We start from the raw sequence: 252212 nt of genomic DNA on the forward strand, positions 1-252212 counted from the left end.
TTTTTGAAAATCAAATGTAGAGGGATTTGTAATACAACTCTAAGACTTGGCAACACTAGTCACTGGCAATAAATAACTTCACTAACCAAGCGAAGCCAGACAGCGTCCAACCTGCCCATGCAAGCGCATGGGTGCTACAGCGCTGACAGCAATGAAGCTCATGCAGAAGTCAGCAAAGTGCCTGATTTTATCCAGGATTTCCAGAGAGAACAAATCAGCCGAGACAAGCTCATTTGACCAGGACTTCTTCTGGCTGCAACTGCTCCTCAGAGCAAATATACTCTTCCCAAACAATTCTGTGCCAGTTTATTGCCTGGATGACAGACTGGGAGATCTACAGGACAAATCTGCACACAACTCATCCAACTCACCTCCACCTTATTTCAAGTTAGTGGAGAGGTTCCCGAAATTCAAGGCCACGCTACAAGGTCTCCAACTGAGGACCCACCCAACCAGGAGTTGTCCAAAACCACCATTTGTTTCTCAACCATCAAACACGTCCAGGAGATACCGGACTCCCAGACAACCCCCGTGCAAGGCTGATAATGCAAACTGGTCCTACTGGGCAGCTTTTAGAGCCACGGTCTATTCTGCTCTTCCCGCCAGCACTGATACCCATTGATTTCCACTGATAACCATTAATTTGCACAAACGTGAACATGCACGCTCATCTTCATGATGTCCCCATCGTGTTTTGTGTTATCAGAGAGATCACAGAGCCCTTAGCAAGAACAGCTACGGGAGATTTTCCTCTCACCTTGTCCGTTTGCTCCCTGGCTCTCCAACTATCCTCATTTACCCTCCTCCTGGAGACAACTGCAGCCTTCCAGCAACTTGTTTTTCTTGAAAACTTTCTTGAAAAACTATTGTTTTTCTAAGGGTCCTGGCTGAGATGGGAGACAGCGGTCGCCCCTCTGGAAACCCCCCCTGACTGCAGAGCGCCCGAGCAGACACTGCTGCGGACTTCAGTCACGGGGGGGGAAAAAAAGACAATTAAACCCCCCCCCTATAATGCGAATACTTTATTATCAATGAGTGACTGGTATTAGCTTTTTGTCTGGGTATTAATAATATTTCAAAAAACCATACATCAAAATTAGGGCTTTCTCCTATTTTTGCTGTATAATTTTTCTTTTTTTAAAAAATCTGTATTGAAAGAATTATATAAGCCAAAGTGCATTTTCTGTTTTTTGTCCATATACACATTGCACCATACATAAATAATTACATTGTAAAAATGACTCCATAATTACAAGTATAATATATATTTTCATATAATATATAAAACTTTATATTAAATCTAGGTAGATGATATTTGGGATAGTCTGTGTCTTTTTTTTCTTTTTCCTTTCGTCAAGAGGCTGACTGTTATCGATTGTTACTGAGTAAAATCTCCAGCCAACAAGGACACGACGTGATAAACTGTCTCGAGTAACACGGCCCCCAGCCTTTGGCGAAGCTAATCCGCACGCTGTTTGGGTCGTAGGGCCCGTCCGCATAATCCAGATCGGCTGTGTGCTGCAAGAGGCAGGACTTCTCATAGTCAAACACCTTGATGGAATAGCCCGGCATCACCTTGCGCACTATCAAAGTCCTACAGTTGGGGATGTCCAGTGTCGGGGAGTTGACGAAGATGGGATGCTCGCTGCGGTTGTAAGCCCACACACCGTCCGGTTCTTTGCTAAGTAAAATCCCATAGCCGATTTTACTTCGAGTCCTTCTCACAGTCTCGCTCCTGTTTTCCAGGTTTAGCTGTCCGAGGCAGAAGCCGTTTCCTTGAGGTAGGTCATAAAATATACTGACAGACTGTTCGTACACTGTGTAGAGGCGGCCGACGCGTGTCCGGTGCTCCCAATAGGCCACGTTGCACCAATGGCTCCTCTTCACGGCATCGGGCGACGTACTGGCATCTGTGGGGGAAAGCAGAGGAAGAGTCAGGGTTTGCTGTGACTGCCTGGGAAGAGACAGGTATCGAGGGTAAGCAAATGGCTCTTCCCACCCATCGGCTTTGCTCACGTGGGAACTGAACTTGTGTTCAACCCAAAACTTGTGTTCAACCCAAAGCCCGTCTTCAGCCCAGAGCTCGTGCTCAACCCAAAGCCTGTCTCCAACCCAAAGCCTGCCTTCGATTATGTCAAATGCCACCAAGAAAGAAGGGCTTAAGCAAAGGCTGGCGACCCAACGGGCCACCTACCAGCTCCCATGGAGCTCAACGCCTCTTTCTCTCTCTTAACTTCATGTTCAATCCTGTGTCCAGCAGCCAGGACCCTGTGTACGTAAGATATATACATCTGTACCACCAAGGGCCGGCATGGATACTGCACCACTGCAACTCAGCCACCCCTGAGCTTGGTGGGCCCCCAAGCTCCTCAAGCATTGCTGTGGTGGTGTACCCCCATTTTCAAAGGCCAACTGGTGTTGAGCTGAAACACAGGGGATGTCCATGAAGTGCTTGGATGACTGACCCGACAGTTCTCTCTGCTATGTAAATATTCTTTGACAGAGACGCTGATGTTCCCACGGGGGACGTGACATCTGAGGAGGCATTTCATGCCAAGGGGGAGTAGTTGCTATGAACTATACATGCCCTCCTACAAAGCCACTGGAACTCTCTCCAGGACAATGAGAAATGCCTCTTCTTTCTAGAAATTACATTCAAGGAAGATGGGAAGGATGCAGACTGCCAGAAATCTTGTTTAATTTCTGATGCCTCCAGAAGAAAGATGGGAACTCTCAACCCTAAAAGAGCCCCGAAAAGGGCAAATTAACCTCTTGCTGGACATCATTCCTGCTCCTACCACACCGGTTAACAGAAAACCACCCTGGGTTTCAAGCAAGGAGCTCTGCTTCCAGCCAGCCCTGCTCCGTGCCCGGCATTAAGCTCCCTGACAATATATCACGCGCCCGCGGCCTGCTGACCCCTCTGCCTTCATGCCATCATGTCCGATTAACTCGCACACGGGGTGATGCCATTATTTTGCTTCAGAGACCCTATTGACGCACCGGATTTCAAGCGCAGCCCTACAGTCCTGTTTCTTTTCAGGGTCAAATTACCCCAGAGGGGAATGGGCTCTCCTCCCCATTAACGATCTTTGAATTAAGCGGCTTTGTTAGAGTTTAACTTGAGTTGTAACTGTACAAATTTAAGGGGAGGGAGATGGGGGCAAGGGGGTAATTGGGCAAGCGGGGAGGCAGTGGGGCCAGTCGGATGCCCTTTGCCGTGGGCAATGCTCATCATCTTGCACCGACCCCTTCACCCATCACAGCTCTAAACCACCCGAAAAATGCCAGACTGGCCCCTTCCTCCCTCATCATCTGTTTAAATAATTTTCAGGACCCAGCACGGCAGCCAACAGACCCTTTTCGGTTTGATGTGCATTTTATTGAGAACTGGGAAGGAAACCCCGCAGCAATCAGACACTTCCACCCCACTGGGAAAAGAAACACCATTTCCCTGCATTTAGGCCAATCCTCCATGGAGGAGCGAGCCAACAGCTTCGTGCCCCCTAATACTGGAGGTGATGTCCTGGGCTTCCTAAAGGCACGGGAAAAGCCCTGCTGAACACAGCTGGATGAGATGCGCCCCTTAAATTCAGAATTAGTGGCTCTGCACAGCAGGGAAATGGGTGAAGACTCTTGGTCAGAGCAACGGCAGCATCCCGGAGCTGGGTGAGGAAAACTTGGGTTTCTTTCCCCCAAGGACCAGGTCCTGTGCCCCAGCCACAGCCCTTGCGGCGGGGTGGGACACTCCACCACGTCCCAGTGGCACCGATGGGTCTTTGTGTCTCCGTGCTTCTGAGCCATCCTCAGTGGACACCACTCGGAGTCACTCTGTAATAAGCTCATCCTAAAGCTGCACTCTGCTAATGACAAAAATCAGCAAAACCAAAGTTTTTTCCCCATTCTTACTCTTTGGCCAGTAACTGTACTTCCTTTGCCATCTCAAATGACCCTCCTGCGTCTGGATCTCCAGGAGGTGAATGAACAACCCAACTTGCCTCGAAAGGGTAATGACTTCATTGGCAAGTGCATGATGGATATGTTGTACCCAAGCACATCATTAAATACTGACGACTGGACCTGACTTTCCTGAAGTATTTCATGATGCCTTGCAAAGCACTAGCCACGCGAACATGGAGTTTTAGGGAAGGAAGAGAAGATTCAAATGCAATTCTGGGTTAGAAAGCCCACCAGCTGCCTAGTGCCAATATAATGCACCGAGATCTTCACCAAGAAGAGAAACTTTGATGAAATTGGTGATAAAAAGTTTCAGAACCTCTTTGCAGTATTTCTGCAGCAGTGGCAAAAATGATGCTAACCAAGTTTATGCCATTAGCACAAATCTGACCCAAACAATCTTATCTAATTGAACATTACTGAAGCAAGACCATCCTTAGCTACATCTGTACAAACCCCTGAAATCAACAACTTGGCATGGACGAAAATCATTTGACCTTCTCTGATAACATCCCTTGGTCTACCACCATGCAGACTGGCAGCACATTTTGCTCTTTAAAATACACTATGGCAAATAATTCTGTATTTTTTTTTAAGAGGCGAAATAAGATGTAGCTCATAAATGACGAAAACAGCATGCCAGCAGAAATAAGAGGTACTGAGCAACTGAGTTTCATCTGCGGGTCCATCTTCCACAGTATCCAGTTTCCAGTCATCTTTCCCCTGGGACATCATACAGTTGAGATGCCTGCAGTGCCTTTCCAAAACTCTTCTCAAATGTTGAATTTTGTTGTTGTCCCACTTGAGTGATGCTGGGGGGGCTACAGACAAGCTCAGAGCTTTTCATCTGCCGTGCCCAGAGGCTGGTAGCAATTACCGAGCTCTGCATCTGTTTAACCTCCCAACCTCCACAAAGCCCTGCATGCCCATTAGCTAAGTTGGTTTTGTTATTACATTTTTTAGAAACTACCACTCAGCCCCTGAATTTCCCTTACAGACTAAGCATGGGACAACTTCAAAACTCAAGTTTCCCCATCAGTTGAATTAATTAGGGGAATAGTCAGCAATAAACATTTAAATAGGTGTTTCCCATGGTTTATTGCAAATTAACATACCTAGTGGGGGGAAGCAAAGCAGGAGGAAAGCAGTGTCTATTCTACAAGACTGTCTCGCTGTAGGTGCCACCACCCCTGGTGCCACCTCTGCTTTCCAGAAACTGGCAAATATTTGGGCAAAATCATCAATCTACACTCATGCTGAAAGCAGGGTAAGGTTTTTTTGTACCTCTTGCTTTCATGCATCCGAAATGGCCTTATTAAAATCACTTCCATGCAATTTATGGCATGAGCTTCAGTCCATCCATACATGCACACATCTCAGGGGGGTGAAATCCCCCCTGCCAATGTGCTTCTCATCTCTGTCACCCCATCACAGCTCCTGCCCAGCTCTGCCAGCTCGAAGCACTCCCGGAGACGTCCTCTACTCCTTCAAACGGGCGAGGACATGAGTTTTAGGTAACTGCACATCAAGCAGCTAAAAGTTTCCTTTCCACCCCACTTTTCCTGGCCAGGGTGAAGAAAGGATTTAAAAGCCATGCACCAGCTGCAAAAGCAACCTGCCCGTGGCCCGCAGGTGAATAAAACACCCCGAAAGGAGACAGTTAAAAGGTTCATCTGAAAAGCCTCTGCTTCCAGAAAGCTTTCGGCAGGGTCCCTCTTCTCCCCCAGCCCCATCCATCGCCGCCCTCGCCGGCTGCCTCGCTCCCCGTGCCACGGTGGGTTCCTTTGCCTTCTTTTCTCTCCCAGTGCACTCAACCAAATCCTGAAAAGATGAACTCATCTCGCAGCCCTGACATAAAGCAAGCACTTTAGCAAGCCCCTAATACAAGGGGGCCTGCGCTGTGTCTTATCCCCTGCCAAGTATTAGTTTCGCCTCCAGCTATTAGCCACTACCACTCAGCAGACAGCAGGGGCGGCCGGCAGAAAAGCATGTCCTCTGCCTTTTAAATAAATATTCCATTTTTTCCTCCTCTTTTTCCATGCTGCCCTTTATGCACAGACAAGAAAATCCACTCCTTTTTTTTTTTTCCTTTTTCTTCCCCCTTTCTGCTGGAACAGAGGCAGGCTTGTTAGCTTTCTTTTTGAAGAAAGAAAAATATTTTAGTCCTGCAGTGCCTCCCTCGATGGTATACACCACATTTTTAACAACTATCATTGTAGGCAGCTACAACTTCTAACAGCTACATTTAGGCTGGCGTCAGGGCTATCTCTTCCATCAAAGCCACCTTTATCGATCAGATGGACAGGCTGAAACTCTGTCTCTTGTTTACCCATTCCTCTGAGTTGCCGTTTCCTCCGCCGCAGCGATGCCTCGCAGCAGACACATCCAAAAGGAAATTCAAACAATTTAAGATAAAAAAAACAAGATAGGAAGCCAAGATGGAGAATCAAACCCAGAATTTAACGGGAAAGGAGTCTTGCATGGCTCAGGCAGAAGGAATACGGGTATGGGAATAAATGCAAAGAGCAAATACTGTAAATCCTCACGGCGTTAGCAGCATTGCTGCTTTTGATCCCTGCAGAGTGTGGAGGTAAAGAAAGTAACTTGAGGTTTTAGATTATTTATGATTTGACAGTGCTTTATACCAGTGAAGTTCAAAGCAGTGCATAAAAAGAGAAAAGAAAGATGCTTTTTTCCAAAACAAAATGCTGCACAGTCCCACTGCTTGATGTTGCACTTAAAAGCAGGATGGGAAACATGGGCAGATCACAAAACACACGATTAAAATATCTCTGATTCATGCTTCGGCTCTTCTGAAGCCACCAAACCTCTTCTCAGCAGGTCAAACGACCCCACGATATATGGCTGCAAGTAAGATCTTGCTGCGCAGGGGAACGGGGGTGAGAAGGGAAGCTTGCTGCAGCGCTTTGAGGAATATTCCCATTTTTGCACGGGCTCCTGAGGAAACAGTCACAAGTGGTGCCATGTTGTTTTTCCAAGCAGAGCCCCCCGTGAGGAACGGGTGATGCCAGCCCTCCCCTCCCCACCTAACCCCAAACCACGCTCACGGGTTTTTCGAAACACATTTAAGAGGCGCCCACAGGGAAGACCATGCATGTGAAGGAAAAAAATCACGGCGTGCTCCAAACGCGACGGGGACTCGAATGCACATCTGGGCACCTGAAGAGATGAAGAGATTCAAAAGTGTCCCCACGACTCAGCCCGCACCCCATTTTCATCTCCCACCCTCCTGTACTCCTGCGTCTCGGGGCAGCCTAACGCTCCTCTGGCCATGGAGCTCAGTTACATCCTTTCTCAATGGCCAAGGTCTTTCTTCAGTTTTATTCTTTAAACTCTCCAAGATATATCCTCAGTCTTTTTTCTCCCCTCTGCCGCAGCACAGAGAAATGCTTATACCACTCAACACGCAGGAACATGGAAGCGGGACGGTTATAGCCGTACATGGGCCACTGTGAACAAGGTCCAGATAAAAAGGTCGGCACAAAGAACACACACATTTCCCCAAAATCTTTTAACAGTTCACTGGGGAGCCATCAGTTAAAATAATCCCCCATTAATACCCTTAGAAACGAGTTCCAGGGTAAGGAAGGGGTTAAAACTTTCCACAGCAGAAATGGAATTTTTATGGCCCTGCAAAAAAAAAAAAAAATTAATTGTCAATCTGCCCCAGCAAAGCTCACAACCATTTTCGTTAAGCCAATATACTTAAAATACCTCTGCCTTACAAGTTTCAGCTGGAATGCATCACTGCGGCCCCCCGAGAGCCCCCGCGCTGCAACCACCCCCGGTCCAAGACCCTGCCCGTTCGGGTCGGGGAGAAGCTGAGCGTTTCCCCCAGCATGGGGCTCCCCCATGCAGATGCCCTGGGGACACAGGGCCACAAACCGGGCACCATCTGTCTGCCCATCCTCCTTGGGAGCGGTGGGGTGGGACACTGAAGGCACCTTCCCACCCTTGGAGGAGCTGCAGCCACTGGTGAGCCTCATCTTGGCCAGCGGCCGCTTTGTCAGCACATGGGAGTGCTTCCACGTTGGCTCCACCATATATATTTAAGGCAAAACCCCAAGCCCACCAGCAAACAAACACAGGAGGCTGGGCAGGACCTGGGGACCCTGGAGGAGCAGAGGCAGCAGGAGGTTCTCCATGCTGTCCCCCAGCAAAAGTCAGAAAAAATCCTGACGAGGACAAGGACAGTTTAGTCCATTTTTCTAATCACTTCTTGGTTTCTCCAAGATGAAGCAAGAAGCTGTGTGTCACAGCAGGACAACGGGCTTGTGCAAGATGGTGGCTGGGTACAAGCAGGAGGCTGGAGAACCCTAGGCTTCTTCTGGACCTTTTCCTTAAGGCCCAGAATCAACTGAGGATCCTTTAATGTCCCAGCTTTGACCAAGACAAACTTGCTCCCTGATTCATAGAAGCCCTCAACAGCCTCTATGAGCTCCCCAGCTGATGATCGAGGTCAGCCATAGGGACATCAGCCTAGACCTTCCCCACGCTGCAGAGCATCAAACTCTCTCCAGGCTGCTGGTTTGCTCTGCTGAGACATGTAAGGATTCAGCCCAGCTCATACCTCAATTATAAAATTAAGAGTGTGATTTCATATTACAATTAATCTGGTGTCACCGCTACTGTGGCACAAAAGGGTCCCAACTCCTCCAACTCCAGCAGGGTTCCTCACGTTGGGACATGGCTGTTGTGCAGCCACAGAGACAGTTCAGCTCACTTATCCAGCAAAAAAACAACACCAAAGAAAGCACCGCAGACAGCCGAAAAGAGACCTCGCTGCCACCGTACCCACCATGGAAGAGGCACCTTCCTCCTCCTCCTCCACCTCCTCCTCCTCCTCCTTCACCTTCTCCTCTTTCTTCCCCTCCAGCCTTTACCTTGGAGCAGAGCTCTGGTGCTCCCCAGCCTCCTTCCATGAGCCGATTTAATTCGTTAACCCAGTAGATGATTAACTCAGAAGAACACTTGCACTGGGTTAATTAATTAAATTAGTTCAAAAAAGGGTCTGACGGGCAACAGAGCCGGTGGAAGAGGCACGTGGAGAGGCCTGGGGGGAAAGGGGGACATTTCCATGGCAGCCCAAGAAACAAAAGCAACACAGGACAGGAGCCAATGCCAAGAATTAGGATGAAAACAATTTTCTCTGCATAAAAGAAACCACTCTGCAAAATCATCAGCTCATGCTAATTTTTTTATATCCTTCAAAGAAAAACACATGCCATGTTTAGTTCTGCCCGGAAATTTGTAAGCCATCATCAGTTAGCTTATTTTCAAGCTAAATTCAAGGAGTTTTTTTCTAATGTACCTTCTCTGGCCATTAAATACACAGTCCAGAACATGATTTTAAGATATTTTAGCAGCTTTTTTTCCAGCTCCCCTGCATGGTTTACAAAGGTCTTTTCAGCCAAGGGTGAAAAGTCCTAGAAAGTAAGAAAACTGGAAAAGCCCAACTCAGGTATTTTTCACTGACATTTTTATGCGTTACTTCTAAAGGCCAATGTTTTCAGAGATTTAGGCCTTTTTTTTTTTTTTCCCCCCAAGTCGAACAGTCTCCATATAATCTCAGCTTCCCTTGCTCACAGCTTTTGCAGGCACGTTCATCGCTTTTAAGTTCCTGGGCTGTGCACGTAACCGCTTTATACCTGGCATGTAAAAGTTAACACAACAATGTAAATACATCTTCAAAAGGAGCCCAAAACGTAATCACCTACGTTGGCTGCCAATTATGAAAGCACCAGACCTGTCATCAACCAGAATTTGGCTGAGACTTCTCCACTGTTGGAAACCAGCCCTGGGTAAGTCCAAGCCCGGCAAAATCCCAGGGTCGTGCTCAGCACCTCCCTGAGCACCCGCAGCGTTCCTGCTGCCCGGCCGTGGGTGCCCCCCCCCGCACCCCAACCGGCTGAAAAAATGGGGAGAGAAACGAGCTGGTGAAAGACATGGGGGACAGGGCAGGGGGGAAGGTCTCCACTAACTCATTTTCTGTAAAATAAGGAGGTTTGCTGAAAATCTTCCGAGCATCATCTGGTTGGGGCTGGCTTTTTTCTCTGCCTCCCGCTGCCAGCCGGGCAAGGCACCGACTGCACGCCGAGGAAGGGGGAAGCCTCATTCCCCGAGTGCCCTCTGCAGGGCCGGACTGCGAGGGTGGGGGATGCTGGGACAAAAAAATGGGGCAAAAAAATCCCCTTTTTTCATTTTTAGGTTGAGAACTCGCACATTTTCAGCTTCTCCAAACAACCGTGTACGCAGTCCCCCCCTTTTTTTTTATTCCCAGAGCCTGAAAAACACTGAGAATCCGGGAGAAATCACCCCATAAATCACTCGATGGCAGATTTCCCTTTTAGCTGCCGCCGCAACGTCCAACGCTCCCTTCCCCGTGCTGCTCCCGCCTGGCGCCGCGCCAGCCCTCGCTATTAATTAATCCGGGGGCCGCCTGCTGCAATCCCGGCTACGCCAACCGCATCCGACTTGGGCTGGGCTGGTGGGCAGAAGTTGGGCCGGCCAAATCCCGCGGGACCTCCTGAGCTCTTCTCTCCCTTTTGAAGCCGTTTCGGCTTTGCAGAGCAATTTTGGGTGCTCTTAGACATCCCGACTGATGCCTTTGGGGAGGTAAATAATCTGTTAAATGACCAGAGCTGCAGCAAATCAGAGCATCCCGCGGTGGAGGAGAGACTCTGGAAAATGGTATAAATATATAATAACAGTTTTCACTCGTAGAGAAGTTTCGGCTGAGCACTTCGAAGCGTTTTAAAAGCAGAAACTAATTAGTAGGTCCCTCTGAAGAGAAACAGGAATAACACCACTTTCCACCTCCATCACGCCTCTCGGGCAGAGCACGTCGGGTGCCGGACTCGGCTCCCAGCTGAGCCTGGGAATCACCTTACCGGAGCGCGACGGTCCACAGGCACGAGGCTCGGGCTGTAACCGAACCAAAGCCCTGCCTGGTTCACGCTGGCATTAAATGAAGGGGTTTCTGCCGGGGTGGAGGAGACACTGAGGTGACAGAACTGTTTTGGGAAGCCAGATGCCGAGTTGGTGAGAACGTCGCCGAGGTGGCTGCAGAGATGCCTCTGAAGATGCTCGAGCCTCCCCGCTCCCCGCGCTGCCACGCTTGCCAAGAGCATCGGAGAACAGCGGCAGCAGGACCACTAACCCAGCACGGGACACTCGTCCCTCCAGCCCCTGCAGAACACCTTCTCCGGAGAAAAGCAGCAGGTTAAAAAACAAAAAAAAGGCCTTTTTCTCCTCCAGTTGGTAGATAATACGAGGGCATTGAGCTCCTCCGAACAAAGAGGGCTGTCCTGCAAAGGCCACACAGCCGGGCAGCACACCGTCACCCACTCACACCGCTCTTGGCACAGCCCCAACCCTGAAAGACAGCTCAGCTCCCTCCGGTCACACCCAAAATTTGCCATTTCCAGAAGGTGAATGCTCAGCAGTTCCCCTACACGAGGCCTCCTTCAGATGTCCCGTGCTGGTCACACAAAACCTGCTCCCCAAAAACGCCAGCAAAGCTGGAAACTTTGGGCTTAAGAGCTTGCACGGGACACGGGAAACGAAGCAGGCTGCGACTGCAGCAGCTTTGCCATGCTCTTCTATTTTTATTAACCTGAAAATGAGCGGAGATGCTTCCCTGGGTGGAAAATCAAAGCAAAACCAAATAAAACGTCACCATCGGATATATTTTGAGAGCCTGCAATTGCGCTCCAGCCCGAGCCGTTCCCTCCGTAGCGAGAACAAAGCCGGCCTCGCCTTGCTATCGCACCTCTATCAGATTTATAACTGAGAACCAGCCGTGGGGTTTCGGAGAGGAGGCAGATGACGTGAGAAGCAGCAAGCGGGCTGAAAAAACCCAAGGCCACCCTGATTTCTCTGAAGCGAGGACACCGCGCAGCCACAAGCAGCATCCTCGGGTGAAGACCAAGGCGCTGGAGACAGATGTCTGTCGGCTCAATGCCAATGCCACTGCAAGTATCAAGGACTGTGAGAGCTTTAGGAGACTATCACCGACCTGGAAAACAAGCTGCGACGGAGGAGTGCCGGGCTGGGGAGGCTCCCTGGGGGCCACGAGCAGGAGCCCATCGAATGTTTTTCTCCATACGGGCTGGGAACGAGCTGCTTTGCTCCTGCCTGGCTGGCTGGGTGCAGAGTTCGGCCCCGGGCAGCCGCGAGACCCCAGCCTGGGATCTCTGGGAAAACAAAAATCTTGGGCTTTCATCCCAAACCCCCACCAGTACCCGTCCCGGCTGTGGGTCCCCCATCCCAACCCATCCTCTGCTCCCCAAAAAGGACTCCGGCTGATGCCTCCCCTCGCCTGGTAATTCTCCCCCAGCATCCTTAAAAAAGGCTTTTTTTTCCAGCACGGTATCAGTGCCCTCATATATCCGGGAAGCAGACAGGGGTTGAGAATGAAATGGGAATTCAGGCTTTGTTCTCGCTGGCCAAAGCCCAAGATCCTTCGCCCGATAAAGCTCTCCCCGAGACTCGCTGTCTGAGCAAGCTCCGCAAGACGGGGAGCCATGGCTCCATGGCCACCACCACATCATGCCGCCTGCGGTTGCTTCAAGTCCTCTCTCGTGGCGGATTTGCCCCACGTTTTACAGGGAATTAAAGGATTTTGGGTGCCAGCGTGGCCTTTGCAAGGAAACAATCCCCCCGGTATGCAAGCCAATTTGGTCACGCTAAAAGGATAAAAGTATGGGGAGGTCCTGGGGCTCCTATCTGTTGGAGAGGAATTAAAAGCAATGGGGATGGAGTCCGTATGCGGTGTGAGCAGCCATGGGAAGAGCCCAGTGGCGGGTGGCCGGCGAGGCAGAGGCAGGTCCCCGGTCCTGCGGTGCTGGTGGGGAGCACGGGGACGGCTCCCGTCCCCCAGCTCACGCACGCACACACGTCTGCACGGCCGCAGCCGGGCCGGGAGGAACGTGCAGAGGGATGCGTGCATGCGTGTGCACCCACACACGCCAGATTTTCCGATAGCTAGTTCATGTATTTATGTGTAAACATTTTCTGGGTCTATTCCAGCCCTTACTGCAAGCAAGCAGCTCGCTCCACTGACAATTGCTCATGGCCCCCATCCATGGGCTCTTACTCCCACTTAAAGCAAAGACTAAACAATGACTTAAGCATCTCAGGATTTAAGCCCCATAGTTGGTCCCTTATATTTACAGTCGAAACAGCGAGGATGCCGCGCTGGCAGTTTCTCCTTTGCAGGAGGACTTACGTCACCGTGAACATGGTGGATAATAATCCTTGCGCCATTTGTGTGCCGTGGTGGATGCACCGGGAGGGGTCTCCTGGCCCTTTTTTCTGTAAAATCCACAAATCGGCAACCCAGAGGAGCAGATGCGGCACAAGGCATGCAATTCTGCTAGACTGGGGTAAGATCACCCCCAAAGACCAAACATACCTCGTCTTGTTTTTATACTCCCTGGAATGGCGCTGTAAATCTATTTAAGTCCAGATAAACAGCAAGAAAATTTGTGCAAGGGATAAGCAGGGGATGGGGGGTGAAAACCAATGTTTTTGCATAAAATCCACAACATTTGCAAGTATCACTGCAGCCCAGCGAGGCAGCGACGTCTGGCCTCCGAAAGTCCCCGAAAGCATCTTTACAATAATCTCCCAGATGACAAAATTCCTAACCCTGAATTTGCACATGGAGAGTGGAGGTGACTCATGCTAATTACCCTCCCTGGCCAAGAAGAACTTGTTTTCATTTCTAAAAACCACAGTTTCTTATAAAAAAGGGGGAAAAAAATAGGAAAATACCAAAATACACACACAACTCCGTGGGATACATCCTGTCCTGCTGCACTAATACGAATCCCAGACACCCCGATACTCCAGCTTCACTAGGGATGTTCAAAGAGGAAAGGATTAATGAGTTATAGCACGGACACAGCCAGAGACGCACGGCAGAGACGCTGCCAGCATTAGCTCCGGGTCTCCCGGTTTCCAGTAATGCTCATTCAATATAACCCAACTAAAATAATTTGTGGGTGTATAAGCGGAGCTCGAGAAGGGTCTTCATTCAGATGAAAAACCCTCCCACCTTTCTTGGACAAGCTCTCACCTTTCTTACAGGGCAGCTGAAATTTAAAGCTAAAAATAAGCTTTTCAGGACCAGCCTATGCAGGGTTCATGGTTCCAACTCCTCCACGAGATGTTTCGGGGGGGGGGAATGCACAGGCTGCAGTTATAAACTCTGCAAATTAAGTACCAAAGTAAACGACTTTCCCATCAAGAGGAAAATGGGAAGGAGAACAGGTCGGGCTCTTTGTAAATCAAGGACAGGGAGATTAACGGAGCATGTGAACGCTTCGTTATGACTAACGAGTTCAAGACTGCACACCCTGAACGCAGCCGAGAGCTAAAAGAGAAACATCACATTCTTCCCCTCCCCTCAAGGGAAATTGATTTTAAAAAATAAAGCAAGGCATATTGGGGGGAAATACGCCTGGTATTATACGTTAAAAAGGCAGCCTGTCAGCAGCCTAAAAGAGACTAATTTCTCTTGCCACTCTTCTACAGGTCATATATATATATATATATATATTAAAAAAAAAATATAGGTCAAATATATATATATATATATATATATATTAAAAATATCCACATGGGTGCAAAGAACCCCCCTGCAAGAAACTTGAAGAGTATCTGAGTGTAAAATTAGGGTCAGATATTTTGCAGAAATACATTCACAAAGCTGCAACGAGCAACACAGTTCCCACTTTGGACAACTCTTGCTCATTATTGCAACATTTCTGACTATTTCTGATGGGGCTGCGGATGATGTGGAAGCCTCATCGTTCAACCCCGGTATTTGCACGGTACAAACAAACCAATGCTATCGACGTTATAAACTCTGTCAAGTGACTGCGCTAGAATCCTTAAATTGTTAAAAATAGGAAAGAAACTGCACGGTTCACATATTTTATAAAGCTGGGTTAAATCAACATCTGCAAAAAATATCCCTGTTAAACGAAATAGCAGGATTTCATTAAGTAAATTGCAAGTTGGCAAAAATTCTGAAAGAAAGGGAATAAGCCACAGCCAGCCCTGTAATTTAAACCTTATTTTAACTGTGACAGCAGGACTGCGAGAGGCTGCATTTCCAAATGAAGAAATAAAATAAAATCTAAGAAAAAGTACCTGTTCCCCCTGTTCCCCACCTCAGCACACCGCAGTGTCTGCAGTCATTATGCTAACAAGCTCCTCCCCAGGCAGATGAAGACGGACTGGGACCCGCTCCCCGTCCTGCATCCTCTGTGCCGAACCCACCAAACCTGCAAAAGCCAGGGTTTTCCACCACGGGAGTACCCGGATGCCTGCGCGGCAGTAGGGGGGTGATGGGTGACAATGTCTGTGGAGCCCTCGGAGCCAAGTGGGCTCGGGTACACCCCTGCGGGTCTGCAGCCCACGGTTCCAAGCCAGCATCGAGCGAGCCCTCTGCCTGGACGCCAAGCAGCTGAAACCTGGGATTAGACGGCTGCGGGTCTGGGAAACAGCTCAGTCCGGGCGACACTTCATCACTTTCTACATTTTAAACGCATCCTGCTCCCCTGCACAAGACCGGGAGCCAGCCAGCGGCCGGCACCTGGGGAAGGGCTGGTGGCACCTACCCCATCCCATGCAGGCAGCGTGGTCCTGCACGGGTGCCCGTCGGGTCTGGGTGCTGCAGGGAGGGTCAGGTGGCAGCAACTGGGCTCCTGGCTTGGATATCCCAGAGAAGTCCCTAAAGAGACAGCACGTGTCCTGCTACCGAGCAGGACGGCGGTGCTGACCCGCAGGGAGATGCTTTCGGGGCTTCCTTTGGGACTGGGGTTTTAGGGCGGTCATGGCACCATGCGCACAAACGCCGGGTGCAACCCCAGAGCTCCAGGGCTGACCCCAGCCCGGGGGTGCGGCCGCCCCTGGCATCACCTGGGGCAGGCAGGGAGCAGGCAGGGCATCGCCTGCCCTTCCAGCCAGTTTTCCAAACCTGCCGAGCGCCGTTCCTGCCCGGGGTGACTCAGGCGGGCTGGGCTGGGCTGCGCGGGGAGGCTGTGCTCTTCCCACAGCGCCGGCCAAAAGCCTCTGCAGGAGCCATCCCCACAGGGGACACCCAGGACTGGGCACTTGGGGTCCAAATATTAGCTCCTGAATGACAGTAATTACCATTTCCCACCCAAAAGCTCTGCTGTCCCAGGGCAATCACCTGGAAGCAGCACTCTGGGATCAGTAAAATCTCTCATCTGGCACACACTGAATCTGTTTGCTTTGAAAATAATTGCAAAACCTCAAAACAAAACCTAAAAACAACCAGTCTGATATGCAAACTCAGAGCTGAAGAGGAGACCTTTAACAGAAAGACTGATTATTTGCTTACAACGCTTTGGCTTTGCTATTTTCCCTGGCACTTATGACACCCGAGTTATTTTGAAGGACTGTTTGCTGCATGCGGAGCCGAGAAAACAGCGATCCCATTTCCTTTCTGATCTAAACATCCGTTTGCCGTGCGAGCGGGAGGAAAAAAAAAACAACCCTGTGCATGTCAGGAAGCGCAAAGAACGGGGCGGTGGGTGCCAATGGGGAGGAGAGCAGGCAGGAATACACCCCGTGCGAGCCAGCTCAGCGAGGTTTTCACCCACTGCCATCCAAGGGGGCACCCATCCCGCGCCGACCCTAAATGAAAGGCAACGGCCGCCCCGAGGGGTCTGGGTCGCTCTCCTCCATGCAGACCAAGCGAAGGGCCCCTGGCTGGACCCTTGCATCTTCCTTAACACATCCATGAAGGCAAAGGCTGTCCGGCTCGTTGCCACCAGCAAAGCCACTGTCTTACTGCAGGATTCAGCAGCTCCTGAGGCTGAACGACAGGCAGTCATGCCGGCGGAAGCGAGAAATAAAAGCTGCACGGGCACTTTGTAGGCACGCTAAAGATACAGCATCGCTGGAGCGTTGCAAAATTGAATTTGGGAGCAAAAGAAAGGTGCTTGTCCTGGGGCAAGGGCAGGGCAGAGCAGGCAAACCCCTGCCTGCCGCCAAAGCTCACCCAAGTCACATCCAGCTGCGTGGTGCGAGCCATCTCAGCACCCAGCAGCGAGCAGCATGCTGTAGGGGTGCAGGACTGGATAACCAGGGTAATTGCAAGGGCAGGGTGAAAGCGCTGGAGATGCTCATGCATGCGTCTCGGCCGCCCCGCATGTCAGAAAGAGCGCCCGTGTCAAACCAGCCGCCTCCAAACCACGATGTCAGCACCACCTGAACCCCCAAACCTCATGACAGGAGCCCCCAAGGCTGCAAGTCATCAATCACACCCCGCAGGGAGAGGAGATCTTGCACGCGCAATTGCTGCACCTCCAGTCCTCTTGCCAGGGCTGGGCGGCTGTGGCCATCGCGCCTGCCTGTTTGGGGACACGCACGTGTCGTCCCCCAGGACTCGTGCTGTCCTTGCCACCATCTCCTCCCAGCTACGCTTTCCACCCTTCAGTGAGCTAAGGGCCAGCTCGCCGTCATGTTCCTAAATTTCCTGGCTTTTGAGGATACAAGCCAGGTCATTAACATTATTTATAGGTTCCTGTGTATGAGTTTCCATTTGTTTGTCTGCTTAAAAACAGTTAGGTGAAAAAAAGAAATTCCTGGAAGTCAGACAGTTAAAAAACCCCCAATGTCCATGGTCTGATGGACCTAAAGGATCAGCAGGTCCTTTAGAGACATAACTGTTTCCTTAAATGCTTATTGTGTAAATATTTAAGCTACTTTATAAAATTTTTACAGCATACTTAGGAAGCATAAATCTCCCCATCAGAGCACGGCAGGCCATCGCAGCGGCGCACGCTTAGACGGTTTTAAGAACACAAACAGGGACATTTCCAATGCTAATGCTGAACCCAAGGGGCCCTAAGGTCACAATCTTACAGAAATAATTACTAAGCTGATCCCCTTCATTCACCCCAAAATGGAGCGTGGTTATGTGCAACGAGTCATTGCAATATGTGTAACTCCAGTGTCACTGTTTTTTAAAAAAATCTGCTTATGGTTACTGCGTAGTGGACGGCATTATGGATAGAAGTCCTGAGATTTTTCTCTTTGAAATGCAGCACCAGATTTAATGTCGTACAGGCAAAAAATATGTAAGTCCGAAATCATCCACTAATACGTATCCACTTCAAGAATTAAATGATTCTTTTTTCAAGTGCCATGTGGCAGGCTTGAAACAAAGCCTAATTCGTTACGGCCGCCTTCTGCATCCCTCACCGGTAGAGATGACTGCAACCCAACCAGCGCCAATCACCCACCGCAGCCGCTCTCGTGGGTGCTGTCTGGAGAGATGCACTTCTCAGAGGTGAATATGCCCTTGCATTAGAAAAAAGAAAAGACGTTGTGCTGACTGACACATCTGTATTCAGGGTGGTTTCCATATGGAAAGCCATGCAGCTTTATGAGATTTGCTTGGACATGGTGTTTCCCAGCTCCAATTCTTCAAAATAAATGTAGATCTTCCTATCTAACGCAGGAAATAACATGTTTAGCAGTTTTTCCCCAGAACAGCTTCTTTACTATAATTTAGGTGTGTTTGAGGCAACAACAACAAATGGAAACAGGGAACTGGAAGTTTATTCACTTTGCAAAGCAGGGCTTTCTGATGTATATGATGAAGTGCAAAGAAAGTCCGGAAAAAACTTGGATGGGAGTTCAAACACCGATGCTTTAAAGATGAAAGTGCGCTCTTCGATTAAATGTTTAAATAAAGTTTTCTTGTACTAAATAATTTAAACATTTTCACATTCTTCGCATTTCTAGAAGCGCTCTTCACTTTTATTTATTGTCATAACCCAGTGCCCTCAGCAAGCGACCACGGCTATTTGATGCAACCCTTTTTCTAAAGGTAAAGTTCTTGCAGGACAGTAAAAATTCACGATGAGCAAGGTAGCCCAACTCTTACTCTCCAGCCCACACTTACTCTCCAACCACCATCATATTTTCCTCTTTTTCTTACAAATAAATTCTTCCACACTGCACGTGGGGACAGCCAGATTCTGCTCCAAATATTGACCAGAAATTCAAAGTAACTCAACTGACTTCACCGTGGTTGTATTTAGACAGCTGTAACTCAGAGCAGAAATTGGCCTGGGTGTTCAAATTGTCTTTTTTAGAAACGCTCGGGCCGTTGCAGTCTGCTGTCGGTGATGAAGTCAGCCTTACTCATCCGAACACGGAGTGCGGCTCTGCCATCAGCACCATGAAACAGCTCCAACAAGCTTAATATTTGCGTAGGATTCCTTCTTTTAATGACGCAACTGGATCCAGTGGAAGGGTCTGGTCACAGATATTTTGGCTATCCCCCGCTTCCCAGCCATAGGGTCTCACCAAGGTCATTTTAATGCTTGCAGTGAGGGCAAAGAAACCAGTGCCCTGCTGCCATCATGATGTGAGATGCTGGGAAAGCTTTACAGTGACTACGGACCCATGCTCAGACCATGCAGACCCGGGACGTCTCATTCACTGAGGTGCCTGTCTAAAGTCCTTAAAGTTTGTTGAGAAGGTACAACTCTTGCAACCATGAAGCACAACGCTCAAGGCTCACGATGCCATGAAGCTCCAACCTGCCCTCTCCCAGCCTATGCTACAAAGCTTAAAAGAATGAGTAACTATAGAGAGATCCAGAATAAATGGGGATAAACTTGTCACGAGTCAATTCAGAGTAGAAACACTGGAAAGGTTTTTATTGCAGGACAACACAGCAGTAGCAGAGGAATGGAAATCTGAATTTCTTTTAAGATAGAGCTTGATAAACATAATGCCGTTTCCAAAGACAGAAGGTAACTGGGCTAAGTCACCCAGCGTGCTGTTACCAGCCCTGATGTTCTTACTTCCTTGTAAATCCATCATTAAAGAAAAAAAACAACAACCCAGACCCAAGGGGACATTAGTCTCCATGAATCCCGAGTCCCGCTCAGCGCTCAGGGTACCCTGATGGTTTCATCCCCGCTGTACTCCACTGAACCTCTCCCCACGAGCTTGCAGGGCTGTTTAGTTAGCGTGCCCCAGTATAAAACTCCGTATTTATTTTGGCACTATTCATTTAGAAGGCCCTAAAACCCAAATAAAGTCCATTCCCCTTTCTGTGTATCTCCAGCTATTGACACTGCTCATGACGAATTTGCAAAACCAAACAAATGCGCGTTGTATAACGGAGCTGGAAAAACAATCAGGAAGGGGCTGGAGATCTGCTCGCAGGTTCCCGCGGGGAAGGCTGGAAGGGGCGGCAGCCCAGGAAAAGATTACAAGAAATTAAACTTTTACTCTGATAACAACAGGCGCTATTTTCTGCCCATGACATCATGCTCCCAACCGCTATTAAACAATGAAGATAGTCCAGTGCTGGTTGAAGTCACGGAGAACTTTGCTGTTCGTTTCAGTGGCCAGTGCGGTACGTTTCCCTCTTTTAAAAACAGCTATTTTTTTTTCTTTCACATGCCCCGCAACCGCCCAAATCCCCTCCTCTGGCTTGGCTGACACGAGGATAAGCCACGGCATCCCGGGTCCATGCGAGCAAGCCTGCACCTTTGCGGCTGCGATGAGAAACAAGCACTTTTGGGGCACGACTCATCTGACTTTTAGATTTCTCCCTTACAGAGAAGATGAATTGTGCCCTACAAGTGGCTTTTTCTCCCTGTTGACTGCAGTTAAGTATCTAGAAGAACAGCTCAAACGTGGATATTTGTATTAATCTAAGATTGTGAGGACTGCTACCCAGACAGCATCAAAATGCCCCCCAAAGTTATCAGCTCTTTAATTACTCATAAAAGCAACATCTCACTAAGGTAATTCAAATCTTATCGGTGACGTGTCATCCTCGTAGGTTACTCTGGATATGAAATCAAGCTGGAAATGGGACCGTGAATGTAAATACCTTAGTGGATCCTTCTACCTGCAGACACAAAATTGATGTGTAATTGGTGGCACCTAGCTGCACCTGCATAACTAAAGGATGTCCTCAGAATTCAGTATTTTTCAGTATTGCTAAAAACGAAGCACACCGCCATGCCTTGAAGAAGGTAAATGAGATATTCTGATGGTCTTTTTACAGCTACAACCCGCATGCTCCAGCTTGCAAAAATCAAAGTGGCCGATATAAGATTAAATGGACTATTTAGAGGAACCAGGGGCTGAAAAAGCACGATGCTGTGGTGTGCAGGAGATGGTCAAGCTACAACTCATACTCATGCATCCCCTATCTCAGAATCCATTTTTAAAAGTAAGAGCTGCCACTAACTTCTCTTGCAGCTTGAAGGACCCTGCGATGGCCAAACCCAGGCTGCTGCTGAACAGAGACCCATCCCATGCACGAAAAGGTCTCTGCATCAGCAGAAAAAGGGCTTCCTCTCATGTGCAATATAAAAGGCAGACCATTGATTCTTTTTTAGCCCCGTTGCTAAGAAAGACATCCACAAAAATAAGTCCTGCTTGCACCCTCCCTTATGCACATCCTTGCTCCGCTCCTCTTCGCAGCACGGAGACGTGGTAGAGGTCGGGGCGAGCGGTGCACAGCCCCACGCGCCTTCCCCGGCGAGAGCCCGGTCTCGGCCAAACTCACCTGGTTTCAGGTTTCCTTACAAACCCCAGAACATAAATACGTTCCTAATTCTGCTGGTGAAGCTGAGCCAAGTGTCTGGCAGGGCTGCGTTTGGGATTGAAACAAGGGGGAAAAAAAACACAGCGGTTTTGACCCAAAACCAAGATCTGCCCCCCCAGCCTTGGCAGTTCCCACTGCCTTTTATTTTGTCTCAAAACTCAGGGCTCAAACACCCTCCTTCAGGAAGGAGTGGGATTTTCAGAGCTCTGCGAGACACCCAGCTCCCCGCCTGACGTTGGGCATCTTGATGGACGTGAGCTACAACAGCCAGCACTTCTCCAGTGCAAAGGCGAGGCAATCACAGCTTTTAACGCAGCAGAAACCCCAGAAGGATGGGAGCCCGCTCCTAAGCCCTCGCTGCAAATCCCCTCCATGCCCAGAGACGAGCGCTTGCAACAGCGGCAGTCGGAGGCTGCACACAAATATAGCTGCAGGCATCTTTCCGACTGCTGCAAAGTCAAGTTTAAAAGCAGGATGTTTGGCTGAGCTGCTCTTCCCTCAAATAAACACCCACAACCTTACTCAAAACAGAGAGGCACTGCTCTGGCAGTACTCGAGTCACCTTATTTCCAAAAACCCAGCCTTGATTTTTCCTCCTCGCTGCAGGAACGCCACTGGGCTGGACGGTACCTCAGGAAGGGAGCGACGGCCAGAGCACCCCAAGGGGCACGTAGGCATCCCGGCACACATAGGCAAGTGTTTTCTCATCACCCCTTTTGCAGAGAGCTGCTAGGTTGAGCTAGCCAGAAAAATCGTGTTTCTGAAACGCTGAATTGTTGAGACTTTCTCCCTGCATCACAGCCTGCTTCACCTCACCAGAGGAAAAGAATTCAAGGTATCAGGGTGACCTGATACTCCAAGTCTGGGTCTGCGCCTGTGTATAACACTTGGTACTGCCTTTGTAGCACCAATTCAAGTCAGTTTGGAGACCACAGAAGTCTCCAGCCGTCTACGACTCCGCACCACTGACAGCAGCGGCACCGGAGCATCACGCCAAGGAGACGCGGTCCCATCCCTGTACCGTCAGTTAAGACGGGATAAAGATACAGCACTTTGGAAAACCATTTCTGCTGCCTGCATGTTACACGCCTTACACAATATTTCAGCTTATTCACATGACACAAGCATTAAATGCAACTTTAAAGGAGAAATAAGCAATAAAAGCTCCGAGATAAGCCCGTGCTGTTTCCTTCAGGTGAATGCACTCACCCAGGCACTGAAGAAATGCTCTTTCCCTCTGTTAAGGCAATAAACCACCACAGGTAGCTGCGCTCACCCTTACCTACTGCAGCTGCATTTCTTTTTTTCATCAGACCCAACTGCGGCCATTTATTTTCTCAGCAAGCGCCAGCGGTGCCACCTCTGCCTGACCCCTCCTCTAGCCAGGGCACACGGCCGCACGCGTCGCGGTGGCCCGATCCTGTCCACCCTCATGGCTCGGGGGATTTCGGAGCACCCCGTTGGGCGAGGCACTGCATTGCACTAGGATTTGGATGCTCGATTCTGCAGGGAAATGCCAGCTCCCGTTTGCATCTCCCTTTGCCATCTGCGGGGCTCGACCGGAGCCAGCAGAGATCCCTGCCTAGGTGAGGAGCCCAAGCCAAGACCTTAATCCTGATGTATGTTTTAGCTACAACCTCCAGTTTTCCAGTTTGTGCTGCCTGCACCATTCTGGGATACCGAAGGACGGACGTGAGCAGGCGTTTTGGTATTTAGTGAAGCAGACAGGTGTGAGTTGTTACTGCTTTAACCAATTTCGCTTGCAGTTAAATCCTCAACTTGCTCGCCTGCCCTGGAAGCATCCTCTGAATGCCTAAGACCTTCCTGGGTGTTTGAACAGGGTGGAAAACACGGCTTGAAATCCCAGCGGAGGCTTCCCGTGCTCAACGCGCCACAAGCACTCAAATCCAGGGATCTGCACCGAGCCAGCCGGACCCACAGAAGAGCTTGAGAAACAAATAAGCGCCATGTTTAACAAACCTCTAATCAAAGCAAGCTTGTGCTGCGATGGCCGGAGGCGGCCGAGCCACACGGCAGCGAGCTGGAAAGCCGTGCGGCACATCCTGCATCCCCGTTCTCCCTCCGCACCGCCCACGCGGGCACCCAGGCGATGCTCCGACGTGGGACGGCTCAGAAGCCAGCCCAAAACCCCAGGCGTAAAAACACCATGTGTTTCAAAGAGGACAGAGCCAGGAGAAAAAGCGTTTTGGAGGCTGAGGGAGAGCCAGGCGGCAGTGAGAAGCAAGGGCTGAGCACGCCCCGGCACCGTGCGGTGCCAGCTTCGCCCTCGCCCGGCCCCTCCGCGCAGCTTGCTCCTGCCTCCGAGGGGAAATTCGCTTTGCGAGCCAGCTGTTTCTCATTGCGTGTCTCTCGCAGCCTGCACGGGGGAAGAGAGCCTGCAGGGAAGGGGAGAGGAAAAAGGAGGGGCAAGAGTATCGTGATTAAAATAATATTGTGTAGAAATCTCAATGAGAGGGAGAAAAGGGGGGGGAGAGGAGAGAAACAAACGTTTTCTGCAAGGCAGCGATGGAGCGGCGGCGATTTGAGCCGCGGCTGATCCGGGATTATCTTCTGGCTCTCAGAAATGTTCTGGTGGTGGTTAGTTTGTCCTCATTTAAACCCTGGTCGATCGTATCGCATACACCAGGGCAGCCCTTTCCCGTCGGCGAGATAAGGCAGCCCAAAAGCGTCCCCGGGAACAAAGCCTCTGCATTGAACGTGGACAACACACTCTCCGCTCACATAAACCTTCATCGGTTTTGTGTTGGGCTCTGAAAGCAACTCTCTTCAGCAGCCCAAGACTTTGGGAGGTGACAGCCCTTCCGTTAGCACTTTTTTTTTTTTTTAACTGCTGCTTATGTATTTTAAAATGAATGATTAAAATTTGCAGCATGCTGGGATGTGCATATGTCAGGCTGGATGGGAAAGGGCTTCCTGCCCCACCGTGAACAAAACCTGTTTGGTGACAGATCTGATCCAAACATGCAAAACGCCACAATGTTACGCAGGTTCTCACATTTTTGCTTTTGAGATTAAATTACTTTTGGAAAAAATAGATTTCAAGCCAAGAATCAGGAAACTCTGCAATATTATTTTTACCGTTTACCTTTTTTTAAAGAATAGCTATGGTCTGACTGCATCTTTTGCAGTTGGCTTCTGACTGCAAAGATCTCAGTTGAATTTTCTGGGATGAACTATCCCTAAATCTCCAAATGCCACGCAGGTCACCTGCGGGCTCCTTTTGTCCGCAGCCAAAGCATGCAGGAAAGGGGCACGGAGGGAACCGTGTTTAGGACTCTATCGATCACAGAAACCAAACCCAAGGTGACTGCAACCACGCAAAGCCCTGGGAGGAGGTGAGCTTGGCGACTACGGCAAACGCCACGGCAAAGCAAGGTACTGGCGACCCCTCCAAACCGCCCGGCACCGAAACGCCCGTCTGCCCAGCCCCAAACACCTCGCAGGCCAGGTGGCCAACCTGCCCCAGTTCTGCATGCCTGGTTTTGCATGCAAGCCTCATTTAGGATAACTAAAAAGCCAGCTATACCCCCTGCTGCATCTATATATATATACATATCTGCTTGCCTCCATGCAAGCCTTCCATGGGAAGGCTCAAGTGCATCCTCACGTGTGTGCTACAGGACAGGGGGGTGGATTGCACACCAGCACATGCGAGTCCCTGACGGAGCTCCGGCACTAGTTTCCTACCAGGAATGAGCCCTGGGCATCCAGTTTCCTTGACGGTTTCGAAAAGCTATGCTCAGCTTTTCCTTCCTGCAGGTTTTAACGAAGTCATTAGCTGACGCTTCCCCACGAAGCAGCGGAGCTCCACGGACAGCGGAGCTCAGCATACAAAATACCAAGCGCAAGCAGCCTTTGAAGCAAAGCCCTTCAAAGACAGACACATACCAAATCCACTGAGGTTTTTTTAAACAAACAAATTCAGCATGGCAAGAGCAAAACTAATTTGCAAAGATCCTTAATGTTAAAAGTCTCAAATGACCGACCCTTTCAAGCACAGCTGAATTCAATCCGGCTCTAAAGGTCCATATTGATGATTCAATGTGGAAAAGACGATGGATATTTCAAAATATGTGGCTGTAATTACCTGGAAATAAAAAACAACTCTAATTTTCTTGTTTCAGCAGCGAAGAAGCTGCCCAGAGCGCTCCTATTCTAAAACCAGTGATGTGCGAGTGACTTTTTTTTTTTTTTAAACATACTTTTGCTGACATTTCCCTTTCATTAAAATAGCTCAACAATGGGGGGAAGAGCAACTCGCCATGCACATAGGATCTTTACCTTACTTTGTACTCGCAAAGGAATTTCCTTGCTCTCCTCTGGGGTGGAAGTTTCCACAGTCACACCCGAGTGGCTTTAGCAGAGCTTCCCGCGGCATCCCAGAAACTGGTTCGCTCCCTTTTTCCAGGAGACAGCCGTAAATCTTTCGAGGCCGGGTATAAATCAGCTTGGCTAAGAGAAGACAGATGCGACGTGCTGCCAACGGGGTGCAAACGGCCGCCCCCCTTCGCGCTCATCCCGACGGGACGACACGGCTGCCTGCAGACCGACAGCCGTCCCCAGCGCTTGGCACGGCTTCAGATGGACGCCCGCGCACCTACCGGGGATGGACAGAGGCTTTGCCGACGGGCGGCACGGACACCAGCTTCCAGCACAGACCATCCCTCCATGCAAGCGTTGAAATAAAGCCTCGCGCAAATGGAAAAGTCGGATGAAGCCCCACGCTGGGAACCTCCCGTGGTATTTAAAGACGGGCCAAATCATTGTCCTGAGGTCTGGTCCTCCAAACAAGCCATCACCTGGCTCACTGGGAAACAACTCTGGGTTTCGGTGGGGCCGGGATGTCCCCACCAGAGACGCGGGCTTGGGAAGCAAAGCACACAGGGTATCACCAGCTCATTGAGGGACATGAAATAGCCCGAGAGTCTCCTCCTGCCCACCCCTCGTCCCAGGATCACCCCGTCCCGTGAGGACAAGAGCTCACACCACGGGAACACCGATGGCTTTGGCTTAGGAGGACGGGGACCGAGTGATGGAGTAAGAGCCAGACCGGGCCCATCCTGTGATGGGGACCCAGAATCGGAGCAGCCCTGTGGCTTGGGCCCCTCGAGGGCTGCCCGAACCGCTTCACGTTGGCCTGTAGAAATGCCACCTCCCCAGAGGCCACAGCTCCACGCTGGCAGATGCCGATGCACGATGACTGTCCCACCACAGGGATCCGATGGGCTCATTCGTATGACGTTAATCAATCACCATGGATGGTTACAGACTGCAGCAGATCAACAAGTTAGTTATAGCTATAATTGGGACCGACCGACCTATTCACTTCCTTGCAGGCGGCGCTTCCCTAGACTCCCTGCAGGAAAACTGAACAAAAAGGGCAGAAAAGATGACATGAGCAGACGTGTCTGGGGCATCAACGTCAAAGCCCCGGTTAAGGCTTTTGCCAAGTGCTGTTGAGCTACTCAACGCATGGCACCTAACAGCATCCAACGCTCCCTGCAACACCCCTGCATCGGCACGGCCACCCCGACCCAGCTCTTCCCCTTGCATTGGATCCAGCGAGCAGATTGTATGTGCCGTGGATGCAACACTCATCCAGTGTCCTCATCTGCACTACGGAAACCCAGCAGAAACCCACCTGAGATGGAAGAAGAAGCCCCTAACCAGGTTTTGCAAACTCCGGAGCTAGCTAGAGCTGTCACCCTTGCCCAACTCAGGCCCCAGCCATAAAACAAGCTCCACAATAGTGTTATTTATTTTTTTTAAGTCACAAATTATTTCCAGCAGCAGGAGGGTGGAAGGATGCAGCGTGCTGGACCCTGCTCGCCGGCACCCAGCCAGTCTCATAAATGGTTGGCAGCCGGCAGAGCAGCAAACCCATTTCTATTGAAATGAGATTGTTACTACTAATTTTTACTGGCTTCCCGGTCGATTCATAAAGTTTTGTTGGGTTTTTTTTGTTCGGTTGGGTTTTTTGCAGATCTCAGAAAGCAATTCCTGAGACACTTGGGGAAAACAAGCCCTGGCCTCCCCACGAAGGGCTGCTCCTGCACCGTGGCACAGGCGCCTACATCCCCCTCAAACTACAGTGTCTTGTTTTCAGGGCTTCATAAAATCTTATTAGAAAGAGTTCTCTAGTTTTGAATAGGCCAAAATCAAAACCTCATGGATTCAGTTTTACCATTATCAGCCACGGGTCAGAAACAAGCTCGAGACTTCAATGGCAGCCGCAGACACGCATTTTATAGGGACAGTTTGCGTCCGAGACGTTAAACTCCCCATTTTCACATCTGCTCCCTCTCTCCACAGCTGGATGCACCAAGTTGTTGCACTAGACAAAACCAACCAGATCTAATCTTGGAGCCCGAGCTTTATCGAAGGACCAGCGACTATTAGCTGCGAGACTCGGCACAGCTTTGCTCACTGATCTCAACGCCTACATGGACGAGAGCTCCTCTTTTCAGATGGGCAAGGACAGCCGAAGTGATACACCCTGCAAACACCAGAAGGGCCACAACAGTTTTACTCCATCAAAAACGCCAACACAGAGACTGTACAACGCAACACACATGCACTGAGCACCGAGATGGGCCCCTGGACGCGAGCTGCCAAGCCAAGCCCAGGAGGAGGATGCTACGGGAACAAGCCCACGCAGTCCAGCATCACTTATGTCTGTGTGATATTTCAAAGTGTCTTTAACACTTCAGTACAGCACTTCCCATATGCTTTGCTTATTGCTTAGACTTAATTAGCGTGGAGACCGTTCCCTACACACTTGTTTCCCTCTTCCGAGTGCTGGACCCTATAGAAACCTGCAGCACTGAGCACAAGGCAAAGGGCTACTCAGTGCAATTCCACAGTTCCCTTTTTGCAAAAAGTCAGATTATGCCATGGCTTCTCCGGATCTTAAGAAGAATGGGGAATAAAAAAACCATATAGCTCATCTTCCCATACAGCTCACTTTAGGGCTCAAAGAGCAACAAATATAAAAACCAATGGAAGAGTTCAGGGCGCAATGACTGTGTGTGCTACAGAGCTCGAGGGAAGATGCAACCGTGCTCCCAAAGGCATCGCAGGGGACCAGCGACGCCAACGTCATTTATTCAGAAGCGAGGGAAAGCAGAGCCAGGGGAGTTCCCAGCCACCACTGCCCGTGCTTGCCTTCCCTGCCGCCGGTGCAGGACGGGGCAGGCAGGGATGCTCCGAGATCCCACAGCCCTTCTGCGGGGGCAGACGAATCAACTGCCTCATTCTTCCAAGTGGACAAACTTGCATTTTGCCGGTGCAGGATCTCACAAACGGACCGTTGTCTGAGCGCAGCGCCAGGCGCTCGCCCCCAGAATAGGCCATGCTTTATAACAGCCAGAACAAAAAAAAAAAAAAAGGAAATAAAGGCAAGAAAAGCAATGTGCTCTGAACAGCACGTCTCATCCCGCTGGGACCCTCTGGAGACAGGTGGAATAAATCTCAAGACAACACAGCATCATCATCACCCACCAACCAGACACCCAAGTGCTACACCTCTGTGCAGGTATCTACGGGGCTTTTTAGCAAACCCTTCAGTCAATCCTTTTTTTCTTTATTAAATAGACAACAGTGGTTTGCATCACTACGTGTGAAAGCGTAAAGCAGCTGGCATTTTTTTTAAAAGTCTTTAACATTCTTTGGCTCCTCGAATGGAAAAATCTTAGCAAATGAGACCTTAATAAATGGAAAGAGCTGAAAAATAGCCTTTCTGCTGGCACGTTTCGCTCCTGCTAATGGAATACGTAGATAAAACCGAAGCAGTTGTGTCTCAAACCCTTCCGCAGTGCTGCTGCGAGAAATCCTGCCCAGGTATCCCTGCCGTGGTCCTCCTTGCATCGAGAGATGCCCCCGCAGCAGGATGAAGCCTCCAACTCCTCCTCCAGCCTCTAAAACACAGCCAACGCGAGGAAAGGGCAGCCTGATCCTCCTCAGCCGCTTAAGAGCATTGAGGAGGAGGAACATGTCCAAACCCATAAAACCCGAACGCAGGCGGAGGAAGGGGAGGGCAGCAACCAGCACAGCTCTTCAAAGCCCAGGCAGGGAGAGGGCCAAGCTGCAGTGGGTCCAGCTGAGCATCAGCGTCCAGCTGGGAGAGCAAATGTGACACAAGGGCACTCGCAGGAATTGCCATTCGGGGAGGGAAGGAGGGCTTTGCTCCAGGGTTTGTTCTGGGAACCGTGCTTGGAGCAGGACGGGGAGGGCTGGGGGATGCCGCAGGGCAGGACCACGTGGGCTCCGCTGCAAGGAGCCCTTGTATGATCAGAAAAGGCCCTCCGCTCCCCCCGGAACAGAAAACTGCTGCGAAGAAAAATACAAATTTTCTACTGACCCCTCTCTCTCACACTGTTGGGAATTTGACTTTTTGGCAGGTTTCGTACACGGGCTTTTATAACCTGAAATGCAAAATGCCGAGTGCACAGAGAAGCATCGCAGCCCGTCTGTTCTCAGCCAAAGTTTACATCTCCATGGAGAGGTAGAAACAGGTTTTATTGTACGAGGGAATTCAGGTCTGGTCATCAGAGCTAATTCTTAGGCATTAAAAAAAAAAAAAAGTATGTTTATTTGCCACCAGCTAAAACAAGGAGTCCAGATCATGGCCGGACCTCTGCATCGCAGTATTTTAGGCTGGCTGGCTGGGCTGGCCCGGCTGCAATGGGGTGCTGCTGCTTTGCAGGGCACCTGAGAGCCGGCGGCTGCATCCCGACGCGGGGGCACGACGCACTAGAGCAGCGCACCGTCACCACTGCGGGACAGCGTTGAAGGCAGCAGCACACGCCACGGGCACGACGCTGGATGAACGCAGCTCAGCACCCAGCCACGGCTCAGCATCCCTGTGCTGCCACCCAAAATGAGACACAACCCTGAACCACAATACCTGAACCACAATACGGGCTCAACCCCACTGCCCTGTGCGCCGGCGCTGAGGGCATTGAAACAAGCACACGGCACCGCTGGGGAAGCAAGCCGCAGTCACCGGCACGAGCTGCTTGCCTTGAAATGGCTGAAAAAAGGCTGATTAAGGAGATGCGTGGGCTGGAACAGGGCCTTGGTTTTAGTTGCATTTATATCCTCTGATGCTGCTGGTGCTTTCCCATAACCAAAGCCCGGGATGACGAACCAAAGCGATGCTCAGCTTCTCACCAAAGGAAAAGCAGCTCCGGGAAGGAGGCAGCGGGGCAGCAACATGCTCCAGCACTTCAACGCTGGAGACCATTTAATCCCTGCTCCAGCCCCAGGAGCTGCAAAGGCCATTACAAGTCAGCGTTAAGCAACTCTGAAGAGGTCAGCCAAGACAGGCATTTCCATGTGAAATGTTTTTGTTCTTACAAAAAAAAAAAGAAAAAAAGAAAAACCAAACAGGAATTCAACAGTTCTCAGCATCCGAAGCCCAGGCCCCAGCGCTGGCACAACTTCTCATCAACTTCCCCTCCCTGAGCGCTCAGTCCCCATAGCAATGTTTTTTCCAGGCTAAACACCCACTTTCTGGGGGAATCAACCAAGGGAAAGGTGTAAAACAGGAGGGAGAGCGAGTGCAGCCCGCTGCTGGGACAAGCACCATCCGAACATGATGCCCTGTGAGCAAGGTGGGACCTCAGTGAGCCGACGTCCCTCCTCATCCTCGATCGCCACCAAAAACCTCGATCGCCACCAAAAACCTCAACCCCACGCAGGACAGGGAAGCAGCACGCTCCGCTCCTCTCCTCCCTCCCGGAGCCCACGGCACGGCGGGACACACGGCAGCGCTCGGCAGGGCTGGGAATCACAGCAGCCGCGTGCCTAATCCCCTCCGATCCCAAGCACTTTGGAAGGACAAAGAGCCGAGTCTCCCTTGCCAGTAAATTGAACCTGCGGTTCCAGGGGCTCGAGGCACTTCAAAGCCTGCAGCAGCCTGGCCAGCAGCAGTAAAGGGATGTACTTTTCGGCTGTCGAGCAGCAAAGTAAAATCCACACAAATAAGCAGTGTTCCAGAAAACCAGGTTTAACCATCAGCAGCTCCAAACGATGGGGGATGTTTTTCCTGAAGGGTGGTTTGTGGTTTTTTTTTTTCCTTCCCCCTCCTTTCCAGTTTGTCTTAAGGTATTTTTTTTAATTTCTTACTAAAACACGTCTCGAGCTCCCGCACCGCCACAGCCCTTTCAGGTCTGAGCATCCTCCAGAGGTAAAATGCTGAGTTAGGTATTGGAGTCCAGGAAAGGAGGTGCCTTTGATGAATAGCAAATCTACAGACTTCAATCGTTTCAGTGAGCACCACAGATTTAATAAGTTATTTCCGTGGAAAACCTTAGTAACTCAGTTATGAATCAAGCCTATAAACACCTCTCACTCATCAAAGTGCCACCAAAAAAAAAATCTATTACTGTAACTGTGAATACAAGCCTCTCTCTACAGATCCCTATAAGAAGCCAAAATTCCTCCTTCAAAACATTCCCCATTTTCAAAGGTCATAAATAACACTATGTCCACTATTCAGCAAATCTGTTTAAAAAGCAAAACACAGGCACAGAGAAAAAGTGAAGTTCAAACAAAGACGTACCATCAGATACGCACTGTTTAAAAGACACAACCGGAGTTACATCAAAAGAACTTTTACTACCTAGAAAGCCATATCCAACTCCTAATAGGGTGCAAGAATGTAATGTTTTGGCTACAAAGATTAAACTAATTTACTTTTAAGTAACTTGCTTACTTCCTGATGTTTCTTTTTTTAAAGTGTGATGCTTAGGTGCTTGGAGAAGTGAGGGATGTGATTATTCTGTGATTCAAGGCCAAACATCGTAACTACTCAATGAACCACAGACAAAAACATATTTTATCTGGGTGTTGTACTTACTCAAAGAACTTCTAGGCTGAAAACATCCCGGCTAGCTGCGAAAAGCCATACCAATTCCAGGGAAAGGAGGGCAACTCTCTCTCCTTCTCTGCAGAAACGTACTCAGAAATTCGGTGTATTGCCTACAACGAAACGGTGCTTCCCAAATACTGCCCGTGGTACATCCATTTCATCATCCCGCCTGGCTCCATCACGGCAAACTCTCCTTCAGAGCCGGGGAGCTGTGCGTACACACGCGACGGCAGAGGTATCGTCTGCAAAGTAGCTTTAATCCCTGCATTAGGCACGGGGCCAAGTATTGATAAGACCGACCTTCTTCCACCCCTTGTGCGGCAGGCAGCCTGTGTCACTCCAGCCAAGCGATCGTAAGGCTCTGGCAGCCAGTGTCGCCTTTTTTTTTTCCCCCTCCTTCTTCTGGACTAGGGACAGCTCTGATTGCCCACATTTTTCTAAAGTGCTGTGTTGGAGGGTTAAAGCAGTAGGACCAGCCATCATAATCATCAAAGAGGAAAGATGTTCTTGCACGTGAAGCAATGGGCGGCGATGGGGGAGATTTTGGCTTCGTTCACAGCTCTGCTACAGCCGCCCCATCTACCCTGGGAAAATCACCGACTCCCTGGCTCCTTGCAGGGAAGAACACATGAAAAGAAGGGAGTCCACCCCTGTTTCATCAGTTCAGATGAAGAACGTCACCAGAGCTGTCTCCACTAAAGATGCTCCTCAGGGCAGGCAGGTCCTTGGGACGCAGCAGCCCCAGCTGAACGCAGGAGGCTGTGGCAGCTCCCTCCCGTCCTCCCCACTCGGCACCATCAACGTGCTGGAGAACGGTGGTGCTTTTGCAAAGCATTTGTACAGCTAATAACAAAGGGATGTTTCTCCATCTCCTAGCCCAGAAGATACCTTCCCTCCCGGAAGACAGTACTTTTGTAGGCTGTTGATGATGACCTCTTGCTGCGCGGGATGCAAAGCCTCAGAACAATCTTTATTTCCATCCTTGGGAGACCTTCATCTCTTTTCCCATCTCCAGCATATTCCCCAGAGGTCCTTCACCCTTCAGGAAATTTATTTTCCCTCCCCACATTACTAACCTGGCTCAGCTCCGAATTAATTTTGAGACAAAAAGGCTTGCATTGCAAGCTCACAACCCGTAAGATTTTTTTACAAACATGTGTCACTTGCCTTAGAAACCCTTCTACAGCTGCATGGCCACTGCCGAAATTTCATCCTTCTTCTGGAAGCGCACAATCTGCATAGATGGGGGTCACTGGCACCTCTCCTGCTTCTCCAGATGGGACACTGGGTACAGGTGGCAACACGAAGGTACATTGTCACCAAAGCGTGGTCATCCACAAGCTCTACAAGAGCAAGCTCCTGAAGACCTCAACGCTACAGCTGTTGGCTTTGGTGGCCCAACATGAGTTGCCCTGCAGGGTTCTAATGGAGAAACAACCACTTGCAGGGAGTATCTTCCCCAGCCTTGATCTAAGGTGCTCTTTCTTCAATCAGTAAATAAGGGTGTACCTGCTCAGTCTCAATGCTCTGGGCAACATCTTCAGCTGCATATTAACAACCCAAGTGGAGTACTCTCTGCTGGGTTACATTGCTCATGGATGATGCGTTGCCATCAGCAGGTTTTGGACACAACGAGGAGCCCACTCAGCTGCAGAATCAATGATTGCTTCCCTTCCCCTTCTGCTTCAAAGAAAAAAGTGTTTGAACTCCAGGAGCTGCCACCTGAGCCACCCACCGTGGCAAGCACAACATAATGCAAAAATAACCGCACCCCTCCTGTAAATCTACAGGCTCCGGTGGATTTATCATCAACCCAGAAAGACATTTGTTGTAGAATAAAACAGCACACCTGCATCTCTCTCTGAAAGGGACAGGCGCCAAAAGCCCAGGGATGCCGTCTCCGAGAGCTTCCCCACCTTCCCTTTCAGGGATTAATTCCGTGATTCAGCCTCTAGTTTGCAAAGTTGCCTTTGATGTCAACCCCAGGCAGGGCCAGAAGCTGCACATGAACAAACCCAAAGCAAAGGTAGGTTATTGTTTTGAAGTTCTCCCAACCATCGGGAAGGATGCTCCTGCGTGGTCACGCTCTCCGATGGGGATTCCAACATTCACGGCCATCCATGGCCACGTGGGGAAAACCTTCACACCGAGCAAAGAATTCCTCTCTGAAGCACACTGGAAAATAGATGCGCTTTATTTCCCGTTGGCAAACTAAAACTATGGAGGAAAAATGTTTAATATAAAAACATCTGACAAAGCACCTCCAGGATGTATTTTTTTGCATCAAAGAAGTAGCTCTTGGCAACAGGCTCACTCCTCCGACAAGAAAAGTTTTTAGCCAAACCCTGATTGTTATAGACTGCACAGGGTAAGACACGCCAGCGAACTTAAAGTTAAATATGAAAGAAAAAGGAAACCAAAACCATTACTGGCCCAAATAAACATCTGTCTGTGATTAAACTGGATGCACAGATATGCTTTGCCCCTTTTTTTTTTTAAATGGATTTATGTTTCTGCAATAGGATGGGGAAAAAAAGGACAAAAAGGCTCCACGGTGCTGCTGGGTCAGACCCACCCTGCAGCCCCCAGCCCATGGCGCTGCCACCCCGAGCCAGCACCCACACCCAGGGCTGCAGTGGGTGCCCGGCAGCCGAAGCCAGAGGCGATCATCAGAAAGTTGCAAAACCAACATTTCACCCCCAGAAGAAACTGCCACCGTATTAATGGGAAAAATATCTTTTTTTTTTTCTCTGTTAACAGGTAATTTCACAATCTCTCCCCCAATCTGGAAAGGGCAATGTTTGCCCAGTTTCCACACATATCCGCCTTACATATTTATAGGCTTTTTTTTTTCCCCTACTCCTAACACACAGGATCTTCATAAATTTCCTTGTTAGCATAAATCCTTGCAGTCTGTTATTTCTGGGGGGAGAGGAAGAGAGACGTTCACTTTCTCCATTCAGTGGGTTTTAAAATATGCTTCCTTAAGTTCATCCTAAATATTGCTGGAAGCAGAAAAAACCCTCCGGCTCTCACTTTGGAGCTGTGGCATTGCTTCAGCGGGGCTGAGTCATCAGCCGGGATGGATGGGCACGCTCCCGCCTTTCTCCTCCCTGCGGGGGTACGGGGACCCTGCTCCCCAAATCCTACCCCCCAGTCCCACCACTGCCCTGCAAGCAACTTCTCCACCTTCCCAGGCCTTGGAAAAAAAAACACCCTAAAACAATTCAAATAAGCTCCAGCCCATTCAGTCTCTCTTTGTTTCTCCTCTCTCTGTTAATTCACATTTATCCTCCACCAACTTCGGAGGGGATAATACAGAGTAAGTCCCTGGGCAGAGCTCATCTGTACGCAGACCCTGCCATCTTCTAGGCTTCAACAGAGCTGCTCGGAGCAAACTCACGCGCGTGCTTCCACTTTCGGGTAGGGCTCCCCACCGCTCTGCAGCGCAGAAAGGAATTAATCACTCCTCCAACAAATCACCAACTCACAACTTCTTTCGGACGCACATTCCCAGCTACAAATGGGTTCACCAGAGCTGAAACTCTTGAAGAGCTTTAGCACATGGGAAGTGAATTGATTTCAAAGTCCAAAAAAAGAAAAAAAAATTAGTAATTTTGGAAAAATCTCAAGCAGCATCTTCCCTGGCTTCTTGCTGCTGGTGCAACCCCTCTCACCAGCCCCTGCTGTCCTCGCTCTTCTCCTGCCCTTCTCCCATTCCCAGGTCTCACTTCTCCCCTGGTAGCACTTATTTCTCCTTTTCTCTCTGCTCAGGTGCATTACTAGGCACCCAGCCGCTCTCAGTTCTCCTATCTGAATCCGCCCAGTGCTGAGCATCCCCTAACTCCGGGCACCGGCTCGGCCGGTCCGTAGCAGAAGGACCGGGTGCAGGATGCGGTCCTCCAGCGTGCTGCAGAACTCACGGGAGGTGGGTTGGACGTGGACACCCACACTCAGCAAGGAGCCTTTTCCCTCCGGAAAACCCTGCCACACACAGGGCTGGAGCCTCGCGGGCAACATCGGTTCACAAAGGCATTTCCATACGAACAATGAAACTTTCCGCACAAACACTGGTATGACTCCCGATTAAGCGAGGAGTAACAAGCAGGCATGTAGGGACACATGAGACAGGCTCTAGTGATGAGTGGCTCATTTTGAGGAAAAATAGCTGTCTAAGAACTTGGCACTGACTACTGCAGGCATAGTCTTTGTTAAGTATCTTCGATGGAGACACCCAGCCGGTGCGGGACCTCTGCACGGTGGCCGGGGACTCTGCTGCAAGGCAGCACTGAGCTGCTACCCGCCTGCTCCTACAGCTAATTACTCATCCTTATTTATTATTGCTCCAAAGAAAACCAATGCCTCAACATTTCTGCAGTCTCTAGAGGATGGACAAGCTGCTCCAGACCTGCAGCAGCCAGAAGCATGGAGACCCATGGAAGGCTCCCGAGCAGCAACACCATTTGCCCTCCTACCTGTGCTCAACCCTTCCCCTCCTGCACGGTCCTCAGGACCTCCAGAATTTAATGCCACCGCTAACGAGAACTCTGATTGCCACTCGTAGGAATTCATGGGGCTTTTTTAGCCAAAAAGACAGACCGACGCAGCGTGCTGCACAAGGGGAGTGCCGAGGAGCGGGGCTATTTCGTGGTCTTTAAGAGAGGGTCCTTCGCAGGGAAGGTGAGGGATAGATAGCCCTGTGGGATTTAGGGGAAGGCAGGGAATCCCAAAGCCTGTGGCCCACAGCATCTGCTCCAGCACGTCCCCACCGTACTGAACCAGTTCCCGCAGCAGCAGCGCAGCCCTCTACAAGCCTGGCAAGTCTAACGGGTACAGCAGCTTCTTGGCATGTGGTAGAGGAGCCAAGTCTGAGGGGAAGGGAAAAAGAAAAAAAAATTACTACAAATGTTCCACCAATTATGAGTCACGGGGCTGAGCCTTTGTTTCTGCCTTGCTGGATTTTGCCCTTTCCCTGGTATTTCCCCAGCTCCGGCCGGGGGAGCCGTGGGGACGCCAACACCGGCCACGGCTCTGCCGGCACCCGGGGCACGGGCACAATCCCGGCCAGGGGAATCACCTGGGCTCAAAATACAACTCCCAAAACAGCAGGTTCTCTTCACCCCTGCTCCCCAGGCGTACACAGCTGCAGAAATAAATCTATTGAGGAAAAGATGGAGTCCCTCTTCGTACTCCCACAAGCCTGAATGTGACACCGCTTGAGCTCAGAAGATGGGAACTTCGGGATCAAACACCTCCAAGTGCCTTTTCCCACCAACCCAGATCTTCCCAAGCCATTGTACCTCACTGAGAAATCACAAACCCCCCCAGTCCGAGGGAAATGCTGTGGCTGGACACTGATCCTTGGACAGACAGCTTCATTTCATGACCCAAACGCTTTGAACCTCAGATGAAGAGAACTCTGGGGCATCATCCGTCGACCCAGCTCGTGGCACGGAAGGTCGCATCCACACAACTACTCACAACTTGTGCTTCCAGTTAGCATTGACTGTTACTCCAAATTTTATAGCAAGCCTGCTAGTTCACTGAAGACTTTTTCCTATTTTGAAGAGCAGTATTATAGCCATGAAAAGGTCTACTTCAAAAAGAGGGCTTGGATTTTTTCTGAATTTACACATATGACAGAGATAATCTTTTGACTTCATGCTAAAACTTCCTGTTTAGAAGTTCATCAAGTAAATGAATAACAGTAGGAGAATGGTTCTCTTTGTTACCCAAAACTGAATTTTGTGGTTTTAGTAGGAAAAGCCTTTTTGATGATCAAAGCTGAAGCAATAAAAATAGTAGTGGCTTGATCCTAGATCCAAAACGTACTTATTTTTGGAACGGGAGTTAAACGCACATTGAGCTCCTTCGGTACGCACAAGAAAAGGCAGGGAAGACCACGTGCTTTGTGTATCGTTTACACAGGCCTACATTTCAAGCAGACCTATTAAATAAGGTGAAATGGAGAATAAACAAACTGAAATATGGCAGATGGACTAGAGTCTAAGTGGTTTTTCTCCTTTTACTTCCCTGTGATGACAAGTATGGGTTAACTTCAGTGAAGCTCTTATCCTCTTTCAGCAATCACGAGCACTGGGGAAAAATAAATCACACAGCCCCAGACTCTTATTAAAAGTTACACCATTGGAAACTACACAGGGGGAGAGGAGGTATCCGATTTCAGTACAATCTCGGTCACATGTTATCATTATATTGTTCAAGTAAAAGTTAAAATCTCTCTTCTATTCCAGAAAATCCACCAGATGTCCCATAAAGAACTCAGCTGTGAGAGAAGCTAAACCATTACATCCTTAGGAACCCCGGTTTTCAAACTCGGCTGCTATAATTAATGCCAATTATCAAGTTACAGTAAAAGCCATGGGCATGGGGAGCTTTACGGACGTGTATCCAGCCCGAGGAACGTTTGTGAGGAATTGCAAACACATATTTATTATAGCACAACCCTGAGCGATCCAACTCCTGGCTATCAATTGTTCCCCTGCTATGGACACTTGGCAGCACAACAAAAGCAAGGCGGGCCGGCACGCTGGATTCGGCACGCGGCAGCACCGCGGCAAACCCGACCGCAGCAGGAGAACCTTAAAGGAGAAGGAGAAGGGAAAATCCCCGGAGGGAAACACGCCACCATACCAATGACACTGCGGTGCCGTGCTGTTTAAATGCTCTTTAAAGTGCTGCCGAGTCGGGATGGGCTTAAACATCCCAAGGAAGTCGCAGGTCTCACCAAACCGGCCGTAAACTCTTGCAGGCGGAGAACGAGAAGAGAAAAGCCACAGCTAACGGATCAGTACCCCAAGGGTCCCCTCCACCACCATCGACTTAACAGCATCCCCCAGAGAGAGCAGCAAACCCCATCCACACGCTCAGCAATCCGGCAACTCGGCACCAAGGTGCCCAAGTCCCACCCCACCGCAACCACTGAAGGAGGTACACAGGGCTTCACTGAGGCGAAGGTTCGTCTACCTTCATCTTAGCTCTCAGACCATTAACCAGGTCATTTCTTACATAGAAATTAAACCTGGTCCTATAGGCAGGTCCCTCCTGCCCCTCATGCAGTCAGCCGCCAGCCTGGGACGGGACACCAGAGGGGAAGGACACAAAATGATCACCGCAGCCAGAGCCCAATGCCAAGCAAATGAAAGCCCCGACTCTCTACCTGCTTGCAGAAAAAAGCACCCCAGGCCTTACAGAGCACCATTAAATGAATGAAAAGTTGCAGGGGTGGCGCAGAGCAAAAACCAGGACCTAGTTAAGCAAAACTTTGCTCAGGAGCTTCAATGGCATTGTAGCTGGGAGCTCTGCTCATGAAAGCAGGGTTTGCACTGCAGGGCCAGGACCCAACAGGTAACGCAAGCTGGACGGACTCTGCAAGAACCACCACAAAGCAGCACTGTTTGAAATGGCCTCACCGCTCCCGCCATGAAAATGGTGACGGCGTACAGCCCAGCCCCACGCCAGCCCACGACCCCGGGGCTCGAGCGAGGTCTAGGCAGCTTCCACGGGGCACACGCACAGCCCCATGGCCACCTCCCAAACGTCCCCACTCTTCCCAGCACGCTCCATCGGACAAACAGCATCTTACAGCAACCCGCGGAGCGCAGACATCTCTGAACAATCAACTCAAATAACTGCTCTTTTTTTCCCTTCTTTTCACACTGAGAATATAAACCAACAGCAGCACCACAAGTCCCTGTCTCGCCTTCTGTCCTGCCCCAGCCACGAGCTCCCCGGCGCAGACCACGGGTGTGGGAAGGTGCAAACATCTGCCAACCTGAGAAGTCTCCGGGTGTGACGTTGGGCGAGTTTGTAGCCTCTGTTTCAGTGTAAGACAACGTGGAATCTGATAGATCTGGAGACAAAGAAAGAAAAAAAAAAAAAGCAGCACGTTTAGTCCTCCTGCGTTTGCAAGCGCTACGTGAGCACCCTTTCGCTTCCCGTCACCAGCCCACCTCTCCCCACGAGAAACTCTCCGCCAGGCCAGAAAGCAGCCATTAACTCTGTACCTCTACCGTGCAAGTGCAAAGTTTGAATTGCTTCGACCACAAAAATAACTGCAGTTAAGTTGATCAAACAAGTAGGAACTTGGTGCTTACTGGATAAAGTTACATTAAGCCTCTAAACAATTCATAGTTACTATACTTAATTATCACCATTAAAATTCTTGAAGCTGTTTATTCTTGCTTCCTTCCTTCCTTCCTCTTTGCTGAAGCGAAGGAAACTTTGTTTTAACAAGTTAAGAGTCTTTGTTATTCTCTCTTGCTTACACCCCTCTAATTAAGTGCTCAACTGTTTGCTCACAGATTAACTATTATTTTTCCAATCAAACAAGCCAGTGAAGCAAATTTCAATCCCTGGCTGTTGTTTTAATGAAGTCACGTGTCACTCACTATCATCTCTCCCTGCAGCACAAGCAGTTTCTAAAAGGAATTAACTTGGAAGGGAGAGCGCAGGGAGGGACAACTCCTTGTTTTTTCCTCCATACCTAACCAAAAAAAAAAAACAAACCAAAACAAAACAAAAACGAGAAAACCCATGAGAAGCAAATTTTGCTTTGCAGGACGCTCTGGTCGCTGCCGCGTGTCACAGACCGGCTGCAGGGATGAAGGAGCCGGTCCCTCGGACAGGCGTGCACGCACCGGGTGACGAGCGGCTGCGTCGCAGGCAGCTCCCAGGCCTGGCAGGGCAGGGACTCACCTTTGGCATGGGGCAGCTCCCGCCTTCCCTCGGGGCTGGGTGGGACAGGCGGGCACGCTGCCCCGCTCCTATCGCCCTGGCAAACCCTGCCTGTCTCCCTTGCCACCTCCCTGTCCCTGCCCCACGGGGAGCGAAAGCAGCTCGCCTCGGTCCTTACCCCCTCTGTAAATCACAGCCACTGACCACGGGACGAAGGGAGAAATCCCACGCTCCCGACGCAGCCACAGCTGCGCCCGTGCCGGCAAGAAACCCAAGAGGGATGTGGGATTCCGCCCTTCCCTCCCATGTCTTTGCTTCCCATTTACTTGAGCAAGAAGCGGGCGCTGAGAAAGGACGGTCAGGATGCAGCGATGCCAATTCAAAACATCTCCAAGCCAATGTGCACCATGCGGGACCAGGCTCCAAGGCCAGGTCTTGTGCCAGCAGCCTTTGCTTTGTGCCCAGCCTACCCACCCAAGCTGCTTTTTCACTAGCTTTTTTTAAAATACTTTTATAATTCATCAGGAAAAGTGAAAGGCCATTCAGAAATTACACAGTGCCGAGTTTCAAAGAGTTTACGTCTCATTTGACTATGGAGAGGAAGGGTAATAGCCGGTTACTCCACGGTGCTGCGCAGCCAGGGCTTTATGGAAATGGCACCCAGGAGCTCCGACTCCCCCTCCGCTCCGTCATCCCGCAGATTACACACGCAGACAAAACATGGTGTCTGGTAACCTTTCATTACGCCTTCATTAAAAATAGCGCTTCATATTATTTTGGAAAATATGCATGTGTCTACACAGTAATTTGGTATGATAAACTGACATCCATTTACTTCTCAAAACCCGTCAGCTGATGCTTGCTCAGAAATAATGAGCAGCCATAAAACCCTGACTTGTTGGCTTTTGCCTGACGTGCCATGTAGGGATGTCTTGGAACCAACACCAGGACCGCACCATGAAAGAGCTGCTGGGACATCAAAAGAGAGAAAACACGTACCCAGTGGCTTTTGCTCATCATTAGGAGACAGCCGAGAGTAGGGAGGTGGTGGAGACTCTGGAAAAACAAAACTTCACGTTAGTGCTGTGTTTGGCTTATCAACGAAACCCTCGCGCTTTCTCTTTTAGAGCAGGAACTCCTCCAAGGTTATAAACACCCAATGGAAGAAAACCCACTTGGAAGCAACACGAGACCAAGAGTTTTCCAAATCTTTGAAGAATGGGGGTTCCACCTTGCCCTTTCTAAGTGGGCTTTACTCCTGAAAATGCTGCAGTTCTCCCCTACACCCCTGCCCCGCATCCCTGCCTGCGCACCCACAACCTGAAGCACACAAAATGGCACGTTGCTCCCAAATAACGATGCTGTCATCATCTGCGCTGGGAGACAACCCTCCACCCACGGCTCAAACACACACAGACTTAACAAGAGCTCCCTGAACACGCTACAGGGACTGAAAAAGGGTGTCGGGTGATGAAAAAGCACTCCTCTCTTGGCACACGAGGCCTGACACTAGGGGCCAGGCTGGCTTCAGCCAACAAGCCACCAACATAACTTTGGTCCACCCCAACAAAGCAGCAGAGACCTGCCATGATCCCGCTCAGCCTCTCCTGCCCCGCTCACCCTGACCTCCACCCAGCAAAGCACCCAAGCACCCACGGCTTTAAGCAGCAGCACATCAGCAGTCGTGCGCTTGAAGTCAAGCGAGTCCTTAGAAGTGCTCTGCTGAATCGGGTCATCTAACTGGCTCTTGCTGTCCTTGTAAGAGTCAAGACCATGTGAAAGGCGGACAAAGATCCTCCATCAACTTCGTGCACTGGTTAGAGGGGTTTTTTTCCTTCTGAATTATGGCAGCAATGCGTTTCTTGAAATATAACTTGCTAAAATTGAGGAGTGTGCAGCCGGCTGGGCATCAGCCACGGCACCAGCGCTGAGCAGACACTGCCTGCAGTGAGAAATTGTCCTGAAAAGTCAATGGCATCACATTGACCCCAGACTACTGAAACGAGGGTGTGCTCCTCAGTTCCCACACGGATCCGAAAGCAAGGCACGCAGCGGGCCGGTCCCACGCTAGAGCCAGACCTGCTGCCACAGGGGACTTTCTTCGAAGCACCGAGGCGTCTTCGCGCCGCTCAGCTACGTCACCCCGCAGTGACCTGGGTGACAAACACGAACACGGACGGTCTCTGCGGGGAGCCACGCAAACACTCGGGGAAAAGGGCACCAAGGCCTTTCCTGGGCTCCTGCCACCGTCCCCAGCGCCCGGCCGGAGCGGGTGGGGCCCTGGCACAGTCCCCCACTATCAAAATGATAAGGAGCCACTCGATAAAAGCTCTGCTCTCTACTACTCCCTTGCGCAGGGCTGGCAGCCGTACACCGCTGGGAAAACAACTACCGCTGCAGGAAAGCAACTGGGAAACTTTGCCCGTTTCTGAAATAAAACGCACGGTTCCTACAAACGCACATCGACTCCAACGGAAGCACAAAAGCTGCATCCAGCCTCTAGCGATCTTCGGGGGAAGCACGCCCAGCATAGAAGTTTCTTTCAAAGAAGCGATGCAAAGCGAGGCAGGATGCCGGATTGCAAAATAAATACAAAAAAATCAAAGCTCTTGCCAAGAAAGGGCCGGTCAGCAGGAGGTTTGGTGTCCTCCAGGATCCCTCTGCCCGCGGTGAAAAAAGAAGAAAACCCCGAGAAAGGCATGAGCCCCAGCTCGCCCCGCTTCCACGCCGCGGGTTCGGCGTTCCCTCGTGGCCGGGGCGGCCCCCGCAGCCCCCTCCCGGTGCGCCCGGCGGGGCCCTGCGGCTTTAAGCCGGCGGCGGTAATTGCCCGGCTCCCCGGCCGCTCCGATAAACAGCGAGCCAGGCTGGCGCCAGCAGGATGCGAACTGCATATTATCGCCCCTTCTGCACCTAAATAGCAGGGGGACCTCCGCGGGAAGGGGGGCGAAGGAAAGGGCTTTTTAAGCACAACTGGGAACCGCTCTCGGCTGCCGGACCCCGGGCCAGGCGCATCCCGGCCGGGCATCCCCGCCGCTGCGCGGGGCCGCGCCGAAGCAAGCCGCGGAAGGGGCGAGAAGCCCCAGAGCCCCACATCGGGGGTGGGGGGAAGGACCCCGACCCCCCGCCCCGCTCCTCACCTGGCCCACAGAGGCGGCTGAAGTGGTAGGGGTTGCAGCAGACGGTGGGTCCGTCGGCGACGCCGAAGCTCTGGCACTCGCAGAGGGGCTTCAGCTCGGCGGGGTGCTGCAGGTCGGGCCAGCGGAAGAGCTTGCCCAGGAGCAGGTGGGGGGGCGCCGCCTGCCCCCCCAGGCGCAGCTCGGTGCGGGCCACCAGCACGCAGCCGCTGGGCATGCCCCCGCGGGACTCCACCGCCTCCAGCAGGCTGTCCAGCGAGCGCTCCTTCAGCCGCTTCAGCAGCGAGTAGGTGACGGCCTTCAGCTCCTGCTCCAGCAGCAGCAGCCGCGAGCGCGCCTCCCGGCCCCGCCGCTCCGGGGAGCCGCCGTCGGTCGCGCCGTCGGGGCCGGCGGGGGCGACGGCGGCGGCGGCGGGGTGCTGGGGGCCGCCCGGCTCCCGCTCCTTGAAGAGGCAGCAGGTCACCGTCCGGCCGTCGCTCTCCCGCGCCCGCCGCGGGCTCGCCCCCTCGGCGCCCTCCCGCCGCGGCGGGGCGCGGAGCCGGGCCCCGCGCCGCTCCGCCATGGGGTCCCCGCCGGGCGCCGCCTCGCCCGCCGCCCCGCCGCGCCGCTCCTCCGCCTCCCGCAGCAGGCTGCGCGCTACCGCGCGGATCTCCGCCGAGGGGTTCTTCTCCGGGGTCTTGCAGCTACCGGTGGCTCCGAGGTCGTGGCCGCTCCTGGCGCTCCCATCTCCGCCGTCCCTGTCCGGAATGACGCGGCTCCTCCAAAGTCGCCGCACCAGCCCTGAGCGTTTGGACCTGAACATACGACACGCGGGCGGCCGGGGGTCGCGTCGCTCTCCGCCGCTACCCCCCCCCTCCTCCGCGGGGCTCCTCGCTCCGCCGCCGGCTTTATCTCATCTCAGGCTGCCCGGAGCGCCCGGCGCGGCGGCTTGCTTCCCCGCGGCCCTGCCCAGCGAATCGCCGACGGCCCGCGGCGGGGCCGCACCATGGGGGAGGCGGCGGGGCGGGAGCGCGGCGCGGGCATAGACGGCGCCGCGGGGGCTGCGCCGACGCCCGCGGCGGTGCGGCGCCGCTCCCGCGGCGGCGCTGGGGCTCGGGCGCGCCGCGCCGTGCCCTACATCGGCTGCCAACGCGCGGCCAGGCGGGGAGCGGCGGGGGCGCGGGACGGGGCCGGGGAGAGCCCGGGGCAGCGCTCGGCTGCGCCCCTCGGCGGCTCCACCATACAAGGTGGGGGCAGCGCCGCGGCGCGGGGTGCCGCCCGGCGGGGAACCGGCGCCGGGGCCGCGCTCCGAGGTACCGACTCCCTTCGGCCGAAAACAGTCGGGGAGGGGGGGAAAAAAAAAAAAAAAGAAAAGAAAAAAAAGACGAAAAAAAAGAGTCAAAAAAGCGAAAACGCAGCAGCAGAACCCAGAGCGAAGGCCGGTGTCAGCACGTGAGTTGTACGTATCCCAGAGGCGCGGCCGCCGCTCCCGCCGCCGGGGCGCAGCGCGCTCCGCTCCCGCGGCCGGCGGGTCCCCGCGCTCCCCTGCGCGCGGCTGCCGGGGCCGCCGCCGCCTCCGCGCTCGCTCGCGCCCGCCCGCCCTCGCTGGCTTTTGTGTGGCTGGGGCGCGCACGCAGGGCCCCTCGCGAGCGGCGGCGCGATTGGCTGCCGCCCATCATGTGCCAGTCTAGACACTTTGGCGGCTCCGCGCGGCACCGAGCGTTGCGCAAACAGCGGCTCAAGTTTCCGAACTCTTAAAGGGACACGCGCCCCGAGGCCCCCTCGCCGACGGCGGCAGCCCCCGCCCTCCCCGCCGCTCCGGGGAGGCGCCTTCCCCCCGTCCCCCCCGTCCCCCCCGCGCTTCCAGCGGGCGGGCGGCGGCGGCTGCCCCGCGGGGACCGGGAAGGGGCGGGCAGGGATGGGGGGGGAGGGAGGAAAGTAGGTCAGGGCGGCGCGGCGGCGGCGCAGGGGTTAAGGCCGCTCCCCCCGCCGGAGCCGCCGCGGCGGGACACACCCCCGCGATGTATCAACTTGTCCGCCGTGGCAAAAGTTCAGGCCCGGCGCGCGCCCATTGGCCCGCCGCCGCGTGACGCGCGGCCCCGCCGCCGCCCATTGGCCCGGACGCCGCGCCGGCACCGCCCCCTCCCCCCTCCCTTCTCCTCGCGCGGCGCGGCGTGCCCGTGAATGAAAGACATTCCGCGGGCGCCGCGGGCCGCGCCGCCCCGGGTCCCTGCGCCCGCCGCCGCCGCCGCGGGGGCCCAGGGCGGCGGGGAGCGGCCGCCGGCGGGGGCCGGCGTGCCCCGGCCGCGGCCCCGCGGGGGAGGCGGGCGGGCGCCGGCAGCGCCGCGGCGCGGCCGCCGGCAGCGGGGGGGCGGGGAGCGGCGGCCCCGGGGAGGGGGCGGCCCCGTGGGGGCGGTGCGGCGCCGCGTCCCGCCCCACGCGGCCGGGTGAGAACGCCGGCGGCGGCGGAGGAGGGTGCTGCTGTGGGGATGGGAACTTCCTTTCCCCCCGCCCCCATTAAAAATAAACACCCCCCCAAAGTGGCGATTCCTCTTGCTGACCCCGCCGCGGGAGTTCAGGCGGCCCCGCTCCCCCGCGTGGAGATTCCACGGGCGCAGCAGCCGCTGACCGTGGCAGGGACACGCTCCGGAAGAAGCGGCTCCCGCAGCCGGCCCCGCTCCCGGGGGGGGGGGGCCGGAGCGCGGGGCTCTGCTGGCCCGCACCGGCAGCCGCACCGGCACCGCGGGCCGGAGAGGGGCCGTTCCCCTCGGCCGCGGACAGCGGCTTCGTGTGCATCAGTGGAACCTGCTGCTAAGGACAGAGAGTAAAGGAGCTTTGTCTGGAGGATCGGCCTGAGAACCCACTGGGGAACTTTTACTAATGAGCAAAAATAAATCTTGGCCATTTATTTCCCAGCAGTTGACCAGCTAGGAAAAAAAATAAACCCCAAAACAAAACAATAAAAGTATTTCAACCAACAAGTTGTAGGCAACCTGCACATTCGTAGTTTTTCTCTTGCCGTAACTGAAGGCTTGTGTCCACATTTCCCCCAAACCTGCGCTGATACGCCTAAGAACGTGATTTAAATACACTCGGTTAAGTTAGTACAAATTTTTTTATGGCAAACTTAATTTGCGTGCATCAGCTTAACGTAAGGGATTCCAAAATACTCCATTTAATATCAAGCTGTGTGTGCCGCCCAGGTTTGCAGCAACGTAATTGTAAGATGTAAATAGGTCTTTTGACTTTAGGGTTACTCCTGCCCCTACTGACCTGTAGGACCAGGGGCAAAGCTCCTTTTCCCCTGCCCTTTTTGGGTGGGTTTTAGGAACTGTGCAGCTTGCCTTGTTAAAAATGCCATGTAAAAAATCGTATACATCCTGTTGAGGGACCTGCTGCCTCTGCCATTGGGTTTCCTAACTGCTACGGACGGGGGATTGATGGTCCCTTGCAGCGCTGTCCTCCTCTGATCGGCTCCCTCCCTATGTAGAAACCAAACTGGGAGTACAAACAGATGATGTTATTTAGGAACTGACTCACTTTGCGTGGAAATGATGTCCCGGGATGGCTGTGCTAAAACCCAGGGCTCTCACCGACCCGCAGAGCAGCGACATTTTACACCTCTGTCACCGTTTAGAGCTATTTATAAAACTCAGCCAACATCCCACCGGGGTAGGAAAATGCTATGGGCCTTTTTTCACATTGGGGAATAAAGGCATGGAAGGCAAAAAATATAGGCAAAAAATAAAGGCATGGAAGGCAATAAAGGCAAAAAAGATTCAACTTCAGACATGGAAGCAGAAATGGGGATTTCCTGGATCTCGGACCCAGGCAGGATCCCTGCCCATCCTCAGGCTGCTCCAGAGAGGTTCCGACGCTTGCTTAAAATCCACATCGATCGACCTGTCCAGCATGACCCCAAGACTGACCTCCCTAAATGCAGCTGCTGTTTTTCTTTCCAATATTGTATTTACAAACTGTCATGCAAATTATAATATGTCACAAATGTGCAATTACCAACATTTAAATATATATAAATCTTACATATAGCACTGTTTAAAGTAAGGAGAGGTTATTATTTCAGCAAGCAACATCTTACTGCTTATCCAACACTATATAATCATGGTGCGTGCAATATGGCATGAAGAACAATGGAGCTTTCACGGGACCCAGGGCGGCCGACCATCTCTGTGGGCACAGGTATGCGATGGAGAAGTCCTGATTTCACCCAGAGTGCCATCCGTTTCAGCTCTTGCAACAAGAGGTCATTGTTCCGTGCTCTAACGTGGGCAAGAAAAACAGAGCACTCAATTGTACTTGCCATAATGCACATATAATTTATAGTAATGTTGGCTATTAAAGGATTTCTAGTAATTAACAGCAATGTGCTCTTTCACTGCCTTTTTCCCCCCCCTTTTTTTTTTTTTGCCTCTCATAATAACAAACATTCCTGGGAGATGCTCTGGAACACATCCTATAGGTCTTGGCACAAATGCTGGAGAGAAGCTTTTGAAAGCCTGCCAGTCTTATCTGACATGGATCTCCCAGGTACTATATAAAGCCAAATCCTCTTGGGCCCAGGAGGACCGTGGGTGGCCCGGAGGGCACCGGCACCAACCTCTTCCCCAAGCCGGGGTGGGGGAGAGGGGGGAGAGGGGCCAGCGCTGCCATTGCGTCCACACCAGCACGGTCGGAGGCATCAGCAGAGCCCAAACCTGCAGGTACGGACCGCTGCGCTCTGGGTTTTCAGTAAGGAAAAATCATCTCATAAATTTCTGCTTTTTTTTTTAATCTCTAGTATTTTATACGTTTCTGGTCAAAGAGAAAGATGCAGAGGTTAAAACACAAAATAAATAATTGCCATTTAAATAATGTTTTAGCAGCTCATTTTGTAGATTATTTTAATTCCTTGAAAATGGGGTTGAGACGGGGACCCCGTTGACTCGATGCCGAGGGGCAGCAAAGGCTGGGGGACACACGGCACCCCCGTTTCACCGCCCGGGAACGGGGGCACAGAGCGTATGAGCCCGGCCAGAGAAACCACGACAAAACTGCTGCACCAGAGCGAGGGACTCTGCCAAAAACTAAAATGCCTCATAAAATCAGGCTGGTTTTGCTGGAAGCTGATTTTGAAAGGAACCAGAGAAAAAAAAGTTTTGACAACATCAGAATGTCCCATTTCCTTTGTTTTAATGACATTGCCGTGATTTTCCAGTGCAAACCGACTTTTCACATCACTCTTGCAAATGTTATATTCTGTGCGGTAACACACTGTGATAGGACTTTGGACCATCTTCAAAATGGAGAAAGCTAAAATCAGAACAAGGCATTTTGATAAATCCAAAGTTTTTTAAAAAAAAAAAGTTTGAAGAATTTTCCTTTATGGAGACTTTCACAACCGCTGGACTCCATGCTCCCAGACCTTGGCATCTTGAAACCCTTCGTGCAGAGGATGCGATCTCACCCCGCCACCTCGGCACGTGCCCCATCCCGGCTCCTCCGGGCTCGAGTTGTAGCCGCCCTTTGCCACCGCTCCTGGGACGTACACGAGGGCATGCGTCAGGGGAACGCACGGGTTGTTCCACATCACTGTACGCTGAGTTAAGACCTGGGATTTGCTACCTTCGCGTGTTTTCCAGTCGGCAATAAATGCAGTTTGCAGATGGCTCCAAGATAGCCTGAGGTCATTGGTTTGCACAGACTGCTCTGAACTGTGTGCGTGCAAAAACGGGGCTTAGCTTGAGCGCGGTGGATTCGCCTGCGGAAGCACAGCTCACGTCCCGCCGACCTCGTGCCCCGAAAGCGGGTTTGCATGTCCCACTGCAGCAGAGCTTGCACGCAGAGCCTGCGTGCGCACGGCAGCATCGCACCCAGACCCCGACCCGCTCGAGGCAACCCTGCTGTGTGTGACAATGCCCCGCGGCCACCGCCGGCATGGGCAGACAGGCTGCCCAGCTGCTGGCAGAGGTGGCAGGCACCCACGCGGCTTTTGCCTGCATCCCCACGGGGAGCAGAGCAGCCGCACGTCTTCTCCCAGTGAAGCTGGGACATCGCTGCACGAGCCTCCTCCCTGCCAGGAGATGCCCAAGTCAATGCATTCACATCCTAGCACAGCGATACAGCCGGGAGGGTTTTGCACTGGCAAAATTTGCGCTGGCACCTTTCCTCCAAGTGGGATCAAAGTTTTGCCATCCAGTGACCCCATCCAAATCCCCACGGGATCCAGCGGCACCACGGCAGGTGCTGCATTTGCTGCCCAGGTCCAGCCTGTCCAACGGGCTCAGGGGGTGAATCGGGGCCACAGCAGCCAAATTGCTTAGGGACGAGTTGAAGTTAAATATCCCCCAAAATTTATCCGAATCAGGAAGGGGACGGGGGAAAAAAGGGACCAAATCTGATAGAAATTCGCCAAATACTGCATTTCACCGGACCTGAAATTAATGTTAATGGGTTAATGGAAACTCCACAAGGCAAGAGCTGCTGAGTTTCCAGGCTTTTCAAGGCCCTTCCCACGAGTATCTGCTGTGGGTGGGGACAAGCTGACTCACAGTTTCCAGGGCTGTAGTAACATTTCAACACCCCAGCGCTCCAGCCTTGGGGACTGATGGCAAAGAGCACATTCCCAGCAGAGTGGTTGGGAAGCTTTTTGACAACGTGTTTTCTTGTGTCAGAAAATATCACTTTGGTGAAACCAAAACTTTTTTTTTTTTGGTAGCAAACTACCAGTTTCCACGAAGTGCTGCTTGGAAAGGTTGCCTGGGCTCAAGCCTGCATTTCTAGTCAAACCCACAGAGGTAAAATCATTTCCCAACAGGTCCTCGCTGGTGGGTGATGGCACCCATCCATGGTGGTCCCCACCCCAGGAGAGGCCCCTTGCTTGGAGCAGGGACATGGACTCTCGCATCCCCGGATAAGATCTGGCTCTACGGGCGATTGCAGCCCCATTTCTTTAAATGTCTTCTGGGTGGAGCTGGGTCAATTTGTATAAATAATTAAGCAGTTATTCCGACTTTAACACTGGAGATGAGAGCGCCCATCTGAGATACGGGGTATTAGGTTCAGTTCCCTGGTTTGGGTCAGGATGAACAGGGATTGAACTGTGGTCAGGCCATTTCCATAAATCCAGGATTATCCCCTGTGCTGCTGCTTTCATTTTGTAGGAAAACAAATTCAAGCCATCCCAGTAAAGTCATGCTGCCATCCAAGGAAAGCCCTGGTGTCTCAGGTTTTGTAGGACAGAAAGGCTGCCTTCATCCAAACCTAACGCCAGCCTCCCCAGCAGAGAAAGGTGGTTTTTTCCCCTTAATAAAAGCTGTATTTCCATCTCTCTCAAGCTGCCCCTCTCCCCGAACACGGCCAGAGGGACCTTGTTTAGTCCCACTGCCTTGCGGTGTCATTTCATATTCAGCCAGAGACGAATATTCACCCACTTTCTCCATTTGAAAAATACAGAACAACTAGAAATGTATCCTTGCTATGAAGTTCCGTTATTATATATTCCAGGCAGTGCGAAGTGAAAAGAGAAATTTTGGGGAGCATCGCAGAAGGTGCGTGTCGCTCCCAGGGAGAAGCTGGCTGGGCTGGGCTGGACCGGCGGTGGCTTCGCAGCCTGAAGTCATTCGCTGCCAGGCTCAGTGAGGGCAAAGGATGCTGAAGCAGAAAGAGCTGCAGGGCGCAGCTTCCCACTGGATCCAATCCACGGAGAAGAAACAGCAGCAAAATTCACAGCAACGAACACAGACGATTTCTAAACATTTCAAAACCATTTGCATCTGCTGTTTCTTCTAGGCTAAATTGCAATTTTTCCGATGAGAGAACAAGCCAAAGGGACACCTTGGCTCTTGTGTTTCACCTTGGCACACGGTGAAGCATGAAGAAGGAGTAGCATCTTCCCCAGTCTTTCCCAGTGGTGCTGAAAATCCCGGCCGAGAAGACCACTTCTCTCTGAGCAGGCTCAAGCAGACACCTTCATAAAATCCAGTGTCACCTCAGCAAAGCAGAGCTATTGTACACTGAAAAGGATGAAGAGCTCCACGAAGCGTGCCGAGGCTTCGCTTCGCTGGTGTTATGGGGAAGGCGATCGGTGAGTGCGTGCCACCGGCAGCCGGGCATCCTGGGCTCGCCAGCCCATCACCCGGCTTTCTGCTGGCCGCCTGCGCGTGGCTGCGTCTCAGGCGTGCGGCAGGTCCGACCAGGCAGGCGCAAACCAGCCAGGAAAAAAGGAGAAGCCGTTGGACTTGAACTGAACCCAAGCCAAACTTCTTCTGAGGTTCAGCAAATTTCATGTCAATAACTTTTATTCCTCCTCCAGCAGCCAATACATTTCCTGACCGCGGGCAGCACCAGCAATGCGTGCTGCCATCTCCCACGCAAGCCCGTCCTCTGGCTAACCGGGCAGAGTCTCAAATGGGGCGAGATCCGATCTATCAGCCAATTCCCGCTGCCTAATCAAAGCCAACTCTAAAGCCTCTGGAGTTTTCCTGTATCGCCTCCTTACACTCTCCCTCTTGATCCCATGCAAGCACCGTTAATTTACCTGCACCGTGTTTTTTCTTACAACACTCTGGGGAGGCAAGGAATTGCTGCTGACTTCCTCTTGTACTCATCTGGAGGGCTTGCAGCAGAAAGGATCCCTCCTTGGAGGCACGTCGGTCCCCAGCTCTCATGGAGTCCAGTGGGACGCAGAGATCTAATTACCTTTGCTGGACCGGGGGAAAGTGATTTGCCCAAGGTAATGGGGAGAGTCTGGGCCAGAAAAGGGAACAGAGCTCATGTGAAAGTCAAGCACTAAAAGCCTTCTCTGCCTGAAGAGGACTGTGCTGGGACACAGGAGCTGCTCAGGGTCCCCACCACGCACAGAGCACCTGCGAGCAGCCACGTGCACCCACCAGCCAGGGAGCCCCTGCCTGAAACCGTTCCTTTCTTTTCCATTTTTCCCCAGCTGAGCACACTGGATTCAGACCGACAGCTGCTGAGAACCGCTGCTTGCTCAGGAGGTTGGTATCAGCCAAGAGAACACCACTCCCAGGTTTCGATGGACTTGCCAGTCCTGTGCCCAGTAGCTACGAGTAGGTCTTGTTGGTTGGATGCTCCGTGAAACAGAGCCGATAGCCCCAGTTTGGCCCCTGGTGTCAGCATCCAAATGGCCCATGGGGACAGAACTGTCCTCTGAGGAGGTTCCCCAGCTGTCGTGCCCCAAACCTGCTCTGACCCTGAGCTTTTCTCCAGGATGACCAAGGGCAGAAGTTCCTAAACTGCTGTACACACCCAACAAGCACTGTGGGACCTACTAACAAAACACAGGTGTTACTTCTTCTTAGAGAAGATGAGGGGCTTAGATCACAGCTCTTCTGAATGTGGGTTTCCGAGGACTTCTCGGGGTTGGAAAGCAAAGCTACAATTCCTCAAAGCAACAGGATCTTGTGGCCCTACCTCCACTTTACAGATTCACTAGATGGCCGCAGGACGTGGATCTCCTGACCACAGTGCGGCACAGGAGTGAACGACAGGCACCGTTACTCCTCTGTGCTCTGGAACGAAGCTGCTGATCCAGGAGAAGGTCTACCTGCCATCAAACCTTTCAGTGTCTTTCCTGATGCCATTGACAGCGATTTTCTATGTCCTTTTGAACTGATGGTCTCATAAAATGAGGCATGTGGGTGGAGGGGATGAAGACGGTGACTCCTGAGCCTTAATCTAGTGCTTTATCCAGGAGGACATCCTACCTCGTGGTCAGTTATGAGCAACCACCCTCCAATGGATCCTGCAGCAGTGTGAGCACAGCGGTCGGCTCCCAGGACTCACACGGGGAGGTACCAGTGCAAGATGGAGAAGTGGATGGGGAGGAGAAGTCACATTCAGCCAGTCCAAGGATGGTGCAGCCTCTGAGAATCCTGCAGGAGAGAGATGGACGTGCTGAGTCCAGCCATCCGTCTGCATGAGAGCAGTTTGGGGATTTCTAGGCCCACAGAAACTCATAGCATCTACCTCAGCCTCGTTCTTTACTTCCCCAGTTGCAGGTGGAACAGCAGGGCTAGCCATTAAACTCCTCCTGTCCTGGGCTGGCTATAGAGTCTGGCTGTATCACGTAAAACAGATGCTCTGTTCAAATAGGAGGAGAATTACAACGGCCCGCGTCCACCAGAGGATACATCTAAAAACCACACCACCCATAACAAACACACAGGAGTTTGTCCTTTTTATCAGCATTTATTCAGCAGCCCGTGGAGACAGTCTGCCTTTCTGGAGCCTTTTCCAGGCAGATAACACCCAGTTCTGAAACTGCCCTTTACTTTTTTTTGGCTTGGCTTTGGTGAATTGTCATTTTTGAGCTGGAAAGGGTCTATCCAAGGAAGAAAAACAGTCCAGCGCTGCATGCTGCCACCATGCTGATCTAGCAACAAACTGCACAATATGCCAAGCCCAGTGCCTTTAAAAAAAAAAAAAAATCTACCCCTATCCATATTTACCCATACAATTTGCAAACACAAACCTGGAAGTTCCCTGGGAGGGCAGGATTAAAAAAAAGGATTATTCTATTTGGAGCTGGTCCAGAGAGCAGAGGGAGTATACGTATATGTCAAAAATGGAATTTAATTGAGGTTTGCTGTGTCCAGTGGTGCTCTCCTAGAAGCAGGAGCTAAAAACACGGTGGGGCTGGACGAGAAGGAAGCATAGGTTGACGAAGACATCAAAGCAGATCTGAGAAAGGTCAGATATAAATGGCAACCTGTCCGTTTATGCAATAGTTTGCTCTTCTATTTACGATGGTATTTTCTGGGAAGAGCTGGTCAGAGCCAACTAGGGCAGGCTTATAAAAAGATAATTTTTCTCCCTTAGAAAACACAAAGACAGACAGACGGGGCTGCTGGCTTTTCTCCCTTCCCAAGATCTGCTGCCCTGGGCAATTTGTTCTGTTGCAGCAGCTCTTTGCTGAAGTGACTGGCGTCTGGTCCGCTTCAGAGCCGACGCCAGTCACTCCAGTAAAGAGCTGCTTACCACATCTTTGGTAAATATTTTCTGCAGCGGTGCAGTAGCGTCTTAAAGAGCAGCACTGTTATTTCGTAGGCATCTCCAATAATAACTCAGAGAGAAGCAGCCACAAGACATTAGCAAAGGCTGCTGCCACTGACCAAAACTTTAGAGAAGCAGGAACAGAGTGGGAAGAGAATAGAAATAGTGCCTGAGTCATTGGCCGGAGAGGCTGAATGCAGCAAGGGAAAAAAAAAAAGGCAGGCTTCAAAAGCTGGTGCCGGGACACGTCTGTGGGACCAGCACACACTGGTCTGATGCTTCCCAAAATTTCTTGCAACCTCAAAATGGGAATATGAAAATCATTATGGGAAAAAGAGAATATTGTCTTCTCTGTTTTGAGCCTGGACCAAAGGTAGCCAGAGGCAATTGTTGCTAAAGTACCAAAACGACATCTCTTTTTGTGTCGAAACTGTATTTTGAGTATCTCTGCTGGCAGCTGGCTGCGGGATCTCCAGGGCTTGCTCATGCAGAAGTATGTGAAAATATAAAGCAGGATTAGGGAGGAAAGGAGCTGACCCTAAAGTCATTGGTGCCGCTGGGTGTTACTGAGAGCCAATTGCCCTTAAATATACACCAGGACACAGAAGTATACAGTTTGACCCAGCAGTAGCACAGTTGCGTCTTAGACACCCAGCACACGGAGCAGGCTTTGCTGAAAAAGGAGATGGTGGTTGGAAGCCAGTCGGGTCTCCGGGGGATCTTCTCCATCCCATTGCCACACCATGGAATGAGAAAACCCCTTTCTGAGCAGGCACCCCGCGGGGTCGGTCCTACTGTACCTTCAGCTGTGCTGAGAAACCGTCTCTGTCCAGGAAACCTCTGGCTCCAACATCTCAGGCTGTTGCGAGATGATCAGAAGCAGCAGCTTCTTCCCTAGGGCGTCTTGGGTGCCAGCAGCACGTCTCCCTGCTGGGCAGCCGTCCCGGCCACCAGCACGGCCGCACGTGGGCACGGACCCGTTGGTTTGTGCCTGGATGAAACACCAACCAAGTCAGGCAGCCCTGGAGGTGCAGGTCTCCTCCGCAGACCCCTTATCATCCTTTTGGAGCCACGACCAGGGTTTTCCATAGTCCGGCATGCATTTATGACACTGGTATTTTGGTGCCAGCCGTCTCTAGCAGCCAAGCCCTCGGAGGGTGTCAACTGGCGTAGCTCCTATCACCTTCAGTGGACAGGTTCCAGCCAAAATCTGACCATTTATTTACCTTCTTACGCAGGCGATTACCTGGGACCATGCCTGACCGCACAGCCTGACCCTGCACGCTGGCTCTTACCCACCCTACCCAAAGTCCAGCCTGAGCTACAGCCGACCTGGCACAGGGATGCGAAACTGTCCTGAAATGGCAGAAAGCTTCCCATGGCCCGTCAGGCTATTCCGGCATAATCTGGGATGAGAACTAGAGGGTGGAGCACTGACCAGAGCAGATATCTGGTGACAATATCTGATAGAAAAGATTTTATATAAGGGGAGTGGTTTTTAGCTCTCAGCCTCTTTTTATTCGGCTAGTGAGTGAATAATGATTAATGCACGGTGATCAGATGTGGTGAACCGAGACCAAAAAAGCAACGAGAGAGTGGAGAAGAGCTCGGCTGAGGGCTCAGGCGCCGGATCTGACGGAACCGAGTCCCAGCAATTCTTGTCCCGCTTCTCATGGGACCGGCTCTCTCTTCACTGAGCTTCATCCAGCCCTGTGGGAGGGGACAGCAGCTGGTCCACAACAGCTAAAGACGAGTCATTTGGGAGGAAAGACAATAAATTGCATTGCATTAAAAAAAATAATCCCCAAAGTCAGGTTAGGACATCATTTTTGTCTCAGCTGCAAGATCTGCCAACACCTCCCGAAGCCACCTCCAACCGAGGACCGCTGCCACCCCTGCTCCCGCGTCCCCTCGCTGTGACACCGGTCAGTGTTTGTGACAATGACCCACGGGATCACCAGTGCCTCGCACCGAGGACCAGCACGCTGCCAAAGGCAGGCCCGCGGTCCCTCTGCTCTCGATGCAAACGTTAAACGCACAGGATGAAAGAATGACATCAACCATCCCAACACAAGCTATTTATATCGTCATTAGCCAAACAACAAACGTTTCTCTCAGAGTCGTAAAGCAAGGGTGGCATTTTTATTAGCTGAGGTTTCCTCCTTTCTTTTTTTTTCCCCCTCCTTTTTTATGGCCTTATCCACAAATACTGAGAGCCAGAGGGAATTATTTGTTACTTACATTAAAGCAAGAAGCCATCAGACCACAGCACTACAACCACTCCCCATATCATTATTTTCTTCTTTTGGATTTATATGAACCTCATTATTAAACCTTAGCTAATGCAGACATCCTAACAATGCACTGAGTGCTAATAACTGCTAAGCAGCATTATTAATTATTGTAATTACAGCATTTAAAATATATTTTGATTATATTAAAGAGAATACTTTCCTACTTTTCCAACCAAAAAAATCCACAAATGTAGCTTATTAACACTAATTCTATTCTTATTGGTAAAACTATTGTTAGATTTCAAAGGCAGCTAGTCCGGGCCCTAAAAAAATATATCACGCTGGGATGGCGTGGCATGTTCTCAAACTCTGGTGTCGCTTAGCTGGGGTGGGGGCTGGAGGGAGCTCGGCAAGATGTGTTAGCGGGGACTCAGATGAGGAATTCAGCCCTTGAAGTCCGACAGCACCCAGCGCCGGTGGCCTTTGGGAGAGGTATAAATACATACATTGCCCTTACAGCTTACATCCCTCCTGACATCCCCCCTAAAGCTGATTTCAGCAGATGCTGGCGGGCTCCATACAGGCTTGGGGGAACCAGGATCACCCCGTCCAACAGGTGTTTATGCGCAGTAGGTGGGACCGGGACCGGTGGGAAGCACCTATAGGCACACCTATGGCGAATTATAGAGCTACTGTTATGGGTACAATACGGGGCGGCGATCCTGCGACAGGCACTCTTGTCGTTAACCCTTGCTTTTAACGTCCAGTGGAATTATTCACGCTGAACCCAGACACACAAATGGCCATATAAACACACAGCCGCCCTTTTAATTAAAGATGTGCTGAGATAAAACGCTGCAGAAAACAATTTTAAACAATTAAAAATAATATTAGAGGTGTTTGTCTACTCAATCTGCATGTGTCCTGAGCAGCTCGGGTCGGCTGGCTGTATTTTTACCATCGACAGGAGTACTTGCAGCGATCCCCCTCCGCTCCGCTGGCAGGCTGAACACGCATCCAGCCGTTTCTTTGCTCCAAAGAGTTAAGATTTCACTTGTCAGGCTGTTTTTGTTTCTATTCACATGTCAGTGCCTGTCATTTATTTAGTCAATGGGACAAGTCCAAGGGATGGAGACAGACTGGGTTAGTCATTCTGACCGCGGGTCGCCAGTCACTGCAAACTGCTTGAGGTCATTTCCAAAAGTGCGACTAACAATGAGAGGGAAGCTGGGCCCGGGAGACCTGCAGGAAACGGCGCGGAGATTAAAGACAGAGATAGTCCTTTGCAAAAGTACACTGGAGGAATGTTCCCTATGTTCTGTCAACAGAGTTTCTTCCTCGCTCAAGACTGTCTATTTTAAGTCTGAGCTCGCACCAAAAATGGAAATCCTTGCTCAATGGCTATCAGTGGATCTTGGGTTTCTGGGGCTGCAGCAGCCGAGGAAACGAACCCTCCAGCTCGGCCTTTGTTGCCGGAGCCGCTTGAAACAATTCCTCCTTGTGGCAGCTCTCCACCGGGTTTGCTCCTTTGCCTGGTTAAAGCACAGGGTGTAAAACCTGGCTGGAGCCCGCGGTACCGCCCGGCGCTGCCTGCGAGCATCGTCCCCACCGGCGTACCCCCAGCGTACCCCCGGCACTGCCGTGGCACTCGCCGGCACTGCCCTGGGCACGGCTGTGCCCTGCTCTGGGGATGGCATCTCAGCCCACGCAGGGCAGCAGAAGCGGAGCAGGGCTGCGAGGGCCACAGTTCAGGCTCGATCCGCACGTCCAGGACGCTCTCCTGCTTTGAGGAAGGGAATGGAAAAGAAGCGTTGAAACGCAACCCTAAATATTTGCTGCAGCATCTTGGGCTGAAATCAAGCCCCATGACTGCAGATTTGGGGGAACGGGAAATTCCTCTGGCAGCCATCTGAGCGTCAATATAGGGCTGAAATACAAGAGCAGTTTTAGGTGCAGAGATGCACATTTTGCTTTTTAAGCATCTCTTTTTAAGTAAGAGCAGCTTACTTAAAGCTGCTCTTACTTAACACATAAGGTACCTCTGGGTGTTTTGGAAAACATTAATAACAACCACATGATTGGTGTAAAACACTGATTTTCCATCCAGACACACTATTGTTTTCAGATAAACACATTCCATCAAGCTTTTTTGTATCCGAACTTTCTACATGGGGCTTCTGCGTCTCAGGCAGATGGGAACGGGGGTTTGACAACAATAGCGGTGGCCCAGGAGGAGCCACCGGTGCCCGCTGGCTTGGGAATCAGTGACATGGGCTAAACCTGCCCTCTGGTGCGGGTGCAGTCGCCGGTGATGTGGGACAGGGGTTGGAGGTAAGGAAGGGACAGGAAGAAATGCTGCACAGTGGATTTGAGCTGCTTTGGCGAGATAGGGAAAGGCAGAAAATGCATTTCTTCGAATACAAACATCCATCACGGACACACACGAGAGTATCCAAATTCCTCAGTGTTATATTTATGAAGCCATTCGGAGACATGATGCAGGCCAGTTCCTGTAGATTTTTCCATGTGTTGTTAAAGATTCAAACTACAGAGTAATTTTCAGCCTTTGAAGACATTGGTCTTGGTATTGCAGAGCCCGGAGGCTGCTCCAGGCAGGGTCTGTCTGCGCTGCAGACGGGAGATAACGCAGAGCCACCACCAGCGCTGAGCAAGCTTAGGAGTCAGGAACGGGCCAGGAATGACGGCGCGGCGGCACTGGGGGGAATTTACTCTGCTTGCAGATAAGGAAAGCATCCTGCTTTAAGCATGGGGTAAACAACTTTTAATACACAAGCTAGTTATCTGGAGAGTCCCACGGGAGGAAGCGTATCTGGTGCGAGGCTCCGCAGGCACATCTGCGCTGTGTGGCACAGCACGGTGCGGGGACGGTGACCCAGCCCCGGCGCCCAGGCGGTTTTGGGGAGCCCGGCTGCTCATGGAGGCTCACTGGGATCGGGGTCAAGGCTCCACCAACCTGCGAAAGGGAATCGAGATAGCTGGGTTTGTCTCCGGGAGGAGGACCGGGGCTCCCGGTCCGTTGGTGGCCTCATGGTTGCACATGCAGGACTTGGGCCATCCAAGTTAGAAATCACAAAACAGCTGGGCAAAATCAGAAAGACTCTAAAAAGAGACTTAAAAACTCTTTTTCAGCACAAAACTGCCAACGCCAATCATTTTTTCCCACTAATTACACAGAATGCCCTACCAAACTAAATTCAGGTGTGTTTGCATTGATAAGGCCATGAAAACACTCACAAGCTGGAGAAGCCAAGTTGTTTCATTGCAGCATGATAACATTTGGGAGAAGTGACGAGATCACGGCCACTCCCTGGTGCTCCCCGCGTAGCTGCAGGGTTCATCTCTCGCTGCAGAGCCCAGGGCTGAAACCTCGATGAGAATCACTCCCGGTGGCACTCGGGGAACGTGGGCATAAGCACGGCCCTTCGCCTTATCGCCGAGAGGCGACGGAGTCAGGAGAGGCAATGGAGGGAGCAGGAAGATCTGATCTCAAGTGCAGAGCCTGATTTACGGCTGAGGCCTCGGGCAAATCACTTACTGGATTTGCGGTTTCATTTCCTCATCTCTAGAATCTCTTTCACGGGTGATGTGTGAGGGGGAATTAACATTCAAACTTTGTTTTTAATAAATATTTAAAGATTCGTCTTGTGTTTTATGACTATTTCTGAATGATCTTTCTGCCCTTGCATAAGGGTCTTTCCCTGCCAGCTCTTTAATCTGAGCTCCTCTCCCTGGAGCGGGTGTGATGCCTCTGCTGCAGATTTGTGCTTTCATTGAGTAACAATTAAGCTGCCTCAGTTAAATGTAAAGGCATGTGAAGAAAGGTTTGTGCTGCCAGTTGTGCACCGCGCTGCACTGGACGTCAGCAGGACACATCAAACAAAAGAGTTCCTCTGCATAAAATAAACCAAAGCAGCGTCCAGCACACGCCGATGAGCCATTAGCAAGCTCTGAGTGACCCCCAGTACTCCAAAATTCTTCATTTATGTGTGAAGCATCAGTGAAAACTCTGTTTTCACCAGCCCAGCATGATTTGGAAGTGAAAGCGTGGGCTTGAAGCTACTCTGTGCTGAGGCCAGTGGAAATTCAGTGTGGGTTTGACCCAAGGACTATGCACACTTTAGTCTCTGCCTGTTTATTGTTAAACTCATTAAAAACATCAGGGTTTTTGCATCTTAAAAGTCTTTTCTAACTTCATAAAATATGTGAATGCTTAAGAAAGAATCTGTGTGCAACAGTATAAATAGTGACTAACAAGTAGGAATTTTGTGGTGTTCAAAGGGAGCAGAAGAAGCTGGCAAGCCTGTGGTATAATGAGTTAATTTGCCTTGCAGCCTACCTGGTGCCCAGCGCCAGCTCGCCCTCCCTCAGATGTCGCTGGTGATGGGTCATGCGCTCCTCCACCCAGATGAGTGATTTCAAGTTCAAGATCCAAAATTAGCCGTCTCAGACATGTGCCAGCCCAAGCTTGGTCACCTCCTTATAGTATGGATGCTGAATTGCTATTAGAAGAAAATTGAAAGCACTTCAAAATGAAGCATTTTGACACTTTGAGTTGAAATCATCTCCATTTCTAAATGACATTGCATTCTATTTTTAAAATGCTACAAAGTTTTGAGAGCAAATCCAGTCATGCATTCAACCAAACCAACATTTTTGTTCACATCCTCATTTCCCAGAAAAATTGTAAACCATTTGTTTTATTCAGAACGAGAACAAACCTTTTCCCCAAAATTTTGCAACTGCCAATAATCCATTTTTATCCCCGATTTAATGTTGTTATAACACTTCCTTACTGGAACTGCTGGAACTTGAAGTTGTCGTTAAGTGGATACCTTGCACTGTCACTAAAATTCATGCCATTTTGTAATCCTGTAATTCCCAAAAGTCGTCTCAGGCTTCAGCGCTCCTGTCCGAGGGATGTTTACGGCTTATTCTTCCTCCGTAGGCAAAATCAACCCAAGAGCTAAAACTGATGAAAGGCACATTGCTGTCTGTCATAAGGGGCATATGTTGAAATATGGCAGTGAAAAAAGCCAGCAATGCTCAAACCGCTGCAGAATCCCAGTGGAACGAGGCATGTGAAGAATATTTTATATTTAGTCAGGGGAGGGGAAAGGCAGGAGCCGGATGATGTTGGGTTTTTCATGATGAAGAACATTTCTAGAGAGAGGTCCCTGCCATGGGAAAAGTTCCACGCTTTATTTTTCTAATGAACAACTGTCTCCAGTGTTTCACAACACCAGGTTGCTTACTACGGAGAGCTGGAGCAAACCTACTTTCTCTCTCCGTGTCCTTTTCAGCCCACATAGCGTTATTAGCCAGGATGGGAAGAAGACTTGGAAGTCATAATCAAAAAAACACAACATCAGTTGCAAAAAGAAACAACATCATCCTCCCGGGCTCCCTTGAGCCAAGAGGCTTCCTTTAATCTTCGCAGCCCCTGGAAAAACAGCCGTCTCTCTGCCTGTTCCTCGACTGTTGTCTTCAGCTGGGTCTTCTGTATCTCCTCTGCTGTCCTGATGCACTTTCTCCCTGGGTCTGCAAACACCCGGCCGCTACCCGTGTGTAAGGTGAGGAACCAGCAGTGCTGATTACGGATGGAAACCAATGGCAGAGGGCTGAAAAAAGAGTGAACTGGTTCCCAAAGAGAGGAACCACACAAAACCTCAGGTTTAAGAGACACTTAAAAACTGCACTGCACTTTTGTAGATGGAGCGAGTCTCACCGTCCAGCATACACCTTGTGAACGATGATGGGAATTCACGTATCCTGCTGCCTTCCAAGGGTACGAGCACTTGGATCCCATCAAATAACAGACTGTGCTGCTGCCTGTGAAGTTCCCCCCTTTGATTCTCTTGGTGAATGCTTAAGCCAGTGACTTGGCCAGGAACAGACTCATTTTCAAAAGAGGCAGTCACATTTCATTCCTGAATGCTCTCTCTATGTCCCTCCCGCCGCAGAGCGTCTCTGTGCTGGACCACATCGCACTCCTCCTGCAATGGCTGCTCTGTCTTAGGTCTCCTCTGCTTCACGTGAGAAGGTGGAACAATGCTGCTTTCTGAGCACCCCTCCAGAACGGAGGAGTTGGACATTGTTTTCTTTTCCTGTTTTGTTTTGCACGGAATAACTCCCCTCTACGGAGTCACTTCGGCTCCAGAAACAGACTATTAATAAACTTAACTGCTTTGGATAGTCCAAGCCAAATGCTGGCCTTAGAGGGGGGAAAAAAAAAAGAATCTACAATTGCATAGAGCCTTTTCATCCCCGAGAGCCTTCCAAAGCACATGTAGTGATTATCCACCGCTGAAACACCACCACCTCTGCGGTGGCACAGAGGAGCTGTTTCACACAACAGTCCAGTCTGCCCGTCCGGGCGCTTGGTTGAATGGAGGTCTGTATGCACAGCAGATGCTTTCTCTAAGTTGGATGCTGTTTGGTGGCTTTCATCAGCTTGCTTTTGGTCTACAAATAAATGGTCATATCAAAGGGGACAAGGGGTGGCCCTGTGGTTAAGGCACAGAGCTGGAAGTCAGGAGTCTCGGCAGGAGGTTGAGACAGTCCTTTGGTATCAACATTTTCTCTGCTGGCCCCATCAGGTTCTGCAGAACATAAGCTTTAGGTTTTAAAGAGACAAACAGTTCAGTTTTTTGGGAGTCTAAGGTCCAATTCAAGCAGCCAATGTGGATGAAAGCACAGTTGTACCCTGTGCTGCCCGTTCACCTTTAAGTCTTACTCCAGGCACAGGATCAGACTCTCAGGCTGAAGCCACTTCTGATATGACCGAGGGTGTCCAGCAGCAGGCAACATACAGCGATCAGAGGAAGGGGCTGAGAGCTACTGTGGTAGTGGGTGAGATGATATTGAGACTATATGAAGGCAAGTACAACATCCAACCTACAGACAGGACCAGAGCTCCCAAGGAAACAGAAAAGGAAGAAGACTGTGTGCCAGATCTTGCTCCAAGTGATACCTGAAGCCAATGGAGTTGCTCTGGATCTGTGCTAGAGAAGCCAAACCCAGAATCTAGCACCAATTTCAGAATGGGATGCATGCAAAAACAACACACAGTTGTAAGACCAAGAGAAAAGGTTGAACACGTGAGTACACGTGCCATTCTGGTATGGATCTCTGAAAGAACAGAGGGGTTTAGTCCTTTTCCTTTTTAAAACTTACAAAATTAATAGACATCTTGGTGAAACAAGAAACGGCGCAAACCAAGTGTTCATCTCTAAGCACTCACAAACCATAAAACAGCACCTGCCCCCCTCTCCACCTCCCAAACCAGACCTGAGCCTAAAAATTGGTAATTTTTAAAACAACACGTCTTTCATTCAAAATCCCCAAATAACTACAGGTTTCAATTTATTCTAGTATCTCCACCATCAAGAAAGCATAGCAGCTTCATTTCGATATAATAACTGCCTCTCCTTGGCGTTAACCCCCCTCCAGCCAACACTGTGGTAGGTCACCTCTATTGTCTTCCCTATTCTTAAATGAAATCATTGTTTGCCCACAGATCAGGGCTGGTACCTTCACCATGATCATTTGTACTTGCCCTTGGCCTTCAGAACATACTGTTCACGTACTTCAGCTGACAGACTGGGAAAGCGTTCCCCTTGCTCACCGCAGAGCAAGGCTTTGCCTCTTCCACCAGGTTCATGTGACTGATCTGTAGGAACTTGCTTTGGCACCATCAGATTAGTTGCTGTTAACATCACTTATCCTGTTGAAGTTTCTTCCCAGTGAGCAATGAAACATACCTAATCCAGGCAGATTAAAGAGAAACACATTTCATCATCTATCCCTCAGCTTCAAGCACTCCATTAGAAGGTGAAAGGTGTTTGGTTTTATGAATTGCTCATAGCTCCATCAGACTGAAGCAACAGTCGGCATCCGTGATAGAGACACAGACTGACGTATTTCAGATATATGGGGATGTTTAGCTGTGAAAACGATTTTCACGGTGCTTTGCCTCAAACTACTGCAGATGCTTTGTACCCTGTAACAGCACCCAGCCCTAAGCGGCTCTGCTTTCAGCACATGCTGTCCATGTCCTGCTCAGCTGCTGGGTCAGCCAGCCCCACTGCTGCTGCTCCAGCCTCCTCCCAAGCCCTTCTCCGGGCTCGGTTTGGGAGATCAGGAGATAATACTTTACATGGCCTTATCCAATATACACCACTTCCCATGTTTTAACCTGGTCTTCTAAGAAAACAAAAGCTTACGTAGTCGTTCTCAGTGGATGTGTGCCTACGTGCACATGTTCCCCACAACCGTGGCAGGGACTTTTAAAGTCATGGGTCAGTCACCATCTAATTTAACGGCAGCGTGGCAGGCTCAGCTGTACCACATGTAATGGGCTCCGTGAACATTGCAGCCGGGAGGAGGACAGCCTCTGAGCACCGCTGCTGGGGAAAGACCAAACTACGAGCTCAGAAGATGCGACACCAAAGAATCCACTGGCAGGATGGAAATACTATGCCAGAAAAAGCTTGAATTGGAGGCTGCACTTTCTTTGTTACCAGAAATCCAATCACAAGGCAAAAATATGGAGGAAACCAGAGCTTCATTATCTCTGCTGCTCATGGAGCAAACTATTTTTATTATCATAATAAACAAAAAAACACTCTACCTCCAGAGGCATGGAGGAGTACCAATGGCTTTCTAAAAGGTGGAAAATGGAAAAAAAAACCTTTTCTCTGGAAAAGGTGGTGACCACTGACCCTACATAAAACATAACAGTCTCCCTCAAGCCTTGACCTCTCCCCAGTGTTTCCCATATCCCTTGTTTCGTCCGACCCCCGGACTGCGCGCTCCTGGAGCAGGGGCTCTCGTGTGCCTGCCTGTGGCACCACCAGCTTCTGAGCTCCAGGAGGACCCTGCCAGGACTACGGTCTAAATCATAAATAGTCTCAGTGAAGTCCCCGCTTTTCTGAGACATGGTTGGCCACAACGAAGCAAGAACAGAGTCAGCAAAGACTGCCTGCACCCTCCGATACAAAACAGAGCCAGTGCTGCTCTGCTCTGTGATGATACAGTGTGAACCAATTTAGATTCAAACCAAGCTTTTCACTTTCCACCAAAATAAGCATATTATGGAATTGCTATCCTCCCCAAACCACAGGGTTGTTTTAATGACCTTCCATTTAAGCATTAAGGAGTGAAATGTCTAATCCTGTCGAGTGTGTAAGAATGTGACTCATTCCTTTAACGCTGTGAACTACCTCCTTTTTGGCAGCTGCTCCGTACGGCAACTAGTGCAGTATTCAAAATGGCAGGGTTTGAATCTGCTAAATGAAAATGATAAATAAATTCGAACTGCAGGTAATACCTAATATAACGTGTGTGTGCAATAATATTATTCTAGTTGCCAAGCGACTAACAGGAGGTACAGTGAAAGAGATAAAACCTCCTGAATACAGATATGCACTTCATTCGCTTCATAAGGGACCCTGCTCGTGCTGGGTTTATCAGATCTTGCCTAATGGTTAGCACCAAGATCTGCTCTGTCTGAATAAAAAGAAAAAGGGGATGAATGGTTTACAGTAAATCAGGGCTGGATTCAAAACCCATCGAAATCCCTGAGAGTCCTGCCACTGGTAGCTCTGAGCTTTCCGCCAGGCTGGAAACAGACAACGTGATGGGAGAAAACGTAACGCCGTGGCTGTGGTCACCTCCCACGTGGATGGGTTCTGGTGCCGCAAATGGTGATGGTCTTGCAGTCAGCTCCTTAAACTCTTCCTGTGATATAAGCGGCAAGCAAACAAACAGAAACAACCCATGGCTGTGCACCTATGTATGTGTTTAACTGCATCCGTTGTTCATATAACCACTTGTTTGTGCACATCTATGCACGTTGCAAGATGCTACTTGGGCAATTAACGGGGTAAGCTAGCCCCTAATGGGTTTTCATAAGCAGAACCCAGACCACTGAGTGCTCTCTTGCAATTCTCCAAGCAACAGAGCTGCTGCCTTAGTCTTCCAATTGAAAAGGGATAATTGCATTATCAGTGAGAGCTCTCAAGATCTCCCAGGAGATGTTCTGGAGCTAGCAGGATCAGGTCCTAAGCATGCATGATTCACTGAAATAAACAGTGGTCTGCATGTTTAAACTTGTTTCAAATTTGCTCCCAGAAATGAATGGCCCACACTCTACTTCATCAGCATGGGACAGGATGTCCATAACATATAGGTCCGATGGGACAGCTTTCTCTGGTAAGCATGTGTCACCTTGCTTCTTTCAGGTGTGAAAATGAAAGTTGAAATTCTAAAGTTGCTTCTAAAACCTGGCCTAATACATGCAGAAATACAGGCTCCCAGCAGGCACGCAAGAAGTGCATTTTTATTTCTTTTTCCTTTCTGGGCACTCTTTTGGCTCTTCTCCTCTGGCTGGAGGAGGTGACGCACCAGACCCAGACAGCCATGCATTGGATGTTAGAGCTAGTGCCATCCAACAGCCCCCCAAAATGATGCTCGTTTCTTTTTTATATTAAGCAATGCATTGCACCTGCTACCTATTCACATAGCTATTCTGCACAAGCTAGTCATATAGCTTGTTAAATTGTCAAGCTAAAAGAAATCAGGAACAAACTTCATGTGAAATCTGACAGTTATCTCGCTGCAAAATTACTGGCGTACCGTTACTCCATGGAAAATAAAATAAAAACAAGTACAAGACAGTTTTAAAAAGAGACAGAGGAAGAAAAGCACATAGCAAGAGAAGAACAAAACAAGCACCAAATAAATGCAGTGCAATGAGCCGAGGCATTATATTTACCAAGTGCAATGTTTGCTGCAAATGTCACCCCTATTTTTCTTCCCGTTTGCAGATCTGTTCAGTTAAACTGAGTTTCACATCTACTACTTGCATGTCCAACTGTGTGGCTTGTCTGAACTTCCAGCCGAGAGGCTGGGCTTGCAGTGGGACCTCCCAGCAGACCGACGGGGAATCGCTCGCAGCCGTGCCCTGGGTGCCTGCAGCAAATAGCTGCCAATAAAGGCCTGACTCCTGGACTCAGGGATTTAAGGTTAAGGATTTTCAGTAGGAGGCTCTTCTGTGCCGACACTTATGAATGTTCAAGGCTCTGTAGACAATGATATGGTGGAGGGTCTAGAGTACAGGTCTGATGGGGAGCGGCGGAGGGAACTGGGGTTGTTTAGCCTGGAGAAAAGGAGGCTGAGGGGAGACCTCACCCCTCTCTACAACTGCCTGAAAGGAGGGTGTAGCGAGGTGGGGGTCGGTCTCTTCTCCCAAGTAACAAGCGATAGAACAAGAGGAAATGGCCTCAAGTTGTGCCAGGGGAGGTTTAGATTGGATATTAGGAAAAATTTCTTCACCGAAAGGGTTATCAAGCATTGGAACAGGCTGCCCAGGGAAGTGGTTGAGTCACCATCCCTGGAGGTGTTTAAAAGCCGTGTAGATGTGGTGCTTAGGGACATGGTGTAGTGGTGGACTTGGCAGCGCTAGGTTAACGGTTGGACTTAATGATCTTAAAGGTTTTTTCCAACCTAAACAATTCTGTGATTCTATGATTCTATATCAGTCCTGGCCATCACTCAAATACTTGCAAACAATGACTAACATGAGCCCACACATAGCTCTGATCAAGCACGCCACTGTGCTCACCATCCCTCGCGAGCTGCCCAGCTGGCTGTGTCACACCACGTTTGGCCATGGGGATGGCTGCCTTCTGATCAAGAGATGATTTGTACCAAAGGGAGGCATGCACATGCTTGCTTCAAACCTAAGTAACTCATATTCTAGCCCCAGGACTGGCTGCAAGCATTACCCCACTGCTTGGCACGCCCATGGCCAGGTAGCCAGCATGGAAATCCACTCTGCCATGAAAACATTGTTCGGGGCACCCAAGCTGAAAAGACCAGAGAAAACTTGGGTCAACGTACACACGCTCTGGTCATGCCTCCGATGGCAGCTCTGACAGAGTGTATGAGTCACCAGGAAAAGATTAGAGGAAAGTTCCCTTCTGTTTTAATGAATGAATAAGGTCTAAGATTTTTCTAGGGTGTGGAAAAAGATAAGGCTTAAGGAGGAAACGCAATAGGCTGTGTAGCTTTCAGGTCTACCTAGTGCTTCCAACACATTCCTAGAAACAGCTGCCATTTGAGGGTGTAACACATGGGTGCCTTCGAATCATTTTCTAGACTAACAGGAACTAGTGTACCTGAGATCCTAACTGCAATACATTTAATTGTCGAGGATTTACAGGTTTTACGAAGGTCTTCATGTGCTGCCTAAGTCCTAATGGCCACATGGAAAAGCCTTTAGAAGGATCATTCACCAGAGCTGTCTGCATGCAGTGAAGCTAATGGTGGAAGAAACTTTGCTGTGCCTACCTACATCCCTGGAAATCTGCCGAGACAGCTGTGGCACCAGGAGTGTCCACCTCCACTTGCTCCATGCCCCAAGTAAAGGGCAGAGACAGGCTGTGACCCTTATTCCAGCTCCCAAGCCGTAGCAGAAACCAGAAGTGGCCACACAGGTTGAGATAGCTGATTTTGCTGGCTTACATCTCCAAAGACTTGGATATTATGTGAGTGGGAGGCCCATAGAAGAGCATCTCTTTGGGTCTGCACCACAGGTTTGTGGACCAAACCTTACCACTGCCACACAAAGTCTCAGGTAAGCAAGAAACTCTACCACTCCAACCATATACTGATACACAGGGTTCAGAGAACAGACTGGAGCAACGTGCAACCCGGAGACCTCATCATGTACGTGCTGAAGCCATCTTCACTCTGCCCTACAGGGGCCTTCCAGGGCTCAGACCTTTAGTAACTGGAGGCTGCTTACCTGCAAGGGCAGAGCCAGCACCGGTTTGCCGATGGGGACCCTGTCAACGCTTTCTCGGAGCAACCCCACGGAGCCTAAGTGGGTCCTTTACAGCAGATCTTTTTTTTCTATTTTTGCCTCTACCGCAAGCACGGGGTTTGAGGCGAGTTATCGTGCAGGGTGTGCTGCGGCCGGGCAGGCTCCCGCTGGCTGAGGAATGCGGGGCAGCTCAGCCTGGAGCCCCGGCACCGTCCAAAGGGGTATGTCTTCTTCTGCTGGCATCGTATCTAGCCCTGTTCAAGAGAAGGTTGAAGCCCGGGCAGATAACCGTGAGCCGTGTGTGGCTGCAACAGGATCTCTTACACTGAACTTTTGGACTCCTTACAGTATGAAACTATATATTATCCCCTCACTGGCTCCGCAAGATGTCTGTGAAAGATGCAGCCAGGAATACTCAAGTTCACCCACTGGGGAAACACTGTGTTACGTGAAGATTGCAGCCTTCTCCCCTTATCTGCGAGGCAGTTGATGAAGGGCCTGGCGTCAGTCTGGCAACTCTGATGGCTCCCATTTAGCACCAGCGAGAGCTGCCTATCAGCTGAAAGCTGGGGCAGATAGCAGACGGGACTATCTAATCACATACCTTTTGCATTAGTGCTGCCATATATTCCTTCCATTTACAATCAGGAGACTGGACCGCACTGAATTTTCACAGGAATGAACTGTCAACAACGCCATCCTTCCCAAGGCCTAAAAATGGGTGCTTTATCACAGAGGCCAGTAGACTTCTTTTCTTAGACTTCCAGGCAATGGCCGGAGCAGACTTGGAGCCCCCACGAGCGAGACATTAAGGAGACCTTTTTGAGATAACAACAGTTCACTTGGCTCTCTCAAGAATGCCTTATGGCTGTTCCTTTTCAAAGCCGAAGTAAGGAAACTAGCTCAATTAGAGCATATCAAGAAACTTTGTGTCTCCTGGTTTGTTTACCTTTTATCAGTGCTCTTAATATGCTTTCCTGCTTTTCCAAGAGGAGTAGGAGGGCTATGCTTTGTAAGATCATACTAGAAAAATCAAGTAAGAAAGAGGCAGCTTTTTAAAGTAACAAATCAGAGTTAATAACAGGACAGCAAACAACTGCTACCAGCTTTCTGCTAGCTTGATGTTTCACTGCTTCTCAGTGCACTGGTTTGGCTGCGTGATTAAACTTCATTTCCATTTTGCAGAAGTATATAGTTTTGTTTAACACACATTGCCAACCCATGATGTCTCAGGTTGTGTTTAAATAGCCTGTGTAACTATTAGTTCTTTCTTGAGCCAAATGCCCATTAGGACTTGTCCTAAATAAAGAGCCCGGTAAAACATCTTCCGTAAGAACGGCATCTCAGAACATTTTTCAAAGCCAAGCCCTGATTCTGCAGCAGACTCAAGTTCATCAGCTCTCGCAGCCTACATTATGCCATTAATTGCAGGCATAATTAACGATGGCCAAATCTCAAAAAAGTGCCAAATTAGATTTCGCTTGAGACAAACAGAAGTATTTTGGATGACTGGATAAGGCCAAATCCTGCCAGCCACTGAAGCCCAGAGGGCTGGTCACAGGCGGAGAATCAGATTTGCAGCCTTCACATGACTCAGCTCTCCGAGCTGGAATCAGATGCTCAAATGCCCTCGACCGGAGATCTGGGCACACAATTGCCTTAAGTGCTTCTGAAAATAAAAGTTTTCCTTTGGAGGTCGGTTGGTTCATCCTACTTCTATATAAAGGCTTTTGCTCCTCCTGCACCCCTCTCCTTCTGCAGGCGAGCTAGAAACCCTGCCAGTGTCCTGCACTGCCACACGGTTTCCCAATTCCTCTTGTGCTGAGAAGGGAAAATAATAACAGAAAAAGGAGACGAATCCTCCGTAAAAATCTGATTTTAATCCAGGGAAAAACCTGGGTGAGTCTCCAGAGGATTTTTTTGTATTACATTGACTTAGTTCACACCTGCTGCATCTCAGCACCGCACTGAGCTGTTCAAACCTCGATCTGTGATCTCTGCTTACCTCAACTGTATTTGAAATGTTCTTTATTGATTCATCTTTGGGACAGTTTAGGAGAGGGGGAACACAAAGCCTGGCCGGTGAAGTCCAACTTTCAGCTAGCTTGATCTGTAACTCAGGGGGTTGGGCTATTAAACATCCAGTCTCACCCTGTCCCTCCAGGAAACTAATTTTATTCGTTTCCCACTGGGAGATAAAATGCAGGTCTGCTCCCATTCCAGGGCCCTTTGGCTGGGACACAAATAGCTTTGGAAACACTCTTATCTATGCTGGAACATCCTTTCAGAAAAGATATCAGCCTGCTGATATCTTGGCTGTCTTGGTACCACTAAGCCTCTTCGTAAGAAAAATGGGAGCTCAGCCCACAACTAGAGCTTTTCAAGGAGATTTGTTTTCCTCTTAACACCAACATCCCATAAGCACAGAGGGACAAACGTCCTCGTTGCGGGAGAAGCCTCTTACAACCTGCGTCCACCCTGAAAGGAACCTGCCCACACATTCTGGGGGGGTCCTAGCAGATTGCCTCTGAGGGCTGGGTCCTGCACGTGGTCACAGCGAGGTGATGCTGCACCCCCAGCACGGCCCTAAGCCATGCTCCGCGAGGTCGGTTTATCTGCTGCCTAGAGTGCTCCTGTTATCCGAGACAACTTCTCTGGGATCCCCTGTTTTACACATGCTTGACATTTTTTATGGTTCCTCTTAAAACCTGGGCGTAGTCTCAGCTGAAAAAAAAACCAGGCTTATATCAATCACTGAAAGCAGAAATGGTTCGGAAACGTGGGCAAGTTGAAACCTAGTCTTGAACGGCTCGGGGCTGGCCGAGACGTCCTCGGGTTCGAGCCCCCGTGCTCTGCAGGTTTCCTGAACCTGACCTCTTTCCCACGTCGGTGACACTTGGCTCACGTGGGTTTAGATTTCACAAGCAAAGCTTTGGCACCGCTCCTGTTACGGTGCCAGAAAGTAACAAGCGATCACTAACTCCTGACACATCTGCTGCCTGAGGACATTCAAACCCTGTCTGCGTAAACCATTATATACATTTTTGAGGAAAAAAAAAAAAAAAAAAAAAAGAGTTTGGCCTTGCATATCAGTAACAGCGAAATCCCGGCACGCCTCTCCTTTCCCCCATGCCAGCCAAACCTGTTCCCTCACACCTCTGCAAAGGGGCTCTGGGATCTGGCAGCGATGATTGCCAGCAGACGGTTGTATTTGGGTGACTGTCTCGCCTGGCAATGTGTAGAGCCAGGCTTAGTGCAAGCTGCTAAGTTGGGTTTTGGAGCCTGCCTTGGACTCCCGTCTCAGCAAACATCAGGATTTCCTTTCTTGGTATCAGAGGAGATGGAGCGATGGGAGCATGGTGCGAAGGCAGGGGCAGGCACAGGCACTGCAGGCAGCAGCTTGGTGAGCCCCCATCTTCATGTTCTGTCATAGCAAAGGCTTATCCTAGGCTCATCCCTAGGTTTGTCCCTAGAGTGTCCCAGGCTTATCCTAATTGTAAAGGAGCAGGCAGGGCCATCACAGCACGAAGGAGATGCCCACAGGGTGAATAAGAGTGCTATAAAAGGAGAGGCAGAGCTGGAAGAGACTCCTCCGAACATCTCCCTTGCCCAGTCTTGCATTGGGGGCTATTCACGGCATGGACGCTGCCACCCCAAGGGAACAATTTGTTCCCGATGGTTCCCAAACCCCCTGCCCGATGCTTTGCCTGATGGCTCCCCAACCTCCCCTGCTGTAGAGCATCGGGAGCCTCTTGCAGACCACCGCACGCCCCAGCCAGCCCCTAAAGGAGAGCAGTGGGGTGGAGAGGTAACTTTTATGGTTGACAGCAGTTTGCAGACGAGCTGCAGGCTCCTTCCCATGGCCTCCGGGGTCATTGGCGGCTGCCGTTTGGGAACCACGGCTCTGCGTGTCGTGAGGATGTATTTCTACCGCCCTGCACTCCGCACACTGGTGTCTTTAAAGGCTGACACGTTGCAAAATAAGAACAAAATGTTTGCAGCACACTATCAAACCTCAGTGGCTTCATTTATCCCCACAGGACTGGTGTAAATGGTCAAACAAGATAGCAGAGAGCCAGGCCCACCACCTCTTGGCCTGAAGCCCGGAGAGCAACGATCAGTACGTTTTTCCATCAGCTCTATTTATGAGTTGTCTCTCCCCAGCGCTGGAACTACCTTTGTCCTTTGACAAAAAGCCTGTCTCCAAGTATTTCTGAGGTTAATCACTCCAGCGATGGCATTTTCTGGTAAGACACGTAGTCGTTGCTGTCACCTCTGATGAGCTACAGGCTTGCTCCGACCCGCAGGAACCCAGCAGTACTGCGGCGCGGTGGCTCTGCCGGCACGGTCCCTGCGCAGCCCCGGCGGCTGCGGGATTGCAGCCCTAAATGCCCAATAATCCCTTAAAATCTGCAGGATTTCATCTGCCCTTTAAAGAAACAGCAGATTTTTTTTTTCCTTCTTTCATTTAATAACAGGGACGAACTTGCCCAGATCACCCACTTGTGCAGGCACTGATCGGAGATATTTAGAGAAGTTTTATTTTACTTCGACAGGTACCTCTTGCACACCCTCACTGTACATCCCCATGCTAGAAAAGGTGTCTCCTCACGTGCTTAAGTCCCAGAAAATAGAAAGGGCTGAATCACCCCCTGCATTACACGGAAGACCGTCGTTTCATTTACTTAATGGAACACATTTTTACAGGGCCTTCACCCCATCTCTGAAACTGCAGGCTGCTTTTTCTTGGCCATATTTTTCATGCACTTTGTTTCCTTATCACACCATATAATTTTCAGACAAATGAAAATCTGGGCTTTCACTTGCACAAACACTTGGACATAAAAACCTTGCCATTGCCAACTCTTACAAACGTATCCTCATAGTTGATGGTTTTTGTAAGGCCTTGGTCCTGGGAGACCTGTGAATATACCAGAATCTCGATTTTCATTTTTTTCAGAAGTCATTTTCTAGCCTTCACGGTTACAGAGAAAAGCATAAAACCCAAGAACCCCAATAATGCAAAAGGGAGAAGGCAGAGAAAAAGAACTCCCTTGTTATGGTTTAAAAGAATATGCATTTGCTGGATTTTTAAGGGAATCTCGTGAGTTGGAGTTGGCAGAGGCTTGGGAATGCAGTCCAGGACCCCGCTCCAGCACCTCCGTTGGAAATAGGGCCCGGTGCAACACCCACTCCCCGCTGGGGGCTCTTACCCGGGGAAGTGCTTCACCACGGTCTCCAGACATCACCGTTTCCAGGCTGTTTTTCAACATGTTACAAAAACTAAAGATGCATTGTATGTATCGGACTGCCTTTGCCAAGACAAATAAACTCATAGATGCCTTTTTTTCCAGGCATTCACAGTCAAACGAATGCAAATATTAACAGTCGCTACATTAGACACAAACTTCTGTGAAATAATAAAAGAAGGTGACACCGTAACCCTGCGTCTTATATCATGTGTGTAATGCACTCCTGCCTATCTGCTGCTTTCCATCCCAAAGCACTGGTAATTAATAGATAAGTGATAAGACAGAAAGTAATAATTCCAGGAAGCAGAACAATTCATTTTTATGATAGACTGCGGTACTGTTTGCTTTCCCTAGAGTGATCTGGTAGCAAAGAGTTCATTGCTGATGCTGGGGGGGGGGAGTGGATGGTGGTGGGAATTAAAGATCAGTGGTCCCTGTGTTGCAGACCTGTTGCAGCCCCCAGGAAGGGTGCAGGGTGCAGGGTGCCTGTCCCTCCATCAGTGCAACTCCATTCACATCGGACAGACAAGCGTTGCACTGTGGAGGCCTCTAAAATAATGGGCATATCCCTGGGACCTTCTAATTAAATGGTGTAGGACAGAAAAGGTGGAGAGGAGATTTCACAGGGGTGCGCTGGAAGCTGGTATTGAGGATCTGTATCTGTCTTTACACAAACTTTGCACAGCTGCACACCAAAGGCAAGGCAAAGCCATGAAGATGAGAGCATCAGGGTCTCAGTGCATACATATCTCAGCCTCGTATTTTCACACACAAAACCCCCAGGTCCCTTTCTGCTGCCACACAACTTGATGGGAGCAGACTCTGCTTGCTCAACTCCTGAAGAGTAATTGTAGGCTAATAACATGTGCCGGCATGTGGGTTGGGACGGTAAGTATGTGTGTAGGTGCCTCTGGAAATATGTCACTTAGAAAACACCCCTTTAGCCCACAGAAGCACTGTTCAACAACAGGAATTCCTTCAGATCTATATTCATTCAAACTCTAAAGCCACTTTTTGTTGCTATGCCAGGCAATAAACCAGCGATAAATGGAGGAATTTACACATCAGACATCTCAGGTTCCTCTCCCTCCTTTCCCAAGAGCAGTATGAGGGGACAGTTAACGATGCTAGTTTATGGTATAAATATTTTGACAGAATATATTTTGATACCATAAATTTTAACAGTTCTGGCTGGTTTTAAACTCTGTTTTTCCCTGACCAGGAATCTGTGTAAAGTAATAATATCTGAAGTGTTTCTTAAGGAGCATAACCTGTCCCTAGGAAAACATTCTCCTTCCCTTAAAATAATATCGCTTCGCCTGACAAAGAAACTCCAAAGGTCTGCACTTGCAAAGCGTTCATGACTCAAAGCTCTTTTATTCCATCTTTAGGTGAGATCTTGTGATCACTTGTGTGTAGGACCACTTGCTCACGCAACATTCCCAGTGGGTTCCTGTTACCGCACCACCCGTGTACCTCTGAAGCCCTCCTGGACCCCCTCCGCAGCACCCTTCCAAAGCGGGGAAGTGCTGCCCGTCTTGCTTACACTTGGGAAAACAAAGCAAAAATCATTGACTTGCCCAAGGTTGTGATGAAAGAAAAGTTTTAAGGAATTGGAGGAAGAAACTGAGTACCAGTTTCCCAGGAGTAAGACCTAGGGATGGGTTTATCCTATGCATGAATCCAGAAAGAGAAGTTAGGGTGCTAACGCTGCTACATTTCTGATTCTTTAATGCAGGGCAGCTTTTTTGAACATACATCTTGGTTACTTCAAGTGACAGCATAACCTGGCGCGTTGAGCCCACGGACTAAGGTTTGTTTGTTGTGGAGTCAATGACAAACTGCCCTTGGCTTCCATGGGAACCTCGGGGCGCCGAGACGAGAGGGCTCAGAGGATGTGAGAAATTACGCAGCGCTCAGTCTGGGAACGTGTCCCTGCCATAAAACTGGCACCTTCACCTGTCTGCTGGCTGCCTGGGGCAGCAGGAGGAGGTTGGCTTTGCCTGGCTCTCGGGGAGCAAAGCGCTCTCAGTTTAGCACAGAGAGAGAAGGGAAAGATCCTCCCACAGAGCCCACAGCGTAACTGGGCATCCCCACGAATGAGCAAGCTTTCACCGTGTCTGCAACAGAAACCATCACCCTGCATGTCCATTCGCAAGGCTCTCGGTCCCTCCTCGCACACCTTCTGAGCCCTGTTTCCAATAACTGAGAGGAGCAGAGACCTTGAGACCTCAAGTTGCACAGCAGCTGCCCTGCAGCGTGGGACAAGAGGCAGATACGTTTCCCTGAAGGGTGGCTGGGAGCGGACGGGCAGTGACCGGCACCTTCCGCTGCCTGTTTGCACGGGAGCATGCACGGGAGCATGCAAGGGAGCAGCAGGGACTGAGCCGGGCAGAGCATGGGAAATCATCCAGCACAGATCGGGTTATTATAGGGAAGTATGCAAGGGACAGAGACTACAAATCCCAACGAAACCAAGCTTCGTTAGTGCCACTTCTTAATGAACAACTTGTTTAATTACACAGTTGAAAAGGAACCAGTTTAGAACAACTTTCCAATATGTTTCTTGGATGTCATTACACCCAAATAGGTCTGTTAATGGGATGAATTTCAAACACCCTGCAACTGAAGTTTAGCTAGATTTTGGGTTATAGAGTGTGCTGGGACACGTTTCCCACAGTGGAGCTTAAATTCTCTGCAAACATACAATTAAAATTCTCAGATTGCACTGAACACTGCTACGGCTTAACCTTTTGCAACGATTTTTGATGGCCACATTTTTCTCTTTCCTAAAAAAAAATATCTACAAACAGCAGGGCCTATGTCAATCTTCAGACATGCCAGCTCAGGGCTGAGAACTAGATAGGCAGAAAAATGTTGCTGGGAGAAGGATCTGGCCGTATCTGCTTCCCAACTTTCCCATGCACAGAAATGAAATGTGGACCCCGGCACCTCGGTGTCTGGCTCCAGCTCTAAAGTGGTTTCCACTAGTTATAGAACATGCTGACAGCCTCTTCAGATAAGTAGGGCAAGGCAAGGGCACTCGGGCGCTTGGCAGCCGGAGACTCAGGCGTCCTGCTTGTGTGGCTTCAGGAGCAGCTTTTGAACCCCAGTTCCAGTGTCTTATGAACAATTCCTCTACCGAAGGCACCTGGCCCATAAACCCCTTCGGTAATTTAAAGCTCATTAAAATCTCCAATCAATAGCGCAGGACACTTGGAAGCCCTCAAATCCATTACTGTAAATGTAAGAAGAATGGGAAGGCAGTCACTGTTGAATGTGAACTGACTTCCATGTCTGCTCCCAAATTTAAAAGGATTTCAAGCTGTCCATCCACCTCAGGTTTGTACACCGTTGCCCATCACTGTGGAGCCCAAATCCCTTCTCCATATCAAAGAGTTCGCAATGCCCAAACCGTTAATGGCATTCATGGAACTTCTGTTCTTTCTCTCTCCTAAGGATAAAATTTCAATGGGATCTAGAGCTCTCACATGGTGATTTTTTCCAAATGAGCTCAAATAATTCCAATTAATTAATTTTAAATTTATTTAAACACACATTTAACCATGCTCTTTTGGGGTGGTGGGGGAGGCAGAGATTTTCAGATAGCTCCGATTTGGAGACAGATGCAATTTTGTCTCTCTCTGCAGAAGCTTGCACAACTGACCATTAGCAAAATTGTTGGTGGTGTCAGGATGGTTATACCTGCGTTTTCAGGTCTCTCTTAACACTATTACAGTACTTTCATTTCACAACTGGTGCATCAGTTTTGAAAGTACAGAAATTGCTTTATAGCACTATAAAGCTCTGCCTGAGATAATAGGTCATTTTTATCACATAAACTCTCTTCCTCCTAATAAGATATTTCAGGGAAGCAGGCAGGTGCCTAGAATCACTGTGATGTTCTTGCCCCAAGATCCCCCGATGTCTGTGATGGTGTGGTGTGCCCAACATTTGAGTGGCCAAGTGACACCATGACACTTTTTGGAGAGAAATAAGCAGGAAGGGATCCGAAGCCTTCGACAACCCATGGTTCTGGCAGGGCAATGACCACAAAAGGGGTTTTGCGTGTGAGTTTGGGGCAGGAGCTGCTTTTTCGGATGGTTTCCCCATCCGCTCAGGACATGCTTGCGCTGTGTTGCTTACCCAGGACTCTCTCTTGAACAAACACTCCAGAAATGTGTCCGCAGAGCGGGGGGAGAGGCTGTCACAGGGTATTACTTCCATCCTTGTAATGCTGCTGAAACAGAAGTAGAGGCTCTTTCACACACACAAATTATGCTGTAGCGTAAACATAGCCTAGAGAAGCCCACTCAAATTTCAAAGCTACACGGCACAGTCCATCAGCCTCACACGGTATTTTGCGCACACACACGCACATTTTTAATGACACTGAAAAGAAAGCTTGTAACAATAAAACAGAGTCGATAAGTGCTGTTCTGCCTCTTCTCCAAGTCACCTCTCCGTAATCAGCTGGACAGCCTGAAACGGAGGCGGAAAACGGAGCACGGGGCCATGTCTTCCCCTACGAAAAATTTCCCTTCTAAGCAGACGAAGACGTTTGCTGACTGTGAGCATCGGCCCTGGCATGTTCAAAGACTCCGGGCAGCCCCATACCTCTGCACTGACGCTAACTGCATGCGGGCACCAAGGTTAGAAAGATGGCAAGTCCTTTGCCCTGGGCTCTGGCTCTTGTGAATGAAGATCAGGCCACAACCATGTAGAGCTGCTCAACAGAGACTGTCGGAGGCTGCGGTGTTAATTTGCCCTGGGTTTAAAAGTTACCCAGTATTCAGATGCCTCTTGCCCAGCTTCAGAAATACGATTCAAACCAGAAGACTAATATCTTAAGAAAGCTCAAATTAGTCTGAGACAGCTTGGTTTCCGGCAGACACAGGATAACTGCTAGTGGCTGATGGTCCAAACTTTTCTGCTTTGAACCAACCTTCCAGTTGCTTATCCATTTCCCCCAAACTGTGTCTCCTGCTTACGACACGGCGCATTTTGGACAGGGAAGGAGCAGCTCCTGAATTGCCAGCACCTCCCTCAGCTCGCAAACTCTGCATCTCCACGTTATCCCAGACCATGCGATGGAGGAGCTGGCGTGACAGAGCGTTTATTGCTGGAGCAACAGAGTAAACAGAATCCCACATCAATCAATGCTGTTTAAAATGTTTATTACATTTCACGGCTGTCATAATGGACAGCAGGGCCCTCAGGTTTGGAAGGCTTTTCTATTTTCTTTTACATTGGTGTGGAAGGGCTTTGCACATTGTTAGGGAGGGTCTCCTCGCAGTTCAATTTGCCCTCTGTTCGAGATGAAACTTCCCAAATTTCCCCGGTGTGAGATGAAGAGGTGTTAATGAGAGAAACGCAAAGGAATGAATCACAGCCAGCCCAGCAGTACAGTCTGCTCTTCGGCCGTTTAAAGAACGTAATGTTCATGGGGAAGTGGTTGAACTGGTTTCTTTCTCTGAAAAAAGCCCTAAGAAGAGCTGGAAATGTTTTTGTAGAGCAAATGTCAACAGTGCAGGACTCTCCCCCTCGTCTCCTTCAGCAGAGACCCAAAGCAAAGCCATGGAGAGGCACATAAGGCATAATTCAAAGCAGGCTATTTAAATCTCAATTCAGAATTACACTCATATCAAGGAAACTTAATTATCTGTATTTTAACATCTTATCTCCAGTACAATTTCTCCAAACAAACAGCAGTCTGGAAACAGCCAGTAGATAATCCATCCAATCTCTGGTATCTCAGTTGGCAAAGGCAGCGCCTGGGGCAGTGGAAATAGATGGGGGGAGCCAGCAGCACCCGATTGCCAGAGGGACGTGCTGGATGCTTGCCTTGGTGTGGGGCATCGTCTCCTGCCAAGCCCCAGGGCTGGCAGGGCTGGAGGTGCTGCTGGGTCCAGCCAGCGTGGAAGAGGGCTGGTTGCGTGGGCAGAGCATTGTGCCCCTGCGCAAGCCCCTCCGCAATAACTTAGCAAGAGCCGCTGTCCCCGGGTTGCTGTGCAAAGCAGCAATCGCTGCAAGAAAAGAGGCTCTACAGTGCTCAGCGTCAAACCCATCAGCACAGGACGCTGCTGCAACCAGCCAGCTGAGCACAGCCACGGGCTACGATGCTCCTGTCTGTGTTACCAATATGATAACACACCTAAATTCATAAGGGAGAAATCACATGCGAGTAAGCACTGGTGGAAATGTGGAGGATTGGGGAAAAAACACTGTTTTTTCAGCATTCCTTTGAAGGTGAGTGCTTTTCCTGGATTTCATGTTTTCCAACCAAGAGCTGGGCAATAAATCCCCATTTTAGTAGCTCAGCGAGCATAAAGACTGGATCCTGGGTCTAGCATCTCTAGTCCTTCAGTAAAGATGGGCTCTCGGACACTCCTGTAAGGTCAACAAATTCTCTGAAAGGAGCTTAAAAGAAGTTTGGGGATTGATACATTTCCTCAGTTAAAACCGTTCCCCACACAATATTTTTCACATGCTACATCCCAAACACAAACACCTTCCTACAATCACGAGAAGTGCTGACCTAACTCTGGCTCCAAGGTCCGGTCCTACTACATCAGTGACAAAACTCCTTGTGATGACGACAGTACTAATGACTAATTCTGATAATAATTAAATGTCAAGGAGAACTTTTCATCCAAAATGATACCCTAAGCACTAGCTAACATTTTGCAGATAGACAGAACAAAGTGCGTGGAAGTTCACCCGCGTGTAACATTTCCTATTTTTACACTCGCCAAAGGGATCCAGAATGGGATAGTCCTCTAGAGCTTGGATAAAAGATACGGTCCCTGGTACTATTTGGGAGCCAGCTCTTCCTCGAGTAAAAATTCTTTTTAAAGACCAGACTTCAAGGGTTAACTTTACATCTAACCTGTGGCAAAACTTTCACTAATATGAACAGGGCCGAACTGCTCCCAGTCCTGTCCCCAAAACCTTATAACTGAGAGTGAACAAGTTCTACCAGAGGTAGAAGTGGCCCCTTGCTCTGTGCTCATTCAGCAAGATCCTCATCCAAATCCTCACCCCAAATCCTTGGGTACCTACGAGCTGATCTTCCACAAAATCTTCAGAAGGAATTTCATGAATATAGGTCATCTCATACATATTTGTATTTATTCACTTATTTTCTAGCTGGAAAGTGCAAATCAAGAAATGGGAAATTACTTATTTTGACCTCATCCCCAGTGCTACACTTGTACAGAACTGGAATTTGGACCTGCAATTCTTTTTTTTTCAGATGGGACAGAGAGCAAGGGAATTCCTCTGAGACTTTCCCAAACCAACACGCTTCCTAAAAATAGCTGCACAGATTGGTTTTTTGGCCTGAGGTGCATTGCATTTTAATGGTATTATAGGGAAGGCTGCATTTTTATGCGGCAACCTCTTAATCTTATGAAAGATCATTTCTCAAGAGCCACCACTCCCTGTCCCACTTTAAAGGTTCATTTTCTTGTTTGTTTGTTTTTGCAATCTCTGTCATTGTGTTCACCAAGCATGATAATGAATGCTTTACTGGAAAGGTGCGATGGCTTTCTGTGCAAGTTGTCCTGATGCAGATATGGCAGGATCTCTCCCAAAAAGAGCTCACAATAATTGGATTTTGGAGAGTCGTGAGGCAAGAAGCAAACCTCTGACTGGCTCTGGATCTCGGCAGGCTGCTTTACCCAACAAAAAGTGTAATACTGAAACTCTGGTGATCTCTTTTAGAGTGTTGCAACAGCTGTGCAAAGTGTGCTGCGCATTTGCACTATATCAAAAAATCATAAGAGCGATAGGTTGGCACGCTGCTGGCGGCAGCATCGTGCCGACCTATTCGGCATTGCTGCTGACCATTCCAGGCAGCAAGGATACCGCTAGATCATTGCACTTTGCATGCATAACCTTTCATATTATTTGCCAGATGTCTGACTTGTTGGTGACTAGGAGCTCTGTGGTACAGGAGAGGTTTTTTCAAACCACATCTTGCTGACTTGTACAGTCTCAAGTCTCCAAGCAAGCAAACTCGGCTAAGTGGACAACACGCATCTAAGCATTACAGTTTCAGCCTTCTGCACAAACACGTAGCTTGCCTTCTGTTTGGTTTCAAGCGCTAGATCATTTGCAGGAATCGTCCCCCAGAAGATTCAAACACTTGTGCTGACTTCTTGGTATAGGCGCTGGAGGTGTGCTGGAGCTCAGGACCACCCTGACACCTAGCAGCTCTCATCCATCTTGTTCTTGTAGGCAGCCCAACTTCCATTCCAGTTCAGGCTGAAGCTGTCACCTTGTCACCTTGCAGAAGATCCCAGGAGACTGTCTAAGAAGGCCTGGGCTGTCTCTCTGCTGGTGGCAAATCCCTGCGGCATCACCGCAAGGGCTCATGAGACACACGCAAAGTGTCTCCTCGAAGTTGGCTGTTACACCTTAAGATGCAGTTTTCTTTAGTGTAAGGGAAAAACCTGGTTATTGTAGAATAACCCTTGAGAGAGAATTAAAAGGCCTTGCTCGCTAATGTAGTGATTTATTTGGATATTTGTTTGCTGTGATCCACCTGAATAGGAGAATTATACAGTAACCTCTAAAGTGGGAGAAATACACAAGCCACAAACTTGCATTTTCTTTATGATGATGCACAACTCAGGGTATGCGAGTGAGTCCCAAGCCAAGGTTCAACCCACCTTACACAGACATTTCACAAGCTTATGAGTCTGGTCACCTTAGGCTCCCTCCACAGTAAGTGGAGAGCTGTATGCATCTCCAGTGGGCACTGCCTAAGACCTTAATTACTCTCTAAGATCTTAATTAATCCCTGGAGGTGTTCACCTGCATTCCTCCACTACAGAGGGAGCCAAGAGCAACTACACTTCTACTTCAGGCATCCCATGCAATGAAATGCCTAAATAAGTGTGGGATGAATCCACAGAAGTGCAGAACTGTGCAATGAATTTTGTTTATTGCCCAAGTTTGGGCTCTTTCCCTACAGCAAATGATCTTCTCACCGTTGAACTTTCTATGGCAATTCTCTCAGCAGAAGAGTAGCACTGAAGCATAGGACACTCCATGGCAGAGTGGGTAAAACGGTGTTCCTTCTCAACACCTCCCAGATTCACTTGGGATTTGCCCCTCTGAAATAGTTCTGTTGTTCCAAAATAGCAGATTGAATCCTTCCATCAGAGACAACATTAGGTGTAATGGCATGTTACAAACAGAGAGGTAAATTCAAACACAATTCCCTAGCCCAGGGTCTGAGCTGCCACAGAATCAATTAGAAACAGGGAAAAGTCAAACACTTAAAAAAAAGTTTATTAAGTTTTCTGCAAACTCCATGTTCCAGTGCCCATGGGTGCCAGATCCTCCGGTGATGGGTGCAGGACACCAAGCATCATTCCCAACTTCCTTTCTCCATTTTAACCGCACCCTCCCTTGTTACCAAGCATTGCTCGTTTGGTTGGTACCGTCCTTGGCTGAGGTCAGCTAACCACCTGATGAAATGGGCTCTGAACTTGATCCTTTGCTAGATTTATCCTCCAAGAAGATCTTTGGGCTTCCTCCTCCGTTCTGTGCAGCTCAGCGAGGAATGGATGAGATCCAGCTGAGGGGTGAGCTCTCCTGAACCTGGCTGGAAACCCTCCCAGCCCGGTGGCTCCCGGGGACTGGGCAGATCAGGGCTTTGCAGCAGTGAAGGGCTCGGCTCTGCTGACGGTCCCAGGCGTTCCCTGTCCACGTGAGGTTTTTGGTGGGACTGCTGTGCCACGTGCATTGCTGTGCTTTGCTCTACCTGTGGGATGGCAGGTCGCCACGGTCAGAAGTTCCTCCTCACTGAACTGTTCATCACATCTCCAACGAAAATACCCTTTTTATGTGCTAAACCCAGTGTCTCATTCCAAATGTAACAAATTAAAGCGTATGAAAGTTTGAAAATACCTTAAATGCTAGGATAAGCAAAACTATAAAAAGCTTAACGCCACAAATCAGGGACTGTACTGGAACAGGAGCCTTTAAGGGAGCCTGAAAAATCTGGGATTGTCTGGGTGAGGGGACCATGATTCCTTCGGGTCGTTACTCCCCGGCATTAATTCATGAACAAACATGAGTAGCTTCTGGATTTCTGCTGTTGTCTAGGGGGTTGGGTTTGGTTTTTGCTGGGGGGAGGGGGGGGTTTGCCGAAGCTCTGTATTCCCAGAATGTATTTTAAAATAGTCCCTGCCGCGAAAGCGTTCTTTGGGACTTCCAAAAAAGTTCATTACAGTGAATTCAGGTTGTTTGCTTCTTCACCGCTCACCCAAAGTGCTTTTTTCTGGTGTGTTTGCTCAGAGCTGTTGCCAAAATGATCTGCACAGTGTGCCACTAAAAATGCAGACTTCTGAATTGTAAGCTGCAGTTTGCACAGTAATTTATGTTTGGGTGGAAAGCACATTTTCCCATGCAGAGAGGGACAAAAGAACATCTTTACAAAATACTGAGTGTATTTGCGTGCGTGTGAGAGAGAGGCACAGAACTGCTTCCTTAGCATTCCTGCTGGTATTCATAGCACAGAGATCCAAACCACGGTAACTTGTCTTTTTGATGAACCTAGATTACTTCAGTCCTCAATAAAGCAATATTGCTTCTGTTTTGTCTCATTTGCAGACAGTTGATTTTTCTGATTCTTTCACACTATCTTGTAATTCTGTCGCACTATTCCCGACAAAATATCCTCAATTTGTCACAGGCATCATCAAGGCTACATAAAAGGCGCACCATTACTGACTTGGACAGCCAGGCATTTCTCCAAAACCTCTGAGTACTGTAACTTTGTACCCACAGTTGGTATTGCAGATTCTAAGCAACCCTCTAAATTCAAGCTCTCTATACTCAAAAACGAATGTACTGAATATCTCCTTTTTGAAACCTTATTCTATACCAAACAAAAATGATGCATGAAGCGAGTCATAAGGTGATTATTAAAAATTTAAGATTTATCAACTAAGAAAATATTGAAAGTGCCTGTCCTTTCTCTCTGCACGATCCATGCAGACACCATATGCAGTAACGTCCTTCCCATGCTGGGCTGCAGTGAACATCCACAGTGCCGTAATCACAGCAGCTTCTCTAAAGTCCTTCTCTGTCTTCTGTGCTGAAGGGCAGGCTAGAAACTCAGGTACCGGCTCTTTTTCGCCCAGTCTCTGCAGGCTGCAGTCTCTGAGCACTGATGGAGGGAGGACTCGGTATTCTGGTACACTGCTTTGGTGAGGCATTCTGGAGATACGTGTGACACCAACCCAGAAGCTCTCTGCCCTGCCCATGTCTCTGATGTGCCTTCTACACAATGTTCTCATGGTCTCAGGGTTCTGCAAAGCCTTCAGCATTGGACATTTTTAGATGTTTTGGCCCTTTACAGAGTTTCCACTTCTCTGTGCAACAACTGGCACAAAGATTAGCCCTGAAAAGCACCAACTGTCTAGCTAATACCTGCACAGCACCAAGTCTCAATGCCTCCTGTGTTTCACTAGCAGAGTTGGAAAGCACACTTGAAAGCACCTTCAAAACCATTCAATGCACTCAACAGCAACAAGAGTTGTGTTGAGTGCATTGAATTCCGGTAATGAATTCTTCATCTCAACCCGGTCACCACGTGTTGCCCCGCTCTCGTCCTTGCTCTGTCAGGCTATGCAGAGGGTCGCGCACCTTGTGCCAGCGTGCAGTGATGTACCAGAAACAAGTTTCCTCCTAACTCGGAGTGAGTCTGTATCAGAAGAGCCTCATGACCGCTTTGAAGCATGTTGGTCCATCCCCACATAAATGCACGGTCTGACGCACAACCCGTCCCTGAGCCAAGCCTGCCTGAAGCACCACACAGCACATTGCACCGTACCCACGGTGTGACAAGTGTCTTGCATGAGGCACCAGAGAAAGGGGCTTGTGCTTCTCCCCCCAGTTTTATTGTCTAGTGCAAGATACCAATTTGCTCTCAGTGTGTTTGCATTACGAGTTCCCTTTGCAAAGAGGAATTATCAGGTAAAATTCAGTTAATGAGACAGAGAAATATTCAGCCAGTCTTGCAAGTGAGAGAGGTGAAACGAGAATTGCACAGCGAATACATATTAGAAGGAGGCAAAGGCACCAAATGCTTATGTCCTCAAATGCTTTCATTAGATATTGTTTGGTGATTGGTGCTGGGAACATAAAACTAGAACAATTGGGGAAGCAAAAAAGAAAAAAAAAAACCCAAAGGGAAAATCAGAAGTAGGAATTTTAAACAGGAAAAGCATGGCGTCAGGACGGGCGGAAGATAACAGAGTGCTCTGCTGAACACACAAACAAACAAAAAATAACAGACAAACTGGCAAAACATTCCTCTGGCTGACTTAACCACTGCTCCGCTACAGTCACAGGTCTCCAACCAACGCTGTCATTTTGTCACTGCTCCAGCATCCTTCCCTGCAGATAAATTGGAGTGGAAGGGATCTCTTTGCTGTTATAGGGGCTTGGTAAGAAAAGAGCAATGAGAGAGAAATGTCAAGAGCAAAATGAGTAATAGTTCCCCTCTCGTTAAATGAGGATAATACCTCTGACCTCTCTGTGCAGTACTTTAAAACTTATTAGTAAAAAGTTCTAGATAAGGGGTAGGGCATATCACTGTTACTGCTGACTGCGGCTGCTTCCACAGAGCAAGGTTTTCCCTTTAAAATCATGTCCAAAATGTGATGCAAACAAAGGAGATGACTGATTCCTCCCAGGCTCGGTGCTACAGGAAAGCAAAATGCCACAGCTCTGAAGACCAGCAGGGTCCCTCCCCTCCCAACCCTGCTGCACGGGCCAGAAGGAGAAACCGCCACGGCCATGTCCCTGCTCCTCCCGTTTTCCGTGCCACGCTGCCTACCAGCAGCTTCTGAGACAGCACACGCTGGAAGTGTCGAGCCATGCACAGGCTGAAACCGCTTTCGCCGAGGTGGCTGTCACAGCTATATCGCTGCTGTGGACTGAGCAGCAAGAGTGGGGTCTATCTCCCCTACGGCTCTTCCTGCCTCTTAAGTGCTCCTTCTCACCCATCCTGGCATGCGATGAATTATCGCGGCGTGTTAAAGCAGACCTCCCAGCTCTTCTCCCAGCACAGCGCAGTAATGGCACTCAACAATCTTCTGGGGAACTGACAGAAGCCAAGAAAAGATCTAATGGCAATGACTGCTCATATAATTAAAGTTTGGGTTACTTTAAAAGACTAAAATCATCTAGAGACCTCAGCAAATCACCCTGAAGATATGAATAGCAACCTTCAGATCCACAGCCCTACTGACAGCCATCAAGCAGAGATGAGGACGGAGTCCACGATCTCCTGGGGAATGTGGAGTTTATTCCAGTTACTCTAATTGTTCGTAACACTATTTCCCAAATAGCACTGCATTCTCAGGAGATGAAGAAAGGATGGCTGTTTATACCGCATTCGATAACTAAACAGTGCTGGAGAATTATCTTATCTTCCCATCAGGATTCAGATGCGGAGGGTTCCTTTGTAAAGCCGAAATGAGCCCCCTGGAAGTTTTCCCAAACATTGTTTTACACATTATTTTATCCACGGAAGTTAAAGGTCTCTCTTCAAAGAATGGGAAATGTATCACTTTTTTCTCTTCAGATCTCTGTGAGAAATCATCCCAAGTGGAGCAGTCAGTGGAAAGCTGAGGTCCCTCTCTTGTGTACGAGGGGCTCGGAGAGTTGCCATCAATTGCCCGTGCTGATGGCAATTACGTAAAGCCAAAGCCTGAAATTTCGGCTGGGAAACACAAGAACCCCATTGCCCACGCACGAGAGCTGCTGTCGTGTGCCTGGAGAGATCCCGCGCCAGCAAAGCAGGCTGCCACATCGTGCACCAGGACAGGGAGTGGTGGTCAACATACTCTTGGTGGGACAAAGGCTTGGCTGATGGTCGCTGAGCAAAGGTCTCCTCAGAAACCTCTGCTCCCCAGTCCTCTGACAGCCGGCCGCACTCTCCATTTCATCGTTCTGCCTTCCCTGGAAGACTGTTCCTCATATTAATGTGAGAAAAAATTAAGAATATACAGGAAGAACCATAACGGGAAAATGAACTGAGACTTTTAAAAGGTGCTGGTTGATTATTAGGAATCAATAGTCCCTGCCCCATATGCAGCACTTTAAAACACCAGCTCATCGAGTCCTGCCAGTATCCTGTAATTTCCTTATCGCCATATTGTAGGGAGGGAAAGAGAGGCCCGGAGAGACGCTATCCCCTGCTCACCATCACACAAAAACCTGCCTGAGAAAGGGGAACCAGTGTTTTTGGTTCAACCTCTCTCTGACTGAACCATCACCAGAGAACATCATGGGCAAAACCGGCATTTTTGGCCCACGTATTATAGCTCCTTATGGTGCTCCTTTTTTTTTGTTTAAGAAAAGGACAACAATAACAGGAAAACTACCACTACCACCAACTTCTCAGGTGTTTTGAGGGGACAGATTTTCCAGAGTGGCAATAATTTACCTGCATGCCTCCCACTGATTTTCCACAGACTCCTGTTCTTACTGCCATCAAGTACCTTAGAAAACTTAAGTCTTTCCTTGATGTCTCTCAGAAGGACTGAGAAACGTGGGAAAAAAAGAAAAGAAAAGAAAAGAAAAAGAATAACTATAATGACCAAGAAACAGGAAAAGCCATTATATACAGTAATAAAAAGACTGCTTCCCCCCCCTGTTCAAAACATGATCATATTATCTTAGCAACCAGCACAGCAAAGCAGATTTTACCACAGGAATTGTATAACCATTCCTAAAGAAACGGGAAGGGGAAAGCATTTATTTCTTTCTATATTTTATGACGTGAGATCTGATATGATTTGCTGAAGCCGAGCTTGCACATATACAGCCACAGTGGGTTTCACCACTCATTGTTTTTGCATTTTGCTGCCTATACGCTGCAGGGCAAGGTAGTTTCCTACTGCTGGTATTTGAAGGGCCTGAAACCATAATAGTCTCTCTGTAACATTCCCAAATGTTGACATGTTTGGTGCCTGTTTTGTCAAGTAAACCTTTGCAATCTCCTTCAGAGTTGTCTAGGGTGCACTAAATTAGTGAGTTGTTCTTGCACTTCTACTCGGTACTTTCTGCCTGGCTTAATAAAAAGCCCTTCAGGAGAAATATATATACATTTAAAAAAAGCCCACAGAAAAGTCTTTCTTGCTGTATAAAGAGTGCACTCAAATCCAATACCTTGGAAATGCTCTGCGGTGCTCACATTCCATAACCTGCGCGGCGAGAAGGGTTAAATGAGATTTACAACCGTTCGGAGCAATTACGCAGCACTGCAATTTAATGGTAATTCCAGAAAGAGCATCTCTGAACAAGACAGACATGTTGGGAGAGCCACTCACAGGAAGCTCTTCAGGCAAAACATTACATACGCTGTTAATTAGGGTCATTGACTCCTCTGCGGAACGATCCTTATCAACAGCGGCGAGGCAGAGTCAGCACTCTGCCACCCTGCTCACACGAAGAGTGCAGGAGAGGACCGGAGCGGGACGGCTTGCAGAGGGAGATCCAGCTGGGCTGGGCGATGCTGGATGGAGAACCAGGTCCTGTTTGAGTTCATAAAACACTTTTGCCTGCTTTTTATTGCTGAAGGACCGTGGGCACTGAGAAGATCTTTGACCCAACCAGGCTTTGCTTGAACTGTGAAAGCTGTTTGTTTGCTTTCTGCTCTACCTGGGCAGTGAAAACAGCTTTGCTTTCTGCCTGTCATGCTCTAGCAGGCTGCCGAAATGCTTGAGTGACAAACGTGGCAGGAGGAGGTTTCAGTCTAAACAAGAACCCGTTTTCATTGCATTTTCGCCCTTTTATTTCCCTGCAAGATTTCTGTTCATGTAGGGTTTCATAAAATGTCACCGCGCAGCTTAAATTTGGGGCCCATGGTACCTGCCAGTTCTCCTCGCAAGCAAGTCTAAACCCCAGTTGCTGGGACCGGCCTGCTGAATGCTTAGCATCTGAATAATGAATTACTTATCTTTGCTGTTGAGGCAGAAACGTATTAGGCATTACTAGCTCCAGCCTCAGATTCTTTGACTGGGTTCCAGCTGTAAACATTCAACAGGAAGAGGTTAATTTTTTGATTCAGTTAATATAAATACTGAAAGGTTCCTTACTTCACTGTCCCACATCACTGCAACATACATTCTGTAATTAGAAGCATATTTTTGTGATTTCAAGGTATATTTTGCCAAACCAACAAAAAGCATCAAACTCCAACATTTATGCCAAAAATACCCACTGTATAATTTATGCCAAATCAACAAAAATCTTCTTTTGTCCTTCCCAAACCACACTAAAGAACAGTCTGTTAAGAAGTCCAAATGTTAAAGTTCAAAAAAAGCCTTCTATTATACGGCGTACAAGATAGGGAGAAATAACAAACCTGACTGATTCCAGCACTGCCATTTATGCAAGATGGAAGTTAGCATCTTTGTCTCTGCCAGGAACGGTATCTCTCTTTAACTCTGTTTATCCCCCCCTCCACCCCACGCACACTTCTGCCTCTCTCTTTTTTTCATTTTCTTAAAGCTTATTTAGCATCTGGAATGTGTAGGCAGCAATCCATGTGTTTGCAGTAAACTTTGAAAGCAGAGCCAATGAGGACCACATGGGCAGGTATTCTGGAAAGCAAACCTGGCTTTCAGGGACTGCTAGGGCAGTAAGGCAAGATGTACCAAAAACTATTGGACAGAGCTAAATTATGAACAACAACATGGAAAAAAAAAAGAAAAGCAAGAAAGAAAGAAGGAAGGAAAGAAGGAAAGAAAGAAGGAAAGAAAGAAGGAAAGAAAGAAAGAGAGAAAGAAAGAAGGAAAGAAAGAAAGAAAGAAAGAAAGAACGAAAGAAAGAAAGAAAGAAAGAAAGAAAGAAAGAAAGAAAGAAAGAAAGAAAGAAAAGAAAGAAAGAAAGAAAAGGAGAGCATTTTGGTGGTAATTAAGCCTTTCCTTTCCCCGACTTGAAGAAAAATTTTAATTAGAAGTTCAAGCATTTGGTTTTAATTCAGTCCAATACACAAATGGTTTATTTCCACATGGCATATTTTCATAGTCTACGAAACAGCCTGCAACTAGGAAGCCATTACAGCCAGTGATTACAGCTTTTACATGCACTTATTATACTTTTGGAAATAGTGGCAGAATGGATTCACTTACATTTCTCCCTGCACATTAGGGTGGATCCATGTGCAATTAATTAGACAGGCTTGGTACAGACAATTAACAAACATTTTTTTTTAAACAGAGAAATTCAGTAGTCTTTACATATTCAGCATAGATATTAGAAAATGGCATTTTGCCAGGGCGCACAGCTCTGAATAGAATTTACTTTAGAACATCTGCTAAGTCTTTAACTAACTGCACCATGACTGAATATTGTTTGGATGAACGTTAGACAATAATGTTCAATCTGGCACCAGCAGAGACCGAATGATTCATTGCCATAGTAACCACTAATGCAAAGGTTCCCTTAAATAATAATTCGTTATTTATAGACACATCAAGGATGCTCCAATGCTACTTTAAACCGGCCAAAAATTGAATAGTCTTTTCCTTTATGAATGCAAACCTTGTGTTTGCACGCTCGGTTTTCTGATGCATGCTAACTGCTGAAAGTCACTCCGGAGGCACTGAACCCGAAGGAAGGTCTGGGCTTTCAGCAGACCATCAAAGCCCGCCGGCCCTCAGCAGCTTTGCCCGACACCACCACCCCCGTGGCAAAGGGGAGAGCGCAGGCAAGGTGTTCGCCTGGCAGCGGGTGACGAGGGCTCTGAAACGGGGGGCTCCAGGGGCCCCGCAGGGTGTAGCTCTTACTGAAGAACGTAGAAATTATATTATTTGAAGAATTCCTTAGGCAGAGTCGCTCACGCCAAAGGAGGCGTGAGGGAGAGCTCTGTCTGTAATTGCACCTGACAGGGGTTTTTGCATGTAAGTATGGATAGATATGAACTACTCTAGGAGGAGCAAATTCAGCGCCATCAGCTGACATTTTGGGGCCAAGTAAAAAAATCACAGGGATTTTGTGAATGGTGGGGTTTTTATCCATTATAAGGGTCTTCAACCACCTCTGCAGAACAGGTTTACTTCCTCTGATAGTTTTGCACTTGAAACCCCTCAGGATGGAGCTTAGGGAGCAATAGCATTGTGAGAGCCATGGTAGCTTCCACAGCACAAGCGGCTGGGGCTTGCACACCTACCAACCCTCTGGGCTCAGCTGATTTGGCAAGGTGGATGAACTGGCTGCCTCCAGAAGTCCTGCAGCGTACAACATAAAAACACAAGACTTCTTGCATAGGTTCAGAGCTCCACAGGAGCCAGGACCGCTGTCTTAATGCAGAGGCAAGGGGCGGGAGCCACACTTGGATGCATAGCGAAATAGTCCACGAGACAGCATCTGGGGAGAGAGGCTTATCATCTTTCCAGCCATTTTTGCAAAAATTTCTGATTCATTTCCTGCCGGCTACTGTCAGAGAGAGGGTATAGGACTAGCTGGGCCACATCCCGGATCCCGTCTGTGTTCCTAAATACTTAGCTTATCTCTCTGTGTCATGGAGCTGTGATTACATAGCTTGAGGGGCTAAAAATATTGCCAAAAGCTTTAAAAAGAGTGGCAGAGTTTTATTTTTTTAACAGCACTGATGATAAATGGAAATGACTGGACAGATGGGCGTCGGGGTAGGGCCCAGGCGGTTACAGCAAATCTGGATGAAGCCCCATTCCTGCCTGACATGGGTCCTTTTTGCCAAGGTGCCTTTCACCTGCGTGTTGAAGACCTGGCAGAGGTGGTGGTGGAAGAAGCAGCAGAGCCATCAGAGCAAACTTCTTTTGGCCACCATTTATCAAAATTGGATTTCTTTAGGCCTGGCATGCATTGGCTTTGCTCGCAAGCATGGCTTTGGTCAGCGAATGTGATTGGAAAGCCAGAATAAGAATTTGGGAGCGTGTTTACATGGCTGCAAGCCCTTTGCACAGCCAAGTGGGGAGCACCTCCACGGGCTGCAAGGGCGACTGAGCAGCTACGTGCCCCAGCACCCGTGCCCCGGACCGATGGGCTGTGGGTGAGCGCCCTGCAGCTTGTCAAAAGCACAGACGCCCTCTGCCCCTGAGACAGCCTCTGTCCGCAGGACCTTACTGTCAGTGATTTCAGTAGCAAGCCGGACGGGTCAGGCACATTGCACTTGGCAGAGGAGGTGGGGAAAGAAGCCAGTGCGAGACCTCTGAGTGAGCTCAATGGTGCAGAGCGGTGAGCTAGGGATGTGCACAGGGGCTGGCTAACACACGTCTCCAAATGGCATGGAGCAAGGAAACCAGATGACATCCCTGAGCCGTTCACCAAGCCAGCAGGGCAAGGAAAAGCAGGGGGCTGCTGTTGTCCCTATCACAGAAAACACCATGAACCTAGGAGCCCGTTCAGAGCTGAAACATGAATTTGAGCGCTAGCAGCACAAAACTGCTGAACTACACCAGGAATGACCTTTCACGTTACCTCTAGTACTATTTAGACTGGCTGAGCTTCCCTGGCCTAGCAGCAATCACACAGTCTCCATCTGCCCACTCCAAATTAGAGTTATAGCGTGTGCTGCCGATGCAGTCTCTTGGGTTTGTTTTTTTTCTTGCAATCTTGACTTCATCCCAGCAAGGGCTCCTGTCTCTAACTAGCCGCTGTCAAAACAACTCCAGCGGGGAGATAAGGGAGAGAAGACTTTGAAGAGGCTCCTTCCTGCAAGCTGCTCGCTATCTCCCCAAGACATTTGTCAGCATCCCCTAGGAAGGGCAGCAGACACGGGGAAGCCAGGAACCATTCCCCCTCTTAAGCCTCCAGTCACATCACAACACAGCATTTAAAATGGCTCGTGAATCCCAGATAAAAAGCAAGCGATTAGCGTCTAGAAGAAACCTCTGTTTTCTATCACCAGATGTGGCCGTTTCCCATCAGGACAGACATTCATTCATGGAAGGACAAATATTTCTGTCCATTTTTCCCAGCTTTCTTGCTTCTCTGCTCTTCACAGCCACCTTTCTCCTGATTTAAATTAGGCTGTGGCTTTGGAGCATGCCCAAATCCACCCCCAAGAGAAAATAAGATTAGAAAAGGGATGTGATTCATTTGGTAGTTTCCCCTTTCTTACATCTTGCTTTGAGTGAAGCATCGTCAGACAAAAGCTGGCAATCGACGATAGCCTGGTTCTTCACAAGAGGACAAGATCCAGGGCCTGTGCTGCTTTCCGGTGCTGGTGCAGTCACTCACCCGCCTTCGTGGCACAGCATGGCCGAAGCTTCCATCCCCTCCCCGCCGGGCAGCCCAGCTGGGCTCTGCAGGCGAACGCAGCTCCCTTTATCTGATAAGCGAATCATGCCCAAACCCAACCAGTTTCTGCCATCAGGGAGAAATTCTCCCTTTGGCTGGGGGAGGAGGGTCATTTCCATGTCTCTTGGCCGTTTGCAAGAGGCTTGTTTGGAGTATTAATCAATAGCTCCGAGCTTGCGGCATGGCTGGCGTGCAGCAGCGCTGCCCACGGAGCTCACCCGGTGCTCCAACTGGCTGAGGGTTTGGGTTGTTGTTTTTTTTAAAAGAGCAAACCACGTATTTTGAGTACCAATTTTCAAGTTTAAACCTGTGAAACAAGGGGATTTGGAAATATTTCCATCCCAGTTTTCTAGGTACCGGATGAACAGCATGAGCCCACAAACCAAGCTGAACGCAGCGCTCTTATTCACTCCTTGCTGTTTGATTATTTGATGGGCTTTAGTTGCAAAGCCTCCTCTTATACTTGCTCTGAGACGCGGGTAACAACAGTGCTGTCAGGTCTTGTTCCCTTGGGAAACCCAGCGTCTTCTCCGAGGACTCCCTGCTGAGAAGGTGCCCTTGGACCACTGAGCCTTCCCCATGGCCAGCAGTGACCACTGCTCCCCAGCCCGTTCTGCACCCCCACGGGAAACCCAACACCCAGCACCATCCTCGAGCCCCCCAGCATTGAGCAAGCCCCAAACACCTTTTCTCAGGGGCTTGCCGAGCAGAGCCATGCAGACGCCTGGCTGGAAACTCAGCAGCTCGCTGCCCAAAGCGACCCTGGGAGGGATTACGGTGAGACGTGGCTGCCGCCGCCAACGGCAGCAGAGGCGGCGAAGGGGAGACGCCAGGCGCGGGGAACAGGATGGAGGGGTCGCAGCACCTGAGCTCCAGCCCGGCTCCACAGCCGCGCACCGGAGCGACAGCATTTCCTGCAACGGCGCTTCTAAGGGAACCGCTCAGCCGAAAGCCAGCAGAGCCGTTACTGTTTTCTTATTTTAAAAATGGGCAAACAAAACACGGGAGTAAGAGCTATTAAAAAAAATACTGAAGTCTGCAAAGAAAAAAAAGCCTACAGCAATAAGCGACTTTCTTTTGCTGCAGCCCATTGTTAAGCGGAGGCCTGCTGTCCCTTTCCCATGCCAGCGAGAGATTTGCCTGGTGCCGGCCAGTTCTTTATCCCACTGCGCAATTAATACAGCTTCCCTCAGATAAACATGAGCTTGTTTAACTATGTCTCTTGATAGGTCCCAGTAAGGCTTGATAACATGGATGGTCGGATGTTGTCAGGACGAAGGAGTCAGACATGCTGGCAACAACCTTTTCCCTTTCAAAGCACACATGTTTAGAAAAGAAAGGGCTGTGGCTGTTCACGGCAAAGCACGACTGAAATCTCGCAGCAGCATCAAGCGAGAGGCAGAGGCACGGTCTGGGAGCTGCACCCTGCCTGCTGCCTCGCCAGGAGCCAGGCTAGTCCCGGCACGGGCAGCGCTGCCAGCTCCCGGAGTTTCAAGATCACTCTTCAGGCCGTTCCCAAACCATGGGATGTGTTAAAAAGTATGAGTTAAAATGCTCGTGCTATGATCTCTACTATTACTAACAGCAGCAGTAGAATGAAAAATAAAAATGAGTTATTTTTTATTTCTCTTCTGTTTTTAAACCCCCAGCATGCGTTTATGTCAGCTTTCCAAGGGTCTCCACCGATCACAAGCCCTAGTTTGTTAATTTAGTAACTTCTTTTACTTTATCTTAAAGTCCCTTTGATTTGATTGCACAAGAATCTCAGCACTCATTAAAAATAAACTAATTATCTTTGGCGAGACTTGGGATCAGGACAGCGACAGCGCCACAGTAGTGGTAAAACTCATGTGGAAGTGATCCCTTTACGTGTCGGGACTGCACCCACATTCCTGGCTGCTTGGGTGCCTGGCTTTTAGGATGCACCCTGCTCCCCTGCCTCGCCCAAGAGACGGATTTGGGCATGGCGAAGGTCATCCCCACACCATGCTTGCCCCACTGCAAAAGGATGGCATGGAGGAACCTGGCCAGGACTTTCAATGGAAACTTCAAGGAAGATAAACAAGGATTTGAGGGCACCTCACTGATGCTGCTTTGGGGCCTCTCCACCCACCCACCCACTTCAGGGGTCCTGTGCTCCTCCTGCCATCCCTTCATGCCCAAGGCTGGGTTATCTCCACTGCTCTAAGGCCACCCTGCTCCAAACACTCGTATCTTCCAGCTCCTCCTCTTCCCTCCTGAAGACATCCCTTCCTTTCCCATCTCTCTCTTGGAAACTCCCCCATTCTTTCCATATTCCCTCTTCCCTTCCTTCCTGCTTGGCTGCAGACACCGTTCCCCTTCCCCAAAGTATCAGTTCTTTATCTGTGGGGAAGGATATGGGGGGAGAACAGCCTTCGTGCTGCAATGATAGATGCTCTCTTCCTCCCCATCCCATCCTGTCCTGGACAGCTTCCCCCGCTTGCTCCCCAACCTCCCACCTCTCCCAGTCACATTGGGACGTGCTTCGAAGAGGGCAGCACCCGTGTGGCAGCTCCCTGCCTGCCCCAGGGTGTTCGCCTGGGAGATGGCACCCATGGGTCGATGATGGGACCCACGGGAGCATGCATTGACACCCCAGGTGTGGTCACCTTCCTGGCCTGGAGGAAGGCTCACCTGACCCTGCACAGCAAGAGCAAAACTGCACCTCGGTTCAATTGAGGTCTTCGGCATAATGTGAGCTGCAGGCATCTGCCGAACAACAGCATAGCACGAAAAACTCCCAAACCACCGCAGACCCCAATTACAGGGGTAGGGCTTGCTTCAAAGCTAGCCTTAGGCAAAACCGAGCAGGTTTATTAAAATAATAAGCCCCCAGTGTCTCAAGTAGCAAAGTGCAGGGCAGCGTGATCAGATAAAAGGTGAGAAGATCTGTCCAGTTACTGGTCATGTGTGCCAAGCCAAATAAAGTCTCAAAGCCCTCCTGCAAGCATCCCTATGAAAAGATCAGCCCATGGCACCAGGAATTAATCCTGTGATAGGTTTCTTTCTATTGTGGCCACAAATATATTGCTGGCACCTCTCCTCTCAGCCAGCAGTTTTGTTCTGTGTTATTTCAACATCTCTATTTAATAGCTAGATTAAACAGGTTCATACTTGTAGTTTGCAAATAACATGGTCAGCAGCAAAAGTAATGAAATTCCGTACATTCTGAATGAAAGCACCAAGTGACCTTTATGGGATGGTACTTGATGATGGAGAAAACAATGACGGCATGGCACTGCTTTGCAGCCAGCAACAGATGACTGCATGGATTCTGGCTCAAGGTGATCACTTTCCATTTATTTAAAAGGATATTGATCCTTTAGAAGAAGTTAGGGGCAGATTCAGAGAGAGAAAATGGCTCTGGGAGGAGCAAGGAGGAAGGCAAAGATGGCTTATACCAGCTCGTCTTCAATTTTTTTCTTAGCTTTTCTCTGTGACAGACCACTAAGATGCTGTCAAGACAGATCAGGGCTGCACGAGTAGCAGCATGACCGTGTCCAGCTGACATCCAGGGGACAGCGGGATCTCCGAGTGTTACCCCCTCGAGGCAGGTGTTGGGTCAGCAGTGCAGGTCAGCTCTACGTGGGTTCCCACTGAATACAAAACACGCTGCTATAACCAGCCCCACTGCTGCCAAATGCACCTTGCCCTTTCCTTCTATCTACAGCAGATTGGACCATAAACGTATTACTCTGAAACTATATCAATGCATTCAAAAGGTAAGAGATAAGATTTGTGACCCAGAACTCCAGGAGTAAGGTCAGTCGTTGAACTGGTAATACTGTTTTTTGGGAAGAGCACAGCTGCAAGCCTGGGAAGGGCTGTGGAGCTGGGTGGTCTGGGTGGTCCATGACAGTCTTCATGGACATTGAGGGCTCTAGTCCACTTCTGCTCACACCAGACATACAAAGTCACAGCCTTTCTAGACCAGAAAAGCTCTCCCCTTCCAGATCATCTCCCCATCAGCTGTCATGAAGGTGGAGGCATCTGAGACCACTGTCCATGCTGAGGGTTATTCAGAATCACATCCAACTGCCATTGTAGCTGTTCGCGCCATGCACCTTGGTGCAGAATTCAGCATTAATTTTTTCTAGTAGATTCTTGCACAATCCAATCACAGCAGTATCTGAACAGAGCCTTCTGCAACCCTGCATGAACAGAGTGGAGTACTACTTAAGCAAAGGGCAAATTATAGATTGACTACTGCTGGCTTTCCAAAATCACTAGCATGCACACAGTAATATTTGGCATTCCACAATCTTAGCCAACCAATCCGCCTTTGCCTGCCAGATGGCCTCGCATTAGCCTGATACTCACTTGACAGCTAGAGAGCAGACAGAGGACCAGAGTACAAAGTGAAGAGCCTGGAGTAGAAAACAGAGCCACCTGACTCCCAGCTCCACGCGCCTTCATCCAGATTGTGCTGACGTCTGAAACAATATGGAGACAATCCTTTGATTCCCTTAAACCATGAAGGATGACTTGAGACACCCTTTTGTGATACAGTAAAAGAAAAGCAGAGTTGATTCAGGGCATGTAATGCCACAGGATTCATTTAAAAGCACCTGACAAACCTCCAGCCTGGCTTCACCAGCTGCACAGTGCTGACCATCTGTAGGCATCAATATTATAAATATGACACAGAAATTATAAATCTTCCCATGCACCAGGGCCATGTTCGCCTCTCCCTACAAGAACTGTGCTGCAGTCGTGCCTTTCCTTTCCGTTCTCCCTGTTACACCCTAAAGAGCTAAATATCTTTTAATAAGGCCCTACACTACCCCTTAAATATCTTCACTTGGATGACTGAAACTGCGTCAATAGGGAGACTGGTAAGAGGCATCATACTCCTCTAACCGAACGTATTTACGAGGAAGTCATTACGAGGGAGGCGGGGAAGAAGGGCTGTGGACGCTGAGAGAGTCCTTTCATTGATCAGATTATTTTTAGAAAACAAATTTCCCTTAATGGGTTTATGGTTTCAGTGAGAAGAGCAGCTGGTGCCAATGTTTACAACTCTGAGTCACGTCACAGAATCTCAAGGCAGTGGAAAGTCTTATGAGCCCTGGACAATTGTCCCACTGAGCAAAGTTTGCCGTGTTGTCTAGGCATGCTGCGTTGTCAAGCTTAGCTCTAAGGAACCAAACCTTCCAGTAAACAGCATCAGTCATCCAGCCATTGGGTGGATGCTAGTGCCTATCCGCTGGATGAGCTGGAGCTACACACCTCTCTAAAACACTCCTGATCACAGGCAAAGAGGACATGTAAAAGGGTGAAAGCAACATTTCAATAGTTCACGTGCTACTTAGAAGGAAAGTCATGCTGTTGTGACAACGTAGACTCCTTTTTCACATCACAGATTTGATTTTTCACCTGGGTCATTCTGTGATGTTTTCTGCAAAGGCTTTTGTGTCTTCCAGCAACACTAAGCCCAAGACCTATCTGCAGCATGTAGCTATGGGCTCTGGGGACACAGCAGCATCCATCCCGTGCCCTCCAAGGCAGGACAGGAGAGAGAGCAGGTATGTCCTGCAATGCTGTTTTTCTTAAAGAGTGCACCTCTGAAGCAAATCCCCCAGTTCTTCCCCATTGCCATGTTTGGTTGGTCTCTCAGGGCAGTCTGCAGAAGATGTGCTCCAAGTGTGAACGGGTGCAAGTCCCAAATGCTACCTCACTTGGGCAGGAGAAGAGGCTGTGAGGATCTGCCCTGACATTCTCTGTTTCCCGCGCCCCCTGCCGCCCCCCCCCCCCCCTTCTCCTCTCCTCTTCTAACCTCAAGGAAGTCCAGGATGGAAAAAAAGGCAGGGTTTTGCACATCAGAACCCTTCCTGCAATAAACCCCAGCTGAGTCCCGTCACCCAGCTCCAATGAAGCCTGGTCCTACCTCCACGGCCTGCTGGCACCTACCTCCTCCCCTGCAGAGCATCGATGGAGCTCGGGACAGCTCAGCCCTGCCAGAGTCAGGCGGACTCCCCAGGGATGCCGACCCTTCAGCCTTGAAAGCACCAGGGTCCCCCATGTGTCACACATGGCCCCAGCTGCGGGGGCTGCTGTTCCCTTCCACACAAGCACTCCCCCCGACAAAGATCTGTTCCTGGGGAAGGTCCAACAGCCCTGGGGGGTCTTCAGCCTCTTTGCAGCCCCTTGAGCTTGCCTTGCGTGGGGCTGGAGGCTGGCACATCCCTGCCCTGCACAGGAGCAGGGGGGGACAGGTAAGGACAAGCCACATGGCCATCTAGTGGCTGCTTCCCAGCCCACACCTCAGCCAAGCCCACAGCACCCTGACCTGCTCCAAACTCCATTTCCATCAAGGATCAGGCCCCAAAAGCACAGGCGAGCCTGGTCCGGAGGAAATGAAGCACGCTTTTGGCCCACTGTCACATTTATTTTTCTCCCGCTGAGCTTCTCCGTCCAGCTTTCCATCCACAAAGCAGCCAGTAATCAACGTTCAAGCAGTAAAAATCGAAGAAGCAGTTCTAAAAAGAAGTAATAAAATCAGCCTTGCAAAGCTTTTGTCGGTTTTGATTTTTTTCAGCACGTGGATTTGGCCAAACCTGCACGCAGCTTGCAGGGTGCTTGGCTCTGCTGGCCTTTGCTTTAGAAATAGGGGTCAGATTTCTGCACGTCTTCTGAGGGCACCATTCCACTCGCTAACGTGGGATGGTCACACCCAGACAGCTTGCAGGATTAGGTCAACAGATACTCATTTTTTAATTGTCAAGAAAGTCAGCCCTCAGGGAGAAGTATTCCTAAAAGACCGTTCAAGAAGTATGCAGGATTAACAGAAAAATCAAGAGGGACAACTTGAGAAAGGCCAGTCATTCCTAAAAAATATATATAAATCTTAAAATAAAAAGAAAGGGGAAAAGGATGCTGGCCATTATGGAATATATCCCTGTAATGGCACAGGGTGAGGCACTTTCAGTGGGGTTGTGCATTTTTGGGCAAGTTGAGGATCTGAGTCACTGCTTTCCAAATCCTTCTGCTCACCCCAGCCTATCAGGGCATGCAAAATCACTGAATGGACCCAAATGTCTTTATAATCAACATCTGGCTCCAATAAGCAGCCCGATGGTCATGCTTTAACAATGTTTGTTCCAAACTAAATCTTTAACTAAACATTTTCTGAAAAGGGGTTTTGATAGTGGAGTTGCAATAGCTAAGAGGCTGTTCGTGTTTGTTTTTCCTAGAGATCCCAATTCTCTGGGGTTTAACTCATCCTCACACATTCTTTTGGGGCTGAAACTTGGTGAAGCGGAAGAGGTTTCTGCCATTATAACCAAATTTTATGAAGGCATCACTCCGGGGATTTTAACCTGCAAAGCGAAAGCTGGCATACACACAGAGAAGATGCTTGTACTCGTCATATTTGGGTACTCCCTCCTCCACATCCAGGATAGGCAGAACAAGGAAAACTACAGCAAGGAAGATTCACGACAGATATTAGGACCATTAGAAAAAGGATTATAAGGGTCAGGTAGAATTTCCATCACGGGGTGTTTGCAAGAAAATGTCAGACCCACATCTGGCAGACAGCGATTCTGCCCTGTGATGGGGATGGACAAGGGGGTTTTCCAAAGTACGTTTTAGTCCATATACCCCGTGATGCTGCCCTGAGGACAGCAGCAGAGCTACGTTACCTGTACGCTGGTGATCACCCCTCACAAATCAGTTTGTGCCAACATCTGCAAAGGGCGATTACCAGCCCGCTGGTAGAGACATCCAGTCTCCTTCGCTCATACGGCTACAAGCCACAGTCAAGACCAGACTCGCCCATCATCCAGGTTGTAAACTCTCTGCGCGAGGCCAAGTTCTCACTCAGTCTAGACGAATCGGGCAGAGTGGCGCAAAGCGTGCTGCAGCTCGGGGAAAGGCAGGCAGCCCCAGCTCCAGCCCGTCGCAGCCGGGAGCGTGGCTGGAAAGCACATGGGTCGCAGGCTCAGCAGGCAGGAGCCTCCTCCTGAGCTCAGAGGGTTGGTGGCTGTTGCACAGAGTGCGATTTGCCCAGTTCCCACAAAAGGGAAGCATGGAGTTACACGCACCCCACCAGCCTGGGAGCCAGCAACGGCGGGTTCTGTGTCTGGCCCCAACGGTGACTCAGCCGTCTCTGCGATCCCGTCCCGCTGTTGCATATCTGTATCGCGGGGATACAAATTCTTCCCTTGCTTCCTAAAGCACTGCCAAATATACTTAAAACATAAAAGAATAGCTAATTCTAAAGCAGCTGCTAGAAGTCCTGTCTTCGCCTGCATCTGCTGTCATCAAAACATATGGAAAAAAATTGCCGGTGCAGAGCAGCGTGAGCCAGGTCGGAGCCTGGCCAGTGTATGGCCTCCCTGCGCGTCCTGCTCTCTTCCCATCCTGCTTCAGGATGCTCAGGCTGGTGGCACCTGGGTACCTTCTCCTCCTGGCACCGTTCTGGTTTAGCCATCACAGCTGACCTCAGGGAGGAAGAGCCAGCAGACCGCATTTATTTCCTAAATCTAGTAAAAAAAAAAGTTATTCAAACTCCTCTTTGGATGCCCTAATACTCTTTTGCCTTCCCACATTCCTGTTCATACCCTGTTCCTTCCAGCTACCAAACGCAACGCCAAAGCTAAAACTGGGTTTAACACCTCCTGTGTTTTACAGCTCAATCTTTCTGCAAGGCGGTCCAGGGTGCGATCCCGGGGACCCAGCCCGGACGATTATCCACCGCCAGGTAACGCTGCACGCACCATCCGGCCCTGCGAACCTTGATTGGCAATTTTTTTTTTTTTTTTTTTTAATTGTCCCTTTCTCATTCAAGAGACGTTTCCTGGCTTTGCTTGCAGAAAGGAAGGACACTTTGAAAAACGCAGATGTGGGGTCTGATTCCCATTTAGGACAGAGGGCCTCTTTACCCTGCTCCAGCACCGCATAAAGGCTTAAATGCAAATGGGAACCAGGCCCTTGGAGGTCTCACTTTGAACAGGTTATATTCTTACCACTTTAAACAAACTTTTCAGAGAGGGGGGCAACTGAGTTTTAACCAGTACAATATGGCAGGGGCTGATGGTTTAGGCCTGATCTTTTTCTCGTCCCGGGAGGACCAGCCTTTCCGACACCCTGGGCACTGCTGGAGAAGAGCAGAAGGGGAAGGGTCGGGCAGCCAATTGCAGCAAAACAGAGACCTTTTTTTATTGAATAAATATAAAGATACTGTATATGAACAAAAATGAAGCATGTTCCACAGAGGATTTTAAAGCTTCCAAAAATATTCCCTCAGCCCTTGCCAAAGGTAATACAGCCAGACTTTCCATGGAAAGCATCATTGTGCACGGTGGGGTTCAAGGAGGTCGCTCTGCTTGAAGTGCACAAACAGCCAGCGCCCTGTCCCGTCCCTCCTCTCCACACACACACTCTGCCACCAGGAACAAGTGGCCTTTTTTTTTAAAAAAAAAAAAAAAAAGAAAACAACTTTCTTCCCTCAAAGGTAGTATAGAATTCACCCTTGCTGCGCAGCGGTAGCAAGCTGGAGCTTGTGTTTACAAGAAGCCCCCTTAAGAGGACTTTGACAGCTGTTTATAGAAAGCCCGGACATCAACAGGTTTGCTCAGGGGGTTCTGTATTTTTGGAGACTTTTCTAAGCCCCGCTTTCTTCCCCATCCCCAAAGCAATGGCTGTAACAGATCCTGCAGTAAGGAGGTGGGAAACTCACTGACGAGAGGTTACTGCTAACATACGCATTACTACATGCTTCTTGGAGGGCTGGAAAATAACCCTCTCTTCTAAAGTTGCTGCCTTCCACCTAATTATCCCCAAAGCTTTGACTTGTAAACACCTGACCTAATTCTTTCCATGGGCAGTTTTTAATAACAGAAATTCTTCAAAAGTGTCTTTATGATGCATCACACCGTGTTACCTTGTAAATAAGCTGCGCGCCAACCCAGCATTTTACGGTGCAACAAGAGAAAGACACTTAGTCACCAAATATTCAGCATTAGGGAGAGGCAATACAGTGAGGTTGGCAGAGCTCAGTCCTCTGCGTCTGAAAATCCACGTCCGAGCCGCTGCAGAGGAAGGAAGGTCCTTAGATCTTGTCCTAAGCACAATACCATGTGCATATATATTTCTTTTCACTTCTGCATCACAAAGCTTTCTACAAATATATATCAATGAAGTCGCAAAACTTATTTGACACTTAGGTAGGTGAGGGGCATGTAAATAGAAAATTCAAGATCCCTGGGCTTCCTTTGCTCAGCACCACCGGTACCGCGTGCTGGAGACTGGGCGCATTACAGCATGAAAACAGCCGTTCGGATGCATTTGTGTAGGCACCGCGAAGGTACTCGTGGCAAAACCCGGGAGCCTCTCCAGGAGATTAGCAGGTTTCCCTGCAGCAGCTCTACATGCCAGCGGAAGAGTTGGGAGAGGAACCCCCGTCTCCCCACTTCCCCATCTCGTGCTCCATCCCATGTCTTCTCTTGGCACTCCGGATCAGAGCTGATTTTGCAAATCCTCCCTATTTGCATTTTGGATTTGTATATATTTGTATACGGCCATGCCCAAACCTGAAGTTGTTTCGGTAGCGCACATACGCCTAATTTAGTGAATACACCGTATTTAGCGGCTGGGCTGAGCCCTGGTCCAGCGAAACCCGGAGTGACCAAGCGGAGAGGCAGAGCCCTGAGAAGACCAAGGGCCAGGGAAGGGACGTAGGCAGCGCTGCCAGCTGCTGCCGGCCTTCAGCAAGAGAGATTCAACCTCCTGGCTGGAGAGAGGGAGTTAAGAAGCAGGCCTGGAGAAAGAGTTGCCGAAAGCGTTGCAACATGATAGAAGCTCTGCAGGTCTTTGATCTCGGAGCTGTTCTTGAACTGTCACTTTAATGATGTGTCAAAGACTAAAAAGAGTTGAGATTAAGAATACTGGAGCCTGGGGAGAAGGAGAAGGCCATTTTAAGCCCTCTGGGTCTTCACTGGGTTTCTGGAAGCTTTTAGATCCTTACTGCATACTGTGCACCAACGTATATCTGAAAAGCAGGTCAAATTTTCGAAGTCCTGCACCACAGTTTGCCTTACAAAAAGCCTGCATGCTCCCCGCATGGGCAAATCCCTACCTGTTCCAAACGTGCACGTGCATGCTCTGCTCTAGCAAGTTTTTCGCACAAAAGGCTAAAGTGAGTTGTTTTCCTGAGTTTCTCTGTGGGATGCTCTCCCCCTTTTAATGTGTCCCAAAAGCAATGCCATGGCTGAGTTACAGAACTAGGGTGGTAGCTGCAAAACAGGCAGGTCTTCCTTAAAACAGACTGAACTGCAGAAAACGCAGGCAGTTTTATCAGTCCGCGACTGGCAGGAGGACATTTGGGCTCTCTGCAACTGCATATATTTCATTAATATCCCAGCCAGCTTTAATGGCATTACCATCAGGTTAATCTACTTTAGATTAATGAACCTCAGTTTCAGCCAGGCAAGCTAATTAAGATGATTTTCTTTGAACTTGTTCTAATGAATGTATTAATATCATTCAGGGCTTCTTTTGGAGCTACAAGCATGGCCATGTTATTCCTGAGAAGAGGCCAAACATTTTTTATTAGAGAATCATGTGCTGTGCAGAGGCTGAGACTGCCTTGCCTTTGTTTTCTCTGTGCTGCACCTTTACACTGTCTGCAGAGAAAGCAGCCCTTTGGTTTGCAGATTTTTGCTGGGAGTCAGTAAGAGTTCAGGAGTGCTCTGAACACGCTCAGGATTAGACCCATTAAAAAAGTTAGGAACATTCACTACTGACTAGCTCTTGTTGTTAAAAAAGATTTACATTTATTTAACTGCTCCTCCACCTTCATTCCAACGGAGAGATATTTAAATAGCAAAATGGCAAAGCCGTAGCTTTGTGTGAACGATGCCCGTGCTGGTATTACCATCAGAAGAATTGTAACGATCCCTGTTTCCTGAATGCCACTCGCACATCTGGCAGTGCAATACACTTCAATGCAGAAGCGTTCAGTATAGCACCTGGTGTAAAAGGATGGCACATTCCTTGGGAAAAACAACACCCAACTCCAATCCCATGAAAACAGCGCATGGGGGTATGTGCCTATATGAAGACTTGACCGTAAGGTTGGCTTACCTCAGCCAAAGCCACCTGATGTGGTCTCCTCCCAGGTGCTCCTCCCAGGAGCAAACCTTGCTGCTCTCCTCAAAGACTCTTCAGCTACACTTATTACGTGCAAATTGACACCCCCTCCCTCCCCGAGTACCCAGTCTGCAAAACTTATCCCATAGGATGAGTACTATAGGAGTGCTATAGGTACTATAGGAGCAAGGCAGGGAAAGAAAACCGGGGTTGCTGCTGGCCCTCCAGGACTAATGCTGGCAAGCTAGGTCAGCTCCCAGCGCAGCATGGTGTGGGGCTGGGAAAGCAGCAGAGATGGGAAGGGCCTTGGGGGGCAGGAGATGTTCAGAGCTCTACGGGGAGAAGATGGTAAGGAGCCAAATCTGAGGGGTCTATGGTGTAGATAGCTGGGCTGGGCTGGCAGGGATCTGGACCCGACCCATGAAGGGCACAGCCCAAGTGCAATTGCACTGGCTTTCTAGCGTGCTAATGAACCGCAGAAACATAGCATGGTTGTTACAACTTTTCTAGGCTATTATGTGGCAGCTTCCCATGTGGGTAAGGCTGCAAGGCCAGGTTCAAGGCTGGAGTTCAAAGGAGGGAGAAATAACTTGCAACTTGGCTTTGCTACAAGAAGCCTTGCACTGGGGTCTCTCTTGGACACCACTATGGGAATCTTCCTGGGCTGTTGTTTTGAACAAACATAAAAAATGCATAGGGATAAACACTGTGGGTTTGCTCAGCCTCTTGCGCTCTGCCTTCCTGACAGCCACTGTCATACCCCACGTCCCTGGGGAAGCTGCTAAAGAGACAGTCTTCTAAATGACACCTTTCTCCAGCCCCCAAAGACACACAGCTTCGCCACTCTCAGCCTCCCGCCATCTCAGCCCAAGGCTTGGGAGCATCTTCCAAACCCAAGTCCCCGGACATGTACAACACGGACAGCATAACACGGGGCTGGCTTAAATAAGCTCTTTAATGAATCGTTTTTCAGATGAAATGAGAAAACCACAGGTCCCATCTCTCAGACTCACAATCCCTCAACATAAATAAAATAAACAGCCTGGAAACAGTTCTATAAAAACATATTGCCACACAGGTATCATTCAAAAATGGGGAGTATGACTTCTTTTTCCCCCCCCTAAGTAACCAGCCTGCAATCAATGTGCCAGGCCAAGGTGGAGTTTATTTATAAATGCACATTTATGATGAATCATTGGAGGAAATGCATGCAGACTGGAGACAAAAGTCTGCAGTTGCTAAACCAAATAGGAAATGCTCTTTACATCTGCCTCTTCAGTTGGCATCCACTTCCCCTCAGAGTCTCTTTTCTGCTGGGTAGACCTGTTTATTTTTGGGCTACTTTTGTTTGCAAAGCCAAACAGAGCTTCTGATTTTTCTATTTATCTATTTTTTTTCTTTGTAAACGGCACTTCTCACTTATTCAAGCCCCAAATTATTAACAGTGGAACTCGGATCACCTTCCTGCGTAGAGTTGTTTACTCTCTTCAGGGAAAGCAAACCAAGGGAGTGGAAACAGGGTGGAAAAACAGCCTCATTAAAATGATATAAAAATAAGGACAATGGTGGGGCAATCCTGTCAGCTATGGAAGAATTCCCGTCTATTTTCTAATACATTTATTTTAAATATTACTGAATTGAAATTATTGTATTGGTACAAATCACTAACCGACTGCTACTTATATCTCAGCAATAAGTTTTCAAGTGACGGTACATGTCGGTGTGGCACTCCCATTCATTTTAGCTTGTTTTTTTCCCCAAACTGGCCCTAACAAGGCACATAACACTAAAAGGAACAAGCTGCTTATGTTTCCCCAACAGATTCCCGTGGATGTCCAAGGGGACACCACCAGGCCCGTGGAGATTCACCCACCTCCATGCAATAAAGAATCAGCAGAGCTGGAGGGAGAACCCACGTCCCACCGATGCAGCCTACGCATCTCCCTGTTGCAGGCTGAATGTACGGGCCTCGCTCATGTAACCCTACAAGTTTTAGACCTCTGTTACCGCAGTGAAATATTTACTCTGTTTGAATATGAGCTGATGTGAGATAAGAAACAAGCTCTTGTTCATAAGCCTTGCTTTTCTCCAGCGGCTGCTACTCCGTGTGTGTGTGTGTGCGTGCGCGTATGAAACTTGCACATTAGCTATTTGATCACCACTACTTATTTCAGAATTTGTATGCAGAAAGCTGGCATGGCCTTTCCTTCATGAGACTTTAAAATCCTTCCAACCCCACCGGAGAGAGAATTCACACTGCCAATTTTTTTTCCAAGGGTTCTATAGAATGTGCTATGCGTGCAAAACGCAGTCTTTAACTGTTAGAAAAATACAGTAATTTGAAATGTAAGCAACGAAAATAGACGCGCACAAAAACAGAAACAAAGATGGATGATTTTATCCACTTCAGACTCGGGGGAGGAAGAAGCATCCTGGTAACTATTATCAATGGTAAACACTACATCTTATTTATGCAGGACAGAGCAGTGCCTCTTCTTTCTGCTCGCTTTTTATAGTAGGTTAAAAAATAACAATATTGCCACGGAAAGATGACACAAGCCATAACTTCACGCCATCAGAACAATTCCAGCAGTCAAGGCAAAGCCGAGGAACATGTCGGTGAAGTACAAAACTTCTCACTCTCTTTGGTCGGAGGGCAGAGGACTGCTGGAGTCTGTGGTTTGTAGGCACTGGAGGGGCAGTGCTCATACTTCTGCAATCTTGGTTTTGTGGAATGCTCTGCCTCCTCCTGACCTTCGGAGCATGGATCTGGCTGGCCTGAAACAGCACTTTAGCAGCTTGACTGCTCTCAGGAGCTATTTGGTCCTTCGTCCCCAGTCACTGGCCCATTAACAGCCGTGGGAGTCTTCCTATTTATTTTACTGGCCTCAGGAGCAAGGCTTTATTTGGGGAGGCAACCTTGAGCAGGTTTAGGGACTTTACACTCTCAAAAGTAACCTCCAAGCTTTTTCTCTGCCTGTGTTTTTATTAAAAAATTCCTACTCTAAGTAATAACAGTGCAAAAGCCCTGCACATCAGCTCTGCACCCATTCGAAGGGCAGCGGCACATTCTCCTGCCAGGTCTGGCCCCAGGAATGGACCTCTGAACAGGGTCACGTCTCCTGGTTGCCAATACAGCTCACCGCGCCAGGGCTTCCAGAGGTACTCAAAAGCTTTCAAAACTGCGGAGGTATATGTTTCAATAACAGCCTGCTCCCAAAATTAAGAAGAGCTGTATTATCGTTCCTGCCAGAAATAACGTAAACTAATGTTACTCTAGGAATGGGGTTTGGGTGACCAGTTTCAGTGCCATTTTCAGGACATTGCGGGGAACTTGCTGTTCTCTAAAAAAAAAAAAAAAAAGTTCAACTAAGGAAAAACTGATAAGAAAATCATTGAAATGCCAAAAATTCTCTCTCACACAAAGCAAATACTAATTATTGTGATACTATATATATTTATTGGTTAAAAGCACATACCAACCTGTCTAAATCTGTGATCGGTGCCCAGTTTATAACACCTTCGTGGCTTTTAGTTTCTCACCCAGACACATCAAAGCAGGGGACAGTTAGCCAAGGAAAACTTCATTGTTAGTATTAACTGACTCCAAGAAAAAGATTTTTGGAAGTTTGAGAATTTTTCACTTCATGGCAATTGTTGATTAATGAACCTCAATGGGCTACAGCCTAAAAGAGGACTTTGTTATTAAAAAATGCTAAACAGTCCAGGCAGAGTAAGGAGATACTTTCTTTGAACCTAATTGATATAAAGGCGTATACAAAAAAAGAACCGTGAAGATGGATTTATTCAGTATGATCCTGTTTGCTTTCCAGTTCCGCCTCAGGCTATTTCTACTTGCAAAAAACAATTACTGAGGACAGGAGGAGAAATCAAAGAATCACAATATAGCTGGAAAGATTAGAGCACTTGGAAAATACTTAGGGACAATGATATTTAGGAAAGGAATAGCATCACCCCTCCACCTCCTCTGGGTTACCACCAGCACATAGCAGGGGCCAAGGCAGTGACACCTTCTAGCAGGGATGGGAGCACCAGGATCCTGGGGGTCCCTTCCTGGCTCTCTCATGGTTTTGTTTGGAGAAGTCATCTAACATCTCTGAACCTAAATGCATTAGTCTGAAAACAGGGTTAATAAAAATGACTCATTATGCTGGGATGATCCAAGCTTAATTCCTGTTTACACAGTGTTTTAGGCTTCCCAGCAGAGAGGTATCACGTGGAAATGCAATTTTTTTTTTTGTATTAGCAGATGGTGCTGATGCCTGTGCGACTTGTGCTTGAGCTAATCACCAACGCCAGTGGAGATACGGGGAGGGACCTGCACAGGCAAACCGAGCATGTGCTTGGAGGTAGCATCAGTCACCACAACTGGGAGACTTCAGATTTTCTCTTATGGTTCCCCGGGTAGGGAGGAAGGTTTCTAAGGAGGGTTTTGGTCAGCTGTGAGGAAGCAGCATGGCCTAGCAGGCAGAGCATGAGGTCAGGGTGACCTCAGCTATGTCCTTCCTCTGATCTAGACCTCACTTTCCTCACCCATTTATAAGTTCGTTGAGGCAACTGCTAACTGTTTGGAATATGGACTCTGAATCAGTACAACACATGGGCAGCCCTGGTTAGACATCAGCTCCTCAGCGCTCTTGGAGCCCACGTGAGGATGACCCCATCTTGGTCTGCTCCAGCCAGCTGGAGCGTGCACGAAGATGTGGAGCTCCCACTGCCAGAAAAAACCCGATCCTTTCCTTTGGGACTCCTGAGAGCTAAGTCTCTGTATGTTATTTTGAGGTGCCTATCGCAGACAGGGGGAGCAGGAATGTAGCATTATGGTAACAGGCTGTATATTTAGGGAGTCTGCATTACAGTCAGAGGAAAGGGCTGTATTATGGAAATTATATGGGAAGAGATATGCCCAGGCAGTGCTGGCTATGCTCTGTAGTCTCAAATCTTTGTGTGAGGGGGTGGTTAGAGGATGGGAAGAGACTGCTGTTTATTGTGGAATGTCCTTTCTGTCTCTAAGTTTCTGAGAAAGAAACGAGAATTGTGTGCTTTTATTAAATTCAGTATTTGTATCCTGCCTCTGTGATAAGGAGCAGTCTATAAATCACTGAATAAAACAGCTGTAAATCATCATCCAAGCTCTTAAAGCCTCTTGGGTCTGTAACAGATTTTCTACCCCCACTAGTTCATAAGCACAATCCAAAATGTCGCCCAGACACTTCACCCCAAGGCCTTATTTTTCATTTTGGGCTGGAAGTCTGAGTTCACAACAGATCCAAAGCAGCATTCAACTCAGACGGGTTTTCAAGCACCACAACGCTGCCGTGCCTGTGAACCTCCTTTATCATGCAGTCTTCAGCACACCACATAACATGACACATGGGCAGACCTATTTCTCTCAAGCATGGATCTCTGATTTCCATAGAGCACAGTTGCAACAAGGCAACAAAAAAGGTTGAAACTCAAGATGCTGGCAGCACACTCCTCACACAGAGCCAGCCCTCCTCCTCCTGAAAGCAGGGTGGATGCTTTCATGGGGCTCCACCACCATAGGAACAGACCTCCATGTCAGGGGATGAGAATAAACCTCAGCAGCAGGGGTTATTGGCTTCCCGATGGGTGGGTTGCGACACGGACAATGAGGAGATTGCAAAATGTTTGAGGACAACACTGTTTGGGTTCCCCTTTCTCAGGAGCCTGATGACAAATTATAGCTGGAAGGAGGAGTTCAACAGCCAAGCTCAACAACCAACCCTGAAACCCAACGGGCAAATGTATCGGCATATCCCACCTTCTAGCTCCCTAGCTCTGGCTGGCTGGAGTCCATCTTAGCTCCAGATTTCTATGGCCGGCAAACCCAAGTAACTACTTTCGACAAGTTTTTCCCTATTTTTTGAGTGCTCACAGAAAAAGACTTGTATATACTGCAAGCCCAGTGTGAACGGACACAGTCCTTTTTGCTTGCAGAAAAGTAAGTTGTTCCTCCAAACTTGGCTATACCAATTGAAGGACCAGCTTGACATTCAGCTGACCACTAATACAAAGTGTTCCCTAAACACTGAGGACAACATTCAGGACCCCAAGGCCTGTGTTTTAGATATAATATTTCTGCTGACTTACGCACATAGTGTCTTTGCATGAAATCCACAGCTATGACATCTCACATGGCAGATGTACCTTAACAAAGGTACTACTACTAGATTAATCACTTTTCAGCCTCCTACTCAAACCAGAGAGAAACAAAAAAGGCCATCAAGACCAAAAAAAAATCCCAGAAGACTTTATCATAAGCCCCAAAAGACAAATTTTCAGTGGTAGCTTTAGGACACCAAGTATTCGCAGCCTGTTAATATTGCAACCGAACCACTTTGGTGCAGCAGTTAGTAAAGGTAATGTTTAGAAAACAAAGCTTGAGTAGAACTCTGATACTTCTGGTCAAGAATTGAGCAATGCTTAACCACACACTGGCTCACATACCGCTTCAGACTTCTCTGGAGCACACTGTGGAAGCCCATAGGAACCCTTGTCATAAATCAGGAGAAAGAACAAAAAGGCTGCCACCATGACAAAAAAGATGCCATTTGATCTTGTTAGTGTTTGAGCCCTGTGGCTGAAAACGCCCTCGCCAAAATTTGTCTTAGACCAAATGCAGAGGGGCTGTTTAAGATTGTAGTAACTGAACACTGGGAATTTTTAGCCTTATCTAGAAAACAGATTTGTACCAGTCTAACTAGATCACTTCAAGAGTGGTTTCCAAGCAGTAGATGTGACCTTGCTTATTATAAGGCACTTAGACAGAAGAGATCCTTCCTGCACCCCACCGAATGGAAAGAGAATACACCCCGGGCCCTCTCCCTCAACGCACCCACAGAGCAGCAGGACACCAGGCAAACCAACGCCTGTTAAATCTCCACAATTCCCTTGCAGGGACCAGGCTAAGCTGGTGCCATCGATATCTGAAAGAGGTTATACATGAAAGACCTGCTTTATTTTAATTGCCATTTGTCAGCCATTCCCCTGGTTGTTTCCTGCCTACAGTTCTCCTTGAGTGTCTCTGTTAGGGTTTCACCCAGTGTTATGTCTCTACCTCATGGTTGAGATGGATCAACACTGGCACCACAGAGGGGTTTCAAAGCTCTCACCAGGGTAAGCGGTTCTGGATCCCAGCTCACTAGTACTTTTTCTTTCTCATACTTTGGAACGACCACACCAGTACTTCTGAAGTCCCATTTCAATCACTATTTTCACCAGATGTTAATTCACCAACAGTATAAACCAATGTAGATAAGGCAATTATAGGTATATACATAATAGCAAACAGCTCCAAACAACGTGTACTTAGCAAGTTGGCATGTACAAACTATATTATCGCTGTCAGGGGATTTTTTTCAGCAGGTTGACTAAGACAGGAAACAAGATGCAGGTAGTTTTATGATGCAGCCAACACTGCCAGGGTACGCTCATGGTAGATCTCACCTTGTGGTAAGCAATGCAGAACCCTGATCGTGGTATGGACTTGTTTGTTGTATTAAATCCGTCAGTGCAGGAGCTGGCTGCCAATATGAGTTTGCACGGAGCACACCTGGGCCTTCATCATGAATGCAGCTTCCGTGTTGCATCAGGTAGTGTAAACAGAAACAACAATACTGTCCTCCCACTATTTCTTCTGTGAAATGCAAGTTTTTCCTTCAATACCACCTTTGCGCAATGAATGTGCAGCCAACTGGCGGTACCAGACTTTGTTTTTTCTTCCCTGGCCATGTACCAATCATGTTGGAGAACCCAACTTCAAAGGCAAAGCAGTGGGATAAAGGGCTGCCTCTGCCATGCCAAGAATGCTCTTCTTAGACAGGTTGAGAGGAGATGATAAGTTGGAAGAAAAAGAAGTATCTTTGGCAAACTTGGTTCCAACGGTTTTACTGTCAAGATGTTAAATAAATTAAATAAATAGCAGGGGGACTGCAGAACATCCCCAGCTGTCTTTCTCCACGGAACACAGATATGCTTTATCCTCTGTGAACATCCAGTAACATCTGCGAAGATACCTACCCAAATCTATCCATGGCTTAACTTCATGGAATGAATACTTTCACACTGACACTAAATTCTCTTGTGTTTTAGCAGGGAACAGGAAGATTTGAGAGACCAGAGGGTGGTAACGGGGCAAGGTTCATCCAAGTGACCATTTGCAGCCCCTCCGTACCTATTTCAGCTGAACAAAGCCCAGGGGCAGGGCTGCCTAACGACCTGTTGGAGGTTGTTGGAGGTAGGAAGGGGCGGTTAAGAGTGTCCAATTCCTTCTTTTTCCAGCGTGCAGCCTGCCTGCTGCCAATTCCAGGTGTTCAACAATAATGCAGCAGTTACTCCCAAGTAACACCTATAATTTGAGTCACTGGGACATTTCCTCTGGCATTTCAAAGCATATGGAAAGGAATGTGAAAATCTTTCATTAGCCACAGGCAGGCAGCCGCTCTCAGAATCACTCAGACGAGCCCTAAAAGTTTTCCAAAAAACATATTGATGCCTCCTAGCTGCTGGGCACCAGGCAATACTGGAGACCATGACTGTGAACAAACCACTGATTTCTCTATACTAAATATGCAGGAACAACTGCAACCGCTCCTGCCCTCTGGAAGAGTTTTAAGATCAGAACATCATGTTCAAATCACTAATCCTCAGAAGGTATCACCTGTGCTGTCTCAGAAAGGTAGGAGGGATTCCCTAGCCTCTGGGGAATTACAGCTCCTTTTCCCAGGAAGGGCACGTGAGGTTGGAGTTGCAGGAGTTTTCTATTCTGCTGTTCTCTCCCTGTCATTTGTGGGAAGACCTGCAGCCTCTCCTGCTCGCATGGTACTGTTACTCCACAGAGAGTTGCGAATATCTGTCTATGTTCCATGGAATGGATATAATTTGCCAGATTTTGTGTTTACTATGGAATTTCTACACAGCTTCAAGAATCCCTATATTTTATAAGAAAACAGAGTAGCATATAAAAACATTCTTAGTGGTGTTTTATTTATACAATTAATGGTCAACAGAATATAATGTACTTTTATGCACTCCACCTCCCTGCCCCAAAAAACAGTTTTGTTTGACAGACAGTTTTGTTCCATGATCTCCAGGGGTACATTAACCCCTGCAAAGTCCATGCTTGAGTTCAGAATTGGCATCATCGCTCCTTCTCCTGCAAAGAAAAATCAAGCGAGCTCAACACTGAGCCTCTCTTTCCCACTAGAAGGGATTCTTTCAGTTGCATCCCTTGGTACAGTCCCGCAACACAGTGGCAATTTGAAGGCTGCCACCGGATTATGCCAAGTGGGAGGGCTGCCGCTCCGAAGGCCACCAGCGACTCCTGGGACTGAGACGTGAACTGCTGCCCTGCACTTGGGGAGCACACCATCTCCCTAGGTGGACCAGGAAGATATTGATATTCTTTGCAGAGCAGCACAGAAGACAACTGCTACTGTATGTACATTTTACCAGTCCTGTGCTGCTCGCGGATCTGCAGTTCTTTACATGTGCTGACTCTGTTGTGGCTCCCAGCCTGGAAACCCCACCAGAACCACATGCAGGAACTCAGGACACTGAATGTCCAGCCTTGAGGGCAATTTCAAGTCCCATGTTTATAAAAGGAGATCAAAACCTATAGGGGTTTCACAGCATGCCACTTGCACTCCTGGTTTGCTGGTTATTGTACGTTACATTATTAGGATGGCCATATTCCTCTTCCTCAGTAAACCAGTGTGCTCTGATTCGAGGCCAGTTAATGGTGTCCAAAGTCGACGAGAGTTCAGAGTTAGAGAAGAACAAACATGAGATTTGCAAGAAGCTAAAGAAGCAAGACATGTGAGAACAAATCTGAAACGGCAACCCAGCTCAGACCTGCAAATGGCGACCCCCGCTGAGGATTTCCTGGACATTTTTTTCCTAACACATCTTGGCTAAACTGGTTTAAGAATGGATAAAACCAGTATGAAGATGTCTACACTGAGGCTGCCTAGGAGTTTAATTAGATCAATTTGAAACTGATTTAGTTAAACCAGTGAATGTTTTGTAATATGGACCAGACTTTGAATTTCAAGCACATCAAACCTCATTACATGTATGCTTTATTATAACAGTGCTTCCCTCCACGCTCTCATCGCAGATTCCTGCCTCCTGAGGTTTGGGCTGGAATGCCAACAATTCATTTTAATGCAGTTCAGACATTTTAAAGCTTTGCTGAGCTATCCCCAAAATAACCACTGATAGTAGGTGGCAAGCACCCTGAAATGATTAGGGTCTTTCTTGTTCAGGAAAAAAAGTTACTTGATGAAAAAAAAAAAGCAAAACCAATGTGAACAGGATAAGCATTAAGGGAGAAAAGGTATGTGTTGCAGTGAAAAATAGTTGAACTCAATGCCTCAACATTAGTTACATTTAAAAATATGTCTTTGCAGAATAATGGTCAGTGGGCATGTTCTGTCGGGGTTTTACTGAATTTAGTTGCACACTTTTTGCTCAAGTGTTGGAGTCATGTTTCCCCTTTCTTGTTTCTGTGTACCCACTGCATTTTATTCCATTCCAGTTTTACTTCCTATCATATTGTTGGGTTCATGTTGCCGAAACACTGAGCACCAGCTGGCACGCTCCTTGACATCTGTGTGGTGGTCTGCTTTTGATCCTCCCTGGTCCTGGTTCAATACAAGGGCTTTTGCTAAATTCCTACGGACTACAGCGGGCTGACAGCAAGGAACTGCAGCATATGCTTAAACCTGAGGCATGGGTTAATCCCAGGAATGGGACGGTGTACGTGCACCGTGTTTTGCTGACTCAGCCTTTTGAAGCTACACATTGATACAAGCAATGCATAGCTTGTATCGCTTAGTGATTAATCAGTTCTGTGAAATGACATCTAATTTTGAAGAAAACAAATTACCGCTCTCTCCATACCGTGAACAGCTCTAAAATTAAACAGGCAGTGCCCCAAAACCAGAAAGTAATCCAAACAAGACCTCTCTTTCTCCATGGCTGCTTCAAAGTGGCACCCCTTTACCTTTTAAGGAGAGAGATAGCAGCACTTAGCGAAAAATGAAAAACCCGAGGAAGAAAAGGATCTCGTTCAGGAACTCCAGCCCTATCGACAGCACAACTTAAAGCAGGGCATCCCCGTACTTGAGGTCACGACCAGTACTGAAGTCAGGAAACAAGCCCACAGACATTGTTGCAATAAAAGAAGAAAAGCTTTTCTACCTCTCAAAAATGTCCCGTACATTTAAAATATTTCAGAACAGTCCATCAAACAGCATATGCCCGTAGGCTGCCACACTGCCAAGTCTTGCAGATCTGGAGTCACTCACGGACCCCGCGTGCAGGGCTGGGAAACCACGAGCAGAGCTGTGCCATTTCCAACATTTGTGCTTTTGCCTTTCAGAACTCAGCGACTTCAGGGATAGTTATGGTTACAAAAGTTCACCTGCTCTCGGTTAACCTTTCAGAGGCCTTAAGTGATATGTTCCCGGGAGGTTTCTCAGACTACAGGATAATCACTCAGGATGTTCTTTCATTTCTAATATGTTAGGAGGCGTTTTTCCTTATTCTCATAAGACGCAACAACAAAAAAGAAAGAGCAATGTGGAGGGGAGATCTGTATCCCTTGCCAGCTATTCTCAACACAGATTGAAAGGAATCAGAACAGGGAAGCTGTGTGGTGAGCACTTCTTATTTTTCTGAGATGGGCTTGAAATAAGACTTTAACCTCACTCCAGATCAACAAACACTGAAACTTTCAAGCATTCACATAAGCTTTTTTCTGCTCTAGTTATCTGCGTTTCCTGTATTACAACATAAGACCTTAACCAAGCAGGAATAAATACAAATCTTGTGATCCCACAGGTTTCACCGACCTCACAGAGCTTCTATGAAAACCAATGCATTGCCATAATCCTGTTTCTATTTTTAAATAAATCCCTCTACAGCTTCCAATGATGCCACATCTGATACTAAACCAGAAATAAAGTCAAGCAGAGGACTTCAGTCTTGCTGCCTAGCAGGGTCTCTTTGTGGGGTAGCCTGGGAATGGCAGGAACAGCAGGGAGGATGTGGATATATTATCTCACTCCAGAAGGGACTAGAGGGGAAAAATCCTTGTTGCTGGGGCTCTTTGCTGGGTCTGTGCCCAGAGAGCCCACAACTTGGTGGGGAAATTTCAGGACAGGAGAAAGCAAGAACAGGAATGATTCAGGTGTCGGAAAAGCAGCCTCTAAGTCCGGCTGAAAAGGTACGGAAGACGCCACTACCGCCTGGAAAGATGCTGGTGCTGCCCAAGGCAGAGCGGAGAAGCAGGGGGTGGAGGAGGGAGCCGGGCACCTCGGCGCGGGCTGCAGCTGGGAGCCAGCGGCTCCAGGGGAGACCGAGGAGGAAGCTGTTTGCTTTGGATTTTGTGCCTGTGTTTTTGCTGCAACGCCCCGGGAAGACACAGCGGGGAGTGAACTGACCAGTCTGGTGAACTTTTTATATTCCTTTTGGCCTTTTATTACCCTGCGAAGTGGAGGATTTTTTATTTTTAAACATAGCTGAAGGGCTAAATTAGCATTTTGGCAAGGGAAGCAAGCCTGTAAGGCAGCAGAAAGGGAAGCAACTGTTACCTGGAGCCAAAACTGAATGGAAACTCAGGCAGAAATCCCACCAGTGTTGGAGTCTCATCCCTAGTGAAGAAGGCGAGGGGCCCAAGAGAAAAGCCTGCACAAGCCTTTGCCAGCATCCCCTGCTGATGAAGCACAGGTGGTGGGACTGCCCTTGCACGCAGCGCTCTGCCAACCCACCTCACTCAGGTGGGCTTCTCCTACACGGGGCAGCAGCTCTTGCCTCGGGCGTCCATCACACAGCAAGCTGGTGGCCTCCGAGCCCACCCCATAGCGGGCTGAGGGCTAAACCTGCAAACAGAGCGGTCCCGGCTATGTTCATGGAGCAACTGGGCAGCACCTTTTGCCTTTTGTGCGGCCTGGTTGGAGCACCCCATGAAATGCAAACCCGACCACCTGTTTTGGCAGGCAGGCAAGGAGAGTGGCACCACACAAAAGGAATTCAGCTGAGTAAATGGTCACATCTCTCTCTTCCTCCATCCGCTCATGCCAGGAGGTAGCACTAAGGTCATTGCAACATTGTACGGCACCTATATAAACAGGCACGCTCCCTTGCACCCCCGGCGCAGCCCATGCCTTGGCTTAACGTCTCCAAATCCCATCTGACGCCGATTACAGAGTTCATGTACATAAATACTTCACAGCTCTTTTCCTGAGAGGTAGAACTCATCCCAACCTGCAGCGTGCCCAGCTTTCCAGGGTCCGCAGTAGGCCAGGAGCATTAGCAGAGCGTTTCCCTGGGTGGCAAGGCTGCTGGCAAATATCCTGCGCCCCGTTCCTGTGCTGCCGCTCACCTCTCCTTCCGCTGCATGGACACAAGGCTTTGTAGAGTGGTGCTTTGGGAGGCAGGTTTATTTTAGAGGTATCTAAACGCTGAAGGCGATTCACCCTCTGACCATCACACTTACACACCTGTGAAGCAGGTCTGGCTTTAGCCCTCAGCAATGGCTCTTTAACAGTCAAGTTGTTCAGCTCCATAAAAATACCCTTTTTTATATATTGATGTGAGACAATACTGATACCCAGTGGCTGATTAAGTTAATTACAGTTGAGTAAATATCCCCCTTGGTCATCTCCAGGATGCACCCCAAGGCCCGGCTCCCACTAACTGCAGCCTGTAAGCAGTGGGATATTCAGTTCCCACTCATTTTGGCGCTCTTCTAGCCAGAATTGCTGCTAGAAACTGTTTTTGACTGAGAATCAAGTGCAAGTTATACCTACTTTGCAGAGTCAAAACATGAGCTAAGGCAAAGACTGAATACTTTAATCATTCCAGCATGTTATTTGCATTTGCTTTGGCTAACAAATGCCAAAGAGACATTACCAAAACCAAAGCTGAATCCTGCTGAGGTCATGTTATGCTTTTTCCACAGCGATGTGCTGCACCTGGATATCAGTTTTAAAATGCAAACAGGTATGTTTTATCAATTTGTAGCAGGAAAACCTATGATTTCACAAGACTAGAAAAACTTGGCTTAGCGTGAATCAGGATTCAAGGCAGAACGCACTGCAGCCCTCTGTGAGAAAGTTGCTATTTCTTTTTCCATCAATATTTTTCCTTCCCAAGTACATTTAATTTGACAGAATTAATGAACAGCAGAAACAAATCCCTGTATACTACAAACATTAGACAGCATACGGACCAAGCCTTCACAGGGTAAGCCAGCGGGTGAAGGTTGGAATTTATCAAAACATGATAGAATAAACTACTTAATTATGTTAGGGTGATTGCCAGCATGCAACAATCCTAAGAGCAAAGAGCTTCTCAAATTGGCCTGAGGGTAGTGGTAGTTTAGCGTTTGCAGTTTTAACCATACATTTCAGAAGTCTCCTGAACCGCATTAAGTACAGGGTATTCCAGTGGGCTGCCCGTTTTCCTGCCTACATTGATGAGCTTTGCTGACATGGGCCCAGAGCTGCCATTTCTGCTGTGATAGCTCTAAAGGGCTCTTGCCTCTTGACTGTCAGGGTTTAGCACAATGCCTGTCTTTCGTCACAACCTGCCTTTCAGTATTAGCAGCAATCCCCAAAGCGCCACAGGATACTGGCCCAAGCCCTAGGGCCACCAAATTGTCCTACTTCAATGAGATGTGGAGCCCAAACGGAAGCCGAGGCTCTGTGAAGAGCAAGCTAACTGGAAAGGGAGTGCTCGAGGAGCCATCTGGTCCTGCAGAAACACCAGGAGATTTTCTGTCTCCACCAAACACCGCATTTCTACAGCATTCACCTCCTCAAAGGATGCGGCATGCATGCAGTTGTGCCTGGCTGTAGGTCACCAGGACTTGGTCTCTGCTCTCTTACTGTGGGTTGTAACTGGGCTCCAGATTTGTCCCTTTTCTTGCTCTTTCCTCGCTCAGCTGGTTATGACCTGATCTGATGGTCTCTGCCACAAGCAGACCCAGAAATGATGTGTTCTTGTTTTCGCTACCTGTTCAGATGGTAAGCCCCTTTTGTTAGGCGTTTAGAATGATCCCATGTTCCATCCCTGAACCTGTCTGTGAAACTTAACACCAAAGACTAAGGGTCTTACTTAATTACAGGAGAATTTTTTTTTTCCACCAGCATAAACTGGAGAAAGGTAATTTCCACAGCTGCATTATTTACCTCAGATTTTACTAAGGCTGCTTTTATAGCAGTGCTAGAGGTTAAATCCACTGTTATTTCCTACATGGCCTGACTTTACTGTATGTTACAGTGCATAGTATTCATTCAATCCAAGCAATAAAAAGATATACCAGCAGCACTGTTTTCCAAAAGAGGAACTGAAATAAAAACAATAAATTAAAAAAAAAAGGCAAAGAAAGAAAAAAGGAAAAAAAGAAAAGAAATAATTATTTTTTTAATCCAATAAGTCTGTCCCTGGAAGGAAAATCACAACATTTGCCTCATTTCTCAAAAGGTAATCAGTAGAAAAATATTACGTAAACTACTAAAAATACCATCCTCCTGATCTGGGGCATTGCTCTAAAATTAATAACCATCCTCTTCAACTGAGATAAACGCTGACCAAGTGTTTAAAAAGAAGAGCTCAGCTGACTGCCCCGCCACCCCTTAACGATTGTGCCAAACCCCATGGTACAACTCCAGCGGACACCAGCTGCAGAGACCAGCAAGTCTGTATGTGTACAGCCAGGTGATGCTGTGGCAGATGAAGTCCCAGGGACGCAGTAGCTGACCTGGCAGAGCCCTCACCTCCTCGCAAGCCATCCCAGTCCATCATTAAATGGCTGAGCCATGCGGTGCTCACAGTTTTCCCAGTGCCAAATCGGTCGCAGACTTTCAAGTGCTTGGAGAATAACCAAAAGGCTTCGTTCTCGGTACAGCCAGGAGGCTTGAGAGACTATGCGCTTCACTTCAAGTTGGGTAAAGCTTCTCCCCCACCACGATGGGGGTCAATAAACCTCCGTCACGCACCAAGGCCAGTGGTCCCTACCACCTCCTGCAGCACCCTGTGGTTCCTGCCCACCTTCTGCAGCCGCCGCCAAAGGGAAGGCAGATCTTTCTTCCCTCCATCTGAGCCCTGGGGTGTCTCCTCCTGGGCTAACAGCCCCCTGTCCCTGCAGTCACAGGGTGCCAGGGGGAGGAAGACACCTCCAAAGAACTGACTGCTCCCTCCTTCCACCCTCCTTCCCGCTGCCAGCGCGACTCATCCACAGACATTTTCCCTTCCGATGCGGGAGAGGGTGTTCCCAGACTTGGCAGCACCCCTGCTTCGAGAATTTATCTGGCATTTCACTGGTAGAAAAGAAAGCAGATACCTTTCGAAACTCGCATGCAGGAATGAGCTGCATGTCCCTCATGCCTCTTGGTGAACTATAGATAGCGGTTCGCAGCGGGTAGGGTCAGTATAAATAGATACAGAATATCTGTATAAAAAAGCACACATTGCTCTGGCCTGGCAAGGTTTCTAATAAGATCTCCCACAAACTGCGTCATAATGTCAAGAGGATTTTATTCCCTGTAATTGAACTGTGTTCTTGCCTGTGTTCTCCGTCCCGCCCTTCAGTGCTCTCCTCTCTGAAAATTCCTTTGTTCAGCCTAAAGAGACATTTCATTAAATAAGAAATAATTTCTGGGAGTGGTAATTACAGTCTTTTTCAGATGGATGATATGTGGCTGTTCTGTTTTCCTTTCTGTTAGCAAAAACAAAGAGAATCCCAGTGTCTTTCATTAGGTGTCAGCTCCAGCCACCCTTGCCACTGCAAAACTCAGACAGGTCGGGTTTGATCAGGTCAAATTTGTTCTATGAAATGACTGAAGTTAAGTTGGAAGGAAAGATTTATGAGGCAATGCTCGTTGCCTGCATGATGATCGATCCTGCCTCCCTGAGCTCTGCTACCCTTGGAAAGGGCTACTTTTTTACACTGGTTCAAGTTGATCCTATTTCTATTTTCTTCACTGTGAGCTCAGCGCACGGGAAGAAAAAGGCACAACGTTCAGAGAGGCAGGGGAGAAGAGCCAGAGCCTTAATCCCCTACAGCACTGTCCCAGGTTGATGTCAGTGGAATTACACCCCTATAAAGCACAAGTAGCACAAACCTGAATCCTCTCCAAGGTGTGCTCTGATCGTCTGTTTATTGCGTATTCGCCAAGACATTATAACCAGCCTTATATACGTGGGGGGAGTGGGTTAATGCCAGAAATTGCTGCCTTTTTAGTTAATGAGACACTTCATCAAGGTCTGTTTTTCATCTACGTTTCTTCTCTGGCTTGCTGCTTTACTGAGCCCCTCACTTTACAAATCAAAGCAATTAGCAGGGCTGCTAACAAAGCTTGCAAAGGTACGAAGCTCATAGACACCATCGTACAAGCTCATAGACATCACGGATGCTCTCTGACACCGCATATGAACTCCCACATCACGGGCAGCTTTCTGGCCCATCTTTCCTAGATGTACCTGCCCAGATGTATCTGCTTCCCTGCTCTAAGGCCAAGAAATGCGCTAGACGCCCGCTTACTAAAGCTTGCAGATTCAAACGCAGCAGCAGTATGACTTGGATCAGCTGAGCAGACATGTCAAAAGCAGCACTGCTTGATATTAGGCCTCTACGGCTTTTGTCCTTAGCCAACCACGCATTCCTTTAGATGAGACGAGCCAGATGCCAGTGTGAAAATCCCTGTCACGTCACAGCGCCATAACCAGAGACTCTCTTCTCAAGTAGCATCAGGACTTTCAAGAAGGTCCTACCGGTGTCTCCCCATATCAGTGAGTGGGTGACATTCCCCCAGGAAGAGACGTGCTGCTCTCAGCCTGTGTCCCCACAGACAGAGCTGTATCCACTCTTTAGGACTGGCTTACCACAAATGTTACTGCGAATCGCCCTTGCCGCTGATCTGACTCTTGCTCAACTTGGTGGCAGGCCACCTTTGCCACTGTGCCCACTGCACCAGGGTTTCCCACTTGACCTGGTTGCTTTCCCAGGCTCACACTCTGTAATGACCAATCTCAGCGACATTAACAGCAGCCTCAGAGATATTAAATTCTTCACGTTCCATGAAAACAGACCGCCAGGTAAAGAAGACAGGGTTTCTTTGTTTCCCCTTGGAAGAAATGGAGGCTGAGCGTGGGCTCACACCTCTTCCACCACTGCAGACTCCCGCAGGTGCTTCCCTGAGGACCGCAGAGCTCAGGGGTGCTCTGGGAATTACTTGTTCTGAACCTCAGCCCGTCCCCACACAGCACATCCCTTAATCTGGAATCCCTCCTGGAAGCTGGAAAGCTGAGATGTAAGTCCTTTTCCCCAGCAGATTTCCTGTGTGTGACCTGGGCAAGTCATTTATAATCATGTGAGATCTAAGAAGTGCAAAATACCTTAAACTCCCTTGAGTATAGGAGAAACTAAAGGTTTCAGAATAAGACTCCTTTATTTGGATTTTAGCCAAGCTTTTGGGTTTAATAGCCTTACATTTGCAAAAAGCTGTTGGAGATCCTTAATGCCCTCCAGAGCTCACAAACTCAGGTTTATGTTTCAGCTGGAAGCCGATCAACAACTAAAAAGAGTGAAGTAGCCACTTTTGTGTGAATCTGAAGAATGATATTTCCAACAAGCAGCACGGAAGTGTCCTTAGGGCCACCTACAATCTACCTGCAACATGACATAAAATGACCCGAACGTGTTAGCAGTGAGGATGGGGAGACAAACTTAGCATGGCTCCTTATAGATTCACCTTCCCCAACCTTTTCCAATAAAACCCGCAGCCACGCTAACTGCACTGCTCTCACTATACCTAGGCAAATAAAATAGGAGTAAGCAGATATGCCCAGCTTGTTTAAACCCAACTAGCAAATTCCAGCTGACAGCTTTCAAACTGTGTCTCTGAATTTATTGCCATTTCAAAATGTTTTACAGAACCACGGTCCACTGGCAACGGAGAGCCTTGTTACAGAAACACAGGGAGTCAGCGGAGAGCGAAATAACACAGCAGAAAGCTCTTTATAAAGGTGCCAGTTCATCAATATCCTTTTTGCGGAGGACACTTACGTTCAGCACAATTCAAATGTTTCCAGACAACTGTGCTTTCTGCTCAAACATATAGGAGCCGAAAACTGGCTTGAAAAGGAGCCTGAAGCCAAGTGAGCCTGGTCAGATCTGAGTTCCTTGACGTGCATTTCAGCTGCGAGTTACAAGGCACACAAGTGAGCTGCCCAGAATAGCACCGGCCCCAGCAAACCCTGTCTGCCGGGCTAATGGTTTCAGGCTGCCCCGTGCTGCAAGATAGCGAGGTTTGTTTGTTTTCTTTTGAATCAGGTTCTCACGTTTCAGAACACGAAGGACTGTGAGGGCCGCATCTTCACCTGGTGTAAATCACCGCATCGCCTCGCAAAGGAGCTTTGCCAGCTTGCACCAAAAGAAGGGCTGGCCCACAGTAACTGAGCCCACTAGTATCTGGTCTGAACCGGTGGCGTGTTGCTGACTGATGGGTCACTGGAGCAGCAGGGTTTCTGAAGTCAGACACAAATATATCACATATATCATCGAAAGCCTTGGAGCCTCGATGATGTATTAACGTAATAACATCTGAGAACACAGTAACTTTAATGATGGCAGACATCTGAAATGAAACAAACGCTCATGGCGCTAACTCAGGGAAAGCCCAGGAAAATCTGGAGCAAGGTCTTTCGTATTTACCAATCATGCACAAGTTGGTGAAGTGACTGGAAAAAAATGGGAAGAGAATTCACCTGCAATCCTTGGTGGGAGGGGAAGAAGGCAACATGCATTGCAGCAAGCAGCACTGCCCCCGGGTTGTGCCCTGGGGACCCGTGACGTGTGCGGGTTTTACTAAAAGAAGAGGCATCTCTGAACCTCCTTACCTTCCTCCTCACACAGCCAAAGCCAGACAAACAGGTTTCCCCTTCCTCAGCCCAGACAGCTACAGGCTGTGGTGTCAGGCAGTTTAATTCTTTCCTTCACACTCTTTCATCCCTGTCCCCTGTTTAAATCCTACAGCCGTTGACACACCTCTAAAAGAAGTGGCATGGCTACCCATGGAAAGGAGAGGGCACAGCTTTCTGGCTGTGGATTACCTCCTGTTACCTTCCGTCTCTATTCTTTTAGAAACTGAAAATTCAGTGTCACTCTGCCTCCATCTCAGCGAAGCACAGATGTAACTGGGGAGAAGGAAGCGTACCGCTTAGCTGTTGAAAAGACTGACGTGGAGTCAAACAGGAACACCCCTGAGTGGCACCGCACCATCCATCACACCCCCCTCCCTTCTCCTGCCCTCCCGTTTCAGTCTCCTCCAGTTGTCAGGAAACCCCGCACCAGTAACAAGCAGTACTTAAACTGTCTCAGCAAGTAAAGCCTAACTACTCAAGATTTCAGTATATTTATGCAATCCAGCCTGGCTCTAGGCCCACGCTAGCTTTATTTATCTAATGTCTGTGCTGTAGGCGATGAATTAATAGAGAAGGTATTATTAGAAGACAACACGCATAAAGAGGAGGAAAAAAGTAAGTGAGAAGTCCAGTGGAGCAAGGCTTTGCTGCGGTCCCAGCTCTCCTCGGAGCTGGCGAGTGGAGCAGCAGAGCCAGGACAGCCGTGCGCACCCCTGAGCTGGAAGGGTCCTTGGGCAGGGTCCCCGTCAGAGCGAGGAGCAAAGGGCTTCGTGCCTCCTGGGGACCCTTCCCAGCGTAACAGGAGGCACGCTGAGGATCAGGAGGAATATGTGTAGAAACCCGCTTCAAGCTCTCAGAAGAGGGGGCCAAGGCAGCTGCTCTCTTGTCCCTGGCACACCTCCCTCCCTCTCACCTAAGATCTTCGCTGCCTAATAACAGCTCGCACAGAGCCTCCTTCCCTTGCCTGCACCAGGCAGCCATGCGGACCAGCCTTGGTGTGCAGACCTGAGACAGGCATTGGGGTGTGCAGACCTGAGACGGGCATTCGGGAAGCCGGGCAGCCCTGCAGCACCTGCCGGGGTGAGTGGTGGGGGGCTGCCCCCTCGCTACCCCAAGAAGCCCCAGGTCAGGAAAGGAGCTCAGGGTGTGAAGGATGGACCTGCTCACCGTGCTGCGATGCAACGCGGCCGTTGCAGGACTGGGTGCCAAACGCTAAGTTTTAATCAGTTGACACTGGCTTCCAACACATGTTTTTCACCTTCTGTTGTGTCTATTTGCAGTGAAAGCTCTTGAGGACAGGGAATCCCTCTAACATAACAACCCGGCACAGCCATCCTGAACGTACAAACACCATTTCTTTGTGCAGCCCTGCACAAAGCACAACCGTGTCCAATAAAACACTGTCCTAAGCTGAAACTTCTGTTACCATACAACTACTTATAAAAGACAGCAGTATATTCCACTAATTGCCTCAACCCAATTAATTATGCAAGAAAATACGTAAAATTAAAATTAATTCCATGAAACCAGCCCATGGAAATTATCCTAGAACCTTAAATCAGCATTTCCGCAACAATTAGAAGTTCCTCTACGACCCTTTTAATGTGGGAAGGAGTCTTGAGTCACTGTTTCATGTCACGTTGTCAGAAAAAGCTGTTTCCTAGAAAGAAAACCACCTACAGAGACTTGATAGTTGAATGAAAGTATTTAAATTTCCGACCAACATGCACCTAGAAGGGAAATACTCACAAGCCACCACAACAATGGCAGTATTAAAACTGTCTGTACGTGGGGCTGTATAGACTCTGAAATGAAGGAGATAATAGATCAGAAAGAAAGTGTGATCACAATAATTAAGGATGGAAAAGTCAAATCATAATAAACCTTGGTATTGTGTTTTCCCTTGGTTATTCACTGTGGTCTGACACCCTTTGGATTCAGGGAGTCCCATGGCTCAAAATCACATTAAAGCTCAGGCTTTAATCACTAGAATCTGCCATGGCTACAAATCTGAAGAGATGCTATTTTCCTACCCCTAATTTTGATATCTAAATGGGGGAAGGGGCTGTTTGGTTTTGTTTATGGATAAGTTTAATTCCTGAGTTCTTTACCCAATTCTTAAGCAAAATAAGAAAAGCTCCAGCTAGAGCAAGGGGTAAAATTCTGCCTATACACATTCCTGACTAGACATTATCTGATCAAAGCTATTTGCCACTGAGCACAAACTGCCAAAGAAAACTCCTTTTGTTACTCACTGATATTGTCTCCAGACTACAAACCATCTAGTTCTCACATAAACCTAGATGGTTTGTTTAAAAACAAGTTACCTCTAAACTTGTCCTGCTTCAGGAGCAAAATATTCGCTCCTATGTATTACTGCAGAAATAGAATTTGAGTCATGCCTTTGTATCTTACTACGCTTACTTTTTTTTTCCTCTTTTCTTTCTGTAAGCTCTAGACAGGGGGAAAAGTGCAACGTAAGGAACTTGCATTGCTGAGGCCTTAGTAATATCCGTCAGTAAACCTGTAATTAGATAGGGAGTAGTATTAATCTTGTGCATTGCCTGAGGGACATTGCCAACATCCAGCAAAACCTCTATTGATGAGGAAGGATTCCAAGCATGCCTGTATGAAAAATGAAAGAGATGAAATATTTACTTACTTTACCCTTCCCTCAACCACTCATTCTCAACCAAGAAATACTCTAGACCCCAACAGACTAAATCTTCTACTAACATCAGCGCCTTAACACAAAAGGCAACGCATGCTAAGCCTTTCGGTTCTTCCTCAAATGCCTGTTATAACAGGTATTTCAAAGAAACCTCAGAGTGCGATATTTTCACATGTACAACTTTTTAATTTAAAATGTGTTAATGGAATGAGAATAGTTAATGCAAACAAAGCTATTGGTCAGTTGTGATAATGGAAGTCATAGCCTTCTCATCCTAATACATGATTCATAACTCTTATCTCATTAATCTGGCATCAAAGACATGATTTATAGATGTTCTTTTTCTGTACGCTCCACCCTTGTTCCCTGGATGAGAGGGAATAAACTATTTTATATGGAGGTATGGATGTTTTACAAATGAGTCTGTATGGTGAGAGATTACTCTGGCCTATTACAGATAGCTGAAACAACTCCAAAAAAGAGTTCTCTTATTGAAAAGGCATTTAATAAAAGTAAGTGACATTGTTTCTATTACACTTAACTGCCAACTACATCATTTCCTATCACTATTTTTCTTTTTTTTCTTGCCTTTTTTTGCAGTCATCTACCTTATTAGAATTATTTGATCACTGCAAATAGAAAAAAGAGGCCAATAGATGGAAATTGCCCACAATCATTTCCACAGCTGTTCACTACTTTCCACAGAAAACAGTCGTGAAATTTTTTTACAAATGTGGAGAGCAGAATAGAGACAACTTTGCATTTTTTCCCCTTGAGGCTTCCTATTTTATTTCTCAGCCAACTGTAGGTATCCTTGAGAAAAGCATACCCTGACAACGACTGTTTCCCTGGTTATCTTTTTTTAGAGTGAAAGAAAATCCTGGATTTTGACTTGAATGGAACAAGAACTTTACCCCACCGGTGTGAATTAACACTGCTCGGGCTCAGTAATTATAAAATGTGACGAGTCTGACAGCACGAGCTACTAAAGGCAATGAGGCGTCAGCACCAGGGTCTTGCACATCACTGCTTAATCCAGGGAAGAATTTAAGTATACACTTAACTTTAAGCTAGCAAGTCGTTTCATGGATATAAATGTGACTATACAAGATAATTAGCATTAATTATGCACCTAAGTGCTTTGCATATCAAGGCCAAACTGTTTTGCAGCTTGAAGGTTTGAGACCGCAGGCTCTGAGCCACCCGTGCTTTTCAAAACTCCTTCCTTGCATGTGGCCAACAACACTGACAGTGGATTGTTCAGCCACATTAACATTATTCATTACTAATTTTCAAACACTAACAAGTGTGAATGCCATATCTGTTAGGACTCAGAGGAGAAATCCAACCTGCCTACTACATTTTCCCTGAGGGAATCCCACCCACTATGTCACAACCATCATTTTCAGTATTTAACTTCTCATTTAAAAAAAAAAAGTGGCTGCCACAGAAATGAATGGAGCCCAATGTGTCCCTGTGTGTATCCACAGAACCACTAGGAAGTGAGCTCCACAGCTGAAGCACGTCTATGATTTCAGCACAGGACTTAGTGAAAGTTGAATCAAAATGGGCCAACCTAATATTCTGCGATGAATATTTTTCCTCTAAGGAAATGGCAGGTTCTGAAATCTACCCATTGTAGCAGTAAGCCAGGGAAGCTCATTAAAGCAGTTCTCAGGAGAGCAGTTGAATTAGTCAAGCCAGTAAAATGCAAACTCCATTTGCCAGTCACTTTGCCAGCACTATTATATTTTTAACCTAGGGCTTTACACTTTGGTGTCCAAAGCCCTTTAACCAAAGCATTGCACCGCTATTGACTGAAACTGCTCTTCCCAACATGACCAAGCAGACTGGGAACTGGTATATGTTATAATTACACGATTTTATTTCATGCTGAGCCTGTGTGAAAGATCTCTGCTCTAAGAGGATGCAGAGCCAACCAGGAAATATCTGAGCACTTCCAAGAACAGGTACGGCTAAAAGCGGGATTTCCTAGCCATTCCTCACCATTGCAAATACACCCTCCAAGCCAGCCCCGGTGGTCTGCTGAGTGCTCAGCTGGGTATTGCTATGGCAAAGCTGGCCTGCATGATCACTCTACTCTCCGTAGCTCTTCCTCTCGCTCCCACTGTCCTTTTCTGCCACGGGAGGTACGGGCTGCCTCAGCGGGGTGATTCAGCTATCCACGTGGCCTCACACTAACTGGGTCTGGGAAGCAACCTGGGTATGTAAAACCAACCAAGCCACCCAAGCTTGCAAAAACCCGACGTTAAACAAATCGCCACTCAAACCAAGTCATCTTGCAGCTCCACACCGGGTAGGTGCTTGTCTGGGTGCAGGTTCAGACGTGGTTCTTACCCCAGCCATCCCCAAGTTTGCCACACAGAAATGGCTGAACAGCCCCTGTACCCGGCTTACTGCTATGGAGCTGCTGGGTTGCCTGCAGCAAGCAGCACCTGAATAGCCCAACAGACAACAGGGGGTTTTAAAGCACAGCACTCCCAGACTCCTGAACCACACATGAAAAAGAGGAAAGCGTCCCCAGGAACAGGCTCACGCAGTCCTTCTACAGGCCTAGCATGAAATAAAATACTTGCTGTGGCTACAAGGGCTGCTGTAGCCTTCCTTCCTTCCTCATATTAACAGCAAGGGACGTGCTTGAACCTGGTGGTGGGCTCCATCTACAAAATAAATTGCTCTCTAGACTTAGCGGAGGAAGCTGGAGAGCAGGCAGTTACCCAGACAGTAATAAAGAGTTTCCATGACCTTCTTCTGTTGGATGGTAAATCCCAGCAGCAAGCCCCTCTCAATTTTAGTCCAGCAGGATTTACTGAATCTGGGAGACTAAGCAAACTTGTGAGGGCCCATAAATGTTCCAGAGGATTTTCCTGCAGGAAGAGTGTTAGCTTAGGTGTCCCTGGTAAATTATGTGTATAAAGCTTTATTAGCAATACAGCCAGACAGATCATTAGAATCCAACATTTGTGCTCAAAGAGTTCAGTCTCTATAAATATCATTCAAAAAGCCTTTGGGCCCTTTAAAATTCCATATGCTCTCCTACCATTAAAGGGCTGCATCTCTCCAAGGACTAAAAATTGATCTTACTACTTAAAGCCTTTGACAACCAACTCTGCTGTCCCAGAAGGTTATTGGGGGAATCTCATACGAAATTCATTCTTGCCCAGCTTAGGGATGGAGGAAACTGCTTTGAACAATAACAATACTAGTACGGACTGATACAGTAGTGCATTTTCAATCACTATTCAACCCTTGCCATCTTTCTGTGAAGCTCTACAGATAAGGGACTAGACGCTACTAAATAACTGCCAAATCTCCAGGTGAGCAGCAGTTCTTTAGCAGCATACAAAAATAAATACAGGTTTTCAGGTTGGGATGTGAGGCAGGATACAACCGCTGCTTGGAACAGCAGAAGAAAAGAGTGCAACCCTAGGCATTGACATTTGGTGAGGGTGCACAGTTAGATTTAATGCCTCTAATGACAGCAAGCACTTCTGGCATCATGGTGCTCTCCTTCACTTCTTCTCCAGAAAGGCAGAACAATTCTCTGCTGTCCTTATGCATGTGCATCGTCCTGTACGATTAGCCCAGGAGGGCCTGGAGCAGGAGTGTGGGTACTGGTAGGCTCCCCACAGGGAATGCAGCCCCCTCAAAGCAGCCAGCCTCTTCCCACAGAGGTGTTGACCAAAAGGGAAGTCCTGTAGCCCAACTCCACAGAGCTCCTATCGTCTGGAGAGCACATGGTGCAGCGAATATAAGTAACCATCATTTCTGGGATTTCAGCGAGCACATCCATGACAAGCAGAACTAACAAAGGCTCATTTTCCACTTGTCTGACTCCCAATCTTTCTCCACCCCCTTTTCCCCATGTGAATCTCTGATGTTTAATAAAAGGTGAGCTGCTTGGCCTCCTCCCTCAGCATGGTGCTAACAGGGGCTCTCCCATTCATTCCCCTGCCACCTGTTTTCCGCAAACTTGTAGGAACATATCCCTCTTTGAGATCTTCACCCTTTTGCTAAATTTGGTTGAAATTGGCCAGCGAATTCAAAAGCTATTAGACACACACATACACCCCCAGAGGCAGTGTGATCATACAAGACTCATTTCCTTAGGATATTAGGCAAAAATGCCTAGTTGAAAGCTTTTTGATGTTTGGTGCACCTTTCTCCATTTCCTGGTTGTGCGTGAAATGCCAAGGAGAACCAAAGACATCACAAGTAAAAGCCCATCCCCAGAAGACTGTTATTAGCCTTGTTTCTAGAGCAACTCTTGGATGTATATCAAAAGAGAACCTCCTCCCCCTCTGGGGTTTGCTCACCCTATGCAGATCTGTGGGTGGCATCTCTTGATGATCGTTCTCCGCAGGTCCTGCTAGCAACACTGCCGACGCTAGGCTGCATAGTTTTAGCTTGCTGTTCGAGTCAGAACATTAATGCTATCGCTCATATCACTCTCATTGACTCTTACGTGAGCCTGGTCATTAGGAGGAACATTCCACTGGTTTAGCAATAATGTTACTCCAGATAGACAAATCAATTTAGAAACAGCCACTCTCAGCCTTTGATACATCAGGGGCTTTAACTAATTCAGACAGTCTAAGTTATTAAGAGGAAGTGATGGGAACTAAAACCGTCTTTCTGAAGATTTAGCATCATTTGTATAAATACTAGCAGGACTCTCTTGCTCCAGTCATTCTGTTGCTAACTGCAGGTGAAATGCAGCCGCAGTGGCACTGGCACATCAGGCAAGATGGAAAGAGAAACGAAAACCAAACGGACTAATTAGCCAGACGGGGCCTTATTCTGGAAATAAGCGTGATGTGAATAGGAGTGCTGCTGCTGGTCCAGCATGACTCATTTCGGAGTTATCATCCCTGCTAGAAGGGACTGCGTGAGAACCGTTATTGAGAGGTTATTTCAGACAACTTCCACTTGTGGTCAAGCTCTTAGACAGACAGACTTTGATGAAGGCTTTGATTCCTGCTGTCAGGCATGTTTTCAGATATTTAGCTCTAAGGTAGCTAAACTAAGCCTGTTCATAGCAGAATTCTTTTAAACCCTTAATCCCAGAGTCATGAACCAAATGCTGATCCAAAAACCATATCCTCAACTCATTTCACATTCAAATCCCTCCTTCTGGGAGATGCTGAACTATTTCAGTGTTCATTTGTTTCAATGGGAGTTGAGGCTGCTTAGCAGAATACAGGATCAGACCTGTACAGTTGAAAACTGCTACAGTACCTGAAGAACCAGCTTTAAAATGAAGAGCACAGAGCCTGGGTCTGAGCTGGGAGCTGAATCCATAGAGGGAGGCAGCAGATCCACGCTCCAGTTAATTATATTAAATAATACCTTCTAGTAGATACACAGATCGCTTTCTCTACCACTGCTGCCACCTCTGTGCCAATTATGCTAACTATCGGTTTCTTTTCAAAGGCGGAAGCAAAAAATAACATTCAGTTGAAACTGCAGGAAGAAACTTAAGTGGGCAGAGAGTAATTATCTGAGCTGGAATCCAACCAAGGGACTGGAGAGAAGAGCCCCTACTCTGGCTGTGAAGGATCACAGGAGTGTTACACCCATGGCGGAGCGGGTCTCGAGCTCTGCGTGTTGTCTGAGAAGGCAGCATCTCTTTCAGCACAGTATTTTCAGAACAGTCTTTGTTTTCCCATTCTCTGTCTTCCTGAAGAGACAGAATTGTATTCTTGAGATAACCACACCACAAATGGAGAACTATTAAACCACAAAGATCTATTTTAAATTAACATTAGTGATCTAGCTTAAACCCACAAAACCAAGGAAATGCTCCAAAGCTGCTCTCCCTACCATAACTCAGTGCACACTGCATGCGAGATAAGAATGCTGCACTTATTTGGTAAATTTAAAAACCACCTCTCGGGCGACCTCTCGGTATCTCTTGCAGCTGCAGCACAGACAGCCGAGGTGGGTGGATGCAACCACAAACCTGAAATTTCCCAGCTTTCATTTTTAATTCAGTTCCTTAAAGTTCTTGGAGGGAAGGGAAGGGATGGGCTTTGGGGTTGGGTTTTTTTTTTCCTTTTTTTGGTTTCTCTGCCAATTTAAACTTCTTTTTATTATGCTCAGTGCTATGTTTAGGCCTCTCTCCAAAGACTGTCTCCCAAAAATTAAGAGACAATTTTATTACTACACAGAGGAACTTCAAAAAGGGATCTGATAGTGGGGGACTTTTCAACCTTGCTTAATGAGATCTAATGACTGGAACTTGCAACTAGACATATTTGACCTTAAATTAAGATGTAATCTTCTAGCTGTGAGGGTAATGACATACTGGAACAATTTCTCATGAAAGGTAGCCTCACGATTGCTCAGAAATGTTATACTGAAATCAGATATCATTCTAGAAAACAGTATCTAATTTGGGTCTGGGTGAAGGTCTAGGGGCTGGAAGCAGACAGAAGGGAAAGGGGATGAGATCAAGCTGGATATTTACCTGGGGTTTAGGGCTGGGAAAGTCTGTATCACCCCATGTATCGCTGTCCTTCCCTGGCCCCGAGGAGAAGACGACTGCCCACGTTGCTCTCAGTGCTCTGCAACCCCATCCCATGCTCCTGCAGCTTCGGCAAGAGGCAGAAAGCAGCATTTCCTCTGATGGGAGGTTCAGGGAGAGGGGAGTCCTCTGGGAAAGTCTAACCTGAGTGCCCCTTATTGCCTGCTCGTAGCCGAAATCTCCTTAGACTCCCAAAGACAGAAGTCCGTTTGTGTCTCTCCTTTAGCGGTCCTGGCAATGCATCTGCTCTGCATTTGCAGGGGAGGCCTCCACAGGTATTCCCGGGGAAATTGGTTTCCCTTGGAAGCATCAGGGGCTGCAAAAGGGCTCAGAACTGAGGCGGAAAACAGGGCTGGACCTGCACCCTCCTACTCTTTCACTTCCTCGGGAGGTTCTCCCTGCAAAGCTCCAGCGTGCAGCCCGAGCAGCTCGGCTGAATGAGCGTGCAGCCAGACATGCAGCCACTGCACAGAAGTGTTTCTTCTTCAGGATGGATAAAATCCTTTGTTCCCCTCCAGAAAACACCCCGCAAATCTGTCATTGGCCTGACGCATGGTGCAGGACTTGCCCAATTTCATGCAGTGCTTACAGGGATGGACACACAGTACAGCAGTCTGTCATGGAAGGTGTCGTGTCAGAGAGAGCCACGAGAAAGGCAGGGGAGCCATCCCACGAGGGGAGCCACCACCCCCTCCGTCACTTTTGTTTCCCATCTCAGTCTTTCAGTGCATCCAAAACGAGACATTGTTTTTGCCAAATGCCTTTCTAGAACTCACTATTCTCCATCCCTGGGCCTGAAGGCTAAGTTTGCTTTGGACAAAACATTTAAGAGCAGAGTAAACTCCTCAGAAGCAGTGGTACCACAAGCATAGCTTGAAATCATCCCCACTTCCACATAAAGTATTTATGGTTTATTTTTTAAATATTTTCCACTGGAAGGTCACAAGTCATGGAATTTTCTCTAGGTATTTCCATCTTTCCTCCCTTTACTCTGCTCCTTGGCTCATTTGGTTAGAAGAAGCAGCAGCTTGGCTGAGGGCAAAACCACTCTCTATGCTCTGAAAGGGAATATTGGTGAGAGCTGGAGGCCCCCACCAGACTATTTCTTCATTTATCTGACCATGATTTCCCGTGGAAGGAAAAGACCGAAAAGCTTCTCAAGGTCACAAAGATCATAAGAAGCCTGGACTCTGCCACGCACGCACGTCTGGTCCTCAAGGGAAGCAATTATCAGCCCTTCTTGCCACAGGGTGATGGACACATCCCACCCGTACCCCATGCGAAGATGCACAGTCCTGTTCACTCTGATCTGTACGTGCCCAGCAAGCCTGATGCCTTCCTGCAGCACCATATTCGCTTCACATGGGTAGAAGAAAAATGTGCATTTCCTGCACATGGTGTTAGGAGTATCCAACAAACATGGCAGCCATCAGCAACACCATTCATCTAGCCTGAGCCTGCTCCTAAGGGCCACAGAGAGATCCAGCACCCTGCTGCTCAGGAAAGATATGGGGTGAGTTTCCAGCATAGAATCATAGAATCATTTAGCTTGGAAAAGACCTTTAAGATCATTGAGTCCAACCGTTAACCTAACACTACCAAGTCCACCACTAAACCATGTCCCTAAGCACCACATCTACACGGCTTTTCAACACCTCCAGGGATGGTGACTCAACCACTTCCCTGGGCAGCCTGTTCCAATGCTTGAGAACCCTTTCGGTGAAGACATTTTCCTAATATCCAATCTAAACCTCCCCTGGCACAACTTGAGGCCATTTCCTCTCGTCCTATCACTTGTTACTTGGGAGAAGAGACCGACCCCCACCTGGCTACACCCTCCTTTCAGGGAGTTGTAGAGAGCGATGAGGTCTCCCCTCAGCCTCCTTTTCTCCAGGCTAAGCAACCCCAGTTCCCTCAGCCGCTCCCCATCAGCCTTGTGCTCCAGACCCTTCCCCAGCTTCGTTGCCCTTCTCTGGACACGCTCCAGCCCCTCAATGTCTCTCTTGGAGTGAGGGGCCCAGTTCTTGAAACACAGAGTGGCAACTTGTCATCACAGTTGATGAGAACTTGAGCTGACCTCCATTTACTTCTCTGCATGTGCCCAGAAGACAGGTCCTGGTCACTGAAATGGGAATCCTGCTGTTGGGATACCCAGGCTTGGAGTCAGGGATACCCAGAGGACTGTGCAGAGGGTGCTGACATAACACTAATTTTGAAGCAGGACCCAGCGTGCTGGCTAAGGGCCAGCGGGAATGCTTGAAGACAAAACGCCCCTTGCTGACTTCTTGGAATACAAGAGACTAGTTGGTAAATAGTCAGCAGTTACCAGTGCAAGGTGCCTGGGAGAGAAGAGCTGTGCTCCGCTCAAGCAGGGATGGAGCATCAGAAGGCGTCTGCTCCTCCCCTGAGTGCCTGCTGGAAGCACCAATGATGACAGATTATGTCAGTGCAAGAGCATTCATCTTACTCTATCTCCTCCATATGCAAATGTCAACCTGAGGTGGAGAAAGGTGCTGCACAGGCTGTCACTAACCACCTAATCTCACCCCCGATAACCAGGCAAGGGAGCGGGGAGGAATGGCAAAATACTTGCTAGAGGCAGAGACTATATTGTACGTCTCCGCGTAGCCCCTGTACAGCAGCGCTGACCCATGTCACTGCCACCCGATGTGCACACGCCATACGGGCCCGCAGGGCCCGCAGTGGTCCTCATACACTAATCCACATGCTGATATATATATACATATATATATATATACACACACACACGTATGTTAGTGCCAGGAAGGATTCAAAATGGGAGGGGGTAAAAATGTCCCTGCTGATCAGAAACACGTTATTCTTTTTAATAGACCCTCAGGAATCACAGCTTTTGTATTACCTAGCAGGGAACGCACTTTCTTATGGAGGTAGTCGGTACCCCAGAGTACACACATGCCATGTGTTGGACTCATTTTGGCGTTACAGAAAAGAACTGCTACATTAAACTACCTAAATGGCCCGGGCTCAGGTTACGTGATCTCTCCAGCCTGCTTTCCATACACCCACCCTCCCCCAGACCTGGCCTCTTGTTTTTCCCTCCTGAATGGAGATGCTGCTTCCCCCTCCCCACACCTCCAGCTGGCTTTAGGACTCTGCACACCTTTCAAATATTTAAAATGCTAGCTTAGATTTCTTCTTCTTTTTTTTTTTTTTTACCAGCTACAGCCATGCAAACTGAATGATTTTGGGTGGGATTCCTATCAGCAAGACTTCTGTAGGGGCAGAGCTAAACCAAAGTGAGCACAAAACGCAAGAAGGGATAAAAAAAAACCAGGACAGTTTTAATCAACAGACTTAATATCTGAAAACATAATGGGATAGGGAGAGAAACGGTACTTGCTTTTCTGCTTCCGAGGCTATTTGTAGAGAAAAGAGACCTCGATGGTTTGTTTTGTCCTAGACGGACGCTGCAGCTTTTGCTCTTCTGTTTTTTAAACTAAGATTTGTCTCATACAGCCTGTCCTCCTGTAAGAGATCAGGGATGTCTGGAGCGCTGTCAGGATAACCATGCTGGTGATTCAGTGCAGCTGGAAGAGGGGTAATGGAGAGCTGGTGACTCCACCGGGGAGGACCTGGACCTCACTGCTCTGCCCCTTCCAGAAGTCCCTGCCCTGCAGAGGAGCCGCAGGACATCAGTGTGGGCACCGGCCACCCTCCCGTAAATCCCCACAATTCAGCCCAAACCGCCCGTGTCTGGGGTTTGGACCCGTTCTTTCAGCCAATATGCAAAGTGAGGGGAAAAAAGCATAAGGTGATGTTTTGTTTTTCCAATTTGTAACTATTAAATATATACCAAATATATAAAACACTCAGAATTCTCTGCAAAGGAAATTACCCTTACATGGATTTATGAAGTGTTTTGAATATGAAAGAATGCAAACCAGCAGCATAAAACCAACCAAGCGCAAAAACAAGGAAAAAGAAGAAAAAAGTCTAGGGTGAATAATGAGAAAAGGAAACGGATTCAGGCCTGTCCACACGACAACAGCCCAGCAACATCTCTGCCTTGAGATCTAGCAGTTAGTCAGAGCTCCTTCCACTTCCACCTATACCTGGGATTTCTTTCGCAAACAAATATGAAGACAATCTCCAAAACATTTACATTTAAGCACCATTTCTACCAAATAACAGAATCTGTTCTTATTCTGAAAGGCCTGAATTTGATTTTGTAGAAATTCGTGGAGAAGACTCAAAATAACTAGTAAGTGTAAACAGTACATGCCACTGAAAAATGACAAGAAATGTCTGAAACGTTTAACACAATCAGATCAGTCCTGCAAAATTCTTCAATCCTGGTGCTGCTCAAACCAGTTCAGTTAGAGGTGGCTTGGAGGTGCTCAGAGGTGACAACTGTGGATCTGCAGGTGGAGGAGCAGCATTGGTAGTGGCATTTTGCTGAGCCAGCTCCGCTGAGTCCCATTATGCTGGTAGGTGACAAGCCCTTAATTACCACCGCTTCTCACTTTCCTGGCTATTTTCGCTGCTTTGCGGGATGTAGAAAGACTCTCATAAATTTTAATGAAGAAAAAAAGAAGTGGGAAAGTGAGGAATGGTCACGGAGGCTTCACAAATCACACAAAACCCCCAGCATATGAGGGCATGTCATCGTTTTACGAACTGCCTGCAATCCAGTTTAGAGCTTCTGATACTGTGAGAAAGGAAAGGGCCAGTTCAGGATCCTTCCTTAAAGGAAGAAAAAAGAAGAGCTGGAAGCAGGCAGGAATGTCTTCCAGTAACACATGCCTTCAGAAGGATCCGATAAATCTTGCCCTGGATTTATTTGAAAAGGAAAATTCACATAAAGACACTCCCTTGATCAACATAGCTTGAGTGGCTTATCTTTAAATCAAACCCAAAAGCTCCAAGGCACACATCTTTGAAATCTGAGCTTTAATGGCATTAAGAGACTCAGAGACCACCAGTTTCAGACTCAGATCCTGAAAAGCAGGACTTGAACCAAACTGGTTGATTGTATCCAGAGCAGCATTTTTGTTTTCAACTTGGGGGAGGCTGGAGAGCGAAGGGTCAAGCAGGACTGAGATTTATTTACTGGCACTGAAAAGTAAACATCAGGCATTACACTGATAACAACCTGGCCCTGACAAAGGCCATTGGCAAGGCACATTCTTGAGGAGGAAGAGTTTTGGTTGCTATATTTCTGCTTTGCTAAGGGGATAGACAGTAAAGCAATTACATTCTTGGGAAGCACAGACAAGGCTGGGAGAGAGCTGCCCTGTGTTTAAAGTGGCAGTAGATGCTAGCAGAGCAGGGAAGGTGGAAGGGTGGACAACGGCTGTAGCCCAGCAGAGGCAGGATCTGGGCTCAACTCTTTGCCAGCCCCTCTTTACCTCCCTGCTTAATATAAACAGGACAACTCCACTCTCTCAAATCCAGTAGAGAAAACGAATGACTCATTAGAGAGCTCAGCTAGCCTCGACGCAGAGCTTCAGTGTGAGAGTTTTGTTCTCACCTGCATTTGTGTTACGCTCTTCTGTAGTATCCATCCATCCACTCATCCATCCGCTCATCCATCCATCCCTCCCTCTCTCCCTCCCTCCCACTGGCACGAGTGGGAAAGAAGGTTACTCCAGAAAGGTATTTCAAGGAAAATCCTTTCTGGGTAGACTTAGAGCAAAGAACTGGGAAGGACTCTGCCAGGGAAAGAAAATATGATTGGAAATCCTGATTCTGGGAGGCTTGGGAAGAGCAGTACAGACCTCAGCAGTGGGTGCGTGTTCCTGGGGGCACAGCCCCACGGGAGGCAGCAGCAAGTGCTGGAAGCATACGAAAAACCTGCCTCCGTTGCATAATGCAAGGCAGCCCCCAAAGCTTCATTGTTTTATTAGCCAGCTCCTGCTCCTCGCTCACCCTGTGTGTTTCCAGGCCTGAGCACAGAACCATCCCAACACAGCTTTACTACCGGGGAGCCACTGCAGCGTGCAGAGGTGTGCCCAGCCCCTGGCACTGGAGCGGGCTGCAGGAGGAAGAGGAAGGTGTCTCAGAGGTGCAGAATGGGGCTGCTTCTGACACTCTGCACCTCCCAGCCTCCCCAGGAGCGCCTGGTGTTGGTGAAACGAGGCCAGGCTTACACCGATGAGCCCTTCCTACCTCCCAGAGCACAGGCCAAGCGCTCCTGGCACGGGAGGATGGCAGGATGTCGTAACTTCTGTGAGGCTCTGCTGACTCACTCTTCCCTCTGCCGCTCCCCTCTGGGATCTGGGCAGGGAGATCCCCTCTGGGATCTGGGAATCCCACGCCGTGTGGGTCCAGCTTGAGAAACATGCTGATGGGACGTTCTCTGCCTTGGAAGCAGCTGTGTTTGGGGCTTAACGTTTGTGGCCACACCTTCAAGCTACACACGTTGGTAGATCTGTGCATCCTGTTAGCCAGGGTATTGAGGCATATCAGCATCCCAGGATGGGTGCGGTGCACCATCATCTTCCTCATCCTAACATGGATAACTCGCATTTGACAGTTGGCTTTTTACATCCCGTGGATCCATCCTCTCAGCAAAGATCTCCTGCCCTAGACTAAAATGCGAGACACCGTGCCCTAGCGTGTAAACTGCCCTAGACTAAATGCCCTAGACTAAAATGCAAGGTACTGTGTTTGACACATTTCTAAATTAGCTCTGCCCACAGTAGAGAGCAGCCAGTACTCTGGAGACAGGGAACAGCTTCACCTCTTTTAGATCACCGTAAAGCAGGATGGGAAGGAAAGCCCTAGTGTGCGAGAGGCTAACTGGGGCACTAAGCAGCTGAGAGGTGCTCTCTTTCTGCTGACATTGCTATTCAGGATTCCAACTGTTTTCCTAGCACGGTAACTTTTTGTGAGAATCAGGTATAAAGGACTCCTGTGGTAGGAAGGCTGCTTCTGTAGCATCTTTACACTCTGGATTACATTTTTCCACTATATTTAATTTTGAATATTTCTTAAGTGCATTTTACACTTCTTAAAGGCCACTTAATTTAAAGAATATATAATACTTATTAAAGGAGAGTCTCCTGCTACTAAGTGTACCAAGTGTACCAAAGACTCAGTAGCTTTCTGAATACCCTTGCCCAGACACAAACATTCAGGACACCATGCATCTCGTTTGCAAACGGGAGCATTCGGAGGATACCAAAGCGCTGCACCAGAGCTCCAGGAAGGACCCGGCAGTAAGCGGGGTGAGTGGCCAAATGCGCACAATGGACAGCTGCAGAAAGCCCTCCTGCCTGAAAACTGAGTTTCTTGTTATAATACACGTGCTGTTCTCAGGTGCAGATGTAAATTGCCGGGGGCTAGGGGCCTGCAGCCTTAGTCCTTGTGAGTAAGGGCACAGCCACATGCAGAAGACTGAAAAATTACTATTTTCTTAAGTGTGCAGCTGTAGGGAAATTTCTTACATTCTCATCCCAGCCTGCTTCCCTTCACTTGTGGATTTAATTGTTTACATTAGAACAACTTCTGAACAAAAATACGAAGAGCTTTTAAATGCTTAATTCTCCTGAAACAGGGTGATGGCTCACTGAATGCCCTTTGTTGTCACAATCTTTTTATCTGCTTCACATTTCTGATTTTCTTCATTTTAAGGAACCTTAATGTATAGCATGGTTTGATAAATTTACATCTCAAATTACTCTAAGAATAAGCACAATTTAATACTTTGTATATTATTTGCAGATTTTATTAACATTTGATGACAATGTGTCTTGGCTGGGAGCCCAGAATGCACAATGCACCTGTCAAAAATGAAGAGGCCTTTATACCCATTGCTTTCCATGGGCCGTCTACATTAATCATCACAATTTGCCTTTTTTTTTTTTTTCCCCCCACAAAGAAACCTAAATACTGGGTTTGGACTCAGTGCTGTTGAAGTTATTTATGGGTGCCCTGATAGACCAAAGTGCTGGACTTTACTGTAATCCACGAAATGGATTGGCCAGTACATTAAAGCAGTTTGCCACACTTTTCGGATGCAAACGGAGGAGAAGTTAGCTTGACAGGGCAAAACGCCTGGGAAAAGCAATAGCGTATTTGTGACAGTCATTTCTGCATGGAGAAGCAGGTCTCTTGGCTGCTGATCTCAATAGCTGTGTTTCATCTCAATTCCACTTTTATATGTTCGGGGTGGGAGAGTCTGAAGGTTCAAAAATACCAGTTATTTGGTAAAGGGTAAAGTTCCTGCCTGCAAACCAAAAGTACATCCCAGTTTTCCCAGTGATAGCAATCTGGGCTACCATAAAACTAGATTCAGCTAACACTGATAGACAAGATACGGCAAAAATATCTCAAAGAACTTTCTCCCAAAGCAGGTCTGTTCCCAAGAGCCCATTTTCTAGTACTTGCCTAGCACGGGTGCTGTGGTTTCTACCGTTTTATTTCTGTGGGGCAACTCTGCAGAAGTCTAAACCTGAAGAAAAGCCATCACCAACACAACGGGGCTATCACAAGTCCTAGACTGAGCCTGTGAAGTCAGGCAGAGGCATGGCCGGGATCTGCAGCACTGAGAGCTCATCCCAGCCAGTGTCTGCTAAGAAAGAAAAATACATGCTGTCTCGTTGCCTACCATCTGAAAGACAGGTTGCTGTAGATGAAATATGGAACGTAGCGGTAAGAAAAACCAGTGATATTTCAACATTTTTTGGCTACAGAGACCACACTGCAACATCCACCGATATGGAAACACCCCAAGGCACTTTTTTTTCCCCTGGGCTTCTCCAAAATAATAAAGACAGCGTTGACAGGTGACAGACCGCAGTCTTCCATACTGAAAGATGAAGGAAGAAAATAATGATGTCAATCCATGCTGCATCTCCTTCAGAGCAACGAAGCTAAAGGAGCAAGAGCACTTGGACAAAAGGCCAACACAAAACAGGGAGTCTCTCTGTTTAAACACACAATTGCCCTTTATGATTGTGTGTTTTGACGTTTCTTTTTGAACATTTACTATCGTTTTTTATTATTAAAAAATGCAAAGCTCATAGTTAGTCCTGTAAGCTGTCAACGTAAAAGAAGCATTTCTATTTGCTTTAGCCAGCAGCATGCAGGAATTTAATGGAAAGCTCAACCTCAGCTTCTCTCTTTAACTTAATATTAGGTACCTGTGCTGGTACAAATGGTTCAGGCTGCTGCCAGATCAGGATGGCGGATTTTTACCCTCACTGCACACGCCTGAAGATACTACCAGAAAAGTAACTACCAGTTTCTGGTAACAGAAAAACTCCGATCTGTCCTTCATTCACTTTCCTGTTCTCCCACAGAGAGGATCTGAACTTGCATGTATTCCCTGTAACACTGCTGGGTATCAGGGAAGAGTCCTCCCTCCTTCCCCCTCCAAATAAGTAACTACCTAGGCTTTCCCTGCTAATCTCCCTTTCTTTTAACATTTTATTATATTTCCACAAATTCCTCGGTGATTTTTTTAATCTTTCTGGACACTGCTGAACCATGTTTTGTAAAAATGTTTAAGGAAACCTCGGTTCTGTTTATATATATATACATATAACAAAATGCAGTAGGTAGCGCAAAATAAACTTTCCCATAATCCATATAAATCTGTCTAGTTTCAGAAAATTGTTCTGCGTGGGAGAACAGTGAGGTCACTCTAAAGTCCTAATTGCCAAACTCCTTTGGCAATCTTTCCCACCTTCTCCTTGTCCTCACCCCTCTGCTCCCCTTCCCCACTCCGTTCTGTCATCATTCCCGTTGTTCCTTTATTCATTTTAATACTAATTTCAGTGCACCTGGAAGGAAACATGCATCATGGCAACTTGAAATAGCAATAACGAAGACCTTAAAGAAAAGAACATGGCCAGTCTGAGCAGTAAAGAAGCCCCGCCTGTAGCTCAGTGTGCATTTTGTCCTGAACATAAGACCTCTTCTCACCTATTAGCACAACGGAGTTCAGATCATGATTTCCAGGAGCAGTGGAACTACAAAAAATAAGAATATACAGCAACTCCTTCTTAGCAGGTTTCCATTCTTAAGCTTTTTCTAGAAGCTGGAAGAGCAATGCTCAAGGCCTGCGTTCAGTAAATCCCACTGCATAAATAATACTGCTGAAAGCATAACCAAAGCTCTGTTGTGCTATCATGCTACAGAGCCAATAAACTAAAACAACACTCATGAAATCACTTAACCAAGAGGAGCTTTCCCAGTCTTGTTTCATTAGAAGAATGGCATTCAACTCTGATCCCAAAAAGCAGCAATCATGCTACAGTATTAATAAAATGAACTTCAGCAGACACAGTTCCACAGAAAAACATGCACTAAGGTTCTCTTAAAAAAATTCCCCAGCTAGCAATGTAAGGAAAAATATGTGTAATGCCCTGATATAACTGACAAGAAAAACAGAGAAAAAGATTTATAGAGTAAATTCATTAAGCTTTCAACTCACATTCCATCGTTCTGGAGTCCAACTCAAATTACTGTATGAAAGCTCTTTCTCATGGAACTAGATGAAATTTAAGATTACTTTTAATTACAAAGGGTGTGGGAGAATGTTTTCATGGGAGACAAATACCTCTACACCTCTTACCAGTGTGGATTTAAGAGGTTCACAACAAACAGAAACTGATTTACGAGGATTGGGGCATCATTGTGTCAGGCTGCAGCATGGTCTGAGACTTAATTTCTTTACTTTTACTGCCACGTATATATCTTTTGCAAGTTCTAATTGGAAATTAAAATGGCAGAACTTTTATGAGAGGAAAGTTTATTACTACTAATGGTTTTCAAAACTAGGCTACAGAAAAATATTAAACGTGGTGATGATGTGTTCTTTTTAATTTAAATTTAGTCATACTTTCAATAACTTTTTACATAAATCATGGTACTGCCAAATTGCTTCTCTGGTTAATCAAATATATCCTGTTTATTGAATAAATAGTGGTCTCAACCTTGCTTTTATTTGGGTATGAACAATTGTGTAGGAGCTATTAGCTCACACATAGGTTGCAACCCTTCTTTTTATCAAGATTGTCCAAGTTTGCCAAAAAGAAACCCTTTCTACTATTGCCTGTAACCCTGCCAAACTTTAACCATTTCTGCTGAAGCTTTCCATGTAATGTACTGGGTTTTTTTCCTAACCAAATGGTTCAGCAACTGCAGAGGAAAAGGGTTAAAACAAAGGAATAAAAAACCCTAGCAACCTGTCATTAAAGACAGATAACGCAATATATGTGCCAAGGGGTCAGCTGTGGGTTAACTGTGACATTTCTGAACATCCAAGCACTTGACTTTGCAGGAAAATAACCATCTCCTTTTAAGGTAGCTCATGTTTGTATGTAACAAAAAATAAGCATGTCCCTGTGTGCTGAGCATTCATTTGCACACATTCCCACCCAGCTGTAATTGATACAAGAATAAATGAAATCCACCAAAATGCAAATTTACAACTTTTGCACACACAAGCACAGAGAATCTTTCTTTCGATGTGGATGCTCTGCATGTGGAAGCAAGATAAAAGGAAGAAGCCAACTGAGGTCGATGAATTATCAATTGATGTACAATTTAAAGCTTAAACTATTTTCTTTTTTTGACGGCTTCTGCGTAAAGATGTAAAATATGACTAGACACTACTCTGGGAGTCCTCAAATGGCAGAGGGTACACTAGGAACCGATGCCAGCACAGAAAGGTAAGAGCAGCTCTGAAAGGCTGGCTGCAGCTAGGGTTTGGAGGGTTAATGAAGAGGCCTCAGGATAAAAATTTCGTGTCAGTTATTGCTTTTTCAACTTCAACAGGCAGGAACAAAAGTACAAAAGAGAGTAAAATTCTAGCGTGATTTGGGCTGCCCCAACCCTAACCTGGCCATAGTATGCTAGTACTTATCTCTATGCATCAAACATTATTTATCACTGGGTCTTGTAGATACAGTACCCAGACTAAATTCTGCAGACAACCGTTTTGCTCTCTAACTTCTGTCTTCCATCCTCTTTTCAACTTTTACAAAGGGGTGGGGAAGAGCTGTAGAAAACACCACGATGCAATTATAGGGTCATTAAATCCAGCATAAGTCACTGCTGGCAATCTGTCCTCCTCCATGACTGCCTGCTCTTGCTATCTGCCCTGTGCCAGCACTACAGTTCTGCGGCCGAGTTGTGATCCAGATCAGGGAACTGATCCAGCTGAAAAATAACTGAACTGATAAAATGGTAATGTCAGCACAAGAGAGAGGAACAGGGATGAATAGCAACAGCAGGCAGTGGCTGGGAGGATGGAACCACCCTTTCCAGCAATACAGCAGACATATGCCAGATTAAAGTAACTATATAAATACAATTTAAGAGTTGTTAAATCACTCCAAGCTGCTGTAATGAGTTCCTTTATAAACGTACACTCAGATTTGCTTTGCAGGTCCATCACATGAGTTCCTTAGCTTCGCTGCCGTGCCTCTAAAGGCATTCAGACAGGATGAAAGACTTTGCTCGTTCAAAACATTTTGCAAAAGCTAATTATACCTTCTGTGGTGTCTCAAAAAAGAACTAACAAGATCACGTGCAGAGGCACAGGTTCTTCAGGTTAAGAGCCGTTTTATATCCCTACAAGATCAGGGAACTGGATCTTGCTTTCAAGAAAATGCATTTCATGCTGTTATACTCCTAAAGGGAGTATCCACTTGTTTATGGCAGGAATTTAAGACAGGGACCCAGGCTCTGCCATACACAGATATGGGATTCAGAAGCCATATACTTAAATAAAAGTAAGATGAATGAACACTAAGAAATTATTTAGGCAAACCAAATTGTCAAATTGAACTGATGTCCAGGTGAACACATGCAAGCACCAGGGACTGTGTTACTGATCTTCCGAGCAAAATTTTTTCCTTGATCTGAGATGATAAAGTTATTTTGATTTTAATTCATTTTCCACACAAGAACTAGATCTACTTTAGTGCCAACTGAAGTTTAGCTCATCCTTTTTATGGAGCTCTGCTGTCTATCAAGTTACAATTTTAGATTGATTAATAGCATCTTTCAAGTGTCAGTATCTTCATTAAAATGTCTATTACACTTGCAAGGGGATCATGCAAGCTCACAAGTTACTATTCCCTTATTCTCTGGGGAGTGAATGGGGGCAAAGAAGAGCTGGTTGTTAAAAGTTAAGCTCCTAGCTTGAAAAACTTTTGCTGGAAAATTGCTTGCCTGTATCACTCTTCACTTGGAAGAGCTGTTGCAAAGTAATCCTTCTACTTACAAGCACCTAAATAGCAGCCAGCGTTGAGCCACCCGAATAGGAGAGGAGCAGCTGCTCAGCCGATGAGTGAAGGACGGCCTCATCCCCTCAGCCCTGGGAAGATCAATGCTGTTGAATGCCTGAAGGGACGCACTGAGCAGGGGGCTGCACGAGCAGTCATTTCACCACTTACCTGAGGGTGTGAGCCACACACACCCATCAGCTTTCAGATGTGGAGAGAATGAGAAAAAGTAAGAAGGAACACACCGATGGCTGCTTCAGTCCCAAAGGGATGGGAGGGGTGGCATGTGGGTGATAGAGGGCTGACACCTGAAGGACTGCAGGCTTGAGGAGGAAGCCTTGTTTGCACTCCGCAGGCTGTCACTAGAGCCCAGGTGTGACTTCTTGCATCGTGACACGGGAATTAAAAGTCTCGCCTCTTCAGACACTACCTAAGTTATCAATCCAGGCATCGGGCACAGAAGGAAGAAGCACTCCTGGCACGGTCACCATGGCAGAGAAGATACTGTGGTTTAACCTTCCTAACCAGGCTGGGCAGGGAACTGGGTTATGCTGTATAATCAGCTCACAGTGTTAATGCCGACACCTCTGCAGTTTCCTGGGGAATCAAGAAAATGCGTCTTCCTCACAGTCCCGTCATATTTTGACTGCGACACCCAACCTGAGCTGCAGGAGGAATTTTGCAGTTGGGGAAGGGCAGACTCCTACTAGTTAGGAGTTACTCCATGGGTCAAGTCTATGGAGGCTATCAGGGAACAGTGCTCACGGAGAAAGTTCACAGGGGATTTTTATTGTTGTTCTTACACAGCATTTGGTGTCTACAAATACTTACAATGTCTCTTGACACGGCACACAGGCCACCACACTGATCGATAGACTTTAAGGTAAAAGGAACCATTGTAATAATCTGCTGTGACCTCCCACATATGCAAAAATTAGAATTTCCTCAAGCAATTGGTAAATTAAGACCATAACCTCTAGCTCTGCAACTGCACAGGAATTTCTGTCAAGCTAGAAGTTGAACTTTAAGCAGTGCATTTCAACAGCAGAGAATCAACCACCGATCTATGTAAGATGTTTCAATGGTTACCTATCTTCAGGGATTAAGAAAAACAAAATAAAATAAAAAGCACCGTACTGCTAGACTGAATATATCCAGTTTCTAGTCTCCAGATCGTTTCTTCTTCTTCCTAGTAAAAATGTGCCTAACATCCACCAAGTTGGGTCCCTCTCACAGAATCTCTCTGGGAAATTAAATAGCCTCAACCTTCTTGATTCCTCACGCTGAGATAGGTTTTCCAGAACAAAAAATATTCTTATAACTTATTTCTGAACTCACATCAGTTTGTCAATTCTTTTGTAATCACTGATCAAAAATGAAACCAATATTTCAGCATGGGTGTCTACAACATCAGCGGTGAAAACCTAATCTCCATATATCCACTGGTGTTCACACAAAAGTTATATTAATTCCGCAAAATCACTGTGCAGATGGTAATTATTGACGAGGTTGGTTAATCACTTGGATCTGTTTACCTAAATAAAGGCCCACTACATGTGACCTACATTATTTAACTCATCTGAGATTAAAAAGTTACTATCTTGTGGAACTGCTCAATTTTCATTATTATTTTATTAACCACTAGCTTTTGCGGTTAACACTACCAGATGCTACCAACATTTTTTCTCTATGATAAAATCAAGATACTGAATAGAAGCAGGTAGGGAACAGCTGCCATAAAAACATGCTTTTTGAGAGATCCTCCCAGAAACCCTTAGTACTGGATAATGTTTCTCCATTTTCAAGGACTCATCTGAGAAATATCCGTTAACCAGATTTTATCATATTTAGTAATTACTACCTTGATTTTCTATAATTTAGATTTCATAAACAAAACATAGCTTCATATGAAATCTTACACCTTGCAGAAATCGTATTTTGGAAAAAGTACTTTCAACAAACTCATGAAAACCAGTATCAAATGTCTTTGACAATATCTACTTTCTTAAAAGTCCTGTTGATCAGCGCTAATTTTGCTCCTGTCCTATAACATTTACTGAATATCTCACTTATAAATTCACATGATTTTATATTGAATTAATATCCAGCTAAATAGGGTGCTGCTGCTGATCTCGTCCTCCTTACCCTTTGTAAATGCTGACCCAAGATTTGTGTTACCTCCTGAGTGCCTGGGACCCACCCGATACCCAAAGATTATTTAATTGTCAATGTTGGCTCCAGCACCTCACCAGCTAACCTTGCAGAGCTTCCAGATATGTGCTGGAGCTGTAGCCGTTGCTGTTCAGTGTCTTGGGTGTAGGAATATAAACCAGTTCATTACTCCTGTAACGTCTAAAAATATCATGCAACTTTTTTCTTAATATAGAAACAGCTAATCAGGGAATTCTCCTGTCTTTTCTGTGTTGCTGTGGCCAGTTCTACTGCCCCCATCAACAACTTTTAATGATTTTCCTTATTTTTCTTCATCAGCAATCTTTATTTCATCAATTCCAATAATTTCTAGCCTCATTATCAGTCCCCTATTTTCCTTTTATTTTCATTCATATATATGCAAGTGCATGTTTTCATATGTATATTCGTACAGTAGCTTTCATTTCCCTTTTGTGCTGGGCTGAAGGAGGGGAAGGGGGTGATTGGGTCACATTGACAAAGTCCTCTGCCACAACTGCAGAACAGTGACTTTTACAGCATCTGCTGAAGTTTTCTTAAACCATTCCCAATTATCATTCACACTGTTTGGTTTAGGGTGGTTTTTTTTCCTTTTCAAACCACTTTGCTCATAATTGCTTTAATCTTTGGGAAAACAGCCCTTTTAAAGAATCAAGTATATCCATTATACAATTAATGACTCCCAGTGGCCTTCCCTAGCGTGAGATACCTTGACAGAAGGGAAGTTGAGCAGATTTATTTGCAATGGCACTTCGCAAGATCTTGTTTCAATTTCTTGGCCATACTGCTTTCTGGGACAAGTAGGTCATTGCGTATAAACAGACAGCACTCCCATCAAGCTTTCGTTATCTTCCTCAATTTAAAATAGGCATATGAAAAACTAAGTGAAACACTAAGTTATTATTCATGTTCTATAATGTTTTAACACTCCCGTTACTGGCCTGTTTTCTATGTCCTACAGATGTGATGAACAGGCAACAGTGAAAACAAACACTGTAAAAGTGAAGGGTGGAAGAAAGGAAATAGGATTATTCCCATTTTACCAAAAGAGAATTGAGGCACTGAAAGATTAAATGACTTGCTCATAGTCACACAGGGAAATTGAAGAAGAATCTGGGATTGAACTCAGATCTCCCACAACACAGTCCAGTACTTTAACCACAAAACCATTCTTCATCCATAATGAATAGCTCCTGGCACGCACATACCATTAACTAGCCAAGGAAAGGGACACTTTTAGTCAAGACAATATTAACACTTAGTTGCAAAATGGAGCTCATTTAAAATGGGGTGAAGTTTTTGGCATTCTCAAGTCAATAGTTCATGTAATGTACCATACCAGAAGATCTTCGTGTTCCTGCCAAACTTGCAGCCAGCACAGTTTTTTACTGGTGATAGTTTAACATTACAGCCTTGTGAGAAAGCAGGCATTTCCCATGATATATGGGTAATAATTTTCTTATTGGCAAGGTCATTGGAAAATTGCAAAATATTTTGCCTAAAACAGAGGGATTTTCATCCTACTTTTTGCAGGAATGTGCTGGGGGGGGCGGGGGGGGGGGGTGGGGAAGATAGAAGGCAGTTCTGCAGTTCCCAGGGGATTTCTGTTAAAGGATAGGAAAAAAAGACTTTTTTGTTTGAAAGTGCTAGTGTGTTGCTATCAAGCCTGCAATGTATTACAGTTCCTGATAGGTACCACAAATGTAACAGCTTGAACCACCCTTGCCTCAGCTTCTTGAGCTCATTCCTGAGGCACAGCACCCCACTGCAAAACTCTCAGACCCAAGCCTGAAACTCAGCAGGGGAAATGGGGACACGTTCCCTCTAACATCACCCCCACCTCCCAAAGCGCGACTGAGGACTGATCCGGGGGGCGGCTGCACTACCGAGAGCAATCGGTAATGGGTGTACAGAGGTGTCTTAATGGCAGGCTCTGTCCTGTGCCTACTGCATCTCCGGTCCCCATTTGCTGTGTTAAACCACGCAACTGAGACGCCTCTAATTTAAGCCAGATGCCAAATGAGCCCCAAGAAAAAGCAAAGAGCAGCAGCGAAGCCTGACGCAGAGGTATTCCAGCAAAAACCTCTTCTTCCTAGACAGCTCAAGGAAACACCACTTCTGTTTTCTGCCCAAGGAGGATTATCTCAGAATGAACCCGCTGAGATTTCTCAGCAGCCTTTGAGAAAACTTTGCTGCTGCTGAAGAGCAAAACTAGCAATGCCACACCTTGGCATTTGGCCTCTGGACAAACAGAAATTTGGACACTAGAGGGAAAATGTATTGCTGGGCTCTTGCTTTGAAGACTTGCTCTTTGCCCAGAAATAGGGGAGAGCCCCAGCACGTGTTTGGAGGAGTCCCGCACTTTAGGGACAAGGTAAACGAGGGACGAGGCAGGAAGCCCTGTCTGAGCAACACCCGAGAAAGTGCCGCACAAAGTGATGTGTTTCGGCAGTACTGCGGGTTTACCGTGGAGCTCACAGCGCCATATAGGTACTCAACATTTTCTCTTCTCTCCAATGAGGTTTACTTGCAGAGAGAGAGGGCTGTAAAGGAAAGCAGTAACTGTGGCCACATGTACAGGCCTGTGCGTCCTGCATGAGACATGTTCTCTTGCCCCTTGCCTCGCATTCCCCCACCGCGGCACCTGGAGGCTGAGTGCTCCTGGGGCAGAGCAGTGGCTGTTACTCACACCCAGATCCTACGCGCCCGATGCAGCCGGTCAGAATGACTTGGATCCACCGACAAGCTGTGTCTTGTGCTCAGTAGCTGCTCACACTAAATTAGGTTTGGATTATTAAGTCTTCAAGAGTATCACCAAAACTGAATTAAGACTATTATCCACGTTATGTCTGCCAAAGGTAACTCATCTGAGGTATGGCTGTATCTCCTTTTTTGGTTTATGAACTCAGGATGTGTACAAAGAAACCTGACTTTATTCGCAACATCATGAATTGGAGTCCCCGAAGCTCCTAGTAGCAGAGGTGGCTTCAAACTCCCTCAAAGCAGGGACCAAATGCCAAAGTAGATGTGTGTAGATCTGGGGCCTGGTTCTGCCCACCGTGGAAATGAATCTCAGCTCTGAGCCGAGCCCCCAGAGCCTCCTTGTCTCATGGACCAGGTGTGCAGAGGCCAGGCCTGGCCCACAAAGGGAGATAGACGGCTCTTCAAAGTCTCAGTCTTTGGGGGGTATCACTGTGTTTTTATTATGAAGGCTCCTGAGTCCGCATCCTAGTCCAAAAAAATCTGCAAAACTAGTAGCTGACTATTCTGTCCCCTTTGTGACAATGCAAAGGGCCCACGAGCGGGCTGCTGGTATGATGAATTCCAGTCACTGCAGCTACATCTGCATCCCAGCACAGCCCTTTTATCCCCTGGCTGCTCAGAGACAGGTCTGTCAGAACCAGGGTGGGGAAAGACATGGCGTGTACTGGAGTGGTGTTCTGTCACAGCTATCATCTGTCATGACCCCGACTCAGGAGCAGACCTTAAAGCTGTCTGGTCGTAGTTTGAAATTGCATCTGGAATGGGGATGCTCGTGGAGGGATCTTCCAGGAAAAATACATTAGACAACACTTTTTAAAAAAATACATGCAGGATTCATAGCTCAGCACAAAGTTTGCAGCTATAACCCAAAATGCTCAGACAGTAAATCTGGTTGGTACAGAACCAAGTCCTTGTCCCAGCTAAGCAGAATGTACTAGATTAGGTGATGGCTTGTGCTGCATGTTTAGGACAAGTTTGTATACATTTATCACTGGCTCCCAACTTGGTCAAATATTTCCCCCCTTTCCTCCCAAATCTGACTCTCCGCAGAAACTCAGGTAATAAACGTCATCTGTTACGAATTACACAGCATGACTCCCACCCGAGTGCCTCAGAGCTGGCAGGACTGCAGCGCTCCGTCTCTATGGCTCAAGGCAAAAGTGTAGCTTATGTATCTCCAAATATTTGCCTGAAAACGCTCTCTTTGGATCAGTTTTTCTGACATTTGCTTGAATAGTTTTCAAGAAACACCCACCCAGTGTTAGTTATTGTGCTATGCAGAGAAAGTCATGCAGGCTAACATTCCAGATTACAAACTCTCCAGCAATATATTCTCCTCTCGGAGGGCCGGACACTGACTCTTAGTGAGGCTGGTATCAATTGTCAGCAAAACTCCACATCCTTGCAGGTTCGCAATAGCATCAGTGAACTCAGAATCCAGATGCTTGCACTCATGCAATTCCCATTAACAGCAACGGGAACGGTGAGCACATGCATGCACACGTGTGCTTTTTCCCTTTCATTCCTCCCCACGTAGAAAGAAGAGCAAACATCTACATTATTTTTTTCTTTTATCTAAGGCAGTCCAGTGACCTTTCCATTTTGAGAGCACTTAGCACTCCCTCCAGACACCTGCAAGGAAGGCAATAGAAAACTATCCCCTTATCACTCAATGAAGAAAGATGTCCACCTTTCCTTTTCCTCTGCCTTTGCTGCAAGATCCATTTTCAGTTTGGCCTTGCTCTTCCCTCAAGTTGCATTTCTCTAGGTTATACTTTTATGCAAAGATGAAGAACTGAAGCAACTGCTTGAATCTGCTATGCACAACCTTGGTTTACCCTGGAATGTATTTTGGGGGAAGCAAGAAGGATTACCTCATTCTTATCTTGAAGCTGTTACTTTCTCTTGACCATAACATATCATTTCCCTGTCATCTCACATGCATGCAAGTCCACTGAACACAATTCAGCTGGACAGATGCCAGTCCAATATTAATTCAGACTCCTTGTTAACTTCAGTATTTCACAAACCATGGTGTAAGAGCTAACGAGAAATCAGAATCTGGCGCCATGGCTGGAATGAAATCAAACCATGAAGCTCCTTCCCGACCTATTATAAAAATTACAGTGTGGAAACTGAATTTAATGGTGCAGAGTGCTTAATTGTAATATCAGTAAAGGCTTTGATCTGGGTGACTCTTGACATCACAGAATGAGGAAACTCCCTTAATGATTTGAAAAACCACACGAATGGTTGGGGAAGGAAATTTGTTTTATGCGTATATATTAAAAAATGTTATTAAGTCTCAGGGAGAATTTTATTTTGGCGGGGGAGAGGATTGTTTGAAAAGGGATCTGTATCACAAAGGGAAACACAGGTTAGCTTAAAAAAAACAAACAAGACATTGAGGACATTTTTAGTACAATGGAATTACAATGGCCTGGTACAACTTTGCTGAGGATTAAAATATGTGCATGCTCTTAGCAAGGCCTGTGTTAAGTGAGGGCTACCATTCCTTTAGGCCAGAAGCAGCTGTGCCTTAGATGTACCCCCCTGCTCTCAGAGCTCCTTTTACCTCCTGGATGAGGATGAATATACGCCTCCTTAGTCCATTGGCCGATGCAAGGTAGCTCCTTTTCCAAACCAGCTGACTCCAGTTGTTGTGTATGGAAAAAAGAGACGTGGCTCCACTTATTCTTCCAAGTGAAAGCATGGGAGTTCCCTCTGATAGAGGCTGGCCAAAAGACCCAGGCAGAGGCAGAGAGGAAGAAACTTTCACCCTGGGAACCAAACATCAGTCACCCTCCCATCTTCCGTCCCCAACCAGAGGTCTAAACGCTTCAACTATGCACTTAGCAAGAGGTCATGCCTTCAGCTGGCTATGAAGAATAAGCACAGTCTTACAAGTTCTGCCTCCCTTATACTGGATCTTCTGCATATCTACCTTAACGTCAGAGATGACATTTCATCAAGCCAGGTCTCCTGAAAGGAAGAATTTCCTGCACTTTAGGCTGCTGACAGCTGCCAGAGTTGATCTGGCAAGAGTTTTTTCATACGTTGATGTGAAAAACAGAACCTTCATTGACGCCAAGACGCAAGAGTGTGATATGCGGCTTAGAAGGAGAAAAGGAAAAAATACATATATTGGTATAACTATAAAAAAACAAGTCAGAGTGACTTGTGATTTGTCTACAGTCTTTCAAGGAGCTGGTGAGGGAATCAGAATTCACAGCTACCTGGTTTCCGCAGCAGTGCTCAGCCTGCTAGGTCAGGCTGCCTCAAGTAAGCCTCCAAAACCATCTGCCTGGATGGAAAAAAATGCAGCCTAGTTTTGAAGAATTAAAACTTACAGCTTCATCCTGTAGGGTATTGTCCTTGCTCAGCCTTGCAGGGAATCTCCTGAGAAACTCAACTTGGCCTGAGGTTAGGTGGAAGTCTGTGTGGATGCAGCCCCGACACGTACTGGGAGAGCTCCTCTAAGGCAGGGGCTCAGCAGCAGCATCACACACAGGCATCTTGGCTGGATTTCAGAGGGGGAGAAGGCCAGACTACAAGCCACAGCCTTCAGTGCTTCCCCGGACCTACAGTCTCTGAAGAACTAAAAATGCCATGCCCACTGCATGGGGATGCATATCGTCCTCTTACAGACCCAACTTCTAGCCTATGAATTAATTTCTAGAAGATTCTCTGAACCTAACAATCGATACAAACCACAAAACCAGGAAACAATGCAAAAATTTTCACCCAAAGCTCACACCAAATGTAAGCATTGAAGTTTTTTGGCTAGGAAAAGATTTTTTCTTGGGGACTGAATTTACCCAGAGTCAGGAGGTGGTACAAGACAATTTCAAGTGAAAACTGGACTAGGTGAGATGTCCTGTCAGTTCCTGGACCCAAATGCTTTGGTCCTTACAAGAAAGCTCTAGGAGAACAGCTAGAAATCTGGATACTTTATCTGAGCTGAAAAATGGACACCTGTCAAGTACAAAAAAAAAAAGCAAAATTTAGTTCTGTACCTGCAAAGTCACCTTCCAGGCACTGAAAAAATTCCCTTATATTGAGTCTCTTTGGCACATAAAATTGGACCCATACAACTGTAAACCAGGCTAAATATTTGGCTTTTAGACCGATAGAAAAGTTAGCACAAAACAGGTAGAAATTTCACCTCATCATTCCACCCCATCTATAAGCGCTTTTCAGCAAACACATTTAGCTATACTTCGCATTGTGCCACTTCAATGGCCTGGTCATAATTTTCTTTGCTTTCCTTGCAAAAGCGGTGTGGCAAGTGCTGGGCTCACGGCACTACAGGAACGGCCATCTCAGCTCTGTTTCCCACTATCTCACTGGCAGGTCTGGGCAAGTGTCCGCCTTTCTCCGTGCTCCTGTTTCCTTTACCAGTCTTTTTTCTTCTTTGTCTGTTTTAGAGTGGAATTTCTTTGGGGGAAGGCACCTACCAAGGCTGGGACCCCTTAGGTATAGCCATATGCAAACAACGTAAGATAAATTCCTCTCTTGCGAAGTACATTAAGTGCAGTGAATTTACTTTTCCCCAGCGGCTGCCCACTGATACAGGAAATCTAATCCTAAATCTCATTAGGTTCTACAAACAATTCGGCCTCTTTCCCCAACAAAGTCACCATCCTGGACTGCTGAATGTTTATGTTTTATTTCTCAATTCGCTTTTTTCTCTCCATTCCCCCGCCCTTGTGATTTTCCTTTTGGTAAATATTTCTACATTGGAGAAGTCTAGCCAAAAGAGATTTAAAAAAAGAAAGGGAACAGGAGAGACAGAGTATCAATCATTTACCTTCAATTCCCCAGGGAAGAGGTGGGGAGAAAGAACAGCAAGGTAAAAAGTTAAAAACGGCAGAACCACAGCAGTGTTCTTTGAAGACCATCCAAATCTATTTCTTCCAATGTTGAGGCCCTTGCAACTAGTGCCAGCACTTGGAAGGAAAAAAAAAACCCTAATTCACTTCCAAAAGTGAATATTTCAGCATCAAGCCAAACTACTCAATGTTAATTTGGTTATTTGGCAAAAAATAACAATAATACTAGTACCTGAACTATTGCCATCTGCATCTAAAAGATTCCGGCCAGCCCATTTCCCAGTCCAAGAATTACAGCAGATACCCCTGACTATTAAAAAAATAGTTTGTTATTTTAAATGTCTATCATATAACGAAGCGTTGCATCGTGTTGGGAATGTACTGACATAGTATCTTATACACAAACATGAGATGAGGTAAGAAAAAGCTATATATCAATTGTATAAACATTTCAGAGGTCAAATACTGGCTCTCATTTCCTGTCATAAATGCACAGCTTTAATTAAACATTCAGAAAAGTGCTGGTGCGATGACTTATTTTCATTTGTTACCTACAAGATGAAAACGTTAAACAAAGAAAGAGGGTCCTCGGATGTCATGTGTGGGAATGCCTCGAATGCGCGGGAAAGGGACACAGCTGCCTCCCAAATAAAAACTACCGGCAGATCCTGGGGTGAGCAATGGGACAATCCCAACGAGACCACCCCAGCCTTCTCTCGAGCGAAACGCAGCAATAGAAGGAGCTTGCAGAGACCATTTCAGCCAGAGCCATGGCAGGGGAGAGGGAGAGGGACAGGCAGCAGCCAGGGAAGGAGGGAGCGCAGCGAAGAGGAGCATGCTGTGCTAGGCTGAGCCTGCTTTTCCTGCAGCCAGAAAGGAGCCCTGGGGAGCTGCTGGTCTGAAGAAAGAGTGCTGGGGGGAGAAAGGAAGGGAAAATAAGGCAGAGGCCTCTGCTCACTGCCCACAGACACCACAGGGATTTGCTCCAACCCCAATCCCAGCATCAGGCTGGGAGACAGCGTGCAGCCAGCACTCATTCTGCACCTCGGTCATGTCTCTCGGTCACCTTTCCCATCTCGCAGAGAGCCAGAGGGGCCAGACGCGGGATCCAGGCCCCCTGCCCAGGCTGGCCCGCCTGCCCAGCCGGGATGCTCTGCACAGCAGCGTGTTACACATGTGCGGCTCGGACGCCCACGAGCGAGTTACACAGAGCTGCCTCTTTAAGATAAAGCAGCAAGACTCTCGCCTTCCACTCCCAGAGAATGCTTTGAGTTGCCATTAATTATATTTTGGATGACTCCTGAAAATCATGCCTTCAAATAATTGGACAGTGGTTTAATTCAAAGCCTGATAAAAAACACATTGAAAGCCGAAGGAAGGGTGCTGCTGGAATGTTTATTTGTGCAGGGCTCTTTCTTCGGAGAGTCAATCCTCTACTTAAAGCTTTCACTAATGGGCCAGGCAGGTTGGAAATTTTCCTCCTGATTTAAACGCTCTGGGCCACACCATGGAGCTTTCGTCTTGGCCTCTTGGCATGCAGCAGAAACATGTCACCCCTTTGAGACCTCAGAGAGGACCAGTATCTCACCAGGCTCTTTCCCTCTAGGCCAGACCATCACTGTAAGATCATGATGCAGCCAGCTTGTAGTATGGGCTAGAAAATAGGGATAGGGATTGTGAAATAGATCGCAAATTCTCCTCAATTCTCCTCTTTTCTCTGCTGAAAGCCTTTCATACTCAGGAAATACTGGGGGATTAACCTATTCTCCAAAGAAGGGAAAAGCCTGCAATTAAGAGGAGCTCCCTGCGTCCTTGCCCCTTATCTCAGCCCCTCCCACAGAAAGGCCCGGCAATCTCCGTGAAGAATAACTTACAGAGCAGAAATCTGGCGTATATGGGCCTTGTGGACTTGCAGTGACATAGCTGTGAACCGGCAGCACCAACCAGTGCCTGGGGCCCAGACTAAAAAGCTTTGTCCAAATGACACCGAGGGTCAGGATTGATATAAACACAATGGAATTTTTACTGATTAAGGCCTTTCCTCCCCGCACTGGATATAGGATTTCCTGTACTGAAGCATGTTTGAGTATATTATTTCTAAGCCAGGGAAGGGAAAACACTCTTATTCACTGAGAAGAGAAAAACATATCTCATGGGGTGAGGAAAAGATACAAAGCAAAGAATCCTATCTAACAGCAAAGGAAGCATAAACAATACAAACTTTGCATTACTACTGACAACCCTCTTCCCCAAAGCTTCTTAAGAAGGAGAGGAAACCCCAAGCCCATAGCCATGAGGAAGGGGAATAGGGAGGAGAGAGTCTTAAGCATTTGCATTATTAAACCTATACTTTGGGTTCTGAAATAGCTGGATAACCCCATGGGATTCTTCTGCCACAAAATCATAGGAGTTTGGAGGATGATGATTGGCAGGTTGACACAAACACACTGTGATCAGGGAAGTTCCCTGAAGTGGACCTAGTAAGCTTTTTGACAGCCGAAGATTTGCCTGCACCAGTCCACACAGTTTAAACTGAAAATGCAACAGTGACGCAGAACTTCCAAACCACCAGGCACACAGAGAAATAGCAAAAATGGTCTTCACAAACGTGTAGTCCAAGCTAATGATTAAATGCAATAAATGGGTGATGAGCTCAGTCCACCACAGAACTGGGAGCACCACAGTGTTACTTGATCACTAACACTGGGAGTACACTAAACCTCCCGAGTAAAGTTCTGCCTAATAAAAATTCCCCTATGCAGGACATGTCCTGCCACTCGTGATATTCTGCAAGAGGACCGAAAGAATGAAAGCAGTTTATGGTGCTAAGATGATAAAACAGATCTCCAGGACATCTTTCAGCAGCGCAAGCAAAACAGTACTGCGACTGTTAGTGATCCTGGTGAAAATAAACAAACGGACCCCAGCAATCCTCAGATTGTACCAAGAGGCTCTGTGGGTGGTTTGCATAGCATTAAGGGTAACAAGGTTTCTTTTTCAAAGGAAGTTTTGCCATTTAAAAAGAAGTGAAAGAAATATGCATTACAACAAGTGGTTATTCTAGGAGATGCATGAACTCAGTACTGACTTTACGGAAAAAGGCATCAATACTTCAGCTGCTCATCAATCACAAAGATCACACCCTGGTGCTTTGTGCTATTACAGTTGAGGAAAATACAAACGCCTTCCAAAGGGGTTCCTCTACTCAAAGCTTTTCACTCCTCAGGACATTCTTCAGCGGGCAAGTACTGAGCAGTGATACTGTGTAGAGTGAGACAGACCTGTGCCAAGGCATATTTTATGAGCAATACTGCAGAAGTTGTTTGAATACAATGTTCACAGGGAAGGCTGCAATAGGCATGGAGACCTCCAAGAACAAAGCACTACAAAAAAAAGCAAGGGGAAAAACAAACAAAGAGCCTGGACAGTTTTCAGAGGAAACCAAGAATAACCCTTAAAAGGACTGCACGACTGCTGGCAAATCTGTAGTTGTGAAGAGACCAATAAACCGATATTGTCTCAAGCCTAGGGGAATATGGAAAAAAAATTAATCAATATAATACTATTGTGCTAGCAGTCCATATGCAACACAAAACATTACTCCTTTACAGAAACCAGTAAGCTTTTGCTAAGGATCCTGGAGGAACGCAGCTTCACAATTACAGAAATTGAATTCAAAAGGGAAAGTCACAAGGAGCTAAGTGCCACTTATTAATGTTTTTGGCCTGGCTCAATGCAAATCAACTTCAGTAGACAGTTCAGCTGGTATATGTGGAATAAATAATTCTGGGCATCCATTCCTTTTCATTTCCTTCTGAGGTGGGACTCAATGCTGTAGTCCTTTCTCAGTCAACCCTCCAGTGCAGAGACAGTTCTGCCTCTCACCATGCAGAATTACGGGTCCAGTTCCTCCCCTCTCCCACTGAAAGGCAGTCTGGATGCTGTCGTCAGGGGGAATGATGCCTGTTGCCACTAAAGATAAATTTTAGTTTATGCTCATCAATTTGATCTTTCAAATCCCTTCTTAATAAATGTCAGGTACAGTGTCACTCCTGTAATTTGATCAAGTAGTTTGTGCCTAGAAGGAGATGTTTAAATGATCAAAACAGCAAATTTAAAAGAGTTTATAAAATCCCATCTGAATACAAAAAGTTAAGCAAAACACTGTCATGAAAACATTTCTGATTCCCATCCAAAAAAGCCTACCATTTATTATGAAGTCTTTAAAATTGACAATGAGGGAATTCTTCACTGTGGTCTCGCCCTCGCTTTCACCCTACAAAGTAATGCTGTATGGAGGCAGAGTAAACACTATGTGCTGTATTTTCCTAAATAAAGCAAAGGAAAAAAACAGATCAATGTCTATTCTGCTGCCAGCAGATATGGAGTCAATTAAAAAACTAAAATATACAATAACTTAACTCTTTGCACAGAGCTCCAAACATATCAATACTGTGAGCATAAAATTATTTTCCATAGAAGCAGTGAAACACCCTGGGTTGAAACACACTCTCAGTTTTCAAATTTTGAAGGTGAATTTGTTGTTCCAAAACCTGAAAGATCAGCAGGCAGCCCCCAGGCAGCTCTCAGCCAGGCACTGTGAGTTTTCTCCCTGGCCAGTTCTGCCAAGGATGTTCCCCAAGTTTATCTATTCCCAGGTCATGTGCCAGGTAGGGACACCCTGGAAGGCAGGAGATGCAAAAGAGGCTGCAGCCTTTCTCCGGGCTCCTCATCATGGCACCCACAACACTCTTGTCTCCAGCTTTGGGAGCAAGGACACCAGACAGTGCTCACCCTCCTGCCAGGCAGATGCAAGTGGCCCCTGAGTTTCTGGAATGGGAAAGAGACTACAGCTGTCTACCTGCCGTGGAGGGGATGTCTCTCCTCGACCACAACCCCACCTCCAGCCCATGGCCCATGCAGGTAACAGGTCTGCATCACACAACCTGCAGTGTCCCACAGAGGGTAGCATCAGGTTAGCCGCTAGCATGTGAGAAGGGTGCCGATTTACAGCTCCCCCATCAAGGCTGCTTGCGCAGAGCCTCGTCTGCAAAACCCCTCCTCGTGATTTGGTACAGCACCCACAGCCAGAGGAGCTCCTACCCTGCCGCAGCCAACAGCCTTCAGCACCAGCAATCTTCGCTCACAGACACAAGGCTGAAAATGGGTACGCATGAGAAGCTTTAAACAGCCATTAAGCTTCATTTTTGAAGTGAAAGTTTTGTCCTTGTCTTGTTTTCTAGTTTCAAAGCTGCCTCAAAAACATTTACCTCATCTTTTCAGCCGCGACCAAACCAAAATCTTGTGATCGACTCCTGAGCATGGAAACATTCCTAAGGTGAATCCACTTCCAAAACTCAAAGCTGGAACCGAGTGGCAGCTCTCCCATGCTCCGTGCGCTGTGTGGTGCCTTCCGCTATCAAAGTAATTCTGCAGGCCTGGTCGGGAGAGCCAATGTTGTGTATTTTTCTCTTAGGACAGGATTCCAGGTGCCACATCCCCACATAATGCTGTTACATGGTGCTGTAGCCAAGCAAAATTTTTGCTTGCGAATTTTGGCTCTTCCTTCCAACTTAGCCCTTACTTAGACAAACTCTCCTGAGTTCAGTTTTTTAATTCCCATTAGCATCAGTGTTTTCCTGAGCAAAAAATTTTTAAAATGGGCAAAGTCCAGGAGACTTTGTTAGAACAGCTGCACAGCTAATGCCTTACAGCTCTATTTTCAAAATTCTTCAACAGTGTGGCACAATCTCAGAAGCTCCCGTGTACAAAAAATAACCTTGACATACTTTGCAGCATGAAGAAGGAAGCTAGAGTGTATAGCAAAGGTACTAGAAACTACCACTGCTGCAGAGGCCAGGCTGGTTGTAACTGTGACAGCAAGGATGGTCACCAAAGAGGTGGACCATTCCCACAGCTGCTTTCCAGTCACTTTATCGGGGCACACGCTTCAATAGTTTGGAGGCAGAGGGGATGCTACAGTCTCTTAATTCCTCCCAGTAAACTCACCCCAGGAACGGCAAGTAATGCTGCTAACACAGGTGGTACCCTGTTTGCATCGTAGGCGCTCTTCCCCTCTGTCTTCAGGTTTACTTATTGGCTCGAAATAAAAAACTCCTGCTAGTGGTATGCTGAGGTAGCCATGGTATTTCTCCAGCCCCATAAAATAATTCCTCCAACACTGTAGAACTTGATTTTTATGGTAACTTTTGTTCACCCAGCATCTGGTAAACATTGGCCTCGAATCCCTGTGCTGCACTGGAAGCGGAGAGCAACTCCGCCGTACAAGGGCTAGAGTAGCCCAGCCACAAATGTACAAGGCATGGACTAAAGCAGTAAATACCTCCAGATCAGATGTGCCAACCTCCCCTGAGCCATCACATTTCTGAGCATACTGCATGAATCAGGTCCAGATAAAAGCTATTTACTGCCTTCATTTGTTACTATGCGCAGTAAACCAGAAGCTTCTTGAACAGCTGGATGAACTCACGGCATTCAGGCTCTCGAGCAAAGAGCAGCTGGAGGGATGCACTTGTGCCCACCGACCCACAGTCCAAGCCGCACCCCAAGCTCCTACCTGAGGTATACGAAGAGTTTCTGTGAGCCCACAGGATCACAGATAAGCTCAGTATACAGTACTCTCTTTCCTCATTTGTCTTAAGTTTGTCAGAAAATTTCATTCACTTAAGAGGGTTTAAAATAAAACCCAAAACCTCAATATTCAAGCAGCGTGGCTGGCCTCTTCTCCCAGACGTACATGTAGTGAGCACATTCCTCCCATGGGGCCTACCTACGTGAGGGATGGCTGCCAGGCAAAACCAGGCCTGAAGAAAACCAGACTTTAATGTAATTTAACAGAGTAGCAGTTTTGCATTCTTCGAGAGTTAAATAACCAGTAGAAATAATCATAAATTGATCAAGCTGTAGCTTTCTTTTTTCTTTTTATGTCCTTATATATCCGCACATATCCATATGTGTGTGTATATATATGCATGTATGTATGTATGTATATAAAGCTTTATGCTCCCCTTGCAGTGTTGCTTACAGAGTAACGAGCAGCGGAGCCAGGGGAGCAGCAGGACACCCCAGAGCTGAGACATTGCCACTGGTCGGACCACGTGCTGCGAGGGACAGGTTCGGTGAGGATCCAGCCTTTGAGACAGGCTGGGATTTCTGCGAGGTGGAGGCCAGATGAACAGCCCATAAAATAGCATTTTTAGTTCCTTCGAGTCAGAGAAGTTTTAGCATTCACTTCCAAGTACTACCAGCCCTTGTTGCTGCTTTGTTTTCCTTATCTGTTCTTTTGGCAAATACTGTGCTGTCACGAAACTCTCAGTCAACAGAGGACAAGAGCCCATTTCAATTCCATTCAGCTTTTTCATACAGCTACTAGATCAAACTTTTTCCAAGTTAATCCATGCACCCACTAAACACACTTGTGATTGTTTCAGTGAATTTTTTAACCAGCTCAGAATAGCTACAGATAGGGCTATCCCTACAGCCTACTACTAGCATTGCTTGACTTTTAAGATACTATTTCCAACAAATTATTACCTGATTACTTTCAACTTTTGGGTTGTGATCTTCCAATCAAGTGTCTGCTTCTAGTTGAATTGTTTACAGTAATTTAAACCCAAATTGCCTCTGAAAACGAGTATAGGACAAAAAATTGATTTGTCTTTGTGTTAAAATGGTCACAACATTTCTTTTGAGAAGGCTTTGCATCCCCATGCTTCATTATAGGAAACTGATACTTGCCTGGGGATGAGATAGGCAGGTTTTTGTGGCAGGCGCACACTTTCTCCGGGTCTTAAATAAGTCTGCTCAAATTTAGTCAACAAAGTACATGTGTCTACATTGCAGAAGACAGTGGCACTTTAATAGCTAAAATCTCCAGTGACTCCTTTCTCCCAGACCATGCTCCATTTCCTAGTAGCTCTCACATGTCGGAGCAGCAAATGTATGTGGCTTTTCCAGTCCAAGGCTGGGGACCACAGACAGAAATTACCAGCCAGCCTGGATTGCAGTCAGTGCCTGTGCAGGTCCTGTATCCTCACTAACACCAGAGCCAGTGCTTGGGTAGCATGGAAAAGGAGGAACCTGCCTGATGCAGATGCATATAGAAACTGAGCAAAGAGTATTTATTAAGGCTGCAAAGTCAAAAATAAGGAAATGACAGAAATAAGGTTGCCTTTGCCTGCTCAACCTCTGTTTGACCTCTCTGAGTGTGTACATTATGACACAGTCTAATTACAGGATAACATGCTATTTTTCCATAGGACCTGCTCATAGGATGGTCTGGCTCCAGGAGCCTAGTAAGGCAAACTGCTGTCCACAGAAGCTTTTTTGTTAAAGAAGTGGTAAAATACCTAGTGAATAAAGCAACAAATTTCATGAAGACAGAGGCTGGTCTTAGCCTTGAACAGATGGCTGGTCCAGAGTCTATCAAGAACTTGCCGTAGAGTTAAGCACTGTATTAAAGTGTTTAATGACACCAATTCAAAAAATTCAGATTCTAGCTGTTTCAGACTAGGTACTCTTATTCATTATTTTTTTTAAAAATATATTTATTCTACAAAACAATCCTGAGCTACCAACTTGCACCTTTAAATGACAGTAAAAAACCATCCCTTTTGATTGGAGACATTGGGAAAAAACAGTCATCCTAGTGAAGCATTCAGGTAAAAAAACTGATGAAAATCACAGAAACATGGCAAATTGATCATTCCATCTCCAGATTAGAGTTTTCACAGCATGCTGCAAGTACGACCTTGCCCATGTGGAGACTAAAGAGGAAGAAATGAAATACTGAATAGCTGCTAACCAGTAACTAGTACTGCCACTCGCTGTTGGGATGCACAGTTTTGCTGTCAGCTCAGCTCACTTCAGTACATTGCACCGCAGTGATTTTTCACGCAGCACAGAACAGCCCAGCAGCTACTACAGAACGATACCTGTGCCGGCCTTGTGGGCTTTAGGGATGCACCAGCTGAAGAGTTTGCAAGCAAATGTCGGGTGGGCACATCTGAAAATTTTCCCCCCTAAAGGTTAAAAATATAAAATGAGATCTGGGGTTTTTCAGCTGTGAAGGGTAAGGCTGTCAAAGATTATCCCTTGGACCTGGACACCCAAATGCCCTCTGTAAATCTGAGCATCCTAATCCTGCAGAAAATACACATCTATTTAAATGAGCAGTTCTCTTACATTTCGTGTGGCTTACCTTAGGCAGGATGCACACCCGAAGAGACAGGCAAGAGGAGGCTGCAGGGCTCCTTCAGCCCACCACCACCCCAACACACACAGACAAGCTACACGCTGCTCAGATACAGCCTTGTGGAGTTATAACCACTTAAACGACAGCCCAAAAAGTGGCAACCTAAAGCACTCCAGTGTGATTCATAGACCCTACTACATTAAACCGAGCCATCTCCTGTCCCTCCCTGATACCGCACAGCCCTGCTTCCAGGGACCCCTGTGCTGTACCACCTCGGCTTGCTGCTTTCCCCCAGCTATTAAGGCTTCCCCTTACATTCATACCCTGAAGGGTTTCAGAAGGTGTAAACCTTGGTTTGGAGGTTTGTTTGTTTGCTTGTTTTTAAATGGGAAACTGCCAAAATTCAGGAACTGTTTTCTAATTTTAACATTTTATTTTCAACAGGGGAAAAGCAAATCCCCACAATACAAGTAATTGCCATTCAATCTATACACTGGGTTAGATTTCCCAGTTGGTTTCTCATCTTCCAGGGCTGAAAGGAAAGATTTCCTTTGGGACCTGCAAACGATCCCTCCATTATGTGAATGCAGTGCATGCACATTCATAGTATTACAAGTCTGAGTTTACTTGAATGACTTTGGTATGGCTATCATGAATCTATATTAAGCTATTCCCCAATATTTATTGTCAACAGCACTGAGATTAGAAGATGCCTGCCTCCTGTTTCAAAACTTAATGGCCCATTGACCACACTTCCTCCGAAGCACAAACTCTATGTCCCACGACACTAAATCTGTGCCATGCTAATGAAAAGCCCTCTTTATTTCAGGCCAGTATCCAGAATGGAAATGATTTAGGTCATAGTCGCTGCGTATTTTAACTCACTAACTCACTATTTCTTTAGTAATTAGAGATGAGGTCCACGGCAATGCCAAATAGTGTGCTGACCTAAACATGCCTATCTATTCTGGATACTCTCCTGGAGATTTTTATTTAACACATTTCCAATTAGAGCTGAGGTGGGAATGAAAAATTCTCTGGCACAAGTAAGGGACACAGATGAGTGCATTTTCCACTTTTTTTGGTCCTTAACACAGCAGTATTTTATTTCATGTTAAAGACACCCAGATGAGATGTGACAACGGTGACAAGCATGGATTTAAACAGGTTCCAGCTCAGCACTACAAAAGAAGAATGATTTCCCCTCACCTCCGCTGAGCAGAACCCTTTGGGCTTGTTCTGCAGGGTGACTTGGGGGGTGTTAGACGGAGAGGTTGGCAATAGCTTTCCTCCTGTGTTTATGTTTGTTATTTTTCTGACCTCTTCAATCTCACTTTGCTGAAGCAGAGGAAATGAGGTAAATTGGTCCTAACACAGGCCAGGAATTGCTGTCCTCCTACTGATGTGGGGTTTAAAGGTACTGTGGGAGTGGAACAGTAAATCTCTGGAGCACAAATTTCTTGAGATAACACTAAATTTACCCAATATTTATTGCTAAGATACAAAGTGTTATGGCAACATGAAGGAAAACAAGTTATAAGGTTTTCCTTTAAGGCATAAAGAACCACAAAACTTCACACACTGCTGCCTACATTTAAGCAAAGATGTGGTGATATTTCAATGATATAACTATGCACTCAAATGCTCTTTTTCACTCCTTTGACAATGCTCATATGACATCAGGCTCCAGTTTTCATTGCTCATCAAGCAGATATAGAAGCCTGCTATATGGACTAGGATATTCTGTAGATTTGCTTCAGATAGTTATTTGCTTTAGCATTCCGTCTTTATCTCAAAAAAGAACCACAGGAGCACCACACTGTATGGGTGCTATGACAGCAGGTGTAGTACAAAAGAGTTTGAAGGTGTAACTAGAACATTTTTCTGCAAGTTAACAAGAAACAAGTACTAAACTCAATGTAACATGGCTACCCTCTCAAGCATCTTAAATAAATATGGGACTAATAATGCAAAGGCTAGCATTTCCAAAAACATAACCTATTAGAAACAGTTACTAATTACATATATAGGCATACATATACACACACACACAAACAAGCCCATGCTTCTTATACAATATTTTTCGACCCAAGATCGATGTTCTTCTATTTGATTTGAAAGTATCACCTTGCTTCCACTACGGGTGCGTAAACCAATCCTTCCAGTCTTTTCCTCTATCCTATTTTTGATAAGGTGTTTCTACTGTGTATCTTAGGTTAAGTATTAACTTACATGAGAAACAGATGTTTCCCCTTTGCAAGGAAAAGCATCTTTTCAAAGGTCATCAGTGGGAGAGAAGGACTTCCACAATTAACTAAAGGCAGTGGCAGCTGCCACTGTCCCTTCTGCTTTTAAGATCTTTTTCACATGGCTTTAACTCTACTAACAGTTTTAAAGAAGTTGTTTCATCTCACTATCTGGTAAAAGGTATTTTCCATACTTCCATTGCATTGAGATTCATTCATTGGGCCATTCCTAAAACTGCAAAGACTATTTTGTTCAACAAATCCAATCCCTGTGTTCATTCCTAAACATAACTCAAAATATTTCAACGGTGCCTCCCCTCCTTTAGATGTTTTTAATATTGGATAGGGAGATTTGCAGGATGTAAGCTTTACAGCCTGTGAAGTTTTCACATCTCCAGGTGGAATTGCTTAACAGTTACAAAAAAAGAAAACTTAAAAAAACAAAAAAGAGAGAGAAGACTTGAACCTGATGGTCCACAAAAGAGAAGTTAATAAAACACAAAGAATTGTGAAACAAGTACAGTTTTCCTCACTGGTTAAACTTAATGGAATTAATGATCTGAGTTTCAGTGATACCTAAAGGCTGTATTGTATTACTGTATATAAAGAATAAAGAGTCCCTGTCCCCTTGCAGTATTGCACTCTCTTCAGGAGGGTAATGAAGAACATTCATAAATAGTAATGTATAACTATGCATATGTGCAAAGATAAACAGCAGATACAGACCGACAGGCGGAGCAGAGAATAGCTCAGACCAAAATTAGACATCAGCACCCACAGAATTAAGGGAATCTCATGTGGAATCCTTGATCTCAGCACATGAATAAATCAGGTTCGAGGAAAAGGTAGATCTAAACCGAGATTCTCAACCTGGTTCTGTTAGCTTCAGTGGGTGACTACATGCAGGCAATAACATTTGAATTCTTTACACCATCAGCTATGGGAACACTAAATCTTTGAACGAGGAGACCGAGGACCTGTAAATGGAGAACTCTCTCTTACTCCTTTCTAACAGCCTGTTCCCCGGTGATCTTATCTGATCTCACAGAAGGCCTCAGACGGGTTCCTGGAAGACTTCATACCTGCAAGGTGGCACAGTCCCAGTATCAGAAGGACTTAGGTCAACCCCTGCTCTCACTTAAGATTACCAGATTTTTCCCCAAAGCACAAGATCTTCCCAAGATTCACTGCCTCCTGCACACGCCAGCTCTAATTGGCTGTGGTCCTGTGCGGAGGAGAGGGAAAAGCATCCCCAGCCTGGTGGATGTGGCCCATGCCTACCCTGCCAACACCCACTTTACCTCCCAGAGCGGAGGCAGAAGCACACCAGGGAAGGGCAGAGCAATGCCAAACCACAGGGTGAGGCAAGGAGAGTGTCTGCATGAGTTCTGCAGCACCGTGATAGATAGCATCAATGACTAATAATTTCAGTATCACGCACATTTGGAATTATCAGCAAGTCACCCGTTGGGAGTGCACAAACAACACTGCACGGCACTGCGCTGACTTGGGCTGGTCCTGAGTCTTTTTTGTGCTTTAAATAAACAGAATCAAAGTCCAAGAGTTAAAACTCTATTTCAGCTCTTATAAACTGTCATTTTTTTAAATTACACAAGCAAACAGTACTAAAATAAATAAAACCTAAAAGCGAACACTTTCTAAGAGCCCATACAATTGTTAATGTCAGTACCAGAGAGCATTTGTCTTTTGTAAAGTTATATGAAGTCTTGGTTTGGCTGAACTCACATTGTCTGGTCATTTCTGGCTTCCCTAGTGAGAATATGAATGGTTTCTATTTAGAGGAGATTACAGGTAGCCATAAATTATCACCTAAGTGTGGGCTGCCTTGCTAGCCTGAGCACCTTGCCAGCTCTTCACATCACTAGATGGCTGATGCTTTGGCAGTAAAACCTGCCAAGTCTTGGTCCACGTAAACTCAGTTTTTGACATGTGTTATGTTGATCATAGGGAACCATTAGAGAGACCTAGTTATGGAAGAATGAAGCATTTTTTCCCCATCTATCATAGGTACTTTTCAGATGACTGCATTCCTGCATGACTACATCATCTTTTTTTTAAACCATCTCAGCTTCCTCACTGCCCTTGCCTAAAATATCAGCTATGACCAGGCAGCTCAGATTGTCCATATTACCCGCTGCTAGACACAGGATATAGAAGAAGCTTAATTATTACCTGGACATTATTGTTAATTGCGGAGCTTTGGCTTTCAGGCACAAGAGGATATTAATTACTACATTTACGTTTCTGACTCAAAGAAGTGAGTTGACATAAAATACTGCCATGAGTGGAGATGCACACAAAGGCCTTTTCCAAAGTATACAATCACTTAATGTTCTTGGTATAAAGCTACTTATATGTAATGCATGTGATATACGTTAATACACTAATCTTCTGTAGTGTACTAAGGAAAGTACTTTAAAGGCACAGTTTAATTAAGCTTCTTAACAATCCTTTGTGAGGATAAAATAATCATCCTTGTTTTGCAGGCAAGTGCTAAAAAGTTAATTGTATTACAAGAGCCAGACAGTGACTTAAAGGCATAGTCAGGAAAAGAGGTCGAAAGACTCAGTTCCAGTCCCAGTTGATAGGAAACTCTCCCCAATGGATGTACTAGCTCAAGTCCAATTTCATCTGATTCCTGATGTACTGCAAACCTCATATTTTAATGAAGAGATGACTTGAACTGTGAGAGATGTTGCTTTTCTAGAGAAAGCATAAAATATTTTGAGTGTTGCAAAATGGTAGCAATGATAAAAGAATACTTTGTATTCCAAACCTCAAAAACTCAGGAAAAAGCCAACATTAAAATGATGAACATTAAACAAAGCTGCAAGAACCTGATAAAAGGCAATACAATAATTGGTTTGTTTGGATTCTGAAGCTTCTGAAGGGTTCTGCCCTTTTTGTTTCCTTTATCAAGTCCAAAACAATCAGAAGTAAATGAATGAATAGTTATTACTGGATGTGAAGATGCCGTTTGAATGAAAAAGGGAGCTGGAGGGCAATCATTAAAATGATTCAGGTGGAAGGTCCACTGATTTACATAGAAATTATTTGTTATTATTGTATTAATGATGTCATATCTTTATCAAGTCACGATATAAACCAAGTCAAGTGTTTGGCAGGCGACTAAAGAAAAGCTCTTAACCAAGTTAACATATACAGTTTCATTCTTCTAGAAGAAAGCTTGTCTATTCAGTTTATTGCGCAATTGCTAGTTCAGTTGGGCTAATTAAGTCAATTATGTAAAAAAATTTTTGCTTGCCAGGGTAGGTGGGACTTGAGGAACAGTGGTACATACACACACACCTCTGCACCTATGTGTCTCAACTCACTAAGTCTCTCTCGCTCTCACTTATCCTCAAGCAGTTTATGAGCAGGAAAATATGCTTGTTCTGAACACTCATCATTTAGCAGTTCTTGGGCCAGGACTCCCAATCTTGCTGCTCATCCAAACACTGGCTTGAGTTAACCTCGTGGCAGATCCCGTTAGGACAAACGCACGTGCCACAGAGATAAGAGCGGTTCATTTCAAATGAGATTTTCAAGCTACATTGACTCAAAAATATTTTCAGGATCAGGGATATTAAAAACTGAGGAAAAGTCCATCTGCTCTGTATTTTCTGAGGGCAAAACACGCTGAAGCGTAGCACCATATCTCAGCATAAAGGCCCTCCACACAAAAAGGATCCGGCAGCCAAATTCCACCCTCTACCACACTATTAATAATAGTTATTATTACTCGAGCTCCCCTAGCTATCCTGGGTGGTTCTCAGAAAACAATGGCACAGCCTTTGCCTTGAAATGGTAATCTTCCATGGAGACATGATACAACAGGCCAGAGGAGCAAAAATGAAAGAGGGTGGGTGGGGACCGGGGAAGGCAGGACAACGGTCACAGTAATAGGATCACTCCTTATATCCTGTAACTATCTTGATGCTCCCATTAAGTGATTTAATTAATGACTTAGATATATTTCCAGGAAGGACTGAAAAGAGTATAGAGAAGGAGGGTGTGGCAAAAATGTTTAGGAGCAATAGCCAGGAAAGCAGACGAGTGAAAGTAAAACCAGTAGTTAATGAACACTGGAATTAAGGAAACTTGGATGGATTTTGCTTTATGACACAGCCTGTGGTCGAGACATTACAATGCCTCACTCACATGTGGATTCTCGGGTGTCTAGCAAGGTGTGAGACCACGTCATAGCCAAAACATTTATGGCGTCTCCCTCATCAGTGCAGCTTCTTTGTATCACAAAACTTGGAGAGAGTTAAAATCTCCTTGGTGAACAGCTTCAGCATTTAAGAGGGAGGGAGACAGATATGCAAACAAACAAAGAGACCATGAAAAACAACTTTTACTTGGGAAACCAGCTTCCAAACATGCAGAGCATTAGAGAACCGGTGTCATGAGTGTGAAGGGACCGTGCATCCTCCAGTCACCATCAGAGAGTGGCCGGGCAAGCTGCAAGGCTCTGGAGAAATATGCCACCTGGATTTAGGGCCCTATGGATACACTCAGGGTATTTTGTTGCTTTCAGAGATGGCCCTGCAGCACTTCCCCTAAAGACAGCAAGTCTTGTAGCCTGACCTGATTTCCTGCTGTCTCTGACATCACTCTGCTCAAAATGCTTGCAAAAATGGAGTGGATAAAAATGAAAACATAGTGGTCCTCACTGCAGATCATCTTTCTGTTCCATATAAAGAGTAGTCATGCCTTTGCCCTTAAGCTCTCAGGACAGCTGAGGAAGACAATAAGCTGTATTTAATGGAAGGTAAATGGGTTCTTGTTTTTCCTGAAAAGTTATTTTGATTTAAAAAGAAAATCTATCGAGCTTTCCTTTGCAAAACCAAATTTTAGCACAAACAAAAAATTACTGTGAAAAACCCTGTTTGGGCTGAAAAGGCACTTCTTGTAACTAACAAGGTTTGCCTGACTGGATCATTATTCTCTACCAGCACTTGCCACCCTTCACTGAAGAAAACCTCATGTCTCGTCTCCCCCGGCGAACAGGACTCCCCATGTGCAGATGGAGATGTGAGCAGGAAACAGGGCTTGTGCACCACCACAGCAGCGTATAACAGAGTCATGTTAGCAAAACAGGAGGTTTCCTCTGCGTGTGTTTGTCCTGGAGAAGCTGGAACATACGCAATGGCTCTCGCCGCTTCGCTCAGAACCACGTTGTGCAGCACACCTTGGTCCCTTTCAGCAGGCAGACCTCATTTTGGTCAGCGCTAGAGGCTGACCTGCACAATAAACAAACGCAGACCTCCAAATCGCTACGCGTGCCCCCACTCTGAACTTGTGCACCACGCGTACACTATTTCACTGAATAAGCAAAGTGATTTCAGGAACCAGGAAGCTTTCTTCTGGCTCGGGCTGTCTGTTTGCTGGCCTTGTATACTCCCCAGGTGCAGAGGTGAGCATGAGGTAATCACACCTAGTGAATATGAGGTTTAGTCTATAGGAAACCAGCGGAATTTATGTAATTTTGGCATGCAGTGCCTTTCTTCTCTGTAAATTTAGCAGTGAGTAGCATGCTCGGCTCCAGAACAGTGTGTGCACTATATTACATGCAGATCCTCCTAACCTTACTGCATTAGAGGGTGAGCCTCCGTCGGGGGAAAGGGGCTATGACCTTGGGCATCGGTCATCAGACACTCCTGATGTCCTCCTCAGCACTCCGGTACTCCCATCTGAGTTGGAATACCTGGTTCACACTCAAAAAAGGGATCTGAACTGAAACGATGTTTGTTTCCTGCCAGAATCTAAACTCTGTGTTAAGAGGTACATTTCCCAAATGATGCTAGAAGTACAGCGTCTATTCTGGCTTTGAGAAGAGTTGGAAAAGGATGTTCAAGGATAGGAAGAACCATTTAAGCTATCAGCCACAGGGTCAAGGGAGAAGAGGAGGGAGGGAAAGACCAATCTCTTTTCTTTTATATTTTTTAATTCTCCTGAGTGATTCAAAGATTTTGAGGCAGCAGCTGAATTAATGCTGTATCTTCAGGCTAGGCACAGCTCATATACAAGTGACAATAGTCCAACGGCTAGAAAAATCCTCTGAAACAGAGAGGAATTCCTTCTGAATGGCATTTTTTTTAGGTCTCATTCACAGCCTGCAAAAGTGAATGCTCAACTCAGTACAGCTCTGCCTGCAACGGGGCTGCTCTCGCCCTGGTGTGTTCACTTAACTCCCACCAAGGTTAAGGGACTCCCCTGCCTCGCAACAAACCACATTCACCCTGAGCTCTCTGCACACGCAGGAGCTCTCTGACTTACCCCATGCATGTGACATTAACAGAGCACTTCAATCTGCAGATGAAAAGCACCCTCAGGTATAGATCCCACAGCCCAGCTGGGACAATCTGTAGCAGCCATCGAGCAGAAGCAGCATGGCTTTTATACTGGCTGTGGCAAGAAGGAAACAAAATCATAGCAAGCACACAGACATTGAGAGGATGACAATATGCAGAAAGAATTGCCATTATTCCCCCTACTCAGCACTCATGAGGCTGAAACTCTAAGGCTGTGGCCAGATTTGAGCCCTCCGGCATATAATATGGATATATTTGCACATCAGCAAACTGGAAAGAGTCCAGCAGAGGGCCACTAAGATGGTTGGGGTTGACAAGGAGAAGCTGAGGGCTTGTTCAGCCTGAGGAAGAGAAGGATGAGATGACACCATACTGCACTCTTCACCTGCCTGAGAGGTTGAGAGAGGTGATGGAACCAGGCAGTTCTCAGAGGTGCTCAGTGAAAGGACAGGAGGCAACAGGCACGGCACGGGAAATCCTGCCTGGACATAAGGAAGAAGTTCCTTACGATGACAGTGGAACAGGGACCAGGGAGGTTATAAAATGATCTCCAACTTTGGCTTTTCAAAACTCCATTAGTAATACCCTGCACGACTTCATCTAGATTGGAAGTTAGCTCTGAGCAGATGGTTCAACTCGAGGCCTACAGAGATCTTTCCAAACTCAGTTTTTCTATGAGTTTATGATCACTGAGCCTTTCTGAGGTGTTACTAAGCACATGGCTGCACCTTGAGGCTGCTTTAATTTATGCTTTAATTTACTCCAGTGGAAAAAATGCCTCTGTCTCCTGATGAAATGCCTCCCTTTGCAACTTATGCTCACATGCAGAAGACAGGATTTCTTCAGAGCTGGCCCCAAATCACAGATCTGCCAGAGAAGAAAATGACCCTGGATCTGATTTCTGTGCAAAACTCACTCATATATGTTCCTCCATGGTCATGTCTTCACACAGCCATACAGAAACAAGCAGAAGAGTCTAGTCTTTCTGAGGCCAGGAAAAAAGGGAGTAAAGCAGCTTTATCCACAACTAGCATTTTACACCCTGACACGAGAGATACATTAGCACAGATTTCTTTTTTTTTCCCTGCAGAATATATCCACATTGGTGCTTCCCAAGCAACAGTAACAGAAGGCTGCAGTCCTATTTGGAATTAAAATGTCATGATAACAACTACAGCAAAAGCTGACATCTCTTCTATGCAAAGGGTTGAGGATTTGGGGAAGGGTTTTGCATGTTTGTTCGTGTTTTCAGGTTTTTTTATTGCAAAATGCTTTTGCAGATACAGGTCCTTTACCAAGTTTAAACTTTGAATTCCATTTTGACTCCTACCTCCCCACCTTAGAAATCAGCAGAGCCCTTTCAATGAACCAAAGGCTTGAACTTAAAGGAACAAAACATATTGTTCTAAAGGTAAATACATTTCACAGCTTGTTAGAGTTGTTCATCCTCGCACTCTCAGACAATGAGTTTTAAAAGTTTTTCAAAGTCATTGAGCCATCAGTCCTGTCATTAGATTTTTAAAATGTATTAGGTTCCTCATTATTTGGCTACACATTCCCCTGTGCTATGGCACATGTACTGTATAAGAAGCTGTGAACTTCTCCATGCTAGTGCTTCTGGGTTCTTTATTTTGTTTTACCAATGAGAAACATTTTATATGAATACAAGACTTTATTGTAAAAAAATTTATATTCCCCCAGTGTCTTTTTGTGTCAACAGAGGACTTTACTGGCAAGTAATGAGTTTGCACTAAGCAGGCAAACACAAATAAATGAAATCTATGTGGATAACCAAGTGTTGTGTATGTGTCTATTGTAACTCCAAGGATTTAAAAAAAAAAAAAAAACCAGCACAAGAAATCTGGTCCTTTTAGAAAACAATAGCCATTTATGAAACATTTTTGCCACTTACATTTCCAGAGAAAAATTAACCCCCAGCCCGTATGCCCTAACTTTTTAATTAGTCATTATATACCCAATCATGTATATGGTAACCTATCAAAAGCACATATGCTAAATACTTATGCATTATAACATTTAATATTAATTTTTGTTAATACAGTATTTAGATTTTTGCCTCCCTTAGCACTTTCTATACTTCTCCCTGACCTGTTCAGATGAGCACAAAGTCTTGGTGAAATACCTCGTGGCAGTCAAAAGAACAGTTCACAAAGACTGCAAGTAACGAAAGCATTTGAATAACCAGAGCTGTGTCACATGCCTAACCTTTTCCTAGCTGTATTTAGGATAAAGGATATTTGGCTTGCAGAGGCGCAGTCTAGCTGATATAATTGACCTTCTCAAGAATATCCGAACAATATCCAGAATTTGCTAAATATTCAGAATGTTTGCCATAGGATTGTCTTTGAGAACTGAGAATTTATGTACATCGCAAAAGCAGCAAGTCTGCGCGTGTCTTCAGTCCCTTTCAGACACAGACTGCTGGACTAGACAGACCTCTGGTCAGACCCAGGACAGCCATTCGCATGTTCTTTTGCTCACTTTATCTTCAAATACTACAGCGTTACAGTTTCTCCGCAGCACTCTTCACTCATTCACCAGTGTGCGGGTCATTTTGCTCCAGTCATGCTCCCTTCAAAAGGGAGCCAAAAGAAGAGCTGGAACAGCTATTCCGGTGTAAGGGTCAGCCAACGACGCAGAAAATTGAAGGGCACAGCCCATTTTGGAAGGCAAAGCTCCAGACGGTGAGGACAACCAGGGAACTGAGGGCAGGCTCCAGTTACCCTCTCTAGCAAAGGAAATCGCAGGAATCACCCAGATTTAGTTTGTTCAGATAGAGAAACTGTGCTAGCCCCCGCAGCACTGGCAGCTCCTGCATGGGTGCAGGTCGGTGTGTGTGACCCCCTGCGTGAGTCTAACCTGGGCAGGAGGAGGGCAGCTCTGCACCGGGCTGTGCGGAGGGGCCAGGAGAGACCCCCTCCTCATCCGCCCTGCAGAAAAGGCAGCAAAGGCAGATTTTTATTTCTTGCATCTCACTTTGAACTACCTCACAAACACTGGAGTGAGTTTGCTTATCACAGGCATTCCCAAGGAGATTATAAACACTCACTCTGCACCTTGCAGAGGGGAACAGGCTGGAAGTAGGTTCAGAGCTGCTGCGGGCCCCTGAGCTTGGCCTTTCGGTTTGCTGCAGCACTGGAATTCTCAAAGCCATTTAAGAGATTTAGGTGCATACGTCCCACTGATTTCAATGGAGACAAAGGGTTAAACTTCTCCAAAAGTTTAAAAATCCCAGCATAGACGTAGGACTGGCTTCACCACCACTGTGCTGGAACTTGGCAACGGTTTAAGAGGACACATCAACACTAAACAACAGTTTGGAACAGGAAGAGAAGATGAATATCTAATCCGATTGAAACTCCAGAGGAAATATCACGCGGGCTGACTGGAATGGACCCAGGAGTCTCACGCTAACAGCTCCGGTCTTACGAAAAGTTCTCCTCTGCTCGGGGTCTCTCACTACCCGTCATCAATGCCGCACGTCAGCATCTGGAAGCAGCACTGCATTTTTCGTAGCCAGAACCTCACTCTTACAGAACAACTAAGATCAGTCATGTATCTTTTAAAATCAAAACCAGTCCGTTAATACACTCGGTCAGGGATGTTTGGGAGGAGATAGAGGTTCAAATTCATTTTTTTTTGTTCTCTTATACAGAATGTATGAAACAAAAGTCTTCCAAAACATAAATGCTTCCTACTTAGGGTACCTAGTAGTGGGAGCATTGCCTTGTTGCTTCAAAAGGAAAAATAAATAAATATCTAAAGTCTTTCCACGCAGAAGTCCTAGAAGACTCCAAATTTCACGGTTATCTAGGAAAAACCATTTACGCGAATGCTGTTTCCCAACACCCAAGCTATAAATCGCCTCCACCTTCTGTGCAAGGACATCCCAAGAACTGAAACACCAGAAAACTGGGAAGCCAGCCAAAACCTTAAAGAGCAGTTGATCACGGTTCCCACACCAAAGCTGTTACATATGAAGTCTGTGGTGTCTCGGCGTTCTTCCTGAAGGCTGTTCTCATGCAGATACAGTAGAATGTGAAGAAACCAGTCTCTCCCAGCCTATGCCCATGGAAAAAAATGCTAATGCACTGAAGCAGGGAGAAGCTCCCACCTAGAAGAAACTGCGCCGGTGAATGGCTGCACACACAGACTTCAGACGTTCGTCTTGGCAACGTTACTGATGCTGGGAGTAGATTCTTTTGGGGAAAGAAGTTGGCTTTTGAACTTCCCATGATTCATTTCCTAGCATGGCTCACTCCTAGATCTTTATGGGCAAATTTTAACAGTCCTGTCCTGACAGCCCTGACACCTGACTTTTACTCCTACAAGCTGCAAGATGCAGAGGCGCTTCAGCCTGGCCTAAGTCCAAGTTGGTGGTTTTTTATTTATTTTTTAATAGTCTGGCTAGTTTTTAGCTGGATCAGTTTTCTGATACAGGTCATTGCCATGAAGACTAATGCTGGAGCAAGGGAGGCAGCAGGAACAAACATCTGGGGCTAGAAGAGAGTTGGATGGGATTTCCCTTTTGCTGACAGCTGACACTTATTTCACTATGAAGTGACCATGTAACAGCTTCCTCACTTGCTTTTGTGAACTCCTTCTTGACACACCACCACACACTGCATCTATTCCATTGCTTGTGAAACTATCCTAGTTTCACTCTATCTGAGAAAGATCTCCTATGCGGCTTTAAACAGCTTTTGAATGCATCTGCCTGAGCAGAGCACGTTCCCCCAGTGCCCAACACACGTGCTGGCTCTCAGCCGGTCTGCAGTCTGAAGACCAGCCGGACTCTGTCCAGGTATTGATGTTCTTCTCAGTGCAATATGTGACCATTGAGTTTTCACAGAGGTACCAGTGGGAGAGAGGGAGCAGAAGTATATTTTACACTCTGGGCATTTTACTACTTTTCCAAAGCAATATGTCTTTTTACGAAGTAGAAGACTCCAAAAGAGAAATGGCCTAACATAGGAAATTCAGGGATTGAAAAGAAAATAATCGTTAGTGTTCAGGAGTGCTTGGTTCTACAGCTTTTGTTTATTCACTTAAGAAACAGAATATGCCTATATTCCCTTTTCCCAAATTCCCATTGGTCCCCTCTGCTACATCAGCTCATGCCGCACTTTTAAAAATCCCATTTAAATCTCATAAATCGTTTTTCAGAACGAGGTAGGGAATAAAGCCTTGGCAGCGTTCAGCCCCAGGCACAGGCATGGTTCGGCGACGCTGCCACTCGCAGACGGACGGCTCCCCCTCGTGCTTTTCCCACACAGACAATCCCTGCCCAGGAGGTGAGACTGCCTTGCACGCAGCCGTACGCGCACGCTGTGCGGACGCTGATAGAGTGTTCAACGTCTCTGATGTACAACGATGACATTTAACAAAGGACACTTAAATCTCAGCTCCTTATTAAAATGTATTTAATAACTGAAATCATGCTAAGCGTGGTTTTATCAAGGTGATCCGGTCAGCGTGAGGTCTTGCATGGCAGTGTTTTTCTTTTACTGGACACACTAAATGCTTCCTCACATGAAAGAACCAAAACAAGTGTCAAAATATTAATGGCCACTGCCTAAGGAAGAAGAAGTTTTTGTGCTGGCTATTCTTGGGTAAGCATGGTTAGGTGATGCGATGAAGTAATAACTCTGTCAGTCCAGCTGGGCAGCCGCCTTCCGAGACAAATGCAAAACATCACCCTTTGCTTATTTCTGCATCTTATTCTGCGTCTAAGCATCTAACCAATGTGAAACTGTTTGCCCTCAAGATTTCGGGGATCCATGATTGCAGAAATAAATGAAATAAATCAAAGGGAAAAGGTGTATGTTTAATCTGGATATCCCCTTAGTGGAGCTACTCGTGCATAACGCTGCAACTATTCGATACTGAGATTAGACATTGCACTTCTTTGCGCAGAGTATCCCTAAAAAAGTGGTCTGTTGTAAACCAGGGACCTATGCAGCTTTCTGAACAGAAAAAGTTGGCCCAAGTCATGTTTGGATTATTCCAAAAATGACCTATCCCAGCAGGACTTCACTAAGCTTAGCTGGGCATTTTCTATTTAGATCCCACTGTCAAGGTCCAAAAAAAGATCTGCACTTAATAAACCTTCTTTATACCAAGGATTCAAACCCTGGCACTTCACTTTCCTTCTCTGCATGTATAAACCACTTTGACCCACAGGACAATTTTTATGCACCTTGAGTGTCTTCAACTGCGATAGAGCACTCACTTTTCAATACTCTTGACAAAGCCAAAGCCATTTTTTGCATAACCCACTTTCTTCTCAAGTCACAAATCCCACTTGGAAACTCTGTGAATTGGACACATAATAATTAACAGCCACACAACAATTTGAATAAAAAACACCCCTGAAGATCTGCAAAACTGAAGCATCTATAATGAAATGCAAAAAGTCCAGCCTCGGAAAGACCCTCAATCCCTAAATCCAGTTTTATTGCCAAAATCTGCCACAGGCTTTGGAAAACAGTTGTCATAAGGGAAGAAATAAGGACATTGCAGCCTAATTTACTTTTTAAGCATTGTCATTGGTATTATTTCATCAAGTTATGTAAAGGATTTAACTTCTCCCTAGGTCTCTATCAGCACTTATTCAAGTAATGACAAATCTGATTTGTTACAGGAAAAAGTTGTGTGTACCTTAACCCCATAAGTAGGTCTCAGGACTGAAGAACATCTACTACCAAGCTTACAGATCTCTCTATAAAAATTGAATACATTGCACATGGCTTTTTCATTCCCACTGTATATAGCCTGTCTAGCCTGAAATGGGCTCAGTGAGATTTGTGATGAAATCCTGACTGCTCTGAAGCGAGAGAGACTTCTGTCAGGGACTTCAGGGGAGCCGTATTTCACTTCTGGAATTTACCTTGTCTTTAGCTACACACGCATGGCACTTACAATATGCTCACATGCAATCTACCTATCTAGCTGTCAACAGCAATGTTTTTAAAAGGTTTTGTTGTAATTGGTATCTTATTATACATTTTTCACCACTTACCCAGAATTTTTCATTTTACGCACTACGTTAGTAGATTTAGCAGAAGCAAACCAGTGCAAGTGATTTGGATATGTTATAGCTGCCCTTATTCCAAATGATCTGGGAATTTATTTCCCATTGCACACAGCCGCCAGAAGGTACTGATTGCATCCTATGTATCTTAACACAGTGCTGTACCCAAGGGAAATTCAAAGTTTAAGGACACAGACTCATCCTCTGCACCAGTTACCAGTCCACAGCCTGTAAACACACGCAGCCCAGCAAAAGAGTGGTGGCTGCTGCCCACTGCTTTTCTGAGATCGGTCGGCTAGTCTGTCCTCTACATATGCTCAAATAATGCAGGACAGTCTCAGAGGAATCTCATATGGCCAAAATACTCTGTAACCTTGCTCACAAAAAGTGCAACTGCACTTTTAAAGAAAAGGCTTCTGCACAGTTCAGGAGAAAATCTGGACTGTGCTAAGGAAAGCTCTAAAGACACATGGGACTCCTCATGATGGTACCAACAGCAGGCGTGTTTACCCCCAGAACCTGCACGGGGACTTAAAAGTGAATCTAATGGGAACAGCAAAACACCTTTTTCCACTGAATTTTCCAAGGGGATCTAGCTTTTCCATTTTTAACCCCACTTTAGTTGCTCAACTGCTGCAGGGGGAAATTAGCTCCTTTGCTATGCTTTGGACACCAGCATTGAAGTGAGAATGTGACTTTCTGGATCAAAACAGAACAGTGTCACCAAGCATGCTCAGACCCAGAGTGTTCATCAAGGACCATAAGTGGAGCCTGTTTCTCCTTCTGCACTCTTCAGTAGTTCCTGTAGTTGATGTTTGTTCTCCCAGTGAGGTGCGGAATTTTCTCAGCAGAAAAGAGAGTTTTTGTCACAGGGAAAACACCAACAGATTAAGCTCTGGTGGCTTTAAGCTACCCAGTGACGTGAGCCTGCAAACTAATATCTGAAAGAGAACTTCTGCTACCAGTCTCCATCATTCTTTCTCCAGGCTGTTGCCACTTTCTTCCACAACTCATTGACACTTCTTCCTGCAAAGATGCAGTCTCAGCTTGTGGAGAGGGCAACCAGATGGACGCCCGGAGACACAGATGACTGCGTGACCATCAACAATTCTTCAGGACAAAACCCGACTCTCACTAATTGTATGGTACATAAGGTAGCCTGGAACTTCACCAGGGATTTTAGGCGATACCCGAGTATAAATGACAGCACATGACAATAATGGCCATTAGCATTTTTCCTCTGTGCAGAGTCTACATTCCCGTTTCCTGAACTAGATGATGTTTTATGGACATAAGCCTGCAAAGGGCCTTTTGCCATAACTATTCTATGTTTCTTCACTCTCGTTCAGATGGTGGGAGAATTTTTTTTTTGGTTGCCCCTAATGTAAAATTGCCAAGAATAACTGTTGCCTCTCCTAAAATGGCAGCTGTAGCCCTGTGAAAACAGCCCCGGCGGGTTCCTTTCTGAAGTGACAGCAGGTCTTACCGACATCAAAGGGGACGTGAGGTTTTTAGTGAGGGCTGTTTGTTGATTTTTTCTCCAGTGAAGTGATATTACATGGCATTTCCAACCCTCAATCCTATTAAGTGACAGAACTACCTAATAGCACTCATTAAATAACATAACTTGGTGTCAGAAATTCACTGACAGGCTCATACAATTGAAGTGGTAGATTTATGCCCTAAAACAATGTGGGTTTGGTGTTATTGTTACTGGTTTTTTAATAAATGTCATTTATTTTAACAGGTGAAAGCATAAGACCCAGGACAGTTCATTAAAAGGCTATCACTGATCAGCACATAACCAAATAGAAAAGTGGGTGCCTGAATTTTACATTTAGAGGGAAGAAAGTGTTAAAAGCATGTTCATCGCTGCACTTCTGAACCCCTTCATTTCTTGGAGATCATTTCTTTTGTGACACCAACCTACTCTGCAGTGTTGTCACAAGGCAGTCCTGTGTTGCAACAGTATTCAGGAACTTTCCACCTTTCTGTCCAAGGAGATATCCAGAATTATGCATAAATGAAAATATTAATCCATTTTTCCCTTTTTTTTTAAGTTGTCTGTTCCTTATGGGCCCAAAGCAAACACAGATAATAAAAACATTAAGGTCTCAAATACCATCATCATCCCTTGCTCTCAGTCAGCCATTAACAGCACATTTTAAACCTTTAACCCAATGTATTTATCTTGTGGAGTGAATGACAAAGTTTGTCAGTGTTCACAGAAATAAGGTCATCAATGATTTCTTGCTTCTTTCTTTCTGCAGCTCTCACCCTCCTGGAGCCTGAAGTGCTTTTTACCAACTGATATGCAAGTGATAACTGCAGCTTTCCTGAGGTGGAGATCTGGCAGTGGTTTACATCAGAATGCAAAGAGAGCATGAGGTGTAAGACAGGGAACAGCCAACTGTCTGCTTGAAATCCACCTTAACTCTCAACAGGCAAAGTAGAATTCAGAAAATGTGCTACCATCAACAACATTACAGCTCAAAAAATGATGTTAGGGGTCTCTTGATTCACATTTAATTTCTGAATTGTTATATACATGCAAAAAGTATTAGAAACCAGAATTTCTGTAGAATATCTGTAATAGTAAACTCTTATTTCTTCCCTACAAGAGAAGTCTACTTTGCAAGTTGCCAGTAAACTACCACATTCAAAAAGAAAGCAGAAAACGTGCACTACATAGTGAGCGATTAAGTTTTACTGGTAAGTGGCCACCCTCGTGTGAGATCCCACTGGAATTAATTGAGTACTCATGTGAGCAACTGCTCACCAAAATGAAAAGTAATTCACAATCTGGGCTAAAGGTCTGTAACCTGTACACACAAATCCTCCCAAGGTCTGCCCCTCCACAGTAAAAATTCATGTTTTTCATTATTTCTCCACCTGCCCTTTCTTACCACCCACACAACAAAAATCTCTCTAGGTTATTCTATCACCTTAGGTTATAAGAGTCAGTCCCTCTCTGGAAAGACAGAAGGACGTTATGGGGCTGTTTTCAGCCATGACTAGCATAGATCAAATTTTCACCTTCTTAATGCTGTGAGTAATTGTTCATTTGTAGCCACTGGAGGATGGTCAAGCCTATAGGCAAAGGTTTAGAAAAATCCTCTCTTGTATTCTTACAGTCTGTTGTATTCTTACAGATGTAGAAAGAAGCAGTATCATCACTGGCAAATGCAGAGGCAGACCGGATCACTTCAGTGGCTGAGTCCTAAAACACATTGCTTTCAGAAATTCCCACCCCTTGGCTGCCTTTTCACTACAATTTATCATCAATGCAATGATGTAAAAGAGTGCACTGCAAATGAGATCAATTTCTCAGTTTAAAACAAGTAATCAAAAGAGAGCAGAGAGTTATTCTTAGTGGAGAGCATATAGTGATCTACTCTACACAACAGTCTCGCAAGTAACGGCAGTGAAACACCTGATAGTGCAGTCAAACCGGACAGGCTGAACTAGCAGCCCCTTGCCACCTCAGCCATGGTCTCATCCTTCCCTCCAATGCTGCTGGCTCCAGTACTTGCCTGACCCTGCAGTGAACTGACTCAACTCACTACGCTGGTTGACAACTAACCAGGAGGGAAGAAGTTAATCAGCTCACGGGGTCATATGAGCACCAGCACTGATGGGAGGGAGGGCGTAAGCTGCAGCCTGAGGAAGCAGCAAATTGCAGTGTTCCCGAGGATGGAAATGAGTAGCCACAAACTTCTTCAACCACTGAACCCACGGAACGGCACCCTGCACAGCTGCTTGCTTCCTTGTGCCAAGTCGAGCCGATCTAGTGAAGTTCATGTTTTCTGTTGTCGTGATAACAAGGTCACATACAGGTACGTTCACATCAGGTTAAAACCGAATAATGAAATCAAGGAGGAGACCGTGACCTGGAAAAGGACTGTCTCCATACATCCCTGCACAGAAACAGTAAGAGACGTGAAGTGCCACTGATAGAACCAAACCCATTTGGAGGTAAGTACAGTAACACAGCTGAGCTGGTCTAACAGCTCAATGCTGCCAAAAGGTCTGTCCCACAACCTCCTCTCTCTTCTCTTTTCCAACACAACTCCCCATCACACTATCCTGCCCCCTCCTTTATGCTGCTTTCAACATTTACCGGACCTTCACTGAGCACGCTCAGCCTGCCAACTGCACAGGAAATCCTCACTGGTTTTTTCCCAGGTTAGTTTTCTGCAGGTGTAGTGAGTTGGATCTGCTCAGACAGGAGTACAAGTGCTAGGACAGCACAAGGGAAGCGGTGGGGGTGTGCAGTCAGACACAAGGAGGAAAGCAAGGGGAACCTTCCAATTTCATGGGATCACAAAATAATTTAGGTGTAAAGGGAGCGCTGGAGGTCATCAAGTCCAGTGACAGTGAATCACTGTCTTTGGCTCTGCTATATCATTGAGGCGAGAAGGCAAATCAGCCAGCAGCCTTCTGGCTGTGTCATCCAAAACACAACTCTCACAATTTTCCAATGACATTTTAAATTTTTTTAATGGAACATGAATGTTGTTGCTAAAATGACTTCTTTTTGTACCCTAAAGGAATAAAATAAAATATTCTTCCTGGAAATAACAATTAGCAGTTAAACCCCTGACTATAACACTCTAAGTAAAGGCAGAATGCTCTAAGGAATAGCAAAACAATGCAGTGAATATTTGTGCAGCAGGAAGAGTTTGGAGATGTTTGTTTACCATACAGTTTCTTCCTACTTGACAGATTCCTAAAGAACCCATATAAAGAACTCTGATTATTAATAGAGTCAGATGGCATGAAACGGTATTTCTAACCTGTTTATAAATGGTCTAAAGGAAATTACAAATACATAAAAAACAAAACCAAGTTTACAGTAAAAGGGCAGAGAGCTAAATTCATTCTTCCAGTAAGCAATATGTTATATGAAACTGAGCTGAGTACATCTGCCATCATTTTACCTGGAAAAAATCAAAGTGGGGAGGGGAGGAAAGATTTTTAGTTTGCCAGTTTTTTGCAAAAGCAAAACAAAAGGAAAAAGCCCATATATTGTAGTAACCTATTGTACATATGGATAAGTAGTTTAAGTAACACATACAATGATTTCACAATGTGCTTTGAAAAGATTCATTAATGTCTTTGGAAATATGGGAAAGTAATTTATAACACCACATAAAAAAGTAATAGAGGGTCCAGTCCTGTCACCACTAACTTAAACTGGGCAGAGTTGAGCTTTCAGGACCTTCCGACAGATTTAGAACATTTTTCAACAGCCTAGTTCAGATATTAGCAAGCCCCAGCCTGGCTGGCTCCCACCACATCCCCACTTGCTAAATTACTCTCTTTTCCTCTCCCCCCCTGCCTTTATTATAATTTAAAACAAAAATATTTTTTACGTGTTGAGCATTTGTATATTCGGAAACAGTGCCTGCCTTTTCTCCATTCTGACAGCTCTGAGCACTGATAGCCATTAGCAGCCTGCAAGTCAAGAGATGCAGACCAGCCAGATACACCAAGTCAGAGCAGCCCACTCTCGACAGCATCCCTGAAACCACCAGAGTTTTGTGAACTTCTGATTTTCTGTATCATACTGCCATGAAAACCTAAGTCTCCTACACAATCAGAGGGCAATTCTTGAAATGCAAAGGGAGTTAAGTTTCCAGAGCCCTTTATGATCTGAAAGAAACATTTTCCCTTTGTCTACACAGTAAGAGAAATGACAAGGATGAACATATGGTCTGAGAGGCTGTGTTAGGGGACCGGCCGTTCTCCCCAACAGTACAATCTGATGTGGCACATTTTACAATGTGAGCCTGCACCAAAGAAAGAGACCTTCTCTTTCTCACCCCCTGTCAGCACTGCAGTTCAAAGTGGCTGCTGGAAACACCAAACCTCTGCATGTGGCACATGAGATTTCCATCATTATCCTGCAAACCAGTTGCACTTTCACAAGATGCTGCTCATCAGACCAAAATTCTGATACAATTTTAAAAGGGAAAAAAACACCCCAGACAAACCAATAATAAGTTATTCTTTATCATGCAATCCCCTTGGCCAAGTCTGCATTACAGGGCACTTCCATTACTATCTTCTCTGGCTTCCATCTACAACAGACCCAGCATGCTCAGATCCAAAAGCACCACATCATGCATTAGGTAGTTAAATGCAGCAAGGGCAAGGGCAATGATCTAGGGTTCTCGTTTACCCTCTGCTTGTCTTGCAGCATTCATTTGTCCAGGAGAATTTCTTCATTAAGCATCTAAAGCCTTTTAGTTTCTGTCAAGCGATGCCACTTTGTGAACTGAAGCTGAAAACTTGAAGCTGTACATAGTAGGACTCTGCCCACGACATGCACTGAAACTCAGGAGTCCTCTAGGCTGCCTCCCTTAAAGCCAACTTTCCCTTCACCACCAAGGTGTTAAACTCTACAAGTCAGCCGAAATGAACCACAGCCTCTAAAAGACCTAGTGGTTCCTTCTGACAACCTGAACAGGAGGAACAGCCAGCCAGAGGCTGGTACACCTGGGTACACCATAGCATCTCACAGTGTCCGCTCCAGCCTTGACTCCCTCTTCTGTCTCTAGATATCAACACAGGACCAGGCTTCAGCCCTTCTTGGTGAAGAATCCCAGGAGCTCTAGTTAAGCTTCAGTTGAGACAATCCGGACACATGCCTCATCCAGTGGTAGGACATAGATCAGAGCTTCTCCCATAGGGTTTTGAACCAGCCTTCTGGTTCATTGACTTTTGTTCCTCTACTGCATGGTTTGGTTCAGATTTAAATGCAGTGATAGCTTCTAAGTTCAGCTCTATTGCAAATGCCTCTATCAGTGCCTGGCAGTTCTTCACATTGCCAAGACAGCTCATCAAGTTAATGCAGGCTGCTATGTCTCTTCCTTCCAGTTTCACGTTGCCCACAAACAGCAAAACTTTTCCTAATCAATTCTCTTGCTACTCTTGAAAGGCTGAAACAATGTGGTAAAAAATCTCCACCATAGTACAGCCGGACTTCAGTAGGAAAGTTTATTTCTTGTGCTTTCATTACCTTGCTGCCACTTCCTAGCCATAAGATGGAAATGTTAAATTATAAAAAATACAATATTAATCAACCAATTGAGTTGCCAGTTCTAATTTTGGATAGAAAAATGGACAAAGAAATAATTAAAGGCTTACCAAAAAAGCAGATGGCTGGAGAGTGCTTCTGGCAGTCATGCTACTCGCACATAGGACCACTTGAGTTTAACAAATGGGGCAACAGAGAGAGTACTGAAATGGAAATTGGGGCTCTACTCCATTCAAATTCTTAAAAATGTTTGGTTTGGATTTGTACCTCTGCTGTAATTTACAACTCTAGATTAGATATAGCAAGAGTAATATTCTTGACTAGAAGAAAAACAGAATGACTAAACCATTTGCCAAATCACACAGATTGTCTCCCTGTATACAAATAATACCAACGTATAAATGGTTTCCTAAATAAAACCTAGTACTAAACGTGTCTTTTACTAACACAGCAACAAAGTTCTACCAGTAGTTAGAGCACAAGACACTTCCCTGACTCAAACTGCAAAACTTCTTCAAGCAAGGCCCATATCCACGTGTAAACGTGCAAGTTATATCAGCGTGAAAAAGAAACCCACAGCAACTTGAGATTTCATGGCCATCTCCATGCAGCACAGAGACCTCCCGTTGCGAGACTACATCCCAAAGCTGCTTGTTCTAAAAGCATGCCCTTCACTGCTAATGAACTAAAGGGCAGTTGTTTCTAACTTCAGCCAGTTTTGAGACCATAAGGCATAGTGCAATACTTCCTATTTGATCAGGGAGGGAAAATCACTAAAACAATGGTAGTTATATCAATACAAAGGCACATAGGTAGTAGATTACACCAAAAAAGGAAGAAAAAAGACTCTCTCCGTCAGTCTTGCTGTAAGAAATCAGTTGCCTAAGCGTTTAACAGAAAAAACATGAAGGCCTTTGTCAGTGAGACACCAGTTGCAGCTTAAACTGAATGTATGGCCAAATATGACATCACCTACCACAACCAAAAATTAAGACTAAAGTTCTGCCAGTCTCAGGGACCAGTCACTCACCAGGGAACCGGTGGTTTTATATGCATGCCTTCCTGAAGAATCCAAAAATAACATTTTTCCACGGAGCAGAAATTCCTGTAGTGTTCACGCTCTTCGTTTCAGTAATGTTGCAATCCAAAGTGCCAGCCCTCTGTAATGAGGTAATCCGACAATGTAATTTGTAGTATTTTATTCTGTCAAAATTGATCTTAGTATTTCCATAGCAACTAGATCAAAACAAAAGATGGAGCAGACAGAATAAGTCTCTCCCTGCCACCACCCAGATTTTTATATAAATATATATGTACATATATAAAGCATTACACATATATAAAGTTAATGTCCATGATTCATCATTAAACAATGCTAGAAAAACAGCACTGGAGAAATAGCAGCACAGTAGGATAACATTTAAAAAAAAGAAGTGCTAGCAAATGTGTAAACTGACATCAATAAAATATTAAAAAAGTAATTGTTCAATTATCAAACACCAGCGAACAGAGTATGTCTTTCCCATTAAATCCATTCAGAAAAAGGTATTATCCGTTTCTGGTTGGGATAGATGGAAGTGAATATTGGCTTTGCTGACATGAGGTGAAGAATACAATATCTTCCCCCCCTAGGAAAATCACATTTTAACCATTACTGTTAACATGTTAATGTTTAAGAAAGCTTGACTGCCATTTAGCTACCTAAGCTTAGTTTTGGAAGTGCTGTATGCAATAGTCTTGCAAATGACTTTCAGTTTATTTTAGTGCCCTTGTAGGAGCTGAGCTGAGTCCAGACGCTGTGATTACAAAACGCCTCGGAAAACTCTGGATGTGGAACCCAATGCCATTTCCAATCAACTAATATGGTTAATAGCAACACCACCCAGCCCCTTCCTTTTGAAACAAAGATTGATCTGTTACAATGGTGGGATAAAAAGCTTGGTTTTCCTACAGACCACTTCTCCTTAACATTGGAGTAGCTTCTGAGTATTTCTTAGATTTCAGTTAGATCCTGGACAGATTGCCAAACACACCCTGCGTGCACATGTACACCTGCAAGCTTCACATGTAAGCATGCAAATCCCAATACAGCCACATGGTTCCTAACTTGGGTTTTAAGGAGAGGATGAACTTCTCCTAACATGTGACACATACCTGCTTCTAGAAATCTGCACAGTGTCCAAGAACAATTTTCTGACTCCGGCGTAGCGTTGCTTACAGCCTCTAGTATAAAATCGTGCAATGGTTTTAGACAGATCCATAAAATGGTTGGGAGGGAATTTCTGAGAACGGCATGTCAGCTGGGAAGAGGATGATATACGCGCTTTCGTTGTGCTGTATCGCTGCAGGTCCAGCCACGGTTTTGCTGCTGGCTGCCATCCATGGAGGTCACCAGTACCTGCTACCCAAGCACGCTGTATCAGCCATGGTAAGGGACTGTGGCTGGAAGGCAGTTCGTCTTCTAGGCCAACTGCTACTGCTTGTTAAGAAAAAGAGAGAATGTTAAGTTACAGAAATACTGGTCATTTAAAATAAACAAACGCTCTCAAAAGCAGCATATTTCTTTGATCCCAAGCTCTCCTGCTAGAAAACAGAATTTCCCCATCAGTTTAAGAAGGGGGATATGGTGAACAAAAAATTCTTGGTGAATACAGGAACAAAATTGTGTGCACGCATAATTTGAAGCATAGGAATGTTTCCACAGATTACTCGCCCTCCTAAAATGAAACACACTCAAGTCTTTCACCTGAGTAAAGACCCAGACCCCGTGAAGCACTCTTCTACTTGATGGCAATTCCCTTGAGTAATGACAGTGAAGAATTCAATACTGGCAGAGGCTCAACTATATATTCATACTGAATTCACGGATGCTTCTTTAATAACTTCTGTCCATACATGGTCTTGTAATATCGGCATTTCAAAGCTTATCTTACAACTGACACAGACTTTGGCATGTCTGCACATTAATATACTTATAAAAATGTACGCAACGAGCTGTTACCTTTTTAACTTCAAAAATCATTGATCTGCTGCTAGAGCAGGAGATGCAAAATGCTTATTTAGGCAAGAGTGTTTAAGAAGTATAAAGATAAATGAAACTGCGGATTTCTTCCTAATTATCAACAGTTTGTGACTATCAGAGAAGATGTACCTTTTCCATGTGAAACCCCTCATTACCCCTTCCTTCCAATAAAGGCAATCAACATTGAACTTAAAAAAAAAGTTCCCGTCTGCATCCAGTTTACAGGCTTTACCATCCTGCCCTTTGAAATGGAGTCTTGTACAAGGAAATTGGAGATTAAAAAGATTTAAAAATAAAAACAGTATTTATGTCTCCCAAATGGGAAGTTTGGAGCAGCAAGGGCAGGAAACGGACGGGTATTTAAGCTGATTACCCAAGCAAAGTCCTCTGCCTTTTCAGCAGTGCCATGGTCCCTCAGTAAAACCCTTTAAATTAATTGGAGTTTGGGGCAGGGGGAGGGAGGGGAAGATGTCAAATTTTATCTGGAGTGTTAGTGATGGCTGGCTGGAGAGGGGCTTTCAGGCCTGTTAATTGGGCCTGTTTGCTCCAATGCCACAAACACTTTGACATGAAATGTTCTAATAACCCCGCAGCGCAGGTGGCCGCCAGTGTCAGCCGGCTCCTGACGGCCCGGCCAGGCCTGTCCCTTCCACTCAGGGCCCGCTCGGCTGAGCCGGCGGCTTTGGGCCCGGCGGTCATTAACCCAAATGTTCTCGCTGTGTAGCTTAGCAACCAATTAAGTAGCCGGGATCTTTAACATTTGTACCAGAAATTCACACAAATAAAAGTCTTTTGGGCCATGCTGGCCTTATAGACATGGATCTTATTATGCTTTTTACCTAATTATCAACCTCGCTTTTTTCTTTATGCATCTGAAAAAGGATGGACGGCGGTTGAAGGCAAGCTCTGCCGAGCACAACCGGAGCACCGTTTCCTTCGGCAGTACTTCCATGGGTGTTGGCATACATATAGAAATCATACATATAGAAATTACATCTTCTCATTCACACTTGCACATAACTGACTAGATAAATAATATTATCATAGTGGGAAGAGCCAGAATTAGAAGGGAAATACTGCAACACTGAGATTTAATCTGGTGAGCGTTAGATCATGATTCACTTTGACATAAAAACTCAAGAGCACATTTAGCTCGGGCAAAACACATTACAATGTTTTAAACGAGAAGGAAATAAGTCCAATGTTTCATGAGCTGCATTATTTGCTGTTGAAATCCTAATAATTGCCTATGCTCTACACTTACATTGTACCTAATGAATTGGTTTTAAATTTCAGAAAGCTTCAGCAACAAATTGGAAGATCTTATTTGCTTCTGACTCTCCAACAAAGAGGAGTTTTTTAGTAGAACAGAACAGAAAACTGACAACATAAAAACAGCTCTCAAACACCACACTCCATTTATCTTCACTGTATTTCACAGCAGTATTTTTAAAATAAGTACCTTTTTTGATAAAATATTTTTTAAAACAGGTAAATATTCAAACACCGTAAGCAGGACTGGTATCACTGTTTTTAAATATCCACAGTTAGATATCCACAGGCAAATATGGAGCAATGCTTCTCAAAAGCTAGCGCCTGCTCAAGTCTCCGGAAGTTTTGCTTTATCAAATAAAACACTGAATTAATGCTCCATATCAAACACTGACTGACTCAACACAAGTTTTACAAGTGGCTTAACCCAATCTTCTGCATTCTTCTCGCCCAGATCAAGATCCCATTGCTTCCCTCCCATCACCTCCTACTTTTTGGTGGCCAGAGGAAAAAATAAATCCCTGCAGCCTCCTCCCTGCTCATTTTCCGTCACATCAGCTGACAAAGCAGTGGATCATTTCAGATGGTAGTACAGTCCTGCACTGGCTTAATACAAACCTGAAACAGCAGGCTCCAGATACGCATTTTTCATGGTACATAACCAGGCCCAGCTGCGTTTTCCAACCATGCCTCTCCATCAACAGTTCCCAGTGCTCTCTCAACAAGACAGAATATACTCCATTTCACCTCTGTGCGATTCATAGGAGGAAGTTAGAAATGTCTTTATAGTTGAGATGTGAGCCACAATGTGTGAAACCGGGTCCGTCAAGCTGGGCTGACTTTCTACTAAAATGCCTCTGCCTTCGTCAGTCCGAGGCATACCAATAAAACTCCCATGTCTGGGTTTCCAGTGTAACTTGGGTTTTTACTTACGACTTGTGTTCGTCTAAACACATTTCCTTCATGCAGCAACTGGAATGAACATATCTAGAAAGAAACCAGATCACATAAAACAAGCTGCTAACTCTTTCTCACACGTGCAAATACAATGCCAATTCCCAGAAGCTGCTGTGACTGTATGAATATGGACAAACCCAACTGAGTGTTGCAGGGCTCTGCAAGTATCTGCAATTTCAAGGCAGATAATGTTATGTAAACTCAAATTTTGCAACTTTATTATTGTGTATTATTTCATGCCAAGTTGCTCTTTACATAGAAAGCAAACATCATTGAATTTATTTCAAAAAAAGTAAAATAAAGTTTACAGTTCTGCTTGGCCTAAAGTCTGTTTATAAACACAGGAGCAGACTGGCCTTGTTACAATGGGAATGGCAGAAAAAAAAACCCTATCTTCAAGCTGAATATGAGCCAATAGCATGCTCTCCGCAAGTAAGGCAATGTGCATACTGGGCTTCATCTGAAGCATGGCCCTGGCCTGTTTGGTCTGATGAAGACATGGTGATCTAGGAACAGGCTATCTAATAGTAGCCTGCAAGGAGGTAGCCTACACTGAATTCCCTTACTTGAAGGGAAATTATAGTGACAACGGAGCCAAACTTCTTGTTTGAGACAGATGATAGAACAAGGGGCAGTATCAAAAACGGCGTGTTGGCAGGTTCAGATTGGAGATTAGGAAAAGCTTTTTCAGCAGAAAGGTGGTGCAGCCCTAGAACAGGTCACTAGAGAGGCAAAGGATCTCAGTTCTTGGAGATGTTTCATGCTAAACACGTACCTTTTGACACACTGGCATTTTTGGTGATAAAGTATCCTGTTAAGAAATTCTTGACAAGGTATTGGAGCAACCACAGATGTTTGGCACTTAACCACTCAGTAAAGTTTTCAAAAGCACCTGTCCATCTTTTTTAAATTCCCAAATGCCTTTAAAAGCTTTATCATAAACTGCCTAATAACTATGGCTCCATGCTCTGTATCCCCACAATACCGGACCATGTGGGGGTTTCATTCACATGCGAACCTTTGCACTTTATTCTGGTGGACTATTCCCTATAAATACAGACTTATGAGTAGACTTATGAGTAGAGCGCGGGATCTGGCCATGTAACTTGCATCACAAGAGCAAACTCCACATATTTGAAAAGATTATCAGGCAACTACAGTTCTTTCCACTGTAGAAACAGTTACTCAGTTAAGATAAACAAAGAAATTCCCATGCACTGAAAAGGAAAACCTATTAACTGATTAAACATGTGAATCAGTTGATAAACTGGTTATCAAAGTTCTGAAAACATTTTTAACAATGACCCTTCCTGCCATTTTTAACAATGACCCATAAAAGCTAGAATAATTCAGCACTTTACAGGAAACCAGCTGGATAGAAAACAGAACATATTTCTGATCTAAGAAGCTGCAGCTACGCCATATGAGCTGACAAAATTAGACACTAAGTATCAGTAAAGTAGTGATAAACAGTTTAAATACCAATTAAAAGCTTTGGACAAAATCTTTCAAAGGTTTCTAACTCTTTTCAGCACCCAGAAAAAATTACCAGTCTTATCCCATCTGATGTATACTTGTAATTCGTTCCTCAAATCAGGCTTTCCAAATGACTAAAAAAATATTTATTATTAAAAAAAAACCAAAACAAATTCCTTAATTTTCAGGACAAGTTGAAGATCTGGAAGCAGACTAGGAATGCAAATACCTGTGTTTTTCTTACAACTGATCATGCAAATCCCATCTCAGAAAAAACTCCACCTCAAAAATATTTGCAGGCATGCAAAAGCAGAATGTAGCATATACTAATAACTAGGCTTCACTTCATGGAGAATCTGATGTTACTCCTTAGTACAGTTCAAAAACAGGTCAGTTGAAAAAACTGTTAGACCTGGGCCTTGGGATAGGTGAAAGTTCCTTTTAGACAACTCCAGATCCATAGAAGAGCTCAGAGCAATTTTTTGGTCAAGAGGAAAATCTGGTGCCAGATGAGGGTCCCAGTTAACCAACAACATTACAATTGCTCACATGCAAAGCATGGACAGAACCTGCTGTATTTAAAGAAAAGGCCAGCCATGAACTTCAGGTGGAGATTTACATTTTCCCAAAATTCAGAGAAATGTTCATATCTAAGGCACTTTTCAGACCATTCTATACCAGTGCTTGACATCTATTCCCCTTCCTCACATCCTTTGTGTTAGCCATGTGAACCAGCTGTTACCCAAAATATACCCAGATCCTGAATCCTACTTCTGCATGGCTTCATGGCAAGTAAATTGTCTATAGCTTTCTTTTTCATTTCATTATCAGAAAAGTCAGTCTAGCTCAAAAGCAACATCACAAGTCAGAGAAATCCCAGAGTGCAAGATATTTCCACCAGGGTCTCGTATGTTGTTCTAATAGTTAGCCAAGATTTTGACATAAAACTTTTCCATCAACTAAGGACTTTTTAAGAAGTCGTAGAAAAAGATTCAAGCTTTCTACCAATTACTGCAGAGCACTGGAAGTAAGTTAAAATGGTCAGTATTTAAACATTTGGCTTTACAATGATCTTAAAACAATCCAGTCTTTGTAAAAAAAAAACCCTCTCAGCCTCCTCATAAGCTGAAATAATAAGGCATACAGAATTAAAAGCCAGAGTTAAAAGCCGGTGTTCTATTTTTGTTCCAGAAACACAACATTTAAAAGTAATCAAACAAAGCATTTGTTAACAGAAGAGCATAAATAAAAAGAAAATGACCAGAGGTTTTTAATTTTGAAAAGTCTGCTACCATTTCTGGAACATCATATCTCAAAAGCATGGCTTGCTCACGGTATAGAAAGACTGTATTTATTTGGCTACAACCCTGATCTCAGTACGTACTGATGCCTATGCTTTTGGAAGAGGAAGAAAACAAGAAGTTCAGAGAGTTATTTTTAAAAGATTTAAATGTATTCCAAGGCTATGATGGATTTGGAATATAGCTGACACCTATGCAGACTCTGGATTTGGAAGGAGACGATGTACTCAGCACCTCTCTGTAAAGAGCTCTTCAGTTCACCAAATCTAAAAAGAGATGAATACACAAAGGATTTGATACTTTCAGTTCTGTAATTTGCAAAAGATGTAGAAACTGCCCAGTTCATATACTTAAGGTCATGTTGCACTTTTTTGGTCTACAGAAAGCAAGCACTGGTAGAACAGTATGTTCTCCCCACCATCTTCCTCCCACTGCCCCCCTCTCCACAGCATGAAGCTCCCAGCGGGAGCCACTGCCTTACCGAGGGTTTTAACTGTGTGTGAACAGAAATTCAGAAAAAGTTTCTATATAATTCCTGGCTCAAACAGTTCCTCCTTCTCTGCCTATGAGCTGGACTCCATATGTACTTTGTGTAAAGCAGAAATGCATTTTTCCCCATTGACATTACAATAATCTAAAATATTCCTTGAAACTAGATTAAGCACAAAGATTTACAGTCAGTTTTGCAACCTTTCATTTCTCCTGCTTATCCCATGCTTTTGACAGCCACTCTGAGATCAGCGCAGCCATTTTGTAAAATGAAACCCTACATTTTTACAGAAATGGCTTGATTTCAAATGTTTCAGTTACCAGGTGCTAAGCTTGGATACCTTGAAGAATTTTAAAATTTTCACATGGTGAGAACACAGAACTTTCAAGTCACCTTTTTCCAGACAGCCCAGAACCAAGTTGCCTATAGTGATCTCCAAACATTTCCAGTGCCTGTTAACAGAAACTTGGTTACCTATAAGTACATTTACAGCTATAGCTTCTTTATACATCCCAGTCATATCAGTTTTCAATTAAATGGTTTTCCTATTCTACTTAGATATTTTTGCAGTTATAGATAACATACACTCTTTGTTCTTCTTCTAGGGATGAAATCTGAGTACAGCTGTAAAAGCATACAAAAGCGATGCCGAGATTCATGATACAGTTCAAGAGCAGAATAGTGCTGCAGGTAATTGATAACATATACATAATATCTATGCTTCGATATGGATATAGCTGCAGCCATAGAACAGGGACAAGTAGTCCTAATATTGCAGCAAGGGCAAATATACCTGCCATTTTAAAAAGCTTGTGTGCATACAATGAGTTTGTTACATCTAACGTAGATTGATCCCTCTAGCAGTTGCCCTGTCTTGCGAGTGCAAAGTTGCTGGGATGGAGAAATGTCTCAGCAGGACCTGTTGAAGTGACTCATTCAGTGAGCCCCACTAGGACATGGGCTGAGTGGCAGTGGCAGGACCCCGTGGTGGGGACACGTGGCATGGGGCTGCAGATCTGCCTGTTAGGCATCACCGTGCACTAATCATACGTGCTAGAGATGGAGGGGTAAAACTGAAGAGGAGAAAAAGATGGATGGGAAAAAAGAAAAATTCAAGCAAAAAGCTAAGCACTTTGATTTTTCAAAGAAAAAAAACGGGGAAGCTTTCAAAAAAATTCAGAGATCAAAAATCCCCTTTGCAACACATGATCACTTTTTATAATGACAGCATAATTTTCAAAACTAGGTTTCAAGCTTTGCAGGCAAAGGCAAAAGTGTTAGACAAATAACATGCAGGTCTAGTCCTTGCTATAGCTCAGGCCAGATCAAAGACAGTGAGTCTGGCATGCCAGACTTTCCTGCAGCTCCTCTTTGCTACTGGGAATTCTTGACAACTCCTGTGCACCAGGGAAGGGTGTTTTACTGCTCACACAAACAGCCTGACTCATCATTTGCAGCGTGATGCTGCATCAGGCATCCCTTTGATTGTCGACAAGGTCGCAATTTGTTCTTGAAATGGCAATTGAAACGTGCATTCCCGTGGAGCGCTTAGATGCATGGTCACGTTACCGTGTCCTAACAAGTGAGCTGAGCAGATGCTTAAGTTGGTGGCTATTCAGAGGACAGAGTAAAATACAGGCATATGCTTAAGTCCCACTGGGTTCAGTCCACTTTGTGCCTTTCCTAAGTGGTGGTTTAAGGGAAGGGAAGGCCTTTGGGCAGGGATCATTCCTTTGCTGCCAGACAGACAGCAGCTTCCACAGCAGAGTCCCACCCCTGACATGGGTTCTCCCTCCTGTCACAGGAGTACAAGTGTGTCCCATCTATTTCCAGTTCCAGAGGGGAGCACGATGGAAGCAGGTTGGACAGTGAGACTGGAAGAGGATGAGAAATTAAAATGAAGTGTTTCATGATACAAACTGTTACTGCAAATCCTCAGTTAGAACTAGCAAATTACACTAGTAACAATAAAAGGTGACTGAGCAATCTTCAGATTAATGCAGTACTGGCCAGCTAGGAACCGTGCTTGGCAGAGGGAATAACAGTAAAACTTCTTCAGTTCTCCTTCAACCCCCCCAAAGGGAGCACTAAACCCTCAGTGATGCCTTTAGCCTTTACCTAGCTGATAGCGAATGTAGATCACATGCCACCGGCTTGAACAGACTTATGACAATTTACGTCAGCTGAGGATCTGTCAACTGTATTTAGAGCTCAGCACATGGCTGCTGCCCTCAGTGAATCTGCAGCTCAAAGGGGAACGCGCGTCCCAGCAAGTTGACATCAGCCGGGATAAAGGCTTGTAGGTGACCACAAGCCTGTGGGCCAGGCCATGCTGCAGACAGATCTGCCCTGGCTGGCTCAGACCCACAGCCCAGGAGCAGTGCTGGGTGACCAACCGATTTTTCTTGTTAATGGGTCATTCTGGATTAGAAAAGCATAGTAAGTTCATATAAAAATAATATTTTTAATTCATGGTAAAATAAAACTTGAAGGAAAAAAGCAGTCTTCATTATACTGGTTTTGGTTTGAGTCCTTCCGAAGCATTTCACTTTGGTTTTGAAATGACATAAAAAATTCAAAACAAATTGCTTCTGCAAATTGCAGTTTCATTTTAGAAATCTCACAATGAAATATTTCAACTCTTTGCACTCTTGAGGCAATTTTTCAAATTGAATAATTCAATTAAATTGCCATAGACTGACAAAACAAAGCAACTGTGTCAAATCTGCAGTTTCCCTAAAAGAGCTTAGGGGGAAAAAAGAGTTAACAATGACCCCGTTCTGTCTCAGAATGCCTTTATTTAAAAATAAACCATGTGTTAAAAAAAAAAGAAAGAAAAAAAATCACTGTCTGTAACATTATAGTTTTCAAAGATTGTGCAGCCAGGAATTACAGATAAGCCCTCTTAAGACCATAAAGAAAAATCTTTTGATAGTGTTCAGCATATTGAACTGGCTTCTCCTAGTATTTGCAGTAATAAAGCTGTCAAGCAACACAGAAAAGGAGAGCTAAGCGTTTCAAGACTCAGACACATGAACTTCCATTAACCTACATTAACATGTAATCGTTGCTGTGAGCACACTGTTCGCAGTGTCAAGTGCTTGTAAAGGACACAAGGAAAATCTTTCCATGTGAGACAGGACAGGGTAACCACTGTACTGTCCTACAAATTTCTGAAACAGACAGTCTTCCTGGCAAGCACTAAATTGATATGTATGAGTTATTCCTGGAAACTTCCCATATGGTTAGTAAATTTCAGAATGGAAAGAGATGTTATTTCACTTTAATAACTTCCATGTTTTACATCACACCAAGTAGTTGCTAGTTTGCTGAAGTCTAAGAGCTGAATGAACGATTTCAATATGATCATACATGACTGCTTCAAGTCACTGAGCAGCCTGCAGTCTCAGAAAGGCAGCAGGGTGTTGGTGATCATTTGCTTTAAAGCTTTGAGACACCCTGCCCAAATCAAAGAGGTAATATGGCAGGAGGAGATTCAGGATACAACTTCAACATTTTCATCTTCCATTCACTCAAGCTGGCTGTGTCTGAGATGGATGGGAACACACCTGTAATCCTTCCGGACACGAACCCAAGCTACGAAGCACCACAGCATGGACAGCTTTTTGGACCCGGCTGCAAAGCCCACACAAATCCCTTTCCACATCACCTGGCATCAGTAGCTCGGAAGTCTCTGCACCGCTCCCTTGGACACTGCAAAGATGCACCTTTGAGGATGCAACAGAAGTGAGGTGGAGAGGAGGCACACAAGGCTCTCTGTAAATAAATCAGAAGGGCAAACAGCAGGAAGGAGAGCCATCTAATCTGAAGGAAAACATTTGCACAACAAGCAGTGGATATAAGCCAGCCATTAATAAATTTCTGCTAGAAATCAGAAAAAGGTGCCGAAAGATTCTGGCACAGCCTTCCAACAGGATGGGAGAAACACAAACCACACAAAAATGTTACTGTGTTTTAAAATGGTTGTTTATAAATTCACAGAGAAGATGAGAGGACGTAGTGACCTGTGACGGCAGGGACTGGACTTTCTCAGTTCTTACCCTGGACTTGTGCTTCATGTTCCCCCAAATACCCTTCCTTTCCAGCCAGGGCAATGTTCTGGCATTGTTTAATGCTCATGAACTACAAGGGTATCACTAAAAAGATGACGTAGGAGTGTTCTCGGAGAGCAAGGTATGATTCCATAGAGAGTTGGATGTGTTTACATGGGGCTGATCGTTTGTTCTGTTGTGGATGTTGCTGATGCAGGTGAACAGGTTACCGTGTCTATTAGGCTGCTCATCGAGTCCTCTGCCCATCTTCCAGACCTTACCGGACAGATTTGCAAGCAAAGCTGCACATGTAATGATGCCCTAACTGCAAGTCACGGTGACAGAGGTTGAGAAGTGCTCCGAGCTTAGCAGTTTCCCCTCAGCTGAGCTGGGATGAGATTACAGATGCCGCGATACCAGTGGATCAAAGGGATGGTGCTATCCCGCAAAGCATGGCAGCTGTAAGAAAGAAGGTGTGATAACCCTCACCCAGTGCAGGGGCTGCCAGAATAGGGGCAGTTTATGGAGATGACAGACTAGTACTGCCCTACCAAAATAGGTTGTATTTTCTGGAATTGCTTCTGTGAGTCCTGCCGTGCTTCCTTGAAGAGATCGCTCCTGGACAGGTAGCTCTGGTTAAACTTCCACTGACTGGAAGTAAAAGCCAGTATATCAACATATATTGCTGAGCAGGTAATTATGAAGTTGACTCTCTAGGTTTCGTAAAAGCACAGCAGAAGTTTAAGGTGCATTTATTCCTTTGGGTTTCATTCCACGCATTGTAATCTGCCTCCCTCACCTTTCACCATCTTTGCTTTAACAAATATAGCCCGGGGGGATTTCAGAGCCTGTACCCTCACCTCAGGCTAAAGTGGTTGCTGATGACAGAAAGAGCTGAGCACGCGCGTTCAGAACCTGAGCTCTCAGGCAAGAAGCATGTAGCTAAACTTTGCCAAATTACTTTCAGAAAAGCCCTGATTGAAACGGATCTTCATTGTAAAATGCTGAAAGGCACACACACACGGAAACCCCCGAAACCACTGAATTGCACAGGCAAAAAGCAGGAAACAGCCTGGGTTTTCTGACTCTCACGGAACTGCTCATTTTCAGCTGACCACCACATCGGTTTAATGTGTTCCAGAGCAAATGCCTTCACACAGGATCCACACACAATCCAACACAAAGGCCAGCCTAATTTCCACTGTAGCTAGATAGGCTGTAGAGTCCTTTAGAGCTGGAGGAAGCTTAGGTCTGCTGAAATTTATGCAAGCAGTGAAAATGTCTCTTTCCATGGAATTGCATTAAATCGCTTTTGCTCCCTTGTTTTTTCTCCTGTTTAAACACAACTGCTGCTCAAAGATTCAGTCATCAGACTTGCAACTGTGGCTGTCTAATGATCTTCCACTTCCTGCACTGCTTCAGTACCATCCTCATCATGGGAGACTTCTGCTGGAGACGCTCTGGGGATGAGGCTAACAAAAAAAGAATTAAAACACACACATACTCCCCATTCAGCTATTTCTGTGGCATCCTCAACAGTGGAGATGCCTAGAGGCTGTATTAGGACTGCTTGTGCACAACCTACTTAAATCCATCTGATGAAAATTCACCAGAAGATGACATGTAAAGCTACAGGTTTAGTACAGAGGAGCTTTCTTGATCAGCACAAGCTTCCACTTCTCAGAATACAAGAACAGAAAAAGGGAAGGATTAAACACTGTTAATGCATGCCATTCTCCTTCACTTTCCTGGCACTGGCATCCTTTCATGTGGTAGTTTGTTTTCCTACAACACAATTTCAGAAATACATCTCTCCAAACATCTGGAAAACATCCACTTGCTCTGCCCACCATAGCAGGAACCAGAGAAAATTAGATTGTCTGTGTACTCCACCAGGGCGACGTTTGTGGATTACCTCTGCCCTCCTCTAAAGGCTGGCTTCAGAGCTCATTTTGTGGTTACCTGAAAGCCTGCCATTGCCTCGAGAGAGCTTTTCACAACACAACTCCTGATGTGTTGAAGGCTTTGGTGCCTCTGTCCCTGACAGCCATGCCTCCTTTTAACCCTCCCCAGTTGCCATAGATCATCCTGGGATGAAAGAACTCATGATACACACTACCATATGTTTAAATCTGGAAACAAAGAACAAGCAGCAGCTCACCTCTGATGACTGAACACTAATTCTCATGCAGAACAAGCTCTTTTCTGAGCCCTGGGTCAAGGCCCATTTACATACTGGACAGAAAGGGGAGCAGGGAAGGCCTAGGGTTTTCATTAAGGCACTGGCAAGCAAGGGGCTGTAGCATCTTCCTGCTCTTTCAGTATCCACAGCACCACCGAATGTTCTGGAAGAGATCCACACTCCTACGTCTGTCAAGCGGAGATCTAGGTGCCTTTTCCATTCTGATTCCAGCATCCCTGTTGACTGAGAGCCGCAGGAAGCTCACTGCCTGTGCACACAGGACATGGACCGTCTTGAGGGATGTACACCCAAATGGTTTTGTCTTCCGTCCCAAGACATATATCAGCCTGCGTGACCTACTTCTTTGAATCTTCTATGAGAAAGGACAAGACAGTGTTCCACACAGGGACCACAGAATTCACCACCCAACAGTTCTCTTTTGTAATGCAAGAGCTATAACAACCGACAGTAACCAAGATTTAGGATACGATGGCATTTGCTAATCATTTCATTGAATTGAATGTATATGAGCAGCAAAAGGAAACATCAACAAATTCCAGATGCAGAATGTAATTATGTTGGGATGGCAGAATGTTTCATATTGTTTTCTATAGGAAAAAAAAAAGTCATCATTAAAGCAGTGGAATTTCAGTAAACTATGTTTTGGGTTACAGCCCAGAATAGTTACACTTGGCAGTTCAGAGGCATGGGTAAAATATTCCAAGGTTCATAAATCCTTGACTTTAATTTGTAGATATAGGTTACAGCTTTAGTATCACTGCAAGGGGGTAAATCATGCTCCCACCTAAACAGTTGCCAAAAGGCCCTGTACCAAGCTTTTCAGCTCTATTGGGCAGCTTTTAGGAAAACCATACATCAATGTCTTTCAGGTTCCCATGCCACTCAGATACTATATACTCATAGCAGAAGGCTTCCTTGGCTGGAACAGGCTCTGCAGCACCTATTTTTAACTCACACACACAGATGGTGGTGACCCATGAAGGAAAAGAAACCTGGAGGTGGACTGGACACGAACAAAGTGATTCGTCTCTCACATCGGGTTACATCAACTATCTCAGTCCTGCAGGCTCAGTATGAGAAGGCAGTTTGGAACTGCTAGGAATTAATTTGTAAAACAAAAAATCCAGCAGCATTCAGTGACCTATAAAGAATTTCATTTAATTTGCATTCTCTGGAACAAGTTAAAGGGTTCCAGCAACACTTGCCTACGAAAAAACAGCTAATAATGTCTGGGAAGAGTTACTTGACTAGATCTCTTTAGATATTAGACACATCAACTGCATGCTTCTTTTGGAGCTTGGGTTCTTTGCTGTGTTAAATTAAGGGTTTAAGAAACTAGTACACAAGACTTATTGGTAAGATGCTGGTTTGTACAACAAAGACTTTACAATTAAGATTTGGTAACATGGGCAATGTATCATGCCACGACAGGATAATAAAGTTGTAGGATGAAGCACGAGCCTGTCTCAAGAGACTGTACTCTACAGATAGCACCCAATTTGTCCCGTTTTGTTAAAATCCTCTGCTACAACAAAGTCTTGACACAGCTAAAAGAAAATTAATGTAGAGGTTACAGTTTAAACTAGTGAACAATCAAGAGCTGAGTACTATGGGCCACAGTCTGAAAATTTAAGCATATGCTTAAGAAACACCTGAAGAAATTCCAGTGAAGTCAGTGGGACTTCCAAAGTATTTAAAAGTACATCCTCAATCTAAGAAATTACAGAGTCAGTACTGGGAGAGCCAGAAAGTCACTTGTAACAGTGTGAAGTGTGAGTTTAGGAAAAAATAATTCCTCTTCCTACCAGGCCTTGGTCACTGCTTGGTTGATTTCAGTTCACTTTTGTATTAGCTGCATAATTATTCCATTCATATTCCCTCTTGGAAGTCTTTCCTGAATGTGTTCTTTGGAAATTATGTGATTTTCCTAGCAACAGACCCTATTCTGAAGTCCTGTGCTCTGCACGTAAACCCTGTTTGCCCCAAAGGTACACCAGAATTTGGTATCTACAATTCTTCCCATTTCCACACGGTGACAAGAAAAGCAATCCTTCATTCTAAGATATAGCCCTTGGTTTTCAATCAGTTATAACAAGGCTATGAGAAAGGCTTTCTTGAAAGAGCAAAAAAACCCAAACAAACTAAACAGCAGTCTACTTAACTTGTGTGTCCTGCCACACCTTTATAGTAGACTAGGCAGTACTGGTTTCTTCAAAACATTCAAATTGACATCAGTGTTAACCTCGCTCTCTCAAACAGTTCCAAATTCTGGAGAAAGGGAGTCCCTTATAATCTAGCCAGACCTCCTTTGTTCTTTGCATTCCTGCTCACCCACACCAGCTCTACAAATGCAGTCTGAGGTTCAGCCAGACTCCTCCAAGCCACGGGTCCTACCATCGTCCCATAACAGCACCAAGCATTTGGGTGGTTCACCCTGAGACATTGTTTCCTTGCTGCTTGTTTTTACTGACAGCCTTCTATTAAACTAAAGCAACATGTCCACACAGTAAACATCCAATAACTGGGTCACCATCTAACATTCAGAAATTAGAGAGCAGCTCCACTTCCACTACTGAGCCAAACCCCAAAATGAAGTGCTGGCCCAGATTAAAAATTCTCCCAGAGAGGGAGAAAATTGTGGCCTTGTGTATTATGGTCTCACAGTGCCTCCATCTCAGAGGGTTTGCAGGCTTGAACCGAGCTGTGCCAAACAGACAGTAAATCTTTACTGGAGACAGCCGTGCTTTTCCAGAGAAATCTACTCTTGAAAACAGTGCTAGATAAAACACAGTTGTACTGCATCACAGCCTATCACGCCAAATGTATCTTCTCCAATAAATGTTCTGAAATAAGTTGAAAAATAAGTAAAGACATTTCCAATAAATCCAGATTTATATGTAATATATATTAGACTGCAGATGTCAGAGGAATGTAAAATGCTTTTCTAATGGAAGAATTCACGGAAAAAGACATGTAACTTTAACGTGTAAAGAATGCAAATATCCTGCAAAGTCTGCAGATGCATGGCCTGTGAGTAAGTGTACAAATCAAATGACTGGGTGTGCAGAAGGCTGTGTAGAAACCCAATTTGTAGTTTTATGTTACTAACTGACACTCTCAATGACTATAATGTCTCACTATTTGGGTCTCATAGACCTCCAGATCCTCAAAAATCCAACCAGATCCTCAAAAATATTCAAATCTGTGAGGCTTGGGACTCGTTATTATGATACATAGTACCTCTGGTCATAAACCAGGCATTGAAAATGCGCTTTACAAAATGACAGTTCTGGCTACAAAGCCTGCGTGTGGAACAGGAAAAGAGATGGATATAAACAGGCAGGAGAACGCAAGGAAATGCTTCCAACTCAGGAGGACAGGCAATATTGGCAACCCAGCTTTATTAACCCAAGCCGACCAAATCCACAATTCAGCAGAAGGCTGAGCCAGGTACCTCAAAGCCATCGGTTCTAACATTACTCTATAGCAACCATCCATTGTGTAGAGGGCTCACCTTCAGACATTGTAAAGATATTCAACCACCGTCAAGAGCCAAGCATAAACTGCACGCAACACGACGAGGGACTTTTAAGTGACTGTGCCTGCAAATACTGCAAATGCCTGCAAAGTCATTTGCACAAGCACAGGTCAAAACCAGGACACTAAGTATTGTATTGGAAAAGGTCTATGCATCTCAGTTCACATCCGGCCTATAACAATTTCTTTTTTATATCTTATTTACATCTTCATCTGAATAGAAACACAGTAAATGAGGTGAAGTTAAAATGGTAAACAAGAATTTCAGCTTTCAGCTTTGATTTAGATGATCTGTTTTCTGATAGTGCTTGTGTGAATTGTGCCATTCAGTTATTTCTGGAATAACAGTAGGCAGAGTTTATAAACAGGTAACCTACGACAATGTTTCTTATTCCCCCCACCCGCTTAATAAAGTGAAGGATCACCTAAATTTAAAACAATATATTTAAAACATTAAGAATCATTTCCTGGAGTGTTGCCTAGTTTGTTTTAAACTTTTTTTTAATCAAAAAAAAAAAAAAAAAAAGCAGCCCAAACTGTGAATGTTTGTTTATTGCTTTTATGTTTCAATTGTACTTATTTCTGTGCTTGTACAAGTGGAAGCACATAACTTTTTTTTATTTTTACAACAGCCCTTTCAAAAAAGGAAGTCAATTGTACTCCTAATTGTGTATGTTTTTCAACTGAGGACCATAAGATATGAGAAAGTGGACCACAAAATGATAACAAAGATTAATTTTAAAGGGTTTTTAATATACACTAGTAAGTAACTTGCAAGCGTGTTTAGATATGCCTACTTACAAGAAGCACGTGATGCCCATTTAATTTTTTTTTTTTTTTAATTTCAGACTTCCCTAAATTCTTAAATTCCCTAATCTAAATGTCTGGAGGCTTTAAAGTCTCCCTCCCACAGCTTCCCCAGGGATATTTCCTAATGCACTGAGAATTAAAAGATAAGCGTTCCTTGATGGTGTTCACGCTGTTTGCTGCATTGTTTTGTTTTCCCCCAATTTTCAAAGAAATATATACGATAATGAAAATGCCACTCTCTCAGTGAGAACACTTGTTCCCATCGTCATAGATGGCAAAACAAGCAAGGAAAAAAAAAATAAACCACAGTGCTCTACAACTTTGCTCACATTGCAGTCATAAGCATTATGATTTTCAAAGTATTTACAGTTTACTACCTAAAATGGAACCCCAAAAAACTAAAGTGAGTTTCTGCCATGCCTTCACCTAATACAGAAATTATTTTAGTTTGGGTTTTTTAGGATCTAAATGTAACAGATGCAAAGGTACAACTATGGAATAAGGATCTATACATCGTACAGTGATGACAGGAGGAGAGCAGCAAGGATTGTCTCTCCCTTACGATTCCTTTGGCATATGTTTCTGCGCTGGCATGGAGGACTTTGTGCTAAGCCCCATGAAGATACTCCTTCCTTTCAAAAGCGTGCCTTCCATATGCAGCTGTGGTTGGGCCACCTATATCATGAGATTGACCCCTGACCCTGCACTGCCTGCTATACTACAGGCTTCCTTTCTCTAGGGACAGGCAGGGGAGGGTAGTATTTCGCGGCTGCCATTCCAAAGCAAAAGCTAGAAATCCAAGAGTCTTTACTTAATAAATAAAATTCCAGCACTATTCACAGCAGTGATGTCTCAGTTTACATGGAGAGTTGACAAGAGTTTTCTTCTAGCTAAGGGGCTCAAGTGAGTTACGGCGATGAAGGAAGACCCAAGAATGTTGATTAATAGATATCGTAATCTACAAAAAGGAGGACCAAAATTCACATCCATTCCAGCCATCAGGAAAAGCAAGACAGCAGGGCTAAAGCGGCAACCAGAGATGCAGCAATGTGCGGTATCGGTGACCCTCTGCCCAGATCAAGTAACGCTTTGTTCTTTGCAAATCCAGGAACAACTCATGTTAGAAAAATTCTAAAGATCAGCACTTCCAACTGCATGGAGACAAGGCTGCAAGGACACTGCACCCACTGCCGGGCATGTGATGGATTTGAGGTACCAACCAGAAGCACAGAAGGAAATACCTTATTGCTCTGTATTTTTTTTTCTGGAACCTGTTTGCAGAAGCACTAGTTAGGCCTCTCATTTTTTTTGGTTCTACAGTTTCAGGGCTAAACTATTAAAAAAAAAAAAAAATCTGCCTGCTAATGACATGGCACACTGCAAGTCCATACAGCACATTTTACTTCCAAACCTGCATATCTCAGTTCCTACAGAAAAAGGGAACCTCTTGTCTACAGCCAGCAAATCACAGCTTTGCCGGCTGCCAAGGAGCTGCTGGAGCCCTTCAGATGCTTGGTTCAGGTGGGGGAGGCTGTGAGCTGTGATCATGGGTGAGCATGATCATGGGAGCTTTGAGAATGGCTTGGATGAACAACTGTCAAGAGTGATGTTGGTGTAGGTAATCAAGGGAATGGGCCGGGAGATCTTCTGAGAAACTTCCCAGCCCTCTCTTCCAATTCAATGACCATTTTCACATTAACAGCTATATTAATTTGATTCTTACTCCTACCTAAATAATTTTACAATAACAAATACAGATCCAACATCCTCAGTTGCACTGATTACCAACAGCCTTGCTACTACATCATCTATAAAACAGATATCTTTCAGTTTACGCTCCCAGTGAAGAAAGAAAGCGGGCACACATCTAACCCTACCGGAAATTACCTGTCAGCCTCAGACATCCCAGCAGACCATCTAGCTCATGGTTTTTACAGATCACTCTCCAGAAACTCAGACAATTATGAGGAGCAGTTTTTACAAATTTCAGACGAACGGCGAGTTCTGGCATGATGACAATGCAATAAACGCACATTTCAAAGCCACTTTCAGCAGGTTCCTCTGTTGTTCACGGGACAGTTGCCAGAAAGAATAAAAATGTTACCCAGGGGTGAGCTCTCCGAAGGCATTAGGTGCGGGAGCCGAACTTCTGTGCTGATGGATCTTACAGAACCTCAATTATGAGGATACCAGTAATTCTGAATTCAATGTTAGATTTATGCAAAACGAGGTGAAACTTTTTTTTTTAATTAGACAAAGCAAAAAACAATCAGTGCTCCAATACTGTGATTGGAGATTTCTCAAAAGGAATAAAAAAAGAAACCAGAAAAAAAACCAAAACCCATACTCATGGGGAAGCTAGTAACCATCAGTCATCTGTTAAATGAAACCTGTTCTTTCTTTCAGATTAGCTACTGTCTAGTGGTACATAATTAATATTGATTTGAAAGGCAGTCTGCCCAAGGGATCCAGAACAAGTGATTGTAGTACATGCTGACAAATGAAATATCATAATGGCCAGTTTACAGCATGACTTGAATGAGTAGCTATCAGTAGGAGGGGGTTTTCCCCCTCAGAATTCCAAAAGGCTGAATTCTAATTTGACCAGATTTCAAACACTGGAAAAGGGAAACGATATTTGAGGAAACTGGAAAGTACTGTTCTATTTTTTCAAATACTTTAATCAGTTTTTCATGTCAAGCCCAGACTCATGTCTCAGTGAAGGAATTCCTCGGTGAAAGTCAATGGACTAAACGATGGCATTAAAACCTGCATTCCTGTGTGGATTTTGTGTGCGTATTCCGTTAGCCAGAGACCTCCCAACGCAATTAGGGGAAGGAGGGCTAGAGGTCAGTGCTGTAACCTAGGATTTGAGCAACCTGAATTTCACTCCTTGCCCTGCCACAGACTTTCTATGGCATGTGGGGCAAGTCTCCATCTTTTTGTGGCTTACTTTCATACCTGTGAAATGGGGGTAACAGGATCACCTCACAGAGACGTGGAAAGGATAAAAACTGAAGAGCTTAGGAAAATTAGGCCTCTCATAGAAGAGCGATTGACCAAAGGGTTAGAAGACCCTAACCTTCTGCAGAGAGTGTTGTCTGACACACTTGCTTTCAGAAATGCAGTGGAGGGACCAAACTTCAAAATACTGAGTGCTTTTAACTAGCATTTTGCTTCATAAATACAAACAGTAATTTCCTTGGAGGAAAAAACAGAGGCAAAAAACCCCCCAGGGTTATCATTTCCCCCTGTCAAGCCTCCTCCCTCACATGTCAGTTCAGCATTTGGCTCATCAGAGGGAGCGAGACTGGTGAGAGGAAGGAGGGAGCCCTTCTTGCTCCTTTCTGTCCCTCCTTCCCTCGCCCAGCTGGAGGGTTCAGGGAAAGGGTAGGAGCATGCTTGGGCTGAGAACATCCTAAAGTGATAATTAAAAGGATAAACCAAAAATCGTTTGCACACGTAAACAAGCTGCTGTATAGGAGACCTATTTACACCTTGCATTGAGCTTGCTTTCATCTCTCTAATGACTCGTGCAAGAAGCATTATCAGAGCTACACAGGTTTCTTACCCTGGCAGCTTTGCCACACTAGAATATCAACTCCTGAAATGCAATTACTCTGAGAATGCAAGAGAGACTACTAGAGCAGACAGTAACATTACATAATTTAGTAGAAGCTGTGTTCATGACCAGGACAGGAGCTGGAAAGATTTCCTATGTTTCCATAAAACATCCCATTTCCCCCTATACAATGCTATCTCAGGAAACAAACAAAACAAAACAAAACACAATCTATTAATTCTGGGTTCTAAGACTAAAGAAGGAAATGACAAACTATATTAAGAAAAACAGGGTGGCACTTTAAAAAAGAAAAAACCAAGATGTCCCCATTTACTAGAAGCAGATACAGGTGTCCCCTTTCACGCTGAAGCAAAACTGAAACAATTCTAGAACTACTCCTTTTTCTTCAGCTTAATTTTAGACAAGAATACTGAATTATAGAGTTGTCTGAATAAAAAAATTCAGGATTAATCCCAGAACTTAGTAACATATTTCAATAAGATTATTTAATCTCCTTAAACTGTTTGTTTTCAAGTCCAAAACAGTTTCAAGCTTACTATGTAAATACTGGGCTTCCGAGCATCCTGCTGAATTCAACAGGACAGAAATTCTAAGGCATCATTAAAAATAACACATTGTTTGCATTTTTTATAAAGACATCAAGAGTATTTCATCTCTTTGAAACACGATCTCCCCCAGGGAATTATGGATGAGCAAAAACAGAACAAGTGGAAGTTAATTTTTTTTTAAATGCCAAGAAGCCAATGGGTTAAGCTCTCAATTTATCTTTGTTTCTCCAAAGATACAACACTATTCCAGAGACATTAAGAGCGAGACCACACCTGTGTTTCTTTAGCGGTGGCCTGCTGAAAATATTTGTCAGGCATTGTGTCAGAATCCAGAGCACATTCTTTCACTTTATGATTAACCTTTAAAGAGATTACGTTGGGAAAATGCTCAAAGTGACATTCATACTAAATTAACTGCGTTCATACTGGAAAGGGTTTACCCTTGAAGTTGGCGGTGTTTTTCAAACAAAGCCTAAGCCAGCCGTAGAGTCCATGTCCATAGGAAACAGAATACGCAACCAAATGCTGAAAACAAGCCAGGAACGTTTTGATATTTAGACAGTAGTAAATTCAATACTCCATAGGAAAAAAAAAAAGACAAGATGAGAGAAACTGACCCTTCTTTTAATAAGATCTGGCCGTAGAGATGAGCAAATCGGCTTCATTTAAGTAAAACCTGACCAGAACCTGGACTCGCATTGCAAACAGATCCCTTCTCCCCCTCATCCCACAAATACCCCAAACATCTATAAAAAGTTCTGCCACCTCTGCCGGGCTTGGCATTGCTCCGAACTGTTCCTCCTGACAGGGTTTGCTCCCTGGATCCATGTCAGCTGGTGCAACTCCAGCGTTGTTTCATTGAGAGTTTATCTCGGAGACTAAAGCAAAAGTCAGAGGCTGCGTGAATCTGGGCACTTGGCCAAATCTCCAAAGACAAAGAACTTTGTCCAGCACAATGCTAATAAATGATTACACCCTCCCTTTGCAAAACATTAATTCACTTGACTTGGGGCATAGGGTTCCTTTTTCAAGTATACAGTAGGGGTTTAAACAAAAACCATGCCCAATTGCAAAGCAACTGCAACAAGAACTGATCAAACATATTTTCCTGCTATTACCTTGCACAGACTCCCTCCTCCCACACCAGAGTGATTTGTACCATAAATGAAGTGGTAGGAACGATACAAAAGTAAATGTAATCTGCATGTTTTGGAAGAAATGTGTCAGGAGCACAATGCCAAGGCTCTACTGCATTCCCCACTGCTCTGCATGTGTATGGCCACTTACAGTGGCAACCAGGAGAAGAATGACCCCTCAACACCCAGTTTCTTGTATTCTTCTGTTTAAGCACCGGTTGTGGGCTGCTGTCCTGCCTCAGCACTCTGACTTGGACCTTTACCTAATCCACGGGGTTTTTTTCTTAAATCCTTGTTGCAAAATAATGCAGAATGCTTCCAGAATAGCCAAATCTGTATCTCCACTCCTCTGGAGGGGTGCATGACAAAGCCACTCAGTGACAGTGCTGTACACTAGCAGCCATTTGGAGTGCAAAACCTCAAAAGCTCGACAGCCCTCAAAACCTGGTGAGAACATTCCATGTTCTTGAGCACCATCTGCTGGTACCTTGGCCACTGACACACGTACGGCCACCTCCACCTGCGCTTCAGGGCCCAGCGCCTGAGACTCCTTGTTGGGAGAGAAGGGCAAGGGCTACCTTCTCCCCAACAACTGCTGAACTGCTGCCTTACATACCTCTTAGCAGCTCTCAGGTAGTGTTTTATAAATGAGAACAGCAAACTGATGAAGCCAGATCCTTTCCTCAGGGGTAGCATCCATGAAAAGGTAACTCTAGGTGTATCTGTAAGAGCATTTTTAATTCAGACTAGAAGCGTGATTTTGTGAAGTGAATCTACCAGTCATCCCCGCTCGCTGTGCTTTAGTTCTCAGTGAGGCAGCCCTGAGCAGCGGTCCCACCTCGCCCATCCCTCTGCCCCTCTCCCCTTTTGCTGTGCGACTCCCCTTTGCTCACAAGGTTTTCCCAGAGCACTGGGGGAAGCCGCCCGGGATGCCCGCTCCAGGAGCTGCTCTCTCCCGCACTACCAGAGGAGCAGGAGGAAGAGGCAGAGCACCACTGACTTAACCACATTACCTTTCCCAAAGAGTACAAGCATGTCCCAGCCCTGCAGCCTGCAGGAGGGCTGGCAGAGCCTCGCCTCCCCCTCCTACCAGCCAGAGCCCTCCCAGCAGTGCTGAGCAGCCGGCGGTTTATGCTCACACATGCCCCCAGATCAGCCCAATAACGCAAGTGCCTGTAACACTGCACAGTTTTGCCTCTGCAATCACAAACTATTTCCTTTCTTCTTCTCAGTCTCCTCTAAGCACCCAGGCGAAGGGAGGGAGAGGAAAGCAGGAGTTAACCCTTTGTTCATCTCTGGCCAGAATAGTGCTTTTATCCCTTGCTTCGAAGGTGCCTGTTCCAGAGTCTGAGGCAGTAGAGGAATTACCCTGCCGTCCACCGAGTGCAGTTAGGAGTTTTAACAGGTAGCATGCTGCCATACAGTTCCCTGCACTCACAGTTATGCTAACAGTCGTCTTCTGTTTGATATTGTCTTCAGTTTCATGAGAACCTCAGCATTTACTTTACTGAAAAGAAAGGAAAAATCTGGTTCTCAAAGGTACAAAGAAAAACTTAAAAACGTGGCTAGGATGCAAGATTTCAATGCCAGAAATCAGAACTGACAAAACCCAAGATTATTTTCCCTTTTAAGTTTTTGTTATTCTTAAAAGAGTACTGCAATGTCAGAGAGTGCAACTTGGTTTTTCAGGGCTGGTGGTGTTGATAACAGTGCTTCTGCACTGTTCAACACCAGTCTGAATCCAGCTTCATTTTCATTTGAAATTTATTTAATCAGCTAAAAGTCCATAATTTGAGGATGAACATTTAGCCATCCAATCTCACACAGAAAATGGATGATGCCCCTCCCAAGAACAAGGACTTTCCCAAAATGTCCCAGGAAAGGACTTCAGGTCTTTCAGGACAACCTGCTTAAAGGTTGTATGATTTCATCTCCACCCCAGTGTATAATTTCTGTTGCTTCTTGATGAAAGGCATGAAGAGGACAAGGAAAACTATAAAGTTTACTAAAATAAATTTTAAATACTATTTTGATACAAGTTTTTTGGTTAAAGGCCATGGGTGTTTCTTGTGTGATTCCGAATTATTCCCTGTCTTAAGTCATTAAGATAAAAGACCTATGATCACAAATTAACAGTTGTTGACCAGTTACCATATAGAAGGTTTACATTTCTGTAATAAAGGCAATGTTCAGTTTAAAGGTGAACACACTGTGAACTCATGTAACAGGGATTTTCTTGATCGCTTGTCTCTGCAGAGTCCCAGTTCCTCTTAATGTGCTTCCATTTTCTATACTGTTCTACAGCAGTTTACTTCTGCCCTTGGAACACAGCGAGCTGGCAGCTACCGTTAATGCATTCGTCAGGAGTCTGTAAACTCCAGATGGGAGCACAGGATTAATCCGTGTATGTGGTTCCTAAAGCATCTGATATTCACCAACATCTGGGATTTTTGCACTGTCCCACAACGCAGACCTTCTCTACCACCAAACAATGAAACTCAGCTTTCGCGGGTAGAAGAAAAATAGCGGGCCCACTAGGTCTCTCTCAGTCTCACTCTTGGGTTTTGGGAGTTGTGGGGTTTTGTTGATTAGAAAGACTGTATATCGAGTAAATATTTGGCACTTACAGACGTTCCTTCTTTGTTGAGTGACTTCTCAATACATGGACTTTCTGTGGTTGTTTCTGTCAACGTCAAGGATTTCTGCTTTTTCTTCTTTAATAAATTCCAAAAATCCTTGAAAAACACTAAGACAAAAGCATGACTCACATGCAGAATTTCCTGTTGAATTTTTTTTTTAAATGACCAGGATGTCATTGGACAGCTTGTCCTACAATAGACTGATTACAATAATTTTAAAAAGACCAGGGATGTAGAAGATTTAAAGCAGCAATTCTGCTTTATAAGGCCCTTTTGCCAGCAGTGCTGTGAGTGGAGGCCCCAGGGCAATCACTGGGACATTTACAGGTACAAGATTCTCAGAAGTGGGCTTTAAAGAGCCAGTTCTCACTGAAGACTAAGCAAGCTGTTCACATAAACCAAGAATCAACAGAAACACAAACCCAAAGCCTTCTCCAAAATCAGAAATGCGCTTCCAGGTTTGTCCTCCCATGAGATTGCAAGATACCTAGGCAGCCTTACAGGGTGGGAGATTCATATGAACACCAAGGGCTGATAACCTCTTCTTTTCCCCTGGAACAGGCATGCTGGGGATGGTGAGAAGTGACCAGTCTCGGTCACATCCCCCCCTGTGCCGGGTCAGAGATACACTCAGAGATACAGCTCTGCCACCCAACATCACCTCCCAGTCCCTGTTAGCAGTACAAACTATTTTCTCTTCTGGGCTGCCAGTGGCAGAGAAGATGAAGATAAATGGGAAGGAAGCACACTAGCAAAATATTAAATGGAAAGGAAGTGGTTTGGGATGGCACTTGGAAGTGCCCCAAGAGCATATGCCTGACGGCGAGTTTCTCTAGAGCCCTACAGAGATAGGAAGTTAAGACAATTATGCTCCTTACAGGCACATTAACTGCAGAAGTGAATTTTCAGTTTTTCTCAAGCTCCCACATTCATCCAAAGCATTTCTCTCTTTGAAAAACATTCTATTTTTTCATTAGACATGGGGGATTTCTGCTGACCAGAAAGACTGAATTTGAATGCCATATGCTCCATAAATCCACTTTGATAATTTTGATGATCTGTTAGTTATTTCATTAGCATTATGCAACTACAAAGGGTGAGAGGCCATGTTAAACTCCATAAAACTTTTAGAATCCTGCGGAGGAGGGGTGGTGGGGAGAGAAGGAGGGAAAAAATCAGCCTTAGGAAAGGGGAAAATAATACAAACGACACATTACGAAACCTAGTTTTGGGCAGGCTGACAGGGTTAGCAGGTGGGCAATGCTTTCACATGCCTTTCAGTTCCACACAGATATTTTGGAACTGCAGAGGAAAGCATTGGTACAAAATTACAAAAGGTTGAAAGGCAAGAGAGCCTGTTCCTTGATCCATTTTGAACTGCTGTTGATCCAGAGCATGAATCACAGAACCAGCTGAACACAGGATGCTTGCTAGTATAAAGACAGGAGCAGACTCTCACTTTGCACCGCTATTGATCCGAAAGCAACAACAAAACAGGGCGGGAGGTGGTAAAGCTGTGACTTGGGAGCACAGTCTGTATGACTCATTCTGCAAAAAAAAGATCTTTAAAAGTCTCACAGCTGAGAAGCAGCCAGCCAAGAGACTCTTACTCTTCAGAAATTTAGTATACAAGGAATAAAAATTTGTTATGTAGTTACATATGGCACTACATCTGCAAATATTTTACATTTTCAAATGTTTAGAGAATTATGGAAATACTAACTCCTACAGACTCCCTGTAAATGTTCTGAACACATTTTATAGAAGAAGCAGAGGCAGAAAAGTAGCTTGCTCCAAAGCCAGACAGTCAGTAGCAGTTTTGAAGAGATCCAGAGCTAAAAAATGTTGCAGAAGATTAAGAAGGCTCATTTCATGGCACATGCAGATTTACTTCAACAGCATCCACCGTGCTTTTTGACCTGGGTCAGCAGGTTTCCATTCAAGTCATCATTTTGTTCAATAGAGAGAAGCAGAAGTCTCAAATACTCACATGTTTTTGCATCTCTGCTGACAACTTTTACCATGTAATGCACATTTCACAAAATGTGCATGCTTTTAAAACCTCAGCTTGTGGAATCAAACCTCCACTTTTATTCTTATGGTTTAGGGATTTTTCTTTTTTAATTAAAATTATCATAGCATCATAGAATCATTTAGGTTGGAAAAGACCTTTAAGATCATCGAGTCCAACCATAAACCTAACACTACCAAGTCCACCACTGTACCATGTCCCTAAGCACCACATCTACACAGCTTTTAAACACCTCCAGGGATGGTGACTCCACCACTTCCCTGGGCAGCCTGTTCCAATGCTGGACAACCCTTTCAGTAAAGAAATTGTTCCTAATATCCAATCTGAACCTCTCCTGACATGACTTGAGGCCACTTCCTCTCATCCTATCACTTGTTACTTGGGAGAAGAGACCAACCCCCACCTCCCTACACCCTCCTTTCAGGCAGTTGTAGAGAGGGATAAGGTCTCCCCTCAGCCTCCTTTTCTCCAGGCTAAACAACCCCGGTTCCCTCAGCCGCTCCCCATCAGCCTTGTGCTCCAGACCCTTCACCAGCTTCGTTGCCCTGCTTTGGACGTGCTCCAGCACCTCAATGTCTTTCACATATTTGTGGAAATTCTATCACGTATTTGTGGAAAAGAGATTGGCGCCACCACCACCACCACCTTTACACCAGCTATGATAAAGCAAATAAAAGAGAAACCTTTAGTTATTTTTAGATACTCATTATTTCTGCATACACCTCATGATATTAATGAATGTTGACAAGGAATGTTATGTTGACAAAACCAGGGACTATGCGGAGGATTGATAATGAAACATCCAAAGCAAAGAGTCCTTTTGAAATCCTGATTTAAAGCTTCCTACTTACAAATTCCCAGTCAGCCATTCAGGAAACAGGATCATCATCATGCAGTTTAGTTGCCCAATCAAGAACTGCAAATACCAAATGATGAAAGAAATAGGAAGCAAAAAGTTTAAGAACAGCTTACGGGCTCTAATCTGTTGCAAGGAAATGATTCCTGCATAGTATATATGAGTGAATCAACAAAATTGAAATTCTGTTAAAAAATAATCTATAAAGAGGAGAAAAATTCAGTAAATTACTAACTGCAAGCTCTGGTCAGGAGTTCCTGGCTCCCATTCCCCAGCTCTGTCTTCTAAACCACACTGGTTTCTGCCACACAAACTCCAGATGGAAAAGGCTCAGCTTTGGGTCTCCTGGATAAACAAAAGAGCAGGCAGGGCTGCAGCCTAGGGACTGTAAACATTCTGGTTTGGGTTTTTGGCATCTGTAGTGTACAGCTCTCTCATACATGTGCTTATGCATGTGCACACACACCCATTAATAAATACAGACTGTTACCTTGAGGGAATAGCCAAAAAACTCTAAAGTGGTGACCTACTATTATTGCGACCGTATCGTCTTGAAGTTGTAATGAACCTTTCCTCCCTCCTCCCTTTCACTTTCCTCATGCACTTTGAGCACAGATGGCCAAACCCAGGCTTGGTATTAGGAACTTCCACTCTTCTGAGCCGCGTATTGATGTAAACGAATGCTCAGTTTGGTCCGCAGGATTGTGTATGTTTGTAAAGAACACAGGAACTGATACAACACATCTGCTCCCACTGCTTCCACAACACTATTTCTTTCATCTGTTTGAGTTTTGGCTTCTCTGAGAGGAAGTAATTGGCTGTTAATTATGGGGGCTGAGAACTGGTCACATCACAGAACTGTGTTTGCAAGCATGATTCATGACAGCATCATTTCTCAGCAGCTGTCAGCAGTAAAGGCTCAGCACTTACAAGAAACTATTATAATATTATACCAGCAAAGGATGAAGACAAATGCTGTGCACAGCTGAGAAAGCAGCAAACAAAATATTTTTTTAAAACCTTTATTCGATAGAGAATCAACTTGAAACATGCTGTTTCTCAGGAGAGATAAACAACAATCCTGCCAGCATGGCTTCCCAGACTGTGAAACTGAAATCCAAACTCTTCAGATGTCCTCCCCAGAGCTGGATGAAAAATGAAAGACCTTTTCTCATTAATAGCTGGAAATTTTAAACTTGTTCTTAATACTCCCCAGACTGTCTCTGTTCCCATGTCTTTCTTGTCTTATGCTTAAATTTTTTGCTCCTCAGGGAAGACATTTTGATTTGTTATCTTCATACAGGCCCTAGGAGATCTGGCCAAAATCCAGTACTACGGTATTTAAAACCAGGAAAACAGTCAACCTGCATCAGATCAGAAGTCCATATAGGACAGCATCCTGTCTCCAGTGACTCCCAGTAGCAAATGCTTTGGGGGAGAAAACGCAAACATCAGAGCATGTGTGGACTGAACTTCTTCCTGACTAGATTTTCCCTGCTTCCTGCAGCCAGCAGCTTAGTAAGAAACAAAGAATAAGAAATAAAACTTGACATTATGGCACGGGTGTCTAACAGAGAGATCGAAATAACATTTAGTGTCTCAGTCCCTAATGTTTGTGCTGCCACACCGTCGTGGTTGCTTCTTTCAGAGGGAGCTTTGGCAAGCAAGGGAAAGTTTGCCCTGTAAAGTGCTAACTCATCGTTGCAGATATCATCACCTGAGGTAGCCCAAGCTCTGCTGCCAGACACTGGCAGAGAGAGCTGATGGGTTGTACCCATCCCATTTCACAACCTTGTGTAATAACAAACTGAAATCAGTGGCACTTCAGGTTGAAATGTTGGGCTGTAAACTGGGGCAATTAAGGAGTGCCTTCCACAGCTGTCCCTGCTATTGGACAGAAGCTGGTGTCCTCATCAGCCATCCCAGCTAAATCTGCCCAGACACGTCAGACAAACACTTTTATCACTCTAAACAAAGTCTGCTCCTGGAAAAAATTTCTCCCTAGAAACCAAGCATTAGTGCACTGGTCACTGGAAGAGAGGACTGCATGCAAATAGTTTGTCATAACCTCAGTTCTAGATTGGGTTTCTGTGGCATGAATAAAAATGAGAAGCTCTACACAAGCTCTGGACAGCTCTTTTCTCCTCAGTGGCAACTGCTAAATCTCCTGCCGTTTGCCAGAATAACCACCATAAGGAAGAATATGGTATAATGGACAGTACCTCTGCCCCAACTTAGTCATCAGCAATTGTGAAAAACAAGGTGACCCAAAGACAACACACACAGAAGAATGCAGTCTTTTATAAGAAATGAAAATACATTTATCTGAGCTTCAAACTTTTTGGTGTGGTTTTACATACGCAGTTCTCTTCAGGATAATTGATGCTGGGGAAAAGTCTGGTTTGCAGTAGGCAGGAAAAATTAAGGCATTCAAAGCCGCTTCATGTTGTTTGTGGGCTAAACCAAAATACCAAGACTTGTATGTAAAACACAAATGAGAAGAAAGGAAAAACAATGTTATAAAAATCCCAGCAATGGTGCTTAAAGAGAGTCGATAGATAACACCACCTCTAACCTACCCCCTCAAAACTGGGCCTGAGTCTTTTTTCCACTGACCTCCTTGGACTTTGGAGGAGGAACTGAGCAAAATGTTTGTTTGTCAATACCCAGGAATCTTTCAATTCAGGACTACTTATTTCAGGAAAACAGGAGCTTTAGGAAGTTGAATATTATGATATACTGCCCTTGATAGTCTGATTTTCACATCACAGAGAAGAGCAAGACATTTCCTTATTTTCATGAAAACTGGCTCTCCCTGGTATTAGAAACAAAATACTACAGTATTATTGATGGGGAAGTGACTGCCAGAGAGAATAAATCCTTTGCCCAGGAACCAGAAAGTGAATCTTGATCTCTCGAGGTATAGTTCAGTGCCTTAACCCCAAGACTATTCTTTCACTCACAGTCATGTATCAAAGTCCATTCTCTACTGACTCCAACAAAAAGCCTCTCAGTCCCTCTGCACTTTGAACATCTGAATTGAAGCTTTACTAGAGTCTTGGTTGTACTGGTTGAATGATAAGAAGTTACTAACACAACTATCATTGTAGTGCTTGACCAGTACAGCATGCCGTTCTCACAAATGATAACACTGTCTGCCCTGACTGGCAGTAAACTGCCACTTTTCAGTGCCCACTGCTATTTTTCTGAATACAAATGATAACATCTTTTAAGGCTACATAGGGGCAGATCTGTGGTGTCACAATACCATGTAATGGATGTATGGACAACACATGTGAACATGTTTAGGTCTGTAGTTTAGATTTTGTCTCTTTCCTTCCTTGGTGAGCATGAGCTGGAAAAACTGGAGGTGCAGTGCTTTCAGCCCCAAAGAATCATGGCTTATGATCTAACACCACCTGACTAAGCTTAATTGTATGGTGACCAGTTCCTGATTCATAAGTCTTTATGCAACTTTTCAGGTCGAGTAACTATCATCTCCAAAACCAGTCCCAGTTCCTCGGCACTGAGAGTCACGTCCTTCCATCTGGCCAAGACACTCTCAGCACAGATGCAGAGAGCAAAAGAAAAGCCACTTCAGAAACCCCATGTCTTCACACCTGTTCAACACTCCCAATCCCAACATAAATTAATGCTGGCTCTGTTGCCAATGTTACCAGAAGTTATTCAAAGAAAACCAGCAGATAAGTTCTGAACCTGGAAGTCTGGAGGGCACCAGCCTCCGTTTCTGCAAATCTTGCATAGAAGACGTGTAGTTCTGATGATAGCTGCAACCCAGATCAAGTTGAGAATTTAGTCTATAATAAATGTGCCACAGACCGTATTGTAGAAGCACCACAAGAGTTAAAGGTGGTGTTATCTTACTGATCAAAAGCTGATCTTGTGAAGTGTTTCGAAATCCACATACTTATTCAGGTTGTCTTCATAATTGCTGGACCTTACGGGCATCCAGAATAGGGTGAGCTACCCAAAATTTAAGTCATTCATATAGGGGTTTCCAAGATACATCTGTCCTACAGAAGCCTCCTGATAAAAGCTCATCAGCTCTTTTAACATTTTCAGGTTGTACGTAGGTTGTACCTAACCAACAATTCTGCCCAGATCGGCATCACCTGTGAGGATTTGATTGCCAGCCTACTAGCTTATTGGTGAAACTGTGCTTAAAAACATGCTCAGCATAGGAGTCGAGTGAAGTTGCCCAGCCAAGAAAATACAGCTGCATATAGCTGCTGTCTCTGGTTCATATACTGCTGAAGATCTTCTCACAAGGTCCCTCCAAAACACTGAGATAGTGGGGCTTTGGTTCCAAGACCGCAATCAGAGGCATTCAACCTCATGTGACTAGAATCACACGGCCAAAAATCTGCTTGAGAACGGCCCCGTCTTACACAATATGCAATACCACACAAAATCCGATGCTGATCATCGGTGCCAGTACATTTCTTCTTAGTCAGTGTGAAGTGTGGAAACAGGCACCAGCCACTACCACTCACCTAACGCAGCAAAAGTGTGCTGCACTGAGAGATGTGACGCAACAGGCAAAAGGGCTTATGCTCTAAGTCGCTCCCTAGATTTTCTCATTGGAAAGTAGCCCTGGTTGGAACACCCCTGGCGCAGTCTTCGCTGGCTTTTGCCACCTCCAGACAGTAGAGTTAAGGTGTAAAGCACAAATGTTGGCTGTATTAACTCTTCCCTGTTTAATGGGATTTCAGTCAGAAGGGTGCACTCGGTGTCCTAGAAAGGCTTGGAGGCTCTGCCTGTTCACCCAATCTCCATTTTTAATGAACTTTTGGGGCAATGAGTAGTAATGTTGAAGATCTAGCTAAAACCCAAACATCTCAGCTGGATAATCTTTAACCAATTCATCACAAAGGAAAATAGTATCTTCTGCAGAACTCGGAGGAAATGTGGACAGTTCCTTTCTGCACAGATTTATTGGAAAGGTTTTAATAAACACAGATGTTGGGAACGGATGGCTACTGTGTAATCATGTGTAGAAAAAGCCAAAGGACAAAATATCCCTTAATCAAGACTTGCATACCATGCAATATTCCAAAACAAGTGAGGAAGAAATATGGTCAAAGTTACAAACAGACAAATCACAAGATTCGAGATGCCAAGATTTTTTTGTTTTTTTAAACATCGTTTCTTCTCCCACCCCTCATTTGTAAGCTAAAGAAATGCCCTCAACAGGCCTTGCTCTGAGCAACATACAAGACAGCTCAAGAGTTCAAGAGACCTACATGGCAGTTTTGTAGAGAATTATATCCAGTTTTAAATGATGACATTTAGCTGTGAGAAGACTCTCACTATTTCTGATATCCTTATTTTATACTTACTGGTCTTGCAAGGAGCGCACACACATTTTAGTGTCAACAGGGACACAGATGCTTATATGAAGAACTTTTACTAGATTTTAGTCTCTGTTCTGTTTTTTAAAGGTATAAAAAAATATAAAAAATCTCCATGAAAATATTTCTGAGGCAATGAACCCATTATTGGCCTATGCAATTCCCAGTAACACCACCGTGATTCTGCTGTGACCAGAAATAATCCTAGATTAGCACAAATGCGTTCACTTTTTCCAAAGAAGAGAAGAGAAAAAAAATTGGACACTGAAGCAAATAAAATGTCTGAATTCCTGGCTTTTAACAGTTTTCAGTACAAAAATACAAATTTCAATTTTTCCTGAACTGACTATATAATATGCTGGCAGAATGTCAGAATAGCATTTTTACTGGATTCCCCCACCACCACCTTTTTTTTTTCTCCTTCATTTGGGACTTTCATTCACTAATCACAACTAAATAATCCCCAAGGAGAAAAAGTTATTTTTGCAAGTTCAATATCCTTGTTATGCCAGTGAACTTTGCCGAAGAATCCAAAACTCAGGCAACTTAAGAATATATTTGTAATATTCAACAAAATAATAAATTCAGCACATGACACAGGAAATAATAATCAGATGATCTCAGCCCCAGAAGTATTTCACTGCTGTGGAAATGCCAGGTTGGAGAGTTCATGTGGAAAAGGAAAAGCCTTGTAACTTCTCCAAGCATCAGTCATCACTTCCAGATACCTCTAAATACAGCCATTCATTTCACACTGCAGGATATTGTATTGAAAAGCAAGGCAGGGCCAACACAGCACCTTCTACCGCTAAATATGCACTGCACAAACCTTAGCTAAGTGTGTTTTTCCTATTTGGAATAGGGCTCTTTCATTTCCAAAAAAGAGGTTCATGCTTCTTGCAGAGCAAAATATTTATAGCCACATGCAAAAAAATATAAAAGAGCTTGAAAAGGCAAACCCAGAGGTATTCCAGGATAGCTCCATGTCAAATATAGAATGACTCATCTACCTCTTTCAATGAAAATGTTCATCCTAGACAGATCAAAGGCACAAAGTACACCAAGCCCTTTTTGCTAAACCTGGCAAGAAAGTAAAAAGGTTTTCAATCAGCAGTCACTTAGTGGGAGGTCTGTGAACAAATGAAAGCCATAAGACGCTGGCATATGAAAGAGACCATCCCCTACAATGCACAATAGGGACAATGTATACAATCTAAGCATAGTTTGCGAGGAATAGAAAGTCTAGATGAATAATATTTTTGTGCAGCTATACCAGATGCCATATGGATCTGATATTAGCAGTTGTGCGTTATTTTTGCGATAGACTTTCAAGGATCTTCCATCCTGCCTATCATTCACATGCTTTCACAGCCACAGCTTTGAAGGCTGGGACAAATGCAGCCCGTCGTCCCATTGCATATTTACATTCGAGCCTCACACGGTCTCTGCATGGATTCCTACCAGCTTGCAATCGCTCTGAATATGTTTTGCAGTAAACGAGTCTCTACAAACTGTTATATTCTTGTTAGGTCACGTTTTACTGCTCGGGCTTCCACCTCTTCCACCACCCCCACGACGGCTGGGCTGTGGGGGAAGGGAAAACAAGAAACCACAAAACACAGGAAAGTAAAATGTCAAAGTCTAATTTAAAATAACCCTGACCTGCTGCAGCGGCTGCTTGCAGGAGAAGAACACAAGGCTAAAGATTATCTCGCACAGTGATGGTTTGTGTTCTGCTCTGGCTGCAGCCTCTTCCCCCGGCAGCCCCGGGGAAGGCAGCGGCTCCCCCGGCCGCAGCGCCGCTCCCACGCTGCCATCGTGCGGCCGCTGCGGCCGGCAACGTGTCTCATAGAATCACAGAATCACTAAGGTTGGAAAAGACCTCTAGAATCATCTAGTCCAACTGTTATCCCAACACCTCCATGCCTACTAAACCATATCCCTAAGCACCACATCTACACGGTCTTTTAAACACCTCCAGGGATGGTGACTCCACCACCTCTCTGGGCAGCCTGTTCCAATGCTTGACAACCCTTTCAGTAAAGAAATTGTTCCTAATATCCAATCTGAACCTCTCCTGACACAACTTGAGGCCATCTCCTCTCGTCCTATCGCTTGTTACTTGGGAGAAGAGACCGGCACCCACCTCACTACAGCCTCCTTTCAGGTAGTTGTAGAGAGCGGTAAGGTCTCCCCTGAGCCTCCTTTTCTCCAGGCTAAACAACCCCAGTTCCCTCAGCCAGGATTGTTTAGTCAGACCACTGCTGCCTCAAATGCAAGGACTTCTCTCTGAAGGAAGCAGCACTGCTGATCGGAGAAGCCCAGCCGTTTGCTTCGCTCCTCCGAGCCGCCCATGGTCCTGTTTAAAACTTCTGCATCTCAGAGAAATCACCTTCACTCTAGCAGTAACTGGGTTCTAATTCATGCTGCCCGTTTCTGCACCTCGGGGGGGGGGGGGGGGGGGGGGTCCTTTACAGTGGTTCTGTTACCTTAAAGCGACTGGTTGATGGGAGCAGGAAGGGTCAGGTCAGGAGAACTGGCTCACAAAGCTCGTCAGTCGCTAATTCAATCAGCCTGTGCTGCTGCAGCTATGCTTTGCTGTTTGACTGCGAGCATTCAAGCTAGGCTACCTCAACAGGGGTGTAGACAGCTGAAGTTACCTCTGCAAAGAAGATGTAGCTATGGCACCTTCAGAAAGCAATATGCAGAAGCTCTCCACAGTTTCCAGAGAAGCTGGAACTGTGTCCGGCACTTCAGAGCAACTGATAAATTAATTAACCCTACGCTAGTGGTTCAGTTCAAAGGCAATAAAGCCACTGTGAAAGATGAACACAACCGCCCATATCACATGCCTGAGCGTAGATGTTGCACCCCTCCAACAAGTGCTGCATGGGCTTGGGCAAACCCTACTTCCTCAGGACTAATTTCATAGACTGTGAGCTCTTTGAGGCAGGCAGGACGTGAGCGGGCCCTCCTGCGATGATTAAATAAGAATGAACATCTCTGGGCAGAGCATATTCTATCCCCAAAGGTTTAGCACTTCTCTGTAGTAAAGCCAACATCTCGTATTCCTCTCGCTGAATGCTTTACCTCACTGTTTGTGGGAAATGGGGAGAACAGTATCCTGTGAAGCTCCCTTAACTCCTTCCCAATTTTCTTTGTCCTCCTGCTTTACTAGCTGTTGTTTACCACTTTCAGCAGCTGAGACAGCAGACCAGGAGACCTATTTACATCCTACAGCATGGCTAATCCATGGCCAACAAATAGCCAGAGGGACCAGTAATACACAGGCTGGCCAAATCATTCCCGGTGAAGAAAGCGCTGCCAGACCACAACGCACAGCCTCCAACTCGCTCCACACTGTGATACTATGAATACAAGTAACAGGGATGACGCAGACTTGTATTAACACCAGCCTGACCAAAGCATGGTTTCACTCCAACTGCCTCAAGAGCTCCTTTCCGTACACACACATCGCCCGGGCCAGGATGCTCAAATCCCACTTGCGCGGCACTGCTAGCTCCTGCAGTTGAACAGAAAGTTTTTAGGAACTTTACACTTAATCATGAGAACATTACAGTGAGAAAAGCTGAGTTGCAAGTTTCCTGGGTTTGGGGTTTTTTTGCTAAATTCTTGTAACTTTTTAAATATTAACTGTGCAGAATTGACGACTACTACAGAAGAGAAAATCCTGACACTAATATCCTTCTTAGTCATAAAGAATTCATGCGTTTTACCCTATTTTGAAACTCATTATCCAAGCTTCTGGAAGCAATTTTTCCACGACCCTTACACTTCACCAGTAACAAACAGTTTGAAAATTTCTCTGGGTAACAGTTGCCTGCAAAGCACTTAAAATTTATAAACTTCTCATACAGTTTCTGACATTTATCATTGCTAAAGTAAATGGAAGCAATGGAATCGACTATGCATCATGAGTAATATAATGCAATATTAAAGGACACCCAGTGGAGTACTTTAGAGGCTGAGGAATCTAAATCATATGCTCAGTGCTGGGAAACCATATAGGAAAATGTGCGGCACCATTTGTCGGTTGACTGTAGCTGTCACTGCTCAGCGTTATGCGAGAGCTAAGCTGCACTGCTGATGCGCAGGGTTACATAACTGACAGCAGTGATTTACTGTTTATGTGAATTAGAAGAGAAAGGAACTGTGGAAAGAATTCCTAATGAGTGATCACAAGTGTTTCCACACTGCCCGCCACAGCCTAAGCTAAACAAAAACTTGCAGCAAGGCAGGGAGATGGGCTCAGGCAAACGAAGAGGCTAACTTCGTGCTACCACCCCGGGGTTCCCAGGCAGGCAGCCTGGAGCATCCCGGCTCTTTCGGGGGTGTCCACCTGAACTACTTAACAGAGAAGGACAGATAACAGGTATGATGCTAAGTAGCACTGATGAGATCTGAAGGAAGTTCCCACCTTCATCTCTCCTAACTTTTTTGTTATCTTCTGCTGTCCTCGTACAGGTAGAAGATGCACAGGCATTCAGTAGATGCACTGAGTAGAAAAAAGAACTGCCTTGAACGCACATTTAAGAACACTACAACAGCCACTGTGATCTCTGCATGTTATTAGCCAGCAATCCTGACATGGCTCTGGCAGGTGTGTGGCTTCCACAGGTCTTGAAAAATATGGAGGCCTCCTCCTTTGTGGCTACAGATTTTGTCTGGACAGAATTTGAAAGCTCTAGCCCATTGCCAAGGACTTCCAAATACCCAACCTGGTTACAGCAACTACTCTGCACAAATGACTGCTGACATTCACAGATGAACTCTGCAGCCTGTGTGTAGAAGTCTGATGCCGATCAGTTGTATAGCACATGCCCAGCGGATGACAGGCTAGATACTCTGTGCCAATGGTGCACATAGGGCAGATTAAGGAGAAACAAATATAGTAGATATGGGAGCTTTGTCCATACCTTCCTCCCCACGCATTCACTGCTTCTTACATATATCCCAGGAAAATATATACATTTTTAAGCAATAATCATCAGTACTGGAATGACACTTAGGAATTCTTTTCTTTTATCCTCTTTCTGTTTTTTTATTTTAGTTAGTTTTTTAATCTTGCCTGCATTCCTTTTCTTTCCCTCTTTTTGCTTCTTCCTTCAGTCCCGCTGAAGATACACAGGATCATGATGTAAGAAATAAACCACCCTTCCCATTCCTCTATTCCTCCTCCAACAATCTGCAAATTCTATTAGATGAAACGATGTGGGATGCTGGGATGGATTGGGGCAGACAGAGAGGCGCAGACAGAAATACTGCCTGGTAGTGTCTGGTAGCCTGGCACTCACCGGCTGCTTGGTGCAGGGCTGCGCTGGTCCTGTGGAAGAGTTTTATCGGAAGGATCGGTACAAACCCTAATCGTATTACAGAAATTGTAAGATGAAAGTGAAAGATTAAATTACTTGAGCGTTTATCTTTGTTTGTATATATTTGGCTGTTAACAAGATGGATGTATACACAATACCACGCCCAGCCGAATTATGAGTGAATTTATGAAAGATGAAGCAATACGAACTGAAACTGAAGAACAGCCAGCTGAGACCTCCAAGTCCTGTCAGCAGAGTTACAGGAGGCATTTTTGAGGGTGATGGAAGCACCATTAACTCCACTGCTGAAGCTCAGCACCCCTTTTTTTGTGCTGATGCAACCGTCTGTGGGACCACACTGTAAACCAGACCTCCAGAAAGGGGTGGGAGGGTGTTCAAGAAAAAATATTTTTGGAGGACTCTCTACACTGCATCATGAGATCTTGGGATCTAGACCTGCTGTAGAAAAGCTATATAAATGATACATGACGTATCAGTCAAATAAAAGTCTCAAAATACTATTTAATTCATGTTTGTGTCTTTAATATCAAAATATATACTATTTTTCTGGTATGATGGTCAAACAGTTATATTGCTCTTCTGGGATAATTATATGTTATTATTAGCAAATGAGCAGCTTCTGAAGTCATGAAATTGATTTTCAGAGTGCTCTGTTTTCAGGTTTTTTAATAAGAAGCTTCTAACCATCACAATTACAGAATAAAAGTTTGGAAGGAAGGAAGTAAAAACAGCCTAATGGCTCAAAAACACAAGGCAAACAACAAATAAGAAAACCTCATGACTTCAGAGAGCATTTTTGACTTTTGAAAGCTAGCACTTGGATACGTAATGTTGCTCTTCACAGCCATTGCCTTAAAATCTTTGCAGAAAACATCTGCAACTGACACAGAGCAAACAAGGAAGCAAGATTCACATACAGCACACTGCCTCGTGTGTCCCTGTTTTGATGTTTTTATGGGATAAGCACATGTAAAACCAGCAATGCTTTATTAGTTAACCAATAACAGATTACTCAGTACAGCCAGTAAGCATATCTGCCCCAAGAAAACATAAAGATTCAACTTGGCTGGCATTATTATTTACACACAAGATTGCATGGAATCTTTGCTTCTAATTATAGCTGTGCCTAGCTGGGGCGGGTGGATCAAATGTGAAGTTCCCCGGCCGGATGAATGTGCCAACAGGACATCATCCCTTTCAGACAATTTTCAGGTCAGTCTCTCACCTACACAGTCTGGTGCTACCAAGAGTAAACTTGAGATGGGTGCATGCTGCACCCTCACCGCTATCCCCAATTCAGTCTGGCAGGAAGAAAAGACCAGAGGATCATCGGTTTCCTATTCCCAGCTCTACCTGACAAGCTATCTGGTCACTTCATCTCCACCTCCACATTCAACAAAGCACCATCGCATGGTCCTCCCACCAGCCAGAGGGAGGCAAAAGGAAAATCGTTATGGAGTCCTTGGCCACTAAGGACTGAAATATGGAAGAGGACTTCAAATCTCTTGCTTTCTTCTAAAAGTCAGAGATCTGTAATCAGCTGACATCTTCGCAGGGACTGTGACAACAACTCTTTCACCAAGCCACTCATACTGCCGCTTCCCCTCTGGTGATGATCATGTCACACGCAACACGTTTGGCACACAGAATCGCAGGAGAGGGCAAGGGACCATACTGGGACATCTGTCGTGAAAGGGACAACTAACCTTTACAGCTGCTGAGGAACTTGTTTTCTGATTGGGCTTATCTGAACACAGGTCTCATGTCAACCGGAACTAGAAGTCAGGGAGAAGGGGAGGCACTGATGTGTGGTCCTAGCTGCCGTATAGTGGGAGGCAGGAATTAGATGTGCCTCACGTCAATGTAAGGTTTGTTTTCAAATACAAATACGCATGTATTTGTACTTGCACGCACAAAAACACACCCACCCACCCAGTCCTATATGGCAAGCTCATGGAATGGTAAATTAGACTCTGAGCTTCTTGAAGATGTTTTGGGAAAGCATTAAAAGGAGGCCCTATTCTAAAAGTGTAATGTAAAAGTCTAGTCTCTACTGCTCTAATTTCCAAAACGCCAAGCCCCTGCAAGACACACACACTTTAAAAAACAAAACACCATAAAAAGATCAAAGATCCCTCTGGGAATACATTCTCTCCACTCTTCAAAGCCAAATGTCCCCTCACTTGCCCCCTTGTAAACTGATTAATTTCAGTGGGAACAATCTGCTCACAAAATCAGCAAATCCATGCAGTGAAAATAAGTATTTGTACATGATAACTCAGGGACCGCAAGCAAAACCAAAAGAACCCTCTGTATTTTTCGCTGCTCAATAGAAACAACAGGATTGATACTAATTCTCATTTTCAAGCTGCAATTGGTATTTAATCTGTTACCAGGCAGTTTTTTCTTGAGTCATTTTGCACATGGATCAGATGCGACCCCCTTTCCCTGAATTAAAGAGTAAATGAGTGCACCATCTGGCCAGCCCCTCATCTGATTCAGCCCCAGCGCCTGCGGTGGTATTCCAAAATGTGAGGAATGCTCACCCAGTAGACTCGGTTCACATCCTCCCTCCTATTGACTAAAGCTGCTCTGTCCCCTTCTGGGCTGCTTTATATAAGAATTTGGTGGGAAGACGAGGTCTCTGAAATCTTAACCATCTTCAAATGTGCATGTGTGTGGTCTGAGCAGGAGGCTTATGCAATGAGAAATGGGAAGCCACTAAAATGATTCTGCTTCTAAATATTTTGACCTTTATTGACATTTATAAGTAGCAGGCAGCTTAATTACCAATTAAAGGAAGTTATTAGCTACAAAAGGAGTCTGTTCTTTTTTTCCTTTATGGCTCCTTTCCCAAACCAGTGCTGTTAGATGAGATTTCTGTGGCAGGACAAGGCAAAGGAGCCCAGGAGACCTAGGCTACTTTACAGCTAACCTACACAGAAATCCTTATAGAAGTCAAAGAACTTTCATAAAGTGGATACTCCAGAGACAGCCCATTCAGAACAACAGACTCTCCATTTCTATTGGTGTTAAAGCCTTTTATTACAGCACTGTCATGTTTTTCTACATGGAATTGCTTGGTGGGCATTATTGCTGGCTGGTTTTCTTTCAAGCACACCCATAAACAAGGCCTATACAAATTGGTTTGGTTTTGTTTTGTTTTTTCACAATATGCATTTAGGGGCTGGCATGAGGAGCTGAGAATATACAAGGCTTGGCTACTAATCTTGATACATACTGTTAAAACAACTGGAAGTTCTGCCCCAGAGATGGATGAATTCCTACAGCAAACAAAGCAGCTCCTTTAAAATCACCTAGACCCCAACCCTGCCTACGGGATTGCATGGGCTCGTAGCTCTACACACATTTATGGTCCCACTAGAGCGTTAGGATTGTTTGCTGGGTGATGGCACTCACAAGAACTTCTTAATTAGAAAATATTTATTAGAATGAGCAATACTCTCCCACAGTTTGAGAGTATCTTTCAATAAAAACAAACTAGGAGAACGGTATATCAAAACTGCAGTATGAGCAGAGCTCTGATACCCGATAGATATATATATGTATGATTTTTTAAACTAAACTAGTGCTAACATGAATTAAAAATAGCCTCATGAAAGAACTACCCAACTCTGTACATCCATATTATTTTCAGTTCTGTAACACATATTAATGTTGTTTTAAGAGTCTTTATATATGAAGGGAGAGGCAACGTAGATAAGACATGAAAACCCCAAGAAAGTTACTTAAAACATTATTTCCTCACTGGGTGAATAATCCCAAGGTATAACTTCCCCAGTAGCTAGGAAGGTAGCTGCATGACCCAGACCGCATTTCAGAGTATATCAAACCCAAGACATCATGGAAGTCCCAGCATTCTCCCAGGCATAGTAATTTAGCTTTTCATCAACTCCCCTCCTGTTTATATCAAAAGAAGTCCCATGATGCCTTCCACCAACCTCAGCTTCTGATTTTCTGACAAACTTCTGGACTCTCAAGCAAGACATTTAACGCTATTTTTTTCCTTCTCTGAATTTTTTCCCCAGATCCTCCTGGCTTTTTTTGCTCTGTATTCTTTACACCTTCTTTACTTAGTTCATAATACACCCTCAATTTCAGAGGAAAAAAAGTTTTACTTGCAACCTATTTGAAACTAAGAGTTTGATTCTGCAGTCACTAACGGCAAAAGCAACAAGGGCGTCCTGTTTAATGGGAATAGAACAGACCCAGAGTTCCTGGACAGTGTGTTTTTAATCAGGGAGCCTTCACATTTAAAAGGAAATAATTTGCATCATATTAGTATTCATTGTCCACCTACACAGGATGGGAAATTTGCTGAACAAAAAGGTTAAGTGTGCTGATGCCAAGAGGGCTTGCCCATTGCAGAGCCGGTCTCAGCAATGAAAGCTGTACCTGTTCCAGGAAATTACATCAAAAAACCTCTGCATTCATGGCTCAGGGGAGCCAGACCTGTTTCTTATAGTACATAAAAGGTCAGCTGAGATCGCTGTGTGTATTATTTCATCTCAGGAACAGGCCAAGTGTACCAAAAGCAAAAATAAAGCTCAAGTGAAAGAAGGTAACAGAAGGGAAGCTGCTGCAGCCCATCTGACACGGTTTACTCAAATATGTCGCTTTAGATCAACAGAGAAATGTCCTCCTGCAACGTGTTTATCAAGGGACCCTTGAGTGGAAAAATGATACAAGAATTCTTTGTGCCTGTTGCAAAAAAGCGTATGTGGTCTTTACCATGCAAGACAGTTCTTCCCGGCCCATGGTTCACAGAATCAGCTGGAATCTGGGGCTACTTCTGAAGAATGTGCGAAACACAGCTGAGACAGAAAAGCCTATTGTCAGAAGGCTACAATTTGCTACAGAGATGTAGCCCTCTCCACTGGAAAGTTTTAGGCTCCTGCAGTTCAAAAAAAGATTGCAAGTCACTTGTTTAGGTGTTTCATACAAGATTACTTTTTTTCTGCCTATAACGTTTGATCTGATATTAGATATTACCTCTGGTGATAAAAGACTCAAACCCCTAATTTTCTTTCCAAGAGGCTTCCCAGAGCTCCTCTGAGTCCTTTCCCGCTGTCTTTTACTAGCTTCATTTATATTCACTGAATCATTTTTCTCCTCATCTTCCAATTTAGAGCAGAATCTGAAAAGTGCAAAGCTCATCTGTTTCCAAACCTTTTTTTCTTTGTATGGATCTCTGATGATGAACAGCACCTTCTTATCCTTGCATGTAATTCTGTTAAGCATGACCAGTAAAACTGGGAGCTTACAGAATGGTAGAGGTTAGAAGGGACCTCTGGAGATCGTCTAGTTACCACCCTCCTGTCCTGGAGAGCCTACTAGAGACAGTGCTCTCCAATCTATGTACGCTGCCTGTGACCTCTGAAAAACGTGCTATAAAAATTTATCTGAGGCATAAAGAAGGGATAGAAGGGGTGGATACATTTTAAGTTAATTTAGTCTGAGTCCTTATAATTAATTGCAGGACAGCTCAGGAAAGCTGGTGGAACACAACGGGTATGGAGATACCTTTCCTGCTTCTTGGCAGAAGCAGCTTCTGCCATGCTTGGTTATATATGGCTCAGCACATGGCAGGTAGGCAACAAAATGTTGTAAGCACTAGAAAGTAGCTTGCCATTGGAACAGAAATTAATATAGATTGAACTGAACAGGGCAGAAAAAAAAATAGACAGTGCTTGAAAACAAAAAGCTACGAGTCATGTTGGTGTAGGCAGACTCGCTGTCTGCTCAGATTTAAAGTAGCTCTTTCCTGTGCTCTGCATTGTGTAAGAGCAGTGAACTCCTCCCAGCACCTTCAGTCCTGAATGCAGAAATAATACAGATTCATCCAGCTCTTTGGGAAAAGACTCAAGAAATTAGCTTTCAAGGTGGAAAACACCTTATAGTGGATCATTTCACTGACATGTTGTGGCTGTTCAGGACCACTGAATGTCACACCCTAAAAAGTCTGTGCATCTTTTAGGAAAACATCTCAAGCCTGATCATTCTTCTCCTTTGGCAGCTATTCTGGCAGCTTCCTCCTAACCAGCTATTACCGGAGGGATAGAATGGGATCTCACATCCTGTGTGAACATCTAGTTATCAAATGTCTGAGGGGAAATTATATTCAAAGATATTTTCCTAAAGGTTAATAACAAGGAAAGCTTGTGCAAATATCAGCCAAAGTAGTCGCTGATGTGCAGGCTCCAAAGACTTGGAAAAACAAATCAAATCCAAGCTTGCAACGCCGAACAGGTATCAGTAGGAATGAAATATTTGCCTGAATTTTGATGACCTTGAACAATTCAATAAATCACATCACTCCACGTACACAGCTTGATAGGAGTCAGACAGCTGCACTGCCCTTGAGAACTGGGCAGTGGGTTCTGGGAGGAAGGAAATAGCTGCCACATGCAGTAAATAAAAAGAAGTTAAAAAAAAAAATACACACATAGTTCTGCTGCAGAATCATTCCATTCAGCCTGGCTAGAAACACAGGCAGCTACAAACCGATCATTCATCTCCAACATAAACACAGATTTGGTTAGACTAGCAGTAACATAGGTTGAGATTTTTAGTAGATGACATAAATAAATGTATTTTTATATTTCCTGACCACATTAAGCTTGAAATCAGAGTTCTAGCATGTGAGCCACACACTATAAGACTTCTAATAGCCAATAAATTCAGATAGTCACAGTGAAGCAATGTTTACTCCTTAAAGGTACATTTTGCTGCAGTGTATATAAATACAAGGGGACTTGGGTTTTTATGGATTTGAAATTACATGTAGCTGAACATGATCATTCAAAAAAGGTTAAAGTTCTCTTAGGAGGACAGCAAGATGGAAACCACTTCAGAAGGCACAATCTCAGATTCCAAATATTATTTCTACATGGAAAGACATTACTAAGGAGATGGGGGAAGGTTGGGGAAAATTACTTGCTCCCCAAAAGGTACAATCCAGGAAAGGAGAGCTAAAACATCCCAGCTCAAGAACATCAATGTATTCCTCTGTTCCTATCCCACCTCTGCTACACTAAGAAAGCGCAAAACAAGTTCTTATCCTGTCCAGTGCATCCACTTCCCATTTATAAAGTAGGGATTATAGTGCTAGAATTCCTTTAGGTGATGTTAAAGGAATAAGTGATCTTAGAGCATTACCAGTAATACTTAAGAGCTAAAATACTTAGATGCTAAAGGTCATTTTTAATCTCTAGCCCTTACAGCACTTCAAAGTGGAGATTGGCATTATCATCATGATATCCCACACTGGGAAACTCAACACAACAGACACAATGAATTTTTCAGCTTCTCAGAATGGGTCAGCAGGAACGCCGGGAGTGATTTTCAGGCGGTAGCTGGCCATACAACACTTAAAAGGTATCTAAGATCCTTAAAGGCTGATGCCCAGCAGGCAGAGAACTTAATGATGAGAGAACTTGCAGGATCACAAGGCTGAATTTCAGCACGGCATTGCTCACTAAGCAAGCTCTGGCTGAAGGACAACAGTGCACTGCATGGACTTTGAAGGCAAGTCCTTCGATATGGAACAAAGTTGTTTAGTTTTTGGACCTACCACTTTCTGCGCGTCTCTTACAAAGAGACATGTTCCCAGCGGGGGAGCAATAAAGAGCGTCAGTGTGTACTGGCTCTACTGCCCATTATTGACTGAATGTTGTTGGAATAACCAAGATGAAAATATCTGAGCGCTGATGTCACTTCGATACAATTGCTTTGGAGGCTATTCAGTTTTCCTTGGGGCGCCTATTCATTTTAGGAGACTTGCTGATCTTTGTCTGATGGCTGGAGTTTTATGACCAGAAAGAAATGAAGATGGCAGCTAAAAGCCTCACTTCACAATGAGTAAAATAACCCTTTTAAGGGAGAATTTGTCATTTCTAGCTCAGTTTAGGAAAGTTGTCACTCCTAGCTCAAAACCAGCAGTTGAGACTAAGTAAATGGAATGTACTAGTAGAAGAAATTTTAAAACACCAAGTACTTTCACGTGGAATTTAGCTGCATGATGACAAAACAAAAATAATAACAACCTCTCCTCCCACCTATGTTAAGGTTGAAAAGTAAAGTATTCAAGAGCTGGAAACACCAGAATTAAGGTTGCCTTGTGTAGTCCTAATTCACTTCTCCTGTGCAATACAATTAAAAGATATTTTTCCCCATGGCCTCACCCCATTTAGTGGGTAGGATGAACAGAGCTATTCAGTATTTCTTTTTTTACCTTTTTGAGTCAATGTGTGGCCTTGGTTTTATTTATAGCATGCAGTTTAAACTCTTCACTGAAAACAGGATTATTCATATCCTTGTGGGTTTTAATATAACACTTATCACAGAAATATTTGCTTCAAAAACATAACAAATGTCTCATGACAAAACCCCTGCCAATGAGGTAGGATAGTAGCACGGTCCCTTCAGCCCAAACGCTTAATCAGAATCAGAGGTCCCACAAGATTGTTTTGATTAGTATGAGATCATCTGAATGTAATATAATGTATAATATATTCTTGTTTTTAGCAAACCAATGGTAACAAAACCCCATTTCTCTGAGAGAGAACTCCAAAACTTCCACTGCCATGAGTTCTGTGTTTGAGAAACCATCTGTTTCCTTTCAGGATCATCCATAGCATCTGCAAACCTTGTTTTCTGTGGTTTAAAGCACCTCCTTCTAAGACCACTGGGCAAACGACAAGCAAGGCCTAGTCTGGAGCCAAGCAATGTAGCAGAATAAGGCTAGAATGAAATTTTTCCTAGCTCACTTGATTTTGGAAGATTCCCACTGAAATTTGCAACTTAAAAGAAAAAAACAAAATTACTCCCTACCTCTGTTTGCATGCCTTTATTTAGAAGTGTACATGGATGTGATTAGGTATATACACCTAAAACCAAAAAAGTAGTCATATCTGATTGCAAAAAACTGAAACAACTTTATGTTTGCAGGATTTTTGTTGGAACACAACAGTGCTGATGTTCTTTTTTAGCAGTTAATCAACCATCAGCAAAGTTTTAAATAAACTTTAATTCAGGGACTGCATAATCATTCTTCTCACAAACAAGACAATTTACATCCACCCTTTTCATTTGGATCTAAGCTACAAATCAAGTAATTCTTCTTTTGAGATAACATCTCTGTAGAAAAAAATGTTACCTCAAGTTCCTCCATCAGTATGAAACCCATTTGAGAAATACAATTTTCAAGTTTATACAAGCCTGCAATCCCACCTGCACAATGTCTCAGAGAAATCAATTTATGATTCCCTATGTCATACTGCTTGTTTTACATTATAGTCTTAGAGAAAAATGCTTATGCTAGAAATATTAAAAAAAAAAAATTACTTACTGTTCTGACAGCCATCAGGATCTCTTTATATTCTTTTGATCCATATTCCTTATCTCAAACTGTTCCTCAATGATACTCTCTTCAGAGGAGAGGATCTGACAGCTGAAATAAAAAGGCACAATGCTTACAGTTTATATCCACAAGACTGGAAATCTGGCACATCTGGAGGCTTTAGCATTATTATTATTATTATTGTTATTACAAATATATTTTGGAATTTGTATTTTTGACATAACTGGAAGATTCATTGTAAAGAATGTAGCTCTTTTTAAAAATGTTAAATCAACTTGGATTATTTCAAATTCCAGTACTTCAGCAATGACTGTAACTAAGATTTTTTGATTTGATGTAGTAAAAAGAAAGTTAACAAACATGATCTCAAGTATCACTTAGCAGCATCTTTAAAAATACCACCATTATTGTCCTAGGATCCAGCTACCTGAAAGACTGGTGCTGCTACAACCTGTGTTGGATCAAGACAGCTTTGTTACTTAGAATGGCTTTTTTCTTTAATTCAAAGCTATTTTAAAGTTTAAAAAGTTTAAGAAAACCAAACATATCATCCCTAACTGGAACTACTACTGTCCAGCCTATCTTCTGCTCTGGATTTACAAGGACATGCTTAATTCACTATGTAAGTTACCCCACTGTAACACCTCCTAGTTTAAGGCAAGACCTCTAATTTATGCAGACAGAAGTTGATGCTGCTGCGTAGATTGTAAGTCCATCCTCCCACCCACCATTATTCTTTAGTAGTATTAGTACTACAGCTCAATACAAATCAGTCGTAATAGCACCAGGGATCTTCCATTGCAGGCATGGACTTCACTTAATTAACTAAGTGTTGTATAAACACAGCAGGGAAAAAAAAATGATCCCTTCCTCAAAGACATTGATGCAATTATTTTGTTGTTCTAGTGTGACGATCACAAGGCATTTTGCAGTTAAGTCTCCCAGGAAGGAAGACTGTCTTTTCAGTCCTGTTTTACAGACGGGAAACTGGAGGATGAATTAGTTCAGCAGCAAGACACAATGAATTATGCTTTCTCTCTGAAAGTGGACGTACTCAGCATACTGGACCAAAAGCTCACTGATTGTCCATTTTTGCAGAAATTAGGACTAAAGCTCAGAATCCATAGAAATTCACAAGCCTGATATCAGTATTTAACCCGGTTGAGAAGCACCCACTTCCTCAGCCTGATTGAGAGACTACCCACTACCCATCTGATGCTCTCAACCGAGCTCACTGAATTGCTCTCAGTGCAAAAATGCCTGTCAAAGGAATGCATACAGGCTCACTAATACACTGGGAAACAGAAGTCAATGTTGCTTCATCTACATGCTTTAGGAAGCTATGGTGATGTAACAGTTGCCACAGATACTATACAAGGTGCAAATTATAATGATCTTACTGCCAACTTCTGGTCAAGTTTAAGATGGGAATCTTATAAAGCTTCTAGTTACACCTCCTTGTGCTTTTCTGAACTTGGATTCAATCTCGGCTCAGGGTTGGGCTTTTTTTTTTTAAATGCATTCTCTGATTTATAGCAATGTTTCAATGAATTACTTCCATTATTCCCTTTTTCACTGCCTGAAATTGAAAAAAAGACTCCTGAAATTTTAACCCTTCACATCACAAAGTGACAATGGCTTTCAGAACCTCATCTAAGCCATGCTGTAATTAGCTAGACTTTCTACCGACTTAGCTTTGGATCAGTCCCCAAAACAATAAGGGGGCTGTAATACAGCAAAGCATTGGGGCAGATATTTCACTTTAAGAATACATTAAACATCCATTGGCATCACTTGGTATTCTACTTGAGTAGAAGTTGCTAATGAGTACTAGTAAGGCCTCATCTCTGAGATTTATCCCTGAAAAGGCAAAAGTAGAAGCCATTGCTTTTTTTTGCTGGTTTTTGTTTGTTTGTTTGTTTGAATAAATAAGCTGGAAGAAGTACTAGGCCATGCTACCAAACAACTGTCACTATAAGAGCTCACCCCAGGTGTACAAGAATCGTGATTATCCTAGTTCATCTTCACACTTTCCCCATGAAGTTTAGTTCCCTAGCAAATAAGGAGCCTGGCAGTTTAGAAAGCAGTTCTCTCAGGCTGTGCTCCTGTGAGTAAAGTCTTCCTTTCCCTCGCAGCCCTGACACTCCAGTCCCATTGACAGCTATCCTGAGGCTGCAGAGTACCTTTTGCATTCCTTTGCTGCTCTTCTCCATGTGTACTGGCCAGGCAGAGACAGATCCCTACCTCTGAGCTAGTATTAGTAGTTCATCCATAAATTACAGATTGCCAACTCACTGGTACCCTGTGCAGCACTTTTCACTAGCATTTTTCAAAGTGGACTGCAGAGTGAGTGGTGATCAGGATTGCAACCATTTCACAGGTGAAGGGACTGAGGAAGCAACCCTGGGTCAGCCTGGCACTCCCCTGCCTCTCCCCAAGCTCCTCCAGTGCTGTGCAATGCTGCCTCTTGGTGGAGCACAGCTAAATGCTCTGCAAGGCTCTCAACTTTTCTCTCCAGCCTAAACCTCTAGACCTGAACAGAAGCAAAACTAGTCTCAGTGTCTTCAGTTATTAAGGTGCTTTATCTGTCCACTTCCTTAGAATTTGTGTCTGCCTGCTGCATGAGAAAAGGACTACTGTCATGCCTTCTAGGGTAGCATTAAAGGTAAAATGCCCAAGGGGTGTGTTTTAAAACTGGTAGTCAAATTGGACAGCCAGAAGCACTGAATTTGAATGTTTCATAAGAGAAGTTGAATATCCATAGAAAGAACAATTGCATTATTTTAGTAATGAGCTAATTCAACTAATTCAATAATGAACTAATTCAACCCCTTCCAAAACAATTCATGAACTCTTACTCATTATCAATTTACAGTGCTTAGGGACCTTCATTAATTATCACTATTCCTAGTTGTTACACGTATTTACGTTATGGGTGCAGTGTAAAGATAGACATGAAAAAAAATATAGCTGTGCCTTTTTGTTCATACTCACAAACAGTGATGGGAAAACCTCCAAAAGCATTCTCGATGTTTTGTAGTTGTCAAGACACTTCATTTTCTCTCATTCCCAAGCTTCAGAAGCTTCCTCTTTGTGATTGCAAACAGATGATGGTAGAGCATGCAATTAGACTAATACAAGTAAATTCCAATCAGTGGTAGCCTGCAGCAGCTTCTCAGTGTTCACATCAAATAGAGGCCAACTCTTAGCATGAAGCTGTCAGCAGGAAAAGATAAATTAAAACTGATTTTTAGAAGCAAACTTCTGTGACCTTCTTCATTGCACCCAGGAGTATCTGTAACATCTGTCATTTATTATGTATCGTGGTTGGGATTTTCAACCATCCACTAGCTTGGGCATTCAAAATCCAATATGCACGTTTGACTATATCAGTGCAAAGTCTCATGAGTTTTGACCATTTGGGAGAACAGTGTTCCACAAAAGGGGGAAGTGTCTGCACCTCTCTACATGCACCAAGAAACATTATTAAGAATACACAATTTAGGACCTTATTTGGAAATGACACCTTTAAAATTTGAGCTTTTAATACAACTAGAATAGATTCTGCAGATTTACCCTATCCTTGCCAATCTTTACAATCTTTCTTTGCGAAACCAAGATGGCAGATTCTCAAATATTTTAGTTTTTCCAAAAATTACCCCGGTAAAACCAGTGGTTAGTGATAACAGCTATTCAGTGAGCTCAATGGGCATAAAATACAATAGCACTACCTTTCATAATAGTGTAGGAACTGCTAAGTAAATATGGTGTAAGTTTCAGAGTTACCTATCTTGATCTCATCTCTGGGATCACAGTTCAAACACAAGATTCTGGAGGTTTTCTTAAGACGGAGACTGTCTTCAGAAGCTACCCACAGATTTCCCAGGATACAAGAAGATCGGTATCCCCCCCAGTGGAAGGCCAGCAGAGGTACCTCTGTCAAACTGGGTACCAAACAGCTGCATAGTAAAATGCTGCTAATGGTGCGAGCCAATGTTACCAGTGCATTGTATCCCAGATGCCCCGGAAGGGGTGTCGAGCCTCCTGGTAGTCCAAGGGAAGGCAGGCTTGTCAGCAGAGCAGGTCAGTCGATGGCATAAGGAGCTGGGGAAAAGGCATATAACAAGGTCAGGTCCACCAGAGTTTACTAGGTAAAGGGCAGAGCTGTGCAAACATGACCACATCAGTCTGGCTAAAAGCCTTTAGGTAAGAAATAAAAGTGGCTCTAAGCATGGAAAAGTTGGCAATCTTTATTCTAAAGTTATTGGGCAACCCTGGTGTACATATGCAAGTTCAAGAACAGCCTTTATAGAGCAGAATGAGTCTTCAGTGTCCTTGATCTCGTTTTATAGGCAATAAAATGCATCTCTCACATTTCCAAACACTCCTTTCTGCCTCTAGAATTCACTCGGTCATAAGAAACAGTTCCGGACATCTTCTCAATTAACAACTATATTCCCCCAACTGCTTCAAATCAAAGCAACATGATTAATTGTAAAGCAAGGCATCCTCATTTCAATTACTTTCAATTTTCTCTTTTTCTCTGAAAAGCAAGTCCAGGCCATTAGTACAGTTGAGCGTTAGACAAAAAGTTTCCAAAAACAGCTAACATAATGCAACGAAAGTCATTTTGTAACACAGAAAAATACAAGTACAGTTATACAAGTGTTCTTGTTCCAAGAACAATTGTAAGTGGGTTTTGTTTTGATTTTGAAAAATCTCCAATATCTCAGGGTAGTTGCAGGAGACCACACACTGGAAAAATTACGTGTTTTTCTGGTCACTGTATAATAAGAAAGGATTTTTCTCTCTGAGACAGAAAAGGCCTATTCAAGACTGGAAAGGGAGTGCAACTCGGAAGAATGAAGAATCAGGAAGCTGGGGAGATAGGTTATAATTGTATGAGGATTATTTGGTCTAGTTGTCTGAACAGCTGCCAGGGAATTAGGAAAGACAGCTTCTACTTTTTCATCAGGCAGATGAAAGGCAAAACATAAGGGCTAAAAGCAAAAATCAAATAAATACCAGTTTTATGGTATCTGCTATCAGGAGTGAGTCCATCTCTGGTTTTCTATCTGGAGATAAGAGGTTTTGCAACACAAAGTGTAGCATAGATAGAAAATAAAGTGGGAGGATAACTATCAATTCATTTAAGATAGTGGGGCTTGTGCCAAAGTTTTTGTGATACAGTCACATAGTATTCTGCAGCGAGACAATACATAAATATCTACATCATTTATGGATGAAGCTCCACTTCAGGCTGTAGACAAGTGAATAGCAGATAAGCTCTAAACTGAGAGTCAGTCGTGACTTTCCCCTGACTTTACAACCCACCATAGTAAGCCAGTTGCATAACCTACTTTCCAGGTTATTTTACTGCAATCATTGGGCAATTTTGGATGGACTCCACTAAGTACATTTTTTTAAACATTCTGTTTACCAATAAAACAAAATAAAAGATTTTAGAGCCTTGATGTGTTTCTGGCACCTTTTAAAAACTGCTGCTAAAACTGACCAAGCTGTAGCAATGTAAATATCTCATAACTTTTTTTTTTTTGGTAACGTTGGGCTTTTATGCAGGAAACTGGGAAACAACATCACAGAAAAAGATTGTGTTAAGAGAAGAAAACTCATGTAAGCACAACTTACATAGTGAAACAGTATCATGTTTCTAGCAGCCTATGTTGTAGTTTGAAAGAATCATGTTTTCATGCACACCAATGGCTTGCTTTTTCTGACCAGTGAAGTCAGTGACAATTCACCAAATTACTTCAGTGATGCATGAGCTGGTCCCTAAAGCAGCAAACTGGGTTGTACGTATGGCACTGGGCAGAGAGCCAAGAGATCTGAGTTCAGTTCCTGGCTTGATACAAACTGCCTGTGCGATTTCTGTCCAATCTCCCTGGGCCTCAGCTTCTCATCCGTAAAGAGGGGTGATCTGTCTTTGTCTGCTTCCACTCTCAGTTCTCTGAATAGTCATAGTCTCTCTGCTGGCACACCAAAGCCTTTGTTTTTGCTATGGTTTTTAGGTGCAATTGTGATTTAACAAGGAATGACTAATGCAGTGATCATTACACCACATTACAACGTTTAATTTTATTAATCACAACCCTTAATCATCACAACTCTAGCATCATACAGCACTGCAGTGATTCTTGTACACTGCCCTACCCAGTTCTGCAGGAGATAAAGCATGCCAAATGTATAGCAAATACTTAAAAACGTGCCTTAAGCACTGAACTCACCTGCAGTAGACTGACCTATGTATACAATACTGCCCTTTATGTGCATCATAAATCACAAAGGGCATGAGTTGGTTGATTTTCAAGGATCACCTCCTCCATGCTTGAAAATGGTCCATCCTGATGAGCAGGAAGTCAAGCAAGTGTACCAAGAGACCTGCGTGGATGAACAAGGAGCTCCTGATGATATTCCCTCTATAGTTTCAATGCACTTTTTCACTTCTGAGATCAGAGGCAGTATATGAACTACAATGTTGCTACTTATTTTACGCTGCCAGGCAACATCTTTAATGTCAATGCTCTTTCATGAAATTGACCACGAGAGGGCATCAGTACTGCTCTAAAAAAACCAAACAAACAAACAAACAAAAAAGGACAAAACCAAGTAGCTAAATAAATAAATGAGAATTTGCTTACAAACTGTATAGCTTCAAAGGCATAGGATAGCAGGTTCCACGGGCATGAGTCACCCACCCACAGAAAGCCCAAGTGTCAGGCAGCTACGTGGGTGCACTGCAGCAGAGAGAAAATCACCCAACTACCTAGAGCCAACAGAGCTGGCGCTTCTTCTGCTTCCCCTACCAGACCCCCTTTCCTCAGGGTGGATGGGTGAAAGCTTCACACATCTTTTTGTACCAGTGTTGTCCAGAGCCTCCCTCTGCAGCATCTCTGTCCCACCTCAGGCCCCCCACACAGGAGCAGCAGCTTGTCTTCACTGCTACTCTTAGGAGGATCATCCCCTTCTCTCGCAGCAGAGAAAGGCTTTCCATTCCTGAAAGCCAGGTGAGCACCAATGCCTTGAAACCACATGTTTTCAGCCCAGCAAGCCCTAGCAATGGGTTTGCACATTTCATAGTCTTTTCAATGCATACTATCTATGAAGGGGGACTGAATGGTAACTCACAGAACTAAAAGAATGAACGGCTATAGCTCGAGCTGAACAGCTGACCTCCAAGACTGGGAGAGTTGTTTTTTCCACAAAGACATCACCATAAGGAATTCCTCTAGTAACAAGAGAAAAGAAAAAGCATATTATTTTTCAAGACTGCATCCTGAGTATCTGATTCAAAATTATGCCATGTAAAAACAAAACCCTTGGCCTCACAAAATCCCCCAGTGAGATCTCCCTGCCAAATACCATCTAGGACACAGACATTTGCACCAAGAGAAAAATGTCTACAAATACCCTATTCAAGAGCAAGTGCAATTATGTATGAATGTATAGATCACTCGCAAAGCTAATTTTGCTTACAAAGGAAAATACCTCATTGCTAAAAGATTCGTATGGTTAAGCTAAGCCTTTTCCTGCAGCATCGACCGTGAATACAAAAGGATTGTTCTTTTTTGTTTTGGCTGTAAGTGAACAAAATGCTGTTTTCAACTAGATGTTTCTCCCGAGTTTTTGTGGCAGTTGGATTAATGCAATTATTCTGTGAAAGTAAATGTATTCTGAATGCCCTGGTAAATTTCTGGCAGTTCAGAGGAATCTCCCAGTTGGGACACATCCATTGCAAAGAACACCAGGTAAGCCAGAAATGGGGGAATATTAAAATAACTCAATCTATAATCAGGGTAGAAGGTAATATAGCTGCTAGAGAACAAGAGTCAAAAGGGTGTTTTACAGCACCAGCCTTACAGTCTAAACTTGATGAACCTTTTTGCACTATTCGAATAGCTGTTTCTTCTACTGTATTTGTAAAGGTATGTGCCAGAAAAAGAGAGCAATGAAGAGTTCCAAAAAGCATGTATTCGTTTGAAAAGAAAATTAAGTGACAGAATATTCCACAATGAACTGTGCATAAAATAAGACTATTTTCTTCAATACAGGGTGTTGTAAAATCATGTTTGTTTAAAAATGTTTCTCATGCTTGAGCGACTCTTGAAGTACTGAAATTATTTCTAATACAGCTATCAGGCCAAAGAGTGAAAAAAGGTACTGATTTGGATTCAACTGTTATTCCTAGCTCCCAATGAGTTACCGAAAATACAAATCAGATAGTTACAAATGTCTAAAACCATAATAAACACCCTAAAATGTTATTAAAGCTTTGCTCTAACTTTGGAACAGAAATATCAGCACCACTGCAAAAGCACAGTCTGTCCTGGTTTTGGCTGGCATAGAGTTCATTTTCTCCCTAGTAGCTGGTATAGTGCAGTGTTTTGGATTTAGCATGAGAATAATGTGATACCACACTGATGTTTTAGTTGTTGCTAAGTAGTGTTTACACTAGTCAAGGACTTTTCAGCTTCCCATGCTCTGCCAGCGAGGAGGTGCACAAGAAGCTGGGAGGGGGCACAGCCAAACTGGCCAAAGGGCTATTCCATACCATAGGATGTCACGCCCAGTATAGAAACTGGGGGGAGTTGGCTGGGGGGGCAGCGATCGCTGCTCAGGGACGGGTTGGGCACCGGTCAGCGGGTGGTAAGCAATTGCATCGTGCATCATTTGTTTTATACATTCTTTTATAATTATTATTTTCTCTGTCTCTGCTGTCCTATTAAACTGTCTTTATCTCAACCCATGGGTTTAACTTCTTTTTCCGATTCTCTCCCCCATCCCACCGGGGGGAGGGTGAGCGAGCGGCTGTGTGGTGCTTAGTTGCCGACTGGGTTTAAACCACGACACAGTCCTATGCCCATCGGGTTAATGCCTCAGCTACAGAAACCAAGGATATACCTCACAGAACACATTGTCTGTTCTCCTTGCTTCTTTTCATGTGACTGTCAGTCATTGCTAACAAGAATACAAAGGGTAACGCTAAGTTTAAACTAAGTTATTGACTAGGCTGACGAGTTAGATTTGACTGTCAATGTCTAAATTAAAACCACATGTATTTGCAACCTTTTCTATTCAAAATAAAAATACTTATAGAGTATTTAGACCCTGTGATTTTTTAAATGGTTGTAGTCTGCTTTTTTTTTTCCCCCTTGCAATCTAAACGTTCACATTAGAAATGCAGACGTGAAGATTCTTTTAATCCGAGGCTAAAAGACTTTGATGTTGAACTAGCCACATTGTCCCAAACCAGCTGTGCAGTTCCTGCATTAATTAGGAGATATGGAATGCTCTTTAATAAGCACAGAAGAACAAGAGGTCTCTGAGGTCATACACTTATTACATGTTCTGAGAAATGGTTCCTTCGCCTTTTGGTTTTAGCCAAAATTGCTTTTTCATTTTGGTCAGGAACCAATCTGCAAGCAACACAGGTATTACACAGGCCGTTTGGGTCTGGTGTCACTGATCTCCAGAGGCTTGACCTACAGTCCAGGGAAGTCAATGCAAAGATTCCCATGAGGCTTTGGCGCAGGTCCTAAATTTTTACATGCAGGAGACAGATGCTACAAAATGATGGTGAAAAACAAGTCAGAAATAAACTGTTGCTTAGTTCTGTTTAGCCAGCCTCTCCCATTACTGACATCCCCTAACAGAGAAGGTGAAGGAGCACGCAGTGGGTTCACCATGGGTCACCCGATTCTGAAGGTGTTTCTTCCACCCTCATTCTGTCACTTGCCCCAGGGCTCTGCAAGAGCTGATGAGAAGAGATGAGAAGAGATGCTGTGTACAATGCAGTTCCCTTCTTGCATGTTGCAGAAAGGCTGCAGCGAGGCTGGTTTCGTACAGGCAAGCAAGGATGTGGTATTTTCAGACCTTGATTTACCTGCTCTTGGGACCCCTAAGGCTGTTAAATGCTCTGTCTCACATAAGCAGTCCAATGGATTGGCTTAGTGTACGTGTCCAATCCTGTAATCCCAGTTTGCTTTCCAAA

At 45.9% G+C, this 252212-nt stretch overlaps 1 protein-coding gene and 2 long non-coding RNA genes across 9 annotated transcripts; all 3 read right to left on the bottom strand.

The window, feature by feature from the left end:
* Positions 1-1007: 1007 nt before the first annotated feature.
* SMAD6 (SMAD family member 6) lies at positions 1008-46039 on the bottom strand. Its single transcript, XM_072871494.1, has 4 exons — positions 44333-46039; positions 42195-42251; positions 40294-40371; positions 1008-1910 (listed from the first exon to the last, which is right to left on the bottom strand). The coding sequence occupies exons 1-4, from the start codon at positions 45129-45131 to the stop codon at positions 1369-1371; spliced, it is 1476 nt and encodes a 491-aa protein (XP_072727595.1). The 5' UTR covers positions 45132-46039; the 3' UTR covers positions 1008-1368.
* A 2234-nt stretch (positions 46040-48273) lies between these two features.
* On the bottom strand, positions 48274-194654 carry LOC140655844 (uncharacterized). 7 transcript variants are annotated; one of them, XR_012043893.1, is made up of 5 exons: positions 68351-68511; positions 61913-62075; positions 56122-56312; positions 54034-54201; positions 48274-48588 (listed from the first exon to the last, which is right to left on the bottom strand). It is a non-coding gene; the product is annotated as an uncharacterized lncRNA (long non-coding RNA). The 7 variants fall into 7 exon arrangements; XR_012043892.1 differs by having other exon boundaries at positions 56122-57064; XR_012043891.1 differs by lacking the exons at positions 48274-48588; positions 54034-54201; positions 56122-56312; positions 68351-68511 and adding exons at positions 57143-60529; positions 79801-79891; positions 193212-193341; positions 194336-194654.
* A 47556-nt stretch (positions 194655-242210) lies between these two features.
* LOC140655845 (uncharacterized) lies at positions 242211-248634 on the bottom strand. The gene is made up of 4 exons (XR_012043894.1): positions 248449-248634; positions 246204-246307; positions 245198-245419; positions 242211-242293 (listed from the first exon to the last, which is right to left on the bottom strand). It is a non-coding gene; the product is annotated as an uncharacterized lncRNA (long non-coding RNA).
* Positions 248635-252212: the final 3578 nt, after the last annotated feature.

This window comes from Ciconia boyciana, chromosome 8 (genome assembly GCF_034638445.1).
Source record: "Ciconia boyciana chromosome 8, ASM3463844v1, whole genome shotgun sequence".
In the NCBI taxonomy this organism is placed as follows: domain Eukaryota; kingdom Metazoa; phylum Chordata; class Aves; order Ciconiiformes; family Ciconiidae; genus Ciconia; species Ciconia boyciana.

What these genes read in the sequence shown, in the direction of transcription:
- SMAD6 (XM_072871494.1), bottom strand. Translation starts at nt 45,131, where the DNA reads ATGTTCAGGTCCAAACGCTCAGGGCTGGTGCGGCGACTTTGGAGGAGC. An exon ending in TGATGAGCAAAAGCCACTGG is followed by an intron (nt 40,372 to 42,194) that starts GTACGTGTTTTC and finishes CTTTGTCTCCAG; the next exon opens with ATCTATCAGATTCCACGTTG. An exon ending in CACACCCGGAGACTTCTCAG is followed by an intron (nt 1,911 to 40,293) that starts GTTGGCAGATGT and finishes TTTCCCCCACAG; the next exon opens with ATGCCAGTACGTCGCCCGAT.